At 40.2% G+C, this 238,839-nt stretch overlaps 5 protein-coding genes across 7 annotated transcripts; 1 reads left to right on the forward strand and 4 right to left on the reverse strand.

Annotated features, from left to right (window-relative positions):
* Positions 1-8,979: 8,979 nt before the first annotated feature.
* Positions 8,980-118,565, reverse strand: rnf123 (ring finger protein 123). Its single transcript, XM_076268697.1, has 40 exons — positions 118,419-118,565; positions 117,382-117,483; positions 116,231-116,309; positions 113,716-113,795; positions 109,826-109,923; positions 109,602-109,656; positions 108,700-108,785; positions 103,272-103,358; positions 103,104-103,171; positions 102,871-102,996; positions 101,654-101,768; positions 101,207-101,311; positions 100,155-100,280; positions 99,625-99,717; positions 94,523-94,595; positions 93,918-94,036; positions 93,470-93,569; positions 92,865-92,926; positions 92,560-92,631; positions 90,451-90,571; positions 89,373-89,474; positions 86,533-86,633; positions 85,689-85,881; positions 85,220-85,365; positions 77,837-77,920; positions 77,352-77,459; positions 76,830-77,007; positions 76,031-76,105; positions 75,427-75,514; positions 75,106-75,193; positions 72,929-73,013; positions 62,548-62,687; positions 56,344-56,400; positions 54,746-54,877; positions 51,982-52,057; positions 47,713-47,797; positions 25,739-25,866; positions 18,964-19,058; positions 13,015-13,100; positions 8,980-11,071 (listed from the first exon to the last, which is right to left on the reverse strand). The coding sequence occupies exons 2-40, from the start codon at positions 117,461-117,463 to the stop codon at positions 10,972-10,974; spliced, it is 3,894 nt and encodes a 1,297-aa protein (XP_076124812.1). The 5' UTR covers positions 117,464-117,483; positions 118,419-118,565; the 3' UTR covers positions 8,980-10,971.
* amigo3 (adhesion molecule with Ig-like domain 3) lies at positions 30,315-31,795 on the forward strand. Its single transcript, XM_076268578.1, has one exon. The coding sequence runs from the start codon at positions 30,338-30,340 to the stop codon at positions 31,793-31,795; it is 1,458 nt and encodes a 485-aa protein (XP_076124693.1). The 5' UTR covers positions 30,315-30,337.
* A 213-nt stretch (positions 118,566-118,778) lies between the features above and the next one.
* terf2ip (telomeric repeat binding factor 2, interacting protein) lies at positions 118,779-130,336 on the reverse strand. Of its 2 annotated transcripts, none has more exons than XM_076268187.1 (4): positions 130,260-130,336; positions 126,528-127,405; positions 121,000-121,121; positions 118,779-119,474 (listed from the first exon to the last, which is right to left on the reverse strand). In XM_076268187.1, exons 2-4 carry the CDS (start codon positions 127,402-127,404, stop codon positions 118,914-118,916), a joined length of 1,560 nt encoding a protein of 519 aa, XP_076124302.1. In that variant the 5' UTR covers position 127,405; positions 130,260-130,336; the 3' UTR covers positions 118,779-118,913. The 2 variants fall into 2 exon arrangements, with proteins under 2 accessions (XP_076124302.1, XP_076124303.1); XM_076268188.1 differs by lacking the exon at positions 130,260-130,336 and adding an exon at positions 130,135-130,253.
* A 5,144-nt stretch (positions 130,337-135,480) lies between these two features.
* lmcd1 (LIM and cysteine-rich domains 1) lies at positions 135,481-219,440 on the reverse strand. Of its 2 annotated transcripts, XM_076268527.1 has the most exons (6): positions 219,000-219,440; positions 212,483-212,571; positions 203,709-203,964; positions 145,150-145,479; positions 142,160-142,375; positions 135,481-141,922 (listed from the first exon to the last, which is right to left on the reverse strand). In XM_076268527.1, the coding sequence occupies exons 1-6, from the start codon at positions 219,024-219,026 to the stop codon at positions 141,788-141,790; spliced, it is 1,053 nt and encodes a 350-aa protein (XP_076124642.1). In that variant the 5' UTR covers positions 219,027-219,440; the 3' UTR covers positions 135,481-141,787. The 2 variants fall into 2 exon arrangements, with proteins under 2 accessions (XP_076124642.1, XP_076124643.1); XM_076268528.1 differs by lacking the exon at positions 212,483-212,571 and having other exon boundaries at positions 219,000-219,439.
* A 484-nt stretch (positions 219,441-219,924) lies between these two features.
* gmppb (GDP-mannose pyrophosphorylase B) lies at positions 219,925-227,808 on the reverse strand. The gene is made up of 10 exons (XM_076268096.1): positions 227,575-227,808; positions 226,756-226,965; positions 226,326-226,406; positions 225,255-225,303; positions 224,074-224,216; positions 223,363-223,521; positions 223,082-223,160; positions 222,776-222,903; positions 221,060-221,242; positions 219,925-220,777 (listed from the first exon to the last, which is right to left on the reverse strand). Exons 2-10 carry the CDS (start codon positions 226,882-226,884, stop codon positions 220,646-220,648), a joined length of 1,083 nt encoding a protein of 360 aa, XP_076124211.1. The 5' UTR covers positions 226,885-226,965; positions 227,575-227,808; the 3' UTR covers positions 219,925-220,645.
* Positions 227,809-238,839: the final 11,031 nt, after the last annotated feature.

A 238,839-nucleotide genomic window follows, 5' to 3' on the forward strand; every position in this document is an offset into this window, starting at 1 on the left:
TTTCCCACAGAACTGAATTCTATTTATGGTCGTAGGTGACAGGGGGTGTTCACAGTTTTGAACAAATGTGCAACGTGGTTATAATGCTAACCGGATTTAATCACAATTTAGCCAGTCGTTTTCTATGCCAACAACAATCCTTGCAGGATTTTTAATGTTTTCTTTAAACGTGCATGCAGGTTCGTTGAGGGACAGAGAGGCTGTGCAAAAGTGCACATAAATCTGCAATAAGAGGATTTCATTCAATTTAAGTAGTACAGCATAAAAAATCATTGTTTGGTGGTCAATGCTGATATTGTGGAGGGCCGCCACAATTAAGTCAATGTATGGGAAACACTGATGTGCTAATACATTGCATCATACAATAGTGCACTGCAGACAGACAAATTCCAAATTACAGCTCTAGTCCAGCATGTCTATTCATATGACTTTCTGGTGAGGAGAAGAGCTGTTCGGTGGTCAAAAAAGGACATGGCATCCTGGTCAGCACACAAGCTGCCCCTGGGCCCACACCTCTACTGACCTGCTAAAGACATTGTGTGTGACATCACACATGATGTGACAAGTTTATGGCACATTAGGATGCCATGTGATGTGACATTTTGAAATTCATTTAATCACACAAAATTGAACTAAGGAGGCAGGTCTCCGTCATCTTTTGTTAAGATGAGTGTATTTGCCATTTCAACCAGTAGACCTGAGCATCCTCATGGGTATATAGATATTTATGATAAAGACTGATGTGTGTGAAAAGGGCAATATTTTGTTACCCTCTACACACTCCAGTTGTGAGAAGGAAATCACGCCTAAAGCTATTAGTGGTGCAGCCTCCACTGGAGTAAAAGCATAAGATAAAGTGCCTGGCCTGATAAGTGTCTTAAACTGAGGGAAACCTACTCTCTCAAATGGTTCCCTTGACATAATTGAAAATCCATTCACTTTGTTGATGGAGGCTCTTAGCACGTGAGTGCACTCTGTCATGCATAGATATTGATTAGGCATTAGGGAAAATTGGAAATAATATAACAGCAGCATCAGAAGTCTGTGTATGCCTGTGAAGATTACGTCATTTCACCTTCTAATGCTGACGTGCTACCAGTTTTTAATTGATTCTTAACAGCTTATTGAAGCTTATAATGACAAAAGGTGAACATTGGTTTACACCACAAGGAATACGTTGGGTTCATGTGGTGTGACTTTCTGTATTCTCCATTCTTCTTCTCTGATATATCTCATTTCAGAATCAATTCTCTCTGCCCATTATGCATAACATCACACCGCCTCAGTCAGAGAGAGGTGATTACAATTAAAATGCTCTTCACAGGCACACTGTCTGATTATACATGAGACATCTGTGTAATTATCAGATAAACATCAATGGCTACCAGTTTTTATCTTGAGAATATACACAATACAAGTATAGCTTTTTGAAGTAAAGACTTTTCTCTTGTCTTGTTTACATAGTTTTTGAGAGCTTTAATTAGAGGATCAGCAACGCCTGAGACATAATCAATTCAAGTGGCCATAACTGCCCGTTCCTGACACATTTTCTTGTTTTGTGGTTTGATCAATTCAGATTTTCTCAGACCCCTCTGTGATTTCATGTAGTTCATCTCTGAGTCAAATCTAGAAGTCTCCTGGAAGAGAATTCATGAGTTGGGAGAGAGTAGAATGAGTAGCAATTAACCTAATCTGATAACCTAATCTGATAACCTAACCTGATCTGGAAAGGTCCACTGTATCTACACCACATCACGACCATGGTTCCGTTTCCCGATAAAGTTGTAACTCAATGTTCTACGAAGACTCTAAAGGCTCTACCTTACCAAAGTCGGTTACTTTCATAGGCGTGTGTGCCAAACCATCTCTTCAGTGTATTTGTTCATATATGAATCATATCCACATTTCTAGCATCGATGTTCCAACTGCCACCACTTCAGACATAAATGCACAAATACCTTCACACACAAAGAATGCACACATAATGTACATGCCAACAAACCCAGTTAAATAGGATGTACCAGCAAAAGCACTCATATGGGGATACATGGAGGTTTGTGATGGATCTCACAGGGGGATTGTAGACACGGAGAGAGGAGGATGTTTTGCTGCTCCACTCCTCCCCCAAGCCACCTGAGGACTATTAGAAAGCATCAAGGGAGTTATGGATCACAGCCTCACACTTCTCAGTGCCACCCACGCGCACCCTTTACCCACCCACACACTCCCACAAATACACACACACACTCCAACCCTGTCACTCATAACACGCACACATACTCATCTGCATACACAGTCTCTTCCGTGTTCCACACGCATACATATGCTCATCCATAATCAGTATTTCCTGACATTGCTGTTTCTCTCTCTTCTCTCTCTCACACACACACGCACGCACACACACACACACACACGCATGCATGCACACACACACGCATGCACACACGCACACACACACGCACACACACACAGCATAAATTAGCTGCTGTCCCGACCTTGGCCCCAGAAGCAGCCCATCACTCTCTGCCAATCGGAACGCAATTTCCAGCTGATTTCTAGCACTGCGGGAACCTTGAGGCCGGGTGGGCTGCAGGGGCGGGTGGAGAGTAGGAGGAGGAGAGAGAAATGGGGGTGAGAGGAGCTACATCAGCAACTAAAGAGTGTCTCCAGGAGACGAGACAAAGGAGCTGCTTGCCTGGGCCTCTCAGATTACCTTCCATAGTGAAGGCACTCTGCCCATAAGCACTGGCCCGGCCGGGGGCTCATAATGGGAGCGGTGATTGGAGAATGCTGGGTCTACAGTTACAACAGCCATGCGATCTGTTGTTATGGGCTAAGACGAATTCTCAAATTGTACTATCCTTCCACTCCAACCACATTTAGATCAGGTTCCCTCCAATCCCATCAATGTCTGCAAATATAATTTGTGGAAATTACAATGTAAGATGTTAAAATATATAAATTACTGCACCATACTTTGGATTCATTTCTGTTGCATGTTTTGTTTCCATATGTAGCAACTGTGGTGTCTTAAAAACAGTCAGTGACCTATTTACTGTAGGCTACATGGTAGGAGAGGGAAATTAGGCCTATCATCATCAGTTGTCATTCTGCCATGTGATTTCTGAGAATTTTCCTTGCATGTTAAACATATTTCATTCATATACCTATTTAACATGTCATAATTCAATCTAAACAACACTGAGAGACCAGTGCTTTGGCAAGTTTGACTTGACATGTATGTCAGAAGTAGGCCTATAGCCCAATGCTCAGATAGAAAAACTCAATGACAAATTAGACCTTAGATATTATATTCTGACTACTAGGCTACTATTAATATGATGTGCCATGTGGGGTTCTTTCTTCTTTCTGCAAATATGATGACAAGCATTCCATTATTATTTTGTGATAGCGTATTTAATGAAAGCCGTCAGTAGCAGGAACCAATTAATAGAGGGAAATCGATAACAACACAGGCACTTGATTGCCTTACAACGCAGGATACCAAACAAAACATAACACGCCCTCTTGCAGAAGTGTTTTACGTAACATTGATGTTGTATTGTTATACAGTCAAGTCAGAGAACAGCCAAGACTGATGGCTCTATATGTAAATGTTTACCGAACGTAGGCGAGCTGCACAGGGTTCTTTCTTTCTCTCTCATTTATCAGCATGTAGCACTGTTGCAGAACTGATGGGACTAAACAGCTCCCTAGCAAAGAGATGTGATGCTGAGTGCGGTTCTCGGCTTCCTCCCACACGCTATACATTTCAAGGCTTCGCGCATAAACAGGATCAAATTCCCAACAGCCTTTAAAGGAAACGCTACACAGTTTTAGCACCTCCGGTTGGACTGGATTACAGCAGACCTGACAGAATGGCCAAGGCTGGTGCATGCGTCTGAAAATCGCTCAGTGTCCACCTCCCACACGGATGACTAATATGTTGCCAACAGAAGCACCACAGCACCCCCTGCTGGTTCTTAAGGCACATGTGTCAGCCCGTGTGTGTGTCACTTCTTCAGTATTTTGCTTGTGAGCACTAAAGCAAGGGGAAGGGGTGTAGGGCCTACACATACAGCATATTCCCTGGACTTCATTATTGAAGTTACAGTTGAAAAGCTGTGTAATTGGGTTTCGTATGAACTCTTTGTCTTTCTGCGTAGGCCTATTTGTCACTAGCCAACTTTAGGTAAAACACTCAAGGAATAGAGTAGGCCTATGCATAAGCAATATGAGATGATAATCTATTATGAATGAAATAATGAATTTAGATAACCAGCAGTTACCGTACAGCTGTAGGCCTATGCATAAGCAATATGAGATGATAAGCTACCCACCAGATTTCAGATTCCAGGCAGGGAACTGACACTCTGATGCTGTATGCTCAGTAATGCAATAAGATGGTAAGAATGAGTTGTCAAATAACCAGTAAGTTGACAGTTGAATCCAATGTTGAGACCTTCCCTAATTAGTCAGTGTTTTACATGCAGACACATACACATCAATACTCACTCAGCAGGTCTCATTGACCTTAGCCTGTCAATCCTCTCGCCAGCTAATGATCTTGCTGTAACTGACCAGGATCAATGACTTGTTTTGACTTTATTAAACAGTCATCCATCAGGCTTGTTTAATGTACCAGTAGACTCCAGCATGGCAGATGGAGGCTGTAGCAAAGCTGTAGCAAAGCAGACAGCCCACACCCTGTCATCCAGTATGTTCTACACAAAGAGCAGCAACCTGCCTCAGGTGTGTGGCTTCTTCTCACTTTTAATAAGCAAGTACAATCATTTTTTATTTTTTTAAATGATACATGATCATGCAATGTCCACAACCGCAAATGAGAGATAAAGATCTGAAACAGTGGATACGGGTGGGAAGACAACTTCTTGTAATGCAATGTTTATTGATTTTTCAACATAGGGAAGTATATATAGTGTTTGTCAACAATGGTCAAATTTTCCCTGGGAAGACCACTTCTAGGCACATATTTCAGAAGGTCTTCCAGGTGGATTTCAGCTCATCATAGTGCCACTGTTGCTATGTTGAAAATAATAGTTTTTAATTGTTCATAAAACAAAGTGACCATGGCCATTGCCTGATCTGAATGATACCACACTACACAGGAGTCAACAGTAGTGAAAGCATCTGTATGCAGCTTAAATTCACTAAATATTGAAGAACACAAGCTATATGGTTCTTTACCAGGAACTCCTACTGTACATCTAAGCCACTTAAGCAGACATACAGTATGATATAGTGTCTCGATAAGACTAATCCGCTCTCACACTCTAAGCTGAGAGGTTAAGGCAGTTATGATGTGGTCAGCCAGCGATCCTTTCCCATAAAAGAGATATGTTAAGATGGCTCAAAGTGGTGCAGTCTAATCGTTCTCCTCTCCCCTCAGAAGCTCACCACAGCCACCAACTCCAAATGTGCAAATGGACGGGAGTATCGGAGAGCTGCGCTGACATAATGCAGCGGTCACACCCCCTTAGAAACATGACGTGGCTTCTAAAAGATGATAGGGTCCATTACAACCCCAAGGCACCATATTGTCAGTGAACCATTAAAAAGCCTTTGGGTTGGTTAAAACCTGAATAAGGAATTATGAATGAAATAATGAATTTAGATAACCAGCAGTTACCGTACAACTGTACTGTCAAATGTGCTCTGCGATATTCTGCTACTTTCTCCAGACAAATCGACATGCATTCAATGCATTTGAAATGCATGTACAGTACTTGCACTACAAATCTCCGCCATAAAAATTTCAGCAATTCTTTTCAATGCGGATAACAACGGATGTAATGGATTGCTCTGAAACATGTATGGATCAAAGGCTGACATCTGCAAACATGTTTTATCTGCAGCCAGTGGTTAGTCACTGCAGTGCACTGGAATGTGCTGTGGATGGTGCAAAAAAAGAGTGGAGCTGTTGGATCAGCATGCTGTGAAAACGGTTACACTAAGTATCAATCCTAATGCAATGCTGTACTATCTTTTCTCTTTAAAGGGACACCAGGCAAGCCTGATGCTTTTTCTCTATGAAACTCCCCCTCGCTTGGTCTGAAGCTCTTTTCCTTTTCTTTGCGTCTTCTGTCAAGGGTTTTCGTTGCTTCTTCACCGGCTCTGCCATTATACACGTTCGCAACAATCTTTAGCGTTTCTTTAGCCTGCCTGCTTCGGTCGGCGGGTAGGATACACTGAACTTGCAAGCGGGATATTTTTCCTACAGGCAGTAGGGGCGGGCGAGAGAGTCTTCATTCGCCCTGTAACGAGTCATTTAACCATATACCGACTTATGAAGATGAGTAATTAACACGAAAACGTTGCCTGGTGTCCCTTTAAAGGCATTCATTGCAGTTCCGTTTGTTTTATTCTATCTAACTGGGCTTCTGCAGTTGCAGTGTATTTGTATTTTAAACAACTGTCTAAAGCCCAATCCCATTTCTACCCTCATGTAGCCTATACACATACATATGGAGATATAGGCCTGTATTTAAATCCTCCGTCCACTTTGCTGACTTTTTGCATTCTATAGAACTCATTATTCATTTGTTCAATGTAATCTGAAGAGATTGCACCCCTTATCTCCTGAAGCACCTTCCACAAGTTGGATTGACTTGATAAGCACTACTTACAGTAATGTGCCCAAAACAGCTCAATATGGTGGAGTACTGAGGCACTGGCCTCTCAATTACAGAAAGCATCTACTGTATGTTCTTTTACTCATCTTTATCTTTTCTTTTTATTGGCCAGTCTAAGATACAGCTTTCACTCCACAACTCTGCCAAGGGAAGCATCCTGGAGTCGTCTCTTCACTATTGATGTTGACACCGGTGTTTTGTGGGTACTATTTAAGGAACTACTAAGGACCTGTACCTGTGTTGTACGGGATCTTAAGTTTTCTGACCATTTAATTCTTACATGCCTCCATTGCTCAGAACAAGAACACTCAACTAAAGAAGACCAGTTTTATTTCTTCTTCAATCAGTACATCAGTTTTCAGTTGCACTAACATCATTGCAAAAATAATTTAATTTTAATTTATTTTAATGTTCAATTAGCCTATTAAAATAATCAACTTGGATTATAAAACATAGAGGACTGGTGGTTGCTGATAATGGGCCTCTCTATGCCTATGTAAAATTGCAAGAACATGAGTCAAACGTCACCCTTGTTTCATGACAAAGGCAAGCTCTAAAGACACCATTTAGACTAAAAAAAACACTAAATGGATACTGGATAAAAAGGGATTTGAAAAGAGAAAAATCAGTTTGATGGGATCCACAGATGAAAAGAAAGCAGCACATGCATACTGAAATGCAATCTCAAATCCAAATACCAGCAGCTGAAATGCAGAGCTCTTCAGAGTACTAGTACTCTGACTAGACTAGTACCCTTCAATTTAGGACACAATACTTTTACACTTGAGACAGTAATTGACTGTTTAAATGACAAGTTATTTAATAGATGGATAAAAAAGCACAAGTGCACCCAACATCTGAGAGCCTGATAATAGCTCCTGGGAGGCAGAATCACACCACAGGTGTTTAAGATAATTATGTTTCAGGACAAATCTATGCTTGTTACCTTTTGCAATGTTAAATTGAGATTCAGACACTATTGTTAATCTGTCGTGGAATGAAAGCACCTGAAATGAACTGTCCCACCAATTCTAAAGCACACTTGTACATTCCACAAAACCGCATTATTTCACTGACTGCCTATTTGATGAAAGAAGAGAGACTCTTCCAGAATGGCAATAAGGTAAATGATGGAATAAAAGAACAAGACTACACTCTACTGTGACTAACTTTAGAGAGGCTTTTTGAGAGGATAGAAAAACTATTTATTAGAAATGCATCTCAGTGCAGAAACATGTTTAATAAGCGTTTTGAGGTTAAAAGGCATTACATAAACGTAGAAACATGTTTAATAAGCGTTTTGAGGTTAAAAGGCATTACATAAACGTAGTATGTTGTTGTTAATCTCTTGATGTGAAATGCCCAGTGTCTCAGTGAGTGCATCAATCTGAATTAGTTTACCATATTATGACCTTAACTAACAGCAAAATGTGTGTGTGTGAAAGATAGGGGAAGGAAAAAACTATTCCATAAAGTATCTTCTGTAGACCAGTAGGTGGCAGTCTCGCTTTGTTTTTTTCTTTTTCTTATCAAGATGTTTGTGTATGGGACATTTGAAGTTGACATTAATCAGTGACAAGCAACTAAACCGACATTCAAAACATTTAGACAAATTCAAACGCTTACTCACTTTTATTTGATCAAGAGTTGCGTTCACCTCAGTAAATTAAACCAAAAGGTGATTGGATCACAATATTCTCTAATGTGTGAGGATCAGGTTAGGATCAAGTGAAAATATGTTTTTATTAATAACACAAAGTAAACATTACTGTAGTAGCATGTACTGTAATAGTCATTCTCCTAAAACCTACAGTACATCTTGAGTTGCCGCTACAGATTATATAGACAGGTCAAACACGTGGATATTGATCATGGAGTAAGGTGGCTGTAATGCTACTATAAATACATAATATGGTGCAATCAGGTCTCGTCAAGGGCAAGACTACTGTGAAGTAGCCTCTCTTTCTTTGCTTTTGTCCTTCTTGCCTTTCCTCATTCTATTTCAGTAGGCAATCTATAAAGGTCCCCAGTGTGCTAGGCTGTGGGTTCAATTTCTATGCTGCTGATCAATTGCAACAGAGAATGGAGGTACATCCATTCTCTCTCCCACTCTTAATGTCCATCTGTCCCATGGCATTACAGTGGGGCCCTCTACATACAGTAGAACCCTGATGTGCATATTACAGCTGGATGACTCATTTTGCAATTATGAGTTTCCTAAATGTGCTTCAGAATATCTAATGTCAAATGAGTCTGTCCCATTAAAAACACTACAGCAAAAATGAAATAAATGAATTATAATAATAAAAAAACACAGGACGTTGCATGCTTTGGATAAATAATTTAATACCATTACACTTTCAATATATGTGCATTCTCACTAACAGTTAAGAACAAGCTGTCCTTTTCCTTCAAAACAAACAAATGGTAAACATAGTAAAACAATACAAACAGTCCATTGTCAATATATTGCTTTGTGCAACCTAAAATTCCCTTAGCAAACACGGTGGGAGCCTGAGACTGGGAACCCTTTCTGGATTAAATCAAAATTCACATAAAAAAAGTATCCACCACTCAACAAATCAATTTATCATCTCAAAAAAATGCTTTTTCTCCTTCTCTCTCTTTATCGTACTCATGCACGCACACACGCGCACACACACACACACACATACACAATAAGAACTATACAAAGGATTCCCAAATTCATTTTCATGCAGCCCCCATGCCAAGCCATACTACACTAAAGCACATCAGTGACAGTCAAACTGTAATCAATCTGTGTATTTGCTAATACCTCTTCTGCTGAACAGAGCCTGGGATGTCTTCATGAAGAGCACAAGGTTTATTTGGTGTGGGGAAAAAACACGGACTGGCACTACCCCAGAATCCCAAAGGAAAGCCAGACAGGGTCATTTGTACATGTAAATGTGCTTGCATGTTGTCCATGGATGTGTGTGTTGTGTGTCACCGTATGCATCACTGTGTGTGTACCTCTGCTTTCCACATCTCTTCAATCGGCTGCCATCCCACACCCATACCAAGCATGTGGAGGGCACGTGTGGCCAATGGCAACACCTTGGCAAACACATTTGATATCACTAATATGAAAGATGTTTGCAGTGTATTGAGAGCCAACAGTTGGATCCAATTGTACACTTAAGATCATAGATGTTAGACCTAAACTGAATTCACTGGATTCCAGTTAGAATGCATGCCAGGGTATGAAGATTCAGGTCAGGTAGAAAAAAGTCCCAAAGAACATAAAACATTATTTAACACCATTGAATCCTGAAGATTAATGAGCACCGAGCAGCCACATTAGGAACCAGCCAACAGCTCCACTTCAGCTGGAAAGATACAAATGACATGTAAATGTGCAACATGAAAGAAGATTGACATTGGAAACGCTGATGAATGTGAAGGCTATGTGGATTCACATAATTCTGTAATGAGCTGTAGTTCTTCTTCAAAGGCAGGCCATTTTTCAGACCCACAATCAAGAAGTGGGAGGGCCAGACATGATCAAGTGTTGGAGAGATTTGGTGCTCCTCCTGAAGCCGTCCCCTTGATGTGCAGTTTATGGCTGTAGTTTGTGTTTCGTTGAGAAAGAGTACTTTGTTGAGTCAGTAGATTATTGAAGGACTGTATGATGTCAGGAGCTGTGATGGGGAACATGACCCCAGACTGAAGGCAAAACAAGACTCAGGTCTGTTGATTGAGTGGAGCAGGGTTAAGCCTTTTACTGACTGCTGTATCTTCTGGAAATAATCCAGTGTTGACCGACTAGAGCACTTCCTCCACAACACCTTCCATCCATAACCTATAATCCATAGATTCCAAGGGGAACCTTAATAGCAACTAAAATGACTTATTCCATCTTGATGTGTGATTACTGCAAGTATGTAAATTGAGACAGCCGTCGGACATGGTGTCTTTATACATCGGTATGAGAAGGAAAGAACAGGAAAAGGCGCACACAGGTGTTTCCACTGTTACCAGTACAGAGGTTTTTGATTTCCTCCACCCAGGTGAAGGTAAGATCAGAAATGGTCATCATTTCAGTTTGTCAGAGATGGAGTTTTTCACGAGAAGGGTGTGTATTACAAGTGACTGTGAAGGGTGTGAATATGAGAAAGTGGTTATATGAGGTCTTTGGAAGTATGTGCTTTGCAGTGTAGTCAGTGCCTATAAGCCGTTGTTGTTTTTTGTGAATGTGTATATGTGCGTGTGTGTGTGTGTGTGTGTGTGTGTGTGTGTGTGTGTGTGTGTGTGTTTGTATCCACATGCATGTGTGCATCATATTTTTCTCTGGATGCTAAGACCCCAGTGGCTTGACATAATCCTCCACACCTGTGATGGTAGCCTTGCAAAAGAAGCAGTCCTTGTTGTTCATCAGATGCTGATTGATGCAAGCTCTAATTGAGGAAGGAAAGGGCAAGAATGTTTAGAGGAAAAAAGAAAAACAGAGCACAGGCCAAATACATTTACAAACAAACTCAATCAGCATATAGTAGGGAGTCCAGCAAATTCATGCTTTAATTTCTAGATTGGTTTTTTTTAATCTACAGAATGCCATTAAGATTGAATATAGTCCCTGCACATTTCTTATATAATATGTATACAGCAGACGTTCATCACTTTTAAGCATCATCTGTATTAAGTATCCGTTTTCTAAATGTTGTGCATGTGTTGTCAAACTCAATGAAGATGTTTCCAGAAGTTGCTTGTGTTTGGTCGATTTGCATGTGTTTTCTTAATATGCAGTCCATTTGCACCTGTGGGCCACCGTAGGGCAGGCCGATTCTTAACTTGAAATTCTCAGTAGCCATGTGAGTCATGTCTCAGTTAAGTTAGCACTTACATGTATATGCTTAACAAAACAAAGGTTAAATACTGTATATTGACACCGCTTTCACAAAATATTAATGGCAGTTGCTCTATCAGCATGTCTTAACTGCATTTGAGCCTCCAACTGTGAAGTAGCATTGAATGATCCCTGTCCACACTGAATCCATTAAATATGCCTTCTATTGTGTCATGTTTCTCAATCAAAATAGCAGAACAGCTGAAGAAAATAGAAACAGGGCGTCCGATAAAACACAAAACACTGCATTGTATCGCGCTGCACATACTGCTTTTCTTGCATCCAGTTGGGACTAGGGATGTAACGGTATGAAAATTTAACCTCACGGTTATAGTGACCAAAATAATCACGGTTTTCGGTATTATCACGGTATTTCTAAAAGTGTGTTCAATATATTCAGAAAGCACTGATAGGTCTACATAAGCTGAAATAGTTTCAAAAAGTGTCCCGTTCACTTTTTTCTTGGTCATGTTTAATTGGCTATGTGCTTATATCTTAACTTACCCTACCATAACTTGGAGTTTGCTATTTCTGTTATTTGGATCCAATGAATGAGACCAAAGTAAGCTCTCAAAATAAAACTTTACTGTATTCTCCTGATAACGTGAGTGGAATGGATTTAATGTGGACGCAAACATAAAAAGACGCAGAGTGGCTACATGATACAGTGCACATTTTGTGGTGAAAATGTTCTGCCTTTTAAAATCAGGTGTAGCCTAATGAGAATCGTAGTTAAAACCATCAATTAGACAACAGAATCAGTAGGGTAATAGTTTTGTTTCATTGTGCCAGGCCTACTGTATGTCAAAAGCAGGTTCGGATTAAGCTGGGAAGGATTAAACACACGGTTTCCACACCGCGGTAATCAACCGTGATAATCATGATATTTGAAAAGAAAACGGTAATTGTTATCATCAACATTTTTATCGCGGTTTACCATTATACCGGTAATCGTTACATCCCTAGTTGGGACGTTCTAATGGAAAACAAAGTCATCAAACTGATTTTGTGTTTCATGCAGTTAGGACATAGTGTATGTTTCAGTGTCTGTTTCAAATTGTTTAGGGAAGCCTATTACTTAAATAGCCTTTTAATAAAAATTCTCAAATTGTAGAATTTCAAGGGTAATGGTTAAACTGTGGTGGCCTCCCACCCAAATTAATATCTTTCTCTGACACATGATTTGTTCCTATAAAGCAGGGGCCGGGAACCTTTTTGCCATCAAGGGCCTTCTTCCAATTCTTAGAACATGTTTCGAGGGCCATACAATTTTTTTGTCTGAGCTCAGCATATACTTTGGAACAATTTTACTGTGTCCGGTGCAAGCAGTTCCAACTTCCAACTATCCGTATCCATTCCAACTTCTTTGGAGCAAAGTGATATTTTATATCCATTAAATTAGAATTAGTCAAACACAAACACAAAAGCAGTGGGGTTGGAATACTCACATATAGATATATCTGTATGTATGCGTGAGTGTGTGTGTGTACTCACTTGCAAGACTTGTGTGAGCAGGGCTTGAAGATGGCAGAGATTGAGTGTGCATAGCAGATGGGACACAGGTCCTCCTCGCTAGTGGGCTGTGGGACCACACAATCAAAAGCACAACATTACAACTGGAACACACTTATTGGAATAGATGAGAAAGTGGCATACTGTGAAGCTATCTCAATCCCCGAACCATACTTTGTGCGTCAAATGGCAACAACTTGTAAAATTTGTCTCTGTGGGTTGACACAACAGTTCAGAAATATCATATTGAAATGACTGCAATTTACAGGTGATGGTGGTGGTGGTGGTGGTGGTGGTAGTATCCACAAGTGGTAACAACTGGTCTCTGCAAGACGCTGTGGATAAAATTGTTATCTAAATACATACATAAAGAAAAAAAGAAAATACATTAAAACAATGTTGATGTCAATGTTATTTCGAAGACATACGTAACATGGAATGGTGAAAAAAAAGTCAGAAATAACTGACTGACAAAGGCAGCTGGTTAGTGATATTACCGCATCCCTTACAAGCTCCATGACACTCCAAAACTTTGGTGTTAGTTTTAGTGCTAAGGAGGATTGTGAATTACCCTTTATCAAAATATTGAGGGCCACATGTATCAATCTTTGAGTACAACTTGCCATAAATCTATGTGTACATTTTTTGTGTACAGGGGATTTGTCAGTTATCAAATACCACACAAATTATACACATTCTCTTCATAAATCTGAAAATCAGTGTAACCTTAAATTGGTTGGATTTACATGTAAATCTTCCAAGTAAACCTCCCCTTGCATGCCTAAAGCTGAACAGTGAACAGTGCTGTGGGCACAGAAACCTGACTGAAAGTGATCAAAATAGCCATTTGATGTTAAGAGGGTGGTCATTTCAGACACAGGAGTGGTGTTAAATCCCTTGTGCTGTAGATATAGGAATTCCCTCAGTGGCCAACCAACAACTAAGCCTACTTACCATTACACAACATGATGCAACAACAATGCACATTTGGCTTGCGGCAGTAGCAAACACAGGTTGTACCCCAGGATTCATAATGGACGATCTTCATGGATTGCCATTAGCCTAAATGCCCAACCAAAGAACCAAAACGAAAAGATCAACAAAGCAACCTTCATGCGCAAGCATTGCCAAGGTCCAATGCTAATAATTTATCTGATATAGAACTGTGCAATTGTTCTATTGCATACTTATCTGGAATAGACTCATTTTTGTTACAAAATGACTTTCTTCGAGGTAGTGCTTCTTTAGGGAACTCATATGGTGTAATTAACCATTTCCAAAGACCATTTCATTTGTGTGGTCAGTGACCTTCATGTGTGTTATTAATGATAGTAACGGTCTGGCACAAGTCTCCTGGAACAGGGAGATCTGATATGCAATTTAATGAGACCTTTTACGACAGGATTATAATGAACAATTTGAATACCAATGTGTGAAGTTTCTTGGCATTACATTTTTTGCATAACCAAAGCAAAACAATTAATCACAAAGTATATTGCCAAAGTGTCATGTTAATGTTTTGTTAAGTTTAGTTATTCTCAGAGGAATGAGTCAAGAAGTGGCCAGCGAAATCAAGAAATCCTTCCACTGTGTTACAGATGTCAAATTAGACAGAAACAGTAAGAAAGAGTAAGGTTAACACACCACTGAGTAACTCATAATGATGCCATTTGACATTACACATTATAAAAGCATATCATGCATGCAGTCAAAAGTTATTTGATGCCAAATTCCCATACCTATATTTCTTACTTATTTATTACTTACTTTTCTTCAAATAACATTTACATTAGATATGCTATGAACTTAATTCCCTCTTTTAGCATCCTGATCATGTATAATGTTGTAAAAGTGGTGAATCATTATATCGTAACTCTATTTTATCTGTTGCTTTATCTGCAAATAGACAAGCTGGGCTCATTCCATCTTTTCAAACTCCCTCTGGAACTGCTGCAGGCTTTCTTTGTGCATCAATCTATCAGTTTATTCCACCTCTGACTGCAGTGCACAGATTGATGCTCTCGCTGGCTAATGCTACTGTCTGTCCACTCCCATTAATGCACCAGCAGCTTTGAGGAGACTGCTGTGTAAACCACTCCCTGACATACTCTCACTCTTCAGTCTTTCTTGTGGCTCTCAAAACTACTTCCTGGCAACAGAGGGCACTCAGAAGCTTTCCACAGCAGGAGAGTACCACAAAGATACTTAGCTTCCTAGTAGGGCTGAAACAAAAAAAAATATTGAGGAAAATTATCTGCCTCGAAGCTTCTTTTAATTCCTATCACTGGCGTTATGTGGACTGTTATTACTGACACGCACACCACTTTCAGAATTAAGTTGGCGAGATGACAGAGAGCCAAGAAACTGTAAAAGGCAGAGAATGTCCAAAGTTTTGGGATTATTTCTAACGTAGAAAAGATAAGGTGCAATGTGTCCACTTCAAAGCAGAACTGGCGTACCACAACAGCACGTCAACGATGATTCAACTTCTGAGACGAAAGCATCCAGTTGTTAACACCAGGTCACCAAGCGTAGCCGACACAAGACAACGTAAACATTGATGTTAGCTGATTTAATTCATAAGCTAGTTAGAACGTACAGTATTTGTAGCAGCTGTAGCCTAATGTCGTGAGTTGATATGATGTTAAGTTGTGGAAATTTTAAGTAGTAAACTAATTAATGTAAAATTGCAAGGGGGAAAAAAATCATCACATACACTCATCTCGTCTCTCTCTCTCTCTCATGTGCGCACACGCGCAAACACATAGGTTAGGCCACTTCACCTATCACCTACCCCAGACATAATTGTTATAGCCCTTACATAAAAACTGCATTACTTCAAGTGTCAAAACTGCAGCTTTCTGAGTATCAAAACTGCAGTTTTGGAGGAAATATCTGCAGTTCTTATGCAGGAAATACAGTATTTAGGACACAAAAAAACTGCATTGTACTAAATATAGCCTACTGTCCTTTACTGCAGATAATGCAGTATTTTGGACATGAAAAATACTAAAGTAGCCTACTGCATTGTATTGTAGTATAACTGCACTGTAAAAACTGCAGTTATTTGGTAGTAATGGTATGCTGCAGATGCACAAATCTACAAAAAACAGATATACAGTATTAAATTACTTTGAAGTGACTAGGGCTAGTTTACAGCATGACGTGTTGTGCATTTTAATAAATTGCACTTAATAACGCAAAATTATTTTTTATCCGATTACTCGATTAATCGATGAAATAATCGCTAAAATACTCAATTCCAATCGATAGCTGCAGCCCTACTTCCTAGAGATTCCACAGCTGACAGGTGACATTTCTGGAGATAAGAGCCTAAGAACTTTGGGCTGAATGATATTTACCAGGAGTCAAAAAGTGTCAGAGGGCTTCAGGCATGGCACTGTGGTAACAGGAAGAGCCCAATACCGCATTGCCATTGTTCGCAAATGAATGAATACAAAGTCTACCATATCATTGGGTTTCATGTAACAGTCTAAAATAGATTGCAATTATATAACTGAATGAAGGACATACAGGAACTCAGGAGCTTGTACTCTAAAAGGTAACTGTTAGCCAGTTACAGTGCAGTGCAAACATTGTGGGGGACCCCATCCTCAGCGAGAACAAACTGTACTGTAAATCTGATTTATGTGTTTTATGTATGTGAAGTCTGGTAGATATGTGTCAGTGCAGCACATGTAACACATTTGTTGTGGAGAGAACAATGGCAACTCTTCTCAAGGCAAGACTAGCTTTGCATAAAAAGGTTTTATCTGCAGGGTCAAAACGGGTGGAAATAGTGAACAACTTTCCGGGAACGCTGTCTAGGAACCACAATAACTACAAAAATATTAGTCATTCCATAACATGAAGGAAATAAGAGCACATGTCTATAGTGGAAATTGCACCATTTTTGCTCACAAAAATACAAACAAGGCACCTCTTTTAACAGCACTAGGGACTACACAACTCCAAACGTCACAGAGCAGATATAGAACAAGCATTAGAGAACATAAAGCAACAGTGATTGTGGCAGTGAAGTTGTGTACACACAAAGACTGTGCTCTCAGCTTAGCAGACAGAAAAGGTCAGGCTGACAAACAATTACTAGTAATTTGAGACCCCCAGAGCATCCCTGTGATTTAGTAATGGCCCTCTGACTACCACCCTTTTTCCTCACAGCCCTGTCACTTGCATCTGCATCATTAGTGCACAGAATCACATGAATTCAAATAAACAAAATCAAATCCTACAAATCTTATCCAAATCCGAAGGACACAATATAATTACTCCCATGTGTGTTCACAACCAGACGTGTGTATAACTACAAAGACAGTGTAATAATTTAAAGGTGCAATCCTCAACCCTGCCAAAAGACAATATATTAGTAATATATTAATTCAACAGCCAATCAAATACACGCCTCCCTTCAGGTCACCTGAGATACTGTTGATGGCTAACAGGTAACTCAAGGCCACCGTGCTACAACGCCCCAAGCAAGCAAATGGTTTGGGGACCCCTAGTGGAGTTCTGGACATGTCTCCTGCACAAAACCATAGATTTCTAGGGGGTTCTCACAGAATTGTCTTTGCTATGGAATCAGTTATACTAAGATGTCCTCTTACAGACAGAGAAACATGCGTTGCCTTCACTGTGTAGGGAAAAAAAATAATGCTGCATACTAATGCATGCACACCAGCAGAATTTTACGTGTACTGGTGCGACCAATGAAAATGTTGTACTGGACAGATTTTTGGTGAAGCATGCCTGCATTGTAATAATTTGCGATGGCATGTTTACAATTCAATATTATATTAAATCGTTTAATTATGACAATTTAGTTTGAACACTAAGAGTTTAAATACTTTCAGAACATAATTTGAATTTGAGCTCGAACCAAAAAAGTGAGTGTAATTATCAGCACATATCAGAATTCCCTTTGGTATGAGTGGTTCAGAAGACACAAACTTATGAGTATTACCTGCCCCACAAAAGCTTTGGGGTATGTTAGCTGTCCTACAGTAGGAGTGCATGAATGCACTTAGCTATTCAGTTTGAACCCTATCTTTTATATTGTATTTTCATCACATTGAGCTGTTTTGAATAATGTATGCAATGGATTACTACTGTCACTGCAAACCAAAACTACAGATCCTCACAAACTCCCCTGTTAGGCACACAGCCTTCAGAAACACTCTACTCCATTTCCACCATCCCAGGGGAGTTCATTAGGCAGTTGCTTCTAGCAGAGATTCACCAGATCGAGGTCAAGTGAAGAACAAGCCATATAACACAGGACAATATAGTTTTATAACCTTCCTGGTGGAAAACCATAGTAAAAAATACTGTGATCCACCACACAGATGTAAGAGCCTGAATCAGATGAATCATTATAGGGCTGTAGATAAATTCTGTGAAACTGTACACATTACCATTAAAGAGTTTGGGGACACTTAGAAATGTCCCTTCCACTCTATTACAGACAGAATGACAGCTAACTGCCTCTTCATAGTTCTTGCATAGTTTGGAACTGTGCTTTTGGGTTACTGTCCTCTTTTAGGAGGGCATTGGCTTCAATCAATCACCATCAACAGGGTATGGCATGACAATGCAAAATGGAGTTATAGTCTTCCTTCAAGATTTTACCCTATTCAAAATCACCCATTTCACCACCACCACCAAAGCAATCCCCAGACCACCAAACTGCCTCCTCCACAAGCAGCCCATCATTTCTTCTGTGTGATTGGAACACCTAAGATTTGGCTGTCTATAACAGCAGAGTTGGTGTTCGATTTAAGGCGACACTATACGTGAATAAGCACACAGGGCACTGCTTTAAAGTGTACTGACAGAAGTAAGCCATCTGAGTGTTAGTCCTTAGACACACCTGTCTGGGACTGAGAGGAGAAAATGAAGTGACACTGTACTCACTGCTGTACAGGCTGCTGCCTGCTTTGATTCCTCTGTCAGAAAGGCCAACATCTGTTCCACCTTCTGTTCCTCCTCTGCACTGATGTAATCAGCATCTAGAAAATTAAACACACAAAACACTGGTTTAAACAAGAGATGGCCAAATCACAAGACTCTTACATCACATGTGATGAAAACAATGGAGCGACTGAAAACAATGGAGCGACTGGTCTTAGGTACAGTGTATGCTCAGACCCCAGGTACGCCATGCACTAGACCCGTTACAGTTTGCATACCAGGAGAAAGTGGGCGTGGACGATGCCATCACTTATCTTCTACACAGGACACATTCTCACCTAGACAAGGGGAAAAGTGCTGTGAGAATCATGTTCTTTGATTTCTCAAGTGCTTTTAACACCATCCAACCCCTCAGACTGGGAGACAAGCTCTTGCAGATGGGTGTGGACGCTCACCTGGTAACCTGGATTACAGATTACCTGACCGAACAACCACAGTTCGTCAGACTGAAGAACTGTCTCTCTGACACTGTGATCAGCAGCACCGGAGCGCCACAGGGAACTGTGCTCTCTCCAGTCCTGTTCACCCTGTACACATCTGACTTCTGCTACAACACCGAGTCATGCCACATGCAGAAGTTTTCTGACGATACTGCAATTGTGGGGTGTATCAGGGACGAGCAAGAGGAGGAGTACAGGAGCCTGGTGGAGGACTTTGTGCAATGGTGCAAACTCAATCATCTTCAACTCAACACTTCAAAGACCAAGGATATGGTGGTGGATTTCCACAGGTCAAAGCACACTCTGCTACCAGTCCCCATTGATGGGGTCAATGTGGAGGTGGTTAGCACCTACAAGTATCTGGGTCTCCACCTGGACAATAAACTGGACTGGTCAGCCAACACTGACTCACTCTACAAGAAAGGGCAGAGCAGGCTGTACTTCCTGAGGAGGCTGCGGTCCTTCAATGTGTGCAGCAAGCTCCTCAGGATGTTCTACCAGTCTGTTGTTGCCAGCGTCCTCTTCTATGCAGTGGTATGCTGGGGAGGAAGCTCAAAGAAGAAGGATGCGGGGCGAACTGATCAACATCTTGGACAATGAGTGTCACCCATTCCACAGCACTATTGTTAAGCAGAAGAGCCTGATCAGCTGGAGACTTCGCTCACTGCCTTTCACAACAGACATACTGAGGAAGTAATTTGTCCCCAGGGCCATTGAACTGTTCAATGCTTCACTTAAGGGAAGAGGAGAGATAGACTTCTCTGCATAGTCTGTCTGCCTCTTCACCCCCTCCATGTTTGGATACTGTCTGTCCACTAGCCAGTTTTACCACTGTCTTTCTGCCTCACTGTTTGCACATTAGCACATATGCATAACCCCTCCCTCCATGCCATAGCCGAACTGTGGCCACACTTATACCTTTTCTTAAAATAGTTATATATATAGATATATAGACTCTATTCTTGCACTGTTGCACTTACTCATTTGCACTTTCACCATTGCACCATCACCATGACACTCACTCACACAGAGCACCTTACCTTACCTTACTATGCACAGAGAATCACAGGCTCAGTCCCTGCATCAGTCATTGCAAGCGCCTCTTGATTGATTAATCACCACTATGTGGATACTGTTTTTAGAATTGATTTAGATTAAGTGTTAGTATAATTTGTATTTTAGTATATTTAGTATATTCTTTATCTTCTACTGTCCTTATTGCTTAGTTGTGTTTTTATATTATATACTTATTGTTCACTTATCTGTTGTTAGTGAATGTGTGTGTGTTGTCTGTATGCTACTGAGACCTTGAATTTCCCTTGGGGATCAATAAAGTATCTATCTATCTATCTATCTATCTATCTATCTATCTATCTATCTATCTACTTTTGCTCACAGACAGGAATATAGGCTAATGACTGAGCTGGCATATTCATGATGTAAACTTAAAGCATCTCATCAACAATTAGTACAACAATAAACACAGGAGATGGAACTTTGTGTGAAAGTTTTCCTTGAATTACATTTAAGATGACTATGTCCTTTTCACACAGCTTCCTTAAAGCTGGCAGTAGAGGCCCCAGGCTAGGCTAGATAATTGGCTTGGCCTTGCCACAGGGGTAGATCGCCTTCTGTTAAAGCTCATCATCATGCTGCTGGGCTGGGAGAAGCAGGCTGATAATTAGCACTCCCTGAGAGGAGCTCCTCAGCCAACACTACCCACCCAGCTCTCATCCTCTTCTCTCAATTCCTCCAGCTCTCATTCCCTGTCTAATTTCACGCCTGTCTAGTCCCAGAGCCACCAAATTTCCCTTGACATTGGCACTCATCACAGTTACAGCAAGCGATACTGCTTGTCGATCAGAGCCACAAGAAGCAGAAGATGTGTGAGTAAATCTTGAAATGGGTAGATCATAAAGTGGCTTTTTCTGGATAAAGGATTTCCATCAATCTGGGGGCAGTGTCAGGCCTACACAAGGATCTTGCTGGCCAGAGGCCCAGATACCAAGGGCATCAGCATAGCACAACATCCAACCATGTTTCTACTTGACATGAAAAAAAAACGAAACTAGTGATAATTATTACATATATTTTTCAGTTTTATAAATTTTATCTTACTTGTGCTGTTTCATAAATCACTAACAGAAAATTGCTGATGACAACTCCAAGTCTGTTGCATCAGTTAGGAGGATGCAGCCCTAGGTACATAGTCTCATGGGGCTGGTAGAATGTCCCATGCTTATTACAGCTTCTTTCTATAACTCAAGGCTGCTTCATCTGCTGTCTGGGAAGGAACAGATGGGCCCAATCACACATGCTCGGTTTCATATGCAGTGATATTTTTTTTAATTGTCAAGGACAAAACCTGTATTTTTCCTAAGAAAAGGCCTTTGACTAGAAAAGGTCTTTGACTAACGGGTAGGAGATTCTACTGAGAATGCCAGTTGGAAGGTTGCTGCACCTGTTATCTCGACATCCTCCCACACACTTGTACAGATATCAAGGATCAGGGTTTTCCCACGGCATGACAACTATTCACCACCTTTTGGACAACTCCCATTTAATGATAGCTGTCTAAAATGATCAATTTGAGGTGGGAATAACTACGAGCACCCCCATAGCTGTAATTATAATAATGTAGACACAGTGGCGTGCACAAAAAAGGGCAGGGGTGAAAAACCAAAGGGCTATGTCATAACAAGCCCTTAAATGATGACTTCTGGAGGGTTTTGTGGAAATATGACATAACCTTGCTGTGAACAAAATATGCCAATTACAAAGCATGATTATCACATCACAGCATGAACTGTGTTATTTGACTGAGGGGCCTTATTCAGATACCAGGGGTGAATAACATAACCCATGGCATATGATTGAGGGGCCCAATTAAGACATATCACGTAACCCGTGTGAGAGACCCTGTATCACAGTCCTCCTACATGATATTTAGACAGATCAGGATCCATATCTTGGGTTGGTCTCACTTTTTGTCCGTTATGAGATAGGGGTGAGGGTGTGCAGTGACATGACCGCTCGTGTTATTAATGAACACTGAATGCCCTGGCCTAAAGGGCCCATTGAACATGAAAATATGGACAGTGCAGATGAGAACACCAACATGTCAGCTAGATATTAGCCTAACTGATCTGCCTCTTGCAGAAATACAGAAAAACGTCATGGCACTGACTTTGGGAAAAACTGGTTTGGGGGCATATGGTAAGGAATATTGTAGGGCACTACATCTCATTTTACTGGGATTTGTTCCTTTCCATTGCAAGGGCACTTCATAGCGCCACAGTGATGTCTAAGAGGGCACTTTATGATTTGTATTTCTTCCACTGCAGGTGCAACCATTAGGAAACATAGGAAACTTCCCTAAATTGATGCAAATATGGACTCTGAAGAAGATGCATGGGCGCCAAAACGTTAGTCGGTTTGCACTAGGCTAATAAAAATCACTTAAAGCGCTGTGTGCTCCGGTCTTGCTCCTTGGTTCTTGTTAGACCTTGGGTCTCCTCTATGGATGCCCTTTACTTCACTGCATCATATTTAATCTACTAGAGCAGGGGTTTTCAACTGATTGTGACCCAGGGACCACCATTCTGAGTAATTAGGCTATGGTGTGTATGTCAAATTTAGTGCCTGGCAGGGATCACACTGACTAGTGGCAAGCAGCAGGTTTCCTATTGTTCCCTATGGTTTGGCAGAGGAACATTGGCAGTGCTAGCGTAACGCTAGCATTGAACAAGCTGAGCGTTGAACTTGGTTCAACTTTCAAAGCGCAACCCGAGCGTATTCAATTGTCAGTTTTGGCAAACCGAACAAAATAGAACTTGGAGCATTGTGTTACGCTTACCGCTGCCGCTTGGTTGTTTCCAGTGTGATCCCCGCCTAAGAACGTGAGAGTAAATAGGCTTCAGTCTCTAGGTTTTAGGCTAGTGGAACATAGTGCATAATGCATAAGAATATGTGGATGCAATTCATTATGTTTTCTATGTAATTAGTTAAAATAAATGTTCAAAAATCTAACAAGTGGAGGACAATATTTTCATATGATGAACTAGAACACAGTAGTCAGGCAGTAGTGGTAAGTTTCTCTGATGTTGTTATTTTATTTGTAAATTAATAGCTTAATGATATGACACGAATTATTGATTTCAGGCCCACAGTCAAACACCGTTGCTTTATGAGTGACATAGTATCAACTCATTTTTCCATGCAATAGAAAAGGGAGACATGCACACCATGGGGTTTGAAGGTGCTGTGCTGCTTGCTTTTTAATGAGCCACTTTAGGATAGCATTAGGGATAGATGAAAGTTAGCAAGCTAGCGAAATAGAAACTGATTTTGTCACTTAAATGAGTGTCCAACAAGTTAACACTCACTGCTGACAAAATGTGCAAACTCCACTGTGAAACTACAAGACTAGCCAACTGATAGAATGAACCAGGCTAAGCTGTGCTTCCATATGTGCAGATGTCATGTACAGTAGCCAAAAGCACAGTTGATGCTTTTGTTGTGCATGTCAGGACTAACTGTTTATTCTTTGATATGGAGAGGAAGTTCATTAGTTTGAGGGGCACCGATCAGAAAGACCATGTAGAAATGTGTTGCAATTTCAAACCCGGATTACTCGAGAATGGCTTATGGTATTGATTAATGCTTTATACCCTCATATTCAGTAAGGTCTGTAGTTTATTTCAATATATGGTTTGCCATGTGTTGAGTGAGTACATGAGATATTCCACCGAGAGTAATAGGTATGGAGATGGACGCAGAGCTGTGTGCAGAATGTAAATATGATTACATTTCATACAAATTCATTGTTAATTTTCTCTCGAACCGTTCTTCACAGTATCTAGTATCTAATATCGGAAACCTAAAGATTGTGCTCTGTCAGGTCATATGTGTGTGATACTGGTGTGACAATTACTCAGGGGGGGCAGGATTTACCCCAGCCTCCCCGTAGATACACCCCGCTTATCCAATCGCTTATTTTGCATTATATATTTTTTATTAATTAATATTACTTTGTAGTGCTTTCACTTTGGGGGCAGCCGTGGCCTACTGATTAGCGCTTTGGACTTGTTACCGGAGGGTTGCCGGTTCGAACCCCGACCAGTAGGCACGGCTGAAGTGGATACTTTTTATAGGCATTGTAAATAAATGTCAGTGTACCAAAAAAGGTATGCTCACAATACAGAATAGTATATCCCTGGATCACAGCAATTATATCATTTTCATTTTCCTGTGATGATTTTCCTTTTGCCTTACACAAAATACAACCTTGGATCATTAATCCTACCCAAACTTAATAAAATAGATATGATGGTATTGGACTACTACATTCTAGTATCTTCTGGAAGTAGAATTGGCAAAGACACTGAAGCAGAAGGACTTGATATAAAAATAAGTCAGAGGTATTGGTATCACATCATTGATTTTCTATCCCATTCCTAATTTAAGGAAGGAGCAAAGAAAGACAGAAAAGAAAGATAAAAAAGGAGAAGAAAAAGTCAACCTCTGGGGGCAGAACGAAATGAATGAGAACTTTGTTTGTGTGCATACTGTATGTGTTGTCAGCCTCTTTGTACATGTCTTTGCATTCAGGATTGCACGACCTTGTTTTATGTTTACAGAAGTTCTTATCAGCTACAAAATACTGTTGTGGTTGTAAGTGAGGCTTTCCAATAAAATATTCATGCTAAAACAGATGAAAGAGGGTTACATTTCAGTCTGGTCCTTTTAGCCCTGATCAAGAATACTCAAAGCTAGGAATAGCACAGGTTTATCCCTCCACAGAATCTGTTATCTGGAAGGCTGTACTTAAGCATACATTTGACGATTACATTTGATGAAACTGTCTTGCTAGGTAGCTGAGCTGGCTTTGGGAGCATGATAAGGGAGCATAAAGATAATTTCATGGAGGTAACAATATTGCACTATGGCTTGATGGCTTGATATGTTCAGTCTTACAATTTCACTGGATTGCCTACACTGAGCAAAAGACTCAGTGTTACTAGGAATATTAGAAACTTGTTTATATCCACTGATGCACTTGTTTATGGGCAGACATGCCCATCATATCATTTACTTTTACCATTTTGAATATAACTCTCTGCTTTGTTTTCCTACAGCTTAACAACATAAATACAGCCAAAATAGAGTCCCAAATGGGCCCCGCTTTTCCATAAACACATTGGGCCAGCAGTGTAGCCCAGCTGGGACTGGGTAGGCTGTCTGGATGGCCCCTGGCCACAGGATAGAGGGGTACTCACAGGCATGCAGAGAGAAGTGCTTGCGGTCAGTTCCAGCTGCACTGGCTTCTCCCTCTCCAAGCAGGTGCTGGATAGAGTGGAGCTGGAAACAGGGGTCTGAAAGGAGTACAGATGCTGCTCTTGCAACTCTGAAAAGAGATGGAAATAGAACATTGTTTGAGTTCTTTTGTCACTTTTGGGAGATAGGCTCGTTGGAACTACCCACCTCAATGAGCTATGCTAAGCTATGCTAACGGTAGGTGCTTCAGACTGAGCACAGACAGAGACGAAAAGAGACAAAAATGAACACATGGTACCAGTGTATTTGGTAAATGGACTGCATTTCCATAGTGCTTTTCCACTCCTCTGACCACTCCAAGCACTTTACAATGCCATGCCTCACATTCACCCATTCACACACTAACTCACACATCGATGGCAGAGGATGCCATGCAAGGCGCCAACCTGCACATCGGCAGCACTCGGGTTAAGTGTCTTGCTCAAGGACACAACTTTGACAGGGTCAACCTTCCAGTTGCTGCACGACTCCTCCACCACCTACTGTAAGCCACTGCTGCTCCATGTAACAACACACTGGTTGGGCCCATGGCCACATAGTGAAAAAAACACAATGGAGGGCACACAGACGACCAGAGAGAGGCATGCGTTCACTCTATAATAATGACATTTACGTCACTCAGACCCTGGCAGAACCTCATGTTCTCAAACACATCAGTAATACCGTGCAAAGAAGAGAACAGAGAACCCTGTGAGTTTTCCCCTGACAGTAGTCACTTACTCGCTCTGCACGGTGACATCCAACACTCGCCTTGGCATCAGCGAGGCGTGGATTGACAGAGACATCTTTTCAACATTTTTCAACCTTTTATATAACTTTCAAAAATAGGCACAGTAAAATGGTGAAAAAAATCTCCAGCCTCCAGTTTTCTGTGAATGACATGTCTCTTCTTGTATCTTGTCATGCTGTTTGTTATCTGTGTAACCAAAATGAAACTGCAGTGAGGTGATTCTTCTGAGTTATCTCCTCTCTGTGCACAGTGCCGATAAAGAGACAATAAGGAGAACTATGACATTTCTCAACTCAACACTGACCACTGACCTTTGCTATTCAGGGTTCAAGATACAATAACAATTTTTATTTATAACCATTTATCATTATCATGAAAGCTTACAGAATATGGTATTCATAATTGGTGATTTCAGTTCAAATCCTACTGAGTGATTGTGAGTGCTTGTGCATAAAAAGATGTCTTTGTACAGTATGTCCATGTCCATGTTGGGGAAAGCTGCGAGGCATGGCAGAAGAACCACAAATGAATGATCCTCAAACAAAATACAGGCCGTTAAATCACAGGGCACCTCCTGTGACAAGATAATTTACTGCTAGAGTCAGTTTTTATCCAGTGGGTTATTTACTTGGTTTTTAACATTTGCATTAGCTACAGTATGTAAAATCATAGGCAATGGAGCTGAATCAGAATTCAAGGATTAAAACATTTTATTGTCTATCAAATATTAATAGAACATTTTCTTGGGTTATAAACACCCATAGGATTTAAGAATCATGAAAACATCTATAGTCTGTGCTAAGCTGCATTATCTGTGGTGCCTTTGTACAGTGTTTTACTGCTGTTCAGTACCAGGGAGCTCTCCTTAAACCAAAAGACCATGGTGTTTACATATTGCCTGTATGTAGATAGGAAGTGCTCATCTGTCAGGTGGACCACCAAGGCCATGTCATCAGCATATTTGAAAAGTCACACTCCATTGCTGCTGCAGGTGTTTCATGTGTACATATGGAGAAGATGGGCCACATGTAGGAGCCCTGTATTTAAACATGTTGCTGATTCTGTTGAAACGTTCTTCATCCGCAACAAAAGTGTTGACTTGTGGTAGATGGTGATGCAGAAGCTCATTCATGATAACAATATTAAAGCAGATGAAAAGTCCAACAATAAAATCCTGATGTATCAATCACGATGCCTAGCCACAGTGTCCAGAAGACTTAAGGCAATACAACTCTACTTACACTAATACACAATTATGAGCAGCAGATGTTATTTATGCTGATCGACTGTTATCGAAGACAGAAGAACATAACCATGGGATGTTAATAACGTCACCAATAAAAATTGAGATGAAGAACATATGAAAAGAGTGCTGACACCATCTGTCAAGTATGAGGGGAAAAATGATTATCCGGAGGTTCTTAAATGTGTACCAAGTGGGGGATTTTAAATAATTCAGTAAGAGGATATTCAATAAGTCAGTTTTACATTGTCAGACACTATGACAGCCTGGAATAGAGATTCAAGAGAAAAACGTATCTAATTTCTTTCAAAAGGTTAAAGTCATAACGTATAGTAACATATCATAACATGTAGTCATAATGTATTTCATCTGAGGAATAAGTTATAAGTCACTACAGCCTGTCTATTCTCGCTGACATTGTTCTTCATTTCATTTGGTCAAATAATGTTCATTCATGCATTTCAAATTACAGCTAGTGTGTGGAGAGAGAAGGCACTGGATATGAATACAATATTGAGGTACTGCTGTGCATGAACATGTGTGTGCAAGTGCTTGTGGTGTAGAGTGGAGAAGATTGCAGCCCTTGGCACTAGCCCTCAGCACTGGATCAGAAGAGACTAATATTTTATGACAGCAGTCAGGGCAGTGGACACTATGACCACAGGGAACTATAACAACATAGTCAACATGGATATGCACCCACCATCAAAAATACATGCCAAAATACATGACATCCTTTTGGATGGCCACAGGAGCATAAGATTGCCGCATACTAATTGAGCAGAAGATGCAGAAATAAATACATCTCTCTCACCTACTGCCAAAGAGCTCAAGTAATGACTAATAATAACACTTTTTCACCAACATCATGTATCACATAACACATTCATATCATAGGGCATTTTACTGTCATTGGACATACTTCTTAAAACACTATCTATACACTTTTTACATTTTTGAATTGACACTGGGATCCAATTCAGAGGGACAACTGGAGTGAAACCCTTTCATTCCATCAATCATTTTCATCCATCACCTTTCATGTCCTATTTTTGCACTTCCCCTAGGTTCTACATCTGAGTATTAGTAGTCCATAATAAAACAGGCAAGTTGCACAACTGGAAAAACGTCTGACAAATCAGGGCTCAGCAAAACAACACTGTTGTACATAAAAAGCAAAACAAATCCTCGAGGAGTCACCATAGGGCAACAGGATGAAAGAGAAAAACACAAGAAAGGCTTTCATAAGCCCTTCCCTTTCACAAACCCCAACTCTGACCAATCACAATGCTGAGGGAAAGAGCAAAGAGGGAGGAGAATGTCAGCGTGAGGTTGTGAGGGGGGAGCAGAGAGAAGGAACGAGAGAGACACACCACAAGGCGATGTGCAAGTCAGAAAGACGGTGTGGAAAGACAGACCAATAGGGAGAGACACGGCTCATTAAGCTGCAGAGTAAATGTAATAATGAAACAGAGTGAAAACAGAGGAAAGGTCAAGAGAAGAGAGGAGTGACAGAGCAAAATGGAGAACTAACAGCAACACAAGTACCAGAAGGAGTGAGAAGGATGGAGAAAAGGGCTGGAATTCTATGCATCTGGATGTGAGGGGGAGCTCTAAGTATTCATCAAAACACCTCTAATGATGTATTGAACTTCACTTCTGGGGTCTTTGATGGAGATTGTGATGAACACTTAGCAGAAACATGGGAGATGGATGTTCTGAGCTAAGGAGAAAAGCTGAAAGCCTGCTGGTAAATGGATATGACTGCACTCGATGACTATCCATCCAGACTCTTTACTGTTAACTAAAGGGCAACTAAAGGGACCATATATTCAAAGTAAAAAAAAACTCCAAAGTGACGCATATAACATTAAGTCAATGCACTCTAATTATTGACTGTTAAGATAGTTTGGAAAAAAAAAACCGTAAAAGTCTGTGGTTGCCAATTGGGTGTTGATGTAAGTACTTGGGAAGTGCAAATCAAATCAATGGGGAAGCAGAGGCCACTTGGAAGAAACTATTATCAGGTTGACTTGAGAAAAGCATCCTGATTCTTAGGCAGCACTTAATGTGTCTTGTTTTTAAAACAACTGAAACAAACTGAATCCCGCTGTCACCTACTGGAGTAATCATGCAAGGCAGATTCTAATTTGGGATATCCATTGTATCTTTTGACAACACATTGGTAAGTAAAATTATTTTTGATGGTCTGATATAGTTTCAAAACTAAGGATAAAAAGATACATTCTTACTGATATGTATTCTCTTCATAAATCACTGCTGGAAACCACCCATTAATAAAATGAAATATCAATTAAATGAAATATTAAATAATTAGTTAACTATCAATAAACTCATTTAATAAATATCTTCTCATAGTGCTCATTTTCTTTTCATTGCAGTTCCGTCAGCCCAATATGTTCTTCAACTGTTTACACAGTTTGGTCTTTCCACAATTTGGCATCTGATTTTCCAAAAACACTGGGACGTGCTCAAAGCTTATAGATTATTTGTTCTCATAAATTCAGGTTAATTTGCAAAAAGTCCTTGCAGTATACTGCCAGCACCATGTTGTGGGCTTGGGGTGTGGCCATAACCTTGATACTGGGCTCAGTCCCACTGAAACAGGCTGGAGGCAGCTGTCCTTCGAAGTGTCTGTGTGCATCTGATATCCTTAGCTGCAGCTCCCTCGGCTTGGAGCAACTGCCTGCCACACTGCCCACAACAGCTGCCACACTAGACTTTAACCACAATCAACTATCACAACTTGAAGAACACAGTTTTGCAGGACTGCCTCGGCTGGATACACTACATCTGGCTCACAACAGACTTAGCAGACTGGCACGAGGGACCTTCCAAAATGCTAGCAGCCTGAGGCACCTGGATCTGTCATCCAACCTCTTATATGTTGTGGAGCAGCATTACTTCCAAGAGCTGGTCGGGATGGAAGAGCTGCTTCTCTTCAACAACCGCATCACCCAAGTGGAGAGTCGGGCATTAGCCGGGCTTAGCAACCTGCACAAGGCCTACCTGAGTCACAACCTTCTCACAGACTTCCCCTTTTTCTCAATACAGGAGCACAGCCACCCTTTGCTGAGCACACTGGACCTTTCTTCCAATCGCCTGCCCAAACTACCACTAGAGGACATCTGGAACTTGCCTGCTGCAGTGCAGAGTGGTCTCTTTCTACATAACAACACACTGATCTGTGACTGCTCCATGTACAGCCTTTTTCATCACTGGGAGCAGCGGGGCTTTGCCTCAGCTAGGGATTACCACCATGAGCACACCTGTCTGTTGTATGGAGAACGAAGAGCTTCTGTACGATTCTTCCAGCATAGACGCTTCTTTGAAAACTGCACCTTGCACATACAACAGGGGTTGGTGGGCGAAAAAGACAACAGCTTGCAGGCCTATGTCGGTGATTCAATCACACTTGAGTGCCAGACTTCACTGAGAGGGGAACAGATGAGACATATATGGGTTTCGCCCCACCAGGAGTACATTGCCCCTCCAGGCAACAATAATTCACTGCGCATGCATGCTAACGGAAGTCTGGAAATCATCTCAGCACAGGTCAAAGATTCTGGGGTGTACTGGTGTATGGCCCTGGACCACCAGCGCAATGAGACACAAGAGGTAAATGTGACAGTGGTATCACGCCATGTGGAGTATGAGCCCTTCAATACCGGCTTCACTACCCTCCTAGGCTGTGTGGTGAGCCTGGTGCTGGTCCTGATGTACCTGTACCTGACACCCTGTCGTTGTTGGTGCCGTAAGCAGCCCCCTGCACCCACTACCCCCAGCCCAGCCAATGAGTGCAGTGCGCAATCATCCATCCTGACACCCACGCCCCCCGCCACCACTGAGGGACCCGGCCGTAAGGTCAGTAATAACAAGCACGTGGTGTTTCGGGAGCCTGTCAAGGAGGTGCAGAATGGGCGGCTGCATATAAAACCTCAGGCGCTGCGCCACAATGCAGAGTCTGTAACTTCTGTTTTTTCCGACACACCCATTGTGCCGTAAGCAACCTCCTGTACTGCTCCTTTAACCCAAACTCCATCCCTAGAGCTGAATGGTACCCTCCACAAGGGCAGCCAGCCTTACAGCCTCTGAGAACAGGGCTAGAGTACTAGAGTAACTATAGATGAGAGGGGATGGAGATAAAGAAGGGAAATGTTACGATGTCATAGTAAGACTTACAGAAGCATAAGAAGGAGGAGGACAGTGTGGCTAATATGAGTACCTACAAACACTACAAGCAAAGGGTGGAGCTACACTCCTTCAGTATCTTTATAGACCTTAAGATGAATGCCTTGTTAAGAAATATAAATAAGCCACTGCATTATACAAAAGCCACTTTTGACAAAAATCCAGTAGCTTCAAAAAACAACAAATGCTGTTGTATATCTATTTACGATCAGCAAACGTTTTTTCAGTTGGGTAAAGAGAATACACTAAAACAACTGTGAACAAGTCTAGTCTCCACTTGCACTGTGATTTACACCACACTTTTATTTTTTTATTTTCCTAGCTACTTGATTCAAAACAGTTTCTGTGAAAAAAGAAAAAAAAATGGGTCAAAAGATTAATTGTATTTTGATTACAATTTACAACCAAGAAGGGTAATTGAAAAGTCTCCTATTGATATTTGCCAATCGTGAGGTCTTGACTTGTAATGTCAGGAGGGAAATAGATATTGACCATGTGACAAGAACAGATCGTTCACGGATGATAACAGTGTAACAGTGGAACTAAAAGGACGGAACAGACAGAACATTTCCATACGGTAACCTTTCCCCATTGTCATCATCCCATGTCTCTTTTCTCTCTCTTAACACCTTCCCTTTTCCCTTTACCAAAGCCCTAATAAATCATTCTGCTTCAACACTGAGGTAAATGTCTGCTTGTTATTGTAAGAGGGGAAAACAGAAGATGACAAACAAATCAGAACAAACAGATGACAGTGTGTAGTAGTAGTAGCAGCTATAGTAGCTAATAGAGACAGAGTGATCCCTTAACAGATTGTGTGCACTCTCACACCTGGAGGTGGAGTGTGAACGCCACTGGCTTTTCTGAAAACTTGCTCTGTGGTGCTATGAAACACAGATTATACACTTTACATACTGCACATAAGCAGAAGCTACCTGTACAACAACTGCAAGTAATAATGCCTGCATCATGTATTTTTTTCGTGTTAATGCATGATTCCATCATCCTCATCAATAATCATCGGCACAACTAGCATCACTGACTATAATCAACTGTCCAGAAAACAGGCACATATCCTGGAAATTATTTCAACCATGTCTTATGACCTAAAGTTGATTAGCTTATTTATGAGATCTCTGAAGAAGTTGAAATATACAAAACTGACACAATAACACAATATATAAATCACACTTCCTGACACCTTAAGAGAGGTCACACTAACACAGAGGCACCAAATACACTGTTTGAAGTAAACACAGTAAAACTCCAGGTGTCCAGGGAAAATTCCAGGTGTATAACCCAATGTCATCTTTAAGGTTGCATCTTGTTCTGGTTCTGACACCACGATTCTATGCTTTTTTGTTACTAATAATAACTTTTATGCCATCACAAGCCTTATTTAGACTTAGATCCAGTGTAAACACTTCAAGCATTTGAGCTGTACAGGTTGTGCAGATTATACAGACTGTGCTTCACAATGTCTATATTGCAGTGAATTTCCTGAACAGATATTGAGAAAAGCTCAACCCGTTTTTGTTATTGTTTTGATTTTGGTATTTTTGCCTGTCAGATTATTTGTATTCATGTTAAAGACTGTAGCAGTGTGTTGAGAAAATGTACAGTATGTGCAGTCTTTTGCATTTCTGAGTGTGTGCATATGGTGTGGAGAGAGAACATCCTCCCTACATGACCTGATTATTGTATTAGCAAGTAAAGATGTACAACTGAGACTTTCGCTAAGAATTACAAAATCATATAAACAAGAAATATGCCCATAACACTATATTACAGCCAAAAAGCCATCACAAATAAATAATAAAATACAAAAACCTCTTAACATTCTCACTTTTAACAGCAGCTTTTTATCATGATATTGTGATCGACTATAATTTTGTCCACAATCTGCTTTTCAAATTATAAATTATACCTTTGACAACTTCACCATACGTAAAAACGCTGCTGATGTCTTAGTAGCCTGTTTTTTTTCCACTGAGATATTGATCTGGGCAGTCTCAGCTCACTTTCAATTTCCTAGGGGCATAATGGGCATACCAGGAAATATATAACGGTTCATTCTTACCGAATCCTTTCGTATAGCAGACTTCTTTCTTTCCCATTTAAAAGAAAACACATGTCTGTGCCGGTGTTCTTGAGCGTTCACAAGAATGAGACAAAGAAGAGTTCACACTGACCATATTGCATTCATAAGAATGGGATGGAGGGATGAATGGACAAGCCAATAATTTGCTCTGGCCACAGCTATTGCCGATGTGGTGGCATATACATTTACATCAATGTGCTCAGAGTTTTAAAGGTCCCCAATCAGAAAGAGTGGACCTTTTAATGTCTGTATCCTTTCAAAGTCACCTGCAGGTGACATGGTCTGCACTGCCACAGCAGACACAAGTATGGTCAGTTTTTGTTGACCAGTGTGCAGTGTTTCCCACAGAATTGGATTCAATTTGTGGCGGGGGGGGGGGGGGGGGGGGGGGCATCGTCTTGGTAGTGTATAGGTCTAATTGAGTGCCTGTCACTTGAGGGAACCCTTGCAAATTGCAATAACACAGTTGAAAGGCTGCTGATGTGTGGATGCAATTCATAACATTTTCTACATAGTTAAAATAAAGGTTCGTACTTCTCCTTGGGACAAGCACTTTTGAATTTTGGAAAACACTTTTCCATTTAAATCGGGATTTTTTAAACATTCAGTGTCAGAGTCAATAAAATGAGACCTTCAACGAAATTGACAAGCAGCTGTAAGTAGGCTAAGCATGCTAAATTCGACATCCAAACAGTATTCTAACGTTAGCTTTGAGATACTGCTTGATTGCATAACTTAACTTAGTTTAGTCTCTTCAATGTAGCCTACTATGTTGTGATAAGATCTTAGCAGAGTTAACTTCAATGCAGCAGTTTTGAACAAATTTGCGCAGCATGGTCACGATGCTAAGCGGATTTAATAGCAATTTAGCCAGACGTCTTCTATGCAATGCTTCTATGTGGCAACAACAATCCTTCAACAATGGTGAATATTTTGTTAAATGCACATGCAGAGGAGGGGCAGCGGGCTACGAGAGAGAGAGAGCGGGGCGGGGCAAGGAAAGGCTGAGTGCAAAAAAAGTGCAGCTCAATGGCAATGCAAGGATTTGATCTTATATTTAATTTAATTTAAATTAAATTTAATTAAACATAGAATATTTATGTGTGGCGGCCGATTTTTATTTTGTGGCGCCCCGCCACAGATTAGTCAATGTATGGGAAACACTGAGTGTGTCACCAAACTGAATATCAAAGAATAAATTATCTATTGATTAAGAATAAGAAATTGTTCAATAAAGACCTTAAAAATGTGCAATGGTACTTAATACAGACCGTGATTAGCAATAATATATACACATATTAGTGATGTATTAATGGATAACATGTGCTTGCTAAAGTGTTACCCTATTTTGTATTTCAATTACTGCCCATCCCTGCTCTAGATAGGCAATTCTACCACAGAATTACTACTAATGAAATAGGTCTTGATTACCATCTTGGGAGTGAAGGCAAAGACAATACATGTTCTTCAGAGGTCAAGTGTTTTCAGATCTCAATAAGGTGAATTGCACGCTATGAAGGGAAACCATCAAACCATTTTGAGCATTCAGTGGTTAATATTTGAATAGCTGTGAGCATGGACGTGAGGGTTAAGAGGTCATCTCTGTTACAGAATTGCTGTGCTGCACCTTGTTAAATTATAAATGATAGCGCCAGAGTGTGGCGTTATAGGGATCATGCCATACTGTAGGTAGCAATTGTTTTCTTGTTATATAAATAAGATATGTCAATGTAACTAGTGGATGTACTGGGCTTTTCAAAGTGGACTGTTTGCTTCCTTGCCTGCCATAGAAAAGAAAATGGTCATAGAGCATGTGCCAATTAGAAAAGTGCATGGTTTCTACATAGAAACTTCTCATATTCATTATGCTCCCTCCCCTGTTAACATTGGAGTGCCCAAAGCAATCTGAATCAATAAGATGGAACCATAGCAAACAGCAATCTAGTGTTACATCTGGAAAATGCCTAAAGATGTTGGCCAATCAAAGCAAAGCCAATCAGCTTGATATTTCCTATAGGGTTTTCAGAACATTTCTTTTTTTCAATGAAAGAAAAAAAAAAGACTTTGGCAGAGAAAACCTCATCCATTAATTCCATATTTTGGGGTATCATTTCTAGCCGTCAACCCTTCCTTTAATTAATCCCCAGATTTGTGCAGTGTTTGAGTACCTTTGAGTGTCCTCTGCACTTAGTACCCTCTAGTTTTGCCCCTAAAATACCCCTCTTATTTTGTCTCTAAGTGGCATTTTCCAGATAACAGGATCAATGTGTTTCAGAGCAGCTCAGAATTTTCTATTAAGCTGTGAACTTTGCTGTTTGACACAACACAATCAAAGCAGTCAATGTGATCAGTACGTACTAGAAGAAATAAGAAGAAAACATAACACAAACAAGGAATTTAATACCCAAAACTAGACCTGCACATCAGCCAATAAATATTCTCATTGGTCATGGGACTTTATTGCTCTCTAGCTAACTGGGCATGTTTAAGACAGATAAAATGATAAATGCACTTACCCTAATGTTACCTTTGGAATTGTGCAATATTGCAATCATGCAACATTATGCTTTTATTTTAACTTTCTTGATAGTCCAGTGAGTGACACAAAGTAGGTTACTTAATATAAGTTAAAGCAGCACTCTGCTTCAAAGCTATTATATTAAGGTAATTTAGATAGTAAACAAACTTGTGATAGGGAGAACTGTGCACCTAGCATAGCTGGCAGCGCCTCACAGGCAGAAAACCAGCCTGGCTTGTCTGACGGTGAGCCGGAAAAATCTAGCAAGAATCGTGAAACATTACCTGATCAGTAGATAAAGGTCTTTGGAGATGGTTTTCGCCTATTGCTAGTCCTTCGGCTCCAAAACAAATGCACATGTACCGGTGTCCAGGGGGAAAGGCTCAAGTCGTGAGAATTATTTACAACAGTAATCCTAAACCTTAAATTAATACATGTAAATGTAAATGCAACCCTAAAGGTTGTTGGTTCAATTCCTGGCTTCTACCGTTGTGCCCTTGAGCAAGGCACTTAAACCCGAGTTGCTCAGGGGACAATATAAGTCGCTTTGGTTAAAAGCGTCTACTAAATGAATAAATGTAAATTTCTATTTGGATATTGATCAGCACAGCTCCACTGATTGGTTCACTGATGTAGGCATTGAACCCAGGGTCTTAAAAGATGAGACTCACAAGCTGGTGGTGGTAAGGAGCGTTTATAATGAGTGTTTATAATTAGAATAATCTATTCATTTAATTTCTCTTTGAAAATGTAAGAGGCATATAGTAGCTTGTCCAATTTTTACTTTCAGCTTTGACTTATTTTACCAATCCAAAATGATTACTTTGGTGATTTTCAACGTATGTTCGCAATCAGGAAAATAAAATATTTAATATAGTCTATTAAATACAGCCTTCTGGCGGACGTCTCCAAGAAGACGTTTCACAATATTTTCTTTCTTCATGATGCCACCGATCTTCAGAAGTACACCAATCTCCCACACAGCAAAACAACACCACGATCTGATGCTGCCTCTCTTGGCACACACTAAAACATTGTTGCAGGCCGAGTTCCCCTTCATGGCAATGTCATTCCCTGATGGAAAGGATTTCCTTTAATAGGATAATGCACCCTGCCACACTGTTCAGGAATAAATCTGGGTCAATGATGAACTGTAAAGTATTGGCAACACTGCAGGCTCATTGACAACAAGGTTTAAGTGGGAAAGGAGGTTGAGCTGGCCCATAGATCACTACACAGTACAGAAGTGGAGCTGTTTTTTGCATACTGAATACAGTGGCATTGTTTATGTGAATTGTTATTTTATTTTGACATTATTGACTTGCTTATTTACAGACTTTTTTGCATCTTAATGAAAAGACAGTATCAGTATTGCCAGATATATGACAGAGACAGGGTTCCTACACATTTTCCATTTCAAAATTCCATACTCAAATTTTCAAACTTCTCGGTACATTTTTCTGACCATATTCTAGACATTGTCAATGGAGTGTTCTACTAGCATTGTGAAGAACTGTATAATAATGTTTATTATTAACTTGTTAGCCCTCAGCAAACACTTGCCCACTGTTGGATACTTTTCGTTGGGGGAAGTGCTGTGTTGGAAGGTGCACTCACATTTTTAGTTCTCTGTAGATACAGCAAAGCCTACATGTGTTGGGAGACTAGTGCACAGCTGGCAGAGGCCTCAGAAATCACCGTAAACAATATTATTTGTTTGTAATAACAGTTTATCAGATAATGCAGTATCCATGTCAAATTCCATACTTTTCCAGGTTTTCCATACTGCGTAGGAACCCTGCAGAGATATGCTTATCTCAGATGTCTGTTCAATCTCCAGTAGCAGATACATACATTTTAAGCTTGATATAACACAACTTTTGCCAAAATGTCAAAGCCCCTTAGTAAAAATCCATGAACTACAAAGGAAAACCACGCTTCAGAAATACTTATTGTCTTCTAGACTTTTCTAGACTCTGTAAGCACATATCATAATGACACATTTCATCTGTCAAAGGCAGTGAAATACTGGCTTAAATCACATGAACTACTGCACTAAAGACACTACATGAATCAATGCCTCATCTATTATATTTCAGCATGATTTACACGACACGAGTGCCATTGGGGTTATGCAACAGTTCTACTACCAATTAATCATCAAGTCTTATTTTGATTTTGTCAATTCATCCTCTGCCGAAAAAATGGTTCCAATCTTAGCCCTGGAATCTCCTTTTGCAGAGCAACACAGCATATCACTCAAGAGTAAAGTTTAGTGAGAGAGGCTTTTTATGGTTGTGCCCATAAACATTTATATGTGTACTTGCTTGTCTGTGTCACATGCTAAATTGAACATTCATCCTATTCCATTTTTTCTCTCAAAAATTTCCAAATGTGATGCTGAAATCGCTGCGCTCACGTTTTGAACTAATGGAATGTTCATGTCGGAGTAATTACTAGCAGTAAAAAGTCCGAGTTGGGATGTCCTGGGATATCCCCACTCTGGAATGCCTCTCATCCAATCATAAATGAACAAATAGCTTGACCAGACCTAACTTTTGTGTAATTGCCCATTACCATGTTTTCTAAGGTTATACAAATATTTTATGTTTGGATGCTATAACTTTTCTTTCTTTCTCTCATTCAGGCAGAGGCAATGTGTGTAACATAAGACTTAATGGCTCAGTTGCTGTCATTCCACGATTTCAGCAGCATCTCAGAATCTCTCCCTGGACATCCTGACCTGCTTTGATCACCAGCACAATCCTTCAGACTGGATTTTGACACAGCTTGTGTAATCTAACCCTTACTATTGACCATGATGTTATAATAAGATATGTAATAAGAAGTGTAAATTGTATTCTAGGGAATCACATTACCATTGATGTTATGTTACACCTAAACCTTACATGACCTTGGATACCAAATTGTTTGAAATGATAAGTTATGAAAACTGAAAAGGCCAACCACCATAAGTGACTTCAAAGGACTACAATGTTATATTCAGCAGGAAAAAGTTGCAAAATTGATGAAAACATAATCCAAAAAAGGAAAGAGCAAAATAGTAGCAAGAAATTTGGTGAACTTGGTGACACTAATGATGTCTGAGTTTCAATTCTTCTCCCCCTCTCTTTATTCTTTCCCTCTCAGGCAGACAATGACCAATCACTGCCCTGTCCCTGATCTATGGACCACCTCTTCGTCTCCACAGCAACCTGCAAGGACAGCACAGCAGACATGACTCCCACTAACTATGAATACATATCACTCAAGAACCTCTCTGTCCACAGCAAACACATCATTCAGCCCCAAACCCTATACAACAACCCGCAGCTGGACAGATGCCATATGATACAAACAACTCAGTCCATGTCAACTCAGTCAATACTGTTGATCACATACCATTTTTACTCTATGTATCAATTTAGGCTACCTACTGAAATGTCTGTATAACATGTAATTTGCATACACCAGCGCATGTACATATGACATTATAGCTACGTAGTTTAGGGAAGGTAAAATTATTGAGAAGATTGAACTTCAAAAAAAAGGAGGTTAAAAGATTTGTAACACCAGCCACTAAATCTGTTAGGGCCCGGACACACCAACCCGATTATCGGCCATCGGACGTCGTCAGACAGTCAGGCGAGGTTGGTGACTCGAGTCGGTTCGGTGTGTCCCATGCCATCGTCGGTCGAGGTCGGTATTGGTGTTCATTTTGGCCGATTACACATGTCGAATCGGCCAGTGGCTGTCGGCCTCAATGACCAATCTGATTGGTGGAGTGCTAGAACCCTTGACTAGCCTAAACATGATCTCAGATTAGTAGGCCTATGACAATTAGCCCTACATTCAGCGATGTAAGTTATGAACCCATTTTGATAAACTATCCTAACATTTTTTTGCTATATTTTTGCTATATTTCCACAATGCACCAGCAGTTTGTTTAGGATCAGCTTTGCACAAGAAGCGGAAAAGACTATTTTCATTCTAAGGGACCGAATATACAACCCGAATTCCGAAAAAGTTGTGACGCAGTCATAACTTGCTAGTTCTCAGAGACTGCAATTAATCATGCCACAGCGGGCCCGGATAGCAAACATAGCCCACCTTATCTTCTATATTCTTGTAAATCCTCTAGGTTTGTAAATGAAGAGGACATTGAATCCAACATGTGGCATAACCCCTGTAGAACCTGATAATGTAATAATTTCCCAATAATGTAATAACTCCCAATAATGTAATAAAACAACTCATAACTCCAAAAAACATGATTACATGAAAACTGATAATGTAATAATCCCTGAAAATGTAATAAATTGCATTTCCCCAAAATGTAATAATCTCTGTACCGATAATCTAACAAATTATTACATTAACGGGAGGCTATTACATTATAAGGTTAACCTTACTTTTTCCAGAACCTAATAATGTAATATTTCTCAATATTGTACTAACATTGGCCAATGCTGTAGTAACAGGCCACCATTAGTGGGGACCAAGTGGTGAAGTTGTGTAGGCGACCACCCACCGTTTTGCTGTGATCCAAAACTACCTCTACGCTAGCAAAGCAGCAGTCATATAGGATTAGGCAAAAAAATGTTACATCTGGATTTTTTTCCAGTAAATTTGTTTCAATGATTCTGCCAAAATTTCACAATCTGCCAATCTGTTGGGTATGACGACTGGACCCTTGACCATGGATTTCAGGTTTTGGGACAGGGTATAGAGATGGAATATGGGGGACCAATTCAATGTTTGATGCAATATTATACAGAAATATCAACATAACTGAGTATGTATGAAATGACAATTAAAAAGTACATACAAGTTGATGTGAACAACATAATCTAATGCTAATAACCTGCCATGTTCAAAAAAGGAAATGCTAAATACTGTCCGTTAGCTAGTTTGCCATTATTAAAATTATTTTAAAAGCTCACTCTGGTTTCAAATACGAGATAAAAAAAACCATGGCTCATATCTACTGAAAACAGATCAATTCTGTGTACATATTCTATATCTTTTAAATACGTTTAATAACAATAATTAGATGTCTATTGTCTTTTCCTTAAGTACTTCTTTATTATTCTTTATGAATAAAATAATTAATAACATTTCAAATCCATACCAGGAACATCTGGTTGGGTTGGCATGGATTGTAGCAGAATATTGTCAGGGGGACCTCTGGCTCTTTGGTGTTGTAATAAGTATGCATGGTTATGGACCCAGAGACAAAGATTGGAGGTGGGGTGGCTGCCCTCGGCCTTCAACACTTGAACAACATTTTTTAAAGGCATAAATGAACGAGATCAGTGGCAGAGATGAGAAAGCACCCTCTCTTGCTTTGAAGGACAAAACTGACCTAAAGGTATGTGAGCAGCTGTTCTGTGTGCAAGGTTACACACAATAGGATGAAGTGCGTTGTGTCCCCCACCCAACCTCTGTCCCATCCTCAAAAGGGTGCAGCTGTGGCCTACTGGTTAGCGCTTCGGACTTGTAACCGGAGGGTTGCCGGTTCGAACCCCGACCAGTAGCCACGGCTGAAGTGCCCTTGAGCAAGGCACCTAACCCCTCACTGCTCCCCGAGCGCCGCTGTTGTTGCAGGCAGCTCACTGCGCCGGCATTAGTGTGTGCTTCACCTCACTGTGTGTTCAGTTCACTGTGTGCTGAGTGTGTTTCACTAATTCACGGATTGGGATAAATGCAGAGACCAAATTTCCCTCACAGGATCAAAAGAGTATATATACTTATACTATACTTAAAACCCGGTAAGCAAATCACACTGTGTCAAAATCGTATTAGTGGAGCACTGTTCGCTACATCAGATGCCTTTTAGATAGCAGTAATGGAGGCAAATTATCTAAATTGATTTTCGCAACTGCTGCAGAAGGGGTGGAAATAAGAGTGCACTGGAGATTCCAATAAAACCAATGCACTCCATCTGTAACACTGCCACTCCATGATGTCTTTGCTGATGATTTACAATGTTTTTCTTCCTTCATTGGATATAAGTCAGGAAATTCCTTTTGTGTGCGAACACATTTCACTAATACAACCTGATTCAGAAAAGCTTAGATTTGTGAGGCTCAGAGAAGGAAATGTATAAAGATGTATCGAGGGCTGAAATCTGTTCATGTTGAGAATGGCTAAAATTAAGATGGTTCAGTAGATCTGCAGTTAATCTCTGCATGTCTGCCTCATTGTTTTTACACATGCATTCCTCCTCCATCACAAAACAGAAAATAACTATTAAACAAACTGCTGCAAGAATACCAATCTACGCAAATCCAACAGGCATTCAGTTAATAATTTAGTTCAGCTGGTATTTTTCATCCTTTGTTTGACCACTCCACTCCACTAAAGTCCAGTGACTGATGCTATCAGCACACTACCATTAGCTGCCTCAGCTCAGTGTCTGACACAGGGCTCTTGAGAGCAGGCTTCAGCAATCAGCTGGCACTGCTCCCAAAAAGCTCTTCCAGGGTAAAGTTAAAGGCAAGCAGTGAGGGGGAAATGCAAGGCCTTTTGAGAAATCCCTAGGCTCCAAATAGGTTGCCCCACCTGAACATATCAACGTCCAAGAGTTGGGAGCTATTTGTTTTTGTTTTGCAATAAAATTATACCGTGCAAACAATTTTTTGCTTGTGCTGGAATATGTGCAAAAATGCAAAGTGGATGTATTGCATCTCCTTCGATGGAATTCCATATTTAGCACTAGTATTTATTATGACAGGGCCCATCAGAAAATAAAGTAACCACCTTACACTGGTTGAGTTTTCGTTATTTCAGATGACAAATTGATTTTGATTTCCCTGACCATCGTCACTAAACTTTAAAGTTGCAGTTGGCAAGATTTTTTTGATCATATTCACTGAAACCGACACTATGCTCCGACAGAACAACATAAATCAGCCGGTTTTAGCAGGTTTACCTCCACCAGAGGCAGCCGTGGCCTACTGGTTAGCGCGCTTTGGACTTGTAACCGGAGGGTTGCCAGTTCGAACCCCGACCAGTAGCCACGGCTGAAGTGCCCTTGAGCAAGGCACCTAACCCCTCACTGCTCCCCGAGCGCCGCTATTGTAGCAGGCAGCTCACTGCGCCGGGATTAGTGTGTGCTTCACCTCACTGTGTGCTGAGTGTGTTTCACTAATTCACAGATTGGGATAAATGCAGAGAACAAATTTCCCTCAGGGGATCAAAAGAGTATATATACTTACAGTATACTCAGGGTAGGAATTTCACGGTGGCCACGACGGCCATGGCCGTCGTTGCCTCTTGCGTTGGCCGTGAGGCCCCTTTGAAAATCAGAAGTTTACAGGCCACGGTGGCCTAGGTGCCCCCTTCTTTCAATATTCTGCTTTGCGTCCTACTAATAGCGATTTTTATTTAGCCTGTGGCCTGTCAAAATTATCTTAGCATTCACAGCGCAAATTAATTTAGTCTTTTACGCAGTGGAGAAAGTGACAGTGCAAGAAAGAAAGTGCGTCCAAATTCACCCATTCATCTCCGTTGAACTACTCGCGAAGTAGCCTATTCATCACACAGACATCACAAGTATCACATGAAAGAGCTTTTTCTCAGCTTTTAAACGATGTTATGGAGTTGAACGGTTCGCGAGAAAAGTAAATAATATAATTCAATTTAATCATACATTCTACTGAAGGTTTTGCATCCCATGATGTCCCAACCCATTCATCTCGGTGGAATACTTCCCGAACCCTTCTTTTAACACACGACAAACCATATATCAGAATAAACAGCAGACCTTACCGAACACAAAGGTGTAAAGCAGTCCCCTGTACAATTTGCAGTAAATTTCAACATGCATGGATGTCTCCAAATTTGGGCTTTAAGTTTTACAATGTGCTTAAATTGTTCCACATAATTTCATAACGGGCCAAATACAAAACAAATGTTACAAATATCGCCTAGATATTGGTAAATCAGAGGACAGCTGACTGAGTTTGTGAAAGTAGCCTTAGCCTAATGATCACAAAATGCTAAGCATGCATCTAGGCTATTTGAGTTTCTTAAAGCTGAGCTGTGGTTGAATTGTTCAATACATGATTTTATAACAGGCCAAATATAAAATAAATGTTATATATAGCCTAGATATCTGTAAATATTAGATGATCAAATGATTTACAGTTCTATGTAATATGTCATGTTTCATGTTTTTGTAATGTTTCATACAGTGATGCAGGTCTACTGCAGTGAATAGGCTAAATAAAACTTTGATCATTTTTATAACCTACTACTGTATAGTTAACTTTGGCCTTGGTGCCCTGACATGTGGCCTTTGTGCCCCCCACCAAATATGCCCAACTGAAGGCCAAGTGGCCTTGCCCCCAGAATGGTTAAATTCCAAGCCTGCTTATACTTATACTTACTTATACCTAGAGCCTGTTATTTGTTTTGCAAAAATCCACAGCTCCCAGTTCTTCTAGTCCAATATGTCAATCACAGTCTGGTCTGCACTGACAAGCACAAACTCGATGAGAGGGTGCTCGGTGGTAGTGGGGGAGGGGCATGAGAGTTGTAAACATTCAAAATTTTGGCTAAATCCCCTCAATCTGTCAGCCTTGCAAACTGCAGTTTTTAGAGTAAATTAATTAATGTAGTGTACACACTTTAAAATATTATTAAAAAATAAATAAATAAATAAATAAAAAAAAAATATTTAAACTGGCATTTAACAATTAGATGTGACTCAAATGTCACAAGTACTAAAGGCACTCTAATAACAGCATGCCAATAATTGTGAGCAATGTGTTTTTGTTAAAAATATTTATATTATGAGATTTTCCTTTTTCTCAAAATAAATTAGCTTCCCTTCAAGGTTGGATTTTTCCTCATTGTTTTTATTGTGAGATTATAATAAATCATCAACTGATTATTTTTTATACCTTTAGCAGAGGTGCCAATAATTCTGGAGGGCACTGTACTAAGTAAGCAGTAAGCTTAGAATTGTAAATGCTAATGTTATCTCATGATAATGGCAGTGTTTGAATGCTCTAACTACATGTGATGTGCGTGAGTGTTAGTGATAAAATCATTTTAATTACATTGCTTTCTATTGGAATGTCCTAACTGTATGCGACACGAAGCAGTGATTATGTAGCGTGATGCAACGTGACATTTTGAGCAGAACGTTTGGCGGACGCCCCTTCTCTATTTTCTTTCTGTCGCTCCCGTTGCTCTGCTATTTTGAATGAGAACTGGGATGCAATAGAAGGGCATATTTAATGGATTTAGACAGAGAGCATTCAATGCTACACAACAGTCTCTCGCTCAGATGCAGTTAGGATACCCTGTTACAGGAAAGATACCATTAATATGATAAAAAAAATGCTAGCCTTAAATACTATATATTATCTGGATAGCATCAAGCTCCAAAGTAGGGTAGTGGGGAAAGGAGAATGAGCTTAGATGCACAGTGAACTCGTTTGCCTTCTCCACATATGTACAGAATAGTGTGTGTACACTGTACACTGATGATGGTGTTGCTAAATAGCAGGCTGCACAGCATCATGACAAACTCTGAAGTGCCCTGAAGCAGATTTGGGCAAGCAAGAGAGTTGCAAAATGAGAAGGGTTTAAATTGGGCTTAAATCCGAACTATATGTGTTTTGTGTGAGCTAGCTACCTAAAAGGCATGCAAACCTTGCAAACACTACTCACAGACCTATTGCCACTGTTAGAAGATTGCTTACATGCTAACTAGTGTCTTTTGGCTATGGTCAGTAATGTCATGTTGTGATTTTTTTTTTTTTTCATTTTTGTGCTGTGTTTCTAGCCTGGGTTTTCCCATTCTGCCTTAAGTGCGCGATTTTATTCACGCTGCTAGGCAGCCTGGATTCCATGGACTTTGTTTTCACCTCAACGAAGGAACCAATCACAGAACGGAGGGGGGACAGCAAGACGATGACGACACACCGAAGCGTTTATGAGCTACATACAGACGCATTTGATAGACATTCGTAGCGCCCAATAAACGGCTCTGGGCATTCATAAACCACGTTTCAAATACAAGAAAATGTATGTGTAGTTCCCAGACCCCATCTCAATGAGATGAGGTTTGGCGTTAGCCAGGCTACTGTGTTCCAGGCTGGAACACTGAGCTGCATAGTGCATGTCCTGGATGGCTGGAGGGAACACGTCTTCTTCCTTCACATGCCCATATACCATCAGTTCAATTTCAACATGATACCAAAACTATTTGCATGATAAAAGCGCAAGAAGTGACAAAAGTTCAATGTGTTGCACTGAACGTACCTAAAGTGCAACAATCTTGCATTCAATATATATCCTCACCCTTATGAGTCTGCCTTTATCTACCATATGGTGAAGCACTGATACTGATACTAATCAAATGAGAAAGTCATTCTGGTACTGTAGCCTACAAGATCACTGCAACGTAGATTTATTTTTAGGCAATTATTAGTGTATTTTTTAAAAGGCCTACATATTGAAAAGGTATCTAATGTGTGTAAAATATTAGTTTTTTCTGTGTAGACCAGCATTCTAATGCCTATTTGTTTGGGAACGCAAATGCACATGCCATAAACACTCGCACATGCCATAAACACTCGCACTCAAGGGACGAAATCATGTTCTTTACTATCTGGCAGAGTCACTAGGCTGCCCACAAACATGAGTGCTGAAATAATGAGTAGATTTCCTTGAGTCGCAAACCCACTGACTGTTCCCATTACAGCAGGAATCTGCTAGACAAGGAACATGATTCAAGGACAACCATTGTAGCAATACTTCCCAAGGCTAGGTAGCATTGTCTAAATAAGGCCGTTTTCACACACAGTTAATTATACCCCAAACTACTCCAGGGTTTTCCTCAATTCCTGCACACTGTTGCTTTAAAACACACTAATATATTCTATTTCAAAACAGCTCTTGCCATGGTTATTTCACAAATTCTGTCTAAGCATGGGGCATGTGTACTCTTGTATGTATGAATGTATTGTGTTCATCCATTGATCTATTGATATGAACAATTAATTCATCCATTAATTGTTCATAACTAATAACATAAATATTTTCTCAATGCTTTTACAAGGCACTTGTATGAGGAAAAGATAGTCCCACACTTACCCCTGTCTGTCACTCTCCACTAAGATGCGCACCAGGATGCCTGTAACAGCTACAAGTATAGGGTAGTGGTCCACACTCTCCAGTCCTACACACACACACACACAGAAAGACGAAATCAGGTCTATCATTATGAGATACAGGCTGAATACTTCAAAAACCATTGAATATATTGATTTTTTTTTTTTTTGGTGTTATCTGAAAGAAGAACCATTTAAAATTAATTTCCCTAAGTTCCATAGTTAAGTCAAGTCAAGTCAAGTTTATTTATATAGCGCATTTCATACACAGTCAGATTGTATTTCATACAATCATAGCTGTGTTTTGAGTGTGTGGGGACATAGACACATCAAAGAACACGCAGAAATGATCAGATAAGGCCAGGTCTTTAACAGCTGTAGAGACATCGAGACCCTTTGTGATAACAAGGTCGAGGGTATGGCCGAGAGAGTGTGTTGGCCCCTGTACATGCTGTGTTAAGGAGAAAGTATCGATTAGTGCAATGAATTCCTTGGCGTAATTGTTTTCAGGATTATCCACATGCAAGTTTAGATCCCCTGATATAATAAGACAGTCAAACTCTATGCAAACGACTGATAGCAGTTCACCTAGCTCTTCAAGAAAAACTTTTGCTGAATGTTTTGGAGGCCTGTAAATTGTCAGTAATAAAATCTGAGGAGAAGACTTAATGCGTGCACACAGATATTCAAATGAAGTAAAGTTACTGAATGACGACTGATTGCACTGAAAAGACGTCTTAAAAATTGTGGCTATCCCCCCACCTTTTTTTATTTGCTCTGGTAGCACACAAAAAACTGAAATTTAGGGGAGCTGATTCAATGAGAATAGCAGCACTGTTTGCTTGATCTAACCATGTCTCAGTTAAAAGTAAAAAATCAAGGTTGTGTGTGCAAATTAGATCATTAATTAAGAATGATTTGTTTGAAAGAGATCTGATATTGAGGAGTGCTAGTTTTGCTGTAAGTGTTGGGGAAAAATGGTCCATGGGGGAAATTTGAGGTTGAATCAAGACAAGAAGGTAAAGTTACAATATTATTCAAGTGGGCAAATCCTACCTGTACCTGCCTGTAACCTCTAACTTCAAATGCGATTTTCAGAGTTTTTCAATTGGAAAATGATGGCAGGAGGCTATAATTCAAAATGCTGTATCTTGACAACAGTTTAAGATATTACTTTGACCAGGATTTCGTTTTAAAGCTCATGGCGACCCCTTTCCATTGATACCAAAATCTCAAATTTGAATTTTGGGTCATTGTGACTCATTTTGCCAGATCAGGTCACATATTATTGTGTTTTTTCATGTATTTGCTTTTGTTTGAAAGCTGTTAGAAAAGCACTATTGTGGATATGTATCCAGAAAAATGTCCAAAGAATTAAGGTAAACATGGAGGAAGATAATACAAATATATTTTTTATCTTCCCCAAAATGTGCCAAAAATTATGATGAAAATATTTAAGAAGCAAAATTCCTTCAGACTCCTTGAATCCTCTCTAATTTGTTATTCAAAAGGGTGACGTTTTGATATTTCAATAGTTTTCTTACACATTTGCTGACAAAGTGGGGTTCATGGCATATCTTTAATCTGAAAGGACCAGGCATTTCTTTAATCCATATTTATACCAAATCATGATTAAAATAACCTGCTATTATTACCCGTGTCATATCACATATTACATTATTTAACCTTACTAGCCCTAAACTTTTTTTGTAAAGTGTTGCCGGTCTGTATGGCAGAAATGGATGTTGACCGGTTCATATTGTCTGCAATCAAGTACATGTACAAATGCAATTAAAAAATCTATTTTGGTATTTGCATTTTTCATACCGATTTGGGGTTGTATAAGTCGTAGTAGGATAGCATAACCATAACAACACTGTACATTAAGTACCGTTTCCAAACAGTCTTCAACTAATAGGCTAATCTTCCATGTTATATATTTTAAGAGCAATGGACCATATGCACGGAACACTCTTAACCCTCCTGTTGTGTTCGCTGTCAAATTTGACTGATGTGTTGTGGTGCGTGTGTTGTACAGTAGCTACACGGTTTGGTTTTTGACAAGGTTTGGGTGTTGCACCTAGTGAATCAGCATGTTACGATGGAGGGATGTATGCGTGTGTTAAAATGTTTATTATTGGGCAAACACAATATTCAGGGCCAGAGCTAACGCTTTTGCGCCCATTTCAGGCGTATTTGTTTTGCAATGTGCGCGTAAAATCATAGCGAGGTATGCACAAACAGGCCACACTGAGGTAAAAGCGCAGACTGCCTGTCGCGGGAGCTGAAAATGGCAAATTGCGCTTTTCCGTGTGATGCATATGCCTTCATAGGAGGGTCAAAGGGAAAGTGGGAGTTTGCTGTAAAGAGATGGGAGGGGAAGCGTAAAGAGCGCCTACTTATATATTCTGCAGTATGTACAAAAACTGCCTGTGAAAGCGCACGTCTATTCTGCGCCTAAATATCTCCGCCTTGTAAAAGCATGTGTTAATCCAAATTGTGGTTAAATGCGTCAATAAGAGAACCTTTCAAAGACAACAGAATCGCTATGTAGAGTTTTGTGTCTTTGTACTATATCAAAAGCAATCTTAACTGTTGATTACGGCAATGGACTGTTCACAGGCCTTCCTAAAAAGACTATTAAACAGCTTCAGGTGATACAAAAAGCAGCAGCTAGGATTCTAACAAAAACTAAAAGAACTGACCACATTACTCCAATTCTTCAGTCCCTGCACTGGCTTCCAGTAAGTCACAGAATTGACTTTAAAGCACTATTGCTTGTTTATAAATCAGTAAATGGAGCAGGACCTAAATACCTATCAGACATGCTACAGCAGTACACACCTTCTCGTCCTCTCAGGTTCCAGATGAAAAACCTGTTAGTAGAACCTACTGTTAGAACTAAACATGGTGAAGCAGCTTTTAGCTGCTATGCGGCTCAGCTCTGGAACCAACTTTCGGATGACATCAAAAAGGCCCCAACTGTAGCCAGTTTTAAATCTAGACCAAACTGTTCTCAGATGCTTTCTGCTAACTGCGCTGAGTTACAAATTCTGAATCTGCCTTGAAAATTATTCTACCTTGTCTTTTTTACTTTTATTACGTTTTTACTACTATTGCCTTTGTTTTTTTTTGCTTTTTAATTATTCTTTTTTTTAAATGATTTTACCTTGTGTGTTTTATGTTTTCTTTTTATTATGATCTTTACCTTTTGAACTATTCTTTGACTAATCCACTTAAACTTTCCTACTTGCTAGATTTGACCAATCTTCCATAGTCTACGTGCACAAGTAGTTTGAGTAGAACTACTGATCTTCATGATCTCCCTGCTTGGTGACATCTTATCATGTATTATTTCATGATCGCTAAACATTTGATTCTTTTTAATGTTGTCATCAGTTAACTTCATTCAACTGCGCTTGTATGTAGGCTATGCCGTTCAGTTGTGGACGTTCGTAAATTGCGTTGGGGGCGGAGAAAGGCGCAGATTACCCGATGAAGTGAAAGTTTGATAAATACCACAAATCACAGCGTTCGCTATCTGCGGTTTGTCCATGGCGCTGATAACGATACGTTCGCAAATGTACATGCATCTGGCCCTCAGTGTCTGAACATGTAAGGAGCAGAATATAACAGAAGATGCCGTTACAACACAGCTAACGCTCCGGAAAGAAAACGCTGGTTAAAGAGCCTTCTGTGCATCAGGTCCATTATGGGAGGAAATAAAGATCAAATGAACCACATTTCTTATTAAAAAACAACAACATCCTCATTTGAAAATGACCCACATACACATACAAATACACAATGACAGGCACAACCAAACCCAGGCGTCCTTGTGCACACAAATACACACACATACACACAATCACACTGGCATTAAACAAACACACAGGAACATACATACATATTCACCACACATGCATACACATTGTGTGTGCACACATGTATGCAACCTAGATGGATGCTGTACTGATATTCAAGAACTGTTACTTCTTTTCATTAACTAGACATAGAGTATAACAATGCAGTTGCAACAGTAGGAAATGAGGGAGACTTCCAAATTGGACAAACGAAACAACACTGACTGAGGACTACAGTACACATGCTAAGTAAGTTCATGCTCAATTACAATAACAAAATGCTGCATATAGTTTCAGGGAGCCAACAGGTGACGCATGCATGTATATATTTATATGCTTACTATGGAACGTTCTGATGGAAAGAGTGTGGCAGTGGTGGGAAAGTTTACCTGGGAGACGCAGATTGACTACACGGTCAAAGAGATTCCTCTCAGCAGTCACACGGTTCAGCACCTGGTTGAGCAGCTGCAGGGATTACAGGAAGTTCTCTTAATTCAGACATTTGAAACCCCATTAAAACCTACACTTCTGAAGCTATGGCTTTTTAGCGTTGAAATGTGTATACAACATTAATGCTTTAACATTAACTGAATTCAAAATTGTTCTCTTGACTGAAATCACATTGCAGATATTCTCATTCTGTGTGTGTATGTGATATATTTCAGAGCTGTTGAATAAAATTCCTGAGTGAGGCACAGATTGGTTGCTGCTGCTGCTGCTGCTGCTCCAGGCAGACTGTCTTATTTACTTTCCTTCCTGTGTGTTTGTTGGGCCAACATGAGCTGTCTGATGGCCTCATTCAGGAAGAATTAGTGGAGCGTGGGCAGAATGACAGGGTTATGAGGAGTGGTGAACTGGAGAGGCCAACAAGACAGGAGATTGAAATGATTGAGGACACAATCAGCAGCAGGTGCTGATGATGAGCGTGGAAAGCTTGTCACGGTTTCAATCAGTGTTTCATTAATGCAGATCACACTTCCCAACGCACACAAACTATGAAATCAGTAACCGGTCTAACACACACACACACACGAAAAGAAAGGCAGAGAAAATGAGAAAGAGGCTGTTTCTCAAAGTCAAGGGATCAAGGGATCCTTCAAGGCTGCTATTTGAATTATGTTACGTCATGAAGTCCCGCCGAAGTATTGTTCCAATGTCAAGCATCCATCAAATTCTACCAAGGCCGAAGTCATTCATTTTGCCAAATTTGTGCATGTGTGTATCCTCTGTGTGCTCAGAACACCCACAATCCTGTGCACACATTTATGAAAGATTTAAAATCTGTACTAAACAAGGCAGTTCACTATGTATTTAAATGTAAACATTGTCTTATTGTCACTATGTAAAGTAGCCTAAGTGAAATATGGGCTTAGGTCATTTTGACAACTTTGAACTCTTACACCGTTACATATAAAGAAGGCATTTAGAAAGGGTATTTAAACATCTTTCAATGAGAGCGATTGCAAGCTAAATAGTACACTTTTCTCTTTACGATTTTGCTTAATGGTTGCTGCTCTGTGGTTTATTTTGGAAAATTAATCACACATGTATAATTTAACTTATTGACGTGGGAGAATGACAGTGGTGCATTCATTAGTTTTTCAAAAAGAAGCCCGCAGGAAGCATGATTTTCAATAACACACACATGCAGATTCCTGTTCCTGTTCCTGTTTTCAGAATGCTAAGAAGAAGCCTTGCCTCGTCTCTGATGGATTTAACTCCGGCAGATCTCAGTTCTACCAAGCGCAAATCCTCAAGGATCCTCGACAGCACTCAACAAAGCAGGAAATGCAAACCACGCCCATACATAAATACAAATAAAACAGAATACAACAGAAGCCCCGTTTACATGGACATGTTTAATCCGATTACAAACAGAGTAATGGCTCAATCTGAATAAAAATGCCTCATGTAAACACCCAACCCGATCCGATTGAATTTTCTATCAGATCGAGAGAGGTGGTGTACTCAGTTCTGATAATCCGATCGATTAAAAAAATCCACCCATGTAAACAGGTACTCCGATTGTTGAAGTACATTTCTTCTTTCTGCGCAGGTGTTCCCTATGTACATGTAAGTAAGCTGCACGTCGGGGTCCGGTTCGCCCTGTCGGGATTTATTTTCCCAATAATGACCGGCGTTCTATACATTTTCCCGCTTATTACACGGCTACTTGCCAAAACGAAATAATAAACTCCCCACGATATGACTTTAGCCTACATAGCCTAGCCTATTTGTTACCGTTCATCGTGGCATTTGCTGAGAAACAAATAGTTTGCATCAACACACGCTGAACTTGAATCAAACATTCTTTAGAACACAGCTGATCAACCGTCTTGCTTTCACTTTTGAATTAAGTTCCAGTCCTTGCGTAGTGATATGAAAGACGTATCAGAAGCACAAAACCCGTTGCCATTGACAGCGGTAATTATATGTTTGCAAGAACTCCCATTCAAGCCAATGGAGCGTTCTACTTGCCTTGTGAAGAGCCGTGTAATAAGTAAGGGTCATTATTGGGAAAATAAGTCCCGACAGGGCGAACCGGACCCCGACGCGCAGCGGAAGGGTCTTGTTCCGCCCTGAAGGGACTTATTTAATGGTGTATTTAATGGTGTATCAACTTATTTATTGGTGTATCAACTGTATAATGGTGGTAATAATGAAGAGTGACGTAAACAATTTAGTTTCCATGGCAGCAATACAACTAGGAGCTTCTAAATGATTAAATGTTTGTTCCATGTAAGCACAGATTAAACGTCCATGTAAACACGGCTAGTGTAACACTGGTATCTTTCCATAAGTCTCAGATAAGAGTCCACCATAAAGCAGAAGAGCACAGAGGGGTAGCCTCCAAATAGACTCCCTCACTCAACTTTGCAGAAAAGTAACAGTACTGTTCCTGTTTCTGCTTAAATGTAAAAAATAAAATAAAAAAAAATCAGAAACAACTAAAATTAAATCTGAAAAAACGGAATTTGAGAAAAAATAAAACGGAATTTGGAAAATAATAAAACAGAATCAATAGGGCCCTACATACGTGAAACTATATCACTAAGTAGCATAGAATAACAATAATTAAAATTCTGTTAAACTGTGCAATGCCAGACAGTGCAGTGAGAAACTGGCTTGTTTCCATCACAATTCTAAACTCACCTGAGCCAATCGTCGCAGTAACAGTTCAGCTGAGGGGCGAGACCAGTCTAGAAATATCTCTGGCACCAAAGTGACCGTCATCTCCAGCACACGTAGAAGGCTGACAGACAGATCGAAGCAGGTGGCACAAACCTGAGTACAGAGGTTGAAGGAGACAGACAGACAGAAAGAAAAAATGCTAAACAAAAATGATCAAGAACTACAGTTGCATGCCATTTCAGTTTCAGTCTACATACAATTTTGTTTACATTTATATAATACAGTACAGTATGTAATGTTGAGTGAAAAGCAATTTAATTTAATTTAATTTAAGTGAAATGTGAGGTATCCCTATACTGATAAGTATGATTCCACTAAATTAATTTCCAGTGAGAAACATGGCGTCTTTTTTAGGGGGTATGCAAGGTATACAAAGAAGTCATAGAAAGGTTTGTTCCATCTGATCAGTTTATGTGTGAATGAACATGTCAAATTTTAAAGGATGTCATTGAGGTATTCCTCTGATATCGTATTCATGGAAATAGTACATACATAAGCTCATGGTGACATTGAAGTTTGACCCTTGACCATCAAAATCTAATCATTCATCTCGGAGTTCAAACGTTTGTACAAAATTTAAAGGGACACCAGGCAAGACTGATGCTTTTTCTCTACGAAACTCCCCCTCACTCGGTCTGAAGCTCTTTTCCTTTTCTTTGCGTCTTCCGTCAAGGGTTTTCGCTGCTTCTTCGCTGGCTCTGCCATTATACACACGTTCGCAACAATCTCTAGCGTTTCGTTAGCCTGCCTCTGTGCTGTAAACTGATCCTGCTTCGGTCGGCGAGTAGGATACACCGAACTTGCAAGTGGGATATTCTTCCTACAGGCAGTAGGGGCGGGCGAGAGAGCCTTCATTCGCCCCGTAATGAGTCATTTAACCATATACCGACTTACGAAGATGATTAATTAACACAAAGACGTTGCCTGGTGTCCCTTTAATGAAAATCACTTTTAGCATTCTCAAGATATTGCATTCACAAGAATGGGACAAATGTCCAGACGTAAAGATGGACAACCTGAAAACATAATGCCTCTGACTATCATCGGTGCCGAGGCACAAAACCATGACTGGTGGAAAGGTCAACGTGGTAGGACATATTCAAGTGAAGAGAGAGAAAGTCAAATTTGAGGAGGAAATAAAATGAAATTGCAGCAAGAGTGACATCAATGGACAGGTTAAAGTTGGCAGTGTAAGAGACAAGGTAAGAGGGTGGTTAATGGTACAGTATGGTTGAAATAATAATAATAATATATAATAATAAAATGTATTTATATAGCACTTTTCAAGCACAAAGCACAAAGTGCTCTACAGACAAACAAACAAACAAAACAAAGCAAAAAACAAAACAATAGTAATGATAACAACAATTATAATAGTAATAATAATAATAATAAAAATGATAAAATAGTAAACTACCAAACTACAAACACAAACTTAACTAAATATATATAAAAAAAAATAGAAAAGGTATACAGTATAGTACCCAAGACAAAATAAACAAACAGAAATGATAATAATGATAATACATTTATTAAAGGGCAAAGCATGTGATACAAACCTTTAGCTGCCGTGTGTCCACAAAGTTTCGCTCTGGTCTCTCTGCAGCCTGCTGAATCTGACAAAGACAAGAGATGACACACAATCTATGACTTCAACTTTTCATGACCGAAGAAGCACAAGAACAGCAAAATGAAGTAGGATACCAAAATTATCTTTTTGAACAGTGAAACATTTCTTTCCAGAGTTACAAGGCTTACATATTCTAAAAATATATTTTTTCAAGTTTATTAAACTCGTGACACCATAATATTTAGTGGTGAGCTTCATGTACGTCCTAACAACATAAAAGCTACCATAAAGCCATAAAAGTGATGAAAAAGCATTTTTAGAGGTGAAGAGTTAATTTAGTCCCCATCTGGAGGTTCAAAGAGCAGGGAAGCTTTCATGATCACATCACAAGCCATCAACACCCAAACGCTTTTCTAAAGCCAATAAAAGCAGTATTAGAGTGAGTCCATATGAATACATGCCACACATAAATCCATCCATGCCTTACAGTACATGTACATCCACATCCATACTTGGAACAAACATACTCGTCTCAAACATACATGTCTCAAAAAAGAACATTTTAGCAATTGGTGGTGAGAGAGCTCAGAGCAGGAGCATTCATCCTGAACATCCAAAATCCTCCCACTTCTTTCCCAACCGAAAGCTCCTAATCGGAATCCAATACAACTACAACTATGTAATCCATGGAACTGCAATGCAAAGCAAAACGGCATTAAGATCGAGCTAGAGATTTGAGCTAGAGATAAGACCTTTCTGAAAAGAGACATTTAGCATGTTTATTTAATTTAGCATTTTGAGAGTGTAGAAGCATTTCTGAAAATATCAGTGACTACATTTCCATTTTTAGATTAGATTAGATTAGATTCAACTTTATACTCACAGAGAACAAGTACAGAGACAACAAAATGCAATTAGTGTCTAACCAGAAGAGCAAAAAAGCAGAAAAGTGCAATGTGAACAGTATATGACAGAGTTAGTTGTCACTGAGGTGCAGAGTTAGTATTCAGTAAAGTGTCAGCCTCAGGGAAGAAGCTTCCTGTGAACCTGCTGGTCTGTATGTGGAGAGACCTGTAATGCCTCTCTGAGGTGAGTGGAGGGAACAGTCTGTGGTTGGGGTGAGAACAGTCTTTGATGATGCTGTGAGTCTTACACAAGCATCTCTTGCCCTGGATGTCCTCGATGGAGGGGAGTGAGGAACCAGTGATGCGTTGGGCAGTTTTCACCACCCTCTGCAATGCTTTCCATTTGGCGTACCATACTGTGACACAGTTGGTGAGGATGCTCTCAATGGTGCAAGTTCACCAGGATCTGAGGAGACAGGTAGACCTTCTTTAGTCTCCTCAGGAAGAAGAGGCACTGGTGAGCCTTCTGGATCAGGGTGAAGGTGTTGAGGGTCCAAGAGAGGTACTCAGAGACACCCAGAAACTTAAAGCTGGTGATACGCTCCACCTCAGTCCCGTTGATGAGGATGGGGGTGTGTGTGCCAGCTTTTGACTTCGTGTGGTCCACAATAAGCTCTTTGGTTTGGGACCCAGGTTGTTGTTGGTGCACCACATTGTTAGGTGCTGGACCTCCTCCCTGTAGGTGGTCTCATCATTGTTGCTGATAAGACCAATCACCGTTGTGTGGTCTGCAAACTTGACAATGGTGATTGACTAGAGCCATGTACAGGTGTGCAGTCGTAGGTGAAGAGGGAGTAAAGGAGAGGGCTCAGCACTCAACCCTGTGGTACGCTGGTGTTCAGGGTGAGGGTTGAGGAGGTGTGGTTATCAGTTGGTTAGGAAGTCCAGAATCCAGTTACAGAGGGAGGTATTGATGCCCAGTTCACTAAGTTTGGTGATCAGTTTGGAGGGGATGATGGTTCTGAATGCTGAACTGAAGTCAATGAACAGCATTCTCACATACAGTAGGTGTTGCTATTGTCAAGATGGGACAGGGCGGAGTGAAGTGTCGTTAGGTGGAATCCTCCGTACTCCTGTTCTGGCGGTTGGAGGGGGTCCAGTGAGGGTGGTAAGCTGGTCTTGAGGTGAGCCAGGTCCAGCCTCTAGAGGCACTTCATGATGATAGTGGTGAGTGCAACTGGACGGAAGTCATTAAGGCTCATTGCAGTGGAGGGTTTTGGCACTGGCACGATGGAAGTGGTTTTAAATGAACACCATATTTTGATTAAGGTTATGCCAATATTCAGAATAAGATGTTTCCATGTGTAGCGGAAACGGAATATTCCCGTTTACATATTAATCAGCATATGCTCAAAAAAGCAGCAATGTGCAGTAGAAGTAGTATCTGCGTAATGATGTCTCAACTGTCTCTGTCCCTGAATTTCATTCATGACCGCAAAAAAGGTGAATTTTGCCAGATTATAGCTGCTTTTGTTTTGCATTTTAGCCTCATAATAGGCCACTATGAGGGCTTTTCACCGATTCTTCAGCTGTCAGCAGTGTGCGCAAAACCTGCGTCTTTGAGCATTACGATGATTTCACCCATCGATAAACTCCATCTTGACATTTAACCTTTCGGTAACACTTTCTATGAAGGTTGTATTCATAACGCCCTATGAATGCATTCATAATGTTTTATAAGGTGTCTATAAAGCATTGTAATGCTCATTATTACCATTTATATGTATTTACAAGTCGTCATAACCAACTTCATGATGCATTATGACAGCTAATTATGAATGATTATAATTTTAATCTGAATAATGCATTATAAATATGTCAAGATCTGCCTACTCACTTGTCAGTTTTATGATGCATCATAACTACTTTGCTTTGCTAAATGTGTATAGTGATGCATTAAGAGTTTTGACTTCTACTGTAGTCCTATATATCTAGCTATAAGTATATGTAATAAAGTTATAATAATGTATACATCTCCCTACAGCACACAATTATAAACAGCTATGCAATATCGTAAGTGTTATTTGTCAGCTCTAAGTAAAGTGACAAGAATATGACCCTATTATCCTACAATGAAATGAGAGCCTGTACAGTAAAGACAAAAGGAATGCATTTAGTTCACTTTATTTTCATTTAAACCAAAGGTCTATTTTGATTCGAACGATCTTTCATAATGACCCAAGATAGATTTCAGTGGCATTGTGAGTTTTATTCCAATAATAACCACCACTACAAAATATAGGACCATGCCGTGCCACTTTTTTGGCCTGTCTCATTGTGTTTGTGTAATGTGCTCAGAGCATTGATAATCAGTCTGATTATGTGTGTTGATTTAAATGAAAATAAAGTGAACTAAATGCATTCCTTTGGTCTTTACTGTCCAGGCTCTCATTTCATTGTGCCTCATATTTGTTTATAATAACCTTATATCTATTAATAACAACACATCATTTGCTCTACTTTACCTAAAGCTGACAAATAACACCTATGACATTAACATAGTAATTTATAATATTGTGCATATGGGGTAAAGATGCTAGACTGGGTACTTAGTTCATTGCACCCTTTAATTACTCAGTGAACTTATATCTGTTAATAAAAGGGTCATATTCTTGTAATTTTACTTAGAGCTGACAAATAACACTTAAGATGTTGCATAGCTGTTGTTAATTGTGTGCTGTACAGAGATGTATACATTATTATAACTTTAGTACATATACTTATAGCTATAGATATATATATATGACTACAGTAGAAGTCAAAACTCTTTATGCATCACTATATGCTATATTTAGCAAAGCAAAGTAGTTATGTAATGATGCATCATAAAACTGACAAGTGAGTAGGCAGATCTTGACATATTTATAATGAATTATTCAGATTAAAATTATAATCATTCATAATTAGATGTCATAATGCATCATGAAGTTGGTTATGACGACTTGTGAATACATATAGATGGTAATAATGAGCATTACAATGCTTTATAGACACCTTATAAAACATTATGAATGCATTCATAGGGCGTTATAAATACAACCTTCATAGAAAGTGTTACCAAACTTTCAGATTTTAATATATAAATTGACCTCATCTTTACTATAGAAGTGTAAACTTTTGGTTAAAAGAGGCATATGCTAAGGATGTTATTTCGGTTTTTAGTATTCAGAATATGAGCTTAATCGGTTTATGGCATCTGGAATAAGGTGTTTACATGACTCATGCGCAATCATAATATTGTCATTATTCCAAATAGAATCGTAATATGGTGTGCATGGACACATAGTCACTGACTGGTCTATAGGCTCCTAGTCCTAGTGGTGATAGTGACTAATGTACTTATCACCTGAGGTTTGATCTGCTCTCGAACTTTTCACTTCACAGCCTAGATTGCACAACTGTACAGTTCAATCTGTACAGGGTACCATGTCTGATGAGGTTATTTTAAACACTCGAGTGCCTCAAGGCTGTGTTGTATCTCCAAGTATCTCCAAGCACATTGGTTGTGTGTAGGTGCAACTGAGTGCCTGTCACTTTAAGAAATATGTGAGAGTAATTAGTCTCACGGTTTTAGGCTAGTGAATAATAATTACGCATAGTGCGTAAGGATATGTGGATGCAATTCATTATGTTTTCTATTTCATTAGATCAAACAAATGTTAAAAAAACTAAAGTCGAAGAAAATCTTTCTGGGATCATAGAAGAGATAAGTGTCTTGCAATGTTCATGAATGATTTTAGTGACCACTACACAAATGACAGACATTACCTGAGCTAGCGGGATAATTAGCAAGGAGCTCTCCTACTGTCTTTGTAAAGACAGACTTGCTTTACTGTCACTGTCTATTTGTCTGTCTGTTTATTTGTGTATGTCTTGGTGTGATGTCACAGGTACGCTGGCGATTACGCCGCTCTGTCCGGCACTCTTGTGTCTTGTTATTTATTGTTTCTGAACACAATGATTTGAAGGAATTGTGTTTACCTAACTGTCCAGTGTATGCCAACAACTTAATTCACCATCGATTGCCCAATGTTGACGACAAATTTCTCTGGAAGCTATATTCGATTGTAGCGTCATTAGGTTGCTAACTAGCTATCTTTATATCGTCAGTGTAACATAACCAACTGGTACACATTACTTGTTAAAACTATTCCCACGGACATTGTAGGGAATGTACATTCATGTGAGAATAAATTAAGATGCAACTTATGAGGGTGTGGTGTTATGGCAATAGGCTTAGCTTGCTAAACCGAGCTACACCGTCCGGCCATTGAAAGCAGTTCTACAACGAGTACACTCGAGACAATTCTGGCAGTTTAACTGGAATCAGCAAAATGAGGGAACTTAATGTTAACCTTAACCTTGTTGGCGCACAGATAACTCTCAGTTCAAACGTGTTTGTGCCGTTTACTGATGTTTGCTAAAAGATTTCATCTTTTTAAAGGTGTTTTCTGTACTCATGCCGGTGCACCTCCATTAGATTAGATGCAATCAAAACGAACATTTTCCCCCTTGGGGGCGTTTCAGCCACGGTAACCACGGTAATTGGGGGCGTTAACCACGATCATGACTAGATGCCGACTGTATGTATCCATTATTTTGGTAAATCAATTAAATTCATAATCCCTGCCCACACTGAATATTTGATATCTTGGACTAACTTCTTTTATTTATTATTTGTTGCTTTTATTGAGATCAACCATTTTTGCACATTTCCATGTCTCCATATGTATAAACACCACTAGCAATGTTTCAAACACAAATGGGAGTCTGCATAGCATGCGAGTGAAATATTCATTCTACTTCATCCTCTGTGAATTTGAGTTCATCACAGTCATCTCGTCCACACGTACCAAAACAATCCCCCCCCCCCATCTTTCCTGGCATTGTTTCAAGAATATTTGCGTCCAAATGGATCCATCTCAACACGACTCAACACGTTACCTAATATTTCAGACCTATAGGTGGCACTGTTTCTGTTACAAAAATTCACCAAAAACGGAGAGCAAGAGGCGCATAAAGCTTGCGTGCTGTATACAAACAGACAGAATAGGCTATGACGAAAATGGCTAGTGCAATATTGATTTTGCTCATATACACTTAAAATCGGTGCTACCGAACTGGAGTAGCTGATGTGTCCCTGGTTACCTTGGCTACTTGTTTAAAGTTTGCTCAAAAATGTCAGCTGTGCGGCACTTATTATCTGAGAGAACCTTTTAAGCAGTGAAGACCCCATTTTGCTTCTTAATTTAAACAAGCACCATACACAATCCTTGAAGACCTCTCACCTCCTGAATCATGCCGATGAACTCCGAGAAGGCCCAGTTGAGCTGGTTGAGAACACTGTTCAGAAAGCTGGCAGCCATGTCTTTATCATGTCTCAGCAGCTCCGCCATGTGCCTCTGTAGCAGGAGTGATGGACAGGGCTCTAAACCAATTACAAGAAAGAAGCAAATAATCAATTAATATTTTTTTGGCATATACTTTGTCTTTTGGCTTTACTATTTTCAGTCCCTCAGGACACTCACTGCAACTCGTTTTTCATGTAACAGCTGTCAATAGCTATGTGTCAACTGCAATATTGTCTTGAAAGATTCAACCCAATTACTATGTCCAATTATATGACTGGACTGAACTGAACTGTAAGATTTCACTGTCTATAATGTTTTATTTTTATTTCCCTTTGTGCTCTATATTTAGATAAACAAAAGGAACACATATTCATTGCACCTTTAATAAGTGAGAGTGTATTTTAAAAGATGCCTCTGACATTGTGTCATTGCCTCTGACATGGTCGCTGGAGGCACAACACCCTTGAGAAACTAGGCAATTTAGCCCCTGCAGTCTTCACTAATAGCTTTCCCCGAGGTTTCTAAAAGCTGCCTCAGGCTGCCGCAGTGGCTGCAGTAATTTAATACCTTTCCCTGGTACACAGGGGATTTTTTTCACAGCTCAAGCCGATGGGAGAAATGACGCCACAATAAGGTCTGTACACACTAAATCCCCCATAAGGGCCAATAACAAAAGCAAATTATTTACCATTATTACATTCCTACCCTTCACACTGAGATCAACCTTTGCTTTAATTAGACGACACATTGCTTTATAGTAGGTCTCTCCTCCAGGAGAGGAGGCTGATAAGACGAGCAGCAGATAAAGGACAGGAAAAGAAAGAGTGGAGGAACAGGGGGAGTGATTTGGGAAATGACATGTCCTCTACTTCACTTTGGATCACAGGCAGCTAATAATTCTGTCACTCTCATAGTATTCCAATTTCAGCATTGTTCAACAGGGGATTGAGAGAGAAGATGAATGATGTGTTCCTGTTTAATCCACATGTGCTGTGGTGATGCAGCATACAGAAAGGTTATGATCAAACATAGAAATAATCTATGAGGAGCAACACCAGAGCATGATGGTATCTCAATTGCTGTTATCCAGATAACTACAGTATGGGCCATATTCTCCCACTCATGTGAAAGTTCATTTTTAATATGTTTCTAGTTCTAGTGCATTTTTGAGTAACACATACTGAGTAACACATACTTCTCCCCTATGCCCACAACGCATAACTTCGGAACTGATGTGGCCTCATGAGGCAGGATTTTTTTTAAATATAACCAGATGTAGCTATAACCATTTTAATTTGGCTGCTGTGAAAAGGAAAATCCAGAGAGCATATTCCTGGCTTTGATTTTGAAAAGATGAACTGTATTGTAGATAAACTCAAATGGAAACATCTTTAGTATTTACTAATAAACTAGTATTTATTCATTTATATTTTTTCACTATTTATGTAACTACAATTTAACTTATATTGTCTGTTGCTGTGTGTTTTTATGTGGCCAGAGTGCCAAAGATAAATTTCCAGTGTATGTACATTCAGTGGACAATAAAGTTTTTATCTATCTATCTATCTATCTATCTATCTTTCTCTTATATAAACAAAGAATTGAATTTACCAAATTACAAATCTGTTAGAAGGGTCTAGATACAAAGATGTGCTTGAGGTGATTCATGATTAAAAACTCACCACTGGGGATAAAAAAGCATAATTCAACATCCGAATTTAATATAATTATGTACAGCCTTAGCCTGGAAGCCAGCCCGAATATAACCACGCCCACAAAATTTGAGGTTGGGAAAATCAGTCTGGACTCCACTGACAAGATTCTATCTCCATATGAAAATACACCGACAAATCAAATCGTCCAAGCGGGCTTTATACGATGATTGATAGATGAACAATGTTGCCTAGTCATTCAGGTGACCTGAGCATGCATCAGTTGATTTTTACAATAAAAAGGTTATCGCTACATGCTAGACATTTAGATGCCGCCATCACATCTGTCGTACAAGATATTGACAGTGCAATAACATCAAAAACAAACAGAAAACAGCGATTAAGGCATTTGTCGAGATGAAGAATGTTTTGGCTATTCTCCCTACAGGATTCACGTTAGACCATTTCCTTGCTCTGATTGGTTAGGTCTATCCCATTACGTGCAGAGGCAATTTCCCCCTGTATCGGTTGATTTATTTAAAATAAATATACACTGGTTCTGCATACATTCCCTCGGTCATACTCTTGACCTAGTTATTACCAAGGGTCTCTCTGTCTCAGTGGAGGTAAAGGATCTGGCCCTCTCAGATCATTTTTGCATATTCTTCGAAGTGACTATAGCTACCACAAAATAGTAGTATTACTGAAAAGAAATGCATTTTCAACGATCATACTAGTACTCTCTTTAAACAGGCACTCTTATCTTTCATCCATTCAGTCACCTTTCTGCTCTCCTGAACATTCAACTGAGTCTGCAGATGCTCTGTTTGATTCTTTCAACTTAAGGATGACAAACCTTATGGATCATATTGCTCCAATAAAACTTAAAACACAAAGAGCATCAGTGCTAGTCTTACTGGACCTTAGCACAGCATTTGACACAGTGGACCATGCCATTCTTTTTAAAAACTGGAACACTGGGTTGGGCACAGTTTTAAACTGGCTTAAATCCTACCTTGAAGATAGGAGTTTTACTGTAACTATTGGTAGCTGGTCCTCTTCACCCACTCCACTAACATGTGGTGACCCCCAAGGGTCCATCTTGGGTCCTCTACCTTTTAATCTGTACATGCTTCCAATTGGACAGATTATTCAAAAGTACCAGATTTCATACCATAGTTATGCAGATGACACACAAATCTATGTATCTCTGTCACGCAATAACTCAAGCCCACTTCAAGCTCTACATCAATGTCTTACAGATATCAACATATGGATGTGTCAGAATTTCCTTCAGCTAAACAAGGAGAAACCTGAAGTGATCGTATTTGGTAGCAAAAAGGATAGGCTTGAACTAACTACATCACTTTCTAACAAGGGATTCCAGGTTAAGACCACTGTAAAAAATGTGGAGTCCAAATTGACAGTGATCTCACATTTAACAACCATATCAACCATATCAAGTCAGTTTCTAAATCGGCTTTCTATCACTTAAAAAATATTTCAAAAGTCTCATGACAAAACCTGTTCTGGAGAAACCCATTCATGCCTTTATATCCAGCAAGCGTGACTACTGTAGCTCCTTACAGGCTCAGAATACAGCTGCAAGGGTCCTTATGAAAGCCAAGAGGTCAGACCACATCACACCCCTACTCAGAACTTTACACTGGCTCCCAGTCAGTCAAAGAATAGATTTTAAAGTACTGCTCCTTGTTTTTAAATCACTAAATGGGAGGGGGCCCACTTTTCTTGTAGACCTCCTCCAATATCACACTCCCTCTAGACCCCTTAGATCCCAAGACAGACTGCTTTTATCAAAACCAACTGTCAGAACCAAAAGCGGTGAAGCCGCCTTTAGTTTTTATGCTACTCAGCTGTGGAACCAGCTTCCCATCTCAATTAGAACTGCACCCTCAATTGATAGATTAAAACCATCTTTTTTTGTTGCCTTTTCTTAGATCATCTTTATGCTTCATCTGTTTCTTCTATTCTACATTGTTACCTAACATTCCATCGAACTCCCTTATACATTTTATTTATTTGATCTTATCTTCATTTTATTTGTGTAAAAGTACTTTGGGTTGCCATTGGTATGAAATGTGCTATATGAATAAAATTGCCTTGCCTTGCCTATCAATACCTAAACACAATAGCCAAGAAAAGGCCTAGCAGTTATTTTAATCAGCAGCTCTAAATGTATCTATGTGTATTATTAAGTCATTAAGGCATAATTCATGAGGATCAATACTTGTATTTAAATAGAATAAAGACATATCTAAACATCTAAACATTACTTTTTGTAATCGAAATGAGAAATACAACTAGTGTCCGTTCAAACGTCCTATTCCTGTAGAAAACCCGTAGCTCAATTACATGCCCGCTCAATTGTTCTACTTCAAAAATAGGATGCTAGGGAAAAACATAACTCCACTTAAGCATTCAATAATGAATACTTAATATTATATAATAATACATTATAATAAATGTGCAGTGAGCAAAATGTAAGCATGACTACTTGTGACATTATTTACAGATCATATGACACAAATGACATAAGCCTAACAGCTGTTTTGAGTTAAGGCTATAGGCTATGTTTAGCTTAATGAATAACTTGATGATAGAGAAGATCAATTATTTTGTGGAATGATGCATCTGAAATTTGGAACGAATAATCTGTAGCCTATAAGTGACATCACACTCTGTCTGCCACTCATTGTCTGTAGCTGATCCAAATTATATAAGCCTAAAGTTTTGAGTTAAGGCTATAGCCTACTTTTAGCCAATTGAATAACTCAATGGTATAGAAGACAAACCATTTTGTGGAATGATGCATCATCATATGAAATTTGCAAAGATGTGACTCAAAAACAATCCCTGCTAGCCAATAAGTGAGATCACCCTTTGTCTGCCACTTGTTGTCTGTAGCTGGTCGTGCTTTGCATGTGTGGCATTCTGAAACATCCTTAAATTCAGGACCATTATCACTTGTTCAATTTGGGACCTTGCAGTCAGAATTGTTGTTTGTTTATTCAAAGTCTAAAGACAGTCAAAGAATTCTGGTCTATTCGAAGTATTTGTTTATTGCACACCCTTTTTACATCATTTTGAATAGCCTCTGCATACCCATGTTTGTTGGCGTGTTGCAAAACACTATAATCATGATAATCATCCAAACATGATAATCATCCAAACATGACTTTCTACCCGTGCTGTGCACTGATTCATGCTGCCAAAACTTCAGCCTTCTCAGTCTCTGGTCCTAAGCTGTGCTGTGTGAGAGGGGGGGTGGCCAGTGGCTAGAGCGGCAAAAGCCAATGTGTGCTTATTTTACCAATATATTTAACGCTACTTTTTCATTTAGAATCCAAACATCATCAAACTTGGCACTGCACTTACTCATGCCCATAGCAAGACACCTAGCAAGTTTGAAATTAGTCAGAGAAATGGTTATATAGAATAACACACACACACACACACACACACACACACACACACACACACACCTGTAAGTTATAGATAGATTGGAACAATACTTAACCCTACTCTTTTTTGTCAGGCAAATGAGGTTTGAAAAGCTGTTTTTTCAGACAAAAATAACTGATCAGTACAATCAGAAGGGGAAGCATGGAGGTCAGGGTCAGAGAGAGAGGAAGAGTAATAAAGTACAAATAACATACAAATGAGCTCCCAAAACGCACACACAAACAAATACATGACAAAGACACTACTTGAGTGTGCTAATAAATCAGGGGAGGCTATGAGGTTCTCTTATTAGGTTATTTCAAAAGCTCCTTCACTGAAGGTTGGATAAGCATAAACAAATTTAAATTTAATTAGGTCCTCTAAATTATGCAAGTCAAGACAACAACACTCAATTCAAAACCATCACAGAGGAGCAGGCCCCCTTTTTCACTTCTCTCTTGTACTCTTTCTGGGTAAGATAATATGGCTTTCCTTCTGTTCATTAAAAACATGTTAAACATGTTTTACAACATGTTTACATACTGTACATACAACCCTACAATTACATACCTGACTATGGCTAAATAATTACTGGCTAATTAGAAAGCACACAATCAAAGGGTTTTTTTTGGGGTTTTTTTACGTTTTCTAAAAGTTACACACTGACAACAGCTACTAATTAATGTGTGATTAGGCTCTTCAGAAAAGAGGATAAGACAGACAAGGATGAAACAAACAGGGGAAAACTTACTTTGAAAGCTAGCAATGGACAAATCTCCTGAGGAGCATGCAAATGACAATGGAACATTTGAAATAATTAATAATTAGAGGGGGAAAACATAGGAATTGAAGACAAAATCATGAAAAAAAGATGAAAAACATGCACGCACACAGAAACGGTGGTGTTGCAATTATAACTTGAATGACTGAATTCAAGTGAATGCATTTAATATGGATGGTGACACCTTGCCTTGTTAGTCCTGATGCATTCTGCATCACTTACCTGTCACTTACTTAGCCATCACTCATATCACTGTTCATGCACAAGTCCTCTGGTCAATACAATCTCACAACATGTTTACTGTGTTTGACATACGTGTGAGACAGACTACATCTGTCAAATATTGCAGAATCTTCACGTCTTTGCCATTGGAAACAAGGTGCAAAACACCAAAAATACTTTGCATTACCAGAGAAAATCAATGATATTCTGTGAAATAATCGTTCTCTCTAAAATTACACCATATATGGCAAAGGGGGTCATCTTAGGAAAAGTAGAGAAGTGAGGGGTCCATTTTAAATATTGAAATGAAATTAGCACCTAGGACACAACTAGCCTATAATTGAACTGATGTGGAGTGAACATTTCCCGCAAAACCCCATCCACACATTTTAAAACATAAGCCCCAACTAAGTTCACAATGTGGGAGAATAATGGTCTTGCACTGTTCAGTGGAGTTAACTCTTTGAATTACAGATGGAATGTATAATTAGGGTTTGTAAAGTCAGTCAACACATTCACGTTAGCCTGAAGGAGGTATTGCTGAAATATGCAACAAGTAGGGCTACATCTCAGATGCATTACAGTATTGTAGATTGCTTCTGTGGGAACATATAGCTAAAGTTAACCTGTAATGACTAGTTAGTTATCACTAATAAGTCACAATATCTCAGTAATGATAACGGACCTAGTTATAATGGTTATCACCAAGCTGTGAGGCTGGATTTATATTGAGTGTGCCTCTCTTAATAAGATTGTTTGGTTAATGATACCTTTTTGTTAATGATAATAACTCTGGAAGTGAGTGACAGGAGTATGTTGGCTATGTTACAGTAATTTCCCATCCTAACTATATACAGATAATTGCTAGCAGCAAGCTTTAAACAGTAAAAGCACATTTATTTTTGTTGGACTACCCTGGCTACGGTGTCCAACAAAATCATGAATGGGTATCATGAATGGGTCCCAGAACCAAGGCCTATAAAACTATTTCTTTTCAAATTTTGTTTTATTTTTTCAGCCCTTGCTATTACTTTAATTTTACAGCATTAAAACATTATATGGGAAGCAATGTTTGGGAATTAATATCTTAAAAAGTATTACTCATAGCCAGCCCAAACTAGGATAGAGGACAAACATGTTTTCGGTTTAACTTCTATGGCATGCTCATTGATTTTCTATAAGGCCCTAAGTTTTTTTATTTTTTTTTATTAACTCATTGAATGCCGCGCTGTTTTCGGAAGCTTTGGCCCAGAGTGCCAGCAATCTTGATGATTGTTGACGATTTTTGTAGAGCCACAGCGTATTCTATGTTATAGCTATGGACACATACTATGGCTTGTTTGAAAGGTGAGACTTTAAGCTCTCAGTGGGTACAAACCGTTTATTTGTACCCACTGCCTCTGTTCCTAAGAAATCCCAAGCTAAACAGTGGCTAGTTTTCATCAAAATCCCTGTTTTATTTCTAGAAATGGAGATGTAGCGTCTTTGATGAAATATGAAGTGTTGCCTGTAAAGTTTCCGGGAAGTGACCTAGCGAGACCTGGTGAGTCTGCCACCTAGTGATAAACCCACGAAAATGGCCTGGTTTTGACCTGACGTGCATGTGTCACTGATTCAACCCAAAGCGGCAACCATCAAAAGCAGAGTTTTAAGATTAAATGTCCAGATAAAATGTCCAGATTGTGCGTTTTCATGAGTTTTCGATCGTCATATATTTCATTTCCATTCATCACAGAGTTCCCAAAATCACATATAAGGTGTGTTAGAGTGTCTAGTTTCGTAATTAAAAAAAAAAAGCTAAAAACATAATATTACGTTTTTGGCACTCAAGGCATGGGAAGGAAAAACGTAATATTATGTTTTTGGCACTCAATGAGTTAATGGTGTGCCGATATTTGAGCTCTCAACATATAATGGGCAGGAAGATATTAAAGATAAAACAAGGGCAGGCTATGATTTTCAAAGGACTAAAATGGTATGGGGGTAGCGAGTAGGCACATGAAAATCTATGTTAACAGTTCAATGTATGGGTATTTAGTGAAGTGCCAATATTGTACCATAAATAAATTAAGTTTAAGTTAAAAATCATTGTTTTGACAAGAATGAAAAAGCAGAGGTATACAATACAAATCTTATTCAGTCTGGATTCCCATCCTTGCAGATTATCTGCATTTGGAAGATGTCCACCTGCTATTCATTCTCAAAGTAGGGGCCAGAAACTCTGCTTTGTAGACAATAGTCTAAACCACTGCTATTTCTGGCAGATCATATTCATGATAAAGTCAAGAATTGCTATAAGCACTGGGGAAAATATATACTTTAAAAATGGCATACAAGAAAAATGCAGTGTTTGAAAGACAGACTGAAAACAGTGTTGAACCTCCAGCCTGAGACTGTTTGATTGTGTCCACTTATAGCATTACTTTGCTAGGATACTATAAATATCCATCTCTTATTTAAACTCATGCCACTGTCAGTCATGATAGTTTAGTTCTTTGATTCTGACAGTTCTTATTATATGCACTCACACACACACATAAAGGTTGAATTCTTTGTGGTCTAAAACAAGCAGAGAGAATGAGGAAAATAGAATGACACCACAAAAAGGAAGCAGAATAGTCCACTGTTATTTCAAATTATGTTTTTTTGTGATCCTTATGTTATCCAAATAAAGACATGAACATTTAAGATTTAGGACTCTTGTCTGATGGTGCAAACTCGGCAACAATGGCTACCTCAGTCCAGGCAGGTTGTTGTTATTCTTAATTGTATTAATTAAAACATCATTACACTGTGGTGTGCACTTGGATATAGGCGTAGTGTAATTTACCTGTGCCAATTACAAACACTCACTGCCCAATTCTGATTTATTTACAAATTCATGTCACCATTGGTACTGATTTTCGAATTCACCTTCACAGTCCCCATTCATGTAAGAAAATGGTCACTGCTCTGTGTTCTCCCTCTGGAATGACCCTGAGAGGTGAAATTACATACATTTATATGCCCATATTCCTAAAACTTACTATCATACCAGGTTGAAAATAAACATAAACCTTTTGTTTGTTTTTTTGTGCTGCAGTGGCGGTCATAAGAAATAACACAACATACCCTGATTAACAATATAACAGTCAGCCAGAGGGGATGTGGCCAGCTTCAATTATGTGTCAACAGTAATTGTTTTGAACAACAGATGAAACTGCTTATTCCTTTCAAAAAAGCCCTCCTGGCAAACAGTCCTGAACCTGTGGAAATATTACAATCCCCTAATATTGGAATCTCTTGCTTGGCAATGCCATTGATTGGATCTACCCAATTCTATCAGAGACATATTCTCCCATGTGCAACTATGGGCTATATTTTGGCGATCTAAAACGCATGGTCACTGGCAAATAGTTTAAACAAATTCGGGATTTGTCCAGTCCACATTGAGTGAAGTTTACTGTATTTTCCAGACTATAAGTCACACTTTTTTCATAGTTTGGCTGGTCCTGCGACTTATAGTCAGGTGCGACTTATATATGAAAAAATATATAATTGAACATGTTTTTAAATGTTAATTCATATTAACCGACATGAACCCTACAAGAAACATTATCGTGTACAGCCGCAAGAGAGCGCTCTCAAATGCACAAGTTCTGTGCACTTTCAGTCAGAGACTAGTGCTTGCATTATGCCTGAAACACACGTGCATACCTAAATCCTCAAATTATGGCTGGGTTTCTATTTATAGCCAATCTGTAGATACAATAAATGTATCTACAGATTGGTCAAACTGGTAAGCCTAATTCATTTTCGCAATTACCTAATTGCTACCTCATTTAAGTACAGTAAATATTTACAGTAAATAAACTAAACAATGTGGAAATACATAATTAAATGAATGAAACCATGTAGAAATAGCCCCGGCTACATAAATAACCTACATATATGAAGCAGTGTGGAAATGGAAAAATATATAAATCAAGCAATGTGGAAATACATAGTCTACGTAAATAAATAGAAAGACAGAAATAAATAAATGAAGAAATACAGAAAAATAATTAAGAAATACATACTTGAACGTATTGATAACTAGTTTCATGACCAAACTGTACATTCATCTATTCATTTGTAGGCTACATCTCATAATTTATGTCTGCATTTACTGTATTTGTTTAATGGAGTAGGTATAGCTGTGTGTGTAAGGTGGTCTACTTACTCTGAAGGCTGGGTAGGGTGGCATCCTCGGGTTTGGTCTTAAGTAGATGAGGCAACCGGGTATACCTGTAGCCAAACCCACAACCCTGAGCAAGGGGAAAAACACATTACTTACAGTATGTCCTTTGTCTCTTACGTCCAATATCAACTTACATGCTCTTCCAATCAAAGTGCAGCTACCACACCCACAAATAGGGGTGTAACGGTACACAGAAGTCACGGTTCGGTTCATACCTCGGTTCGGACATCACAGTTCGGTATGAGTTCGGTACAATGGAGGGAAAAGCAAAACAAAAATGCAGAAAGCATTTTTTTTTGTACATGTCTCAGGCTGTACCACCTAGTGTCATACAGTCTCTTCCTTGAGCTATCTGCAACAGCCTGAAGTGTGTAAGATGTAGGCTAAACAGTACCCAGACTCCATCTGTAACTTGTAAACAAAATAAGACAATCAGCTATACAACTGAAAATAGGCCTACAGCATCTTATTTCTGAAAGTGCAAATTACATAGAAAATGATTTTTAAAAATCCACTTAAGCAAGACCTTCAACATCTGTGTTTAGTTGTATATGGAAGGGTCTACAATTTGCCTCAATATTTTTTTTATTGTGTGTAAAGTAATAATCTAGCCTACTAACTGTGAAAATATCACACTATTTTGCCTTTTTTAAAAAAACGAAATTGCTCCTTTCATTTCATAAACAGACTACAACTAGAAGTCACGTGACTTTGCCCTTTGACGTTAACTCACCGTAGCATGGTTTGTTTATTAGCCTGGTTAGCATTGTCAATTTATTTTACTGTCTATGCACTTAACACTACCAGCTCCCTATTTGTATGTGTATCCAAAGGCTGCTGAAGCGCAGGGTAAGTTGTTTTTCCCCCTCGTTTCAGTGATTGGTAGCCTATCATCTGGGTGATGGCTTCGAATATGTGTAGCATTTTTTCCACTCACATAGTGCTACCCAACAACTGCTGAACAACGCCGACACACAGTTTCATCCTATCCACCACTCTTTCGCCTGTACTAACGTTACTGTAACTGAAGTTCTCAAACTTGCGATCTTAAAGAGACCAGCGGATCCTCTAACTCTTGTGGGTCTAACCTTAGTGCTGCTAATGACTGATGGACTCGACCGACGACCTGACAAATAAAAAACATAGGTGCCAATCAGAGCTTCAGAGCTAAGGCGAGGCTACAGATTAGCGTTAGGTGTCGCTAAAGAACTCCCGTAACTCTCGCTACTTAACAGTAATTGCGCATGACATTAATCAATCCGCACACGAGTTTTATGTATTTTTATACCGTGTATTCTCCGAGTAAATTCATGCACCGAACCGTGAAGCCCGTACCGTTTCGGTTCAATACGAATACATGAACCGTTACACCCCTACCCACAAAGCATGGTTCACTGAATTCTTGTTCATTATTATGGCAATACAATCTGCACACTGTGTGAGTGCAATACAAGTGACCAACAAATCACTAGTTGAGGGAAGAAAAACTCCATAGAGGGACATCTCTGTAGCCTTATGTGATAACCCTGTTATTACAACCAAAAAATACAACTTAGGTGGTTTACGAGGTCCCATTCAGCCGACTAGGTTAGCATATTAGCATGCGTTGTTAGGCTAACTACCCATAGTAGGTAGCTTAATGGCCTCCTATCACTCAGATGCCCAATACACTTCAACTTCAAAGGGAAACCCTGCTCACTATCATACACCATGAAAATATTGTTTCTGTAGACACTTGTGTGCACTACCTATCTACTGTGGTGACTGCAAAATACATGCCTGGATCCGCATTCCTCAAGTATACTTCTGACGTTATGCAGTGGTTATTTTACCCACTGCTATGTGGTATATCTAGATATTTACAATGTGTGCCAGTGTGTGTGTCTGTGCATGTATCTCTGTGTGTGTGTGTGTGTGTGTGTGTGTGTTATTTGTGTGTGTGGTATATGTGTATATTGTATATTATATTATACAAACATTGTATATTGGCTGTCAACCAAAAATTAGAAAAAAGAAAACTGACAGAACCAAGAGTGTGTTGTGCTTGTGCTGCAATGGCGGTCATAATGAGAGCAAATGAGAATGAATGGAGACTACAAACAAAGGCAGCAGGAGAAAGAGTAAAGCAAGAAAAGAAAGGAAGACAAAGAAAATCTTACCTTCCAAAAACGCACAAGGATCCAATTTGTCTGAGCCCAGGGCCTCTGCTCATAAGGAGCCAGCAGATTCCTCATCATCGCCACACGTCTGTGGGGAACACACACACACACTGCTTACAAAATATGTATCAGGTAAACACTCAAATGTACCTAGTCTAAATGTATTTGCTCCAGGTCCTATTTACTCCATGATCACTGAGCACAAAAGTGAGTTAACTGGCTTATAGCCACAACAGTTACAAGGTACTTGATGAGACTGTAGCCACCCTTTTCTCCACAGTTCTATTCGTGGTGCAAGAGAGCCTTGCTGTTAAAACTCACTGATCCTCTGGGATTCGTTCCACAGCCCTGAGGGATTGGGGGTAGCACACATAGCTGGCAAGAGCCTGCATGAGAGAGTCTTTGATGTCTGGAGAGGAAAAAAACAACAAATATTTTTGACTAGTAAGCAATTGCATTCTTGAACAGTCTTTCATTTTTTATATACCTGTTTATATACCTGTACCTGGCCACAGACACCTAGAAAGGTCTTAAAAAATCCCTACAGATTGCCTGAACAGACAAGATATTTACCAGGACAGACAGATGAAGAGTGTAACTAATTTTGCAGGTTAATCCATGAATATCAAAAGCAGAGGCCCAGCACACAATAACAAACTAATTTAGGCCTGTGCTCTATAAATTCCTCAATTCTGTCTGACTGAATCATACTGGGGTCTTGTACTGATCCTGGCTACGGAATTTTGAAATCTCACAGCAGGTGGCTAATTGCTCTACTTTCATTGCAGCTATCATTTATAATCTTGCCCACATTCCAATTGCCTGCTGTAAGTAAAATGGCTCAGAAATAATGTATGGTAAATGTCCTCGAGGAAACATTTCATCAAGCATGATGCCACCCTATAACCATACAGGACATTCTCACCTGTCCCCACTATGCGTGGATCTGCAAAGTGTTTAGCAAGAATAGCAGCAAGCTGAGTGAGTGTGTCCTCATAGCCTGTAAAAGAAACCAAACATCAGGCAAAATAATAATCACCTGTTCTGCAAAACTAACTGATCCTCAGGTTTTCCATATTTACCTAAACCACACTGTTTTTTCCAATCGGTGTTATATTCATTTACAACAACTCAGGGTAATTAGAATTTAGACATTGCTTTTAGACATTTAATATCAGAATTTAGGCATATCTTAAATCAAGCCAGCTACATTAACTCTGTGGAGTATAAGATACATAAACACATACAATAATTTGCACTTCCTCAGTATATCAGCACAATATACTGTACCAGCCATTTGATTCTGTCACAAAATAGCCATGTGCAAAATGAATCAACCCCCAAAAGATAGTATTCTAGCAAACTTAATACTTCATACACACCAATAAACTATTTTGTCATAACACCTCTCCACTGGTGTCTTAGACCATTCCTTTTTTCGTTCCGTTGAGCAGCCAAAGGCTTAATGAAATGTAATGAACGCTAAATAATTTATACGGTTAATAGTGAAAATGGGTTGAATGATTTTACACATTAATGTTTTGGGAGAACACAAAGTAAACTCAAATTCATGTTCTCAACATTATTCAAATATGTGACCCCGACTCAGAGTTCACTAAGGCCGTAATAAGTAATATATTATCATGATATTTCCCATAAACTACAAGAATGAAGATGGAACAGACAAAGAGACAGAGAAAAGGAGATAGAAAGGGGGAACTGACCTGGCAGCTCGTCCATGCTGTTGGCTGGGCTAAAGTAGTTTTTGAGGGCACTGTAGCTGTTCATGGCCACATTGAGGTAGAACTCGGGGGTGAAGGCAAACAGAGAACCAGTGTTGTCAGAATGCTCAATTGTGCGAATACACACTCGCAGCAGCCAGTACACATCCAACATTTTCTCCTGTAACACACACATATACTTTAGAGCACAATACTAGGAGTGTAGGTACTTATCATGGTCTTATGATGTAACAGAGATATTAGCTTGATCTCTTTATGTCAGTGGTGGAGAAAAGGACCCTCGACAAAATGATAATACCAACTTTTTATGACCCCGTGGAAATACTGTCAAGGATGGCTACCATTGAATCAGATCCCATAAAAATGGGCTTTTCAGATCTGATACCAGGGTATCCAGAGCTTATCTTACTACTACTGACAGTACTGTCACATTTGATTGTGGTTAATAACATGAAGGTACTGTACATCTAAAATGCTGGCAACAGTACAATTGTATTGTTCTACCTTAGAATATATGGTGGCATTGATCCAGGCCAGCCTTCGACTCAGGTGGTTTAATTTCTCTGCAAAAACCTTCTGACTCTTCAGAAGCTCATCCATTATGTCTGCTCTCTGCAAATGTAAGGTACACTATGAAATCTTGTAATACTAATGATCAGTAGTAGTATTGTACACTGGTGAGAAGGAATAGCAATAAAATAACTTTATATAGCATGTCATGTATATACTGTATGTATATATGTAAGCTTATATATGTGTGTATGTAAAATGCAACATACTTGGTATCGTTCAAAACAATGATGGTTTATATCAACTGAGATGGTATTAAATAGTTGATCGTTTTAAGTAGGACAATACAGGACAACACCTACAATTGGCCCAATTAGTTTCACTGTCCCTACCATCTTTACTCTACAATAATAGTGCATAAAGTGTATGAATGTACTGGTTTACAAGCTGCGGTGTGAGTGAAGCAGAAGAGTGCTTACCCTGTTGGGACATCTGGCTATCTTCTCCTCTGTGTCTTTAAGGGCCACAGCATATTCATGTACATCATCAGCAACAACCACCATCTGAGGACCACAAAAACAAGCATAAAAACATTACTGACCAAGAACCATAGCAAGGAGAAACAGACCATTAACTGGTTTTCTACAGAAGTTAGTTTTATTGCAGGTTTTATGAGGTCTATAGCCCGGAAAACCAGCCGAACTTAGCCCTGCCCACAACATTTGAGCTCAGGATGTTCGGATTGGTTCCGTTGTGGAGCAGCTATGCCCAAACCAGAGCTGTTTGGACCAATCCAATTGGGCTTTGTATGATGATGGACAGATGAGCAACACTGCCTCGTCTATCACGTCATTTGAGCATGCTTCGGTTGATATCTTAATTTGGTGTGCACATTGAAACAAAGCATATATTTCCATGCGGTTTGGCCTTTAATTTACATGAAAACAGAGGTTTTATTACTGAACATGATTATTTCTGAAATCTCCAGCCAAAGTGGATATGTGGGAAGGTTTCACTTATGAATGTACTCAAGGGGTTTGCGACACCCTGTTTTTAGCATTGGTGTGAACGGAATTATTTAAAAAAAACGAAGGAGGGGAAATATATGTTTTTCCAAATAGCCTACCCTGCTACATATGTCTTGGTTTTAGATTTCGCTATTAGGTGTTGTACAAGATATTGACAGTGCAATAACTTGTGCAAAAAAATTAGATTGGGGGGGGGGCTATACATTTTATTAAGTAACATTTCAATAGCCTACCTTAGAGCCTATTCAAAATGGTGGTGAAGCCGCCAAAGAGGAAGTGAGCTCATATCTCAGCAACCCTTACAAGTACACCACTCATTCACAAGTCACAAATTTTGTCCGATCTTCAGACCAAGCCTCAAAAAATGTGTGCTTTATGTAGCCAAATCAGCCAATGGAAACCGCAAGTGAGCTCATATCTCAGCAAAGCTTTTACAAACAGGAAGTGACCAGCCAATCTTTGGTTACTAGACATCAAACTTATGCCATACAGCCACATGTCTGATGTAACAGCATTGAGTTGCCATGACAACTCCTGCTTGACTGCTTGGCCCCCTCATTACAGTGTATGGAAATGCACTATACTATTATCACTAGGCTTCTTATTACAGTGCATGAAAATGCATTGTACTGTTTTCACTAGGCTTCTTACTATTACAGTCCATGAAAATGCACTCTACTATTATCACTAGGCTTCTTATTATTATTACAGTGCATGCAAATGCACTGTATTGTTATTCCTTGGCTTCTTCTGACTTATGTAAATACAATGGACCGTTATTACTCTTCTTCCTATAATTATTATTCTTTTTCCGACCAAAACCGAGATTTAATGCGACTGAAACTGCCGAACTGTTTTGACATTCAAACACTTCTACAGAGGTCTTGTTATGGATACGTGTGCAATGTGTTTTTCATATTTGTGAACTTTATACTTTTTGAGATATTTACGATAAAACAGCAAATAAACTTTGATAGAGATAACATTGTGGCGGCAACAGTGCATTCTGCTAATTAAGCTTTGCAGCTGAAAGCGATCAAACATTCTAGAAGCAATCTACCACAGGAGCTGTGAATCTTATCATCTGCTCACCTTTGAGGCACATTTCTCAAATTACAACCAAGGTAAGTGTTCCCGTTTAGAGTTTGAATCATTTATGTACTATGTACTTTTTTGATCCCGTGAGGGAAATTTGGTCTCTGCATTTAACCCAATCGGTGAATTAGTGAAACACAAACAGCACACAGTGAACACACAGTGAGGTGAAGCACAAACTAATCCCGGCGCAGTGAGCTGCCTGCTACAACGGCGGTGCTCGGGGAGCAGTGAGGGGTTAGGTGCCTTGCTCAAGGGCACTTCAGCCGCGGCCCACTGAGCCACGGCTGCCCATACTAACATACATTCCTACTTACATGTGACCATAACTAAACATATCTGTGCACATACCTTTGCACAATTGAGATCAATATGTTTTGTATAGAGCTACCACAGGTTAGTCTATACAACCACAGGTGGCACTGTGGTAACTCTAAATAAAACATATTGATGTCAATGGGGCATTTTGCCCATGTTCAGGGTGGAAAATAAAAAAGAAAGATTTGCATAAGACAAGTCAAATTGGTGTTTTTAAAAAGAAGGGATCATGGAGAATAAAGAAAAACATATTAAAAAAGTATTTGTATATTCCCACAAGGTGTTTGGGTGCTCTGAAAATGATAACCAAAATTATTTTTCAGACTTGTGAGGTCTGCTGTTCAGACCCTGAAGGGATTTATTTTCTGTTCATTGCTTTTTGTGAGAGTGTTTCTACTTATCTCAGTAAGATAAATAAATCAAGAGCCTATGTTGAGTACAAATATGTCTTCTGAAGGCCTAAACAGAGCCCAGCCAAAAACTCCAATAAAATTTTGATCAACTTTGAGGGACAACTATGACCATGCAGGATCATCCAGACCAAACGTGACGATTTTGCTACATACTATTCCTATTTATGTACCAGAATGCAAAATTTGAGCCTCCTACATGGTTTAGTTATTGCGCTGTGGGCTTTGACAAAAAAAAGAGGCCGACCAAAATCGACACCCCCCCTCCCCCTGTAAAACTGGCTGTATCTTGGAAAGTATTGATTTTACATAAGAGTAATTTTACAGTGTGTCTCCTGGATAACATAGGTACACCTGGTAATTTTTTCAGAATTGTTTGAGACCTAAGTGTGTGGGCCCTGGTTGAATTGACGTGGAATGACCCACCTGTGAATCATATCTGTCAACCATTCATACCTTTGAATCATACCTGTGCTGTGAAATCTGTGAAAATGAACTGTGCTTTTAAACATGAGCTGTGCTGTGTAAAGATAATTATTCTAACCTAAGTTCTGTCTAAAACTGAACATCTGAAGGGCTGACTCTATTATTCTTCAGACTATATCACCATCAAATGTGATCTATTATACCGGTAATTAACCGAGACCTCTAGCTGTTGCTGCCTGTTCAGAATTGCCATTGATAAATATATATATATCTTAGTAATAATAATAATAAGCTTTATTTGTATAGCACCTTTCATACACAGAATGCAGCTCAAAGTGCTTTACATTTGGAGCATGTAACACAATAATAGTCAGTCAGTCATTATCAATCACTTTCACTTTTCTTCATTGCTGTGGCCGTTTATGATCCAATCAGCAACATATCAGAAATACTATTATACTACTATGGATATATAAAGGCTTTGCTGACAAATGCCTAGGCTAACAAATGCTTAGGCCCCGTTTATGCGGACTCCAAGCAGCTAGCCTTAGCTTGTTCTTAGCATATGTCGCAATTATTTGACTTTATACACAGACATTCAAGACTGGCAGCCTTAACCCTTTACCCCCCACAAGCACGCCATAAGGCAACTGTGCAAGGAAAAAACTCCCATATTCCAGGAAGAAACCTTGAGCAGAACCTGACTTAATAGGGGGAGCCCATCTGCTTCTGGCTGGCTGCGCCCTCCAATGGCAGCAGATGTAGAATAATTTGAAAAAGTAGTCTACAGGATAAGATGAGTTAACAATTAAAAGATTAGAATTGGATGATCTAAGTTTCCTTTGTGGTTGATAAGATATTAAAAGCTCAGGGATATATGAAGGTGCTATGCCATTCAGAGCTTTGTAAGTAATTAACATAACCTTAAAATCAATTCTATAGGAAACAGGGAGCCAGTGCAGTTCAGCCAACACAGGGGTGATGTGTTCTCTCTTCTTGGTCTTAGTTAAAAGTCTAGCCGCAGAGTGCCAATTTCTTTAGATGTTTTTTGGGAAGACCAGTGAAAAGTGCATTGCAGTAGTCTAACCTGCTAGTGATATAGGCATGAATTAGTTTTTCTGCATCTTGTTGAGTTAAAAAGGGCCGCACTTTGGCAATGTTTCTCAGGTGGAATTGAAATAGGCTGTCTGAGTAACTTTACTGATATGGGGCTTAAAACTTAACTCTGCATCTAAGATGACACCGAGGCTTGTTACTTTTGGTTTGACCTGGTGCGCCAAGTTCCCCAGATTACTAAGAACAATGTCTTGCTTTGGTTTTGGTCCAACCAAAAGTACCTCTGTTTTGTCATCATTTAGTTTCAAAAAAATGTTGCTCATCCACTGATTAATGGAGGTTAGGCATGCAGTGAGGGAGCAAAGGCCATCTGGGTTAGTTGGCTCCACAGAAATATACAATTGGGTATCATCTGCGTAGCTGTGGAAGTTTACATTATGCTGACTTATGATGTCTCCCAATGGAAGCATATATAGGGAAAAGAGCAGGGGACCAAGGCAGCTCCCCTGGGCCACACTGAAAGGTAAGTCATGTTTTACAGACACATGATCTCCTAGACCAGTGGTTCTCAAATGGGGGTACGCGTACCCCTGGGGGTACGTGAGATTTTAAAATATACATATATTTAAAAAGTAGAATCCTTGCCAAAATACTTTAAAAACAATTATGTAATAAATATTTTACATAATAAATATTTCAGCAAAATATAAGTTCATAAAATGAATTTTATATTTCAGTGGGCTATTCAATTTCATTATCCTAAAAACACTGAGTCCCCCCCATACCAGGATGGTTCGACCAAACCTGCCACATGCCACCCATCATCACCTGTCAATCACTGTCAAAACTCAAACGATGGAGTCGTGGTTGAAGCGTAGCGATAATTCTTGTGAAAACACGGAGAGACAAGTGGCAAAGAAGGCCAAACTAGAGCCGGCAAAATTCCGGCTGTATCTTGAAGAATATGTTTTATTGCTCTGTTTTAAGTCTTTTTTTCTCAACTAAAAATGCTTTGCGGTGGTTAGGGGGTACTTGGCTGAAAAAATATTTCACAGGGGGTACATCACTGAAAAAAGTGATGAGAACCACTGTCCTAGAGTGATATAAAAATCTCTGCCAGTAATGTAGGTTTGAAACCAGTTTAGAGCATTATCAGAGAGACCCACCCACTTCGCAAGGCGGTGAATTAGGATGCAATGATCAATGGTGTCAAATGCCGTACTCAGATCTAGAAGAATAAGGATTGAGACTTTGTTTGAGTCAGTAGCCAGTCTAAGATCATTGACTATTTTTACTAGAGCCGTTTCTGTGCTGTGATTTGATCTAAAACCTGATTGGAATTTTTCAAGAATACTGTTTTCGTTAAGAAAGGTATTTAACTGATTACAAACGACTTTTTCAAGTACTTTGCTCAGGAACGGTAGGTTTGATATACAGTAGGCCTGTAGTTGCTCAGATTAGTATGGTCAAGATTCGAAGTTTTTAAGTAAAAGTTTCACAACAGCGGTTTTAAAAGCAGTTGGAAATATACCTGTTTCTAATGAGGTATTTATTACCTTGAGAATAAAGGGAGCTAAGCCATCATATACATTTTTGAGGAATCTAGTAGGGATTGGATCCAAAGCACATGTTGAGGAATCTAGTAGGGATTGGATCCAAAGCACATGTTGAGGAGCCGGTTTGAGTTATAATTTTACTAAGCTCAGATTGAGTAATAGTGCTAAAGAACCTTAATTTTGGGGGGCTGTTTTTGGGTGTACTATCAAACATATTACCTGTGTTACCAATAGCCTCCCTTATAGAAATTACTTTGTTTCTGAAGTCTGCAAATTCTTCGCATCTTAGAGAGGATGCCTGACTGAGTGTATCAAAAGGTGTTTGATGCAATAGCCTATCAATGGTGGAGAACAACACCCTAGAGTTTCCACTGTTTTCAGCAATTACCTTAGAGAAGTGGTTCCTTCTCTCGTTCCGAATAGCTCTATTATAATTTGCTATTTTTTCTTTTAGAATGGCACGGTGAACCTGTAACTTAGTTTTTCTCCATGTTCTCTCAGCTTTTCTACATGATCTTTTTAGATCATGGATATTTTCGTTCATCCAAGGTGTCAGTTTGCTACAGGGCCTTTTTTTAGTCTTTAAGGGTGCCACTCTGTCAAGCAGAGGACAATATTATTGCCATTACCAAGTTCTGTAAGAATACAGAAACCAGGGAAAAAACATTGCTCACGCTGGCCTTCGTGTATGCAGCCAAAAACAGACCAAACAACATAAATGTCAAACAGACAATCTGTTTTAAAGCCTAATCCTTATCTATGAAAATCATTGGTGTTGATAGAAAGGGACTGTGGATGTCCATTTTCTGGTCTCTATTCTAGCATGTCTGGTCTATTGTTATCTCTTTTCAATCCATTATTATTTGATATTTCTTTTGTGAAGAAATACATCTATCCCTCATGTTATGTTGGTGTCACCTATCACTGAGCAGGTCAAAATATTTTGCTAGGTCCACTTTCAGATTTGTTGCAAATAGCTGCATGTGGCCTTGGAAAGGTCTGCACTCCCTGAGAACGACATGTCTAATGTATGTAGAAATGCCTTTTACTGTGGCTGAAAAGCTAACTCACAATTTGCAAAGAATTATATGTTGTCTTGTTGGTACAATGTTTGATTTTTTAGAGTGTAACATAGCCTAATTATTGGGGGAAAAGTATTGAACACAGTTGGCTTTGCCATAGCAGACATATTTGCTAGTAAATGTGAAAATGGTCATTGCTTTGGGATAAGTAAATAGATACACTTGGTCATTCTGCTCCAGATCAAATGCATTGCTTGCCTACTTACAACTAAGACATGTTTAGGCCTTAAAGATGCATTAAGGCTTTTAAAGTAAAGTGACTGCTGAATTGGTACCGGCAGGTTGGGAATAGAACCCGGGCCGACTGATTGGCAGGCAGCGACACTACTGCTGCTCCACCATGCCTGCAATCAGACATCCTAAACAGCATGAGATCTGTGGAGACCTTGCATGATGCAGTGTCTTTATGGGAAATATAATCCATCCATCCATCCATCCATCCATCCATCCATCCATGCATCCATCCATGCATCCATCCATCCAAAAAATTGCTTTGGATAATCAGAAAAGGAGATTCTCTTTGGGTAATAATTTTGTCTATATGGAGATAAAGAAGCTGTCTCAAGAGGGATGTGCTAGATATACAGTATTATATCTGCATATGGCATAGCAGGTGCTTAAGTAAACATTCTATAGACATTTTGCAGATTGTTTTCTTTAGATGTAAGAAACTGATTCCAATCTCCTAGACCCACTGATATCACATCGATACTAACTTAGTTTTGTGATAAGGTAATAATGAGAATGCACATAAAAACAGAGGAAACAAAAAGCTAACAGCTCTGGTTAGGAGTGGCAAAACAAACAGGCCACAGACACCTTCCCTCTGCTCAATGTTTTCCCATCTCCCTCTCTCTAGCCTTTTCTCTTCCTAAATGCCATTCCACTTACCTTGCCCAGCTGTTGATGGACACTTAAATTGTACATCATCACAATCCCATCCAAGATCTCCAGAAGTGACTTCTCTGTGATTGGCTGATCCGGCTCTTCCAATGGTCGCCCCAGCAACAAACCATCGTTGCCATGGTTTCCCTCAACTGGAGGAGGTGGTGGTGTGTGTGGGGGGTCGGAGGAGGGGGGGGGTCGGAGGAATGAGGAGTGTAGGGGGTGGGGCGGTTATTCCCATGCAATGCATCATCATGGTGAAACCACAAAAGCTGAAACCAGGTATCCCGTAGGTTTTCTTACATTCAAATTAAGGAATACTAAACTACAGATTTATTTACATTTCTTTAAAATTATCTCTTAAAATCCAGCAACACACATTTAACTACACCTATGTAACATATACACACACACGTATACTGATGTCCAAAAATAAATAAATAATAACAGAAGCAAATGTATAGAAAACACTCACTGTCTTCCTCAGTGCGCTGTTCCACAGCTAACGTGCGAACCTTAACCTTCTCAGGTGGAGCAAGGGGTCGACGTGGGGTCATGAGGCTGACAGCAGCTGTGCTTAAAAAGCGGTTGGCACGGCCCAGAGTGGGGGAGCTCAGCCAGCTGGGCCGCACAGGGGCACCTCCGGTCGCCGCTGCTCCAAGTGGCCTCTAGGTAAGGAGACAGAGGTAGCAGTAAGAATGAACTGTTTAGAGTTGAACTAATTTATCTTTAGTTATCTCTACTTAATCCCACTTACTTAAATCAAGTTCTCAATTGGTGTACTTTTGTCAGTATACTTTAATGCAGTGCGCTGTGTGCATTGTGTGCTCAGTTGCGTATGTGAATTTCAAAAGGGTAGTGTCGTCTCAAATTAAACACCAACTGCACTTAACAGAAATGATGATTGCAACATTTAAACATGATGCTACTGGTGTCCTCTATTTGACCATTACACGGTCGTACTTTGTCAAAACCTGAGCAGTTTACTGTATGTTATAACTTGCTTGTACATGTGTGTTTTCCATATGCTGCTGCTCCAGCCTCCTCAACAAAGATTATCACAAGTTTGAAAATGGTCCCTCTCCTCCCGTTATATAGCCAAGACTAAGATCAAAAACTGTCCAGCATTCCACACTTAACCGCTATGAGTGGACCATTAAGGTACTCTCAACGCACTTTATATCGTCGTAATTCAATAAAATAAAATTAGATTCTTCAGGCTGACACTGTGAACTGTGTCTGTGAAAGGTGCTGGTTTTGTTGAAGTAGTGGGGTTCACAGTTCCTATAAGCAGCAGCTCAATGAAGCTGAGCCCTCACCTGGGCTGCTCCACTCTCCTCATCCTCATCTAGGTCATCCATAGATGAAGGCAGAATCTCAGATGGGTCTATGATGATGTTTGCCTTGGAGGCCAGGTCATCTGAGGAAGAGTAGTAAGTCATGGAGATTAGATATTGAGATAACATTTGAGATTAGATATTGAGATAACGTTCAAGTAGTAGTGTGTGTGTGTGTGGGGGGGGGGGGGGGGGGGCAAGTGGCGAGAGAGATAGAGAGAAAAATAATTAAATAAACAATAAAAAAAACTGAGGTTTGAGGTTGATTAGATATGAGGTGAAGAGAATGACAGTACAGGTCTGCATACTCTTAGAAGTTGGTCAGTATTTCACCGTCAATGCCAAACTTCCAGAGCCGCCAAAGAAAGAAGAGTAGTTATGAGTCACAAGAAGTTTTGTTGACCTTGTGACCATGCCTATATGGCGTGACCAGCTCAGATCCTTGCTGATGTTAGTAGGGATGCGCGATATATCGACAGCCAATATATTATTGGCCGATAAGTGAAAAAATGAAAATATTATTATTGTTCCGGTAACAGAATTCTGGACGATAATTTGCGCCAATATTTTTGAAAGCCCTCATTTCCCAACTAGGCATACATAAGGCCTGTCTGGCTACACTGAGCTACTTGAGCTGGTTGGCTATACTTCTTCCTCAAAATAATGTCAGCGATGTGGATGTATTTCACCAGTCTAACAAGATCTGTGGACCGGCGTTGAATCTGTGCTGCCCAAAATCCTCGTGAATGATCCTCTGTTTAACCTAAGCAGACAACTCTAGTGATGTAAAGTGCAAACACACAAGCGGCACCTGCTTGTGTGTTTGCACTTTACATCACTAACCTGGGGAAACAAATAAACAAACTCTTCAGTGGGACAAGTAGATAAGTAGTTCTATTGTATTTTAGTATTATATTTGCATGTTGTTAGCTTGGGTTTTGTATAATTACAGAAAAATATGTTAACCATTCCTGCTTCAGTTCCAGACAGGTCATCATTACAAGTTATTAAAACCTTCGGGGCTTCGGTGCATGATTCCGTGGCCTACTGGTTAGCGTTTCGGACTTGTAACCGGAGGGTTGCCGGTTCGAACCCCGATCAGTAGGCACGGCTGAAGTGCCCTTGAGCAAGGCACCTAACCCCTCACTGCTCCCCGAACGCCGCTGTGGTTGCAGGCAGCTCACTGCGCCGGGATTAGTGTGTGCTTCACCTCACTGTGTGTTCACTGTGTGCTGAGTGTGTTTCACTAATTCACAGATTGGGATAAATGCAGAGACCAAATTTCCCTCACGGGATCAAAAGAGTATATATACTTATATATACTATACTTATATACAAAGGGCAGGCACTGACTCGGCCAGGAAAACAATGGTGGAAAATATAGGCTATAATTTAGGACACATACAGTCTCCCCTTGCTTGCTTGAACATGTGGGCACAGGGAAGAATCATTCACACACACAAAAATCCAATGAAAAGGGAGGCAGAAGTTTAATATATAAGACTGCATGAAAGAGAGAGAAAAAAACAGTGAGAATGTGAGAATGACAGTGAGGAAGGGAACAGAGATGTGTTATGAGAGGGTGTGATTTATCAGAATGTGACACCACGTAACAACCACTGACACAGAAATTGAGTTGTAACTCAAGTTTGAGACAACACCCTCAAACCTGCTATATGCACACTTCATGGCACTAGCTTCTAGCTGCCTGCCACCAACACTGCTATTGGCTACAGCTACACACATACTATTGGCTACAGCTACACACATACCCCTAGACTGCCAAATCCACCCCTCCATTTTAGAATGCAGACTTCCCATTGGCTAGACAAATATCACATCAGGCACACAACAAAAGCCATACAAACACACACACACACACACACACACACACACACACACACACACACACACACACACACACACACACACACATTTCAGGTGATGCCTCTTCCCTCCCTCTTTCCCATCACTCAAGGCTGACACACAGGGCTTAACTGCTCTTGCTGTTTCAATTGTGGCTGCTGTTATTACTGTCTCAAAGAGCAAAACTACCTTGAGAGGGATCGATACCCATCTGCATTTGCACTTGCTGGTGCTCTAGCGGAATCCATTTTTATTCCTGTCAATGCTGACATCTTTACGAGGGCACTAATCATCCTCCAACTACTCAGCCCACTTCCGCATGCAGTGTACTGCTCACAAATGTTTCAATCTACACCACATTAATTGTGAAGAAATACTTCCTCTCTGATAGACATTTTGTTTTGACAAATTGTTTTAATTTTCAGATCTAAGCTTGCTATAGTTATTGATGGCAAAAACAATGCTCAGTAAACATGTCAGTAAGCTCAGTAAACCGTGCTACCAGCAGAAATTATATACAAAAAAAGTCCTACAGTTCACCCACAAAATCATTGGGATTTGGAACATGGTCATTCAGATGTCCATTGTGCTTAAAAGTGCCTGCCTGCCTGCCTTTTGATTTTCTTAATGGGAAACGTTTGAAGGTAATTGCTTCTTGTGTAGAGCTTATAGTAAAAATCTCAGAGTCTTTCTCCCTCTAGTGGACATCCAAACAATAGCATTAGTCATGGCTGTACCAGATTATGTGCAATATTCATAAAATCCTTTCACCTCACTCTGTAGTACATCTGGAAAGAAGTGTCAAAAAACATTTCAACATGTTCAGGAGCACCACATGGAAATGTATGCTGATATGTGTGAGAAGCCTAATCTCTTATCCTGAATGACTGTAAATTGTCTTTGAAGAGACAGTTAGGCTAAAATCTTTCATGAGCTTCAGAGGGCCATTTACACACCTTTCAGAGTCTTCTTCAGATGAGAGAGGAGCCCTCCTAGCCTCTGCAAGTCGAAGTAGTCCACTTTTCCATTGTAGAAAAGTTGAGGTGGGACATAGGCCTCTACAGCAGGTTATGAATACGGAAAAAAAAATAAAAAATGATGAGCAAGAATTTATCAAGAAATTATCAATGAAATTTATGAAATAATTGCTGCATAACATTCCATTGACTTGAATAGTTTGAACATCTGATATTTAAGCTGTATGGCACAAGTGAGAGTGGGGTTGGTAAGGATATACCCACGGCTATGGTTTGGCCATTGGCATATCCTCTACTAGCCCCACAATGCTTTTCTACAAACACAGTTCTACAGTTAACTAATAGTTTAAAGTCAAGTTGTCTTTTCTTTCTAGTTTATTTAGATTTTTGTCTGCTTTTCCACCAAAAAATGGCCACATGCGTCTCCTGTTACCAAGCAATGTAACATATCACTTGAGATCCAAGCTCACTATGAGAGGCTATTATGTGCTTGTCCACTCAATAATTTGTATAACCTACTTGCTTGTCTATATGTCACATGTTATATTGAATATTCACCCTACTCCATTTACTCCATTTGCTTACTCAATAACAGTCAAATTTGACATACAGTGCCTATAAAAAGTCTTCAGCCCCATGCTAAAGTTGACTAAAAAGAGAAATAAAAAAAAAATAATATTTTGGAAATGGATCTTAATTAAAATATTAAATTAAAATAACCCCACATCATCACATACCCTTCAACATACCTAGAGATTGGGATGGTTTTATTTCAGTTAGCCTAATAGCTGGTTTGATTTGCATTGAGAGATGATCTTATGGAACAGAACTATTTTTCTTCTCAGAAGAAGCCACAAAACTGACAAAATTGTTTAAAAAGAGATGTTGTGTAAAGTTTATTTTCTTGTTTTGGAAAGCAGCCCTATAATATGTCCTATCTGCGTCAGGGGTCCTGTTTGCCCTGTCAGGACTTTCCTATACTGCCCAGCGGACTATTAGTACTAACGTGTCTTTCTGGAGGACATACTGTGATTTGGCTCAAAAGCCTGTGGCTTACCCTCACTGCTTATACTCCCCACACTCTTCCTCTTCCCCTCATCCCAATAGCTTCGAACAGCTGTGATGAGACGATGCAGAAAACACACCATGTACTCAGGAGGACATAACACCGTCGGGTTCTAAGAAAGATGGGGGCGGGGGAATGGAGGGATTGGTTTTATTCAAGTGCATGACATTTTACATACAAATTATTTTAGAGAGACCCATGACAAAAGGCACAACTTGATCCTTGGCTCTAGAGTGCGACCATAAGCATAAGCCACCAACATTTTTAAGGGTGCGACTAAAAATTTCCCTGGGTCACACAGGTGCACCTAACGTCATAAAGGTGAGCATCTAGACTTTCCTCGCATCTGCTGTCTCTCCACGAACTATTTGTTCTCCTTTGACTAGTGTTGCACAGTGCACCAATACTACAAAAGCATCACAATACCCTGAAATTATAAACGTCACAATAAATAATGTTATTAGTATCAATATACTTTTAAGTATGACAGTCGGTGCTTCCCATAGCCCATGTGTTTTTTTCCTCACACACACACGCAGCTTTTAACCTGCAGCTGTCGTGATAAGTAGCGAGACATGGCTGATAGTTTCAGTGATGCTGTGGTTGCACAGTAACAAATACCGTAATATTAGGCTAATGTTAAGTTGATTTGCACCTCTCAAGTTTGTGTTGCTAACCTACCTAGGCTATGGAATTTAGTTCATTTAGGCCTACTGTTGGGGTAATGTTGGGGTGATTTCCAAAATAAGCTACACAAACTGTTGGCAAACTTTTACATCGTGAGAGAGTTCCTTCTAGGCAACTATCCCGTTAGCTCACACGTTAGGTCTATCATTTGTGTAGTGCTCACCAAAATCATAGAAGTTAACATTCCAAAAACATTATCTGTTCTATAATCCCAGAAAGATTCTCTTTGATTTATTTTATCAAATGACATATTAAACATAAAGAATTGCATCCATATATCCTTGCGATATGCACGACTATATTTCTCTAGCCTAAAACCGTAAGAATGAAAGCTAATCTTTTTCGTTCTTTCACAGAGGTAGCCTCCCGAGCATTTGCTCTGCTGCCAGCTTGTGCCTGGACATCACCCAAAATGCTTGATTGCATTGCATTCTCCACATTTCTAGCTACATTTTCATGTACCACATCAACATTTTTGTTCAGTGAATCTTTTATAAATAGCTTTACAATTACCACTCGGGTCCTCCTTGGCTGCCTTCGTTATCGCCCAGCTCACCTCAGCTTGCTTCCATTCACTCCTTCTTCTTCATTAACATTCCTAGTAGAATTCTCAATCTTTTTGGCCTCTATGTGTCCAGTTACATAGTCTGTCTGTTCTTGGTCTTGGATTTTGTAAAATTAATTTCTAAATACGACTTACATACATATATTTGTGTGACTTTTTTTCACTTTTTTTGTTTTTTTCTTCATGACGTATTTTTTGACTAATGCAACCTATACTCCGGAGCGACTTATAGTCCGTAAAAAATATGGTAATTATGCAGATCATACAATATAAATTATTATCAAAATATATAAAAAGTTTATGAATTCCAAAATATGAAATAGAAACATATGACAAGCCATCATTTTCCGTGTGTGTGTGGAGGGGCAAGCAGAGACTAGGACCGCCACTGATGTTAATGATCACACAGTACTCAATATAACTGATGGCGTCAAGGTGGTGGGGCCCCCAAATCAAATCAAAACCGTCATTTCCGGTCCATGCTCTGACAACAGCTCGGACACGGAATACATATGGAGAGCGATAAAAAGATGATGTTAAAGGCGGCACGATGAAACATTTTGGTGCCCCTTAGGCGCACCAATGCAACCAATTCAACAAGTTAGTCTAGAGCCCTGTGATCCTCCATGCAACATTTGGAGTTCTTGGAGTTGCAGCATGAATTGCATGAGAGATTTCACCACAAAAATACAAATCTGCAATTTTCCTTTCAGATTTTGCTGTAACCACTGTGTTTAAATTTGGTGCCACCATTCTATGAACAGCAGAATGTATACATATTAAGGGTTTAAAAGGTTTTAAGGGTTTTAAGGGTTTAAATGAATGTTTAACCAATAATTCAAAATTACCGCTCTGTTGCTGGCATTCTCTTGAAGAAACTTCCGGAATTTGTTCAAGAATATATATCTGGATGCCTGGCCCTAAAAAAAAAAGTAGCATCAATTAACAGTAATCCAGGAATGGAGAACTTCTATTCATACAAAAATACAGAATGAGTATATGAGTTGATGCCTGTTGATCTTTAAAAAATATTTTAAAAAAGGTTGAAAGGTGGGTGTTGAGTCTCTATGGTCAGTCTTTAAAGAATGTGTAAAAAGGTGAGTGTTGAGTCTGTATGGTCAGTCTTTAAAAAGAGTGTGGGAGTGGGACCTACCGTTCCTTTGTCCTTGTTGTTCAACATGAGCCTCAGGATCTGCACCTGCAGCTCCTCCACCACTAAGGAGACAAACAACTAGTTTAAAAGTTTGACATAATAGTTGTCGACTAATTGTGATGTACTGGTATAGTGCTGGTGCTAACATTATTGCTAGTACTAGCTGTTGGCAACAGGTGTTTCATCGTTAGATAGCTATCCATAGCAGACATGTTGTTACCGTACAGCTGTACACAACATAGATGTAACTGTGGAACAGGTCTCATTTTCAGTACAGTACTTTCATACTGTACGTAGGAATGTCTAGCCTTCAGCCATTTTGTCCACGTCTAGTTGATTGCTGCCTACAGCACCTATTAGTGATGAAACCCCTAGTACAAACACACACTCACAAGCACATCAACAAGCATAACACTGAGTATCTGCACTAAAACACAAACCAGCAACACAACTGCTGCAACTGCTGTCAGTGTATCAGTGTGTCGGCAAGCCTTGTGTGTCTGTATAGAGGATGAGCATGCGTGCATGTCTGTATGTCTGTACGTACAGTCAGCATTACACGTGCAGTGTAATGCTGACTGCTTAGGCCCCCACTGCATACTCACCCTCAATCCTCTTCTTGAGCCTCTGGCAGCCACGCTCATACGCTCTTCTCCTGAGGCGCTCATCTGCACTTTCCTCCTTCACCTCATTGTCATCTCTTCCCTGCACAGAAACACCAACACACACTTACTGCTGAAAACTCATCTGACATCATCCACCTAACCAGAGTTAACAGAGATAGGGTCACTCATTCGATTGAGATTTGCTTAAGCTGCTTCATGTATCCCAATATGTAGGCCTACATGCCTCCACAGATTGGCCAACTAAGAATCTGTTTATCTGTCTGTTTATCATTAAGACTAACATTAATATATAATTACATATACTTCTATTTATTCTATCTATCTTTAATTAAAGAAAATGTGGAAATCTCCAATTGGTTGACCAAATGCAATCCCAACTGGAGATCTGTGACGGATGGATTGTGCTGTACATTTCAAAGGGCCTCACCTCTTTGTCAAAGCGTGTGGGCCACCATGTGGTAGGGATGAGCTCCTCCAGGCCAGCCTCCTTCACCCTCAGAGGTGTTTTAATATAGAAGAATACGACGGAGCGCAACATGTCGAATATGGCACGGGCTAAGGAAACATACTCGAGAATACATCAGCATGCATAAAGTCTTCTGCAGTGTGCTTAAATCATATGTAGAGAAAGGCATTTTAAAAAGTGTTTTTTTCCTCTTTGTGGAGAGCCGGCTCTTATTAGGGACCAGCAGAAAAGTTGTGTAGACAGCCACTGTGGAGTGCTGGAGTGATTAGTCCCTTTCCCACCAAGTAGTTACAGGAATGTATAGGAACATTATAGGAACAGTCCACTTCTAAATCAGTTCTACTAACTACTCTTCCCCAAAACCGTTTTTTTTACATTCGCTCTGGCCAAGTGGCCATACAGTAGGTAGGAGCTGAAAGAGTTATGGGACTGCGGTCAGAGGAACTTAATAATCCCCAAATTGGTCCGGTCGGAACACAAGAATAAAAGGGTTCTAGGAACATTATGTCCTAGGAACTGCAAAAATCCCTCCAGTGGGAAAGGGACTATTGAGCCAAAAGGATACAAGACATTATTGAGCAAATATTTCCTGGACTTCTCGTGACGTAGGATGGCTGTAGTCAAACGCAAGTAGTGAATCTAAAAAAACAACAGAAAATGAAATTACTACTAAATGCTTACATACAATCATGTGGTCATGGCAATTTAAAAAATTTGTATCTGATGTACATGATGTTTTTATTCAGGTTTCAGGTAAAAACTGCATTGCGGCACAACTTCACTCTCTCCTTCACATTGCATAAACTTCACACTCTCTCCAATGAATGTGGTTGTTGTATAAATGTCTACTGAAAAGCAAGTGATTTAAGAAGAGTACTTTAAAACAAACCATCTTTCTTTAGTTAAATCTGGTTATCTTTTGAGTTGAATTTAAGTAAACCAATCACATTTAAATTCTGATCTGTCTATCGGCAAATAATTGCAAACATCCCTTTATTGTAAGAATGGGACATTCTGCTGTCCTATGTGAAAAACTAAGCAAGATAGGCTATAGCCAAAATACCTTGGCAATACTGGCTGCAAATAGCCTATCATTAACATGTCATGGCAGGATGTCCAAAACAGTATTATGTCATTGAAAGTAATGTGTTGAATGGATAATTGGAGTTCAGAGAAGTGCCAAGTCATCATTCAAACTAATCTCAACTTCATGTGTGGCAATCATTGATTAAATAAGCCTGTCTAACCAAACTGACAATTCAAGTTCATGAGAATATTAGAATAGAACAGTGGTTCTCAAACTTTTTTCAGTGATGTACCCCCTGTGAAATATTTTTTCAGCCAAGTACCCCCTAACCAGCGCAAAGCATTTTTAGTTGAGAAAAAAAGACTTAAAACATAGCACTGTGCCATTAGTGTATAATTTATTCAACTTTAGAACTAATAAACACATACACATACAACTTATATTTTCCTGAAATATTTAATAAATAATTGTTTTGAAGTATTTTTGCATGTATTCTACTTTTTAAATATGTATATTTTAACCCTTAGTACCCTAAGCTGTTTTTAGGGCATTTTCACTACCTTTATTCATAAGGATTTATTCTGGTCATTGTAAGTGCCACACACATTATTATATATTGGTTTGTTTTTCGGCAGAGACTAGGCTATCCAGATCTGCCATCATTTCATGTATTAGTACTAGCATTGATTTTATTTTGAAAGAATTAAAATATAAAAAGCGTATTATAAAAAATCTTATATTTTGACATGTATCTCACCACAGCAAGCTCATAGCTCTACATGCATTTCATGTGTGTGTAGGGCAGATTGTCCTGAAACTGGCAATATCATTGTCACGGTGGAGGGATTCTCTGGGGCTGAGCAATTTACAGACATATGTGGTGTGCGCCTTACAGAAATAAATGCCATTTTTTTAATTTAGTGATTAAAAATGACCTTTCTGCGCTCCATATCTGTAACACAAACTGATCTGACCTGACTTGACCCGAGTTTACGTGTTAGCCTGTGTGTGCCTGTGTGTGCCTGTCTGCACTCATGATTCTCTACAAGTTTTTACTGCATTGCCATGAACAAAGTAAAGGCAAAAAAGGTGTTTCTTTGTCGAACAAATTGGGATGCAATGTATGCTTTGAATTGAATGCCATGCAGGAATTTGCTAGGATCTCAAAACCGGATTATGAACATTCTTTGCCATAGAGAAACACACAATAGCGTTGGATTATAAACATGCTTTGCCACAAAAACAGACATAAACGTGAGGTAAGTCGAGCTATATGAAGTTATTATTTTGCTGTCACTTTGTCTGTTTTATAACCCAGAAGGATGTACTTGGTATCAAATGATAGCTCTGTGTCTCCTCTTTCATCTGACATGTGTGGCATATCTATCTGATGACAGGTCCGCGAGAATTCAAACGAGAGTGGGTGTGCAGTTGTTTTTTGTACATGACGTTATTATTTTGCAGTCACTTCGTCTGTTTTCATAAGCCAGAAGGATCGACATACTTGGTACCAATGGATAGCCCTGCGTCTCCTCTTTCATCTGATATGCTTGCCATCTGATAGGCGTTCACGGGTTCGCGAGTAATTCAAATGAGAGTAATGGGTGTGCAGGTGAACGCAGAGACTGATGCAATTTGATTTAATTTCATGATTTTTTTAATCTTTATACTTTAACGTACAGACTAGGGATGTTAATCGGTAGCCGTTTAACCGGTGGTTGACCGAATCAACGTTGACCGGTTAAAATTTTCTGCCGCCGGTTAAAAAAACAAAAACAACAACACTATTTTTAAAGCTCCCGAATGCCAGCCAGACTTCACTGCTTGTTAGTGGCTGCGTGTTGACTATGGCATGATGATAATTGTAACAATGTAATGGCAAACGAAGACATGAAAGACTAACTTAGCATATGCCTACTTGTTGTGTTTTATTATTCATCTGTACTTAAATGGCATGACGACAGGAACTTATTGCAAAGGATTTTGTGCAGCACGCTACAGAGGCTGTTGGCAATCGGTAAGTTTTTTTACGAAGACGTTGGATAATATTCCCTGTAACACCACCAAATGTAGCGTTCTCTGTTTGTGACTTTGTAACGTGTGCTTTTTATAGCCCGAGCTCGGTGCCGCGTTGCATGGAAGGACGACATTGTGCGTAATGTGTGCCTGTGCGTGGGTGCGCAGGGAAAGCAATTATTTTTCTCCCCAAAACAAAACCCTTATTCTTCCACAAGTAGTGGACAATGATTGGGGAAAATGTATAATACAAAGGGCATGAACTAACATTGTGTGACGGGAGCCTAACCATTCTAAAATGGGGGGATAACTTGTTTCACGGGCAGAGAAAGACGCGCGACAGGACACGGGTATCATAAATGGCAGTTATAGAATTTTCGGTGACCGACTTTAACCGGTTAATGAGGCTCAGTGGCCGGTTAAGATTTTTTTAAAATTTCGCCATCCCTAGTACAGACAAGTGGTCTCGTCACACAATAAAGGCTTCTCGCTGCTATGAACAGTTGCGGAGCAATGTAACAGAGAAGAAAGGGTGTGTTTTTTGACGCACTTTGCATCAATCAGCTTCTAAGGGTTAAAATCTCACATACCCCCTGGAGTGCCTTCACGTACCCCCAGGGGTACGCGTACCCCCATTTAAGAACCACTGGAATAGAAGGTCTTGTAGGCTACTGTTGCTCTGGCTGTACTAGTAGCCTATATTCCCACCCTCTTTTCCAATATAAGATAGGCTATACCATTTTGCTGCTAGAATCTAGTGGGCTAATGTGCAAACAATTGCCTTCTTGCAACTTCCAAATATATGGGTGGATTATCTCTTGATGGAAAACGGAGCAACCTCGAAGTCTATGGCTGGGCAACCAAACTTAAATCAAAAAGGCAACAGGCCTAGTTGTGTAATTTCTCTTCAAACTATTTGAGCTTAGTCAACTCTCTTCCATTCATATAGTAAGTGCTTAATTTTGAAAATAGTAGGTGCATGAAAAGATGCAGGCTCTCGGAAGTATCATCACTTATTCTAAAACATAGGCTACAAAACCCATGCATAGAATCATTTCCAAGTGGCAACCATAATAACCTAACCACAAATAAGCCTAATATAGTCAAAAAGTAGTATACATCGCTCACTGGAGAGTATTTTGCTGACTTTATTAGTTGTTCACGAAGTCAGCAAAATACTCTCCAGTGTGCGATGTATACTACTTTTTGACTTTTCAATAGTTATACTGCACACCATCAGCACCTGGAGGAAGAAGGGCTGTGCACAGGGATTTTGAACCTTGATGGAAGCCTAATATAGTATTTCAATGCATGACCAACATGAATCAAGATAAGACAAACCAATTATCAAAACTTGCGTTGTTGTCAGTTAATTCATCCAAAGTTCATTCATCTCTTTTTGCATGTCTTTCCACTTAATAGCAACACCTGACGAGGATAGAATATTATAATAGTAGGCCTATTATCAGATATCAACTCCTGAGGTCATTTTTTGCCATCACAGAGTAGGCTATATCCCATCGGGATTCCATTGGAGATTAAGCGTGATTCAGTGTGGCTCATAATTGAATAGCTTATAATCACATATGTTTTTCTATGGATTAACAGAGTAACTTTAACAGCCTGGTTGGATACAGTATTTAAAAGGGGTCTGAAAAGCTACAACCATGTTTTTGTAAATTGAATTGCCTCAGGAGCAGAAGAAATGCTACATATTATTCTTTGAAGCAGCCAGTTACACAAGTAGAATATAAGGTCGATCATAAGTTTAGGTGTAAGGTGTTTACAATTTGTATATTGTTGCTGATTCTAAGTTATGACATAATTCAAACACTGTTCAAGTGAATTAAATGTGTGTAAGGTCACATATGTAACTCTTCTCGACTTATACAGGTGGTTCTCAAAAAATTAAGAATATTGTGGAAAAGTTCATTTTTACCCCCTAATTTAGTTCAAAATGTGGATCTTTCATATATTCTAGATTAATTAGATATAAAGTGAAATAAGCTATTTTTGGTTGTAATCTTGATGATTATGGCTTACAGCTCATGAAAGTGAAAACCAAAAATGAGTAACTCAAAATATCAGAATAAAGCAGAGTAGCCTGTGGAAGAGACAGGGGCTCGAAATGTTGCATGAAAAATAAAAAATAAACTATCAATGGAGCTATATGGTGTGTGGATCACTTTCTTTTACCTTCAAGTCATAACTTGTGTTAGGTTGTAGTGTTAGGTTGAAACTATTTCTAAAGAAATCAGGCTGAAATCGTGTAATCTGCACAGGCCAGAAGATGGAACTTTCAACTGGTGCAACCGGCAGCAGATGCGCAACAATATAGGGATTGTAAAGGTTACTGTAATATTGTCTGACACATTCCATTTCAAGGTATTGCTCAACACTGCTATTGATCAGCTTAACCAACTCTTTTAGTAATTAACCTAGGTCTGACTCTGCCCACATTGTGCGTCTGACTCACTCTGACCACAGTGGGCACAGTGCAGCCTAAATCTTTAATTCACTTTTCACACCAAATGCATTCTGGCTTTCTTTATGTCAGAGGCACACACTCACTTTGTTAAGTTTTCCTACTCAGAGCAAGTTCTTTGAGAATGAAAAGCCCCTCACCTGAAACCCCAGGTCAGGGATGATGGGAGAAAATCGATAGGCCCGAAGAAGTGACATCATCAGTTGTTTCAGGCACTCATTCACCTCATAGTCCTGATATGGGTATGAGACAAATGCAGGCTTTTATTGTTTTTAAAAGTATGCCTTTGCCAGGGCAAAATTTTAGAACATCCTCAAAACAATTTTGATGGTGAAAGAGACAAAAACTCAGAACATTCCTACTACCAGCTCAAGCTGTCCGTTATGTAAACTGAACAAAAATATAAATCAACATGCATCCATCTCAATGGTTTCAATTCATATAGGAAATCATGCAATGCACTGAAGTAATCTATGGATACAGCATTGGTAGTCACACAATGTGAGAGAAATAACATTTTTGTGACCATGGGGAAACAACATCTTTTATCTTTTAACAACATCAGAAGGTTGATGATCACTGAAAATGCACAGGGGAACCATTTTCAGGCAAATGATTCCCCTTCCCCATCCCTAAGGAACACAGCAGAGTGATTATACAAGTGCAGTACCTCCATGAGCAGCCAAAAAAGGTCCAGGAGCTGCTGTATGAGAGGATGTTCGTCCACTGAGCCCCCACCCTCCAAGATGCCCAACAGGAAGTTCATCAACACATCCTCCACTAAATACACCTTACACTGAAAAAAAAATAGGGAAACATTTTTAAAAGGAAAGTTACAGTTAGTCAATCCATATATTGCCCTGACTTCTCTTGCATTTGAATCTGAATGCAGCCAGAGGGTAGCCTGACGAGCCAGACCCACATTAAAATGTAGGGTCTGGGCACTCACCGTTCGCAGTACTCTGTCCGAGGGGCGGGATAATCGGTTGTCTTTCAAATTCCCTCTGCACGCAATAGGACAGCACTAGTCCCATGCGTTTCCCACCAGCGGAGCTAGTTGACTAATAAAAGCTTAACTCGTGTCACACTGTTCGCCAACAGCAACATTATCTTATTTGTTTTCAAGTAGCAGGGAATTCAAGCCAAACCGTTGCAACTATGCCATCAATCATTATGTTAAGCCCACCTAACGACTCTATACACGATTTGATTGGCCTGATTTAAATTTTTCGAGCTCACAAGCCAACGGAGAGTTGCTAGACTAGCCCCGTGCGTCTAGATTTCTAGGCTAGCCAAAGGGGGAAAATCTGACTAGTGTGACGCTTCTGAGTGATGCACTTCTCTACAACTACTCATGGATAGGCTCATTTGAGACTGTATAGGTAGTGAGATATGTAGATAATTCAGTATAGAAAGATAATAAATAATAAATGACTGTGCTGTTTTCAAGAGAATTTTTCATTCTGAATTTTACCTCACTTCAATATTCTCTCTCCGCTCATCCATCTAGCCTTAGAGTCTAGTGTTTTCTATACTTTCTGCCTCACTATGCTAAACCGACTGAGATTGAGGTAAATAGAATTATTTCCCGCATTGTACTTTAGTTACAAGTCACTTTAGGTGACCCAACTGGCAAATTAACCAATATAAAAGTAAATGCTGGCTATCCACTGCAAAATGCTAGATGATTAGGAATAAATGGTGCTGACATGTTTCACGTACCATCAGTGGTGCAAAGTAGTTAAAAATGTGGGCAAGGGTGACAAGAACTGTTGGTTCTCCTTGAAGCTGCCAAAATGAGCTGTCTTTTTCAACAAGCCTCTCCTCCTGCATAAAAATATATACAAAATAGATGTTTGTACCCAAAGTAAGAAGGAATGCACAGTGCAGAATAAAAGACTACTTCTTGTAAAGAAAAATATGACAAATGTAGCTCCAATGCGATTAAGCTACTCGTAAATGCTACCCATTCTTCTCACTACACACCATTGTTACAGTATGATGAGATGGGAATACCAAAACAGCTTTAGAAAAAGTTAATCATTAGGGTAAGGTGCTCAAGGATATCTATGCCTATGGTAGTGGATAACTAAATGTGTGTATACATTTTCTTTACGGTAGTACGGTGGTTTACAATGGTCATGTAATTATGGTCACTGAAAGGTGTACCTGGGTATCAATGGTAGTGGACAGCACAGTTTTGATGTAACCCAGCAGCCTATTGGCTTTAATGAGGTCAGCAGCAGGAGGGTCCTGCAGTGGTTTGTAACCCTCCACAGGATATGTGGACACTAGCCTTGTTAAGGAAGCAGTCTCAAAACACCACATTAGTCAGATATTAGTCATGTGTGCACCACATAGGGGTATGTTCTTACTTGAACATGGTAAACTAAACCAACATCAAGGTGAATCAGCTCATGCCAACACATAGGACTCATGTATAATCATCCACAACATGCATGAATGACAAATAAATTCATTTTAGGTTTGAACCCTGAGTGCATTCATACATATTTCTATGCCAATTTCCATGACACTGAGTCGGTCTAAACATCTGGCACATGACACTTTAAAACAAAACAAAACACAACATGTTCATATGAATTTTTGTTGAATTCAACACCAACAATTATTGACAAACCCCCCTGATAACCAAGTAAATGCTGTTTTATGATTCTGCGTTTACTCCACGCAATGGCTATGCCATTGCCTCGACACTGGAGGTTGTTTTGCGTCTCCTGTGTCTGTGTCGCTCACCACCAAAACGGTAGTCAGAATGGCGAAGTCCATATACTGCCGTGCTGAAATATTAATCTTATTTGTTTGGCCTTTTCTTGCTTAGATTTTGTAAAAGTTATCGAAAAATGCTAGCAAGCAAACCTTCCTACAACTGCCCACAAAGTACTGCTTGCTGGCGAAGTGCTGATTTCAAAACATTACTGACAAATTTACAAATGGATAACCCCATCATTGTAACCAAATATGCCTCAGTTTATTTGCAAAGCTTATGTCAATGAAATAGCATGTTGCTACACCCCACAGTAGGCCGCTTCAAGAAGCCGGCTATCAACACACAGGGCGAGTCGACCAATCGCAGCTCTTGCCGTCTGCGTCACGTTGACACGTGGTTAGAATTTTTTTGGGGTGCGTGTCAGGCGGAGGGCTTGTGGGGGGTACATGGCGACACACAGGCCTCTGCGGGGCTGCTCCGTCAATTCAACGCAGAATCATGAAACAGCCTTAAGCGTTACAAATACTTCATTCAGTCCAATAAGTAGCATTATATGAAACACCCTACCTCATAGTCCTCCCTAATATGCATTTCTTTCAACAACACATATACCTGTTTAGGTAAAAAATTCAGTTCATAAAGCTTGTCAGGATATCTGAGAGGGCGGCTCCCAAAATTGAATGCCACAGACTCTTTGAAGGAAAGACTGATGGCTGGAAAGTATGCTATGCCAGGACCCATCTTAATGTTACTGAAGGCCGTACCCAGGGACTGACCATTTCTGACAGAGAGAGAAAGACAACAAACGATAAAGAACAATTTTGTGAGGACAAAAAATAAAAAAGTCTCTATTTAAAATGTTAAAATGTACCCTTAAATGTCACTTACAAACAAAATGTTATAGTGCCATCATCCAAATCAATCAAACAGCTGACAATGTCTCCTGCTGCCCATGACTGCAAGAGAAAATGGCAGTTGATAAGCATGCCTACTGAAGAGCTTTCTGAGTAGAACAAACTTTCTGGAACGTATGATGATTTCCTGTGACATTCTCACCTTTCCATAGTTTGTAGTAGTGACATTCCACTTGCGCACTCTGTTCCCATCATAAGCATATGAGTCAGGTGTATCACCAACACCCTCCTGACAAAAAAAGGTTTTTGCACTTCATAACATCTGTTATACACAGCACACATGATCTACTAGAGATGTGACATCGCCTGCCCTTCTCAATTTAGCCACACAGTTATACGTTTCAAATGGTCATTTCTATTTAATATTCAAGTCTGCATGTTCCACCCAAAAGCTCTAGGACTATGAAAATTATGTCCAATTCCACAGTACTCACACTAACACTGAAGACAATTGTGCCACAATAAATTCAAAGACAGCATCTAAGGCCCCGTCCACACGGAGACGCTTTTTGGGTTAAACGCACCGGTTTTGCTTCGTCTTGGCCGATCGTCCAAACGAACCCTGTAAACACACTGCCCGAAACCGCACTTTTTTGAAACCTGGTCCCAGAGTGGAAAAATCTGAAACCGTAGCCCTTGTGAGTTCGTTTGGACAGCGAAACTGCATACTTGCGTATTAATGATGTCATCGCCACACCTCAGCTGCCCTGGACTTGACACTTATAGTATTGCCTAACAATACTAGTTTTCATACATGACATTACCTACGATTACACTCAGTAGGATAAATATCACAACTGGTGCTGCGCAGCGCCAATAGCTTATAACTGAACAGTGTTTTTCCCAGTGTTTTTTTGATGCATTCTAGCTACTGTCAGTGACGCGAGAAAACTAGTCAGAAGTTATTAGGGAAGTGCAGTGTAAGTTTAAATTAATTTGTGCGTAGTGCCAGTGTCATTCATTTATTTTACATGTCTTACAAAATAAATACATGCGTTCACAGTCTAGTGAAGTTAGATATGAGCATACAAAGACGCTTAGAACTCATGTTAAGCCGATGGTAGCGCACTAAATGCGAATGCGCGATTTGATGCAGGCAAAAGTATTGACTGTTACTAACGAAGGTATTATAGCAATATTATAAATGTGGCGACGGAATAGCCTAGAACTTGGGTAGGCCTAGCGTTTAGTAGCCTATGCAATTACGGTGATAGCCAAAACTAATGTGAATCGCGAACTATCCTACAACCAAAGAAAGTAAAGGAGATTATTTGTACCTGCATTAGCCAAATAAAGGACGGGACTGCACCCTTCACAAACCGTAAAATTTAAGTTTATTAGTTTTACAGTTGACTACAGTTGGCAGTTCACCATCAGTCCACACAAACAATTCTGGTTTCCTTGCACTAGGATTTTCGTCGTAGCCTATTCTGTCTGTTTAGTATAGCCAAAGATAATTAATGCGTAGCAAGATGGGTTGTCCTAGTTCATGTCTATGAGGGCAAAGTGGAGTCTTTGGTTCAGTCCCCGCCTGCACAGGGGCGTGTCACTGACGTATGACTGACGTTTGAACGCCTTGGTTCCACGCCAGACATAAGCCGGAGTACAAAACAAACTAGGTGTACACCTTCATTAATGTTGATTTTCTCCCGACTGGAGGGTCATACTGTGACAACATTCTCCTGAAATGGGGAGGAGGGTTTGGAGATCATGATACCGTGTCCGAAATGTGCGTCCATTGCTCAGAAAAATAAGGCTTTGACAAATTCTGGGAAATTCTTCGATTCTGCCATTGACCTCCATGTTATAAAAGGGTGCCCGATCACTGCATAAATGGGGAATAGTGGCCCCCCCTCGTGCGGGGCGCGTACTACTGCTACCCTATTTGCATACATTACCGGGGACAGGAAATGGCCTCTCAGGATGTATCTTCGTAATCAACCATCTTTGGTATAGCCAGAGAATGTCTAATAAGGGGAGAACCTTCACTCTCTGAACTCTTCCGGTGTGGTACTGCATCTAGGGGCGCTCGCGGGCGAGTCCAGAATGAATGGAGGTCTATGGAGCTGTACCCCTCAAAATCCACTTTTCTCGGGATATAATTTTTTTTCAAGTAATTTGAATATTGTATTCGAAAGGGGGAGACAAAGACAATACACTTGGTTGAGTATTGTATTTTTTAAAGTCACTTAATTGTTCTAAAAAGCCTTTCAAACGTGTCAATGATGTCATTCATTAGCATGATCATAGCATAGCATAGCATCAATGCTAGCGTGTTATGGGCAACAACGACCCAACCTGTAAGAAAATGAAAGGACATGACTCCCGGATTATTTCACTTTTGATTGATAATCCATATCCATTTTGCGAAAAATAAAATAAAATCTGAGGGTTTCAGTTGTTAAATAGGTGAAAACAATAAATGTAGCCATGTAGCTCCATAGAACCCAATGTATTTTGGACTCGCCCGCGATCGCCATCTTGGTGAACTCTGGTGAACTGCAGCCAAATTCGGTTTGTATGGGATTAATAGAGAGTGGGGAGGCTCTCCGTAGACGGGCTCTGGTATAGCCTACAGCGCGCAAGCTTTGGTCAATTTTTCTAAAGAAACAATGCCACCTATAGGCCTGGGATATGAAGTTACGTGTTGAGTCGTGTTGAGATGGATCCGTTTGGACGCAAATATTCTTGATACGGTTCCAGGGAAGACGGAGGAAAAAAAGATCGGTTTGGTACGTGTGGACTAGGCCCAAATACTGCAGTTTTACCACACCCTGTGATTAATTCCTTTATTTTCAACCCAACTAGTTACTAAACACTTAATGAAATGATACTACAATTACTGAAATTTAAATCGATATTGTCACTCGTTCCTCTAATCTTGCATGTAAATAGTAATGGACAAGAGCAAATGATAAATGCACCCCAACTTCCTGTTTATGTTCTACATCACCAGGCCCAAATGTGGCACAATGAATCAATGATTAAATCAATAGGCCAGTCCAGTTCAGGCAATATGAGCTTGCTGTCTTGTCCTACACTGTGTTCAGAAATTGTAAGTAAAAATTGGACTATATTGCCCTTCTATGCTTTTATTTGTTATTATTGTTTGGTTTTGTTTATGTAAAGCACATTGAATGACCTCTGTGTATAAAATGTGCTATAAATAAACTTGACTTGACTTGACTAGCAACTGTAACTGTTGACTGACCAACACTTGTGGTGAGTAAACAAGATATTATTCCAAAGTGCTATTCACTTTAGATAAAAGTGTCTGCGAAATGAATAAATGTAAATGTATAGTAATCATAATCTGAACAGCATTGCTACTACAACTATTAGTTAGGGAAAGTTAGGCTTTTTTTTCACCAATCTGCAAAAAAAAATCTTACCAATAGCTTTTTTTACTATGTGTTTCTATAGGTGTCTAGTAACACCTCCCAATTTATCCACGGCCAAATCCTCGGGGAAACACCTGGAGAGCCCATCAAGTTTGGGGTGCCCAGAGAGACTGGGCGAAAAATAATGAAAACATTTTGTTGACCAATATTAGCTTTTGAGATGTCTAACTAGCAGCTGAATCTATCCCAGCCATTAGTTTTGAGTAAAAATTACTCCAAGTCCATAAAAAATCCATAACAAGTGGTTTTATTGAACAATTACAAAAAAAACTTTCTTAATCAGTTTAAACCTCATCCTTCAACTCCCCTGCACTTCCTCACTCCTGTTATCTTCTGGCTGGTTGATGTTCTGGCAAGAGTTACCATGACAGTTCCAACAAGCAGAAATACACTTGACTCCTTGCTTTTTACAGCAGCACCTGAGAGTGTCACAGACGCCTGCACAGTTGCAGCTGACAAACTTCAGAAGGTAGTCTGGTGCAATGGGATCTGGTGTGACTGGTGCATAATCATGTTCTCCTTGTTTCTATCCACACTCAAGGACATTTAGTGATGGATTTTGTAGCAGTAGCCAATCTCTGGTCTGGAGATATGCCCGCAGAGAGTGCTATGCTGCTTGACACTAGTTATGTTGTCCTCATGAGTTTTACATGTTGCTCACTGTCCACCCTCAACATTGGACACTGGACATTGGACACAAAATATTAACACTTTAGGCACAATTTGGACATTTTCACTTAGGGGTGTACTCACTTTTGGTGCCAGCGGTTTAGACATTAATGGCTGTGTGTCGAGTTATTTTGAGGGGACAGCACATGTACACTGTTATACAAGCTGTACACTCACTACTTTACATTGTAGCAAAGTGTTATTTCTTCAGTGTTGTCCCATGAAAAGATATAATAAAATATTTACAAAAATATTAACTCAGTTAATCCTCATGAGTTTTACATTTTGTTGATCAACATCCACTCTCCGCATGGGACTCTCTCTCTCACACACACACTTTGCGTGTAAAACACTGGTACTATAATCACAGACAGTTTTGTCTCAACATGGTGTGTGTGAAAAAGGACATTTTGCATTTTTGTGTATTTGTGTGTGTGTGTGTGTGTGTGTGTGTGTGTGTGTGAGAGAGAGAGAGAGAGAGAGAGAGAGACAGAGACAGAGAAAAACAGTATCAGTGAAGGTGTGAACTTTATTTGTAAGTGTGTGCATATGTGTTTGTGTGGGTGGGTGGGTGGTTGTGAATGTGTTTGTGAGAAAGTCAATGTGCATAAATGTGTGTGTGTGTGAGAGAGAGAGATAGATAGAGAGAGAAAAGAGTGTCCAATGTTGAGGGTGGACAGTGAGCAACATGTAAAACTCATGAGGACAACATAACTAGTGTCAAGCCTTAGAAACTACCTCCGACTACAGGAGGTGCAGCATAGCACTCTCTGCGGGCATATCTCCAGACCAGAGATTGGCTACTGCTAGGAGAACATGATTATGCACCAGTCACACCAGATCCCATTGCACCAGACTACCTTCTGAAGTTTGTCAGCTGCAACTGTGTAGGCGTCTGTGACACTCTCAGGTGCTGCTGTAAAAAGCAAGGAGTCAAGTGTATTTCTGCTTGTTGGAACTGTCATGGTAACTCTTGCCAGAACATCAACCAGCCAGAAGATAACAGGAGTGAGGAAGTGCAGGGGAGTTGAGGGATGAGGTTTGTTAAATTTTAAACTGATTAAGAAAGTTTTGTTTTGTAATTGTTCAATAAAACCATTTGTTATGGATTTTTTTATGGACTTGGAGTAATTTTTACTCAAAACTAATGGCTGGGATAGATTCAGCACCCCTAAAAAACCCTAGTTAGACATCTCAAAAGCTAATATTGGTCAACAAAATGTTTTCATTATTTTCGCCCAGTCTCTCTGGGCACCCCAAACTTGATGGGCTCTCCAGGTGTTTCCCCGAGGATTTGGCCGTGGATAAATTGGGAGGTGTTACTAGACACCTATAGGAACACATAGTAAAAAAAGCTATTGGTAAGAATTTTTTTTGCAGATTGGCGGAAAAAAAAGTTTTACTTTCCCTAACTTATATGACGGCTAAAACAGAAATATGTTGGGTTGATCAAGACTACATGTCTGATTCAAGTTTAAATGAATTTTCATGGGACATTACCTCCTGATTGAACCTGCAGTTGAGAGTGCACCAACCGATCTGCATCAGGCCCTGGGATGAAATGAGCACCTCATACACCCACTTCCCTACAAAAGCACAAGTTGTTAAATGTAGGATTACAGATGAATAACACAGGACTAATACAGGGTTCCCACTCTAAGTCAAAATTCCATGATTTTTCCCAATTTTAAACTGCTACAACAAAATTCCCTGATATTCCATGACTTTGACCCAAAAATGATAACATTCCCTGACTTTCCATGTCTGAAAAAATAGACTTTCCAAAATTCCATGATATTCCAGAAATTCTATATTCCTTAGGAACCCTGCTAATTTATTAATAAAGCAGCACATGATAGGATAAAGAGGCAGAGAGGTGAATAAACAACCAAACAAAATGAGGATGCTGTAGGTCTCAACTCATTGGGGTAAATTCATAAAAAGCTGTCAATCATCAACAACTTATACAGTACATATGTAATCTACACAATGACTTTTGACAATCAGACTTGTTTTTTAGGGATAGGGTTCCTTCATTAGCTTGGCATTGATTAATGCAGATGGAGAATCTGAAATAAACAAGACGTAACATCACAGCAACACAGTCATTACTGGTGTGCTGTTGATGAATTGGTTAATCTTAATGTTCAGTATTTCAGCATGATATACAAAGGTGAATCCACGCCTTGACTTTGGCTGTAATCCAACTGGTGGTGCGTAGGATCCAAACAAATTAATGAAGGATATACAAAGACTCAGCATGCCAGATTTCAGCATGCCAGTTCAGATTTATAGGCAAATGTCATGAATTACCCCAAAGTTAGCCATTTTACATGTTGATTTCACATGCAATGCCAATGTCAATCAAATCAAATTCACTTAATAGTGAGTCACAGAATTACCTTTGAATACACAAGTGGTAGCTCTGATGGAGCTGAAATTGCTGTGGCCAATGACCTTAAGTTCAAATGGGAGAAGAAATAACAAAAACATTAATAAACAGCATAATTGTGCATGTAAAATTTGTATTTGAAACCATTTATCAGAGGTATTTTGTATCACACACTTGCAATATCACCACATCAATCTTGGTGCAAGAGTTCTGCATAAAACAATTTCTTCCTACCCCAAGGAGATCATCATCAACAAAGAGGAGGCCTTCAAAGCCACTGGTGTGGTCCAACACTACCGTAAAGGGTCCAAGACGGCCTTCAGCTGCCTGGTCTTGAAGGGCAAGGGAAGACAGAAATGCGGGAAAGAGGAGAGTGGACATTATGTTAGGCGATTTTGCCACAAGGTAGTAGTCTGATTGAAGCTCTTCAAATACAAACGAAACTGTAAACAAACATTGTATGCACTCACAGACCAGTCAACAATTAAATTGATCATCAACTGAAAAATTCAATTGGACATTATATTAAACAAGTGAAGGTCTAAGCTGCTATTGCTAGAGACAATGAGAGCACATAGCACAGAAATGTTATCACACTGCAAGTCTCATATCACACCCTCAATTTCTGATCCTGCTTTGTATCAGTCTGTAGTTTGCCGCCTCCAACAATTCCAACCAGTCTCTTCCTCACAGTTGTCAGACGTGGTCTCTCATATGAAGCCCTCTTCTTGCCACTCTGATATTCTTCCACCTCACCTTTTCAAAGAAGCTTTTGCGGCTATTTGCCCTTTTATCTTGAGCATCATTAATACAGGGTGCTTGCTCTTTTTCCAAATTAAAATTCCAGACTTTTTCCAGACTTTTTTAAAACTGGAATTTTTTTTCTCAAGACCTTAACTTTATGTACTTGTATACTTGTGTGCCTACTGCCTACTTCAGTGGTTGAGATTGTACCAACTGTGTTTATTAGAAATGTAAATTTTTATAGGCTATAATTCAATGAACAAATGCATTATTCACAGTAAATTATGCTTTTACTGATGAAAATGTTTCAAAACATGAAAATAACAAGTACATGAATTTCACATCAAACAAGTGTCACAAAAACTATCGGTAACACTTTACTTGACGGGTGAGTTCATAACACATTCATAGCAGCTGTCATAAACTGCACATAAAGCATTCATGACTGTTTCATGAGACATGACTCAACATTCATACCAAACCTTTCATGAATGTGGAAGACAGAACGACGAAAAATTGTCAAAATAAAAGTCCATCAATCGCAAAGCAGCATTGCCGTTTTTGTAAATATTTCATGAATATCTTATGAAGTCTACATTGAATGTCACTTTAGATGTGACATGGTCAGGTAAGAGGTTTGGAACAAAAACGGCAATGCTGCTTTGCGATTGATGGACTTTTATTTGGACGAGTTGTCGTCGTTCTGTCTTCCACATTCATGAAAGGTTTGGTATGAATGTTGAGTCATGTCTCATGAAACAGCCATGAATGCTTTATGTGAAGTTTATGACAGCTGCTATGAATGAAGAACTCACCCGTCAAGTAAAGTGTTACCAAACTATCTATAAAACATGAATGGATGGATGAATGTATGTAGAATTCAGTCTCACTCACATCTCATTTTTTCTGTCCTTAACATGACTGAACATATCTTTATGTTATCTCATTTTAACTTCTGAACAAGCTGTATCACAACACTCACAAAAGTGCATACATTTGACCTAGCGCACTTGGTTAGAACAAAAAATAAACTGCACAGTATGGCAAAGACTCTAATTTTTAATTTCATTTAACTTCAAATCCAGCCATAAATTCGAAAACACGCAACGACCCATTTCTGTTGACCACTAGGCTAGCTATGTGTCAATAGACCTCCGCAGTGACGAAAAGGTGCCAGACTAGGCTAAGCAAGCATTGATTGGATATCATTCCATTAGGCTAATACAGTACGTGAATAGTAAAATTATAGTTTTATAGCCTACCTTCCTATTTCTCATTTCACAATGCCTTTGAGCATACTGTAAGATTCTATCATACATTTTTTCCATACTTTATTAAGACTTTCACACAAAATTCAAGACTTTTCAAGGTCTGGAAAACAGTGTTTCAAAATTCCATACTTATTAAGACTTTCAAGACTTGCGCAAGCACCCTGTTAATAGCTCCCTGGCTAATGGAGTAGTACCCTCTGGCTTTAAACACGCTATTGTCTTAATGACATTAAGAATTGGATGGTTAACAACTTTTTACAGCTAAATGACAGCAAAACTGAAGTAATCATTTTTGGACCACCAAATTCTGTCAACAATGTAAGCAAGTCTCTTGGCCCTGTCTGTTAACCATCACAGTGTGGTCAAGAACCTAGGTGCTTTCCTAGACTCTTCTCTGACTTTTAATAAGCAAGTCAACAGCGTTGTCAAGGGACGTTTTTACCAACTTAGGACAATAGCAAAGCTCAAGTTTTCTCTCTCCTACAGTGATTTAGAAATCCTTATACATGCCTTTATTTCCTCTAGGCTTGATTATTGCAACTCACTGTATGTAGGTGTAACTAAATCTACTCTAAACAGACTCCAGCTGGTCCAAAATGCTGCAACCAGATTACTGACTGGATCTAAGAAACGTGACCACATTTCACCTGTGTTGGCTAAACTGCACTGGCTTCCTGTGGAACAAAGAATTCATTTTAAAATTCTTCTGTTTGTTTTCAAAGCTTTACATGGTTTAGCACCTCAGTATTTATGTGATCTTTTAATTCCTTACTGTCCTCCTAGACCTCTTCGATCATCTTCCCAGTGTCTTCTTTGTGTTCCTTCTGCCTCTCTTAAATCCAAAGGTGACAGAGCTTTCTCTGTCTATGCTCCCCAGCTTTGGAATAGCCTTCCTGATGTTGTGAAATCCTGCCCCACTATTAGTAGTTTTAAATCCAACCTAAAGACCTACCTCTTCTCCCTAGCTTTTAACACTCCCTGACTCCCTCACCTCTCCTTTTTATATGTTTATATGTATGTATATGTATTATTTTTATTATTATTTTTTATTATTATTATTATTATTTTATGTAAAGCACTTTGGTGCAATGCTATTGCTTTGAAATGTGCTATATAAATACATTTGACTTGACTTGACTTATCACAACAAAGTAAATCTCGGATATAAAATTTGTTAGACAGGCAAAGTTATTAGCAGTTAGCAACATGCATGGTGCCATAGGTGGTAAGGTAGGCCTAATGTTAGAACACAGCTGGATCTCGCGGACACTACTTGCGGTCACGGTTAACATTAGGCTATTAATTCATCAACTGTGACAGAAGAAAACTCAAATGGAAATCGCAAATGCCCCCTCTGTCACTATACTCTGCAGCCGAGTCACAACCTATCCAATATGATCCACCGCCAAGCCACTAAGCGCAGAGCACATAGCATTGCACATGACTCCAGTCACCCCCTCAACCCATTCTTCATGCTGCTCCCATCAGGGCATATGATGGCTCACTTTGGCAGGAGGTTTGTATTGTCAGCCATAGCCAAATTAAACACAACTTTTCACTGTATTTATTATGAATCCAGGTGTTTCAAAACATTTAAGCATGGCCAACATACAGGTACTGTACACTACCGGTCAAAAGCTTGGGGTCACTTAGATTTTTTCATTCCACTCCATTATAGACAGAATACCAGCTGAGATCAGTTGCATTCTTTTTTTTAATCAGGGCAGCAGTTTGCAGATTACATTATGTGCTTACATAATTGAAAAAAGGGTTCTCGACTGTTGTGGAAAGAAATGGCTGATCTTTAATGCAATATCTTCATTGCCTATTATCAGCAACCATTCATCCAATGTTCCAAAGGCACATTCTGTTTACTAATCTCATATCATTTTAAAAGGCTAACTGAGAAAACATTTCTAAGTGACCCGAAACATTTGACCGGTAGTGTATATGCCACATTGTGCATTTGCATATGTTACATTCAGGGCAGGTTAGGGTGTTAGGGCATGATCAGACTGCAGGCATTCACTGGATCCCTAAGGAGAAAATGAAGATTCATTTGTCAAGTTCCTGTGCAGGCCATGGCACATTTCTGAACAACAATCTGACCTCTACTGTCTTCTGTGAGCTCGCCCTCTGACAGCAGGTGCTCCAAATGGGCCTCCAGGTCTGGGAAGGTTAAGGTTTTCCTACACAGAAGAACAATCCCATCAGTAATAGTCACATACACATACATACATACATGTATACATGAATAAACAACTCTTAAGTCCAAATGAAAGGCAAGACATGCAGATAGGCTATACTAAGCAGCTTTGGAAACCAATATCCTAATGTCAGCTGTCATTGGTCCATTCCCTTACGTTGCTGAACTGAACTAATGTTTTCTGTGACTTAATAACAGGTCCTGATAAGGTTAACGTTAATTTATCCAATTCTCTGACATTAATCTGAGGAGTACTACACTACTCGTCATAAATGTTATGACGAGATAGCCTTGCCTAACGCTAGAGTTGAAACCAAATTAGTTGCTATACATAGGCCTATGGTATGATTAATTTACCAACAGATTGGGACTGAAACTATCAATAGAAAGCATAACGCTAGCCCATATGTGGCGTACTGGTTAATTCATTAGTTTGTTTTGATCGAAGTTGCCTGGTAGAATTGCCTCGGTTAGGCTTCATTTTATCACCTACGTTTTTGCTGCTTCAATAGTCTATCTAGTTAACATCCTTCAACTGTCAACTTTTAAAAATCAGTTATTTAACCAATTATTTAACAAAGTCCCTTGCTGACATCTATATATAATCAATTATAGTAATAAATGTGTCTTAATTTAAAGTAATGTTGTAGTCTGTCTTTCCTTCTTATGGTGTGTTGGCCATAAGACATAATGACACAAATGAATGAAATGTGTTTTTGCCTATCTATTTTCAAAAGCCATTCATGTTTCCAGCCAATCACTAAAGTGGTGTCTCACGTGCCCATATGCATATATACTGTTTATGTACTGTATAGTTAACTTTGGAAGTGATGCTCTGGCATGTGACCTTGCCCAATATGCCCGAAGGCCAAGTGGTCTTGCCCCAAAGATGATGAAATCCTAAAGCAGATTTTTAAAAGTGTTTAACTTTAAAGCTCTGCACTGCAACCATGTATGCAGAGGTTCAAGCTTTCATGCTTTTTAAACAGGTTCAAGCTTTATTTGCATTTCTATATTTAAAGCTTTTCTTTCAAACGATGGCCTCTGAATCGCTTAAATAAATCATATACTGCTTCATCATATTTTTCTGATGTGCACAGAGGAAGGTATCTAGAACAGTTAAAAATACTTCAGTGGGAACTGTGCTGAGGTCCAGCACACACAGATTACGGAGTTAAGCACAGCTGAAGTCTAAACCATGTCCAGGCCAGCTTCACCGGCTCATCTTACCTTTGGCTTGGTTTATCATACACTATGTATAGAGCAGTGCGAAACATGACTCTGCTCAAGGATTGGAAATGGGCTATAAAGACATAAGAATAAGAGTGGGGGAAGCACAACAAACTGATCCCACCCATCCACCACCACCCCTATTTCTGTACAGTGGTGGACACAGTACCCCATTTTTTAAGAATTTGAGCCTGTTTACATTTGTCATTAAAATGTGTAGTGGGTGTTCTGATCACCAGTGAACTGTTCTAAATACAAGTGTAAACAATCCCTAAGACACACTGATGTGATCCCTCAAACCACTTCCCAAGTTAGTCTGACATGCATTTGACCACATATCGTTTGTAGTGTAAACAATAATGCATTCTGATGTTTCCCGAACAGTGGATTTCATTAGCTCATTACATTCCTCTATTAACTCCCTATAATGTCATTTTTTTATTAAATAGTTAAATTATGCATTCAGCATAATATGCATTGTTATGATGGAAGGTTCACAGACCCCCCATCTCTGTCTCCTCTTGCTTCCTGTCACTCTTCACTGTCCTGTATCAATAAAACTAAATAGGATAGTGTCAATGGCTAGTAAAATAGTAGGAAGACCTCAAAGACATCTGACACAAATATATACTGACAGAATGAGAAAGAAAGCTAGGAAAATCATTGCAGATAGTACAAACCCTCTTTCTAGCCAGTTTGAGCTCTTGAAGTCTGGGAGGCGCTACAGAGTGCCTCTGGCCAAAAGTGTATTTAAAAAATCCTTTACTCCAAATGCCATCAGTATCCTCAATCAAACCAAGTGACAATATCAAACTGAGATGCTATTTCTTCTATTTCTTCTTGTACTTTTATTTTTATGTATTTTTTACTCTTATTCTTTTCTATGTATTTTATCATGATATTTCAACTCATGTGTCTGAGATGATATTGTGGCTGTATGTCTATCTGTCTTTTATGTCTGGTGAGCCAAAGAAAAATGTCCACCTTGGTGGACATTAAAGATTTATTCTATTCTATTCTATTCTAAGGCAAAAGGCCCAAAAAAGGACTTTAAAAAAGGTTTCGCTTGCAATAATATTGAGTTTTGTCGTGTTGTGCCAGTCAATTTTTGCTACATTGCTATTTTCTGTGAAATGTTGTGAATCGTGTATTTAAAGTGCTTTAAAGGAGTTTGCAATTCAACTGAACCTGTAAGCAGCTGATGTGAGTCCATATCTGGGAAATACATGGTGCAGGTAGTCACTCAGCAGCTTCTCATTCACAATCCCTACAAGGAACACAGGCATAGCTTATATGTCCAGTTTGCCGTTTTACCCAGCACAAGACTAAAACACAAGCGTTTATTGCCCCAAGTTATATGCAAGTCTGCTTCCCCTTCAGTATGTTTAGTGTGCCACAGAATTGTCTACCCCCTCCATCAATTCAGAGTGCTTTGCTGCTGTCTAACTAGCTATCGTAGCTTGGAAATCATAATACTCAGTTTCAATAGATGATTAAAGTGTTTTGTATTGGATTATCTTTATCTCTTTAAACTGTGCCGACCACATAGAAAAAGTATTCCCATCACAGAGGATACACAGTTTCCAATCGAGTAAGGTGTAGTCAGGGTTAGCTCAGTTCCGTGTTGCTATGATACAAGAGGAGTCTGACACAGTACTGGACAAGACATTGAGAACTGAACTCAATGGCCAAATTAGTTTACTGGCCAAATTAATTTACAGCCCAAATGTATTTATTTAAAAATCTCAAATTCAGAGATTACTGAAATAATCTACACTTTATCTACTGCATTTTAACTGTCAATTCAATCTGTAGGCCTACTTGTTAAAGACTTTGCTGACTATGTGTGACTGATAAATCAAAAGAAACTATTTCACAGTAGTTTTTTAACAAGTTCCTCTGGTACTAGCAAGCTGTATAGGATGGACACACATATCTCAATACAATTAAGTTCAGAAAACCTAAAAAACACACCACCACAGTAGAGAAAAATGGCAAATAATCTAAAAGAGTATTTGCAATTTGCTAGTGTAGTTCCTTTAAACAACAGATTCCAATTCAAGCCATCATACAGTTATAAAGAGCCATTGTATGCTGTAGTGTAAAGTACTATCAACACTGAAAGGGGCGGATCTAAAGACAACCTGTTGTATTCATCAAATTAACTTTAAATAAATAAATAAATAGACAAAACCGTCAGGTTGTTTCATCTATAAGAGGAAACGTTATGAAAAGAAGATGCAGTCCTTAGGAGAGGGAATAAATGTGCACAGTAGATTGGAGAAAGTGTGTGCCTTGCTGACATATCACACAGATTATAGAGCATAGCTGGAGCTCACCTGTGGCTTTGGGTTTCTCAGTGTCGGAGGCCAGGCGGTAGTTACCACGGCTCAAGGCTGTACCTCCTCCCTTAGAGCTCATGTTGCTCCTTTGTTGTCGCTCTGTGAGAAAGACGTAGAAAACAGATGTTTTGAATGGTAAAATTAAGTTCCATGGCGATTTCAGTGAGAAAGGAAAAGAGCCCTTAATCAGGAAAGTGACTGATAATAACACGAACTTGTTCGGTTTCCAAAACTTTGAAGTAGCTCTTACGCCCCTAAGTCCTGAATATGTCAATATACCGGTAAATAAAGATGCAACAATAAAACTGAATCTGATTCTCTGGTGGACTCTGGCTTTTTCTTCATCCCAAATCACTTACCGACCGTTCATCTTTACACCAACATTGTTTGTCCTCCATCTGTGTGGTTTAGGGCTGTACCCCCCCCCCCCCCCCCCCCCTGTATGAAATCTCGCAGTGTAAATCTACGAATAACTGAATTTTTGCATTGCAAAGAATGAACTGCGCGTTCATTTCAGAAAGATGTCATTGTAAGGTTAACGTTACCCTTCAAACTAGACACTTTCATTCTTTACGATAGGCTATTGCTCTAACATAAATTCGATGACAGCTCGTATCTTGTAACGTTATGTTGAATGTTGTCTTACAAATGGTCGGACAGGTCGCTAAAACCACTACATATTAAACTATAGTCAGCATTTCGTGTCTTGCTTGCTTTCCCTGGATCTTGTAACATTACATGATGTTGGGAGTGAGACTGATAACGGCAACATCAGTAGCTAAGAGGCAGCTAGCAAGCAGGCTAACTTGTGGTATGTAGACCAATTTCAGAAACAGCTCCTTGATTCAACTGGGGTCAACCAGTAACAGACACTAAGCGCACAACTCAAACAAGATTTTCGCTGGCTGGCGAAGGATACTTTCCGGGGTGTCAATGATTTAACGTTAGTCACTCCATGACAGTGACAGCCATTGAAGCTCTGCTTAGCCTCATAGTAACAGCTATCTGCTTAGCTCCTAGCAAAGTATACTTACCAAGGGCCTTGGAAAAACGACACAGATATCTAAAACCGTGCACGTTTCATCAGTTGTTTATATACAAAGTGAGCACACGACCCACTCAGTGAATCGAGCCGGTTTCGTTTCAAGACAACTCTCCAAATTGTGTCAACACTACAAGTAACATTACCTCTTCTTCACGCGATTCCAAGTCACGGAGCGTCGGTTGGACCAAAAATGTTTAAGGTACACAAAAACGCGAATCTCATGCGTATGTCACTGCTACATCTGTGTCACACTTCGCTCAAACAATGGTCATCATGGCCATTATCTTATTGGCCAGTTCTATGAAAAAGATTTTCATGCCCCTGAATAGGAAGTCCAATAAAAAATGCATTTTTTCCCATCAAAATACCAGATGTTTTAATTATTTCCACACTGTACAACATACAATTTAAAGGCAAAATAATACACAAACTAGATAGAACTGAAAGTTGTCAGTTATTTGTTACAAATAAAACTGATTCAAAGTCATTCTGCTTTTAGGAAAGAGACTCTGGCAGACACACCCTCCTTTCCGTACTTCTCCTCGAGTTGACACTTAGAGATTGGATCTTCTGACAGCAGAAGCTGGTCCTCCCTCTGACTCCACAGTGGCCGAGGAAATGTCCCCTGCAGAAGGTGGCACTGAGCTAATGTAACATCACCGCTTGCCTTTAGCAGTGATTTAGTGACGTCAAGCAGGTTCTTACTGCAATCTTTCATCAAGTCCAAGACTAACCTTTCTCCTTCCAAATTCACAGGGTGTGGAGCACAGCCTTCCTCCTGTGAGGTATGGCTAAAGTCATCCTCTTGTGACTCACCCTCTAACAGGAACAAGTGGCTCCTGCAGGAACTTTGCTTTACATTACACGTTTTGGTGCTCTCCCCATCCTCAGCAGTCTTATGACTATTACATTTTGACCCCATACTTTTCTTCTGTTGTGGAGGTGAACCAGTCACTTGTTCCATAGCCTCATGAAATATCTCAGTTTCACTGTCTGACTGCGAAAGGATAGAGGCAGTCATCTGAGGCCGACTGTTATCTTCATTCTAAAACAAAAGAGTTGAACCCAATTAAGTACGACATGCTGACTAAATTCTAAAGGTAGACAGTCACTCAATAGCAAGGATGTATGGAACATATAGTTCTTCTCTCCACATCATTCATCTCAATAGAATGTAGAAAAAATATTCAGATTACAACCCTTCCAAGAATGCTTATTCATTCACAATAATAATAATAATAATATACTGTAGCTGTATGTCTTTAAAGTCTGTAACAAACAGACCAGGTCTGATTTTTCAGACAAAATATTCACACAAAATTCTGCAGGTTATTAAACACATGTATTCTAATTAGTCTATACACACCAAGGATGAAATTAGTTGCAATGAAAAATTTTATTTTACAATTGATATTGTGGGGCTGTTTTTAGGGAACCTTATTAAAGTGCATTGAATCATGAACCCCAAGAAAAACCTCAACATTTTCAATGGAAATCTGTCAATCTCTGCCAAGACACTAAAATTGGATCATAATTAGATTCTTCATCAGGTCAATAAACCAAAACAAATATCAAAACAAAAATGGTTTACTGAACACAAAATCAAGCTTCTGCCATTTCCATCTCAGTCCCCTGATCTAACGTCCATAGAAAAATAGTGGGGTGCGTTCAGCACTGCAAGATCGAACGTGCCTGCTGATTTGACAATAACGGACCAGGAACACATTGCATGGTCTTCCTACAGATAGGTCTTGTTATAACCTCTCTGTACACTTTCAAAGTTTACAATACTTTGTCTGTAGAAACCCTCACCACACTACCACAGAAGTGTAATTATATTTTGAGCATTGTTAGTGAAATAGCGACTTGGTACCTTGCCCGGTTAGCATCACTGTAAGTCCATTCATTTCAGTGTTTCCCATACATTGACTTATTTGAGGCGGCCCACCACAATATCAACATTGACCACCACACAATGATTTTCCAGGTTGTACTAAATTGTGCTTAAATCTGGTTAGTATCATAACCACGCTGTGCTAATTTGTTAAAAAAACTGTTGCCTTCAAGTTAATTCTGCAAACCAACCACCACAAATGGAATTCAATTCTCTGGGAAACACTGCAGTGATAATGCAAATAAACGGTCTTGCTCAAAACGGTACCAATTAACATAATTTTGCATAAAGTTGTTAACTACCGTAAATAAACCCTAGGTGGTTTTTACTCTAGATTTACACTTTAAATACAAAGTGAATGGAAGACATCAAACACCTTTTTTTTGATCCAGTGACTGCAAAATATGAGAATACAGAGGTGCATTCAAATTTGGCAAACAGTGGCGAATGTTTAATTTGCGCAATCTGGTGTTTCAATCCATTGTAACGGTAACACTTTTTCCAGCATGCATCCAGCTCCACTGTATGTTTGCAGACAAACTACCTCCTCAAACTGTTTGCCAGTGTTCACAAACATTTGCCAAGAACTCAAGACAAACAGAAAACAGTTTCCAAACGTTCACAAACATTTGCCTATGTTTTGCGAATTTGAACGCACCTCAGGTCAGCCTCTTACCCAAAGTGAATTACGAAATTCCCTCACTGCCCTGTCAAGAATACCCAGTCCTCTCTTGGTTGGTGTCGATGTTTTTGATGATGGCAAACCTCCTTCTTTAGGGGTCAACTCATTCCCAGGACCTGCATTTCACAAACATTATTATAAAAGCTTCAAACATTCATGTTAAATACATACAACATCAACCTAAACCTACAACAGATGTTGATGACGTTGATGTGATGATCTCCCCACATAGGCTAAAAGGCTAATAAATCCCAGACAAAATATACACAGATTTCTTTTTTTATGAATGTCAACAGCACAAGGGGAGTAACATGCCTTTTTGCACTCTCAATAAACACAAACCTATACTAGCCTAAAACAATCATTTCTGGCTATCAATCTAAACAGAGAGGACAAGAGAAAGGAGCCACATGGGAGATGCATAGGCTACATGGTGTGGCTAAAAGAATATTTGCATTTGAGTTTGAAAGGCCTTGGCCTACATGTTATAATAACTTAAGATGTAAAATGTATCAATTTAACTGTATTCCAAATGCCACCCTTTTAAATTGTAACTGTATTTAAATACAGTTACTCAAATTTTGTATTTTAAATTCATAATCCAGAATACATATATTCTGATACTTCCCAACACTGCCTATCAATAAAGTAGTTCATTGGAAAAGACACCACATTTGGGTTGGTTTTATCTTAATAACTGATAACTCCTAGAAAACTGCTCAAGAAGGCACATATATGGACAGACCCAATTACAATACCAGATAAAAATAGAAATAGAAAACAACACATAGCAAAAAAATATATTATAAGCAGAATTTGCAACTGAAACCAGGGTTCAACATTAGCCTTTAAAAGTGGTTGCCAGCTGGGCAACAAGGCATGAGGTTTTGCCAAAGACAAAAAATGGTTGCCCCATTATTAACGGCCTGTTATTTTCAGTTTTCTCTATTTGTGCACTAAAATAAGGATGACACTAGTTAGCGCCTGCCTCCACACATTGTGCCTCGACCAATCGCTTTGCAGCTTTCTCATGCTGCTTTGATTGCCAATCCAATGTTTTTCAATGTTTATCGAAATTGTATAGATTAGATAGTTTATAGATTCTGCTTGAATCTCTCCACACACACACAAACACACACAGAAAATGATGGCTTATGTCATATGTTTCTATTTCACATATGTGGAATTCACTATAGTTTAAATATTTTGTTAAAGGAACACGCCACCCAAAATCAGTAGTGATATATGTTCTTACCGTAACTTTCACGAGTTGAGTCGTACCTCTCCCGCGTCGGTAGGTGCACTCAAACGCTCTGTCGCGCGGCGCGAATGTGTTAGCATGTTGCTATGCTAGCGGGCTCTGCCGTGGCCGTAGAGAGAGGCACATAGCAGTATTCAAACACCTCCACGTTTTACCTACTTAAATACAGTTGCACGAGTAGTTGATGAAAAATGTTAGGGCACACAACATGAAACGTGACAATTTTCCAAGCGAATAAACATGAGAACTACAATGTGTGGCGCAATAGCACTTGGGAGTACTTCGACCTAGCGTGGTAATATTATTAACACCTAATTGTAGATCCTATCCACCACAGAGTTTAGAATCCATGCTTGATCGACCCTCAGCCTCTCCCTCCCCTCTGAGCGAGAGAGGCACACACACTAGAGATGCGCTGATGGGCTATTATTTCAACCATAACTGCATAGCAAAACTTATCATCCATCAGCCATCCATCAGCACCAAAGTTTGTTGACCAATTTTCAAAAATGCACCTGCCCACCATCCGCTGGTTGTTTTAATGTAGGCTATATGGGTGATGCAGCGCTGCTGACGTGAGGCTAGAAAGCCCTTGCCTGTTCTAGAAAGACTGATCTAATGCAGCAAATATATTAAAAGGCAAAAGTCGTACATTGGCTAGGCCTATCCCCAGAATATCAGCAGCAAACTCAGTCTCTGTCGCGCAAAACAGTCTCCAAATAAAACGCACATCGGCCTGTTGCCTATTCTGCCAGCTTGTGACAATATATCGTCCAAAATGCTTGATTGCATTGCATTCTCCACATTTTTAGCTACATTTTCATGTACCACATCAGCATTTTTGTTCAGTGAATCTTTTGTAAATTGCTTTACAATTACCGTCGGGCCCTTGTCAGCAGACTTCGGCTTGCCTCTTGCCACTCCTTGTCTTCCGATGTCATTTCTGAGTCATCTACAGATGTTCACCTCCCTAAATAGAACCAACTTCAACCTGTGTTATATCCTAGATGAGACGCCTGGGTTATTTTGTTTAGATATTAGCCTATATATAAAACACATAATTGTAGCCTACCATTCAGGGAATAGGCATTTAAAAGAGAGACAGAGAGTGATATGACTAAGAAATGACATCGGGTGATGGCAGTGCGAGACGTAAGAGCTAAAACTTCTACAAACTCACTAACATCCACAGCGGAAAAAGAAGGTAAGAAAAATAGTCGGAAAACTTAGATGTGTAAGGCAAGCAAGCAAGTTTGGCGGTTGTTACTAAAAATGTGAACATGCACGTTGCATTGTTGTGCGGTGGACTTTCAGAATGAATGGAGTCGGAGTTTCTTTAATATCGAGGCGTCATATTTGTCCGATGGCCTGCTATAAAATGAATTGCGATGTCTGTCTGAAAAAGACGCGCTCGTGCAGTCAAAATGTCTTCAGAACAGGCTTGTCAGTCAACCTGACATAACAGTAAAGTAGCCTATAATGTGAATGACTTGTTATTTTATCAAGGATTTCTTTCTTTTTGCAAAAAATAAAGTACAATAGGCATTAATTAGTAGGCCAGGAGCATGCTGAAATTATGTGGCAAATTGCGTTTTTTATTACAATGATAAAATTGTAAAAGGACGTGACCGAAGCTGAGGCAAGCCAGGCAATAGGCCCGACGGTAATTGTAAAGCAATTTACAAAAGATTCACTGAACAAAAATGCTGATGTGGTACATGAAAATGTAGCTAAAAATGTGGAGAATGCAATGCAATCAAGCATTTTGGACGATATATTGTCACAAGCTGGCAGAATAGGCAACAGGCCGATGTGCGTTTTATTTGGAGACTGTTTTGCGCGACAGACTGAGTTTGCTGCTGATATTCTGGGGATAGGCCTAGCCAATGTACGACTTTTGCCTTTTAATATATTTGCTGCATTAGATCAGTCTTTCTAGAACAGGCAAGGGCTTTCTAGCCTCACGTCAGCAGCGCTGCATCACCCATATAGCCTACATTAAAACAACCAGCGGATGGTGGGCAGGTGCATTTTTGAAAATTGGTCAACAAACTTTGGTGCTGATGGATGGCTGATGGATGATAAGTTTTGCTATGCAGTTATGGTTGAAATAATAGCCCATCAGCGCATCTCTAGTGTGTGTGCCTCTCTCGCTCAGAGGGGAGGGAGAGGCTGAGGGTCGATCGATCAAGCATGGATTCTAAACTCTGTGGTGGATAGGATCTACAATTAGGTGTTAATAATATTACCACGCTAGGTCGAAGTACTCCCAAGTGCTATTGCGCCACACATTGTAGTTCTCATGTTTATTCGCTTGGAAAATCGTCACGTTTCATGTTGTGTGCCCTAACATTTTTCATCAACTACTCGTGCAACTGTATTTAAGTAGGTAAAACGTGGAGGTGTTTGAATACTGCTATGTGCCTCTCTCTACGGCCACGGCAGAGCCCGCTAGCATAGCAACATGCTAACACATTCGCGCAGCGCGACAGAGCGTTTGAGTGCACCTACCGACGCGGGAGAGGTACGACTCAACTCGTGAAAGTTACGGTAAGAACATATATCACTACTGATTTTTGGTGGCGTGTTCCTTTAATGTATAGTATTTTATAATCTGCATAATTACTAGTAGCTAAAATATGTTAGCCTGACGAGCCAGACTCACATTAAAATGTAGGGTCTGGGCACTCACCGTTCCCAGTGCTCAGTCCGAGGGGCGGGATAATCGGTTGTCTTTCAAATTTCCTCTGCACGCAATAGGACAGCGCTATGAGTCCCATGGTTTCCCACCAGCAGAGCTAGTTGGCTAGTTCAAACTTTTGCCAACAAGCTTAACTCGTGTCACACTGTTCGCCAACAGCAACATTATCTTATTTGTTTTCAAGTAGCAGGGAATTCAAGCCAAACCGTTGCAACTCTGCCATCAATCATTATATTAAGCCCGCCTAACAACTCTATACACGATTTAATTGGGCTGATAGAAGTTTAATTTTTCGAGCTCACAAGCCAACGGAGAGTTGCTAGACTAGCCCTGCTCTAGGGTGCGTCTAGATTTCTAGGCTAAAAATATGTAGCCGTGGCCTACTGGTTAGCACTTCGAACCTGTAACCGGAGGGTTGCCGGTTCGAACCCCGACCAGTAGGCACGGCTGAAGTGCCCTTGAGCAAGGCACCTAACCCCTCACTGCTCCCCGAGCGCAGCTGTTGATGCAGGCAGCTCACTGCGCCGGCATTAGTGTGTGCTTCACATCACTGTGTGTACACTGTGTGCTGTGTCTGTTTCACTAATTCACGGATTGGGATAAATGCAGAGACCAAATTGCCCTCACGGGATCAAAAGAGTATATATACTTATACTTAATACTTCATATTGATTTTTAAACTATTACACTTAGGCATATCTTTAGGTCATAGATACATATACTGTCTGTATCTATGTTTAATGTGGTGTGTAGGGCTAGGGCTTGAGTGCGCAATTGGTTGTGTGTAGGTGTAATTGAGTGCGCAATTGGTTGTGTGTAGGTGTAATTGAGTGCCTGTCACTTTAAGAAGTGCATGAGTAATTAGCCTTTAGTCTCACCCTATCTTTTACTGTCTTAAGAGTCTCACGGTTTTAGGCTAGTGAATAATAGTTGTGCATGGTGTGTATGGTGGATGCAATACATTATGTTTTCTATGTCATTAGATAAAATAAATGTTCAAAAAACTAACAAGTCAAAGAAAATCTTAATGGGATCATGGGAAGTGTTTTGCAATGTTCATTAATGATTTTAGTGACCACTACACGAATGACAGACATGACCTGAGTTAGCGGGATAGTTAGCAAGGAGCTCTCTCCAGATGTAAAAGTTTGCCAAGGTTAAGTTGCCTATTTCTAAATGACGTTAAACCCAATAGTAGGCTTAAATTACCTAAATCCCATAGCCTAGGTAGGTTAGCAACAAAAACTTGAGATGCAAGTGAGCAAATCAACTTGATATTAGCCTATTATTATGTGTTATGCATCACTTAAACTAGCAGCCATGTCTCTCTGTTTATGGCACGACAGCTGCACATACATGTGTGAGGAGAAAAGACGCACAGCCACAGGCTAGGGGAGGAGGCTCTAGAAGCATGCCTTGCGCACACGCATGTTACTTTAAAAATTTGTGGGGAAATTTAGTTGAGGAAATGGTTGCCACTTGTCATAATTTGGTTGCTGGGCAACCGTTACTGTCGAGCCCTGACTGAAACTAACGTAGCCTAAATAGTGCAGGACTCACCACTCATCCCTTGATTTCCACCCCCTTCATCTGCATCAAGTCTGGATCTCTTAAGAGAGGGTTCATCTTCAGGCACTGCTACCACGTCTCTCTCAGGGCATCCTCCAGGTGTCTGTTGCCCTGTAGCAGAAGCTCCAATTCCATCTCCATCTAGTGCCTCTACAGCAGGATGTTCAGGCCTTTCTTCTGGAGGATGATCTACTGCTACCCCTTCAACTACAGCTGACTCAGCTCCAGACAAGGTGGCAGGCTCATTCACAGGTAACTGAACAGGGATGTCATTATCCAATAGCACTTGCTGTGCAGTATCTTTGTGAGGCTTAGGCATGGACACAAACTCCAGTTGCCCCATCTTGCCCTTTGGTGGCCTGTCCCTTAAGTGTTTGAGATAACGGTCTTTCATAGACTGCCAGCTGTGGGGCGTAATCTTCTGCTTTTCCATAAGCTGCCATACACTGTTGCCTCGTGCCTCTTTCTGACGCTTTGATATGTAGTTCAAAATCGCTTCGTCCTCATCTGTTGTGTAACCCATTCGTCCAACCGCTGCTTCTTTAGATCGCAGTGATCTCGTCTGGATGTTTTGTGTGGTGCTCAGCCTGTAATTCATCTCATCCAATTGCTGGTTCTTCTTCACACAGTCCCAAATGTACTGGGTAGAGACATAAAGTTCTCCGCTGTTGTTGGTGATGTCAGTTATCTCCTTCGGATCTGCAAGCAGAAGGGCACCAGGTTCCCGGAAACGGGTTAGACACCCACCCCCAGCATAAATCATATCACGAAGTTGGGCTTTTGCAGGACCCGGACGAATGTAGAAGCGCATCTGCTCTCCTTTACAGTCCAAGAACAGGACAGGAGAAATGGCGGAAGTTGAAGACATTCTAAAACGTGAAAGACAAGTTATATGTAACTGCTTTTTTCATCAATTTTGTTTGTATTATTTGATAACGTAACAGTTACACATACAAGACGTGTTGTCACTCTGACACCTTTTCTGCCCTGTATTCTAGATCCCCACTGTAGAATCTTTACACCTCGGTCTTGGGTATGTTTAACGTAACCAAGCTCATTTTGTTTGCCCTTGCAATAGAATACCAATTATGCCAAACTACGTTGTAGATATAACGTTTAGGGATGCACGATATATCGGAGGCCGATATATTATTGGCCGATAAGTGAAAAAATTAAAATATTATTATCGGTCCGATAACAGAATTCTGGCCGATAATTTGCGCCGATATTTTAGCTTGGTTGGCTATACTTTTTCCTCAATATAATGTCAGCGGTGTGAATGTATTTCACCACTCTAACAAATATGTGGATATGCGTTCATTTGGGAATCTGTGCATCTCAAAATCCTCTCGTGAATGATCCACCATTTAACCTTACCAGAGCGGAGCTCAGCCCTATCTAGAGTCGTCTTGTGCTGATGTGTTTGCACTTTACCACGCTGGTCGGGGAAACAAATAAACAAACTTGTTAGTGGGACGAGTACATAAGTAGGCCTAGTTCTAAGTTGTGTTTTAGTATTATATTTGCATTACTTTAGCTTGGGTTTTGTATTATTACCTAGAAATATGCTAACCATTCCTGCTTCAGTTCCAGACAGGTCATCATAATAAGTTATTAAAACCTTCGGGGCTAACCCCTTTCATTTCTGCTGCAGCAGGTTGTGCGCAACAGAGTAGACGGACATAAGATACAGTCTGAGGAGTTGCAGCTTTATTCAGTTACCCGCAGTTGAAACTAAACCTAAGTTTCCCTCACAAACTCTGATTTGGTCGCTATACTGTAGCTTATTCCCAGCTGAGCCGTTTATGAGTGTTTAGTCCTAAATGAAAACGATTAATACTCTCTAGCCACTCACTCGCAATTCACTGACGTCATGTTCACTTAAAGAAGCCACACATACTGTAGGGCTAGGCTACTGTTATGTTGACTGATGTACTATTGAGGCCTATTATGAGTTCTGTCCATCATTTGGTGGTAGGTAAAATTACTGCAATAAAATTATGCTTATTAAATGCTTTTCCCCAAATCTTTTCACAATTTTTTTTCAAGAGTAATATTATCGGTTGTCATATCGGTATCGGCCACAACAAACCAATAAATATCGGTTATTGTTATCGGCCCTAAAATTCCATATCAGTGCATCTCTAATAACGTTAGAGTGTAATGTTACAACGCTTGTTCCTCATGATCTTGGAGCAAGCGAACGTCACTTTCTCTCGAGAAAGGACTCCCTGACCACCGTCTCGCTATCCGGAGAAATAATCTTTGGTAACCGGTATTTACCGATTTCCAGCTCCCATTGACTTCCATTCAACACATGTAAACAAAACATCAATTATGTGGTTAAACTAACGCCGCTGACTTATGCCAGCAACCATTTCACTTTGATAATAAACTACATTTTGGTACAACATATATAGAGCAGGAATAACAACTGCTTAAGCAGTAAGGAGAAATTTTAAAGCGTCGCTCAGCCCCTAAGACTGTGCCCATTGCCTAAATTTGTGGTCTTTTAATGTCGAATGTCAGTCGAATGGCAGGGCGGTGGTAGTGTAGTGGTTAAGGAGCTGGGCTAGCGTGCAGTAGCCTGAAAGTTTGTCGGTTCAATTCCCAGCTTCCACCGTTGTGCCCTTGAGCAAGGCACTTAACCCCAAGTTGCTCCGGGGACAATGTGATCTCTTGTAATATGGCTGACATATGTAAGTCACTTTGGTCAAGAAGTGTCTGCTAAATGTAATGTAATGTAATTACATTCCAAAACGTACCTTAATAATACTTCACAATTTATAAAGGTACTAAGTTTAAAAAGAAAAAACACAAAGATTATTCGACGGTCGCTTCTTTTCTAATAAATATAATGGGCTACATTACATATTTCAGGCCACTAGATGGCGCCATGGTGATGGTGTCATCTGGTGGCCGTGCAGCACAATAGCGCCATAATTATTGTAATCCCTCTGATATATTGTGTTTTTTTTTTTTTTTTTAACTTCGTTCATTTATAAATTGTGATGTAATATATAGGTATGTTTTTTAATGTAATTAACTTACAAGTTAGGGATAACGGCCGCCAAGGTAACCTGTGACCTAAACCTTGTTTACATGTGTTCAAAAGAAGTAAATGGGGGCCGCAAATCGGTCAATAGCGGTGACCAAACAATATTTCTCCGGATAGCGTGACAGCGGTCCGACCCAGCAGTATCAAATACAGCACCACTTCTATCCAATAGCTTGCAATTAGTTGACCGTCACACAACGATTCAAACCGCCTACTTGCACATTTCAAATACTTAGTTGAAGTATAGTGCAGATATTGGGACAATACAGTGGGCACAACGCAAGTAAGCGCAGTGCACACTAACAGTGTACGTTAGCTGCTAAGTTACGGACGGAAGTATGCTGTTTGAGCATAGACAGTAAAAGATAGGGTTTGAGACACAGCACCTGTGAACCAAGGTGGGCTTGACGTTAGGGTGTCTATTATATTTTGGCTCAGTGGAACAAGGTAACGTAAACGTTAAGACGTAGGAGTTACACACAGGAGTCCACCTCATAGGTCTACCTTAGAACATATCCAATATTATTCTCATCCATTTACCTTCTGGAGTGCAATTCCCTCGTAGCATACAGATATAGGCTTTACTATTGCTATGAGTGGACAGTTTCTCGATGTTTTACACCTGACTGACAAATATTTTGAGAAAGTAACGTCAAGTAACTTACAGAGTACGAACTTCACGCGGGAAAGCGATATAGACACTTCAGCAGCAGCGGATAACGACAAAAAAATTCAATATGGCCGCCATTCACTAATCCTTCAGAATAAAAGTCGGAATTTATTCTGTTATTCATTAGTTCATTACATAGACTGTAGGCTATACCAGGGGATCCCAAACTTTCCCACGACAAGGCCCCCCAAATTAGCCTAGCCTACTACAGACAACCTGACACTTCCAACGCCGACACATCGTGTTTGTAAAGCTTTATTAAACAACAAAGTGGAGCATCACAAACATGTCTATTTGAACTTCAGTTAAACAGACGAATCTGCGGCCAGGTATCGGAGGCTAAATCATCAGCTGAACACACCTGCAAGAGAAGGGGGGGGGTTACGTTAACTCCAGAGGCAAAGTAAACAGTCCAGCCAGTTAAAGTGCATATGTCAGGTTAAAAAACATTTTTGACAAATGAAGGGACATGAAGCAAGATAGTAGTGAGTAGTGATTTTTCTTAAAAAATCAACTTTAAATACAATAGAACAATATTTACAGTTATTTTTATAACTGTCCGGCCATTTACAGGCCAGTTGGTGTAGTCACTCAAATTTACACATAAATGAATTTATTGTATGGCCCCCCATAAGCGGAATTCCATGAAACTTGGCATGCATTCAGAGGATGTCAGAAAGATCCTACACCTCCAATTTTGTGCAGTTTTGACCCTGTCAGCCAGAGATACCTGCGCTTACAACACCTCATTTTTGCTTTTTTTTTAACTAGGTGGCACTATACATCAAATGAGGGGTTATGGGATGGGTTGACATGGCCCCTTGAGACCAACATACTAAAAAAAAAAAAGATCCTCCTAGACCTAGACCCTACGGTTCTTAGATATTCACAAAAAACTGTGTCCGGCCTACCCTGCTTTTGGGGGGTCCAGTTGGGCGGATCAAAATGAAAAACAATGGTTCCGTGTCATCTTTGTGGGGATACTTGCCCACAAAGTTTTATGCACTCCGGTCTTTCCGTGTCCCAGGAATCGTTGACACGAAATTACTGAAAAATCCAGTAGAAAAAAACTCTGACTAAACCCATATGACCGCCGCTTCACAGAGGGCTGGAAGACACTTTCATATGAGACATATGAGATCACAGATAAGGTGATGGGATTGTACTTGTTCAAAATATCTTGTTGAGAATGGGGTCCTATATTAACTTGAACCAGGAGTAATAGAAGCTCTAATAGCCTCCACCTTCTCAGTAAAAAAGGACAAGATTTTTTTACAATCAGCATCACTTTTAATTATAATAATAATAATAATAAGCTTTATTTGTATAGCACCTTTCATACACAGAATGCAGCTCAAAGTGCTTTACATTTGAAGCATGTAACACAATAATAGTCAGTCAGTCATTATCAATCACTTTTCTTCATTGCTGTGGCCGTTTATGATAACCTGACTCCGCCAGATGGATTTGCTCCGCATATCCATCTGGGAACTTTTCATTGAAGAACTTTTGGGAAGGGGCGGACATACTGGTTAGCTGATTGGATAAACCATCTGTCTATCACCACCTTTGTTGGTTATCGACGGGCCAAATCAACCAATTAGATGAACAAAGTATTCTTCTAATGCCGTTTAACATACAATTAAGTTAGGTAACGTGACAAACGTTAAGATGTTTTAACTTACCATTTATGAACCTAATCAACGACAATTCCCATCAAGTTTTCATGGTAGGCCCTACACCTCTGAAGATAGTATATTCCTCCATTATGAACTGGAATCAGCCGTGGAGGATGTCTGTGTCGTTCATTCCTCCCATCTGCATGGCTGAGACTCATAGCTTCACAGTTTACCCAGGAATACTTTCTAATTTGAATAAAACTTGCGCGATAGCTATGCTCATCTCTGTGGATGCCGTCATGTTGTTCGTTGCGTCACACCTCAACCCGCCTCAAAGCCAACGCTGATTGGACGTTCGTTTGGTGAACTGCTCCAAATCAGATCAGTCTGGAAAGTATCCTGATCTGCGAGTGAAACCCTGAAGCTCGCGAGATCAGGATGGTCTCACGAGGCTACGTTTATGATCCAATCAGCAACATATCAAAAATATAGAAAATAACATGTCATAAGACTGGCAGCCTTAACCCTTTACCCCCCACAAGCACGCCATATGGCAACTGTGGCAAGGAAAAACTCCCATATTCCAGGAAGAAACCTTGAGCAGAACCTGACTTAATAGGGGGAGCCCATCTGCTTCTGGCTGGCTGCGCCCTCCAATGGTAGCAGATGAAGAATAATCTGAAAAAGTAGTCTACAGGATAAGATGAGTTAACTAAAAGCTTTCCTATACAGGTATGTTTTCAGATCTTTTTAAAAAATATTTACTGAACTTGATGTACAGAGGCAGGGTGTTCCATAGTTTTGGGGCATAATGGATAAAAGCAGCTTCTCCACTTTGCTTGTGGAGCACTTTGGGTACGATTAAAAGATTACAATTGGATGATCTAAGTTTCCTTTGTGGTTGGTAAGATATTAAAAGATCTGAGATATATGAAGGTGCTATGCCATTCAGAGCTTTGTAAGTAATTAACATAACCTTAAAATCAATTATATAGGAAATAGGGAGCCAGTTCAGTTCAGCCAACACAGGGGTGATGTGTTCTCTCTTGTTGGTTTTAGTTAAAAGTCTAGCCGCAGAGTTCTGTATGGGTGCCAATTTCTTTAGATCTTTTTTGGGAAGACCAGTGAAAAGTGCATTGCAGTAGTCTAACCTGCTAGTGATATAGGCATGAATTAGTTTTTCTGCATCTTGTTGAGTTAAAAAGGGCCGCACTTTGGCAATGTTTCTCAGGTGGAAATAGGCTGTCTGAGTAACTGGGGCACAAGGTGGGCACAAGGTGGGTTTGGGTTTACCAGATAATCTACTGAATAAAAACCTAGAGTTGCTCTTATGGGCAGAAATAAGTTCTATCTTGTGTAACAATTTTGTCTCATATGCTACATTTTCAGTGTTGAACTAAGCTGTGCGGTTTTCTTGCACACCCACATTTCTGATAACATTTGAACCCACCTTCAGCAGGAAGGTGAGATTGGAGTCATGGTAGCAGATGTGTCGGGTCTTCCCAGTGGACACATCCCCCAGACGCATGATCACCTGACTCCAGCACATCAGAGACTGATTGATGCTGCTCTCTTCTTGAAGAACACACTGGTACCAAACACCAAACACACATGAGTCATGGGGCCTTAACCAAAATGTTATTACCGGTAACACGGCCACAATACAGTATTCCCACTGATACCAACTCACCTTTAAGCTGGAGCCCTCAGCATGTGTGTCTTTCTGTCTCTCTGACTCAGCCAGGTCCACCAGCTTAAACTGCGATGACCAGATGTTGACCTCCCCATTGGTCTCCTTGGACTACAGAATCATGGTGAAAATGGTGTGAGAGCGAGACGTTTTGCGGTAGAGGTAGAGGCCACACAGTGGTCATTTTAGCCCATGGACAGCACCTGGGAGGATTGACCCTCTCTCAGGGTCAATAATGACTGCTATAATAATAATGACTGATTTCTCTGAAAATGTATCAATTATACCCTAAAGCATGAATATACACAGGGTCACATGTGATGGAAATGTGCAAATAAAACATGAAATCATGTCCAAGAAATTGTGGCTGTTCTGATGCAAGCATCCACTAGGTGGTAGTGTACACACTTCAAATGGGAAAGACACATACAGGAGTAAGTACACTCAAAGTTGTGCCTCTAATGAACCACAAGAGGAGGCCGTGGAGGAGCACGTGGTAGGCTACCTTACCTTACTCATGCCCAGGCAGACTAGAGCACACACCAAATCATCATCCTGCATTCAACAATTTCATGGTCTCCTGACAGATAACATTTTTAAAGGCACAGTCCACAACTCTGGTGAAAGATTTTAGATGTTTGAGTGGAACAGACAGTCCAATTACACCTTTACCTATGTGCTCCCTAAGCAAGATATGAATTGGCTGAAACAGAGCATATCTCTGAAACAATATGAGACACATTATCTCCAACTCACAGATCCAAGACTGCTGTAATTTGCTGAATGTCACTGAATTCAATGATGTGGCAGTCTAATCGTATAGGGCCTTATTTGACCTCAGTCAGCCGTTAGAAATCAAAGTTTGTAAATAACAACCATTCTATTTACCACATCAGAACAAAGCTTTCAGTAACTATGGATGACATAATTGGTATAAAATGTGATATGAGAAATAGTTTCAATATTTTCAGAGGCAAAGTAAGCAGTATGGTTATTTTTAGTTTTCTGTTTTACCCAAATAGAAGAAAGTGGTCAGGGAAACAGTTCTGGAGTCTAAAAGCTCACAGTGAATGCCAGTGTTTCTCGCCAAGTGCAGTGAAATCAGTTGAAATTCCTGTATCCCTCTCTGGATTTTTTAGGGTTACAATAGGCTACCTTTCCATCTCACAAGTGTTTATCCCATGTGCAGGCTCAGAGAGATAGATATAATAAATATAGACTTGCTTTGTGGCATACCATTTAAAAGATGGCAGTTACACATTTTTTCACTTGGTTTTTGCTAAGGGGATTTGTGCAGAACATGTACTTTAGCCAAAAACAAATGAATGCTCCTGGATACCCTGTCTGTTTGTTTTTCCTAAAAACATATACAGTATTTTACTTTAGCATATTATGGCACAAAATACCCCGGAGAGGACATAATATCACCACTACATGCTTGGATAGAGGGGAGCCTGTACACCTTGATAAGTTATATGACAGGTGCAGCTATATCGCTCACAACTGACAGCGAGAAAAAGAAAAGCGCAACACTGCTCAACGCATCGACTAATGTATTGATGAGCTGACATTTCGGTCAGTCAGACCTTCAGAGTAGGCAGTGTTGCGCTTTCCTTTTTCTTGTTCTTAACCCCTACATACTTACCATTCTTAAGTAATAAATACTTTCAGAACACTCTAACTATCCCACAGGGGAACTTTCTAAAACTAATAATAGAACACAGAGCTAGACTGTTTCTTTTCTTGCTGTTTCTGACCATTCTGACCTCATGACAACCTTTCAAAAGTCTCTTGTACTTCCCTGTTGCCATATCATGTGAGCACAATATTTCCCCTTGAACACCACATGCTGGTATAATGTTTAATCACAGCATTCCTAAAAAATACAAAAATAACCAAATCACATATGATTAGTAACCCTTATCTTTTTAATGGTAATGGTCTTCTCACAACTGCGACCAATGAGATGTGGCACTGAAGGAAATGTGAATGAACATATTTCTCCTGATAAATTAATGGAAATTCTTATACATGCTGGCCCAATTATTTTATACATTTAAAACAGTCACTGGCAGTCTACAGCGAAACAAGAATGCTCGACTAATAGCCTGGACAGTGCAAACTATTTGACCTATTAAGGGGTAAGTCATCATCATAAACTTCATAGTTCATATCTGCATGCATTTTGCATACTTAATCTGGATCAAACATGACTAAAAGGAAAAACAGAGTAAAAAGATTAGTAGACCAAAAAACAATGTGTATAAACATGTACAAATGTCATTCAGTAAAACTTTTAGAGCCTCATCACTGAAAAAAAGAGAAAAATCAGTTATGGTGTAACAGGTTAAATAGGCTATGGTACTTTACGCTTCTGAAAGCTGATACTCAGATTCTGATCATAAATTCAGTTCAGCACTCATCATGAAAATTGCATTACTGTAGATGTTAAAACAAATGGATATTTGAACATGATCTCAGAGAAAGATGTGTTTATCCTGCAATATCACTCACACAATCAAGTGCCTTAAGTGAGAGAGCCAGTACTCTGGGTGTATCTGCACTGAGACATCTGGAGAGTGTTCAGTTGAGACAGGTTCAAACAAACAGGTATGAATACCTGCTTTGTATCTTGTGTAAAACCACCAACAATTAGACCCTCATGTCATAAGCTGTCTGGAGCAAAGATTGGAGCGCTACTGTATGCTCCAAGATCCAAGGTCTGTACTTCCACAGCGCTTTACCCTTCACATGACAAGTAACAACACATGAGAACAGCCTGTGATAATAAATACTTGCAAACTTACTAATGAATAAATATTTACTTGAAACTGCAAAAACTTTAAACAAAATGTAAAGAACAATGTAAACAATCATACATTTATGACATTTCTGTAACAGTTCAATAGTACTTTAGAACATCTTTATTAGGGTAGGAATCACATATATGCATGAATGTGGTGGACACTGGTTACATGGCATGTTTATGGTACAATACGACTGTAACTTGGTAACTTCAATACACAAAACCTGCTATAAATTCCAGTATCAGATTGGCCATCTGGGGAAACAGAAACATAGGCCATAATATATATATATATATTTTTTTTTTTTGATTGTTAATAAAATGTCTCATAGCACTACAGCAACCATAGGACAATTTTGATTATAAGTAAGAAATCCTTACTTTTGTAAAAAAAAAAAGTTTGGGGATGATTTGCTTGTGCAGTATGTTAGATTTTATATACAAACATATTACAGTTAAATAAAAAAATGCAGGTAGTATGTGATGAATGTCCTCCAGTTAAAACATGGCATTATTATTAAAGATACTTTGTGAAAGAGAGATGTAGGGTCTGAAAGAGCATGTTGCTGTCATTTCCTGGCATATGAAGCAAATACCTTATAATTTAGAAAACAATACAAAACTGGTGTAAAACTTATGGTCAGGCCCTGTTTTACACCTGGTGAATCATGGAGCCAGGCGCCATGCAACTCTCCTTGCTAGTTTACACCGGCGCAATGATCATTATTCCGTCAGGTGCCATGCAACTCTCCTTGCTAGTTTACACCGGCACAATGATCATTATTCCGCCAGGCGCTCGAGTTGACGAGTTGTCAAATGAACCTTGCTCACTCACATGCGTGTCGATGAAAAAAGTAGGTGTGGTCAGGCGCATGGTCACAAATTGCTATATTAATACCATTAAAATGCTAATGCCAGAAGAACCTGGCCTAGAGAAATGTGCAGTTCTACACTACTATTTTCAGAAGGCAAGAAGTCTAACATGTGGCGAGAAATATTATTAGGGTAAGCCAGACAAATAACTAAGAGTAGGACTTTAATTGGCCGTTGCCTACGAGTTCAAATACTAGGTGCAGACGTGTGTATAATCGGCTTGTCACACACATGTTTTAGCAGAGCAAGCTTTAGTGGAATCCTGCTGTTGCATACACGGTCACGCATGCAAGCAGATTCCTTCTGCAGAGGTGCACTCACTCGTCACCGAAATACCAATGTGCCATTTGATTTGAGCTCTTTGTTCTTAAAGAGAATGGCAGATGTCACTCGTATTGGTTTAATAGATGTTATCCACAACACACACCCATGATTAATTAAGAAACAGAAGAACAATCCTTTACAGCCATGCACCTGGTGTCTGATCACTTATTCCGCTGTCAAACTAGCAAAAGTGGACTGGATACGACACACCCTAAAAGCGCTTAAACCATGCATCAAACTATGTGTTTTAGATCATCAAAAAGGGTCCTTGACTGCATTAAGCTACTATTTTAGCAGTATAATACTAAGCAAAATGAAACATTAAAATTAAATTTTAAGGCACTCAAATGAACAGATCATATAGCACACTGATTCTTGGGATAAGGGACAAAACCATTTTGTCTTCAATATTTTTTTTAAATCCTACATAAATCAAAATTGCTATGTGTATAGATACAGGTCTTGGCTACAAAAATATAAAAGGGAACATGTTTTATATTAAAAGACTTTTTTATGAAAATTGACATTCATTCACTTCATAATTTAATTTGTTCAACTCAATCAGACACATCAAAACATATTTTATCTTAATTTCATAAATTCATAAAGACTGTAAAGTTCTTAAGGGTTTAATAGTGTTGTTTTCTAGCACAGTTATGTAGTAAAATTCATTCTAAACAATTTTGCTATGATTTTACACTATTTTGGAACACCCCATTTTCAAATACATTAATTTTGTATATTCATCTTTAATATTAAGCATATAATCAGTGTTCTTAGGCAAATAAGAAATCATTGTGTGTAGTTCAAAGTATGTTTTACTATATTTACCAAAATAAATTCCACAGAAAGTAACAGATATTTGTTAAAAAAAGACAAAAACCTTCATCTTATGGTATTGATGTAACAGAGGTCTGTTCGTCCGCCGCTCACAGCCCTCGAACCCGCCACCTCAACACACACTGGCGTGAGAGTCGACCGCTCTAACCACTGAGCTAAAAGCCCAGGCTTCCAACTCAGCGGTTAGAAGCGTTCTTAAGGTTAGGGATGTGAGGATTTACATGCGCAACTAGCATGCTAGCTCAGTTCGCCTCCGTTACATTGGCAAACAACGGTGTTGACTACAACTGACTGTGTTGACAAACAGCTGATAGAAAGGGAAACTAATTACAAATCAGTTTTGATATGGAACCCTCAAGGGAAGGGAAACAGTAAAAAAATAAGAGGTAACAAGATTTTGAAGGGAGTACAGGAGACATTAACCAATGGGAAGTTATACTTGGATGAGGTCATCTCCAATCTCCAATCACCTGTCTCAGAGATATTTTTGTGAGCCACTGCCTATAATGCCGCCTTCATTACACATTGGATATTTGGAAATCCTGACCTCTGACTGAGACAAAATGACTTGAATGCAAAGTCGGGTAAGATTTTATGCTCAGAGACTCGTGCCGAAACCGATACTATTGATAACCATGCACTCTCTTTCAGTCGTGTTCACTCAATATTAACCACACGTATTCCCTTAATTTGTGATATACAAGCATTCACAATGAAGCTCATCTCTGGATACTCATCTCATACTGGATAGTAGCAGCTCGCTGGCACAGGAGGGCTACTCGCATGGATGGGATGGGAGGAAAGGGCACTCACTCACACAGTACACATACAGCTGGGAGTTTTGGCTGCAGGTCAACAATGTAACATAAGCAGAACATTGACAAGCGCACGTGTCCAGCTAGAATGAAAAGCGACAGCTTATTGCCACTGAAGGAGTGCAAATTATAAAAGGGATTGAAGGTGTCTCCCAAAGCCCAGCTCACACTTAAAAAGATCTGCTTAATAAAGATGCCTTTCAAAAAGGGAAAGCTCATTGCTGTTGATTATGGATACCTCCTCATTGCTGCTGATAATGGATATGTATCAATACTGGTCCTCCTAGACCTCAGCGATGCCTTTGACACCATAGACCATGACATACTATTTCATAGGCTTGAACATTCCATAGGCATCAAAGACTCAGCATTTGCTTGGTTGAGATCATACCTTTCTAACCGTCGACAATTTGTACAAGTCCATAATGAACCATCTACCCTGAACCATCTACTATGGTAAAATATGGAGTGCCTCAAGGCTCAGTACTGGGGCCCCTGTTATTTTCTCTTTATATGCTTCCCCTAGGCTCTGAAATTAGGAAACATGTCATTAATTTCCATTCTTATGCAGATGATGCACAATTATACATCTTCATAAAACCTGATTAATTAACCCTGTTTGCCAAACTTGACACATGTATAAGAGATATAAAAACATAGATGACAAACAACTTCCTGCTTTTGAACACAGATAAAACAGAAGTCATGGTTTTAGATCCTAAAAAGATGAGGAATATCCTATCCTTATCAGAGGCTACATACAGTATAGTGATCTTCCCATGACCTCATCCACAAGTGTTAAAATCTAGGAGTTAAAATTGACCTGGACCTATCACTAAATAATCACATAAAACAGATCACCAAAACTTCATTTTACCACTCAGGGAACATTTAAAAAATAAGGAAGTCCGTATCTTTACCAGACGTTTAAAAATTAACCCACGCTTTTGTCATTTCAAGGATAGACTATTGCAATGCTCTATACGCTGGCTGCAATAAACATGTCTAAAGAGCTTACAGCTTATAAAAAATGCAGCTGCTTGCTGCTCACTAGGACCAAAAAATATGAACATATTTCCCCTATCCAAGCATCTTTGCACTGGCTATCTGTTAAAAGTCATATTGACTTCAAAATATTACTTCTAACATACAAAGCCATAAATGGCTGGGCACCTGAATATATTAAAGATCTCCTAGTCCCATATAACCCCCCTAGACCCCTACGATCACAAAATACTGGAATTCTTGTAATCCCAAGAATCTTAAAAACTACAGTAGGAGGCAGAGCTTTCTGCTACCGCGCACCCCTCCTCTAGAATAATCTCCTTCCCTCAATTTGATTAGTAGACACCCTCCCTATTTTTAAATCTAGACATACCTCTTTAGTGCTTCCCATAGTTAGGTATGGTGCAGTGTGGAACTTCAACCACCTCAGGGTTTTTTTGGAATGGACCACCCTGCTGTGTCCTCGTGTGACTGGCACCCCAGTCATGCGTGCGATGTTGGTCACTGACCATACCTGCGCTGGTGCTGACTACCCTTCACCATGCCATAGTTATGCTGCTATAGCATAGCGCTGTCATGGACTTTTCATGTGTCACGCCGTACAGTACAACCCCTCCTCTCTCCCCCTCCCTCTCTCTCTCTCAACTCTCCCTTCTACCTCTTCTCTCTGTCTTGATGTTCAACTCCCTCTTCTCCCCCTCTCTCTCAACTCTCCCTCTCTTGCCTTTTCTCTCTATAGTATAACACTATATAGTACCATTGATATACTTATTAATACTAACCACCATGACTACTAACACTTAGCAGTGTTTATGTGTAATAATGATGTTAAGTTCACTTCATCTATTATGTGACATTTTATCTAACCACTCAATTCATTTAGTTATATTTATGCATTTGTTGCACTTTTAAACACTTGTTTTTGCAGTTTCACATTGTGACCTCTTGCTGAGGACAGGCTAAATTGCATGTCTTTCAGGGTACAGGGTCTGTATTTTAAGCCATTCCAATGAAAATATATAAAATATGTGAAATTGACGTCATAAGTAAACACGGTCCTTTACATTAATACACTAAACCTCTAAAGTATTTTTAAATGATTAATTTGTAAATTTTTAGCGCAAAACTACAACTTAAAGACGGGGGACATGTTTTGTCCCTTATCTCAAGAATCAGTGAGCTATATCCACAAGGTGCTCAGATGAATTGTTATATTGGCTATAGGCTAGGCTGAAAGAGAGAAATACATAAGACATATCCAATCCACCTGCATAGTAGGGCTTCTCATTCTTCAAATCACAGAAACTAATTCCTCCCGAAATGGTAAAAACAAATCATGTTTAAATGGGCTTACGTTTCCTATGGCTGGCATGGGCTTATTCAGATGAATTTAAGAGCCATTTGTAAGAGGCTGTTTTGCATTTAATGCATTAAACAGAGTCATGAGTTTTGTAATGGATATGGGATGAGACAACAGGATAATTGTTGATTAACAGGCTTAATTGAAAGGCTTATTCAGATGGACACATCTACGTTTATTTGAGCAGCCGTTCAGACAGGTCTAAGTTTTCTGTTGGCACAACCACATGGAGTGTTGAGATTCTGACCACATTCCCAGCAGCAGTAATGCTCTTTATGCCATAACTGCCCATCTTCTCCTTTATGATACAACTCAGAGAAAATCAGCTGTGGGTGAATAGACAGGGAGATAGAGTCAGGTTATAGTGGACATATTTTCAATTCAAAACACACATCATAACATTACCACATTACCAAAGATTTGAAAATATAAATACACTACATTTTCATATTTTTCATTTGTTTTTAACTACAGATTTCTTTTCTAATTTCTACATTTACAGGGTGGCTCAGTAAAACAGTAGACATTCACATCACAACATGCATAACCATTGCTACCCCTACCTCATCACAACCAGGACAACGGGGTCTCCCACTCTGGCCGTAATGGCGTCCACACAGCAGTCTTCCGTTTATCCAGAAGTACACCAGATCCACCAGCCCCTCCCCACACTCTGCACATATAAAGCAGGTGGGGTGCCACAGCTTCTGGTAACCAGCCCTCTCAGCATACACCACCAGACTGTCCTCTGCTGCCAGTTCCCCACAGCCACTGCACCTCTGGCAAGAAACACAGCAACACACTTACATATAATAATATATGATAATAAAAATAATAAAACCAGAATGATGAAGTTGCAATGATATGCCTCCACACAGAATTTCTGGTTGACAAACATGTGTGTCGCAAGGCAAGTAATATAGATTATATATAGATATATATATATATTTAGGGCCCTATATTGGCAATCATGGTCACTGGTGAATAGTTTTAAATAAATTTCGGGGGTTTGTCCAGTCCACATTGGGGGTGGTTTTGTTATCAAACGTCGACGCCTGGCTCAAAAAGGTGGTTTTTATGTTTCTTAATCAGTCATGGGTGTGTTTTGGGTGTAACATCCTTTAAAACAAGGAGAGATTCCCTTTAACAGCAAGCAGCGCGACTTCAAACAGCGCATCGGTATTTTGATGGTCACCAGCGCATTTGAAGAAATCTGCTTGCATGTGAGACCGTATGGAACAGGTATTCCACTAAACCATGCTTAACTGAAATTGTTTGTGACTAGAAGAGTATGTTTATATATGTAACCTGCGTTGTGTTGAACCTGCACGATTCAGCCCTGCACACGCCCGGACTCGAACCCGCGAACAGCAGCACCTCGGATCGGGAGGCGAGCGCGCTAACAATTGAGCTAAAAGCACAGGCTACTAGCTCGCATGCCAGCAGCACATTTGAGGCGTCGGGGAGTGAGGTTTACCAACATTCCACAAGCACAGCTAAGCTAGCTGGCATCCGTTACACTTGCATCTCGTGACTGCATCTTCAGCTGTGCTTCATATGCGCCTTTCGCTATAGACCAGGTTTTTCTTGATCAGTGGCGTAATGCTTTTTAGATGGTGTAAGATAGTGATTTTTAGATCACGTGCCAGACCACACCTTATGTCGTTATTTGCCACTCCCCATGGTCACAGTGACCTTGAACTTCACCTCCACCTCCTTGACCTCCAAAACTTAATCCTATGGCCACGGCTATCGCCAGTGCGGAGGTATAATTACAGTTTTTCTCAATTGCTAAAACACAACCTTGCTCTATTTTCTTAAAACACAAAACTTCAGCTTCAAGCATTATTTACAAAACCTCTGACTCCTCTTGCAAAATCAAACTTTCGCCTCAAAACAGTTTTACCTGTGCTCAAAATTAAACACTGCTCTCAAATCATAAACAAAGTGATCAAAATGATATACACAAGCAGTCAGTAAACCAGAAAATAGAAAACACATTGTTCAAAACATATAGTTCTCAGGGAGAAGTACATTTTTAATCTCAAAACAAATTTCTCATTTTTCCGTCATTGTCTTTTGATGAACGAAAAAATACTTTGCTTTGCTCTTTGCTTTTTTTGTTCTTCCTCCTCCTTGTACCCCTATTTTTACAGTACCCTGCATCTCAGAAACTTGTCCTTTGATTCTTGTTCTTTGTTGATATGAACTTGCAACCAGTCAAAATCTATTGAGCAGTCAGTACTGTAAACAAATGGAAAGCACAATGTTCAGGGCCATACGATTTGTTTACAGTATTGTACAGTATACAGCCTACAATGCACTCTACAGTGTCCAATAAAAATCCTTTTTTTGCCATCCTCCCCTTCATCCTCGTCCCCCACCTCGCATATGCACTCGTCCTCGTCCTCTCACATAGTTTCTTCTATCCATTCTCATTCCCACCTTCAACAACCTGTTTGCTCTCTGAACTGGCTTATATTGGTTTTGTCACATCATTTGAAACAAGTGAAATACATTTTGAGTGGTTGTGTTTAATCAACGACATGTTTATATTTCTATTTCATTTTTGCCACTTGTGTTTACCAGTATGGATGCATGTGCATTAGAGTGCAGAATGTGTTTTGAGAATGAGAATGTGTTCAAAGTTTTGCTAAAAATTGTGAGATCTGCAAATTGTGTCCATGTGAAATGGTTTAAGGTATTGACAACAGACAATGGGTTTTAGTGTTTTAGCAACTGAGAAAAACTGTAAAGACAATTCACACTCTCAATGAACACAAGTATGGTTGATTTAGAGTAAGCACCTGGGGACTCATGTACAAAGCTTGCATAGGCACAAAAATGCTGCGTACGCCACTTCTCACACTCACGTTTGAATGTACGAAGACTGACTTGAACGTGAGAATGTGCGGTCCTCCACGCCAACTTCATGTCTGGCCTGGTGTACGCACATTTTCAATGTGTATCGTCAGTTGGCGGCACTTAGAGGCAATGCAGCGCAACAACATTAGTTGATCGCGAGTCTAGGCCTTTATTTGCACAGTATATTGTGAAATGTGGGTTATTAAAAATTATAACACTTTCAAGTAGGCCTATGTTTCTAGATAAATGGACATGCAACATGCGCAAATACTACTAAGTTGTGCAACAACCTATCTATAATGACAACTGTAGACTTATTAAAGGATAAGAATTAAAAGGGAATGTGAAACCTATACACAGCGCCGATATTTGGTTACACGATTGTTGATGAGTGGCTTATCAAACATTTCAGATTTTGAAGAGCTTTCCACAAAAACTGTGATAAATGGGGTCGGCTTCACGCATTTGCCCAGGTTTGCACGTACGCAATGTTTTAGTATGAAATCCACACTTTTTGAAATCCAAGTCTTTGTACATGAGGCCCCTGATGACTTGAGTAAAGGTACAGAGATGGTGATCATGTTCAAGAGCCTGTTATGTAATATTATGTAGTTAATTTGTTTGTATGCACAAGTGTGAGTGAGAGAGAGAGAGAGAGAGAGAGAGAAAAAAATTAGGGCAGACTCACATATTCACTTTTCTTATCACTCTTCTCCAAAGTGCCGTTGGTAATGGGCTGTATCGTCTGAGATGGTTCTGCAGGAGATTCACTCTTCTCCTGTGCCTTCTCCCTCTCCCCAGGCAGAGATACCTCCCCCACACCTAAAACCTGCTCCTTAAAGTTCTTCACAAAGGTGGCCATGGCCTGCAGTTCTGCATCAGACAGGTTGTGGCAGTGTAAAGGATCATGATCATGGAGAGGGAGTTGCCTCACCAACTGCCTACGACGATGCATAGCTCCCTCAGTGCCTGCCACTGGACGTCTCTCCTCAGGAAGCAGCTCCATATACTGCATAGCCTTGTGGAGAGAGCAGGTGAGAGAGGGAGAGAGAGAGAGAAGGGGGTGAGGTCACAGGTCTTTGAGATTAAAAAAATAGAATGGTCAAACCCTTAAGAAAATTCACTATGGTTTCCTATGGTTTTAATGCAGTAACTATGGTTTTACCATGGTACTCCATGGTGATGATGATCACCATGCTCCTAATCATAGTACTACTATGGTTAATGCATAGTAATTTTCTATTCAAGTAAGCTTCATTGTAACTTTGATACCACCATGGTTCCCTATTGCACTTCATGGTGACTGTGGTACTACTATGGTTTTAACATGGTAGCCGTGTAACTACAGTGTTTTTTCAACTATGAAGTTGGGTTAGGAAAAACCATGATTTATACCTTCTGAGGAAAGCCATGGTTTATACCATGGTAATGTTAGGGTTTAACTGCAGTGAAACCATGATAAAACAATAGTGATTAACCAGGAGATCTCCGTACTGACATCTGCAGTTGAAGCCTTGTTAGCACGGTAGGTAGAAGGTACATGTAGGTAGTGGGTTGTGAGTTCAATCCTCACACAGAGCATCAGGGGTGCTGCTGGTGGGGGGGAAGTCAGGACAATTCTAAGGGCCCAGCACTGACAGGGAGCCCAGAATTATTGTCTGTCATAGGGCCCAAATTTTCTAGCAGCACCCCTGCGGGGCATGGTGCTTATTCATCAACTATAGTGATAAACCATGGTTATCATGGTTACCCATGAAAACAAAAAAACCTGGTCAAACTACAGTCATGGTTAATCAAAAAACCATGAAACCAAAAAAACATGGTTATTTTGTCATAGTAAAGAGTCTTAAACCTCAGAATTGTTCGCAGTTTCGTTCTTATCATGATGAACACCATTTCTTCTTAAGTTGACGGGGTGTGCCAATTGACCTGTCGCTAAGCCCCGCCCCCCATTGTTACCGTGTGAAAACTCGGACAAACAAACCAGACTTGATTAGAAATACATTGTGGACAATGGAAGCTGACAGTATATGAAAGCAGGCTTTGGGGACGTTTTGGTCGAAAAAGGATTTACTTTCCTCCAGAAGCTATCAAAAGGTACTTAATTATGCTGTGGAGGGGTGTATTCAAAACTTTAGAATACATACAAGGTGACAAGCAGTTGTGGCGAGTAGCCATGCAAATCACTGTGCAAAAACCACTGACGTTAATGCTAGCTAGCTAGCTAGTGGAAGATTGATACTAAGATATGTTAGGTTACGTTAATATTTGATGTACAGTGGGCATCGCTTTCAAATGGCCACTTCAGTCGCGCATTACGAGGCGTGAAGCTGCGTGAAGCTTTAGTACCACTTTCAGCCACTGTGCGTCGCTCTGCCACTGTACATCGCTCTGTCAGTAGCCTGACTGCCGCCCCTTCTGAAAAAGCAGGAGGCTACCAAACATAATTGTTACCGAGAGGAATCCCAGCCTACGAATTCAATAACAAAATAAATCATGCATAATTAAACATTACCTCATTAAGGCTACTTGGGTATGGCTTAAGGCTTGACTACACGGTGGTAGCGAAAATCGAAATCTGCTATGTTATTGTCAGTGTTGGGGGCAATGCAACTACGCAAATCAAAAATGTGTCTTAATTTACCCTACTTCTTGACTGCAATGTAGTCAGTTGACTGCTTGACATGTCATTTTTATTTTTCTGTTTCTGTACAATAAACAAATACATCTGCTTTATGCCGCAGAATTACATTCATATTTGGCTGACTGCAGACGCGCCACTTCCCTTCCCGATATTCCAAGATTAAGATAGTAGCCTATACAAAAAGCATTCGTTAAAACGAATAGCTATGAGCAATTTGACAAAACACTGGTCCTCATTTTGCGAATGCGAGGACGATATGAGCCTGTTGCATTTAGTTAGATGTCCGAGTCACGCATGTTTGAAAACCACTGGCTCGTAATCACAATAATTTAACACACGACAGTTGGATAGCCTACTTCATCATGTCCCCATGCCTACATTTTTGTGAGTAGCATAGAGATCGTTAAAAACAATAAAGTAGCCTATGTCTCTCCGTTTGGGACATCGAAAACGTATAGCCTATTTTTAATAGGGTAGACTACCGTCGGAGATGCTGACTGGCAAAGGCCTCGGGATAACACGTTATCTCCACTATCATCAGTAATGCCCCTTGATCAAAGTGGGGAATTAAATAAAAGTTTGAGAACCACTGGGTTAACAAGTTACCTGCAGTCCAGAGCAATATTCTGATGATCGGCGATGATATCGGCAAATGTTTGTTTTCCAAAGTAAGAATTTCACTTGACCATGCACCTTCGACAATGAATAGCTCATTAGGGCCCGAGCACCGACGGTGCGCATTGTTTTTGAAAGGATTATTATTAGGGCCCGAGCACCGAAGGGCGCAAGGCCCTATTGTTTTTGTAAGGATTATTATTAGGGCCCGAGCACCGAAGGGCGCAAGGCCCTATTGTTTTTGTAAGGATTATTAGGGGTCCGAGCAGCGTAGCTGCAGGAACCCTATTGTTTCTGTACCGTTCATTTTTTGGCCAAAATTCTGTAAAAGTCATACTGCAGCCTAAACCGTAACTCCAAAACTCTTGAAATTTTCAGGTATGGTTACCAGTACCCCCCTCTACCCATAACCCAAAATTTGGGGTACTGCACCCAAAGGTGGCGCTATTGAAAAAAAAAAGTTAATTATGCTTATTTCTCCTTACCAGATTCACCTAGACTCAAAATTCTTTCAGAATATTAATCTCTAAACTCAGATGCATCTTTTTGGCCCTGGTCTTATGGTCTACAAATGTTTACTTTTTCCACAATTTCATGGAAAAGCCAAACATTATAAAAAGTTTCACACTCTTCAAAAATAATCGAATCTTCACCAAAATTCTCACAGACAATGTTTAGACCAAGCCTCACAAAAGTTATCGCTCAGAATTTTGATATTTTGTTCCATTTCAGAGATATAGGCCAATAAAGTTAGACCACTTAGGCCTTTTTTCCTAGATCACCTATATTCCTATAAACCGTAAGTCCTAGAAACTTGACATTTTCAAGTATTGTTACCAGTACCCCCCACTACCCATAACCCAAATTTGGGGTACTGCACCCAAAGGTGGCGCTCTTGTCAAAAACGCTTATTTCTCCTTACCAGATTCACCTAGACTCAAAATTCTTTCATCATATTAATCTCTACATTCAGATGCATCTTTTTCACCCTGGTCTTATGCTCTAAAAATGTTTACTTTTGCCACAATTTCAGAGAAAAGCCAAACATCATAAAAAGTTTCACAGGCTTCAAAAATTATCAAATCTTCACCAAAATTCTCACAGACAATGTTTAGACAAAGCCTCACAAAAGTTATCAAAATAATTTGGATACGTTGTTCCATTTCAGAGATATAGGCCAATAAAGTTCGACCACTCAGCCCATTTCTCCTATATCACCTATATTCCTATATGAGTAATTTTTTTTTCTTGGATAACAACCATACAACCATCATTAGGTGGATACCATTAACAGTGCACATTTTCAGATATGTACTCTTTTTTATAAAGCCCTTAATTCTATTGTCAAATGTATGCTAGGAATTTTCTTGATGTTGTGTGTTTGCCAACACACATTTTCACCATTTGAATGTGACTGCTCAATGTGTATGATTGTCAGTGGCTGAGTGGGATAATGCCTAGTGCTGGTGTTTGTTAGGTTGAGAGTTCGAATCCTGCTAGAGCTTTAGGCTCAAGATGCACATGCTATTGGTTATTGAAGATTCACACTATTGAACAGCACCTGAATGACATCAGACAATTAACATTCACACTCATTAGTTGCCAAGAATCAGAATGCCGACACACTCTATGACATATAGGGGAACTTCTTTGTTTACTATTTTTCCTTCATCATTAAGTCTATCATATTTATATTTCATCCATTACTGTTCTTCTCTATAAATGTCTAATTGCCCCAGAATATCCAAAAGTTTTCAGGTGTACTCTTTCAGGAAAGCCCTTCATTTTATTGTCAAATGTATACTTGGAGTTTTTCTTGTGTGTTTACCAACACACATTTTCACCATTTGAATGTGACTGCTGAATGTGTATGATTGTCAGTGGCTGAGTGGGATAATGCCTAGTGCTGGTGTTTGTTAGGTTGAGAGTTCGAATCCTGCTAGAGCTTTAGGCTCAAGATGCACATGCTATTGGTTATTGAAGATTCACACTATTGAACAGCACCTGAATGACATCAGACAATTAACATTCACACTCATTAGTTGCCAAGAATCAGAATGCCGACACACTCTATGACATATAGGGGAACTTCTTTGTTTACTATTTTTCCTTCATCATTAAGTCTATCATATTTATATTTCATCCATTACTGTTCTTCTCTATAAATGTCTAATTGCCCCAGAATATCCAAAAGTTTTCAGGTGTACTCTTTCAGGAAAGCCCTTCATTTTATTGTCAAATGTATACTTGGAGTTTTTCTTGTGTGTTTACCAACACACATTTTCACCATTTGAATGTGACTGCTGAATGTGTATGATTGTCAGTGGCAGAGTGGGATAATGCCTAGTGCTGGTGTTTGTTAGGTTGAGAGTTCGAATCCTGCTAAAGCTTTAGGCTCAAGATGCACATGCTATTGGTTATTGAAGATTCACACTATTGAACAGAACCTGAATGACATCAGACAATTAACATTCACACTCATTAGTTGCCAAGAATCAGAATGCCGACACACTCTATGACATATAGGGGAACTTCTTTGTTTACTATTTTTCCTTCATCATTAAGTCTATCATATTTATATTTCATCCATTACTGTTCTTCTCTATAAATGTCTAATTGCCCCAGAATATCCAAAAGTTTTCAGGTGTATTTTTTCAGGAAAGCCCTTCATTTTATTGTCAAATATATACTTGGAGTTTTTCTTGTGTGTTTACCAACACACATTTTCACCATGTGAATGTGACTACCCAATATGTAGGATTGTCAGTGGCTCAGTGGGATAATGCCTAGTGCTGGTGTTTGTTAGGTTGAGGTTGAGGGTTCGAATCCCCGGTAGTGTTTTAGGCTCTAGCTCGAATACTATTGGTTATTGAAGATTCACACCATTGAACAGCACCTGAATGACATCAGGCAATCAACATTCACACTCATCAGTTGCCAAGAATCAGAATGCCGAGACACTCTATGACATTCAGGGGAACTTCTTTGTTTACTATTTTTCCTTCATCATTAAGTCTATCATATTTATATTTAATCTATTAGTGTTCATCTCTACAAATGTCTAATCGCCCCTCCATGCTTGGAGTTTTTCTTGTGTGTTTACCAATACACATTTTCACCATGTGAATGTGACTGGCCAACATGTAGGATTGACAGTGGCTCAGTAGGATAATGCCTTGTACTGGTGATCCTTAGGTTGAGAGTTCAAATCCCACTTGAAGCATTAGTGGGTTGTGGATGTTAGCATACTACAATAGAATGCTGTTGGGTTGTGGAGGATAACACACTATAACATTACAGCTACATGTCAATATGGACTTGTAGTGCAAGGCAAGTATTACTGTATAATTATAAGCTGTAGCCTATAATTATTTGTTATTCTTATAATATTTGTCATTTCTTATACATATTTAGTCGGCTCTTCCACTTGACAGAACAACTCAATATCGGTTAAGGATGTCACGCATGAAACAATGCTGCAGAAACATGAAAATACGACTTTGAGTTTAGTAGGCTATAATTTTCAGTTCCTGTTTATCTATTGCACAATGGGTAATAATTTAAAGGAATCATGTTGCAATCTTGTAAATAGTGACCCTGCAAGATCCCTAGTCATTGCAAAATCATAGTCTGTGACTTAAAACTCTACTACTTGTCTTTAGATGTGAGAGGGTCTGAGACTGTAGTCTTTCAAAAATCTTTCCCAAATCTTTGCAAATCTTTCCAAAGTTTACCCGCTGGGAAACCCTGTAGCTCCGGAGCAGGGGCTCAGACCAGGATAAATTGTTTGCTCGCCCTCAGTTCGCTCTTTTGTTCATCTCAACCCAGCACTCCAGTGTGTCCTGCTCTGTGTGCGTCTTTGAGTTAACGTAAGTCATCACTTTAATCACCCTCACTATGACTTTTGTGATGTTTATCAGTTTGTAGAGTAGCTCTGCCATCATGTGTAAAGTTAAGGTCTTTGTTTGTTGGTTTGGTGTGTTGGAGTCCCATGTGAGAGATGATTAGGTGATGTTGGTTGACTTGGGATGTCAAGTATTGTTTAGTTGTACCTTATATAGCCATATGATTTCAGTTTATTGTTCAAATGTCAATTGGTTTGTTTGTGAGTTGGGATCTGTACTGATTTACCCCATTTCACTGATTACTCCATTTTCTGTTTGTTTCCTCTTTGATGCAGCACACATACAAGTAAAGAACAAAAGAACAGATGCATTGAAACTCAAATAAAGTTAACTTGTGTTGCACCGAAACCTGCCATCTCCGTGTCATCACTCCATACCATTGAGCCTTCTGAGTCACACCATTGAACAGCACCTGAATGACATCAGGCAATTAACATTCACACTCATTACACACTGCTGTTGTTTGTTAGGTTGAGAGTTCGAATCCTGCTAGAGCTTGAAGCTCAAGATGCACATGCTATTGGTTATTGGAGATTGACACCATTGAACAGCACCTGAATGACATCAGGCAATTAACATTCACACTCATTAGTTGCCAAGAATCAGAATGCCGACACACTCTGACATATAGGGGAACTTCTTTGTTTACTATTTTTCCTTCATCATTAAGTCTATCATATTTATATTTCATCCATTACTGTTCTTCTCTATAAATGTCTAATTGCCCCAGAATATCCAAAAGTTTTCAGGTGTACTCTTTCAGGAAAGCCCTTCATTTTATTGTCAAATGTATACTTGGAGTTTTTCTTGTGTGTTTACCAACACACATTTTCACCATGTGAATGTGACTGCCTAATATGTCGGATTGTTAGTGGCTCAGAGGGATAATGCCTAGTGCTGGTGTTTGTTAGGTTGAGAGTTCGAATCCTGCTAGAGCTTTAGGCTCAAGATGCACATGCTATTGGTTATTGAAGAGTCACACCATTGAACAGCACCTGAATGACATCAGGCAATCAACATTCACACTCATTAGTTGCCAAGAATCAGAATGCCGACACACTCTATGACATATAGGGGAACTTCTTTGTTTACTATTTTTCCTTCATCATTAAGTCTATCATATTTATATTTCATCCATTACTGTTCTTCTCTATAAATGTCTAATTGCCCCAGAATATCCAAAAGTTTTCAGGTGTACTCTTTCAGGAAAGCCCTTCATTTTATTGTCAAATGTATACTTGGAGTTTTTCTTGTGTGTTTACCAACACACATTTTCACCATGTGAATGTGACTGCCTAATATGTCGGATTGTTAGTGGCTCAGAGGGATAATGCCTAGTGCTGGTGTTTGTTAGGTTGAGAGTTCGAATCCTGCTAGAGCTTTAGGCTCAAGATGCACATGCTATTGGTTATTGAAGAGTCACACCATTGAACAGCACCTGAATGACATCAGGCAATCAACATTCACACTCATTAGTTGCCAAGAATCAGAATGCCGACACACTCGAAGACATATAGGGGAACTTCTTTGTTTACTATTTTTCCTTCATCATTAAGTCTATCATATTTATATTTCATCCATTACTGTTCTTCTCTACAAATGTCTAATTGTCCCAGAATTTCCAAACGTTTTCAGGTGTTCTTTCAGGAAAGCCCTTCATTTTATTGTCAAATGTATACTTGGAGTTTTTCTTGTGTGTTTACCAATACACATTTTCACCATGTGAATGTGACTGGCAAAGATGTAGGATTGACAGTGGCTTAGTGGGATAATGCCTTGTACTGGTCATCCTTATGTTGAGTGTTCAAATCCCACCTGAAGCATTAGTGTTAAAATACTGTTGGGTTGTGGAGGTTAGCATACTAGAATAGAATGCTGTTGGGTTGTGGAGGTTAGCACACTATAACATTACAGCATTACAGCTACTTGTCAATATGGACTTGTAGTGCAAGGCAAGTATAACTGTATAATTATACGCTGTTTATCTTATTGACTCCGACACAGAACCCACCACCACAAATACAATTCAATTCTGTGGGAAACACTGCCTTCCATTATCAAACCCTTCATCTTATCCACAACAAATAAATAGTCCTGTAGAATCAAGTATTGTTAGAATACTGTTGGGTTGTGGAGGTTAGCACACTATAATGTTACAGCACAGGGTAATCCTAATTTTATGCATCAAATTTATTCCAATCCAACTCAAAAGTTTTGAACGACACAAAGTGAAGGTTTTATCCAGATCAAAACCAAGAATAGATTATGTGATCTAATCCAATTTCAGGATCCTTGTTTCCCTTTGAACAACCCATTTTCAAGATTTGATCCAATCCGATAGCTGAAATCCGGTAACTGAAATCCGATAACCGAAATCCGATCACGTTTCTTTTGAACAATTGTGCCCAAACAATCAAAGCATATGTAAAACTAAAAAGCTATGCCATCATGTTCGTTTTGCTCGGACCCCGTAAATCACCGCTTGCGGTTATATTTATTATTATTATTAGGGCCCGAGCACCGAAGGGCGCAAGGCCCTATTGTTTTTGTAAGGATTATTATTATTAGGGGTCCGAGCAGCGTAGCTGCAGGAACCCTATTGTTTCTGTACCGTTCATTTTTTGGCCAAAATTCTGTAAAAGTCATACTGCAGCCTAAACCGTAACTCCAAAACTCTTGAAATGTTCAGGTATGGTTACCAGTACCCCCCTCTACCCATAACCCAAAATTTGGGGTACTGCACCCAAAGGTGGCGCTATTGAAAAAAAAAGTTAATTATGCTTATTTCTCCTTACCAGATTCACCTAGACTCAAAATTCTTTCAGAATATTAATCTCTAAACTCAGATGCATCTTTTTGGCCCTGGTCTTATGGTCTACAAATGTTTACTTTTTCCACAATTTCATGGAAAAGCCAAACATTATAAAAAGTTTCACACTCTTCAAAAATAATCGAATCTTCACCAAAATTCTCACAGACAATGTTTAGACCAAGCCTCACAAAAGTTATCGCTAGGAATTTTGATATTTTGTTCCATTTCAGAGATATAGGCCAATAAAGTTAGACCACTTAGGCCTTTTTTCCTAGATCACCTATATTCCTATAAACCGTAAGTCCTAGAAACTTGACATTTTCAAGTATTGTTACCAGTACCCCCCACTACCCATAACCCAAATTTGGGGTACTGCACCCAAAGGTGGCGCTCTTGTCAAAAACGCTTATTTCTCCTTACCAGATTCACCTAGACTCAAAATTCTTTCATCATATTAATCTCTACATTCAGATGCATCTTTTTCACCCTGGTCTTATGCTCTAAAAATGTTTACTTTTGCCACAATTTCAGAGAAAAGCCAAACATCATCAAAAGTTTCACAGGCTTCAAAAATTATCAAATCTTCACCAAAATTCTCACAGACAATGTATAGACAAAGCCTCACAAAAGTTATCAAAAGAATTTGGATACGTTGTTCCATTTCAGAGATATAGGCCAATAAAGTTCGACCACTCAGCCCATTTCTCCTATATCACCTATATTCCTATATGAGTAATTTTTTTTTCTTGGATAACAACCATACAACCATCATTAGGTGGATACCATTAACAGTGCACATTTTCAGATATGTACTCTTTTTTATAAAGCCCTTAATTCTATTGTCAAATGTATGCTAGGAATTTTCTTGATGTTGTGTGTTTGCCAACACACATTTTCACCATTTGAATGTGACTGTTCAATGTGTATGATTGTCAGTGGCTGAGTGGGATAATGCCTAGTGCTGGTGTTTGTTAGGTTGAGAGTTCGAATCCTGCTAGAGCTTTAGGCTCAAGATGCACATGCTATTGGTTATTGAAGATTCACACTATTGAACAGCACCTGAATGACATCAGACAATTAACATTCACACTCATTAGTTGCCAAGAATCAGAATGCCGACACACTCTATGACATATAGGGGAACTTCTTTGTTTACTATTTTTCCTTCATCATTAAGTCTATCATATTTATATTTCATCCATTACTGTTCTTCTCTATAAATGTCTAATTGCCCCAGAATATCCAAAAGTTTTCAGGTGTACTCTTTCAGGAAAGCCCTTCATTTTATTGTGAAATGTATACTTGGAGTTTTTCTTGTGTGTTTACCAACACACATTTTCACCATTTGAATGTGACTGCTGAATGTGTATGATTGTCAGTGGCAGAGTGGGATAATGCCTAGTGCTGGTGTTTGTTAGGTTGAGAGTTCGAATCCTGCTAGAGCTTTAGGCTCAAGATGCACATGCTATTGGTTATTGAAGATTCACACTATTGAACAGCACCTGAATGACATCAGACAATTAACATTCACACTCATTAGTTGCCAAGAATCAGAATGCCGACACACTCTATGACATATAGGGGAACTTCTTTGTTTACTATTTGTCCTTCATCATTAAGTCTATCATATTTATATTTCATCCATTACTGTTCTTCTCTATAAATGTCTAATTGCCCCAGAATATCCAAAAGTTTTCAGGTGTATTTTTTCAGGAAAGCCCTTCATTTTATTGTCAAATGTGTACTTGGAGTTTTTCTTGTGTGTTTACCAACACACATTTTCACCATTTGAATGTGACTGCTGAATGTGTATGATTGTCAGTGGCAGAGTGGGATAATGCCTAGTGCTGGTGTTTGTTAGGTTGAGAGTTCGAATCCTGCTAGAGCTTTAGGCTCAAGATGCACATGCTATTGGTTATTGAAGATTCACACTATTGAACAGCACCTGAATGACATCAGACAATTAACATTCACACTCATTAGTTGCCAAGAATCAGAATGCCGACACACTCTATGACATATAGGGGAACTTCTTTGTTTACTATTTTTCCTTCATCATTAAGTCTATCATATTTATATTTCATCCATTACTGTTAATCTCTACAAATGTCTAATCGCCCCTCCATGCTTGGAGTTTTTCTTGTGTGCTTACCAATACACATTTTCACCATGTGAATGTGACTGGCCAAAATGTAGGATTTACAGTGGCTCAGTGGGATAATGCCTTGTACTGGTGATCGATCCTTAGGTTGAGAGTTCAAATCCCACTTGAAGCATTAGTGGGTTGTGGATGTTAGCATACTACAATAGAATGCTGTTGGGTTGTGGAGGATAACACACTATAACATTACAGCTACTTGTCAATATGGACTTGTAGTGCAAGGCAAGTATTACTGTATAATTATAAGCTGTAGCCTAAAATTATTTGTTATTCTTATAATATTTGTCATTTCTTATACTTATTTAGTCGGCTCTTCCACTTGACAGAACAACTCTATATCGGTTAAGGATGTCACGCATGAAACAATGCTGCAGAAACATGAAAATACAACTTTGAGTTTAGTAGGCTATAATTTTCAGTTCCTGTTTATCTATTGCACAATGGGTAATAATTTAAAGGAATCATGTTGCAGTCTTGTAAATAGTGACCCTGCAAGATCCCTAGTCATTGCAAAATCATAGTCTGTGACTTAAAACTCTACTACTTGTCTTTAGATGTGAGAGGGTCTGAGACTGTAGTCTTTCAAAAATCTTTTCCAAATCTTTGCAAATCTTTCCAAAGTTTACCCGCTGGGAAACCCTGTAGCTCCGGAGCAGGGGCTCAGACCAGGATAAATTGTTTGCTCGCCCTCAGTTCGCTCTTTTGTTCATCTCAACCCAGCACTCCAGTGTGTCCTGCTCTGTGTGCGTCTTTGAGTTAACGTAAGTCATCACTTTAATCACCCTCACTATGACTTTTTTGATGTTTATCAGTTTGTAGAGTAGCTCTGCCATCATGTGTAAAGTTAAGGTCTTTGTTTGTTGGTTTGGTGTGTTGGAGTCCCATGTGAGAGATGATTAGGTGATGTTGGTTGACTTGGGATGTCAAGTATTGTTTAGTTGTACCTTATATAGCCTTATGATTTCAGTTTATTGTTCAAATGTCAATTGGTTTGTTTGTGAGTTGGGATCTGTACTGATTTACCCCATTTCACTGATTACTCCATTTTCTGTTTGTTTCCTCTTTGATGCAGCACACATACAAGTAAAGAACAAAAGAACAGATGAATTGAAACTCAAATAAAGTTAACTTGTGTTGCACCGAAACCTGCCATCTTCGTGTCATCACTCCATACCATTGAGCCTTCTGAGTCACACCATTGAACAGCACCTGAATGACATCAGGCAATTAACATTCACACTCATTACACACTGCTGGTGTTTGTTAGGTTGAGAGTTCGAATCCTGCTAGAGCTTGAAGCTCAAGATGCACATGCTATTGGTTATTGAAGATTGACACCATTGAACAGCACCTGAATGACATCAGGCAATTAACATTCACACTCATTAGTTGCCAAGAATCAGAATGCCGACACACTCTATGACATATAGGGGAACTTCTTTGTTTACTATTTTTCCTTCATCATTAAGTCTATCATATTTATATTTCATCCATTACTGTTCTTCTCTATAAATGTCTAATTGCCCCAGAATATCCAAAAGTTTTCAGGTGTACTCTTTCAGGAAAGCCCTTCATTTTATTGTCAAATGTATACTTGGAGTTTTTCTTGTGTGTTTACCAACACACATTTTCACCATTTGAATGTGACTGCTGAATGTGTATGATTGTCAGTGGCAGAGTGGGATAATGCCTAGTGCTGGTGTTTGTTAGGTTGAGAGTTCGAATCCTGCTAGAGCTTTAGGCTCAAGATGCACATGCTATTGGTTATTGAAGATTCACACTATTGAACAGCACCTGAATGACATCAGACAATTAACATTCACACTCATTAGTTGCCAAGAATCAGAATGCCGACACACTCTATGACATATAGGGGAACTTTGTTTACTATTTTTCCTTCATCATTAAGTCTATCATATTTATATTTCATCCATTACTGTTCTTCTCTATAAATGTCTAATTGCCCCAGAATATCCAAAAGTTTTCAGGTGTACTCTTTCAGGAAAGCCCTTCATTTTATTGTCAAATGTATACTTGGAGTTTTTCTTGTGTGTTTACCAACACACATTTTCACCATTTGAATGTGACTGCTGAATGTGTATGATTGTCAGTGGCAGAGTGGGATAATGTCTAGTGCTGGTGTTTGTTAGGTTGAGAGTTTGAATCCTGCTAGAGCTTTAGGCTCAAGATGCACATGCTATTGGTTATTGAAGATTCACACTATTGAACAGCACCTGAATGACATCAGACAATTAACATTCACACTCATTAGTTGCCAAGAATCAGAATGCCGACACACTCGAAGACATATAGGGGAACTTCTTTGTTTACTATTTGTCCTTCATCATTAAGTCTATCATATTTATATTTCATCCATTACTGTTCTTCTCTATAAATGTCTAATTGCCCCAGAATATCCAAAAGTTTTCAGGTGTATTTTTTCAGGAAAGCCCTTCATTTTATTGTCAAATGTATACTTGGAGTTTTTCTTGTGTGTTTACCAATACACATTTTCACCATGTGAATGTGACTGGCAAAGATGTAGGATTGACAGTGGCTTAGTGGGATAATGCCTTGTACTTGTCATCCTTATGTTGAGTGTTCAAATCCCACCTGAAGCATTAGTGTTAAAATACTGTTGGGTTGTGGAGGTTAGCATACTAGAATAGAATGCTGTTGGGTTGTGGAGGTTAGCACACTATAACATTACAGCATTACAGCTACTTGTCAATATGGACTTGTAGTGCAAGGCAAGTATAACTGTATAATTATACGCTGTTTATCTTATTGACTCCGACACAGAACCCACCACCCCAAAAACAATTCAATTCTGTGGGAAACACTGCCTTCCATTATCAAACCCTTCATCTTATCCACAACAAATAAATAGTCCTGTAGAATCAAGTATTGTTAGAATACTGTTGGGTTGTGGAGGTTAGCACACTATAATGTTACAGCACAGGGTAATCCTAATTTTATGCATCAAATTTATTCCAATCCAACTCAAAAGTTTTGAACGACACAAAGTGAAGGTTTTATCCAGATCAAAACCAAGAATAGATTATGTGATCTAATCCAATTTCAGGATCCTTGTTTCCCTTTGAACAACCCATTTTCAAGATTTGATCCAATCCGATAGCTGAAATCCGGTAACTGAAATCCGATAACCGAAATCCGATCACGTTTCTTTTGAACAATTGTGCCCAAACAATCAAAGCATATGTAAAACTAAAAAGCTATGCCATCATGTTCGTTTTGCTCGGACCCCGTAAATCACCGCTTGCGGTTATATTTATTATTATTATTGTTATTCCACTTTTTTGCTTTCCTGTTTTTGAGGTGGTTAACATGGTCGAAAATTCTTGAAATTTGGCACACACGTCAGGTGTCACGGAACGCAGTTAGGTACAAGAGCTTGACCTCGGGTGTGGCCCAGAGACTCGCTAGCGCCCCCTTAGGTGACTGATCCCGTGGTTGGCATATATTTTGAGGTGGTTAACATGGTCGAAAACGCATGAAATTTAGCACACACATCAAGTGGTACAGTGAATAGACAGGGATAAAAGCTTGGCACCGGGCGTTGCCCAGGAACTCCATAGCGCCCCCTTACGTCACAGTGACTTGTGGTTGGCATATAGTTTTAGATACACACACCAAATTTGGTGGGTGTATGTAACTCCCAAAAACAAACAACTTTTGTATTAACATGCCATTAGCCACGCCCACAGGAAGTGAGGTAATTGAGATTTTGTGCGTTGTGGACATGATCAATTTTAACGTACTCCTCCTAGACGGTTGATCCGATTCATGTCAAAGTTGATATACATGATGCCGAGATGTTCCTGATTATAAATTGTGAAGGTTTTTTTTTGATATGTTGTAATTTGACGAAATGGCGAAATTATTAATTTTAATACCTTTCCACATAAACAATAAATGTGTCATAATTCACCATGCATGGCTTGAAATTTTTTAAATTTCACAGGTCATTGAAGACCATGTTAATGATAATATTCACATGCCCATAATGCATGTTTGGCATAGCGCCACCAACTGGCAACAGAAAGAATGACAATTATACTGATGTCACATGATCAATTTGAACATACTCCTCCTAGACGGTTTGTCAGATTAATTAGAAATTTGGCAAACATTATGCCAAGATGTCGCTGATGTTAAATTGTGAATGAATTTTTGAATGTTGTAATATATTTGATATGATTTTAATATCTCACCACATAAACAGGAAATGTGTCATAAATCACAGTGCATTGAATGAATGGTCTGAAACTTCTCAGGTTAATAGATATCATGATTATGATGATATCCAGACACCCAATGGGCCTGCCTGGCATAGCGCCACCACCTGGCCAAGCAGGAAATGTGCCAGAAATGGACAATGCCTTAAGTGATTGATCTGAAACTTTATAAAATATTGGATATCATTATTGTGATGATATTCACATGCGTAATTCACAGGCCTAGCATAGCACCACCTTCTGGCCAAGCAGGAAATGTGCCAGAAATGCCCTAGGCTTTGAATAAATGGTCTGAAACTTCTCAGGTTAATAGATATCATGATTATGATGATATCCAGACACCCAATGGGCCTGCCTGGCATAGCGCCACCACCTGGCCAAGCAGGAAATGTGCCAGAAATGGACAATGCCTTAAGTGATTGATCTGAAACTTTATAAAATATTGGATATCATTATTGTGATGATATTCACGTGCGTAATTCACAGGCCTAGCATAGCGCCACCTTCTGGCCAAGCAGGAAATATGCCAGAAATGCTCTATGCTTTGAATAAATGGTCTGAAACTTTTCAGGTTAATAGATATTATGATTATGATGATATCCAGACACCCAATGGGCCTGTCTGGCATAGCGCCACCACCTGGTCAAGCAGTAAATGTGCCAGAAATGGACAATGCCTTAAGTGATTGATCTGAAAGTTTACAAACATTTTGGATATCATTATTGTGATGATATTCACATGTCTAATTTCCATGTCTAACATAGCGCCACCATCTGGCCAACCAAAAAGTGTATCAGAAATGTTCTTTGCTTAAAATGAATGGTCTGAAATTTCTCAGGTTAATATATATTATGATTATGATGACACCCAATGGGCCTGCCTTGCATTGCGCCCCCACCTGGCCAAGCAAGTACATGTGGCAGAAAATAAAATACAAAAACAAATAGCACATGCATCAAATATGTACATTTCACAAATGAACCACGTCGGTGCTTTGTTGGATTCCGACATGTCACGGCTTGCGGCCCGCAGGTGCTCGGGCCCGCCATTGCCGCTTGCGGCTATATTTAGGGCCCGAGCACCGAAGGGCGCAAGGCCCTATTGTTTTTGTAAGGATTATTATTATTATTATTATTATTATTATTATTGTTATTCCACTTTTTTGCTTTCCTGTTTTTGAGGTGGTTAACATGGTCGAAACCTCTTGAAATTTGGCACACACGTCAGGTGTCATGCATCGCAGTTAGGTACAAGAGCTTGACCCCGGGCGTGGCCCAGGGACTCGCTAGCGCCCCCTTAGGTGACTGATCCCGTGGTTGGCAAATATTTTGAGGTGGTTAACATAATCGAAAACGCATGAAATTTAGCACACACATCAAGTGGTACAGTGAATAGACAGGGATAAAAGCTTGGCACCGGGCGTTGCCCAGGAACTCCATAGCGCCCCCTTACGTCACAGTGACTTGTGGTTGGCATATAGTTTTAGATACACACACCAAATTTGGTGGGTGTATGTAACTCCCAAAAACAAACAACTTTTGTATTAACATGCCATTAGCCACGCCCACAGGAAGTGAGGTAATTGATATTTTGTGCGTTGTGGACATGATCAATTTTAACGTACTCCTCCTAGACGGTTGATCCGATTCATGTCAAAGTTGGTATACATGATGCCGAGATGTTCCTGATTATAAATTGTGAAGTTTTTTTCGATATGTTGTAATTTGACGAAATGGCAAAATTATTAATTTTAACACCCTTCCACATAAACAATAAATGTGTCATAATTCACCATGCATGGCTTGCAATGTTTTAAATTTCACAGGTCATTGAAGACCATGTTAATGATAATATTCACATGCCCATAATGCATGTTTGGCATAGCGCCACCAACTGGCAACAGAAAGAATGACAATTATACTGATGTCACATGATCAATTTGAACATACTCCTCCTAGACGGTTTGCCAGATTCATTTGAAATTTGGCAAACATTATGCCAAGATGTTGCTGATGTTAAATTGTGAATGGATTTTTGATAACTTATATATTTGATATGATTTTACTATCTCACCACATAAACAGGAAATGTGTCATAAATCACAGTGCATTGAATGAATGGTCTGAAACTTCTCAGGTTAATAGATATCATGATTATGATGATATCCAGACACCCAATGGGCCTGCCTGACATAGCGCCACCACCTGGCCAAGCAGGAAATGTGCCAGAAATGGACAATGCCTTAAGTGATTGATCTGAAACTTTATAAAATATCAGACATCATTATTGTGATGATATTCACATTCGTAATTCACAGGCCTAGCATAGCGCCACCATCTGGCCAAGCAGGAAATGTGCCAGAAATGCTCTATGCTTTGAATAAATGGTCTGAAACTTCTCATGTTAATAGATATTATAATTATGATGATATCCAGACACCCAATGGGCCTGCCTGGCATAGCGCCACCACCTGGTCAAGCAGGAAATGTGCCAGAAAATGGACAATGCCTTAAGTGATTGATCTGAACGTTTACAAAAAATTTGAATATCATTGTGATGATATTCACATGTGTAATTTCCATGCCTAACATATCGCCACCATCTGGCCAACCAAAAAGTGTATCAGAAATGTTCTTTGCTTAAAATGAATGGTCTGAAATTTCTCAGGTTAATATATATTATGATTATGATGACACCCAATGGGCCTGCCTTGCATTGCGCCCCCACCTGGCCAAGCAAGTACATGTGGCAGAAAATAAAATACAAAAACAAATAGCACACGCATCAAATATGTACATTTCACAAACGCACCACGTCGGTGCTTTGTTGGAATTGACATGTCACGGGTTGCGGCCCGCAGGTGCTCGGGCCCGCCATTGCCGCTTGCGGCTATATTTAGGGCCCGAGCACCGAAGGGCGCAAGGCCCTATTGTTTTTGTAAGGATTATTATTATTATTATTATTATTATTGTTATTTCACTTTTTTGCTTTCCTGTTTTTGAGGTGGTTAACATGGTCGAAACCTCTTGAAATTTGGCACACACGTCAGGTGTCATGCATCGCAGTTAGGTACAAGAGCTTGACCCCGGGCGTGGCCCAGGGACTCGCTAGCGCCTCCTTAGGTGACTGATCTCGTGGTTGGCAAATATTTTGAGGTGGTTAACATAGTCGAAAACGCATGAAATTTAGCACACACATCAAGTGGTACAGTGAATAGACAGGGATAAAAGCTTGGCACCGGGCGTTGCCCACGAACTCCATAGCGCCCCCTTACGTCACAGTGACTTGTGGTTGACATATAGTTTTAGATACACACACCAAATTTGGTGGGTGTATGTAACTCCCAAAAACAAACAACTTTTGTATTAACATGCCATTAGCCACGCCCACAGGAAGTGAGGTAATTGAGATTTTGTGCATTGTGGACATGATCAATTTTAACGTACTCCTCCTAGACGGTTGATCCGATTCATGTCAAAGTTGGTATACATGATGCCGAGATGTTCCTGATTATAAATTGTGAAGTTTTTTTTTGATATGTTGTAATTTGACGAAATGGCGAAATTATTAATTTTAATACCCTTCCACATAAACCATAAATGTGTCATAATTCACCATGCATGGCTTGAAATGTTTTAAATTTCACAGGTCATTAAATACCATGTTAATGATAATATTCACATGCCCATAATGCATGTTTGGCATAGCGCCACCAACTGGCAACAGAAAGAATGACAATTATACTGATGTCACATGATCGATCAATTTGAACATACTCCTCCTAGACGGTTTGTCAGATTCATTTGAAATTTGGCAAACATTATGCCAAGATGTCGCTGATGTTAAATTGTGAATGGATTTTGGAATGTTGTAATATATTTGAAATGATTTTAATATCTCACCACATAAACAGGAAATGTGTCATAAATCACAGTGCATTGAATGAATGGTCTGAAACTTCTCAGGTTAATAGATATCATGATTATGATGATATCCAGACACCCAATGGGCCTGCCTGGCATAGCGCCACCACCTGGCCAAGCAGGAAATGTGCCAGAAATGGACAATGCCTTAAGTGATTGATCTGAAACTTTATAAAATATTGGATATCATTATTGTGATGATATTCACATGCGTAATTCACAGGCCTAGCATAGCGCCACCTTCTGGCCAAGCAGGAAATGTGCCAGAAATGCTCTATGCTTTGAATAAATGGTCTGAAACTTCTCAGGTTAATAGATATTATGATTATGATGATATCCAGACACCCAATGGGCCTGCCTGGCATAGCGCCACCACTTGGTCAAGCAGGAAATGTGCCAGAAATGGACAATGCCTTAAGTGATTGATCTGAAACTTTATAAAATATTGGATATCATTATTGTGATGATATTCACATGCATAATTTACAGGCCTAGCATAGCGCCACCTTCTGGCCAAGCAGGAAATGTGCCAGAAATGCTCTATGCTTTGAATAAATGGTCTGAAACTTCTCAGGTTAATAGATATTATGATTATGATGATATCCAGACACCCAATGGGCCTGCCTGGCATAGCGCCACCACTTGGTCAAGCAGGAAATGTGCCAGAAATGGACAATGCCTTAAGTGATTAATCTGAAAGTTTACAAACATTTTGGATATCATTATTGTGATGATATTCACATGTGCAATTTTCATGCCTAACATAGTGCCATCATCTGGCCAACCAAAAAGTGTATCAGAAATGTTATTTGCTTAAAATGAATGGTCTGAAATTTCTCAGGTTAATATATATTATGATTATGATGACACCCAATGGGCCTGCCTTGCATTAAGCCCCCACCTGGCCAAGCGAGTAAATGTGGAAGAAAATAAAATACAAAAGCAAATAGCACACGCATCAAATATGTACATTTCACAAATGCACCTAGTCGGTGCTTTGTTGGATTCCGACATGTGATGGGTTGCGGCCCGCAGGTGCTCGGGCCCGCCATTGCCGCTCTCGGCTATATTTATTATTATTATTGTTATTCCACTTTTTTGCTTTCCTGTTTTTGAGGTGGTTAACATGGTCGAAACCTCTTGAAATTTGGCACACACGTCAGGTGTCATGCATCGCAGTTAGGTACAAGAGCTTGACCCCGGGCGTGGCCCAGGGACTCGCTAGCGCCCCCTTAGGTGACTGATCCCGTGGTTGGCAAATATTTTGAGGTGGTTAACATAATCGAAAACGCATGAAATTTAGCACACACATCAAGTGGTACAGTGAAAAGACAGGGATAAAAGCTTGGCACCGGGCGTTGCCCAGGAACTCCATAGCGCCCCCTTACGTCACAGTGACTTGTGGTTGGCATATAGTTTTAGATACACACACCAAATTTGGTGGGTGTATGTAACTCCCAAAAACAAACAACTTTTGTATTAACATGCCATTAGCCACGCCCACAGGAAGTGAGGTAATTGAGATTTTGTGTGTTGTGGACATGATCAATTTTAACGTACTCCTCCTAGACGGTTGATCCGATTCATGTCAAAGTTGGTATACATGACGCCGAGATGTTCCTGATTATAAATTGTGAAGCCTTTTTTTGATATGTTGTAATTTGACGAAATGGCGAAATTATTAATTTTAATACCCTTCCAAATAAACAATAAATGTGTCATAATTCACCATGCATGGCTTGAAATGTTTTAAATTTCACAGGTCATTGAAGACCATGTTAATGATAATATTCACATGCCCATAATGCATGTTTGGCATAGCGCCACCAACTGGCAACAGAAAGAATGACAATTATACTGATGTCACATGATCAATTTGAACATACTCCTCCTAGACGGTTTGTCAGATTCATTTGAAATTTGGCAAACATTATGCCAAGATGTCGCTGATGTTAAATTGTGAATGGATTTTTGAATGTTGTAATATATTTGTTATGATTTTAATATCTCACCACATAAACAGGAAATGTGTCATAAATCACAGTGCATTGAATGAATGGTCTGAAACTTCTCAGGTTAATAGATATCATGATTATGATGATATCCAGACACCCAATGGGCCTGCCTGGCATAGCGCCACCACCTGGCCAAGCAGGAAATGTGCCAGAAATGGACAATGCCTTAAGTGATTGATCTGAAAGTTTACAAACATTTTGGATATCATTATTGTGATGATATTCACATGTGTAATTTTCATGCCTAACATAGCGCCACCATCTGGCCAACCAAAAAGTGTATCAGAAATGTTCTTTGCTTAAAATGAATGGTCTGAAATTTCTCAGGTTAATATATAGTATGATTATGATGACACCCAATGGGCCTGCCTTGCATTGCGCCCCCACCTGGCCAAGCGAGTAAATGTGGCAGAAAATAAAATACAAAAACAAATAGCACACGCATCAAATATGTACATTTCACAAACGCACCACGTCGGTGCTTTGTTGGATTCCGACATGTCACGGGTTGCGGCCCGCAGGTGCTCGGGCCCGCCATTGCCGCTTGCGGCTATATTTCACTATTATTATTGTTATTCCACTTTTTTGCTTTCCTGTTTTTGAGGTGGTTAACATGGTCAAAAACTCTTGAAATTTGGCACACACGTCAGGTGTCACGCATCGCAGTTAGGTACAAGAACTTGACCCCGGGCGTGGCCCAGGGACTCGCTAGCGCCCCCTTAGGTGACTGATCCCGTTGTTGGCAAATATTTTGAGGTGGTTAACATAATCGAAAAGTCTTGAAATTTGGCACACACATCAGGTGTCACACAAAGCAGCTAGGTAAAAAAGCTTGGCCCCGGGTATGGCCCAGAGACTCGCTAGCGCCCCCTTACGCCCCCTTAGATGACTGATCCCATGGTGGGCATATACTTTCAGCTACACACACCAAATTTGGTGGGTGTATGTAACTCCCAAAAACAAACAACTTTTGTATTAACATGCCATTAGCCACGCCCACAGGAAGTGAGGTAATTGAGATTTTGTCCGTTGTGGACATGATCAATTTTAACGTACTCCTCCTAGACGGTTGATCCGATTCATGTCAAAGTTGGTATACATGACGCCGAGATGTTCCTGATTATAAATTGTGAAGCTTTTTTTTTATATGTTGTAATTTGACGAAATGGCAACATTATTAATTTTAATACCCTTCTACATAAACAATAAATGTGTCATAATTCACCATGCATGGCTTAAAATGTTTTAAATTTCACAGGTCATTGAAGACCATGTTAATGATAATATTCACATGCCCATAATGCATGTTTGGCATAGCGCCACCAACTGGCAACAGAAAGAATGACAATTATACTGATGCCATATGATCAATTTGAACATACTCCTCCTAGACGGTTTGTCAGATTCATTTGAAATTTGGCAAATATTATGCCAAGATGTCGCTGATGTTATATTGTGAAGGGATTTTTGATAACTTATATATTTGATATGATTTTAATATCTCACCACATAAACAGGAAATGTGTCATAAATCACAGTGCATTGAATGAATGGTCTGAAACTTCTCAGGTAAATAGATATCATGATTATGATGTTATCCAGACACCCAATGGGCCTGCCTGACATAGCGCCACCACCTGGCCAAGCAGGAAATGTGCCAGAAATGGACAATGCCTTAAGTGATTGATCTGAAACTTTATAAAATATCAGATATCATTATTGTGATGATATTCACATTTGTAATTCACAGGCCTAGCATAGCGCCACCATCTGGCCAAGCAGGAAATGTGCCAGAAATGCTCTATGCTTTGAATAAATGGTCTGAAACTTCTAATGTTAATAGATATTATAATTATAATGATATCCAGACACCCAATGGGCCTGCCTGGCATAGCGCCACCACCTGGTCAAGCAGGAAATGTGCCAGAAAATGGACAATGCCTTAAGTGATTGATCTGAAAGTTTACAAAAAATCTGGATATCATTATTGTGATGATATTCACATGTGTAATTTCCATGCCTAACATAGCCCATGCCTAACATAGCGCCACCATCTGGCCATCCAAAAAGTGTATCAGAAATGTTCTTTGCTTAAAATGAATGGTCTGAAATTTCTCAGGTTAATGTATATTATGATTATGATGACAACCAATGGGCCTGCCTTGCATTGCGCCCCCACCTGGCCAAGCAAGTACATGTGGCAGAAAATAAAATACAAAAACAAATAGCACACGCATCAAATATGTACATTTCACAAACGCACCACGTCGGTGCTTTGTTGGATTCCGACATGTCACAGGTTGCGGCCCGCAGGTGCTCGGGCCCGCCATTGCCGCTTGCGGCTATATTTATTAGGGCCCGAGCACCGAAGGGCGCAAGGCCCTATTGTTTTTGTAAGGATTATTATTATTCATTATTGTTATTCTACTTTTTTGCTTTCCTGTTTTTGAGGTGGTTAACATGGTCGGAAACGCTTGAAATTTGGCACACACGTCAGGTGTCACGCATCGCAGTTAGGTACAAGAGCTTGACCCCGGGCGTGGCCCAGGGACTCGCTAGCGCCCCCTTAGGTGACTGATCCCGTGGTTGGCAAATATTTAGAGGTGGTTAACATAATCGAAAAGTCTTGAAATTTGGCACACACATCAGGTGTCACACAAAGCAGCTAGGTAAAAAAGCTTGGCCCCGGGTATGGCCCATAGACTCGCTGGCGCCCCCTTACGCCCCCTTAGATGACAGATCCCGTGGTGGGCATATACTTTCAGTTACAAACACCAAATTTGGTAAGTGTGTGTATCTCCCCAAGATGAACAACTTTCGTATGTACAATGCATTAGCCACGCCCACAGGAAGTGAGGTAATTGAGAATTTGTGCGTTGTGGACATGATCAATTTTAACATACTCCTCCTAGACGGTTGATCCGATTCATGTCAAAGTTGGTATACATGACGCCGAGATGTTCCTGATTCTAAATTGTGAAGCCTTTTTTTGATATGTTGTAATTTGACAAAATTGCGAAATTGTTAATTTTAATACCGTTCCACACAAACAATAAATGTGTCATAATTAACCATGCATGGCTTGAAATGTTTTAAATTTCACAGGTCATTAAAGACCATGTTAATGATAATATTCACATGCCCATAATGCATGTTTGGCATAGCGCCACCAACTGGCAACAGAAAGAATGGCAATTATGCTGATTTCACATGATCAATTTGAACATACTCCTCCTAGACGGTTTGTCAGATTCATTTGAAATTTGGCAAACATTATGCCAAGATGTCGCTGATGTTAAATTGTGAAGGGATTTTTGATATGTTATATATTTTATATGATTTTAATATCTCACCACATAAAGAGGAAATGTGTCATAAATCACAGTTCATTGAATGAATGGTCTGAAACTTCTGAGGTTAATAGATATCATGTTTATGATGATATTCAGACACCCAATGGACCTGCCTGGCATAGCGCCACCACCTGGCCAAGCAGGAAATGTGCCAGAAATGGACAATGCCTTAAGTGATTGATCTGAAACTTTATAAAATATCAGATATCATTATTGTGATGATATTCACATTCGTAATTCACAGGCCTAGCATAGCGCCACCATCTGGCCAAGCAGGAAATGTGCCAGAAATGCTCTATGCTTTGAATAAATGGTCTGAAACTTCTCATGTTAATAAATATTATAATTATGATGATATCCAGACACCCAATGGGCCTGCCTGGCATAGCGCCACCACCTGGTCAAGCAGGAAATATGCCAGAAAATGGACAATGCCTTAAGTGATTGATCTGAAAGTTTACAAAAAATGTGGATATCATTATTGTGATGATATTCACATGTGTAATTTCCATGCCTATCATAGCGCCACCATCTGGCCAACCAAAAAGTGTATCAGAAATGTTCTTCTTTATAAAATGAATGGTCTGAAATTTCTCAGGTTAATATATATTATGATTATAATGACACCCAATGGGCCTGCCTTGCATTGCGCCCCCACCTGGCTAAGCAAGTACATGTGGCAGAAAATCAAATACAAAAACAAATAGCACACGCATCAAATATGTACATTTCACAAACGCACCACGTCGGTGCTTTGTTGGATTCCGACATGTCACGGGTTGCGGCCCGCAGGTGCTCGGGCCCGCCATTGCCGCTTGCGGCTATATTTATTATTATTAGGGCCCGAGCACCGAAGGGCGCAAGGCCCTATTGTTTTTGTAAGGATTATTATTATTATTATTATTATTATTATTATTATTATTATTATATTAACTTTGTCTCAGAGCGTTTTCCTTTTTTGAGGTGGTTAACATGGTCGAAAACTCTTGAAATTTGGCACACATATCAGGTGTCACGCAAAGCAGTTAGGTACAAGAGCTTGGCCCTGGGCGTGGCCCAGGGACTCAGTAGCGCCCCCTTAGGTGATTGAGGCAGTGGTTGGCACATACTTTCAGCTAGACGCATCAAATTCGGTAGGTATGTGTATCTCCCCAAGATGAACCACTTTCGTATGTACAATGCATTAGCCACGCCCAACAGGAAGTGAGGTATTTGGGATTTTGTGCGGACTAAAATGTGATGCATTGTGATGCCAGAAGACGTTCTTCCCATTGGTGAAAATGCATGAAATTTGGCACACACGTCAAGAGGTACCATGAATACACAGGGGAAAAGCCTTGGCACTGGGCTTGGCCCAGGAACTCCATAGCGCCCCCTTATGTCACTGTGACTTGTGGTTGGCATATAGTTTTAGATACACACACCAAATTTGGTGGGTGTGTGTAACTCCCAAAAACAATCAACTTTTGTATTAACATGCCATTAGCCACGCCCACAGGAAGTGAGGTAATTGGGATTTTGTGCATTGTGGACATGATCAATTTTAACGTACTCCTCCTAGACGATTGATCCGATTCATGTGAAAGTTGGTATACATGATGCCAATATGCTTCTGATTCTAAATTGTGAAGCTTTTTTTGATATGTTGTAATTTGACGAAATGGCGAAACTATGAATTTTAATACCCTTCCACGTTAACAATAAATGTGTCTTAATTCACCATGCATGGCTTGAAATGTTTTAAATTTCACAGGTCTTTGAATACCATGGTAGTGATGATATTCACATGCCCATAATGTATATTTGGCATAGCGCCACCACCTGGCAACAGAAAGAATGGCAATTACATTGATGTTACATGATCAATTTTAACATACTCCTCCTAGACGGTTTGTCGGATTCATGTGAAATTTGGCTAACATTATGCCAAGATGTTGCTGATGTTAAATTGCGAAGGGATTTTTGATATGTTGTAATATGTCCTGATTTTAATATCTCACCATATAAACAGGAAATGTGTCATAAAGTCACAGTGCATTGAATGAATGATCTGAAACTTATCAGGTTAATAGATATTATGATTATGATGATATTCTGACACCCAACGGGCCTGCCTGGAATAGCGCCACCACCTGGCCAAGTAGGAAATGTGCCAGAAATGGACAATGCCTTAAGTGATTGATCTGAAACTTTATACAATATTGGATATCATTATTGTGATGATATTCACACATATAATTCACATGCCTAGCATAGCGCCACCATCTGGCCAAACAGGAAATATGCCATAAATGCTTTATGCTTTGAATGAATGGTCTGAAACTTCTCAGGTTAATAGATATTATAATTATGATGACATCCAGAGACCCTATGGGCCTGCCTGGCATAGCGCCACCACCTGGCCAAGCAGGAAAATGTGCCAGAAATTGGTAATGCCTTTATTGGTTGATCTGAAACTTTACAAAATATTGGATATCATTATTGTGATGATATTCATATGTGTAATTCACATGCCTAATATAGCGCCACCATCTGGCCAAAAAGTGTATCAGAAATGTTCTTTGCTTAAAATGAGTAATCTGAAATTTCTCAGGTTAATATATATTATGATTATGATGACACAACATGGGCCTGCCTTGCATTGCGCCCCCACCTGGCCAAGCGAGTAAATGTGCCAGAAAATAACATGCAAAAACAAATGGCATACGCATCAAATATGTACATTACACAAACGCACCGCGTCGGTGCTTTGTTGGATTCCAAAATGTCACGGGTTGCGGACCGGAGGTGCTCGGGCCCGCCATTGCCGCTTGCGGCTATATTTACACTTGTTACTGTTAAACGTAGGCCTAACTGGTATCATTACAAACATTATTCTGTGTCCTAAAACTGGCATATTTTATGGCATTGTGTCATGTAAATTCATTGCAAAATCTAGAGAAATGTGTGAGGTGGTCTGGTCAGCGGGGGACAATTGAGACACACATTGGATTGTGTTATTACTTGAACATTCCACACATATCCACAGCTGTGGTAGGCCTATCAGGGGCAGGAGGATTACTGTTAGCGCAGGCTTTATATAAAAGTCTTCAACAGAAGGCCTCGAATGCAGGCTTGCCCTGTGGTTTGCGCAGCCTACAGTAAATAACAGACCCGCCACAATGTGCGGTATGATGCTTTTTTACGAGCAAGATGTTTTTGGTGCCCTACGCACACTGCATGTTCTTAAATAACAATGATCATCAGTAATATTCGACCATTCATTTGTGTAAATGGGCAAGCGTGACCACCTTGATTGGCTGATGATTGTAACGCAGGCATGATTCCAAACACCTCCCATACGATAATGAGTGACAGGTGACAGGTCTCAGAATGCGTGCGCTACACAAGGACGGAAGATGATGAATAACTGGGGCCGTAGGCTATTCACAAAGGCTTTTATCTTACCACTAGGAGTAGGCTACTCCTAAATCGCACTAAAAGATTTTAGCTTGGAGTTTTCTCTTAAAAGTTATTCACAAAGCCTTTCAGACAACTCCTAAACTAGGAGTGAGTCTTCGTTGCTATAGATGACGTCATTACTCATGCACGAGCTTGACTGAAGTGACCACCTTGATTGGCTGACGATTGTAACGCGGGAATGATTCCAAACACCTCCCTTCCGATGATGAGTGACAGGTGACAGGTCGGAGAATGCGTGCACTACACAAGTAGTGAGAAGGAAGATGATTAATAACTGAATAAAAAGGCCTAGCCTAAATGAATAATGAGTAAGGCAAAACAAATAGCATAGTAGCCTAATGAAACATACGGATTGATGTAGTATCTTTGTAACATTATTAAATTATTCTGTTACTATGCCTACGTTTGCAAAAGAGAACATTTTAATTTGATGCACAATAATGTTACATTTAATTTACATTTTGACAATGATTAGCCTAGTTTTGGTTGTTGTTGGTGGCGTTATTGCATGTTAGTTATGCCTACAATGCAAAATTGCTTCCTCACTATTGAAAGCTGCATAGGATTTCAAAACACGGCAAAATGCCGCAGGTTTGTGAATAGGTGTGAGTTCTTTTAAGCTGTCAGAGGTGGGAAGGTGTGATTTGTTGGGGGCAGGGCCGAATTAACTGGTCACAAATGTCTGATGGCCCCCCTTCCCCCCCAGCCAACGTGAATTGGGTGGTCAGTTAATAGGCTGAAGATTTTTCCTGCCATCTAAGGCAGCGGTCCCCAAACACCGGGCCGCGGCCGGTACATTCCTAACCGGGCCGTAGCCTACGACATGAGTTTAAAAAAAATGCATGCAAACTAAACTGAATTTAATTCGCAATAATGTCACGTTTTTACATGGCATAGGCCTATATGCAGTTGTTTGATTGCACACATGTTTGCATTTTGCCAGGTCTATTTTCTTACGTCTGTCCCGCCTTCAACACTTTACATATTGCCTTCAGCGCTGCGCAGCCTCAGGTCAGCTCACTTCACTTGATCAGTTCTTGGCGAACGGTAGTGTCACACGAAGTTAGCTAAACTGCTAGAATGAGCATCAAAAAACAAGCATCTTTAGCAGACACTGGCCAGGGTGTTTAAGTTGCGAGAGCCGCTGCAGAGATTTCTTACAGAAAAAAAGTCACCGTTAGCTGCACATTTTAGTGATGAGGACTGGGTGTCAAAACTCGCTTACCTATGTGGCATATTTGGGTTGCTTAATGACCTCAACCTGTCACTCCAGGGGAGAATGACGACTGTCTTTAAACTGGCAGATAAAGTCGCTGCATTTAAAGCCAAGCTTGATTTGTGGGGACGAATGGGGACGGGGTGTATTTGATATGTTCCAAACAGTAGTGGGGGTTTTGGGAGAGACTGAGGCAGGGCCCTTTCTCTTGCAGCTGGTGCGCGATTACCTTGTTGCGCTTTCAAATGGAGTTTGAGCGTTAGGCTACTTCCCATCCTCCAAAGATCCACGGCAAACCAATGAGTGGGTCCGCAACCCATTTGTCAATATCCCGAATAGTCCTAACATGTCAGCGCAGGAGGAAGAGCAGTTGATCGAAATTGCAAATGACGGTGGTCTTAAGAGTGTGTATGAGGAAACCTCTCTGGCGGGTTTTTGGATCAAAACCAAAGCAGAATATCCCGAGATAGCCGTAAAAGCGCTGAAAACGTTGCTACCATTTCCCACCACGTATCTATGCGAGGCCGGGTTTTCTGCAATGACTGCAACTAAAACCAAATTGCGCAATCGACTGGACATTTCAAACACACTGAGGGTGTCACTGTCTTGTTGCAGGGAACAAGCACAGGGCTCCCACTGATTATATTCATAATGCATGTTTAGTTCCCATGTTTTGTTCCCATATTTTGTTAAGCATGTTCACACTTGATAGATGTAGCTTCAAGTTGTTCAATTTTCATAGTTCATATTGTTACATTTTCACTTCTTCAAGTTCACGTTTTTCACGTTTTTAAGAGTTCGTTACCTTCACTGTTCATACATAACTGGAGCTAGTTCTTTTCAAGTAATGCATGCACAACACATATGGAACATGGAACCCCCGAACCCCCAATATCCCCCCCCCCACGGTCCGTGAAAAAAAAAATGGGAATCAAACCGGTCCATGGTAGGCTACGTAAAAGGTTGGGGACCCCTGATCTAAAGCACGAGCGCATCTGTGAGGCCAAGCCTCACCAAGTAGCTCGTTTGTTTACAACTACATTCCATTTAATTAAACTGCTTTATAGGCTATGCCGAAATAGTTGTCAACATTTTGAATATTAGTGTCGGGTGAATTGAAATGTTCTCAAAGTAGCCTTATGGCTGAAAGCTGCTTGGGATCCCCCGTCAAGCAATATAACCATACAAACGCGCTTCCTGCACTCATTGTTTCAAAAAACTGAACTGAAGAGCTGTGGACGGCACGGTATGCCCAATGAAAATAAATTAACGCAACGCAATGCAACACAACACAGACTCCGCTTCTCTCGCGTCAGTCACTGACATGAACAAAACATAGAACCCGCTTCTCTCACGGCAGTCACTGCAGTAGCCTAGAATAAATGCATGGGGAAAAACACTTCCCCATGACAAAGACATCGTAAAACACTGAAAGTTAATATTTTGTCACTAGCAACATATCGGAACTCCCCCTATTACCGTCGGTCCCGTATTTCCACCGTCTTGCGTGTATGTGTCACTTATATCCATTTCTATACAAACCAAGACAGCGGACTCCTAAAGAGACGCAACCACCAACACCATAGGTGTATCTAAATTAGCTATGTACCAAAAATGACATTTTACCGTGACTCAAAGAGCTGTAAACAGTGTTGTAAGGCTGCGTGTACACAACCGCTTGGAGCTCCAGTGGAATTTTAATTTCACGACAAGAATTCTCGGTCTAACCGTCCATGTGCCGTTAAGAACCAAACCAGATTTTGTTCAAATCTACACACCTATGGCTACTGAAAAATGTAAGGTTAATTTAGCAAATGTTATTTTGAAGTGTTAAAAAACATCGTTGTTTTAGAATTTCTGAACAAAAGTGGTGATAATTGGGAGTGTTACGATACATCTGTCCTTTGTCAATGTGTTATGTTCCAAGTAGCCTATGCGTAATTCTGCTGTCTAAAGTTGTATGTTTATGACATTCAAGCAAGGAAAACGATGATTTGAAGACATCTGTTTCGTTGGAATGGCAAGGGGTAGCAACAGGGCAACACAGAGACAGGCCCGATGGCAGGGTTGTTATGAGAGTATTAAAATCTGGGATAGCCTATTCTACGGCAAGACAGCGGGGGAAAGTTAAAATACGTGATAAACACGGAAAAAGTTGGCATGCATTGTTTCGGTCCCCATGCACAGGGATTATTTGTCATATTATTAATCACATATGATTATTTGTGAAATTGTGCAAACAGGCGCAACACATTTGAAAAGGAAGGACTGGTAGCATGCAAGCTCACGAAAGATTGATTTAAGAACGTTATCACAGTGTGTGGCTGTGGCGCAAAGCAGCGCGGGCGGAAGACGGCAAGGGGAGGGTCATGTCTTTTTTAACAATTCTGTCGGAGGGTCATTGAACAATTTCTAGCAGGCAAGGGAGGGTCATGCAACTTTTGACTGAAGCACTCAAAATTCATCCGGTGGCCCCTTCAATAAATAACGAACAGTCCCTAGATTGCTGCTGGGCTATATGTCTTGGTTCATGTCCGTTCACAACTCATTGCCGTCAAACGCGTAGCCTATCTCGCGGTTGCATCCATTACAAACAAACATGCAATGTGAACGTCTGGGATTGGGAAGAGCACTAAATGCTCTACTGAATAAGCACGAAGTCAAACCTTTAAATGAAAAACACTCTTTAATAATCAAAAAAATAAACCGCTAATGAAGTAAACTTGTGACCTTAAAAAATCGTTTATGCCTGTAACTCCGTGATAACAGGACGTAACAGGAAGGCATTTGGCTGAGCAACGAGGTTAATATGCTCTATATTTTGTCCAAATGATGTCTGTCTATCATCGTTGCACTCGGAGAAAACCAGAATGTTTAATTTGTCCTGCGTTTCTTCTACGGCTGCAAACGGGATTCACTCGCAGTTAACCAAATATTTCTTTATTAGGGCAGGGCAGGCATATTTCTGGCTATTAAATTATTTCTAAACCAGTCTGCTAAAGTCTGTAGTGAAGTCTGTGTAGGGTTTTCCAGGCTCCATTTCTTTTTACGAGACACCCTACTCACTTGAGCCATCTACCGGTTGTTTGGGTTGTTGCAGCGTCTCACTGGGAAAATACAAATTAAAGTCGCGTGATACCGCGTGATCCCACGCGCAGACCGCGAGTGAAGCTGGCCAAGTCGAAGCACTGCCCACTGTAGTAAGAATATAGTAGTTGGTTAATGAGCATTTTCATCTTGGGATTTAACAGGGAACCTGTGCCCACGTTGTTGGCTTAGTAGCCTACATTACGTCGAGCTGTTGCAAATGCGAGAGACGTCCTGTAGGCTACTGTTGATGAAAATATACCCCGTTCTATTTCATAGTTACAGACCGCCAGAGGCGATGAAAACATAGTGGAAGAGATCATGCGCTCGCGCATTGGCTACGAGAACTTATTGATTGGTTGTCATCTGGTGACATCATGACGCTACAATATATAAGCCTACAGATTCGTCATGATCTTTCTCTTTTTCATTCTCGCCTGGCTGAGAACTGTTTTTGACTTGAACTTGGGTTGAGTAGTACATGCTCCCCCATTAGCTGTTGTTTATCAACACAATCAGATTCGGAATCTTCGCGTCTCCCGACGGATAGCCTACCCTCAGCTTCCAGGATCTGGTTGGAGACGTTAACGTTACCGGCTTGTGGATATACAGTAGCAGTGACTGAACTCTTCTCTGGTAAGTACACTATTTCGGCCAGCGAGTACCTATTGGTATCCAGGGTTCCCTCGCTTGGTTTTTCACTGCTATTCCCAACGAATACCCTTGGTGTCCAGGGTCACTTCGTTTGTTGACAGTAGTAGCTAACTTACGACCAGTGCTAGCTGCAACGAAGGTGAGTAAGCTAGCTACATTATCGGGCAAGCCAACAATTACTTCTATTCCAACGAACACCCTTGGTTTCCAGGGTTCCTTTGTTGGTGTAGATAATAGCTCACAGCTATTACTTCTGCTATTAGTTGCTAGCCCCGCCTAGCTTCAGTGGATATTGTGAATTAAGTTAGCTCGACTCTTGATTACCCGCCGTGTCAGCGCTGAACCTCCGTGACATGGAGCACTCTGCCTTTTGCACACAATGCTTTGCTGGAATGGACATGTTGGATGGCCATGACCGCTGTCCATCCTGTTTGGGCATGGAGCATCTTATGGAGGCGCTATCTAACCCCTGCCCTGAGTGTAGCATGATGCCCCTTGAACAACGGCAAATCCGGTTGTCAGTTGCCTATCTAAAGGCATCGGAGATTTCGCTTAAAGCTGCAGGCAATATGCGTGGTGTCAAACGTAAACATTCTGAAGACCTGGAGCAAACGACATCCAAGCGCAGATCTTCTTCTGCTAAGTTAGAAAAGCGAATGGATGAGCTTGCTACTACTGTTCTGAAATTGCAGGCACTCCTATCGGATCCTGTCATCAAAGCCGCTGAAGACCACACCGATCAGACTGGCGGTGTAGCACAGCATAGTGCCCACACTCTCCCATTGCTTAATGATTCCTTTCACCGGCAGCCACAAGAAGTGGATGTTATGTCGGTGGCAGCCTCAGAATCTCTTTATTGATCCCAATGGTCAGCCACCCACTCACACACCGCTAACGCCATCACAGCGGTCCTCATTGCACTCAGCGAGTGGCAGTGAGTATGAAAGTGACACATCTTCCGTACACTTATCAATCCGTGACAACATCAAAATGGCGCTTGCCAGGTTGAAACTGGACTTGCCTCAGGCCCCAGTGGGCCCTACCAACCTCCTGTGCCGCTCAGTGCCAGGGCCAAAGGACGTGCAAGTGCCTCACTGCAAAGACTTCACTGAAGTTGTGTCTTCAGCATTTCAGTCAGCTTTGAATTTTCGGCCTGATCGTGCTGCTCACACGTTGGACGTGTGGGCAACTCAATGGGGCATTTGCTCCTGGCCTTACATTCTACTTTGGACACAGCCACTCCAGACGTTGCTACGTCTGGTCTGCTTGATGTCTCTCTACAGGCACTTGGTGCAATGGCCAGCGAATGCGGGCGAGCTCTGGGTCTCCTTGTCCATGCGAGACGACAGGTCTGGCTAGCACAGTCACCCCTGCCAGAAGTGTGTCGGAACAACTTGCGCCAGTTACCGCTGTTGCCTGGCCACCTGTTTGGGCCAGCTGCGCAGGAGGCATTGGAAAGGAGGACGCGGGTGACCGAGTCGCGTTCGCAACATGTTCAGCGCCGGCCGCCCTTCAAGGAGCCACAGGTAGGCATATCAGCACCCCACCAGATGCCTACTAAGCGGCGTGCACCAATGCACAATCTTGGCCGGCACCCCTATGGCCAACACCGCAGGTCCGCCCCGCCGCCACCCCGTGCGGCTATGGGCGCACGACCACAACCACCGCCTGCAAGGCAGCCGCCCTTTCGGCGCCCCCCCAAGGCCAATGAATCCACAGGTAGACGCTACTGACTGCTCAAGGTCGGTGGTGGCTTGTTTTTCAACACTTCAGCTGCAATGCTGGAGGGCAATAACAACAAACAGTTGGCTTCTCGAGACTCTCGAGAAGGGCTACCGCCTGCACTTTCGCCGCCGACCTACACCGTGTGTTCATGTTCGTCCCACCATAGTGAAGGACCCTCTTCAAGTTCTTGCCCTTACTGCGGAAGTTCAGCAGCTGTTACAGAAGGGTGCGATAGAGGAAGTAGACCCTCAGGTTCATATGGAGGGATTCTACTCCCATTATTTTCTGGTTCCAAAAAAGGATAGGGGGTTCAGACCCATCCTGGATTTGAGACGCTTGAACATGTTCCTCAAGCGCTTGCCGTTCCGCATGTTGCGAACAGCAGATGTGATTCGAGCCATAGAACCAGGTGCATGGTTCATCACAATAGATTTAGAGGAGGCCTATTTTCATGTGCCCATTGCGGTGGAGCACCGGCAGTTTCTTCGGTTCAGTTTTCTGCAAAAAACGTATCAGTTCAAAGTACTCCCCTCCGGGCTTTCTCTTGCGCCCCGTGTCTTTACAAAGTTCATCCAGGTGGCTCTAGAACCCTTACAACAGGAAGGCATCTTAGTGCTACCGTACCTGGATGACTGGCTACTGTGTGCAGCAACCCCAGAGCAGGCGACAGCCAATGCCAATCGCCTTTTACGCCATGTCACAGCCCTAGGCCTCAGGGTCAATTGGGAGAAAAGTTGCCTCGTTCCTTCCCAATCGGTGAATTTTGTGGGCATGCACCTGGATTCCAGGACAATGCGGGCCACTCTCACCAGAACCAGACTGGATTCAATTCAACATGCCCTTACAAGAATCCGCACAGGATGCAGGATACCTTACCTTCAACTACTGAGACTGGCAGGACTGCTCACAGCAGCAACCGCAGTCATTCAGCTGGGACTACTGCACTTACGACCTTTTCAACGGTGGCTGATTGCGCTATGCCTGTCTGCAGTGCACAACAAGCAGACCTTGGTACGAGTGACAGAAAGTTGCAGCTCATGTCTACTTCGCTGGCGTCGGGAGGACTTCCTGCTGTCCGGAGTGACTATGGGCCCACCTCCTGCACGCAGGGAGGTAATCACGACGGACGCCTCCCTCATGGGCTGGGGCGGCATGTGGCAGCATCGAGGAGTGAGCGGTCAGTGGGGTCCTCACATGAAACGATGCCATATCAACTTTCTGGAATTACAGGCAGTCTTCCTGACATTTCGAGCATGTTCTGGTGGGAAGGCATGTGTTGGTCAGGACCGACAACACTTCAGTGGTGTTTCATATAAATCATCAGGGCGGCACGAGGTCCCTCCCCTCCCTTCAGCTGACACTGGCACTTCTGACTTGGGCGGAGACACGATTTCTCTCTCTGCGTGCGAGACACCTTCCCGGCCGCCTCAACACCGTGGCAGACACTCTGTCCCGGGGGGGCCCGAGGCCAGCGGATTGGTGTTTACACAAAGGGGTGGTGAAAATTATCTGGAACACTTACGGTGCAGCAGCAGTGGACCTGTTCGCCTCGAAACAGACCACACACTGTCCCCTGTGGTATGGGGAACAATTAGAGTCTCTGGGCAGGGATGCTCTGGCCCACGAGTGGTCGAACCTCCTGCGTTATGCCTTCCCTCCGATACCACTGATCTGGGCAGTGTTGAGTCGTGTCCAGGAAACAGGCCACAGGGTGCTTTTGATAGCTCCCAGGTGGCCGAGCATGCCATGGTTTCACTTGTTGCAAAAGTTAACAATGGGACCACCGAGTCCTCTGCCCTTGAGGAAGGACTTATTGTCTCAGATGGAGGGCTCTCTGTGGCACCCCTGCCCGGACAGGCTAAAACTTTGGGTCTGGCCACTAGGGGGAACCAGAGCATCATGGATTGTTCAGAAGGGGTTCAACACACTGTTCTAAATGCTCGTGCTCAGTCCACGAGGGTAATGTATGCTAGCAGGTGGAAGCTTTTCAGTGCTTGGTGCGCGGCTCACAATCTAAGCCCTGCTGAGTGTTCTGTGGCAGCAGTGCTTGAGTTCTTACAACACCTCCTGGATGAAGGACGGACTCCAGCCACATTGAAGGTGTATGTCGCTGCATTGTCAGCCCATAGGGCTCCTATAGACGGGGCTTCCTTAGGCGCTCACAAATTAGTGGTGGCCTTCTTGAAAGGCGCACAAAGATTGCACCCACGGCCGAGAGTTGCCATTGCCTCCTGGGACTTGCACACTGTTCTCAACGGTCTATGTTTGCCTCCATTTGATCCGCTGGAACATGCTGACATTAAATGGATCTCATTGAAAACAGCCTTTTTATTGGCTATCACATCTGCCAAAAGAGTTGGGGAACTTCACGCCCTCTCAGTAAGTGCTCTGTGCATGCGATGGGGACCAGATGACAACCAGGTTACTCTGTGGCCTAACCCTGCTTTTTTGCCTAAGGTGCTGTCCCCGCAGTTTGCCAATCAGCCTATTACTTTGGCTGCATTTCAGCCTGATGAAGGATCACGCTTACCATTGTGTCCAGTGCGAGCCTTACGGCTGTATCTTTCAGTGACTGCGCAGTGGCGCACGACAGACCAACTGTTTGTGCGCTTCGGGGCCTGTCAGAAAGGGGCGGCCATTTCGAGACAGAGGCTGGCGCACTGGGTCTCGGACGCTATCGTTTCTGCGCATCATTCTGCTGGCAAAACGGCTCCCACATCTGTGAGGTGCCACTCGACGCGTGCTATCGCGACCTCTTGGGCAGCTCTGAAGGGCATAACTCTTGCCGACATCTGTTCTGCGGCTACTTGGTCTACGCCATGCACTTTTTCAAGGTTTTACCGGTTGAACGTGGTTCCGCTTCCTCCGGTCTCTGCAGCAGTACTCCCTAGTGAGGACTAGGATTGTTGCGTTAACCTGTGTGCTTTAAATAAAGTTGTTGAACTAAACTGTGATGTTTGTGGGTCTTTATTCCTCGTGACTTGGTGGTATAAGTCTTCCACTATGTTTTCATCGCCTCTGGCGGTCTGTAACTATGAAATAGAACGCTGGTTACAACTGTAACCGTGGTTCTATGAATAGTGGAAGACCGCCAGAGTCCTTGGTCACTCGGATGGCGAGAATGACCTTGGAGAAAGATCATGACGAATCTGTAGGCTTATATATTGTAGCGTCATGATGTCACCAGATAACAACCAATCAATAAGTTCTCGTAGCCAATGTGCGAGCGCATGATCTCTTCCACTATGTTTTCATCGCCTCTGGCGGTCTTCCACTATTCATAGAACCACGGTTACAGTTGTAACCAGCGTTTTCTAGCCTCTCGGGGTACCGGCTATCAGTATTACACCTCCCCCTGCAAAACGTTTGACCATGGTTATCCGTCGGGGTTTTTTGAGTTAATAAACTCCATAAATAACCATTAATTTGTCATTTTATGCCTCCTCCCCGTTGTCTCCTATGGAGTTGTCCGAGCTGATGTCCGAGTCCCATTGAGGCTGGACTGTCATTGGCTCATCAGCGTTCTAAGGGTGGCGCTTAGCGACAGGTCAATTGTTCTTAATTAGCATAGGTAAACGCCCTGTCAATCCCCATAAAAGGGCATGATACTGCAGGGCCGTGTGCACACAAATTGAGGCTGATACACCACCTTTCATTTCTACCTTATATTATACACTACATGAGCAAGACAATTTGATTACCGTATATGAACGCATAAAACCGTCAGTTTGTAAGCGAAATCAAGAATTACGATCTTTGAGTTTGTTTATCTTTACCTAGCAACCGAGGCTTTAAGTGTTAAAACCAAAGAAGAAATGGTATTCATCATGATAAGAACGAAACTGCGAACAATTCTGAGGTTTAAGAACACCTTCGTGAATCTGCTTAAGAGTTTTCGTAGGACGTTTTTAAGAACACAGTTCTTCAATTCTTAGGAAGATATTGGTGAATGAGGTCCATTGTGCACAGTGTCACAATTTCTTTGGAAATGGGATTGTAAAATGAATTTATAACATGTACACAAATTAAAGCATTTGGACATTTTGCTGTCTGTGAATTTTGTCTTGTGTGTTATTACAAAATCTCTAAAAATTCTGTAAAAAATTTTGAAGAACAAATGCAGATGACAGATGGCCTTATGCAAATTGTTGAATTCCCTTACGGAAATTAACAATGGCTTTACTATGACAAAATAACCATGTTTTTTCGGTTTCATGGTTATTTGGGTAACCATGACTATAGTTTGACCATGTTTTTTTGTTTTCATGGGTAACCATGATAATAGAGCTTAAAATGTATTGCAATAGTGTTCGGGCCAATTTAAGCTTAAGTTTATTTTATTGAAATTTACCTCCCCCTGCTGGCACTTTTACTTGCTTTATGACACCACCAGGAACTCCTATATATGGACACAGGAAGTGAGGCCTGGCAGGTGAACGCATTAGTGAAGAAGCGCTAGACACAGTTGGGAGCGATATAGTTTTTTGACCACGACCACGAACATGAACTCACGAACTACAGTAACAACTTACAAAACAACATTGAAGCTTTTCATTTACACTTACATTGATACACGCATACATCTTTGGAATATATTTAGGTTGTATTTAGAAGGATAGAAGATCCTATTTTTGTTGGAATTTGAATATTTAAGTTTGTTTGAACGTGCGTCCGAAATCCCCCTGGCCTGGCTCGCGCGGCGGCTTGATAAGAAGGTGAGACAAGTTGCCAAAATACCGAAGCCATGACGTAGCGTTGCCAAGGCAGCAATTTCACTGGATCTAAACAAATCAATCTAACCATTGAAATCACCATTAGCGTGGCTTTCTTAATCTATTTCAATAATTTTACAACGTTTCTAAGATGTTAGTATACTTTTTTACACTGTAGGAATCACATACTACAACATATATTTATACCAACACGATCAAATTCGTGACTACAGAGTTTTAGTTTAGCATGGGTTTCCTCCGTAAAAGAGATATGTATGTAACTTCACAGCATGCGGTTAAAATCCTTAAATTCACGGACGTATTTTGGCTTTATTTTTTAAGCAAAAAACGCCACTCTTAACAGCCGTCAGTCTTTGAGAAGACGTGAAATATCCACTGGAATTTTGTTTCTTTATATTACACCTACCAGGGAATCCGTGTTATGTGGGTAAGCTGCTGCCTAGCAGGTAAAGCACGTTTAAATGGCTATAGCCTACATTTAAAACAATTTATTAGCTAGAAATGATGCCACATGCAGTGTTTCCCACAGAATTGAATTCTATTTGTGGTGGCAGGTTTGCAGAATTAACTTGAATGCAACAGTTTTTAACAAATTAGCGCAGCATGGTTATGATGCCAACTAGAGTTAAGCACAATTTTTAGTACAACCTGGAAAATCATTGTGTGGTGGTCAATGTTGATATTGTGGTGGGCCGCCACAAATAAGTCAATGTATGAGACACTGCACATGTCTACATTCAATGCTATTTAAGCCACTTCGAAAGTTTATTTAGATCCAGTGATTCTGCCGTCATGGAAACGCTACGTCAGACTTCAGTACTCTATTTCGTGATGTACAAGAAATGCGGTAGTGCAGTGGTTAGAGGAGCGAGCTCTGACCCCAAGGATTGTTGGTTGAAATCCAGGAGTAATCATTCTGCCAATGTTAGTGTTGGACAGGATATTTACATGCTAACACAAAAGTTGTAAAAGTAGGCCTAGCCAACTAACATTGGCAAAATGATTGATCCTGGATTTGAACCAACAATCCTTGGTCAAAGCTCGCTCCTCTAACCACTGCACTACTGCATTTCTTGTACATTTTGAAATTGCAATAATAAAGCCTCGGTTACTAGGTAACGATAAACAAACTCAAAGTTCGTAATTCTTGATTTCGCTTACAAACTGATGGTTTTATGCGTTCACTAAACAACACTAAACCACTTTTCCATCAAAAAGCTTGTTGTAAAAGGCATAACTTGTTAGATTTACTGTGAGAACTATAGGAACGTCATATATTACCAACCGTCACGTACAGTATGTCCAACCTCTTACATGTATGTGTCACTTAATATTCATTTCTATACAAACCAAGACGGCGGATTCCTAAAGAAACGCAAGCACCCACACCATAAATTTATCTAAATTAGCTATGTACCAAAAATTACATTTTACCGTGACTCGAAGAGCTGTAAACAGTATTGTAAGGCTGCGTGTACAAATCCGCTTGGAGCTCCAGTGGAATTTTGAATTGCGACGACGAGAATTCTCGGGCTAACCGTTGATGTGCAGTGAGAAAGGTTGGGAATAAGTACCCACCAGCCCAGCACTAAACTCTGAGCGTGGTAAAAAAAATCAGATATTTCAGGCAGTAAAACCCCCGGTAAGAACCAAACTAGATTTTGTTCAAATCTACACACCTATGGCTACTGAAAAATGTAAGGTTCATTTAACAAATGTTATTTTGAAGTATTATAAAACATTGTTTTAGAATTTTCGAACGAAATGGTTGGTAATTAGCACGTTTACGATAGGTTCGCTAGCTCTGTGTGTTATGAGTCCCATAGAACAACACTGCCATCTACTGGATTAGAAAGTCTGTCAGCAGGCGAATTAGAGGTAGGCTATTTGTGGATCTGGGTGGCTCCTCTGCCGCAAAGATTGTCTCAAAAACACGTGTACTGATCCACAAATGCGAAAACAAAAACTGCGTGTGCTGGTGATCCACAAATGCAAAATTAGATTTCACAAAGGCAATTTTCAGTTTTACAAATGCCATTTCATTTACAAATACACATCTACATTGCGAAAACCAATTTACAAGTTACAAATATGTTTATTTTATGTGAGGATTTGTGTGACTTTCATGCGAAGAACGTCTCAAAAACACGTAACTTTGGAAAGCGAAGAATGCGTGTGCTGGTGATCCACAAATGCAGAATCACATTTCACAAATGAAATTTTCGGTTTTACAAATGGCATTTTATTTAGAAATGCACATCTATATTTGTAAAAATCAATATACGAGTTACAAATGTTTTTTTTATTTGTAGATATCAAAATACACATGCAAATCAAGAAATATTTGTGGATCCCCCTCTACGCATATACAAATATTATTGAGACAACTTTAGCTCCATAGATAGAGCCCTTAAAGTTAATGAAAGGCTGACAATACTGATCACTGAGGTACACCTGTGGTGAGGTCATGAGACCTTGATACCCCCCTTCTTGCCAAGATACACTAAATGAACATCCTCTGGGGTAGGAAATAAAGCAATTAAGGGTTTTCCCCAGAAATTCCCAGCTCAAATAATGTAGATAGAATGTCAGGTTCACTGTGGTTCACTGTGTCAAAGGCTTCAGATAAGTCAAGTACTGTAAACCCGTTGACTGAGAGGCTTTAACTACTCTCAATGCTGCAGTCACAAATAAAAGAGCAATTTTTATACCAAACCAAGTTGCCAATTAATCTAATTAGTTGTGGAATGTTCCTCCAGGTTTTTAAATACGTGTTAACATGATTTGCAAATAGTCATATTCTGTTTTTAATAACATTTATTAATTTAATTAAAACATTTATTAATAACAAAGACTGCATCACCATTTTGTGACAAAACCTTTTTATGGCATTAATTCAACCAATGTTAATGATAACTAAAAAAAGTCTTTCATAAAATCTTACATTTGATTTTGTTTTGTTATTTTGTTACTGATTTTATACATTGTATGTGGGAATGTTGGCTTCGATTTATAGATTTGTGTTTAACTTTTTGTTTGCCATTACTGAGGGCCCCAATATAGGACATTTGTTTAGACTTTGTTAGTGGCAATTATAGTTTACAAGTATTTCTTCAGCAAAATATTGAAACAGACAGGGTCATGATAATTATCAACCTTAACTTCTGCTACTAAACATTTCCAGGACACACTGACTGTGAACTGTAACCATTAATATGATCAGCCGTGTCAACTATTATAGCCAAAAGGCATCACTGAGTGTGTGAAAATGTCCAAAATTACTCCAAATACTGAAATTAGGGTCCAAAATGTGCTCCAAACTCAAACATTTTCCACTTGCGGGAAAACCAATTCCAATCAGAGACTAACATTTATGGTTACAGCCACCATTGCTTACAATATCTATCAACCAAATACTGAAGCAAGATTGCTACCTATTAAATCCAAAGATTGAAAGACATGACAGCCTGCTTTAACTGCTCAGTCATTACGGGATCAACGTTCTGCTCTAATCTCTAAAGCAATAGATCATTGCTGCCACAGGCAAGATGGAAACACCGAGGGATATTGGTCCAGATCTCTGTCCTGATGCATCCTGGCCTTTGGGTCCCACAGAGCCACCAGAAACAGCAGCACTAACACCTAGTGCTTAGCTCAGGCCTGGGCAGAATAAATGACAACACTGTGCTAAAATAAGACCAGTGACAGCCATGTCTTTGAAATGGTAAAGGTCAGAGCCCTGGGTCCCAACCCGAATAAGGACAACAGACACATTCCTCTTTATTGAAACGTTGGGCCCACGTCCATCATTCAAGCATCCACATGTTTGAACAGTACACTTTGGTGACACGATACAAACTCGATACGGTATTTTTCAATTGCAATGACCAATGTGTGGTTTTTTTAACCAATAGACAAGCCTACTTATTTCTCTAAGGCAAGTAGGCTATTTTGAATCATGGATAGCCAGGCTATTTGACATGTTGAACTTAACCTTGTTTTGTTATGCTTTCAGTTTATTAAAATCCAAGGGGAGATCCATAGCCTAAATCAAAGATGGAAATTAGCAATAGCTTTATCTACAAAATGTTGCTGGTCTGATATTTGTTATGACTCCTCTTTTCAGAAGCATTAAAATATATCCATCAGCCATCTGAGCCATGCATGCACGAGTGTTCCTATCAGACAAGCCTATTCTCTAAATGTAGCCTATTATGGAGTGTTATTTCAACCCCTTACCAACAAGCTAGCTTGTAACAGTGGATTTCTTAAATCTTGTGAATTTAAGTGATACCTCCATAATCCTATTCACGGATTAATAATGAGCAACCACTGAAAGCCATTGAACCGTGGGATTCTCTGCTCATTTTTAATGCATCAAAGTTTTCAAATTGGGGCTAATCTAAATTAGGCATCTTATAAAAATGTCCTTATGGATTATTCTCCGTAGGAAGACTGCAAAAGGATTTTTTTTCTCGTTCCTTGTTGGAGAGATGGAAGAGGCTGTTATGTAAAGGATTCAGGCTCCTCAGCTTCTTCACAAAATTGATGGGGATTGCAATCTTGATGAACTATTCTTATTCAAACAACTTCTGTTGCTTGCTAGACTTTAAAACTCTCATAATGTGGAGGTTTGAAATGCCTGATCACATTTTGGTTTTTAAGCTCACGTCGCCTTGTGTATCAGACAAGTTGAGTGCAATCTACAAGATGTGATTTAATTAATAGCCTACACAGCATAGGGCTATATCGTGTCTGATCGTTTCTTTATTATGCATATTGATTTTATATTAAAGGAAAGATCCTGAGTTAAAACAATTTGGGGTCTATTTATGGATGATAAGGAGTTCAAACTTTCATTTGAGAGCAAAATTATGTTAAGAGGAGTTGAGCTACACCGTTGTTTGCATTAGTAACTAAATGGTTTATAGCCTGTAGCAGCAGGCATGGAGCCACGTCAAAATATATCGCTATTTTAAACCCACTGACTAGGCTCAAAATAGCCTTACACTTCGGTGGTAGCGTAGGCCTATATAGGGTCCCTAAAGACAAACCAAAGTATTGTAAACCTTGAAAGTGTACAGAGAGGTTATAACAAGGGTTGTTTTTGAAGGCAGCACATTGCCTTACTTTGTGTTCCGGTAGCACCAAATCAGTGGGCGTGTTTGATTTCTTCCACTGTTGTGTAGATCTGGCTGAACGTGATGTATGTTTGTATTGTAAGACTCAGCCAGATCTGCGCAGGGCTGCAAGAAGTCGAACACACCAACATCCATTGTTGGATGGATGTGAATGACTTGGGCTGATGCATTTTACCATAACCAAGGAGCTCCACAGAGCGGAAGGCCTTATGCTTGGGTCACTTGGCAGGCAACAGCTCATTACCATGTACAAAGACGTCTTCACCTCGCCCATAGACTCAGGTGAAGGGGTGGAGCCTAGCTCATTGCAGATAACATTAAGGGTATGTCTACACGAAACTGCCGGATGAATTTTCTCTTACCACTTTCACACCTTTAACGACACCGGTAAAGAAAAAACTTGCATGCACACACAGAGGTGTAACCGGCTAAATGTGCTGTAGTGCATATGCCAGACCAGTCGATGGCGCCGGCCGTGCATAAGCTTCACGTTTAATTCGCGTGAATCGTGTAGAAGAAGAAAACATTGTTGAAACAGTTTGTTAAGCAGTGGCATGAAATAAGGAGACTACAGACAATTCGGTTTTCAATTCAACTGTTAAACTAATAAAGTTAATTTTCAAGGAATGTGTGCCGTGGCTGAGTTGAGAGGTGGGGCTATGTCGTCATAAAATTGCCGGCTTCGCACCTATCAGGTGTCTACACGGCAAAAGTTAGCCGGCGGTTTCAAAAACTCCCACTTCGGAAGCCGGTTTCAAAAACTCTCGGTTACAGTCTCCTAAACTGCCGGCATCGTGTACACGCAAGGCATAACAGATAACAAAACCTCACCGGTTTCACAAAAATCAGCGTCGTGTAGACCAGTGTTTTTCAACCACTGTGCTTGGGCACACTAGTGTGATCATCAGGTGTGCCGCATAAAATTACCCAAATGTCACTCACTGGTCCAGAAAAGCAACTGTTGCATCAAAGAATTTATAACCACATGCTCTCATTGATTGTATGATTGCACTATTTGTGGTATGCAGTCATTGTACAACGGGGGCCCCATATCCAGTATTCACAGAATCATCACATATCCAGTTCATAACAACAATTAAATTAGATATAGTCACCTACAAATGAAACAGAGGGTGCTTGTTTTATTGAGCAGGTCTTGCATAGAAGCCATAATAAGTCCATATCTGTGTATTATTTGAAGTTTTAGGCTATGGTATGTTTATTTTTTTCTTCACACAGGATGTTAGTGTGCCGTGGGACATTTTAAGTGTCAAAAGTGTGCCGTGGCACAAAAAAGGTTGAAAAACACTGGTGTAGACGGCCCCTAAATGTTGGCTGTGGTAACTCGGAGGATGAGGCCATTAGCTCCTTGCACTCCTGGAGCGCTGCATAACAGGGAAGTCAGGCTCAGACTCAGTCTCAAAAAGCTGCAGTTCAAAGTGAATGTGTGCCTTCATGGACATGGACAACAGACTGCGTCAGACCAGACACTGAGAAGGTGAGGCAGGCTATGTCAGAACCAATGGATGCTAAGGGTGGGCAGAGATTCATAGGGTTTGTTACATACCTGTCCAAATTCATGCCATGTCTCTTAGGTTGTTTTTCAGAACGCATTCTTCAACTCTTCAGTTCCGTTCAGAATTGTTTAAAACCTTGCTGCTATCTAGTAAACCAGGCCGCATTTCCACCACTTTTGAACAGAATAAAGGATGCATCATCAACAGAGGGTGTTGCATGCACAAGAGGTAATGAAATACATAAGTAGGTGTACCACAAAGCGGTACAAAATATGACCATCGCACAGTCCTGCATATTCTCTCCACAAAAATAAATCACGTTTGTCAATGTCCTACTTCATTCTATCCTGTCGTCATCATACTCAATTCTAGTCAGAATATGAGTCTGATACTGCTGCATTGGGACGTAATTATGGGGCTTGTTTCAACCGGGGGGGGGGGGGGGGGGGGGGGGGGGGGGTGCCTCTGCACTCAATTGGATAGACCTAACCAATCAGAGCAACAAAACAGCTTACAGAGAGCTGTAGCAAGAACACCCGAACCATCCTTCTTCTACACAAATGCCATAACGTTGATTTCTGGTCTTGCGCTGTCAATATCTTGCGCTGTCAATATCTTGTACAACACCCAATAACAAAATCTAAGACAAATACGTAGGCCTAGCAGGGTAGTTTATTTGGAAAAACAGATATTTCCCCTCCTTCATTTATAAAAAAAAAATTCAGTTCACACCGATGCTAAAAACAGCTTGGGAAGAGTGTTGCAAACATGTGGACAATCAGAGATTTCTAACAAACACGGGAAAGATATGTCACAATGCAAACACGCAGTTTTCCCACATATCCACTTTGCTCAAAGTTTTCAGAAATAATCGTTTTCAGTGATAAAACCTCTGTTTTCGTTTAAATGAAAGGCCAAACCGCATGGAAATAATATGCACTTGGTTCAAATTTCATGCAGTTTTGAACATCAGCCAAAGATACCTGTGATTACAAGTTTTTGTCTTTTCATTTTTAACTAGGTGGCACTATACTTTAAAGGAGTGATTATGGGATGGGTTGACATGGCCCCTTGAGACCAACATACAAAAAAATTGATCATCCTAGGCCCACAGTTATCGAGATATCACAGAAAACTGTGTTCTGCCTACCCTGCTTTTGCGGGGTCCGGAGTGGCGGCTGGGCGACGGATCAAAATGAAAATAAAGTTTCATTCAGCCTGATGGGTCTTAATGGGTCTTAAATGTTCCTTTTTGAGGGGCACTGACTCTGCCATGACGCTCCTGTTCCTAGATACACTAACTGAACTGATTAATTAAGTTTGGGAGAAAAGAGATATAAGCCCACCTATACTGAAAACGGATTGGTTGATTTAGCAAAACAGACCAGGATGCTCTGTCTTGGATGCGCTTGCAGGCACACACGCACCACTCCTCTCTCTCTCCCTCTCCGTTGTGTGCGCGTTAAACTTAGATGCACACGCGAAGTCCGGTCTGGCTTGCGTGCTCTTGTTCGCTCTAGGTTCCGGGAGATTTTATGTAATTTGCGGGTGTCAGGATATCAATATGTGGGAGACTCCCAAAACTTCGGGAGACTTGGGATGTCTAGCTAGACAGCACTTTGTCACCAGCACAGAATATACAACGTACCTTAATGTTGTCATGTTTAGCTGACACAAACTCAAAATAATGACTGTACTGACTGACGTGCATCTCTCTCCACCCTCCATTGTTGTTTACGTTTGTGTCGCTGCGTGGTTTTACACGTGAGTTGTCCTCATGCTGAAAAGGTTGGCATAGCCTACATGACGTTAATCCCCGAGACAAGAAGAAAGCAAAGAATATATCTTTTTACTAAGGAAAATGACAAAAATAGTAACGCACAGTGATTTAGATAAGTAACTTTAATCTGATTACTGGTTTGTAAATAGTAGCGCGTTAGATTACTCGTTACCGAAAAAAGTGGTCAAAATAGACTAGACGACTGGCATCACTGGTTATGAGACAATTATGTTTTACTACAGCTGATTACACCACAGGTTGGCAACAACTTGAGATAGGAATCATGGCCGGATGTACCATAAGTAAACATTGGCATGTTATGGAAACAGATCCCGCATTGAAAGATGTGTGTAAGAAACCACCACGGGTAGTGTTTAAGAGACCACCTAATCTCCGGAATATGTTGGTCAGGGCAGATTTGCCTCCAATCTCCCCACCTACTCCAACACACTTTCTCAGCCATATTCCTTCTGGCAATTACAAATGTGGAAATTGCCAGCAGTGCAACTACACACACAAAACTCAAACATTTAACCACCCTCATTCAGGAAAGAGCTACAAAATTAGAGGTGTAATATCCTGCAACACTAGAAATGTAATTTACCTATTGAAATGTCCTTGTGGATTGGCATACGTGGGAAAAACATCAAGAGCACTAAAAACCAGAATCACTGAACATCGCTGTACCATCCGTAACCAGGACAAAAAAAGCCCAGTTGCTATACACTTTAAAGAGGCCAAGCATAATGTAGCTTCATTAAGATACATTGGTATAGAAGCTGTGAAATGCCCAAGAAGAGGTGGGGATATGGACAACTTGCTCCTTAAACGGGAATTATGGTTGATTTTCACACTGGATACACTCACCCCTAGGGGACTTAATGAAGAGTTCAATATAAGACCATACTTGTGATAATTTGAGATACTAATTGTAATTCTGTTGTGGGAGTAAGGACGGTTAATGTTGATGTTGATATTTCTGAGAGATGTGAAAAAGACATGTCATAGCCTGTAATACTGGTACCATAATGGCTAAGGTCTGGAGATCATCCTTTTATTTGGAGTTTGTGCAACGTTCTGCTTATGTATATGATAAAAAGAAACCCCTGTAAGACTTGATAAGATCACTTTCTAGCTAACTATACATCTTGTTAGTGCGTCTGTCTAGATGATTGTATGCTGTAGGTCCCTGTTAAAACTGTATGTCAAGTATATATATTTTTCTATCTTTCTATATAGTGTTGTATTTTTCTACAGATATATTTTTCTACAGAGACTTGATATACAGGATGATTTTATATGTTGCTGTTATACAAATGTAATTTTCTAAATGTGTTCACTATTGGGGGTGGACGATGTATGTATGTATTGTGCACTCCGGTACATACGGGTCAGGTGACCTATGACCTATTTAAAATGGTGATGGTCTTTTGTCTGTTCAAAGTCTGATGAAGAGCCGAAGGGCTCGAAACGTCATGTGTATGGGGATTTAAGTCAAATAAAAGAAAATAAACGGAGAGCAAGTGTGCGGACCTTCTTTGTTACCGGATGTACCATCTCCCCACTTGCTTTTACAATGGCAATGGAGGTCGTCATTAGGGCCTCAAAATGGGTAGTGGGCGGGGAGAAGTTGCAGGGAGGGCCACGCCTCCCCCCGATTCGGGCTTTCATGGACGACATGACAACCTTGACGACAACCGTTCCATGCACCAACAGGTTGCTGGGTAAGTTAAATAGTAATCTGCAATGGGCCAGAATGAAGGTGAAACCAAGTAAGTCTAGGAGTCTCTCAATTATTAACCCAGTACACTACGGGTGACCCGTATTCGGGAAAATACAGTGCCCCCCACCTCCCCCCAACAACCCCCATGCATTTTTTTGCACCTTATCATGAACTACCATAGTCATGCTATATACCATTTTAAAGCTGAGAAACTCAAGAATCGATATATGTAAAGCTTTCCATGAATTAACATATATTTCGTGTGTAAAATATAAGTTTATCCCGATATATAACATATCAGAATACCCCCCTCCACCACCCCCCAAAGTTGCTGCGTTCATACTTTGTCACTTGTCTGTATGGCCGTACCAATAAGTTAGCCCAGCATGCTTGGTCTTGAAATTTTCGTAAGAATCCATAGATGTAAAATATCTACATTGTTTTATTGCCAATATATTGAGTAGTTGTACACGCCAGTACAAACAAAACAGATACATACGAAAAGAAGCGAAGTAAAATCTTAGTTTTCGCGGAAATCCAGATATTTCGGTTCTACTTCCATTATTGTCGCTGGATTCACGGTACTCCGCGTGTTCACGAGGCTCTTCTGATTCCATCGATACCCATTACATGTCTGTAGGACCAATGAGAGTCGAGATAGATGCCATCAAAGCCAATGAGTCACGTAAGCGATGAATCTGACAACCAGTCTTTGAATGGCCATAGCGCTGTGTCTGAGTGAGCCAATGAGATGGGACCTAGATGTCCGTGTAGCCAATGAGGAGAGCTTTCTTTAGACATGTGACACATCGTCACATTCTACTTCCCTGTCGGCTAAACTCAAGGCGCATAGCCCATGCGTAACCAGATTCCGAAGCAGTGGTTTGGAAGTTTGTTACTAAACAAGCAAGAGACATGTTTTTGAAGGTTTTTGTTCGTAAAACATGCCAAAGAGACAAAAAAAGACGAAACATGTCGAAGAACCCGAGGACATTGAAGATCTGGAGGACATCGATGAAGGAGAAGAAAGCAATTTCTCGGAATGCGACAACGAGGAGGAGCAGAACTTTTTAGCTGGGAAGGACCCTGATTTTGAGCTGTGAGTAGACTACTTATATCCATATACAGTTACAGATACAGTTTAGTTTGTTTTTGTAATGTTTAGTGCATAGTTTTTCATTTAGCTTTGTTTCATAGTGTGAACAGTGTTCTGGTACCTGGGGGGGAGGGGAGTTAGGTGAGAATGCAGTGTGTGTTTGTGTGTGTTTGTGTGTGTGTGTGTGTGTGTGTGTGTGTAAAAGAGAGAGCAGGGGGAGGTGTGACCTGAGTACACACATTTATATCATTTGTATAAGTTGTTGGGAAGGGTTTTCATATACTTTAGTGGGTCTGAGCCTAACTTCCACCTGTACAATTGTTTCAGTGATGGTGATGAAGACTGGGCCCCGCCAAGCAAAAAAACAAGAGCTGAGGATCGATCCTGTGTCTGAGGAAGAGGAGCCGGTGGCCGAGACTATTTCAGTTGTTCATAACACGTTCCATTTTGTTGACCGTGGTTGCCAACATAAATACATTTCTATTGCATTGAATGTGAATCATTTGATGTTTCGTTTGCCAGGGTATTGTTATTTTTTACCTTTGTTTCATTTTATAATACAAATGTTCACTGCATTACCTTGTTTGTCCTTTTTTCATGGAAATCTCAAAGGCGTAGGAGCAAAAGTAAGAGTTTCAGGTCAGATAATGCTTCTCTGGACTCATGGCACAGCCACTGCAAAGCACTCATGGTACAAGCAACATGACACAGAGAGTGTAACCTTTCATTTGACACCAAGATCATGGTTCTACATAAAGGGGTTCTTGTATAGGAAGAGTTTTAGTTTTGGGTAACCAAAGGTCCTTTTGGAGTCTCCAAATGGACACTTAGCAAAACGCATGTGTATGCCCACACAAATATGGGTCCCACACAGTCATACTTCATCCTATAAGGATCTACTTTGACATACAGATTCACAAGACCTGGTAGTGGGCCTCAGTGGTGTTTTCAAGAGAAAATAAGTGACCAAGAGGGCAGAATGTGGTCATTTCTAGAGATGTACATAACCGCCTATAAAAAAAACTATCATTCTACCCTTTGCCACTCTCTGATAGTTCATCACACAGTCAATCTATTGGTACCAAAAAATTCTACAAGGCCTTAGCTTTCCAAAGAGGTCAGGCACTTGATTGTAAGTCAAAGTATGTGGCAACAGGGCCATTTCAAGTAGGCGGTGTGCAATTTCGAGGAAAAACTCAAAAGGGAAGGTAACAGATAAGAAGTTTGCTATAAATAAGGAGGTGATTCCCACAGTTCTGGAGAAACCAGTGAAGAGTCTGGGAAGGTGGTATGATGCAAGCCTTAGTGATAAATCACAGGTTGAAGACTTGAGACAGGTCACTAGGCAAGGTATTGCAAAAATTGACAAGTCAGGGCTGCCAGGTAAGCTCAAGCTGTGGTGTTTGCAGTTTGGTTTGTTGCCTCGGCTAATGTGGCCATTGACAGTTTATGAAGTTCCTCTGTCAAAGGTAGAGAGGTTGGAAAAAATGATCAACTCCTTTGTCAGAAAATGGCTCGGAGTCCCACGCTGCTTAAGCAGTGTAGCCTTGTATGGGAAGGGTATTGCAGAGTTGCCAATATCTAGTCTGACAGAGGAATTTAAGTGTGCTAAGGCTAGATTGGAATTGACTCTTACTCAGTCCAAGGACCCAGTGGTGAGGAAAGTTGCACCCACAGTTAATGCAGGGAGGAAGTGGAACCCAGAGCAGGCAGTTAAGCAAGCTCAATCAGCATAGAAGCATAGAGATATAATGGGCCATGTGCAGCACGGGCGGGGGGGTCTAGGGGTGGGTGCAAGTAAACCCTTGTGGAGTAAGGCTTCTGCAGGAGAAAGGAGGAAAATGGTAGTGGAGGAAATGCATAGACAGGAGGAGGCTGTAAGATGTACTAAGGCAGTGTCGCAGGCAAAACAAGGGCAGTGGGTGAACTGGGAAGGGGTGGAAAAAAGACTGATTAAATGGAAAGATCTATGGGGCATGGAAGCTGGTAAGATCAGATTTATGTTAGGTGCTACATATGATGTGCTCCCATCTCCCAAGAATTTAAGTCAATGGTTTGGTGAGGATGATAAATGCATACTTTGCTCGTGTGTGGGCAGTCTCCACCATATCCTATCAGGATGCAAGGTAAGTCTCACCCAGGGGCGGTATACGTGGCGTCATAACCAGGTATTGAAATGTGTGGCAGCGGAAATAGAGGATAAAAGAAGAGAAGTCAATTCACTAGCAGCTAGTAAAGGGGTAAGGCAAATTAACTTTGTACGTCAGGGGGATAAACCTTGTTCCGCGAAGGCCAGGTGTAAAACCGGCCAGTTGAAAAATGGGGCGGGCTGGGAAATGAAGGTTGATCTTGGCCAGCAGATGGCGGTACCTCCACATATAGTGAGTACTAAGCTACGTCCCGACGTAATTCTATGGTCGGATTCAGAGAAGATAGTTTACTTCATTGAACTCACTGTTCCTTGGGAAGACAGAGTGGAAGTGGCCAATGAGCTGAAGAGAGCTAAATATACTGAAATAGCAGAGGAGGCAGCTAAGCGAGGTTGGAGTGCACGATTAAGGCCTATTGAAATCGGTGCACGTGGGTTTGTGGCCAGGTCTGCTATTGGCTTGCTGTCTGAATTGGGCATTTGTGGTCGAAGTCTAAGGCAGGTGGTTAGTAACATGTCTTTAGCAGCAGAACGGGCAAGCGAATGGTTGTGGGTAAGGAGAAGTTACCCTTCCTGGGGCGCAAGCTAAGGTAAGCTAACTGGCTCATTTGTTTTGGTCGTGGGTAAGGAGAAGTTACCCTTCCTGGGGCGCAAGCTAAGGTAAGCTAACTGGCTCATTTGTTTTGGTTGTGGGTAAGGAGAAGTTACCCTTCCTGGGGCGCAAGCTAAGGTAAGCTAACTGGCTCATTTGTTTTGTGTTTGTGATGGACTGTGCCTAGGTTGATGGTACTTGGCTAAGGTTCTTTATGGTTTATGGTTCAGTCCGCATCAACGGGACGGACCGACCTAGCCAACTTAGACCATGCCTAGGTTGGTTAAGGGTATTTGGATGCTTGTTGTGGTAATATGGGGCAGCATGGGGCGTAAGCTAACTGCTGGCTAATTTGTTTTGTGTTTGGGATGGGGCCTAAGCTAACGGGCTAAGCTAACTGGCTAATTTGTTTTGTGTTTGTGATGGGCTGTGCCTAGGGTGATGGTTGGTTGGCCAAGGTTTATGGTTATGGTTCAGTCCACATCAACGGGACGGACCAACCTAGCCAACCTTGACCATGTCTGGGCTGGTTAAGAGTATTTTGGGTATTGGATATTTCAATGTGGTAATATGGTGGCAGCATGGAGGGGAGTGTCTCCAGGACGCTGGTTTCACTGTTAAGCCTTCATGAGGTGTCGTGGGCCTAACTTAACGAAACATCGGTGAATGAGGGTGCCCACTTGATAACCCCAATGACATGCCGCATACTATATAGGCTACTGCTGTTGGATAGGCCATTTGTATTGTGCTTGTGACCATTTGTTGGCGGATTTGTGGGTAGTGTGCTTTTTAAAGTTAAACTTGAGCAGGGGCTTCTGAATGTGTTATTACCTTGGATTTTGGCACAAGGGATTTTAACATCTAATCCTGTGTATTAATGTAAAAAAAAAAGGCACAAAGGCACAGTTTAGTACATGCCCTCATAGCATAGCTTGTAGGCACTTTGGCTGCTTTAGCCGCTAGCCAGATGGCACCGATTTTCTTCACATTTTTTTTGACCGACAGTATTCCATGAACATGATCAACTGAGCTCTGTGTTAAAATTGGCCAGAGTTCTCCTTTAAACTTACCAAATCTTTTCAGAAGTGCAGCAAACACAGCTTTCTTGCAAAAAAGGTTAAAGGTGCTCTAAGCGATGCTGGCCGGGTAACGTCACTTCTGTTGACTTTCAAACAAAACAGAGAGCTAGCTCGCTACTTCCTCCCCCTCCCTCCCGTGCTGCTCCCGTGCAATTGAAACTCTCCTAAACGCACATCTCGTCTGTGATTTGCTGGAACAGTTTGTTATGTTTTTATGGGCTAGGTTTGCCCAGGTTGTTTTTGTTGCCGTTTTTGGAGCCTGGGCTGTCCACAGAGATCGCAATTTTTTACAGTGTTTTCAGGACACAGACAGCTAGCGGTTGGTTAGGTGATGTTTGCAGTGACATAAAATGTTTTAGCCTAAAAAACGCGTGGCATCGCTTAGAGCAGTGTTTTTCAACCTTTTTTGTGCCACGGCACACTTTTGACACTTAAAATGTCCCACGGCACACTAACATCCTGTGTTAAGAAAAAATAAACATACCATAGCCTAAAATTTCAAATAATACACAGATGGCCTTATTATGGCTTCTATGCAAGACCTGCTCAATAAAACAAGCGCCCTCTGTCATTTGTAGGTGACTATATCTAATTTAATTGTTGTTTTGAACTGGATATGTGATGATTCTGTGAATTCTGGATATGGGGCCCCCGTTGTACAATGCCTGCATACCACAAATAGTGCAATCATACAATCAATGAGAGCATGTGGTTCTAAATTCTTTGATGCAACAGTTGCTTTTCTGGACCAGTGAGTGCAAGGGCGTAGGTTTGGTCTGAGCTTTGGTGGGGACACTACCCACTAATTCCCCCGGAAAAAAAAAAGGAAAAGCCACTCAACTCTTTCACCAGCCACTATAGATATAAAATGATTAAAATGTGCTACTGTCCAACTACCCATGATTAAAATGTGCTACTGTCCAACTTGATCTATACTGTGTAGCACATAATCTGATTTTATATGTATACATATGTAGGCTATATTTAACATTTATTTTCTATTTGGTCTGTTATGAAATCATGCATTGACCCATTTAAGCACAGCTCAGTTTTAAGAAACTTAAATACATGCTTAGCATTTTGTGAAAAGAATCATTAAGGCTACATTGACAACTCTTAACCATAAGCTGCCTGTATATTTTCTAATAGGCCTATTTACAGATATCTAGGCGATGTAAGCACAGCTCAGTTTTAAGAAATGCTTAAAGCCGAAAGACCATGTTAAATTTTTCTACAATTTATTTCAAAACCGGATTACTCTGGAACAGCTAACTATACACGGGAATGCTTTACACCGTTGTGTTCGGTAAGGTCTGCTGTTTATTCTGATATATGGGTTGTCATGTGTTGCGTGAAGAGTGTGTAGGCCTAAGATATTCCACCGAGACGAATGGATGTGGAGATGGGCACAGAGAATAATTATTAAATCTCTTGAAGTAAATTTTTCTCGCGAACTGTTTATCACAGCAAATAGTGGCTATAGCACCGTTTAAAAGCTGAGAAAAGGCTCTTTCATGTGACACATGTGTGATGAGTAGTCTACTCGAGGAGTTCAACAGAGAAGAATGGATGAATTTGGACGCACTTCATATGCCTTGTAGTGAAGTGAAGCTGAAGCGCAGCGTCTCCTGCGGCTCACTGGTAGTTATTATAGGTAACTTCAAATCAGCGCGATTTACCCTTATAGGCTACTGCACATTACACGATCTGTACGAGATGATCCGCAGCAAAGTGAGAAAGTATTTAACTCTTTGTAGCGCACGTGAGCGCTCCCCCCCCCCCCCCACTTCAGCCTGAATATTGGTGGGGACATTTCAGTCGTAATCTGACATTGGTGTGGACACGTCCTTCGGTCTCCACGCAAATCTACGCCCCTGAGTGAGTGACATTTGGGTAATTTTCTGCGGCACACCTGATGATCTCTCACGGCACACTAGTGTGCCGCGGCACAGTGGTTGAAAAACACTGGCTTAGAGCACCTTTAAATATATGTTTATTCCAATTCCAAAGAAAATACACATCATATCTGTTTAACCCAGTCGCCATCAGCGCAGCCATTGGTTGTGTTAAATGCACTGCCATGTGTAATCATATACCCTGACGACACCAGCATACTCCAGGATGACAATGTCAATTGGCTAATTGAATGGAAATTATGGAAAAGTGGTTCAGAGAGCATGAGGAATCATTTAAATCACATAAATTGGCCACCACACTGCAAAAATTGCTTACCTAATAAAATCTAACCAAGTGTCATTAATCTTATATCTTATATAATCTTAATATCAAAACATCTAGTTGGTATTGTTTTCAGTATAAACAGACTTACCTAGCGCTTACATGTAAAATCATTTGACTTAATTTAAGACATCTCATCCTGAAAACATTTTATCTGCCAGTGCTTTAAGGAAATTTGTCCTAAAAACAAGCACATTTTTCTGCCAGAGCGTTGAGTAAATTTGTCTTCATAAGACTTAACTTAAAGGATAATTCCGGTATTTAGCACTTTTCTGGTGGTGGTAGAGTGGTGGACACCGAAATTTTGTCGATGGGTCCTGTCTCGACTTTTCTGACTCGTTTTGAATCGCCTTTGACTACTTCAGAGTGGCTGCCTATGGGCATGCACAAACATGTCCTTAAAACAACCCTTTGTTTTCAAAACTGTGCACATGTCCTTAAAACAACGTTCGTTTTCAAAACTGTGCAATTCACCAAGTGGTTAGTGGTGTTCGTTGATGTTCCAAAACAAGTAGCGTAGTGAAATACAGTTTCTGTCGTGTTTTATGTGGCATTTCGTGAAATCCCATTGATTTCTTTTGGAAGACTCATTGCACGTTGATATTACTGCGCCACCGGAAACGGGGTCTGTTTACATTTAGTTGTAGTCTTTCCGCGAGACCTTCTTTTACTGTCTATGCTTCAGGCTCAAATATTGAGTGGAAGTTTATACGCAGTTGTGAGGTATCTGAAAAAATAGTTCCACTATAGCAAATAACACGGCTGGAAATCATACATTGCGCCGATATATTTGTTTTTAATAATCAACGAACACCACTAACCATTCGGTGAGTTGCACAGTTTTGAAAACGAACGTTAAGGGTTGTTTTAAGGACCCATAGGCAGCCACTCTGAAGCAGTAAAGGCGATTCAAAACGAGTCAGAAAAGTCGAGACAGGACCAATCGTCAAAATTTCGGTGTCCCCACTCTAGTTCAAACCAGAAAAGGGACTCAAAGTGCTAAATACCGGAATTATCCTTCACCTTGACATTAAATTGATATATTGAAGGTAAAAAGAGTAGACTACGGCTAGATCAGCTAATTTCTTTTTTAAAAATGTGTTCATTCATAAAGGAACAAAGACCTAGTAGGCTATGCCGACAAACATGTTTAAAGGCTTGGCAGAAAGATTATATTGATGAAAAGGTTTCAAGTCCCCATTTTGCCTATAGTTAACAAGTCAGGGTTGGACCTTATTGTTCACACCTGAGCTATTCCCCCCATGTTGAAATGGTGTAATTCCTTTTGTAACAGAATTCCCTTTGCACCATAACATGATATCCTTTTATAACAGATTGCTGAGAATGGCCAAATATGTTAACTCTTACCAGTTTTTGTGTGAGGCCTGGAGGGGCCCAATCATAGGTGATCGTGTGGAAGGTGGGGTCTTTGCGTGACACCACTGGGTTGGTGATGATCATGCGGTTGCGCTTGTACACACGCAAGCCATCGCCACCCTTGACCTTGGCTGTGAGGTGACTATACCGAGAGTCTGCCAGCAAGCCGCCCATCTTCCGGTCATCCTCCAAGTCAGAGTTAGGGGTATGTTCTTCTTGGCTGCAGTGGCACACTATGCAGGCTTTCCTGAAACAGCACAGTCATTCAGTTTACTCACCTCTTTGTCTACATACTGCTGAAACATGTTATTCACTAGTAGACAAAAGAGCCAATCTTTTTGATGCAAACACAGTGTGTTCACACTTGCATCACTGGCAATATGCTAGCAACTTAAAAGTTGTGTTCACAAAAGGGTTTGACTGGCAATTGACTGGTTCACTGCAAACTTATTTGAAGCGTAAGAAGGCGCTACCAAGGGTCAAACAAAAAATAGACAAATTTGATAAATTGTACAGCTTGTTTGCATTCCTGACTGGCAACAGCACGAGAACAGCTTGGGTCATTCCATATGAAATCAACTCAGTTTTAGGGAAAATAATTGTTTCCAGGTTAGGCCTTTTATGGAGTGTGGTAAACACATGTAAGCAGTGGTTACATTCTTCTCTTGAGTTGAGTTGCTTTTGCTTGAACTTAAGACAGCAGTTGCAAGTCATAACCCCAAATCAGAAAAAGTTGGGACGTTGTGTAAAATGCAAATAAAAACAGAATGTGATTCTACAAATTTCAAACATGAAATGACAAATTTGACTATTTCATAGAAAATAAATTTGATAAAGAAATAAAGAAAAAAATTTGAATTTGATGCCAGTAACATGTTTAAAAAATGTTGGGACAGGGGCATGTTTACCACTGTGCTGCTTCATCTTTTCATATAAAGATATATAAATATATATATATATATATATATATATATATAGGAGACCAGTTGCTAGAGTTGAGAATTAAATGTTCCTGCCCGATATAGAATTTCAGCTGCTCAAAAGGGTCTTCTTGATCATGTTTTTTCATTCCATGTTGCACCCAATTTAACAGGTCTGGACTGAAGACAGGCCATTTTAGCACCTGGACTCTTCTTCCATGAAGCCATATTGTTTAAATATGGGCATAATTCATTTTGGCATAGTTTTCCTGAAATATTCAATGTCTTCCCTGAAAAAGACATTGTCTGGATGGCAGTATATGTTGCTCATAACCTGTGTACATCATTCAGAATTGATTGTGCCTTGCCAGATGTGCAAGATGCCCATGCCATATGCACCTCCACACCGTCCTAGATGCTGGGTTTTGAACTGAGCGCTATAACAAGTTGGATAGTTGGATAGACCCTCTCCTCTTTAGAACAGAGAGTTCATGATTTCCAAAAAGAACTAGACTGCATTTCCGGCGGGAACTGCGAAAGTGTGCTTGCCCTGGTCCGGTCACCAACGTGAGCAGACAGTGACATACGCTATGCTGGACCTGGCTTGATCCAAGCATTCTAACAGTGCCTTTCAGTGTTGGAGCAGTGGCAATACCTCAAAAGCTCTATTCAACTATTGCCTTGCGGGGTGAATGCGGTTCGTTGGCTTTTACCTGTGGCCTGCTTTCGAATTTAGCTTCTATGACTAAAATCAAATCAATAAAATAAAACAACACCAGTGATTGGCTGCAAAAATAAATAATGTCACGTGTCTTGCACCTCTCAAACTGGGCTATCAGGTAACCTAGAGAAAAAATTTTAATTATGAAATATGACAAAGCCATTAAAATGCTGCTTGTTTGTCAGGATACTTTTTCACTGATTTATTTTAGAAATATGAGCTATGAGTGTGAATGTTATATATTCCATCCCCTAATTCTGTTTTACTGGTTTATTTGACAAATAATCTATATGGATTTGCTCTATAAAGACCTTGGGCTCTATCTTCCGTGCGGGCGCAATTGACTTTGTATACTCGCGCGTTTGTCTTTCCTATTTTGCAGTCAGCGCATATTGGAATTTTCCCTCCACAGGTACATGCCTGTAAATTAGGGAATTCGATTGCGCCCACGGGGGCGGTTCAGCGAAAAGACGGGGCGTGTTCCGGCGCAAACGTTCACTGTTGATATTTTGCCGTTTCAGAAAACAATTCCGCCACAGACCAGGAACTCCCTGGTCTAAAGTCTGTGGCGAAAATGCAGATGCTATTTTAAGGGCGCATGCATGACCACAGGCCTGCATGAATGAATGCGTTGCACACCAATCTACAGACACCTCCGTGCACAGACGGAAACATTCAAAGCCTTGATAATATTTGTCCATTTCCCGGTTTTGTTCGTGCATTGGTGACCTAAATATTTAGTAGCCTATATAGTACAACATCTACATGCAATATCTTTACAACAACGCCTAATTACGACCTATTAATCTGGACAACTTTATAGGCTACAGCCCTATAAAGGCTAAAGTTACTTTTAGTTTTGTTCCAATTTACCGTTGTGTAAGGTTTTAAGCACTAAGCTTTGCTATGTTCCCTCCATCCTTTCGTTATTTTCTAAAAACTTTTTATATCCATGATGGCCTTGAAGTCTTGAGTTAGTGAATTAGCTTAAATCAGCTTTTCATGTGCTGTTAACCAGCAACAGATAGTACAAGAAAGCAGCAAGTATGGTTACAATTTCTGTACAATTTCTGTAGTTGCTGCATCCATTCATTGTTATTCTCTCTCCTGCTCAAATACATGTTGTGCGTGAATTAAGTTGATGATAACGTGTTTACAAACTCTGCTTTACAGAAAATATTGTAAATAGTCTACTGTCACGCAGTTAATGGGATACTGTGCAGAGTTGAAAGTTAGGTCAACTTAAACGAAGCCCTTGCTTGGCCGCCTGTGCTGCGCAACGCACACTTAGCTCCTCTCATCTATACAATGTAGTTCCCATTTCTGTAAACCATAATTTCAAAGAAAAATATTACCACTCGAGGGAAATCAGTGTGGTGTCCATGTGAAAAAATAGGCATAAATCTAGCGTACACATTTTCACGAATCACTGATGTGTTGATGACATAAATTAGGAAATGTTAGAGGACTTAAGGAGACGTGATGTTGAACTGCATGCCGATGCCATTTAACCCAAATGCCCCAGCGGCAGCACGGGAGAGAAGAGATTAACTGACAGAAGATATGCATTGTCTATAGAGAGGTAATGTTAGATTACATTGTACATTGCAAATATATCACCATGCATTCATAACGTCGTGATTCAGTGAGAATGATCGATCCCAAAACATCGGAAAGTATGTCTTTGTGACAATTCTGTATTACATTTTGTCAAGAGGAAAAATCAATAGCTAACTGTTCCCAACTGAACAGTGATTATAGCGCTGTGAACGCTCCTGGCTGCGCCTGGCAAATACGCCACCATAATAGCAATCAGCTATGGAACAAGCGTGCCTGTTGTTAAAGGGAATGTGAGATGACGCTCTGATTGGTTTATTGCACGTTACGCCCAAACCACACCCATGATTAATGTAGCTAAATTTTAGATTTGCGTCGGGCGCAACAGTCAATATCCCGCCGGTAAAATAGCATCAGCACCCAAGATCCGCAGACACTTCCGTTTCAGACCATTAAAATATGTCCTTATGTCTGTTTGGGATTGTTTTGAGAGCCTATTGATGTATCTCAGAATAAAGGAATGTCCACAACATTAGTGATGTTTTTTTTGTGTGTGTGAATGTATTTTACTTAACTCATTGAATGTAGCTGGATACTCATGAACGCATGTCTCTAATAGCCACAATAGGAGTAATTTTAGCAACACCGTATTTTGTGTGGCCCATAACGACCCAGTGGATTATGAAAATGTGCCAAAATTCACATTCCTTGCTTGTTGTTGGTACATTAATCCCATTCAGATTGCCACTTATCTGAGATGTAAGAGTTCAGTATAGGTTTAAGGTCTGGGGCAGGGATTTGACATTCTGTGACTTCTTCATTGAGGGCTTGCTTAGCAGCACTGTCCGCTTTCTCATTTCCCCTCAGACCAACATGGCCTGGGACCCAGCAAAAAACTACACTCAAGTTCTGGTTCTTTAGACGTTCTTGTTGATCAAGCTCAGCTTTGGTTGTACTTTTTGCGTGACATTAAAGCCTACTGGAAAGATTTTTAATTGCAATTTAATTGAATGCAATTTACTTTTACGATTAAATACAATTAATTTATCCCTCTCACCCATAGTTTTCTATTTATTTACAAAAAATGTACATAGGCCTACTGTAATTACATGTATACATAGTTATTCTACTGATCTTCATACTATTCATCCTGCACATAAACTTATTCTTACTACTCTTATAATGTTGTTTCTGCACTACAATGACACTGTTTCCACACTGCACATAGCTGTATGTTATGTACATATCTGTTATATATTTGTCATATTGAATATCCATATTTATTCTGTTTTATCATATTCTGTTAATACACTGCATATATCTATATTATTATTTCTACTATTATAATGTTACTACTACATACATTATTCTACTTATTGTATGAGATAACTGCTAATACACTGCACATATTTATATTTAATTCATATTACTCTAAACCATCTTCTGTAAATCAACTGTATACTACTGTCTACATTGCACTATATTTCTTGACCTGTCTCTGTATATTTCATCACCTTTCTATACTTTGCATCACATTGTATGCATACTGTAGCTACATGAATCACAGCTAAGATCCTTGGTTGCTATGAAGGCCAGTCGTTCTAAATGAATGGTTGCTATGGCCAAAGGCCAGTTATCTCTGCCATTGTCAAGCGGGCATATCCTAACTTTATCTTATTTTAAACATCTCTATTTTACTTAGCCTACTTCCATACAGTGAGTCCCATTAAGAAGTGGCCACTTCATTCGCGCTTAACGTGATTCACGCAGCAACATTATTAAATGAATCTGTCACCTTATGCCTATGCCAACGTTTGCAAAGAGGAGAATCTTTTAATTTGATTCACAATGAAACGTTACATTTAATGTACATGTAAACAATGAGTAGGCTAGTTTTGGTTGTTGTTGGTGGTGTTACTGCATCCCTTAGTTATGCCTAAAATACAAAATTGTTCCCTCGTGATTGTTAGACGCATTTCAAAACATCGCGACGTGAAATGCCACCACAAAACATTGTTTGTGAATCGGTCTTATTAGGAGTCCTCGCTTAAGCTGTCACAGACTCAGGCGCTACTTTTAGGTCTAAAATGCTTCCTGAATTACTCTTAGTAAAAAAAAAATAGGAGTCCTAAAGTTACGAGTGGCGAAGTTACGAGTACAAGCATCTCATATCAAATGACCATGGCATTACGCTAAGCAACATAAATCCCATAACGTTACAGCAACATCTCCTCCCTATGACATAGCTAGCTAGCTTCTAGCCACACAAGAAATGAATGATTTTAAATCTCCGCTTAGCATTCTAATAACAGAAGGGGCACATTTATGTTGACCACTACAACATGACTCATTATGTCTGTAACTCTATAAAACACTTACTTTCATAAAGGAAGCACGCCATCCAGCACATACACATGGAAACCGATATTTTAGGTACTTGGCCACGAACTCAAAACGTGTCTCTCTGAAGCTCTGTTCTAGAATCTTTGCTCTGAACGCTCCATTGCTAGGCAACATCAAATAAACAAAATGAGAATCTTTTCAAGGTATTAAAAGTGTACGTGTGATTACGAAGGATGTGTGTGGTTTGCAATTAGAATAAACAAGAAATAACATTTCCAATAATTTCCCATGATAAATTACATAATATTTGCACCTTCCTTACTTGTGAAGCTCACACGTATTCAGTGAAATGTAATACAACGTTGCCACCTAGCGTTAGGCTATTTAACATTAACGTGATATTGCTTGCAACACAGTAAAACCTAAATGCCCGTAAACATATACATTTGCATACTTGTAACATTTTTAATAATACTCTCCCATCATGATATGTAACAATAATGAAAAATTTAATTTGAATACGTCAATGTGAAAACAACTCTATTATGTAAGCTATATATAGCTACTGTTCTCCTTGCTATTTCAGTTCATAAGGCCATACTATCCCATGGCAGAGCAAGGATTTCATGAGTGGGCAAGGTTGCCCGGAGACATTGTGGCTGCCCAGAGGCATTGAGCATACTTGGAAGGCATTGTGATAGAAGGTGAATGGTGCAAAGGTGAATGGTGAGAGTTACCAAATAGCTCTGGGTGGTATGCAAAATGATGAAAACTTTTGGAATATTTCTTTTTTTTTTAGCTTATGCACCCTCACATTGGAGTCCCAAGTTCATATACAAAATTTGGTATCGATATGTGACAGTGTTCCTGAGATATGGACGACTTCCTGTTTCGGAGCTTCGCCGCCGATTTTGTTTGGCTGTGACGGGCAAACGCTTTCGAAAATCAAAAATCCTTCCGGTAACTTTTGTGAGGCTTGGTCCAAGGATAATGTACGTCAAGTTTCGTGGCGTTCGGACCAAATTTGTGACCTGTGAAAATTTAGTTTCGCTTTCTGTTCAATCCAATATGCTGTCATCCGTCATCCTCGCGACCAACTTACACCGGTACTGACCGGACATTTTAAAGTTGGAACGGTGTCTCTGTCTCAAAGGGCCTAGGCGCTAGAGCTGACAAAAAATTAGGGAGACGGGAAAAATAATAATAAAACTTAAGAAGAACAATAAGTGTGCTGCTTTGCAAGCACACTTAATAAGTGTGCTGCTTTGCAAGCACACTTAATAATAAAACTTAAGAAGAACAATAAGTGTGCTTGCAAGCACACTTAATTACACATTTTCATTGGTCTAACCACAGGGCCGTTTTCCACTTTACCTCAGTCAATTTTAAACGAGCTCAGGCCCAGATAAGACGGTGACATTTCTGTATCATGTCTAAATACAATTTCTTCTTTTGCATGGTGGCTTTTGTGAATTGAGAATCAAACTGTACTCATAGACGATGGTTATCTGAAGTTTTCCTGAGCCTATACAATGACTTTCTGTGACTTTCTGTACAGAAACAGGTCTGTTTTTTATGCAGTGCCATCTGGGGTCCTAAAGACCACGGGCATCCAATATTGTTTTTCAGCTCTGTCCCTTGTTTGCAAAGATTTATCTGGATTCTCTGAATATTTTAATGATGTTATGTACTGTAGATGATGAAATACCCAAGTTCTTTGCAATTTCATGTTGAAGGTAGACTATGCAAGATTTTCACCTTTACAAAGCTAATTTGATGGTAAACAAACTAGAATCGTTCACCGAGCATAGCTATAGAGCATAGACGTAGCGAGTCCCTACCGAGAAATCTAGCCATGCAACTTCAAGAACGGCGGCCCGACAAATCTTGTGAGAACTTTTTATACCCAATTATGGTGCCAGTTACCCTAATTAGTTGTGAAATATTCCTCCTTACACAACTTTTTCAAGCAATTTGTTGCCCCTGTCCCAACTTTTTTTTAAACGTGTTGCTGGCATCAAATTCAAACTAAACACCCAGCAAACACGCAACATTCCATTCCTTTTTAACCTTTAAAAGACATTCTGGGAATGTCCTCTAAAGGTATTGTGTTGTGTAGCCGTCAGAGAACGTTCCCAGAAAGTCCCCCTACAGCTGTTTTTGTGCAACTGTCAGGGAACCTTTTGGGCACGTTCCCTGATGGTTATATTAAGGATACATTTTTTTATCCTTTAACTGACGTTCCTAGAACGTTCCATAACAATTAGATTTGATACATGCACTTGATCTCTCTCCTATCGTAGGCTGATATATCTCCCAAATCAAATCACTCAGTGCCCGCTTAGTAGGCTACGATTTTTAAAGTTTTAAACATGTTTCAAAGAACGTTCCGCGAACATTCCCAAAACCAAAGATTTAACCATGAAGGAACATTATGGCGCTGTCAAGAAAACATTCCTGAACGACCATGAGCAGCGAAAGTTCCTGCATCCTTCCGCGAACGTCTGCAGAGCGTTCGCCGAACCGAAAATTGTTTGCTGGGCATATATTTACCATTTATCAAATTTCTAATTCTCAACATTTGATATGTTGTCTATCATTTTTACAGTTACATATGGGTTTACAAGATTTGCAGATTATCACATTCTGTTAGGAACATGTTACAAGTAACTGTTAACAGAATTAGTTAAAATACCATGTAGAATCCTTCTGTGACAACTATGTTATTCATGCCAGATAGGTGAGAATGTGCTAAATATCCCTACATGTGTCATTTTTAAGGCATTTGGAAATCCAGAGTTGGCCACGAGGAATGTAACGAGACATTCTGCAAATGTGAAAGGAACATCCCAGATAGCAAAATCAGATTGGCAGATAGCGGACCACTGGTGTTATGCCGCCAGTGGCGTGCCACTTGTGGTCCGCCGTTGGACCACCATCTCTTTAAATGTAACTTGTCATGAAAATTAAGAAAAGTTAACAAAATTATATATGGAGTATAACTGAACAAATGAAAAAGAGTTTAGACCAATAGTGGCAAAATATTGGGCAATTTGTCTGCAAACTGCCAGCGGACCACCAGAGAACCGATGAGCAAAATGCCAGCGGACTGCCAGCTTTGCCCCCAATGGACCGACAGTGGTCCGCCAGCCTCTTGCTATCTGGGATGGGGAAGGAAGCTTCCCAGGTTTTCTATACGTTTTTTAGCAAAGACAATAAATTACCTCCAGGAATGCGGCTGAAATCCAGTGCAGACCCCTTTACACGTCAGGCACATCATGGCACCACCAACTGTAGGCTGTCCCACTGACATCTAGATAGCAATATAAAAAAAAAACAGCCCACTGAATTGAGCATTTTTAACATACAGCAGGTTGCTGGACATACTGTTGGTGTCTTTATTAAAGGAGAAATCCGGCGATTTTTACATGGATCTTGATCGCTAGATGTCACCAAGTACTGTCGATAGGGGAAAAAATGACCAAAATGGGTGCTACCGAACTGGAGTAGCTGCAGTTGCCTCATGCCTTTTTTGTCTCTTAACAGACTCAATACGTCATTAAAAGGTCTGTACTAAATGAGTCCTTACGTGACAAAACAATGCATTTTCTACTCATTAGCTGTGAAGAAACCGTCTAAATTCAAAGTTTATACTGTCTGTTTGCCTTTTCCTGCAACAACTGAATTCCCTCGATACTTCAGCGCAAGAATAGAGTTAGCTTTCAGTAACGTGTAAGCTTTGGACCATTTCCATGTAGTTACATAGTCATTATATGGTCATAATCATTACAGTGCTACCTATTTTTGAGGGGAAATAAACTTCAAGTTTGCGTTGCGAACAGACTGTCTTGGGCTTTCCTGGAAGCGACTGATGGAGGCACATTTAGATGATACCCCCAGACCGAGCATTGTAGCTGACTGGGAGCACTGGCCATTAGCTGCAGCTACTCCAGTTTGGTAGCACCGATTTTGGTCTTTTTTTTTTCTATCAACAGTACTCGACGACGTCTAGCGATCAAGATCCATGTAAAAATCAGCCGGATTTCTCCTTTAAGACAGGGGTCACTGTATATAAATTAGGGCTGTCAAAATAACAGATTAATTTCGATTAATTAATTTGAGAAAAAATAACTGATTAAAAAAATTAGTGCAGATTAATCGATTCCGTATGACCTTTGACCCTGAGCCGTTCTAGTCAGTAAAAATTAGACTGTAAAATGAAGAAGAGAGAAGAAAACGTGCTGCCTGGATCATTGATTGGAACATTTACTTTTAAAAAACGGCCTGATGGTGTTGATAGAAAATAAAGTGTTGCAAATAAAGTCCTCTGCAATGTCTGCAGCAAAGAATTTGCATATCACCGGAGTTCATCAACTCTATAGTCGCACATCAATGCAAAGAAATAAGTGTTGACATTAATTTATTTTCATTGTGTCCCTATGTGTCCCCATATCTGTGGCCTGAAATGCCTTGTATGTGAAAAAAAACTTCTTCCCGAAGCACTTTTGAATTTATTTCCTCAGCATATTAGTTCATATCATAGATTATTATGGCAATTATTTGAACAGTGAAAATAATAGTTTTTGAACTTTGTCACTAATGCTGACTAATCAATGATTTATTTGAATTTAAATATTTAATATACTTTCACAGCAAAAATTATATATGCGATTAATTTAGATGAATTAATCACAGAGTATGTAATTAATTAGTTTTTTTTTTTTTATCGATTGACAGCCCTAATATAAATTCTTATATGGTTACCTCACAGGTGAAGAAAACAGAGAGTCCTATTTTGTCAATCAAAAATCAGTCGCCTGAAGCATATGGTTTAAAGGAATACGCCACCCTAGGTGAAATTGGGTCACTCCCCGCAGTCCCTAGAGTTGGATGAGTGAGCCAAAGCATTTTATAGCCGACCCAGCCATTGTCCTAATCTAGAAACGGCCCGGTTAGCTTTAGCTTAGCGTAGTCACTGTAATCCGGCGATTCCAGCTAGCATGTCGTTGCAAAAGTGAATCAAATAAAAGATTTTTTATAATTATTTCTCGTAACCTGTACATTCACATCGAGTACAAATATCAATGCAAATTAACACGAAGGGATTTACTAGACCAATTTAGATTTGGAACTATTTTCTGGCATAGCACCGGCAAAGCACCGCTGTACTGTACTCACCTAGGCATTGATCTTGATAGGCAATGACGAGTCTAACATTTAGTCATTTACTTTTATAGAACTGATTGAGAAGGGGTTCAAATCTAAAATGTAGCTAGAAAAAAGCACTCACCCCAATTGACATTCAGATCAGTGAATAAAGATCCTGAGGACTTTGGCACACTAGCACATTCTTTTCATTGTGTTGCACACTAGGCAGATCACAAGCTAGACTTCTTGACAGTGGGCTCTTAAAATAACAGTGAAATAATGCACATTTTACTTTAGACTAGGTTTTACTTGAGCTGTTTTCAGACATGACCTGCGGACTATGTCCGTACAATTGGGTCTGAATCTCAAATTGACTCAAGTGTTCAAACTACCTCTACACTCCAACTGTGTCCAGGTGCCCGTGGGGACCCGGGTTGGAGTCCGGCCTGGGTCATTTCCCAATCCCACCCCATCTCTCTCTCCTACTCACTTCCTGTCTCTCTTCACTGTCCTTTTACAATAAAGGCAAAAAGGGCAACATGTTTCCATCCCCAAGATGCACTTTGATGGAAATTAATTGTATGACCAATTCTTGCCCCAGACTGGATGGAGGCTTAGCCTCATTTGAGAGCGTATTCTCTCTCTATGCCTTTGATCCATTCAATGCAGATGTAGGTGTGAAATACTTCCCACTGGCTGGGTACCATCTGTTCACAATCTCCATTATTCTGTCTTTGGAGTAGACAAAGACCATGGGCTAAACCTTAGCTGAATTATATGTTTGTGTTAATAACTGTAAATGTATTCATGTTTGGTATCATTTTTATAGTCTCAGTACAAGGAATACAATGAATTAAGTGTAAGAATGTTTAGAACATCCTGTATAACATTTCTACCTGAGGAGCCTGCCTAGTGTGTCAATGGTAAGGGGGGGTGTGTGTAGGTGTGTCTGGGTGTGGCTGACGGAAACGGCGGGAAGTGGAAGCCAATCAGAGGACGTTGTACCCATGATCACCACGTGGACCACACCCTTGCAAATTGAGCATAAAAGGCCGGCCTCTTCCTGTAGTCTTTAGAATTAAAGTTGAAGCTTCCGAGCTGAAAGCTGTATTCTCCCTTGACGCGCTTTATTGTAAAGTAAAGCCTGAATCTTGGATATCTGGAATACTGCCGAAGTCTGCTGTGTTTTTGTCAAGTAATTACATCCACCTACAATTACCATAAACTTGCAATAACAAGATCCTGGCGATCGAAAGTTGCCCTTTTAAGACCATCTTTTTTTTTTTTAAACTTAGGCTATAGTTTCTGTAGCACCTAATTTATCGTTCTCATCCAGTGGTAGCCTAAACCCTGTCTACATAAAGGCTATCAAGACGTATAGGCTACTGTTGGTCCAAGAGAATATCATCAGTTTTGAATTGAGTTCAGAATATCATCACCACGCCCCCTCACTCGGTGAATCGAACCGCGCTTTAACCTTTTTTGTTCAGATAGATGCTCACTTCTGTGACATCCGGACTTGATACTAGAGGACTGGTAGTGTCAGATCCGGGTGATTTCAAGGTAAAATAATTCCGACATTGTTTTATAATATATATATAAATATATATAGTCATAATCTAGGAAGAATGTAAATTGTCACCACAAGGGACTTCCGGTTATGCCGTGGACCTGAGAAGTCACAGAACCCATGTGCTCTGGCAATTTCTTCTTTATAAATATATAAAACTGTTTGTTCAAAGATGTGATTAATATAGGACGATTAATAAAAATTGTCACAACAAAAACCGAAGCAGCAAAGTTTGTGTCACTGCCAAAACTTTTGACCATGTCTGTAGTCGACCCTGTAGCAAATCTAGCTTTAGGATCTGGCATGGATAAGGCAGTGACTGCTGGGTCCAGCGAAGCAAGACCAGGGTCTGCTGGGTCCAGCAGGAGGACTGACCACTGGAGCCGGCCTGGCAGCAGACACTAGCTCTGCCACTGTGGAAGGTCCTCAACCAATAACGCAAAGAATGTAACATCTTTCCTGTGTATAACTGAAATAATTCTGCACCATGAGTGAATATTATATTAAATTTTTGATCATAAAAGATACAAACTGGGTGAGGTCTCTGCAAATAGAATATCCTAAATAATGTAGCTTTGATGCTACTGAGCCTCCTCAGTTTTATACTTTGAAACAATAGAGTTAGCATCCATTGCCCATGATCCTCTTCAGCCAATACTCCTCTTAAAATCATAGCAGTTCATCCATTGCCATTGTTGTGCTTAAGAAGCTGCTACTCATCAAGTTTCCTCTTCTTGCTTGCTTCTTGCCTACCCAATCCTTTCCAACTGCCCAAGTTAGCCCTGCTCTTTAGCTCTGCCTAATGACGTCCCTGTGCTGTTTGACAAACTCTGTTTTGTAATGGCTGTGGTCTAGATTATAACCCTGTCTTGAGTACAGACTGCAAACACTTTTTTTGTGCCTTAATTCCTACAGCCTAAACAACATACTTGTATGAATGAATGTGTCTATGAGTCCTTGCTCTAAAAAAACTGAAGTCTTGAAACTATTTATAGTTTTAATGGGACAGAAGCCAAAGTCCTTTCCTTCAGTTGCAGGGAAGGTTTTTTGTGTGAATGAGAGGCTTTGTGGTGGTGAGCAAGTGCCTTAAAAAGATCAAACATTTGTCTGTCTCCTGGCACATTTCAAAGGCAGCGGTGCAGTCAGATGGGACTAAATAGAGCTAGGCAGCACACGTCCACAACCCTACTTAATAATGTATTATGTAGCCAGTAATCAATTTTACTTCCCTCTGCACTGTGAATGAAGAATGGAGCAGGTTTACATCCATTCAAATACAACTTGCACATGAGGACCTGCCCTGTGTATTGCAGAACAATTTTCTTGTGATTTTCCTAGGGTTATGTAAATAAAGACAAGTGTCATTCTTAGTGCTTGCACAGGTAAGTCTGATAGGCCTCTAATGTTTCTGTTATCAATGAAGGGCACAGTGAACAGGTCTGCTAGGCAACAAAACAATGGTTGTCAATTGACAAATAAGCAGCATGTAAAGTAACTCTGGTGAAATACAACCCGGTTGTTTCATACACACTCCAACTCTCCAAATCCCCACAAAAATAGAATGACACTTCACACAGTGCCAATAAAGAGGACTGTTGAAAAGATGACAAGCAAAATAATGTCATAAACAGATAGCAAACAACAGACCTACAAAGAGGTGTCCATGACAATTAAACCCTTTTATAATCCCCTTTCCAAAGCAAATATGTGCAAAGACCCTGGGGGCCAATAGGCACATCCTCATGCCTGTGCCTCTGTGTAAGTGTGCACTAAAGTGACTTTATTACACTGTACGCTGAGATGCAGTATGACCCTGGCAGATACTTTGATATAAGCATATATATATATATATATATATATATATATTAATATATATATATTTTTTTTAAATAGTAACTTTCATAATCTAAATCCAACACATGCATGTGTCTTGTTAACACAACTTCAAATTCAAACTTAAATTCCCTATGAATACCACCACTAGGCCCGCTGTGGCAATTGATTAAGAACAAAAATAAAGGAATGTTGATTTTGAGGGGGGGGGGGGTTCTAACCAGTTTAAATTTAGAACACGGATAAGACTTCAGACTTTTGCATTAAGTGCCTTACTAATTTCATGACGCAAATGCTTTAACAGGTCACTGGCTGAGAGACTAGGAACAGGACATGATGTAGAGTCCATAGCACATAGATCAGAGCTTGTTACTGTTCATAGCCTGGTTACTACACTGCCGCCACAGTAGTCCCCCATCTGAGTAGTCCGGTTAGCTGATAACCCGGCCCAAACTGTGCAAATAATGTGACAGAAGTGAAACGAGCAGGCAATTAAGTCACCGGTCTGTTTTCCTCTCGTTCCTTAACTCGCCAGGCCAAGAGGTAGGCATAGATGGGGTCCCGAATGTATGCTAATAATAGGCAATCTAGCAATTTTGTACACTCAAACCGAAATATGACTGTATGTATGGGCTAGCCTACTACACATGCCCATAGTCTATGCACATGCCAGCCACAGAATTACCTTTAGTTTAGAACCGAATCGAAACCATCTTATGTGAATCTATTAAACTATTAGACGTGTAGCCTACATACGTCTGAAATAAATAAAATATATAGGCCTATATATATAAATAAAGGACCAACTCTGAACTTGGTTTTAAACTAGAAGCTAGATGTCTTATCATTGATGAACCAATTTATGAAACTTGTCCTACGCTAATTAAACTGTCGGGATTGTTTAGCTACAGATCAACTCAAAACTAATCTCCAATTATGATTAGATCTATCATATCGTATGTATTGCCTCAACCTAATATTAGTCTAGGTCATCAATCTAAGGTGATTTTAAGTAGTCTATGGCATTTTTCACTATTGACATAGGCTAGGCTACCTGGACTTACGACGGCCTCCTTGGTGAAATAGTTTAAGGTTAGACACTTTTCAAATACCAGTGAAACAAACTCATTCACTCAAGGCAATTTACGCAAGGTCAAGTTAATGCAGAGAATGTCGAGATGTTTACTCACTTTCTGTATTCCCGCGGATAGATCCATTGGTTTCTTTGATTGTGGTCTAAAGTTGTGACTTTCTACAAAAGTAATCAGTGTAGCGATAGGTAGGTAAAGCTATGATTGTTTTCTGCCACACATGCGTTGCACAAAGCTTATGTAGCCTAAGAAACGAGGCGGGTAAAATGTCTCTCTAGTTCAGTCATCCAATTACAACAAAACATGGAGTTGCCAAACCAATAGACAGCTGAGTTTCTCCGCTCTAATAACGTTTAATGTTTTAATGCTACAAATTGGGAACACCCAACCTTCCGAAAAAAAAGGCATGACATCACCCGTGGCCGTGAGTGAGTATGCGATACAAGCTGAAAAGAATGTACTGGTCGCATTCTTTGACATCGGCTACAGAATCATGGGAGGATGTTTCCTGTAATTTGACTCAACGCCTTTGTTTTGCCTTTTTAAGGAAGAGTAGAGTAAAAATTTAATTTCAGGCTGAAATGCCTGTCCACCTGATTCATCAAAATCTGTCAGGGCAGCACTATTTTCAGAGGACAGACGCAGAATGGAAGAGAGAAGTTTAGTAATGAATAATGTAAGCGTACTTGTCTAGTAGATTGTGCAGTCATATCTACTTTGGCCGATCACATTCACTGAACTTAGCAATGGAAGAGAGAGTTTAATTCAAGGATGTAATACGAGGACATCATCTAAAATACCTTAAATAATCTCAATTGGAGGTACTGTACAACTAGTCTGATGTGCTCTTTCCCTTTATTCTCAGATATGTTACATCATATTTAGAACTTGAATGATATTCTTTGTTCAGCTTTTGTGCATTTTCTGCCACCCTGTGACCATTACTGTCATATACCCAATGGATATGTAAACAAGCCAATATCATGAAAGGCCTACTACTATGCAATACACTGAAGACAAAAAAGAGATGTCTGATTCTTTTTATATGAATGCAAAAGGATTGAATCTTGAATCTTGCACTGATAGAAATGACAAAGGTGCATCATCACATTTCTTTGTTCTTGATCACTGATAAAAGAATACAAACTCTTAATTAATGACCCTTGCAACTAAGCAGCTCCTCACCCAATAATAACAACCTTTGCACATTTGGGAAACCTGTTATAATGTTGGGTTCTTAAAATAATGATATAAAATCAAAGTAACAACACTAGACCAGTCTGTATTTCTAACATAAAACCCATCACACATAAGACACTGGGAGGCAAAAGCTGAGCTTACAAAAAAGACAAAAACCAAGACAGACAAAAAAATGCATAATAAAAGTAACCCTTATCCCAACTGGTCTTAAGGCAATGTGATGTCCTAACCTTTTGCCTAACTCCTTCATGGGTGTGTGGAGTTCCAATAAGCAATCCCACTAATGTCTTCACTTCTTACGAAAATACCAAACTGATGCTCGAATTCCTTCCATAGAATTAGTGCTACTTAGTGCCCACTATGATGCATATCTCTCAGAAGTTTAATCTCTTCTGTAGTCCATAATCAGTCAGTTTTCTTCCCCATCATAAATCAATCAACAACCAACCAAACACATAGGTGCTCCATCAGTTGCCTCACCCTCTTTGACTAGTTTGTCACATATTTGGGCACTTTGAGAGTGATGATTGTTGGCAAGGTCCAGGCTACATGATGATCCGTGGTTCAGGAACAGAGTCTGTGATGGATTTGTGAGGCAGTACATTGGCCCCATTGAGGTAGAGCTCATCATTGACAATCACATCCTCACCCAGCACCGTCACATTCTCCATCCGCACCTATGGAAATGGATGGTTGCTTTAGAATGGTTCCTGCTCAAGTTAATTTGCTTGAAATGGTCAGAGGCATTTGTTATACATGGGTTATACATGCATGGTTATAGCTGCTCATTCAATAGAACTATTCCACAATTCCATTATGGAGGAAATTGAACAGTGACATTGTAAGTTTCTCTTTGAGAGATCAATACACAGTGGATGTAAAGGGGATGACATAGGGAAATAGATAGAACAAAGAAACTGTGTGATTCACACAGAATAAGGAGCAGTTTCCTTACTCACCCACTGGCCCACAGAGGAGCTCCAGCCAACAATGCAGGACTCGAGCCAGGAATGGGAGCGCACACGTGCCCCCTTCAGCACAGTGCAGCGCTTAATGCGCACACCATCCTCAAGAACAACACCTGCCCCCAAAGTCACATTTGGTCCAATACTGCAATTCTCCCCAATCACTGCCGTTGGATCCTGCATGAACACAAATTACAGGAATCAACATCAACACCATGCTAAGGTCACACAGAAAAACACAATGATCAATCTTGCTTTGGCTATAAGGTGCAGTCAGCAATTGCACAGGAAGTCACGTTTGTTTATGTTTATGATTATATTTAAATTTAATGTAATGGGCAGCTAGTGGGTCGTGAGTAGATGACCGCTAAATATGACAAAAAATGATATGGCCTTAAAATCTCGTAGGATCGCTGACAGCACCTTTAAGTGGTTTACTTTAGAATGATGAAATTTCAGTGCCTGGCATAGAAATACCTTTTTTGTGGTTCCTATAACTTTTTGCGTGTTCACACGACATGGGGCGATTGTAATTCAGGTCTATAGCCACAGGTCTTAAAAGCATTTTAGTGCCCCTACACTTAGGAACCATTAGCGATGTACTTACATATTGATTGGTAAGGTTGACTACTGTCATGCAACAAATGTCTTCTGGGCAGATGAGAAGAATGCATATCAAAACAGGCAATGTGATTTTGCTTCCTGTGCTGTGTGTACTGGCGGCTGAATTATGGCAGGTACTGCACCACTTTGGCTTGTGGAAAACAGCTGCTTATCAACTGCGACAAAAGGCTACGTCATGTTAAACTGGCTTGCCATATTAACTCCGCTTTGCATCGGTGTTCTATTCACCCAATGTTGACATGGTCAGGATTTATTTTCCAATAATGACTGGTGGACAATATATGTTATTAGGCTATAGGCCTAGGGCCAAATTATCAAAATGAGAAAAGGAAACTTACAGGTATTTGGTTACCCTTTCATGCATCTGCTGAGAATAAACAAATAGATCGGCAACATAACTTGAAAGTTGCAAATGTTGCATAGAAACGTAGCCTACTTGCTTACTTTCACTTTCAATGACAGCGAAAGAACTACTCACAGAAAGAGATGAAAGACATGATTCATAGCCTGTTGTCACTGTTATTATATTTTTGCAGCCGTCATTGTTGCAAAGATTCTACTACTAGTTTGGATTGGCCTGAGCTAGACGCCGTTCGTCTGAGGAGTGCAACGGTCCGGAGGTAGCATATGCCTGTATGAGGGCATTCAAGTAAGTGGGTGCAGAAAAATAAATAAATAAATAAATAAAAAATAAAAAAATCGCTGGATTTCTCCTTTAAAAAAAGGAGTTGTCATAGCAGCATGGGACTTTTACCACTGTGATGCTCCATGTTGCTAGCATCAAATTCAAAGAACACATTTTTTTTTATTCTCCATTATAACAATTTGCATGTTGTCTTTGAACTATTCTAAAATAATTGAGTTTATATGATTTGCAAATCATTCTATTTACATGGTGTCTAAAGTTTTTTGAAAATGGGGTGGTATCTTATTTTGGCTACTACAAAATCATTGGTTCTCACTGGCAATTATAGTGAGCCGTGGTCCTATATGATGTTGACCTGACTGAATTCAACTTAAATACTATTACTGCTCAGACATGTTTTCCTGACAAGCTGGGATTACTGTATGGATCAGGGGTCTCACCACAAGTACGTTGCCATGAAATCCAGGTCCAGTGCGCAGTCTCTCTGGGGTCTGCTGTCTAACAGACTGCAGGTACATGCACATGCCGGTTAGAAAGTCTTTAGGCTGGCCGATGTCCATCCAGAAGCCTGACACACAAACAGCATGATATCAAGCATGATATCGACACAACTATGACCCTTATTTAAATATAAACGTTGGTGAATATCACAGTAAATCGTATAAAAAGAATGTTTATGGTACAGCAGTAAAATCAGCATAGAAGGCTGAGGTTCATTTTATCAGTCAAAACACTCGTCACCATACCCTGAAGTTCCATGGCATAGAGGTGTCCCTGCTCTGCCATCACAGGAAAGATTTCCTTCTCTATTGAAGTGGGCCTTAACTGCATTGACAGCGCGCACCACACACACACACACACACACACACACACACACACACTTTAGAGGGTCTGACCTAAAACTTAGGTGTATTTTAAACATAGCAGGCTTAAAGCCTTTACGGTCGAGCCAGTGTCTTAATATACTGGAATGGAGGATACTTGATTCTTTCACGCTAATTTCAGCCATTTCACTTCTAGAATTTACCTGAATTCTCTGAAGCATAGAGGGTGAAAAAATGTACATCCCAGCATTGATCTTGTTTGAAACAAAAACCTGCGGCTTCTCCACAAACCGATGAATGCTTCCCGTCTCTCCCTCATACACCACAACTCCATATTTTGATGGCTCTTCCACCTTAGTCACCTGTCATATGCAATGCAGAATTTCCTTATTAGTCAACTTCTGAATACAGAGGTGTCCTTACTTGGGACTACAGCACTATAGGCTTACTTGGCACTACAGGTGCTACCAAAGACAACAAGGCTAATAAAGCTTGTCTCCATGTTGCATTCACCACTGGCTGGCTAGTAGTGGAAGTCAAAGTAAGTCTTGGAAAGTTGTAACAACATATTATGTAAAAACTCGTCAAAATGTAAATACATTATGTCAATTTTATTTGGTTATTACATAATGCACCATATTATTACATTTACATCCATTTTTCATTGCAACACCCCCATTTTGTAATAACAACCGCGATATAATAACTTATTACATAATGCGGTAAAATGTACTACATATTGCGTTCAAGCAGTTTATAACAAAATGCGGCAGATTATTACAAAGAGGGAAGCCGACAGCCGAAGATTTACCCTGCACATTTGCCTGGTGCCTTAGATAATCCAAGCAAAAACAGAGTAACGGTAGACTGAACAATAGGTTTAAAAGCAGGGTAAGGTCAAATGGCCCACTTACCACAATGGTGCCCTCTTTGCCGTGATGCTTGTGGAACTTCAACATATCCTCAAATGGGAAGTCACAGATAACATCACTATTGAGTACAAAGAAAGGCTCCTCGTTGTCGGACAGCAACTCTCTCGCCAAAGCAAGAGGTCCAGCTATGAAGGAACAGACACAGACATAAAAAACACTAAATAACATATAGCCTTAACCGTTGTTAGGCTTGTAATTTTAATCTGTAAAAAAATTCTGCTCACTGCACATTTATTATAATATAATATTCTGTATTCATTACTGACTGCTTAGCTGGAATGATGTTTTTCCCAATCATCCTATTTTAAAGCAGGCCTACCTGCAGGCATGTAATTGGGCTACAGGTTTTCTACAGAAATAGCATATTTCAACGGGCACTGCACTAGTTAATTCAAACACATTAACTTTGAAAACTGCAATCCAAATCCTGCAATCCTCAGTTCACAATACCCAGAAATGTCTATATTATCCTATTAACTATTTATTTTCATTAAATATGACAATATAGGTACATGTTAAATATAACATGACTGTAAGAAACTATTTCACAAGTAACAAGTATTCACTAAGGGCAAATTCTCCCATGTACGATGTACAGAACTGAGCAGCTGTCATTTTGTATACCGCTATTTAAAAATCAAAGACTGGTTTGTGTTTTTTTTCTGAATTTAAATGGCATTCAGAAAGTCAAAATTCCACGTTTTCATATCAACCTAAATTAATGAGGTGGTGGATCAGTGCTGAAGGTGTGACAGAAGCGGTAATGGGTGAATACTGTATATGTAACTGAAAAGTGCATATCTGGAAGCACGGAAAAAAAGGCCTTACGCGTGAATGGGAGAACCCTTAGTATTGTTCTACTTCTAGTATTACTACTACTGTTGTGCAACACCATTAACCTTTATCAATGGAATATTAACAATGGAACAATGGTTGACAATGGAATATTATTACTGAAGACTTCAGTAACTATCTGCAGTCTTTAAACACATAAATATACTACTTCAAATGAGCTTGAAAAACAAAAACAAACAAACAAATAAAAGTACTGTTTTGAGATGTTATAGTGTTGACACAGAATGCTACCTGAACTTTTTACTCACCTCTTACGTGAGTGTTAATGAAAACCACTAGCACTGTCAGCGTTAGATGCATCTACTAACCTGTTCCCAGAGGTTCCTTCTCATGTGACAGTGAAATTGTAATACCAAGCTGAGAGAGAAAGAGAGAAAATGTCAAAAAACAGAACAACAAGCACCTGAAGAGTACTTCAGCTGTACTAAAACGTGTGCTCACTAAAAATCCTTCCCTCCTTATTTTGTGCAGCCACTGCACATAGGCTGGCGTTTTTAGGAAAAGGGTGGAAGCCGAAATGGCTTTGATAATGACTTGAAGCCGAGCAGAGTGGCACAGCAGTGCTCCTTAGAGCCGCCCACAGACAGATGCTTGTTGACAGCCATGTCAACGAAAAGGAAACAGGCTCTCTGTGCGTTCATTTGTTACTGGTGGAGCCAGGTGTGTTTGAACCTGCCGCTATTATTAATAGTGTTAGGTACACTATGCAGGTTTAGGTATTTTTGGCGACTGTAGAGCTCCCTCTAGAGTTGCAATATATGTATATTTTACTCTGCCGTTGTATATAGCAAACTTTTCATGACTTGTCCCCCCTGTACACAATGAAAATGCTTTTGTTGTAGAGTTGAAGGATTAACAGGCAAAAACTCACTCCAAAGAGGTATATCTACTGACAAATAAGTTAACGTTTCACGATTCTCGCGAGATTTGTCGGGCCGCTGTTCTTGGAAGTTGCATTACTAGTTTTCTCGGTAGCAACTCGCTATGTCTATGCTGTATTGTTATGTTAGGTGAATGATTTGCCTATTACAAGTTTGTTTACCTTCGGAAAGGTTATAAAGGCGAAAATCTTGCATAGTGTACTTTTAATGTAATTAGTGTCTACACGGAGCCGGTTGTGCGTTGCACCTAGTGAATCAGCATATTACAATACAGAAGGATTTATGCATGTGTTAAACTTGTTATTATTGGGCAAACACGTGCGGCAGTGAAGACGAAAAGAGCAGAATATAACAAAAGATGGCATTACAACACAGTTAACGCTCCACCGGAAATAAATGAGCTAACTGAAGAGGCTTTCGTGCACATAGCCTATTGCACTTTGAATGAGGCAGAGAGAGTTTTTGCTTGCAGTTCAAGATGATGTGGACAGAGCTTACCCTTTCCTCTTGTGCCCTCATCTCTCTCTCCAGCAACTCAGACATGTAGCTGACAGCCAGAATGACATGACTTACTCCAGCCTGAATAAAGAGAGCACAATCTCAGTAAAGCCTAAGATGGAAATCTTTCAATCACAAAACAAACAAACAAACAAACAAACAAACAAACAAACACACACACCACTTCAATAATTTGAAGAGAGCTCATGCACATTCAGGGGACATCGCAGGCAGTGTCTAAGTGAATACATGTGATGAAATGTAACTTGGCATTCTGACATTGGAAGATCGATTTGCTCGCTGGGCCAATCACGCGCGTTTGGGTGTCAATCAAATCACACCTTAGCAAACATCTAGTGACAAACTCTGGAATGTGATTTACAAAAGGAAGAAATATAGAATGTCGGCAAGGAAAAAAGAGAACACTAACCTTCACTAGTGCCTCCACCTGATGCAGGAGAATAGGTTTGTTGCAAAAATCCACCAGAGGTTTAGGCACACTGAGAGTTAGGGGTCGTAATCGTGTACCATAACCACCGACCAGAATCAAGGCCTTCATTGTGGATCCACAGTAAGGGAGGTTAGTGCAACACACACGAAATGAAGCCGCTGAGCATGGGGTCCGATGTGAGAACAACACCTGGTATATGATGAAATACAGAGTCAAACAATGTTCTTGCCACCAGAGGCAATGAAACACCATATCATCACATCACGATCAACTTGAACTTTACTTTTGTCATAAACCCAGATTGTTTTCAAAACGTTCCTCGTTTTAATCAAACAGCTGTTAATGTGAAATGGTCAACGTTAGAGGTTGTCTGAATAAACTCTAATAACAGCCAGATAACATGGCTAACAGTAACGTACCTCGCAAACCTCTGTAGGAGCTACTTTGTTTTATAAATAACAGTACCATTTTCAAAATTCCGGATGAGGGCATGACAGAGAAGCGTCGCGATTATTACTGAATTTGCACTAAGATAACCTAACAACTGTAATGAACTACGGTCGACTAACTTTAGCGGGGAGGCTTGCAAGCTAACATTAACTTTGGTTGATGTTACCTTTACACAGTTTCTTTAGTTACCTAGAAGCTAGCTGTGACAATACGACAGGGGTTTAACTACACATGTCCTTTTAGTTTTGTGTGGATTTAAAAAAGTTTCTTATGTCACTGTAGAACAAAACATATATAAAATCATTAGCTAGTTAGCAAGGCTGTTTCCAGACATGTCACTGCACTTACCAGTGTTGGAAGGTGCTAACACCCTCGTAGCTAACGTAGCTTCTAAACTCAATCACGCTGCTGCTTTAGGTGGTCTTGTAGATATCTTATCGATCAAATGGTAATGGATCGGCAGTTATCCACCAATATACCTTTCACAACGACATATGAATTACACTTAATGTTACAAGGAAAACGGGTTTTACCTATCTAATGAATGAGACTTGAAATTCAAGTAACGTTAGGGGCGTTTCAAGACCACAATGCCATTCAACAACAACGCCTACGTATGAGGTCACAAGATGTACCAATTCTGAGGCAGGTGTAGACTGCTGGGTTTGCGTGCACACTAACAAAAGACTAAAATGGCAATGTATGACTTGACCATCAAAAAAATATAACGTTAACGTATAGTATTTGGGTGGCGATACGTGGATAAGCTAGCACTAAGGGGTAGAGTATGCTAACCTCCAAATTTCCGTTGATCTAGTCGTTGTACATGTCATTTAAAAATACATTTACATTAATGGGAAATTTCTAGTTTGGGTCGACAACAATGCGTCATTCCACTGTCTTCACTTCAAAATGGTATGTCTGAAATGTCATCAGTCTCGCCCCTTTGGCTTGTCATCTCGGCCAATCAGATGAAAACAACGTGGCGAGGAAGTTATCACACAGCAGCTGACCGGATCAAATGACGTCACATTTGTGATGTGTCTTGTAGGAGAGTGGTAGGCTACATTTCAGATATAAGACAATAATGAGTGGCTGGTTGAGGAATCTGGACATTTATCATATGTCCACATTTTAAAAAGTGATTTTCCTACCCTATCAGGCTTTTCATCAGGAATCAATTTTTAGAATTGTGGTTAATTTTTACCTAAATTATATTTTGATTGCCTTACAAAAATTAACATAGCCTGACTCCAAATTAGCACATTCCCAACCTAAGATTGATTCAATTCATCAAAGTATGCTGGCTTTTCTTTTCCTCTGGATGAAAAAGGTTTCTTGAAACAATGAAAAGGAAACCTATGAATGGTTCACATTTCGAAAGTCATCGTCAGGCCTTTTTGTAATTCAGATTTTTTGTAGTTTGTCTTTCCTTACTCTGGGTGATCCAGGTAGCCTAAGTGAAGATAAAAAGAAAAAGCTTCAATTTCAAAAGGTGTGAAGAGAAGAATGATGCTCTAAATGTATTGTTCAAAATGCACTTCCCTCAAGAATTTCAAAATGAAAGTTAGGTCAAGTCAACTTTATTTATATAGCGCATTTCATACACAGTCGTTCAATCTGATTTATATTATCCTCCTGGGAACCAAGAAAAAAAAGTGTCCAACAATTTCTTTTTTGTTGTGATTTCCTTTCTATTTAGGATTAAAAAAAAACATCTTACATTTTTTTTTTTATTATTTATTTTTATTTTAAATTTTATAGCATGTCCCCTGTGGTGGACAAAAGGACCGTTTTAGTATGAAAAGGTAGCCATGAAAATAGACAAAAATGGACAAATTATGCTTTTAGTGGTATTAAATTAAGGGTAAACTTAACCAAATATAAGGGGAAAGGTTATTTATCCTTCTAGACTACTTTATTTGCCTTTTTGGACAGTTGTATTTCTTTTTTCTGGATTGTTCATTTCATTTTCATGTTTTTCTTTCATCTGTCACCCCCCCTCATTCATCCTATACAAATGATCTCCTAAATTTCCCAAAAAATTTAAATATTTTGGTCCTGGTGTCCATTATAATGGACATTCATAAAGTCACTATTATTTCAAAATGTAAATAACTTAACTTCTTTCAAAATTAATCATATGATTCCTGACATTTTCATTAACAAGACCATATATTGCCATCATAATGAATGCTTAATAAGAAGACACTATTTGACTTATCTCTCCTCCTTCCATAAAATGTGCTTGTTTTGATGTCAACCATTTTTGAGAACAAGAAAGAGGAGGTTTACAGCAACCCAGCCAATCACATGATATATCATTAGAAAGCCCAAGATGTCCTCTTTAAAAGACCACAGGAATTGATAGAATAGCTCAAAGGGGTAAAGGGGTATGCATCTAGAACTTATGTCCACTACAGAGGACATAGGTCTATGGATTCGGTCTCAGGAGGATAAATACAAGCAAACAGAAATCGATAATAAGAAGGGCAATAGTCAAAGGATACTAAATTAAAGAATAAAAAAAGAAAATATAAAACATGCAAGGTTATAGTACATAAAAGCATAAAAGGGCAATATTTTTAAAACACATAAAATTGCAATAGTTTTTAAGTGTTTAAAAAATAATAATTACAACACAAAAAAACACATAGAATGATCAAGCACCTAGTGAACAGCAGCACTCTAGTATGGAGATTCTTGAAGTAGTCCAAACTGTACGCGCACACATATATTTCCTTTCAGGGCCAAAATGCCTGACCACAGGGCTCGACAGTCCCCCTCGTGGAGTATTAACAGCCAAAATAGTTAACACTCAGAGTTTCAGAGAAACTGTCTATTCTGTTGAATGACAGGGCAACTACTACACAGAATCCCCCTTTGCCCTAGCCTCGTGAGACCATCCTGATCTCGCGAGCTTCAGGGTTTCACTCGCAGATCAGTCTGGATACTTTCCGTTAAAGAAAATTTGGAGCAGTTCACCAAACGAACGTCCAATCAGCGTTGAATTTGAGGCGGGTTGAGGTGTGACGCAACGAACAACATGACGGCATCCACAGAGATGAGCATAGCTATCGCGCAAGTTTTATTCAAATTAGAAAGTATTCCTGGGTAAACTGTGAAGCTATGAGTCTCAGCCATGCAGCTGGGAGGAATGAACGACACAGACATCCTCCACGGCGGATTCCAGTTCATAATGGAGGAATATACTATCTTCAGAAGTGTAGGGCCTACCGTGAAAACTTGATGGGAATTGTCGTTGATTAGGTTCATAAATGGTAAGTTAAAACATCTTAACGTTTGTCACGTTACCTAACTTAATTGTATGTTAAACGGCATTAGAAGAATACTTTGTTCATCTAATTGATTGATTTGGCCCGTCGATAACCAACAAAGGTGGTGATAGACAGATGGTTTATCCAATCAGCTAACCAGTATGTCCGCCCCTTCCCAAAAGTTCTTCAATGAAAAGTTCCCAGATGGATATGCGGAGCAAATCCATCTGGCGGAGTCAGGTTACCTTTGCCCAACTAAGGACAGCAATACTACAAGGAACAAATACTCACCCCGAAGAGTGCTCTGTGAACTGGGCAATGAAAGGATAAAAGAAAAGTTTGGTTTTAAGTCTAGATTTGAAACTGACTACAGTTGGGGCAACTTTGATCTAATCTGAAAGTTGGTTCCAGGGCTGAACTGCATAGCAACTAAAAGCTGCTTCACCATGTTTAGTTCTAACAGTAGGTTTTTACTAACAAGTATTTATCCTGAGACCTTAGAGGTCTGGAAGGTGTGTACTGCTGAAGCATGTCTGCTAGGTAATTTGGTCCCGTTCCATGTAGTGATTTACAAACAAGCAGAAGTGCTTTGAAGTCAATTCTGTGACTTACTAGACGCCAACGCAGGGACAAGTATTGGAGTAATGTGGTCAGTTCTTTTAGTTTTCGTGAGAACCCTAGCCGCTGCATTTTGTATGATTTGAAGCTGTTTGATAGTCTTTTTTTGGAAAGCCTGTGAAAAGCCCATTGCAGTAATCAACCCTACTGGAGATGAATGCATTAATACGTTTTTCTAGATCATGTTTTGACATTAGCCCTCTAAGTTTGGCAATGTTTTTGAGGTAGTAGGTAGGCTGATTTAGTTATTGCTTTCATATGGCTGTTTAAATTTAGATCACTGTCAATTATGACACCAATATTTTAACAATATCCTTCGATTTAAGCCCTTTTTATATCAAGGAGAATGGCAACCTTATGTCTTTCCTCCTTTTTACCAAATAGTTACTTCAGTTTTTTCTTTGTTCAACTGAAGAAAATTTTGAGACATCCAGTTGCTGACAAAGGGATTCAAGGGGACCATAGTCATTAGGCGATAAAGCTAAGTAAAATTGGGTGTCATCGGCATAGCTATGATAGGAAATCAAATTGTTTTTAATGGTTTGTGCAAGTGGGAGCATATAGAGGTTGAATAATAGTGGCCCCAAGATCGACCCCTGGGGAACACCACAGGTCAAGGACATTGGCCCGAAAACCTGACTGAAAGTAATCAAAATACCCATTTGATGTTAGTGTCACGGGGTAGAATAGTGGGGAAAAGTCGGGGAGGGAACTTAAAATGGAAAAGATTTTGTCCTCACAGGGACTTATTTTTGGTAGCGCACTAAGATGATGGCCTCCCTTATCACGCATTGTTTGCTGATGACTTGCAGGTGTTTAGCGGCATGTAGGGTTAGTGATTGGCACACGCTGGGTGGGCTGTGGGTTTTTAAGGCCTCTGCCTTTCAGTCTTACGAGAGACTTTGGGGGGGAAACACGGGAAGGGGGAACGGCCACAAGCTACAGTCTAGCTGGCTGCAAGGTGACATTCAGAGAGCGCAACTTCATAACAGAACGAAAGGGAAGTGATGTGCGCGACGACAAGGACGGAGTAAGACAGACGTCTGCAGGGATCTTCGCCAGTGAAGTGCGATCCTGCTGGGTTAAGCCCACTCTGGAATACTGCATCCTCGAACGCTACAAGGTGGAAACGTGATCCCCTACAGAGATAAGTAACGTTTGCCGTGGTTATGCCACTGAGGAACTGAAGCTGTTATGGTTCCCCCGCACCTGTGAAGCTGCTATTATCCCCGTGACTGTGCTGCTGCTATTATCCCCAGTGACTGTGAAGCTGCTATTATCCCCAGTGACTGTGAAGCTGCTATTATCCCCCGTGACTGTGAAGCTGCTATTATCCCCCGTGACTGTGAAGCTGCTATTATCCCCCGTGACTGTGCCGCTGCTATTATCCCCCGTGACTGTGCCGCTGCTATTATCCCCAGTGACTGTGAAGCTGCTATTATCCCCCGTGACTGTGCCGCTGCTATTATCCCCAGTGACTGAAGTTGTTACCATCCCTTCGTGGCAGTTGCAGGGATGTGTAATTGAGACTGAGAGCACCACTCATTTCCTGGTCCCTCCTGGCCCTCTACGATACAGTGGCATTATTTAATGTAGGCTATATTGGCGTGGCATTGGAAGTGCTGGTAACCTAGCCCCGTCAAGCTGTAACAGCCTTGCAGTGATTGTGTGGAGTGTACTGTGTGCAGTGAGGCTTATAGAGAAGTTGGAGTGAAAACTTTGTGCATATGTGCTGTGCTCTAATGTGTGAACCTGTTACCTTATAGGCGTAGGTGGGTCGGCTATCCCTGGCCACTACAAGCAACATTAACTCTTGCCAAACCCCCTGTGCAACAGCGACCGGACAGGGTGAGAGACTGGCCGGATCTCTGCCTGCCGCTCCCACCTCGGGCCAGTCTGGACTGGAGGACTGCTCCTTGGACGTTGTCCATCTCTTTTAACAAAGACTCATAATTTTATGTTTAAATAAATCTATTTTTCTTACACCCAAGTCTCTGACTTAGCTTTACTGAAGGGTACAGTTTTCTCCCCAGCAGTAGATGGTAGAAGTAGGGGTGGCCCTAGCGCCCCCCCACCCTGTGACATTAGGAAGGTGGTTAGTTGATTAAAGACAATTCTTTCATAAAAGGTAGATTGGACATGGGCCTGTTGTTTAGTATGGTGGCATCCAAATTAGTCTTCTTGAGAAGGGGCTTTTCAGGGACTTAGGAATGTGCCAGACAATAATGATACATTTACACAATGTGAAGCAGGTCTGCTGCTATGAGGTGAAGAACAGATACAAAAAATATAGTTGCAAGCAGCAATGTGGGGGCCATGCAGAGAGCAGGAGTTGGGATTGTGATTGGATGTGATTGGACTGGACTGGATTAGATTGGGTCTTGAATCCATGTATAAAGTTTGGTTTCTATACGGAAAAGCATTTTTGAGATATGAGCCTACTACTTGTGATTATAGATTGGATAGGACTGGATTGGATTGTACTGGATTGGATTTCATTGGATTGGACTGGACTGGATTCAATTGGTATTGCTTAGATGAGCCTCCTTTCTGTGATTATAAATTGGACTTGACTTGATTTGACTTGACTTGACTGGATTGGATTCAATTGGGATTGCTGAGATATGAGCCTACTTCCTGTGATTATAAATGGGATTGGACTGGAATGGACTGGACTGTATTGTATTGGATTGGAAACATGTACCAAGTTTGGTTTTGATACCTGTAAGCGTTAGATATGAGCCTACTTCCTGTGATTATAGCGCACCCTTAGTGGTCAAAGATCAGCAAATTTCTTGAGCCTCATCCTAAGTGGGTCCTGAGTCCATGTAGCGAGTTTGGTTTTGATACGTGAAAGCTTTGCTGAGATAAAAGTTGACTTCCTGTTTGAGATTCTTGGAAATTGAGGAGCGTGAATGTTGATTGTCTGATGTCATTCAGGTGCTGTTCAATTATGTAAATCTTAAATGGGCAATAGTAGAATGTGATGTGTAGCTAGATTATAATGCTGTAGTTGGGATTTGAACTCTCAACCTATGGATCCCCAGTACCAAAATTTTGGACGCACCGCATCCACAGCTCTCGTCGCACCGCATACCCAGAATCCTTTGCGGGTGCGGAATTCGCTTCTCATAGAAATGAATAGGGATACTGCGTTGCAGAGTTCGCATCGCATGCTAGTGGATCACCAGCGTAATGGCTCCTACACACAGTTTCGTTCCGTCAACGCATGCCAGTGGGTGTTCCCGACGGTAGCTATGCAAATGACTTAAGGTATAACCGTAATTTGATTGGTTGGTGCCGTCCGTCGATCGGCTTGATTGACCGGTGCTGTCTGTTGGTGCAGCAACAGCTGTACTTCTCAATGCGAGCGACGGGAGAAACGTGACGCAACGGACCCACAATTCAGTTCGGCAACGGATGACGTGAGCCCATGTAAAGACCCAGGTGATTGTTAAAAAATGTCAACAGAGGCAGTATTTCTTGAGGAAACTTTACTCCTTTGGAGTCATTCCTCCTACACCTTCTTTATTGAAAGTATACTGACCTTTTCATCCATGTGCTGCATGGTTTCACTCCCTCTCAGCCAAAAATAAGAAACACCTCGAGAGCATTGTGAACATGTTCTAAAATCATTGGCCACCCTCTTCAGTCTCTAATATCACTGCACGATAAGGCAACATTAAGGAAAGCCAACTGCATCTTAGAAGACTCTACCTATGTCCTACACAGAGTTTTTGAATGGCTGCCCTCTGGCAGGCATCTGCGCTGTCCTCTGGCTAGGACTAACAGGAGGAAGGCCTCATGTGCAGCTTGATCATAATGCTCTAGCTGGGATTCAAACTCTCAACCTAAGGATCACCAGTACATGGCATTATCCCACTGACTCACTGACAATCCTACATGTTGGCAAGTCACATTCACATGGTGAAAATGTGTATTGGTAAACACACAAGAAGAAAACTCCAAGCAAACATTTCACAAGAGAATTAAGAGCTTTTGAAAAAGAGTGATCTGAAAATTTGCACTGTTAATGGCATCCACCTAATGATGGTTGTATGGTTGTTATACAATAAAATTGTAGTGTCTGCTAAATGTAATGTAATGTAAAAAATTACTCATATAGGAATATAAGTGATATAGGAAAAAAGGACTGAGTGGTCCAACTTTATTGGCCTATATCTCTGAAATGGAACAACATATCAAAATTCTTTTGATAACTTTTTTGAGGCTTGGTGTCAACATTGTGTGTGAGAATTTTGGTAAAGATTTGATTATTTTTGAAGCCTTTTAAACTTTTTATGATGTTTGGCTTTTCTATGAAATTGTGGCAAAAGTAAACATTTTTAGGGCATAAGACCACTCTAAAAAAGATGCATCTGATGATGAAAGAATTTTGAGTCTAGGTCAATCGGGTAAGGAGAAATAAGCATAATTCACTTTTTTGGCAATAGCGCCACCTGGGTGCAGTACCCCAGATTTTGGGTTATGGGTAGAGGGGGGGGGGGGGGGGTACTGGTAACCATACCTGAACATTTCACAACTTTTTACTGTATGGTTCAATGGCAAATGAGCGTTTTGTATAATAGGAAAAAGTACAATCACTATGGGTGCCTCGCAGCTTCGCTGCTTGGCCCCCAAAAACCTGGTAGAGTGTCTAAGCCACATGTGGAAGAGTTGAGGTTCTATATCGTAAACATACTAATAACCAACCATTTTGTTCGAAAATTCTAGCTGAATTGCACTTGCTATGCAATTCAATGCAATTCATTGATTCAACTATATAAACCATATATTTTCTGAAAGCTTAGATGACATGAGACATGTCCCACCCTCCTCATTAGTATGCTGCACATGCATAATACATTGGGTATTGGTAAATAGTGCATATGCAGAGGTGTAGTGCAGAGGTGTGGATCGAGTCACATAACTTCGAGTCAGACTCAAGACTGCAACGTTATTTTGCATGGAATGCAGTTCTCTTATCAAGGGAAAAGGGATGAACATCACTGAACATGCTCTCATTTGTCGTCTGACTTGGATCATGTGATATTGTGATGGATCCTCTGATCCCTGTGATGTGGTTCGATCTATGGGTTTGATAGCCTAAACGATTTAATTTGCTCCACGGAGCTAACCGAAACGATCACAGAATCATCATCAATAACTGGTATTTCAAACTTACACGCATATCAGCGTTGTGTTTTGCAACATAAGTATCAAGAAATGTGAAGGTAAATAAATGTTTATACACCTGATATTGTGCAGGCTACCTTTGATGACATCAAGATGTTCGTTAATGGTAGCCTTGTTATTGTAGGCTAACTCCTGCGGGCATATTTATCCATTCAGTATATAAACTATCAAACTACGGCATAACATGTAAGCTATCTGTAGGCTACTTGGACAGGAGTAACATATAGTTTGGAATTAATTTTAAGAGTGCAGTGCAAAGGATTCAGAAATAACTATGGTGGCGGATCCTGATGTGTGCGATATGAGTGCTTACAGGGGGTAGTAGCTTTCATTTGCAGTTGGGTTTTTTTATTGCTCATTTGCATATCAAGTCAATCATAGGTTAGTGTGTGGAGAGTGGGGGCCGTATATTCTGTACAGGAGTGTGTGCTTGCTGCTGAGAAGGTCTCATCCAGAGGTTAAAAGGATGAGGAGGGGGCAGGGGATAGCTGGACCTACCAGGACTGGTTTTAGCCTATACATACAGCTTAGAATGGCTTAGTGCAGCCAGCAACATATTTGGGGACATTGAGCACTATGGCTCCAGGCATCCCAAAATGCTTGGATGAGAATGCACTGTAGTTTTAAGGACTTGTCAGAGACCAGTTGGGGCAGTTTCATGTCTCTGTTGCTGAGTGTTTCGATCGTCAAAAGGTCAGAATCGCCAAGCATCTTGTAGGGGCTGTTTGCGGCAGTTTCATGTCTGTTGCTGATAGTTTTGATCTTCAAAAGGTCAGAATCGCCAAGCATCTTGTGGGGGCTGTTTTTAAAGAGTAGGCTAGAGATTGTCTGTGCTGTTGCGAGTGAGACAAGGTACTCATTGTTATGTCTGACAGTTTTACGACAGCCGGCTTTCGGACTGTCGAATGACGTACATCCGGTGTTATAGGTGTTTTACGTTGTAAAAACGTAATGGATATGGCGGACATGTGCCTCTCTGATGCTGTTTGAAAACACACATAACATTGGCGACGAGGATGGAGCTTTCAATCCCACCACCTACACAGGTCCTGTGCCGAGGGACAACGCATATTCAGGACATTGGGTCAAGCGAAGAACTACAAGGACGCTACTACATTGCTTAGGGCACACTTCGTGGCGCCACAGACAGTAATACTTTGCAGAATTGTTTTCCGGCAGCGCAAACAGACCGCGGGTGTGTCGATCCAGCACTATGTAGCTGACCTCAGTGGCTTAGCCTCCCTCTGTAAATTCGGGACAATGGAGGAGGAAATGATAAGAGATCAGCTCACTGAACATGCAATCCACCCTAAGACACGGGAGAAGTTGGTTATGTCGCCGGATGATCTGACACTAAGCGATGCTTTAAAGATAGCGCTGCAGATTGAAACAGCCACTGAGTTAGCCACAAAACTATCTTCCCGTGCTTCCATGCAGCCCGTCTTAACTCAACAGGTCAAGGAGCCTTAGCGCCCGCCTAGCCCAGCATCGCCTGACGACGCCGTGGCTGTGGCGATTGTGGTTCTTCCTCGCACTCCACCAAAGCCCATGATTGCCCCGCCAGAGGACAGATGTGTCAACACTGTGGGAGAAGCAACCATTTTGCCAGGGTTTGCCGCTCTGCACCAGCCACAGCGGGACCGCGGGCTGGTCCACGACACGGGAAAGGTACCCCTACAAGCCCCACTCCCATACATTGTCAGCTCTGCCCGTGTACTGTTCAAGACGTGCACTGTGGAGTTGGATGGAGTCTGTGTATCGCTGCTGTTGGATACTGGGGCGGCCATATCACTTCTCAACTGGCCCACAGTCAAGCGTTTCCTGCCCCACATAACTTTACAGACGTCATCTGCAGTGCTACACGGGTGCGGTAATGCAAAGATCTCCCTAGTTGGCTCCCTGAACTGTGCAATGCGTCATGGGAGCAAATGCGTCCCGACCTTCACCTTCCAGGTGGCACAGCACGGTGCTAATCTCATGGGGCTGGACCTCATCACCAGCCTGGGTTTCACATTCCTGGACAGCAGCGGGGCGCCGATCCTGCAGGTCAGCTCAGCATGGGAACAGCAATGGCCGCAGCTCTTTTCAGGCCTGGTCTGCCTCTCAGCCTTCACGCATCAACCTCTCCTGCACACGGACACGCACCCAGTCATACGGCCCCTTTGACGCATTCCCCTGGCATTGTGCGACCATGTCAAAGCGGAGATGACAAAGTTGTTGGAAGCAGGCATCATCGAACCAGTCGATGCTTCACCATGGATCTCGAATCTGGTGATTGCCAAAAAGAAAACAGGCGGCTTGCGAGTGTGTGTGGACCTGAGGGCGGTAAACAAGGCTGTGGTACCAGATAAATACCCGCTGCCCACTGCAGAAGAACTGACCTCACAGTTTTATGGCTCCAAGACATTTTCCAAGCTTGATCTCCGCCAGGGCTACCTGCAGGTTCCCCTGCACCCAAATTGTCGTAACCTCACCGCATTTGTCACGCATGCAGGTGTCTTCCACTACACCAGGATGCCTT

This window comes from Alosa pseudoharengus, unplaced genomic scaffold (genome assembly GCF_046254945.1).
Source record: "Alosa pseudoharengus isolate Yale_2024_CS ecotype anadromous, Long Island Sound unplaced genomic scaffold, YU_APseudo_1.1 YU_APseudo_1.1_scf_5, whole genome shotgun sequence".
Lineage (NCBI taxonomy): Eukaryota > Metazoa > Chordata > Actinopteri > Clupeiformes > Clupeidae > Alosa > Alosa pseudoharengus.

Excerpts from the sequence above, each read along its gene's own strand:
- terf2ip (XM_076268187.1), bottom strand. The coding sequence starts at position 127,404 with ATGTCTTCAACTTCCGCCATTTCTCCTGTCCTGTTCTTGGACTGTAAA. Across the intron at positions 121,122-126,527 it reads TGGAAATCAAGGGATGAGTG|GTCCTGGGAATGAGTTGACC; the intron begins GTGAGTCCTGCA and ends TGTGAAATGCAG. Across the intron at positions 119,475-120,999 it reads AATTTCGTAATTCACTTTGG|AATGAAGATAACAGTCGGCC; the intron begins GTAAGAGGCTGA and ends CTTTTGTTTTAG.
- gmppb (XM_076268096.1), bottom strand. The coding sequence starts at position 226,884 with ATGAAGGCCTTGATTCTGGTCGGTGGTTATGGTACACGATTACGACCC. Across the intron at positions 223,161-223,362 it reads CTATGCTTCAGAGAATTCAG|TTAAGGCCCACTTCAATAGA; the intron begins GTAAATTCTAGA and ends CTGTCAATGCAG. Across the intron at positions 222,904-223,081 it reads CTATGCCATGGAACTTCAGG|GCTTCTGGATGGACATCGGC; the intron begins GTATGGTGACGA and ends TTTGTGTGTCAG.
- lmcd1 (XM_076268527.1), bottom strand. The coding sequence starts at position 219,026 with ATGGATCTATCCGCGGGAATACAGAAA. Across the intron at positions 203,965-212,482 it reads TTTCAGCCGCATTCCTGGAG|GAAAGCCTGCATAGTGTGCC; the intron begins GTAATTTATTGT and ends GTGCTGTTTCAG. Across the intron at positions 142,376-145,149 it reads GTGATAAGAAAAGTGAATAT|AGGTGCAGTGGCTGTGGGGA; the intron begins GTGAGTCTGCCC and ends GTTTCTTGCCAG.
- amigo3 (XM_076268578.1), top strand. The coding sequence starts at position 30,338 with ATGTTGTGGGCTTGGGGTGTGGCCATAACCTTGATACTGGGCTCAGTC.
- rnf123 (XM_076268697.1), bottom strand. The coding sequence starts at position 117,463 with ATGAGCTCTAAGGGAGGAGGTACAGCCTTGAGCCGTGGTAACTACCGC. Across the intron at positions 100,281-101,206 it reads ACTACTTTGCACCACTGATG|TGTAAGGTGTATTTAGTGGA; the intron begins GTACGTGAAACA and ends TTTTTTTTTCAG. Across the intron at positions 85,366-85,688 it reads ACAGCGCACTGAGGAAGACA|TTGAGGGAAACCATGGCAAC; the intron begins GTGAGTGTTTTC and ends CACCTCCTCCAG.